At 41.8% G+C, this 243793-nt stretch overlaps 3 protein-coding genes and 1 pseudogene across 4 annotated transcripts; 1 reads left to right on the top strand and 3 right to left on the bottom strand.

Moving 5' to 3' along the window:
• Positions 1 to 90619: 90619 nt before the first annotated feature.
• Positions 90620 to 170676, bottom strand: STK31 (serine/threonine kinase 31). Of its 2 annotated transcripts, XM_066354012.1 has the most exons (23): positions 170639 to 170676; positions 170498 to 170550; positions 153209 to 153307; positions 152020 to 152094; positions 149766 to 149924; positions 144422 to 144780; positions 139696 to 139870; positions 135324 to 135439; positions 133747 to 133906; positions 130246 to 130368; positions 125148 to 125327; positions 119320 to 119436; positions 118227 to 118346; positions 116592 to 116723; positions 113151 to 113252; positions 109902 to 109982; positions 107068 to 107193; positions 105493 to 105618; positions 105229 to 105315; positions 104430 to 104579; positions 100368 to 100490; positions 98614 to 98682; positions 90620 to 90855 (listed from the first exon to the last, which is right to left on the bottom strand). In XM_066354012.1, exons 1-23 carry the CDS (start codon positions 170664 to 170666, stop codon positions 90667 to 90669), a joined length of 2949 nt encoding a protein of 982 aa, XP_066210109.1. In that variant the 5' UTR covers positions 170667 to 170676; the 3' UTR covers positions 90620 to 90666. The 2 variants fall into 2 exon arrangements, with proteins under 2 accessions (XP_066210109.1, XP_066210110.1); XM_066354013.1 differs by lacking the exon at positions 98614 to 98682.
• Positions 170677 to 177669: 6993 nt separating this feature from the next.
• On the bottom strand, positions 177670 to 200080 carry FAM221A (family with sequence similarity 221 member A). Its single transcript, XM_066353865.1, has 7 exons — positions 199961 to 200080; positions 196666 to 196839; positions 193935 to 194125; positions 191024 to 191230; positions 186441 to 186548; positions 183203 to 183285; positions 177670 to 179164 (listed from the first exon to the last, which is right to left on the bottom strand). The coding sequence occupies exons 1-7, from the start codon at positions 200023 to 200025 to the stop codon at positions 179096 to 179098; spliced, it is 897 nt and encodes a 298-aa protein (XP_066209962.1). The 5' UTR covers positions 200026 to 200080; the 3' UTR covers positions 177670 to 179095.
• Positions 200081 to 202436: 2356 nt separating this feature from the next.
• Positions 202437 to 234916, bottom strand: CCDC126 (coiled-coil domain containing 126). Its single transcript, XM_066354162.1, has 3 exons — positions 234704 to 234916; positions 214538 to 214942; positions 202437 to 204242 (listed from the first exon to the last, which is right to left on the bottom strand). Exons 2-3 carry the CDS (start codon positions 214773 to 214775, stop codon positions 204058 to 204060), a joined length of 423 nt encoding a protein of 140 aa, XP_066210259.1. The 5' UTR covers positions 214776 to 214942; positions 234704 to 234916; the 3' UTR covers positions 202437 to 204057.
• LOC136384287 (U6atac minor spliceosomal RNA) lies at positions 215122 to 215233 on the top strand (annotated as a pseudogene).
• Positions 234917 to 243793: the final 8877 nt, after the last annotated feature.

Genomic DNA, 243793 nt, shown 5'->3' on the forward strand with positions numbered 1-243793 from the left:
GGGCGCCTGGGCAGCCACCCAATATGGAAATCACAAATTTACATTCCTTACTCTTTTTTAACGTTCATCTGCGCAACAGCATATTATAAGTGCCTGTAATAATGTTAATTTCCTCCATAGGTGAAATAAATTTGATGGAACTATGCTTGTAATATTTATTAATTCATTTCATAAACTCATTATACCTTTGATGAAATACTTCATTTTCATTCCCTCGCATTTGTTACTTCAGTAAATAAACATAAAATGTAAAGAGAAAAAGTGCCAAACAACCAGGGGGGTGACAACTTGTATTGGGTTTTTTTTGTCAGGTATTATTTAATATTTTTTCATTAATATTTTAAAACTCTTTCTTATAATCTAGTTTTGTGTAGCTCTTTTATGGTTCCTATTTAAGTATTAAATGCATGAAATAATAAAGGTATTTCAGTGTATTTTTTATATATTCTTAAAACAGTCATTAGGGCAGAGAACCAGTTGTTAAATTATTTGAATCCCACCACTGGTGAAGGGATTAAGCAAAAAAGAAAGAAAAAACCTCATACACAACAGTGTGGTGATTACCAGAGGGGAAGGGGGGTGTGGGAGGTAAGAGGGTCACAGGGGGATAACTGGTGATGGAAGGAGATTTGACTTTGAGTGGTGAACACACACTGCAATATATAGATGATATCTTATAGAATTTTACACCTGATGGCCCTGGCCAGTTGGCTCAGCAGTAGAGCGTTGGCCTGGCGTACAGGGGACCCGGGTTCGATTCCCGGCCAGGGCACATAGGAGAAGCACCCATTTGCTTCTCCACCCCCCCCCCTTCCTCTCTGTCTCTCTCTTCCCCTCCCACAGCCAAGGCTCCATTGGAGCAAAGATGGCCCAGGCGCTGGGGATGGCTCCTTGGCCTCTGCCCCAGGCGCTAGAGTGGCTCTGGTCGCAGCAGAGCGACGCCCCGGAGGGGCAGAGCATCGCCCCCTGGTGGGCAGAGCATCGCCCCTGGTGGGCGTGCTGGGTGGATCCCGGTCGGGCGCATGCGGGAGTCTGTCTGACTGTCTCTCCCCGTTTCCAGCTTCAGAAAAATAAAAAATAAAAAAAGAATTTTACACCTGAAATATATATTTCATTACCAATGTCATATGATAAGTTCAATAAAAATGAAAAAAGAAGAAAAACTAAGCCAAAGAGTTTATAATAACAATCATACATACCTCAAAAAATGCATTAAAAAGGAGATAAATTGCCCTGGCCGGTTGGCTCAGCGGTAGAGCGTCGGCCTAGCGTGCGGAGGACCCGGGTTCGATTCCCGGCCAGGGCACACAGGAGAAGCGCCCATTTGCTTCTCCACCCCTCCGCCGCACTTTCCTCTCTGTCTCTCTCTTCCCCTCCCGCAGCCAAGGCTCCATTGGAGCAAAGATGGCCCGGGCGCTGGGGATGGCTCTGTGGCCTCTGCCCCAGGCGCTAGAGTGGCTCTGGTCGCAATATGGCGACGCCCAGGATGGGCAGAGCATCGCCCCCTGGTGGGCAGAGCGTCGCCCCGTGGTGGGCGTGCCGGGTGGATCCCGGTCGGGCGCATGTGGGAGTCTGTCTGACTGTCTCTCCCCGTTTCCAGCTTCAGAAAAATGAAAAAAAAAAAAAAAAACTAAAAAAAAAAAAAAAAAAAAAAAGGAGATAAATTAATATAGTAAAGATATAATCTATCGTTAAACAATTCTGTTGAACATTACATATGATATGAACAACAAAGGAAAAAAGAGAATAAGACGGCTTACAAATTCATTTCCTAACACACAAAAAGGCATTAAATAAATAAATAAATCTTTGCAGAAATAATATAAGTGCTTCGGGATGGGAGACTATTTTCCTTGCGTAAAAATTCTAAAAGCTATTTATCACATACATCCTCATACAAAGGCCATAAAACAAATAATATCTTTAAACATCCATCTTATTGGATTCAATCTGGGGCAGGGGTCTTTGTCCATAAGAATAGTCACTACTTGGGCGTAAAGAAAATTACTGAAATATTTATAACTCCCCAACTTCAGTCTGGGAAAATATGTCAAGCATCCTTTTTGCAACCATTAAATGTTCACAGGTTTCTAAAAGAACCACCACCCTGTTTTCCCTCCCTTTTCGGGGCGGGAGCTCAGTGAGTAGTGAGGCGACTCACAAACTAGGGGCGGGTGGTACGAGAAGCAGCGGCAACGCCGGGAATCTAGGTGCTGCAAATACTAAAATCTATCCTTGTCAAGTAAAAGATGAGCTAAAGCTCTTTAAAGGAGCTTCCCAAAATCCTAGAAAATCAGTATCATCCAAACAGTCAAATCAAAGGACCGCAGCTGATTGGCAGGGGCGGGGGGCGGGGCGAGTGTTCATCACCTTTTGCCGCGGAGGTTCATTTGCTGGAGCACAAACACCTTTCTTCTTCACCACTTTTCTCCTTAGACACTGTTTAATTAGGTTAATAGAAACATTTAAGGTTTTGATAGTCTTTTAATTCACCTGCTCAAACAGAGACAGTTAGAATTCAATTTTGGAAAGAATGATACAGCCATCTGATAAAGCTTCCCCTTTATTCTCTCCCTGGACACATTTTTGGTATCTTATTAACATTTTCCAAATTGAATGAAGCCGTCTCTCTGTGTTAGCAGATAACTTAAGAATAGGGACAGGCCAGCAGTCATTAGCAATTTATCGTCCTTGCTGATAAATCGGAGCCCGGGCTGCCCAGAACATTAAGTTATAGGGCAGCGGAGCCATCTGAAGAGTCACTGATGTGAACCAAACGATGTCACAGCACACTCCACTTCCTCCCCCGGGCATCAGCCAGCTGAGGACAGTCTCATGCATTTTCCCAACAACTCTGCTAAGCCACCATGGTTGTGCTCTTAAATTATCCAGACAAAATAAGAAAGCAAAAAATAAAACAAACAGAAAAAAATTTTTTAATAAAATTGAAAAATAAAAAGAAAGCAAAAAAAATAGCTATGAAAACCAACAAAACAAAGAAACAAGAGAGAAATCACTTTCTCAAACTTATATATAAATTGCATGCACATGTACCAGGAAATAACTTGTCACAAATATCTAAGAATATCTTGGACATTTATTTATTATTAAGAGCCTTACTACGTACGACCTTATTATCTCCCCAGTTTCATCTTATACCCTCCCCCTTTCCCACTGATCACGGTGCTCCAACCACAATGCACTTCTGTCTGCTCCTCTAACATGCCAGCCTCTCTCTCTGCCCAGGGCCTTTGCACTCACTGTCCCCATACATGGAACATTATCTCTGCAGATCCCCCCACAGGCCTCCTTCTCATCATTCCCGTCTCAGATCAAATGTCCAATTCTCAGAAAATCTACCCCTGACCCTTTCTCTTACCCCCCCACCATCTGCCAGCCTCTTTCTATCCCACTTTTTTGTTTTTCCTTAATTGCACTTACAATTATATGAAATTATCTATGTTTGTTTACTTTTTAAAATATGTCGTATATTTTCAGATGCAAAGAAATAGATGAGTCATACCATAATTTATGACACACCCTCATCATTGGTCCATATATGACCAATTTTATCTAATTCATAATTTCTTTCTATTTGTGAGTTCGCTTCTTTGTAGCATGATTCCTTCTGAATGGTGGGAAAGACTTTTCCAAGTAGGTTATTTGATACAGACTCAGTCACAAGGAGGAAGGATTTGTTCCAGGCTTCTCTAGATGGCATAAATGGCTATCTTCTCCTTGTCTTCACACAGTCTTCCTTCTCTGTCTGTCTTCAAAGTTTACCTTTCTATAAGGACACTAGTCATAATGGATTAGGACCACCCTGATGACCTCATCTTAACTTTGTTACCTCTGTGAAGAACCTACTTCCAAATAAGTCCACATTCTGAGGTTCTAAGATTAAGACTTCAACAGATGAATTTTGTGAAGACACAACCTAATCTTAAGCACTTGAGGTCAAGAATGTATCTCGAGTGACGTCACGGAAATGGCGCCGTGAGCAGCGCGTCCGACAGATCTCCCCAAAACCACAACAAATTTATCAACTAGAAACAGGAAAATTTATCTTCGGAGCAAACTGAAAGCAAAAGGACTGTTATCACTCGAATCTGAGAGACGAGGGTGTGGAGGAAGCTACCTCAGGGGCGTTCATTCAAGCCGCGAGAAAGTGCACCGGTGGTAAGTCATCCCGCACTCAGAAACCGCCGCCGCCGCGAGCGGTGGGTCGGTTGCAGAGCCAGCGGCAAACAGCCGCTGGCGCGCTCCCGGTCTGGTTGCAGACCGAGCATTGCAGACCAAGCACCGCTAACGTTCCCAGCGGCCCGCGCACGGGGAGCGGGAGAGGCCCCAGGGCGGTATTCCCTACTTGGGAGATTCTCTCCGCGGGCGGGGCACCTCACCCAGCCATTCAAGCTAACAATCAAGCGTTGGGGGAGGGGCCCGCGCAGGCAGCCTGAAATACCTTCGGGAGCACAGCTGCGACCCAATTACTGAAATTAACTTAACCCGTGAAATCTGCGCACCCTTGGTTCTGGTTGATAGGATCTCTCTCAGTTCACAGACCCGGGACGGGAGGCGTGATATTTTTTGGTGCCTCTCGCTAAAGGGGCGGGGGCAACTTCTGATTGATAGAGCCTCCATATTCAGGGATAAACGCTGACAAGAAGGACTTGGCAGATAATAAGATCTATACCACACTAGTCGCAAGCAGAGACTGGTGCCTCTTTTTACCGGCCAGGACAGGCTGCAAGGTGTGGAAAGCCTGGGTTGAGAGGTCCAACGGAATGCTAGGCGCTGAACAATCACCTTGACAACAATTGACTCCCACCCCCGCCTGATTGTACTGGAGGCCCTGACTGTCAGAGCCCTTCCCAGAGCCTTGCACTGAGTGGGGATAGAGTGGGGATTTCCCAGCTCTTTGAGCCTCTTACTCCCCAGGCAGAGGCAGTGGCAGCCTTGGGGCTGGATCGCCAGGCTGCTGGTTCGGGAGGGGGGGACTGGGAGAGAGAATCCACGAAGGCGAACTCTCTCGTCGTTGGACCCTGCAGACGCCGGCAGGCCTTGACTACCAACAAGACTAAAGCCAATTGTGTGACATTGCCATAGAGCCCCATCAACTGCAAGTCCCTGCCTGGGTGTGGCGCAGGGGCAGGGCCTGGGGTGCAGAGTCGCCGACCGGGAAGAGGGAGAGAGGAGAAGGAGGAAGAGGTTGACATCTCAAAATCAGGAAAAATCCACAGACTTTGCAGCTTGTTCCACTGTTTGTTGGTTTTTTTTTTTTGTTTTGTTTTGTTTTTTGTAGTTGTTGTTGTTTGTTCCTTCTATCTTATTGCCTTTATTTCCTCCACCTCAGCCCTTCTATTCTCTGCCCATCTTATGCTTCCCTTTTCTTGAACTACACTACCCATAAGTGTTACATTTTATTTCTCTCCTTCATCCTGACCCTCCTTTGGGGTTATACTCCAGGACACTTAATTCTCACTCTCTCCTCTTTTGTTTTTTTTGCCTTATTTTGTTTTTTTCTCTTCCCTTTTTATTTCTTCCTTCGTTTTTCACTTTTTCTTATTTTTTCCTTTCTATTCGTTTTTTCTTTTCTCGTTTTACTTTCCTCCCATTTAATCCTCAATCACGAACAAATTAGTTAATTTGGGACTCAAGGTTTTTTTTGGCTTTGTTTTTCTTTTTCGGTTTTGTTTTTGTTTTTTTCTGGTTGGTTTGTTTTTGTGGCATTTTGGGTCCTCCCAACCCAGGGTCTCCATTGTATTTGGTCTTTGCTCCACTTAATACAACGTATTTTTACTTATTATTTTTATTTTTTCTTCTTGATTATTCCTTTTTTTGGTCCTTTTTTCTGGTTCCCTCTTGTCCCTCTCATTATATCTCTTGGTTGACCGTCACCCGCAGGCAAATCAACTTATGCTTGTCTAAGATTTTCTTCCCTTTTTTTTTTTTTTTTTTTTTAATTTATTTATTTTTATTTTTATTTTTTTTTGCCCCCTTGAACTCTTCACCGCAAACCAGGCCCTCCATTATAGGCACGATATTTCCCTGAGGAGGGGAGAGGAGGGAAGGAGAACAAAGAAAAAAAAAAGGGGGGAAATAATAAATTATTACTGCTTTTTTTTTTGTGGGGTGTTTTACCCTTTGCTTTTTTTTTTTTTTTTTTTTTTGTGTGTGTGTTTTTGTTTTTGTTTTTGTTTTTTACTTTTTACTCTTTATTAATTCTAATTAGTGCTATCAACAAGACCACCCGCAGATGCCAATAAGAAAGAGGAAATCGAATATTATGGATACAAAAGAAAGAGAGGTAACACAAATAGATGTGGAAAAATCTATGGAGAAAAGACTTAACATATTGGAAGCCTTGGAGCTAAATGACAGAGAATTTAAAATAGAAATCTTAAAAATACTCAGAGATATACAAGAAAACACGGAAAGGCAATATAGGGAGATCAGAAAACAATTCAATGAACACAAAGAATATATTACCAAGGAAATTGAAACTATAAAAACAAATCAAACAGAAATGAAAAACTCAATTCACGAGCTGAAAAACGAGGTAACAAGCTTAGCTAGCAGAACAACCCAGATTGAAGATAGGATTAGTGAAATAGAAGACAAACAACTTGAGGCACAACAGAGAGAAGAAGAAAGAGACTCAAAAATAATAAAAAACGAGAAAGCCCTACAGGAATTATCTGACTCCATCAGAAAGAATAACATAAGAATAATAGGTATATCAGAGGGAGAAGAGAAAAAAAATGGAATGGAGAATATACTCAAACAAATAATAGACGAGAACTTCCCAAGCCTGTGGAAAGAACTAAAGCCTCAAGTTCAAGAAGCAAACAGAACACCGAGTTTTCTTAACCCCAACAAACCCACTCCAAGGCACATCATAATAAAGATGACACAAACCAGTGACAAAGAAAAAATTCTCAAGGCAGCCAGGGAAAAGAAGAGTACAACATATAAAGGAAGGCCTATTAGATTATCATCAGATTTCTCAGCAGAAACTCTACAAGCTAGAAGAGAGTGGACCCCAATATTTAAGGCCCTGAAAGAGAGGAACTTTCAGCCAAGAATACTATACCCATCAAAGCTATCCTTCAAGTATGAAGGAGATATAAAAACATTCACAAATACAGAAAAGATGAGAGAATTTATCACGAGAAAGCCCCCACTCCAGGAAATACTAAAGGGGGTTTTCCAACCAGATTCAAAGAACAAAAGAAAACAACACCACAAGTAACAGCTCCACCAAGAACACAATAAAACCAAACTTAAACTGTGACAACAAAGGAAAAAAAAAGGGGGGGAGAGAATGGAGATTAACAGTAGCAAAGGACGATGAAGTGCAGAAATACTTATAAGATAGGGTACTACAATGAATATGGTAGGTACCCTTTTCATTACTTAATGGTAACCACCCTTGAAAAAACCACCACAAAAACACATGACTTAAAAAAGGTAGCAACAAAGGAAAGAAGTATGGAACACAAACAAACAGAAACAAATGATAGAAAAACAAAAGAGAAGAATCAAACTAGATACAAAACTAACAGAAAGCAATTTATAAAATGGCAGTAGGGAACCCACAAGTATCAATAATTACACTAAATGTAAATGGATTAAACTTACCAATAAAAAGACACAGAGTAGCAGAATGGATTAAAAAAGAAAATCCAACTATATGCTGCCTACAAGAAACACATCTAAGCAACAAGGATAAAAACAAATTCAAAGTGAAAGGCTGGAAAACAATACTCCAAGCAAACAACACCCAAAAAAAAGCAGGTGTAGCAATACTCATATCTGATAATGCTGACTACAAGACAGAAAAAGTACTCAGAGACAAAAATGGTCACTTCATAATGATTAAGGGGACACTGAATCAAGAAGACATAACAATCCTTAATATATATGCACCAAACCAAGGAGCACCAAAATATATAAGACAGCTACTTATTGACCTTAAAACAAAAACTAACAAAAATACAATCATACTTGGAGACCTCAATACTCCGCTGACGGCTCTAGATCGGTCATCCAAACAGAGAATCAATAAAGATATAGTGGCCTTGAACGAAATACTAGAACACCTGGATATGATAGACATCTACAGGACACTTCATCCCAAAGCGACAGAGTATACATTTTTCTCTAGTGTACATGGAACATTCTCAAGAATTGACCATATGTTGGGCCACAAAGACAATATCAGCAAATTTAGAAAAATTGAAATTGTACCAAGCATATTTTCTGATCATAAAGCCTTGAAACTAGAATTCAACGGCAAAAAAGAGGGGGAAAAACCCACAAAAATGTGGAAACTAAACAACATACTTCTAAAAAATGAATGGGTCAAAGAAGAAATAAGCGCAGAGATCAAAAGATACATACAGACAAATGAAAATGAAAATACGACATATCAGAATCTCTGGGATGCAGCAAAAGCAGTAATAAGAGGAAAGTTCATATCACTTCAGGCCTATATGAACAAACAAGAGAGAGCCGAAGTAAACCACTTAACTTCACACCTTAAGGAACTAGAAAAAGAAGAACAAAGACAACCCAAAACCAGCCGAAGAAAGGAGATAATAAAAATCAGAGCAGAAATAAATGAAATAGAGAACAGAAAAACTATAGAAAAAATCAATAAAACAAGGAGCTGGTTCTTTGAAAAGGTCAACAAAATTGACAAACCCTTGGCAAGACTCACCAAGGAAAAAAGGCACAGGACTCAAATAAATAAAATCCAAAATGAAAGAGGAGAGATCACCACAGACATCATAGATATACAAAGAATTATTGTAGAATACTATGAAAAATTATATGCCACCAAATACAACAATCTAGAAGAAATGGATAAATTCCTAGAACAATACAACCTTCCTAGACTGAGTCATGAAGAAGCAGAAAGCCTAAACAGACCAATCAGCAGGGAGGAAATAGAAAAAACTATTAAAAACCTCCCCAAAAATAAAAGTCCAGGCCCAGACGGTTATACTAGTGAATTCTATCAAACATTCAAAGAAGACTTGGTTCCTATTCTACTCAAAGTCTTCCAAAAAATTGAAGAAGAAGCAATACTTCCAAACACATTTTATGAGGCCAACATAACCCTCATACCAAAACCTGGCAAGGATGGCACAAAGAAAGAAAACTACAGACCAATATCTCTAATGAATACAGATGCTAAAATTCTAAACAAAATACTGGCAAACCGAATACAACAACATATTAAAAAAATAATACATCATGATCAAGTGGGATTCATCCCAGAATCTCAAGGATGGTTCAACATACGCAAAACGGTTAACGTAATACACCATATCAACAAAACAAAGAACAAAAACCACATGATCTTATCAATAGATGCAGAAAAGGCTTTTGATAAAATACAACACAATTTTATGTTTAAGACTCTCAACAAAATGGGTATAGAAGGAAAATATCTCAACATGATAAAGGCCATATATGATAAACCATCAGCTAACATCATATTAAATGGCACTAAACTGAAGGCTTTCCCCCTTAAATCAGGAACAAGACAGGGTTGTCCACTCTCTCCACTCTTATTTAACGTGGTGCTAGAAGTTCTGGCCAGAGCAATCAGACAAGACAAAGAAATAAAAGGCATCCATATTGGAAAAGAAGAAGTAAAGGTATCACTTTTTGCTGATGATATGATCCTATACATCGAAAACCCGAAGGACTCCACAAAAAGATTATTAGAAACAATAAACCAATACAGTAAGGTCGCAGGATACAAAATTAACATACAGAAGTCCATAGCCTTTCTCTATGCCAACAATGAAATATTAGAAAACGAACTCAAAAAAATAATCCCCTTCACGATTGCAACAAAAAAAATAAAATACCTAGGAATAAACATAACAAAGAATGTAAAGGACCTATATAATGAAAATTACAAAGCATTGTTAAGGGAAATCGAAAAAGATACAATGAGATGGAAAAATATTCCTTGTTCTTGGATAGGAAGAATAAATATAATCAAAATGGCCATATTACCCAAAGCAATATACAAATTTAATGCAATTCCCATCAAAATTCCTATGAGATTTTTTAAAGAAATGGAACAAAAAATCATCAGATTTATATGGAACTATAAAAAACCCCGAATAGCCAAAACAATCCTAAGGAAAAAGAATGAAGCTGGGGGCATTACAATACCTGACTTTAAACTATATTATAGGGCCACAATAATCAAAACAGCATGGTATTGGCAGAAAAATAGACACTCAGACCAATGGAACAGAATAGAAAGCCCAGAAATAAAACCACATATATATGGTCAAATAATCTTTGATAAAGGGGCCAACAACACACAATGGAGAAAAGAAAGCCTCTTCAACAAATGGTGTTGGGAAAACTGGAAAGCCACATGCAAAAGAATGAAACTCGACTACAGCCTGTCCCCGTGTACTAAAATTAATTCAAAATGGATCAAAGACCTAAATATAAGACCTGAAACAATAAAGTACATAGAAGAAGACATAGGTACTAAACTCATGGACCTGGGTTTTAAAGAACATTTTCTGAACTTGACTCCAATGGCAAGAGAAGTGAAGGCAAAGATAAATGAATGGGACTACATCAGGATAAAAAGTTTTTGCTCAGCAAGAGAAACTGATATAAAAATAAACAGACAGCCAACTAAATGGGAAATGATATTTTCAAACAACAGCTCAGATAAGGGCCTAATTTCCAAAATTTACAAAGAACTCATAAAACTCAACAACAAACAAACAAACAATCCAATAAAAAAATGGGAAGAAGACATGAATAGACACTTCTCCCAGGAAGAGATACAAATGGCCAACAGATATATGAAAAAATGCTCAGCTTCATTAGTTATTAGGGAAATGCAAATCAAAACTACAATGAGATACCACCTCACACCTGTTAGATTAGCTATGATCAACAAGACGGGTAATAGCAAATGTTGGAGAGGCTGTGGAGAAAAAGGAACCCTCATTCACTGCTGGTGGGACTGTAAGGTAGTACAACCATTATGGAGGAAAGTATGGTGGTTCCTCAAAAAACTGCAAATAGAACTACCTTATGACCCAGCAATCCCTCTACTGGGTATATACCCCCAAAACTCAGAAACATTGATACGTGAAGACACATGTAGCCCCATGTTCATTGCAGCACTGTTCACAGTGGCCAAGACATGGAAACAACCAAAAAGCCCTTCAATAGAAGACTGGATAAAGAAGATGTGGCACATATACACTATGGAATACTACTCAGCCATAAGAAACGATGACATCAGATCATTTACAGCAAAATGGTGGGATCTTGATAACATTATAAGGAGTGAAATAAGTAAATCAGAAAAAAACAAGAACTACATGATTCCATACATTGGTGGAACATAAAAATGAGACTAAGAGACATGGACAAGAGTGTGGTGGTTACCAGGGGTGGGGGGAGGGAGGACAGGGGGAGAGTTAGGGGGAGGGGGAGGGGCACAGAGAACTAGATAGAGGGTGGCGAAGGACAATCTGACTTTGGGCGAGGGGTATGCAACATAATTTAATGACAAAATAACCTAGACATGTTTTCTTTGAATATATGTACCCTGATTTATTAATGTCATCCCATTACCATTAATAAAAATTTATTTAAAAAAAAAAAAAAAAAAAAAGAATGTATCTCAGTATACAAAGGTTCCTATAGCTCCACATCCCTACCCATGTCTCATAGTACCCAATGTTTTAGCTATTGCCAGCCTGTTACAAGTAAACCAGCACCTCCTTGTATTTTGGTTTACCTTTTCACTAAGTTTGAGCATCTCCTTGTATTTCAGCCATTGGTGGTTCACTTACAAATCACATGTTTAGAATCTTTACCCATCTTTCTACTGGGGTTACTGTTTTTTCCTGTTAATTTACAAAACTGTTTACTTTAGATACTAGTCTCTTGTCACTTTTAGACACTTCTCTAAATCTGTCCCTTGTTAACATTGTCTGTAGTTTCCTCCTTATTTTTAATGTAATTAAACCTATAGGATTTTTGCCTTATTGATTACCTTCTGGGGATTCAAGAAGTTCTGCTCCTACCTCTCAGTTATAAAAATATCATCGGCCCTGGCCAGTTGGCTCAGTGGTAGAGCATCGGCCTGGCGTGCAGGAGTCCCGGGTTCGATTCCCGGCCAGGGCACACAGGAGAAGCACCCATCTGCTTCTCCACCCCTCCCCCTCTCCTTCCTCTCTGTCTCTCTCTTCCCCTCCCGCAGCGAGGCTCCATTGGAGCAAAGATGGCCCAGGCGCTGGGGATGGCTCTATGGCCTCTGCCTCAGGTGCTAGAATGGCTCTGGATGCAGCAGAGCGACGCCCCAGAGGGGCAGAGCATCGCCCCTGGGTGGGCATGCCGGGTGGATCCCGGTCAGGGGCATGCAGGAGTTTGTTTGACTGCCTCCCCATTTCCAGCTTCGGAAAAATGCAAAAAAATAATAATAATAAAATAAAATAAAATAATCTATAGCATATTCACAATTTTACCTGTATATGAAGTTGGAGAAATATGGAGTCCAAATATATGATGTTAGTAGAAATCCAGTTTTATTCTTTCCATATAGTAAGCCAAATTTCCTAACATGGTTTATTAAACAATCCATCCTTTCCATATTGATTTTGTTGTTCATAATTATTTTTAATTATTTTCTACTCTCTATTCATCTAATTATTTTTCCTTACACATTCTGCATCTTAACTTTGTTTTCTGGTTTGTTTGTTGGTTGTTGTTTTTTTATCAAAGTTGTTGTATCCAGTTAGTTACTAATTCTTTCAAAGAAACAACTTTTGATTTTCTTAAACCTCTATTTTTATTTTTGTTATTGTTCTTTTTTTCATTGCTTTTTAACCTTGTTTCCATCATGGTTTTTGGATTTTACTCTTTAAAAAAATTCTTGAATTATTAGCTTATATTAGCTTGATGTTCTCCTTCCTAATAAAAGTGCTGAGGACTATAGATCTGTGTGGGGGAACTCCTTCAGCCATGTTCCACAACTGCTAATATGTAGTATTTCTAACTAGTCTGTAAATTTTCCTGTAATTCCCCTTTTACCCAGGGGATAGTTGGTCATAGGTTATTTAGTTTCCAGATAAAGGAAATATTTTTAGTTCTACTTGTTAGTAGTTTCTATTCTTAGTTCATTTTGATAAACAATCATAGACTGCATAACATTGATTCTTTGGATTTTATTAAGCCTAGTATACTACACATTTGAAAAAAAATTGGGGCTGAATTCAAAATATTCTACTGTTTCCTGAGATATTCTTTTTTTCTATTTTGTGTTTTAGTTCCCCATGAATATCCATGTGTACTTATTTTAACTACCATCTACTTATGACTTGTTTCTCCCATCATAGTTTTCACTCACAGTACTTCCTTTAATGTACTTTCCTAATATTTTTCATTTACTAGACTTTCTTTCTGCCTTTTAGTGGATAGATCATTCTTTCTTCTGCTGATTTAATGGTTACAAATTCTATTTACATTCTTATGGTGTCGTCCTTGGTCTTTTACCAGTAGAGTTAGGGCCTAGGAATCCATAGCCTCAAAAGAAAGTTGGTCCCAAAGCACAATTCCTGCTCATAACCACTCCCCTGGCCTTGAACCTACCACCTTCTTTTTCTTCCCTCCTCTGGACACCAGAAATAAGCCCTGTTTTTTTTTAGCTCTAGATGACAAGCACTGTGACAAGTCTTTAAACTTGCCTTCTCTAATGATCCTGTACAATAGATGTTAATGTTCCACTTTGTCTAATGAGGCAACTGAGAGCTAAAGAACTTGCCCAAAATCACCAAGCTAGTAAATGGCTGCACAAAATTTCAAATCACTAAACAGCACTGATTCTGCTGCAACATTTCAGTGTGTTGTGACCATGACATGAAACTACTACACCTACAAAGATGTACCAAAGAGTTGCTTACTTCTCTTACAAATGCAACTGGTTTGCAAATGAACCCATACCCCATGTCCAAAGATGCCTGAAACTATCCACGCAGTTTTCCTATAACTGTACAGCACAGTAGTAGTAGTATAGTTTTTAGGTTCAAAAACCTGTATTCAATCTCAGCTTTGTCACTTTCCGGACAGATAATCTTAGACAAGTCACATAAACCACCTAAGCCTCATTTTCTTCTCTTTCAAATGAGGATAATGATAGTCTCTCCCTCACAGAGTTCTTGTGAAAGCATATTTATGGGCACGTTTTAAAGATTTATATGCCTATTCAAATCTTGCCTGTTTATTAAACTAAAGAAGCAGCAGAAATATACATTAAGTCCTTGATATATCGGAAATATTGTTAGACTGTCAATCAGAAAAACATGGGTCCTGATTTTATTTTTGCCCTGGTGTCCTCATCAGTCAAATGAGGAAACCCAACTATTATAGATGATTTCTAAGGCCTCACCCAATCTAATCCTCTCTGAGTCTATGCAGATAGACTGTTGAACTGAAGCTGACATTGCAGGTTTGGTTTTGTGTTGTGCCACCCAGAGAGAGTATTTTTGGAGATGAATAAAAACAGTGGTAGGTTACATTTTTGTCCTATTTTTCCCTGACATGAGAATAATGACCCTAGTGGGATACTATATTAAACATTGCTGTCAGGGTGCTGCCCCACTGATCAGAGAGCAAGTCCTAGGAAAAGTACCGAGATGATGTGAGTTGAAATATTACCTTTAGGTTCAGCCAAACCAGACAAGGGGAAGCGTTTTGCTTGAGTCTTCATTGGGCTGGTCTGCTGGTGTTTGTGTTCACAGAGCCTACAGCAAAACCCAAAAGTCAAGAGCCTAAATTGTAATCTTTGGAACTGAGTCAAATAGCACGTGCAGTATTATAACATAATTTTTCATCTAAAAAATATGAAAAAAAAACCTACTCTTTTTATAATACAAACAACAGTCAGAATCTTCTTGACAGATGGGAAGGGGGAAAGAGGGAAGTGGTTCATACCTGATTTAGGTGGATGCAAGAGGAAGTAGGTTTTTATGATTATTACAAGGGACCATGAATGAAAAGGGTTGAGAAACACTGCTTTAGGATGAGAAAATAAACTAGTTCTTAAAGAGGTCTCTGTTTAATTTGGCTACATTTTTGACCAACTACAGATTCAAAAGTCTGGAAAAGAACACCCCCCCCCCCCAATAAGTACACTACTAAGAATCGCACCACCACACAGAAATGCATGTTGGCAACTCAGGAATCAACTCACAGGAACATGAGTCAAAGGTTTGATTGCTAACCACAACCCCTTGTCTCTAAAGTCCATGAGTTCCCCCAGAATATTTGTGATTTCCTGTGTTGGAAATTTATTTTCAATGTTCCCTTCCTTTCAATGTTCAGAACGAGTCACACTGGGTACCCGAAGAAAGGCCCTTTGCAAATATTCCATTTCCGTCTCTCTTCGTGGCTGGACCGCAGCAGAGCATTGTAAAGAGCTCCCTGATACCTGCACACTGTTTCTCAAGTTGTCAATTAACCATCCTTACACAATATAACTGAGCAGCTGGCCGCGCTGTTCTTGTTGTGTCCTTTGATTACAACAACTTAGTGCCACACAAAGGTGAAGATAGCCATTCTTATATCAGTGTTTATAACCTGCTTTAGGCCATGGTAAACAGCTTGTTACTTCTCTGAGGGGGAAAAAATATATATCCTGCCCTCTGTTTTCCTTGCCGTGTTCTGCTTTGCTCTTGAACAGAACACAATGGCTTCAGCATTTTGGACAATGGGTAGTTTTGAGGCTCAGGGGCCCTTACAGACCATTGTTGATCAAGTGTGTTTACCATGCCTGCCCAAGGGGGGACTTCAGACTGAGGATGAGCTGACATTTGCACCTTCTCCGAGCCAGCACTTTCCTAAGCACTTCCACAATCATGGATCAATACGTTGACAGAACTGTTTGATGATCAACTGAGTGGAGGTAGTTAGATCTGCAACCAGTCCCAGTAGGTGAGCCTTGTTTTCATGTGTTGGTCCCAGGGCCTTTAGAGCCACATTATTGCAGGCTCAGTGAAAAAAAAAAAAAAAAAAATGCTGTGATTGATTAGCAATGTCTTCCAGGGACAAATTAAAGAAAGTGGTAAGAAGTATGCCCTGTATTTACCGACTATGGGCTAACAAATGGCAGACACTCTAGGATTGTTAGTTTCTTTCCTACTTTGCTGCTATAAATTTAAAAAAAAAAAAAATCTGAAATAAAGGTCACCATAAAACACCTCAAAACCTAAAGCTAAAAACTAAGGGCAACTGAGGGCCTGCTCTGGTCCACAGGAAACAACTTGTTACTTCTCTGAGAGGAAAACAAAAGGGTGCTGCCCTGTTTTCAGCCCCACATTAGGCTTTGATCTTGACCAGAACACAGCGATTCCAGCGTATTGGACAATGTGTACAGTTTTGAGGCGGGGGGTATCCTTGCATAAGGCCAGAATGAAAACATGACTTTTAGAACGTGGGTAGAAGTAATTATGGATTCCAATAACGTGAATTCATAGAAGTTCAGGTACAATTCAACACAAGGTCCTTGGGCGCAGATGGCCCAACTTCTCTCTTGCTGTGGAATGGGACAACCAACTCTCAGTTGTTATCATCCCCAGTGTAAAAGCAGCACAAATCTGGACCATACTCCCTCAGCCAGTGGAGCACAAAACTCTAGGTTTTAAAGTAGTCTGTGTTCTTGCGGTATCGGCAGAGATAACTGATGGGCTTTGTAAGTAGGTTAATAAGCAGCACATCTGAACTTGGCACAGGCAATTTCATGCAAATGTAGCAATGATCGGCTCAGATAAGGTGAGGGGGAAAGACCTCTTCTAGAAACAAGCCAACAAAGGGCAGCTAACACAAAGCCTGCTTGCAGAGTCAAAAAGCAGATCCTTTGGAGTCACAGGATTCCATTGAAACAATGTCCAAAAGTATTCTGGAGGGTCCTCATAGGACCCAGCATGTTAAAATACTCTTAAGTTTTTATTATGCACTCTCTCCAGCTATTCCAAATAAACTCAGTGTGAAAGAGGAAAACATTTGTTTCTCTTTCCTGAATCTGTCTGAGCATTTCCTAGGGTTAAGTGCTGAAAAGCTGTGTCAAGACGACTGAACCAGAACAATGATTTGGTTGCTTTATGTCCCCTTGAGAGCGGTGCAGAGAAGCTGCCAAGCGGGTCCTACCACCCATCCCACCCCAACACCACCCTCTAGAAGCCGTTCTGCTGATCATACTCTGGCCCACGGCAGTAGACGGTCTGACCACAACAACTGAATGCTTTTCGTAACACCTTATTGTAATGCCAAGGATAAGAAGTGATTTGTTGGAGTTCCAGCAAAAGACACATGTGACAAGAGTGTGGTTGGGGGGGGGGGGGGGCACAAAGAAAACTAGATAGAAGGTGACGGAGGACAATCTGACTTTGGGTGATGGGTATGCAACATAATTGAATGACAAGATAACCTGGACATGTTTTCTTTGAACATATGTACCCTGATTTATTGATGTCACCCCATTAAAATTAATAAAAATTTATTTTTAAAAAAAAGACACATGTGAAATAAGCTCCTTGGTCCCATCTGACAAGCCTATGAGGCATTGATTCGGAAAGTCAAACAGAGCCCACTTTCATATGAAGGGCTGGCTAGAAGTGGCGGAGTAAGAACCAGACCCAAGTTTTCCCATTTTACTCCCATATCTGTTCCGGTCTAACTCCCTGCCATGGCTGAGGACATGAACAGGACAGCCTTGGGCTTCCAGAGGAGCCACCTAGGTTTCCAGTCCCAGGCCTGCCACTGTCTAGACGGTGTCAGGCAAGTCACTTCATCTCTCTGGTTAATGAAAAGGTTAGGACAAGGCGCTTTCTGATATCCCTTCTAAATCAGGCACTCTATCCTATAAAAATTGATCCAGGTCTTCTGTTTCCTCCTTAACCTTTTAAGAGAGCCCGTGGCTTCCAGGGGTTGGGAGTCACACCAATTCACTGCTGTTTGTGGCCTCAGAAAGGCCACTCCAGAGGAAGCCCTGCCTGGTCCCTCAGAATAAACAGCCCTGAAATGTGTTCCTTACACTCACTTCCCTAAGGCCCGGTCAGCTTTGCCCAGAGCCTTAGCGACAGCGTCAGAAATCCACCGGGTGTGCTCCAGGGAGCCTGATGTGTAGTGCCGTTTCCCTTGTCCTCTGACTTTGTAACCTGCCTACAGTGGCTGGTCTTTGTATGAGAAGTGTCCCCTGAATTTCTACAATACATCAAGATATCGTTTTTTGAGTAGAGCGGTATCATTTGGGAGGCCTTCCTAAATATCTCATTTGGTACTTACTGGGGGACCACCTCTCGATGGACGCACAGTCCATAATCCTATGCGTTCACCCAAGGTCTTCTCAAACGGAGCGGCAGCAAAGAGAGGTCTGCCTGGCATCAGGGCACAGTTTATGGTTAGGGCCTCAGGATGCTTTCTTTGGGTCTAGGTTAAAACTACCTCACATTAGCCCTGGCGGGTTGGCTCAGCGGTAGAGCGTCAGCCTGGCGTGCGGGGGGACCCGGGTTTGATTCCCGGCCAGGGCACATAGGAGAAGCGCCCATTTGCTTCTCCATCCCTCCCTCCTTCCTCTCTGCCTCTCTCTTCCCCTCCTGCAGCCAAGGCTCCATTGAAGCAAAGATGACCTGGGCGCTGGGGATGGCTCCTTGGCCTCTGCCCCAGGCGATAGAGTGGCTCTGGTCGCGGCAGAGCGATGCCCCGGAGGGGCAGAGCATCGCCCCCTGGTGGGCAGAGCGTCGCCCCCTGGTGGGCGTGCCGGGTGGATCCCGGTCGGACGCATGCGGGAGTCTGTTTGACTGTCTCTCCCTGTTTCCAGCTTCAGAAAAATACAAAAAAAAACCCCTCACATTATATGAGTCACAGGAAACAGGTTGACTGACCTCCAACTCTTAACAGACCCCAAAGCAGCCTTTTGAAAACACACTCACTGTACTTGAATTTCAAGATGGAGAGAGAAGAATTTAGTTGTGTGTCACTGGTACTGAGGAGAGGATTTTCACTTTCAACTGAGGTCCAACTATGTAGGCTATTTAAAATTCGATGCCACAATCCTCTCCAGACGTTGATGTGTAAGGAAACGCTTTATTTCGCAGTGCTCAGATAACCCGCGAGCATAGTGACATCAAAGCTCGGCACCTGTTTGCATGCCTAAAGGGGACAAGTCAGCCCCAAAGCAGGAGGGAAGTAGCTCTCGCCAGCTGAGCTTCCCATTGCCTAGCCTCTTCCAAGGATGAAGACACTGGCAAAGCAGCCACATTTTCACAAGACAGTTATTCCACAGATGTGGCCTCAGTCCAGAGCAGGTTCCAATGCAACGTGTACTTGACAATGCTCTCACTAGCCAGGGGCTCTGCGGGCTGAATCCTTACCTCGCCATCATGCACAGGTAAGGAATCACACCCAGAGGCGGATTAAAGTCGGTGGAGGCCCCAGGTGCATAAGAAAATATTGGGCCCCTTAAAAAAAAAGAGAGAGGGAGACAGGGAAAATAAAACACATGTTAACCATATTTTTAAATAAGTAAAAAATATTATGTACTATTAATGTTAAAATTGCACATATGAAACCAAACTTGGTGTCATTAGAAAAAAGTATCAAGTTGGGGTTTTGCGGGGCCCTTCAGAAGTCGGAGCCCAGGGCACACATCTGGTGAGCCTGCCCTTAAATCTGCTTCTGATCACACCCTAGCCTCTGTTGTTGATTGTTTCGGCTTATTTGTTTCTTTGATTCCTCTTTCTAGGGATTTCTATAGCTGGAGACAAGAGGGAAAAATTGGCAAGCATTCCCACCATCTAGGGAAGACACTCTGGTGACAATAGTTTTGAACAGTTATTTTATTGATCCACCTTTATCCTGGTGACTGCTAAATCTTTCTCTCTCTCCCCCAACTTTTTGCTGTGCTCCAGATGGTCATCTCCATCTGACTATTGTACATGCCTAGATGTCCCATAGACACCTCAAAATCAAAATCTGTCTGACCAGGCGGTGGCGCAGTGGATAAAGTGTCGGACTGGGACGCGGAGGACCCAGGTTCGAAACCCTGAGGTTGCCAGCTTGAGTGCGGGCTCATCTGGTTTGAGCAAGGCTCACCAGCTTAAGCCCAAGGTCACTAGTGTAAGGTATTTTTCCCTGCCGAGAAGGACCGAAGAAAGAAAGATGGAGGAGATGGAGGCCAGGGAAGTTGCAAGGATTAAACCGCATGGGAGAAATTTAAAGGGTCCCTTGGAAGTCAAGCTAATATGATGTGGTGAAATCTCACTGGCTGGCAGACGGTCGCTTTTTTCCAAAGGGTTCCTGTGAAGCTTCTTTTGGCGTGCTTGGTTGTGGGCAGTCCTAGCCAAAGTTTGCGGGTCTGGGTTCCCCACGGGACCATCCCCCATTATTCACCAACCTTACAACTAGCTCGAGAAAGGGGTCACTCGGTCTGCTGTAGCCCCCCCCCAACCCGTCAAGGCACATATAAGAAAGCGATGAATGAACAACTAAGGTGCCACAACTAAAAATTGATGCTTCTCATCTCTCTCCCTTTCTGTCTGTCTGTCCCTATCTGTCCCTCTCTCTGTCTCTCTCTGTCTCTGTCACAAAAAAAATAAAAAATAAAAAATCCCCTCTGATCTTGATAACATGATACGAAGTGAAATAAGTAAATCAGAAAAAACCAGGAACTGCATTATTCCATACGTAGGTGGGACATAAAAGTGAAACTAAGAGACATTGATAAGAGTGTGGTGGTTACGGGGGGAGGGGGGAGAGGGAAAGGGAAAGGGGCAGGGAGAGGGGCACAAAGAAAACTAGATAGAAGGTGACAGAGGACAATCTGACTTTGGGTGATGGGTATGCAACATAATCGAATGACAAGATAACCTGGACTTGTTATCTTTGAATATATGTATTCTGATTTATTGATGTCGCCCCATTAAAAAAATAAAATTAAAAAAATAAATAAATTAAAAATAAAAATAAAAAAAATAAAAAATCCCCTCTCCTAATCTGGCTCAACTCTTTGTGTTCAACATCTCGGCTACCAAGCTCAACTGCCCTTCTCGTTTAACTTCACCTTCAGTGAATCACCATGTCTGTGGAGTCTACCCACCCCTCCTGCTGCTGCATTAATTCAAATCATGATTAGTTCCTGTCTCCAACAGTGTCTTCATGGTTCCGAGCTCGCCTCTATTCCAGGGTGAACTTTCTGGAATGCAGGTCTCACCATGCACTCTTCTGTTGGAAAACCCTCCCTTGCTGTCCATTGCTAACAGGCTTAGCTATTGGTTTTGCTCAACAATACTGATCATTTCTAGAGCTGGCCTCTTGTATCATCTACCCCTCCCACAAATTGTTTTATGCCTAGAAAGGAGGTCAATAAATATGATGGATTTTGTTGACCTATGCCTCACAATCAAGTGGAAAGAGATTATCTAGAATCTAAAGAAGTTATAGCTGCCGGGTTATAAAGTCCTGGAAAGAATGTTTTAAATCTCTTCTCCTACCACCCTGTCACTGGCCAGCTGTGTTTAGTCAGTTTGCAGCCCTGCGAGCCAGGGGCTCTCTGTTCTCATCCTAAAGGATGTTCCCTGCTGCGAGGAAGCAAAAAAATAGAGCTGGGCTTGGAGCTTCCTGGACTGTGACAGTTGAGAAAGCTGTTATTACTGAGTTCATTTCACCAAAACATGCAATCCTACTGCCTTGAATACTCACCAACAAAGAAGTAGGGGTTTACTCCTAGCTTATTTTCTAATATTTACCTTACATGGTTCTCTACCCTTCTTGTCTTTTCATCTTACTGTGTGTTTCCCGTTTTTCTACTCTATGCTGAAAAGTTATATCCGGAACATCCCAAGTTTGGAAACAACCTACACAATTATATTAAGAAACCCATTATGCAAATGTTGACATTGAGATAAGGGGGTATTGAAAAGAAGGATATACATTTCAAGACAGAGCCTCAGTAGACGTCATACCTCCTCTGGAAAAGCATATCCTACAAACTATGTGCTAGCCAAGTCCCACATCAGTAGCTCTGAAGGAGAGATTCTTGTGCTGCTGGTTTGGAGATGGATCTTACTTAGGAAGTCAGGGGCAGCCTTTATGTCTCTCCCCAGTCATGGCCATGCTCATTATTAGCTCCTTTAAAAAAATAAAGTGGTGGCAGGGGTTCAAGTTCAGCCCCTGTGGACATGCATGTGATCAGACCTGACAAGGTCCATTTGCTAATGACATATAGCTACTATTCAATTTCAACAGAATTCGAACTAAAAGACCAAAAGCCAAGCCATTAGTCATTTGAGAAAATAAATGGAATTTCATGTTCCTACGATTGATTGGTCCTAATTTATGAGAAAAGAAGGACTCTGTGAGGACAAACAACAAGAATCAAATATATATAACTTTGCCAGGGCTCATAAAATAATATGTAATTGGTCTAGACCTCTGCTGCCTTAGTGCTTTAAGCAATCTTAATATCTTTAAGCAAGTAAAAGCTTCTTTTGTAAACCTGTTTGGGCTTAATTGATGATCTCAAGGTCAAAGCCAATGTATTTATGCTTCACTTTTCCTTTTACAGAACAAACAATAGCACAAGTGCAAGTGCTCACACATATATCTCGTGCCACATAAAAGTAGAATGAAAGCCGCATCCTCGAGCATTCATGGCTGAGGGCAGGTGGCGAAGCCAAGTGCTCTGACACACACGTGCTCAGGGAGGAGGGCTGGGCTGAAGCCAAGACACGTCTATCTTCATCTTCTCACCTTGCAAATGTAGCACTGGATCATAGTGTGTCTTTATGAGCTCAGGCTAGACGTTGTTTTTCAAATACAGGCAGTGCCCAGGGTACGAACAAGATAGGTTCTATAGGTTTGAAAATGTTTAAGTATTTATATGTACAAAAAAGTAAAAATTAATACTATGTTAAAGCAAACATCTATCTAAGTTGTATTTAATAGGTAAATGTACCTGTTTCAACTTATACACAAATTCAACGTAAGGACAAACCTACAGAACCTATCTCATTCGTAACCCGGTGACTGCCTAGATCAAATTAGTATCACTACTAAGTGCCATGTGTGCCAGAAGATATTAAGATCATGGACATAAAATACAATCTAACCCGCCAATCTCCAGAAAAATTATAGCTTCTTTTCGTTGGACCAAACAACCCTATTCATTATTCATGAAATCATTAATGAGCATCTATTACATGCTAAACATTGGCTAGCTAGACCAGTAGACAAAACAGTCACGGCCTCTACCTCCACAGAATTTACATTCAAGTGAGTACAATAATCTAAACATCAAATAAAGGAAGCAAAGAAATAAAAGAAACAAAGAAGTGTTCAGAAATCAGAAGCGGCATACAGATCATTTAGCTTCTCCCTCTCCTCTCTAGATAAGGAAGAAGGTATCTAGCAGTGAGATGACTGGCCCAAGGTCTTATGATTCCCAGCCAATCCCCACATTTGACAAGTAAAGGAATGTATCAAAACTACATTCCATACAAATACGGAATTTTATCAGAAAACAAACTACTCATAGTCCTGATTCAAATACAGTATAGTGACATTCTTGTGAAATGACACAATGACATTCTAATATAATTCCTGTGTAATATGCCCGCACATGGGAAGCAGTCAGGGTCCTGGGCACTGTCATCACCAATTGGTTTCATTTATCTAGCTAATGGGCAATTCCAGACTGCTGCTTATTCATTGTGCTTAATGACCCTGGCGGGGAGCACATTATGACCACCAGGACCCTTCTCCTTTAGTGCTCTACAGAGACCACCACAAATACCAGCCTCCTGGGATACCCCAGTCGTCTGCAGTCGACTAACTAGACCAATTCAGAAATGGCTTCTTCTGTGGGAACAACAGAATTACGGAAGACAGTTTTCAGCCTGAGAGTGTCTGTCACAGCCAGGATTAGGACACCTACCGTTAGTATATTGTTTTACAGTTAAGATGCCTCTCCTGTGCATTATACCTCATTTAAACATCACAACAACCTTGTGAGAAGAGCAGCGTTATCCCCATTTTATGGATAAGGAAACAAGATCAGAAATGCTAACTAATTGGCCCAAGTCAATGAAGAAACAAGAGCAGGCCCTCACCAGACACTGAATCTGCCAGTACCTCGATCTTAGACTTGCCAGCCTCCAGAGCTGTGAGAAATGTTTGTTGTGTAAGCCACCCATTCTGTGTACTTTTGTCACAGCAGCCTGAACTGACTAAGACACAACCCAGTATTCCACTCAGATCATTATCATCTGGATACTAGTTTTGGGGACCATCTGAGGAAACAGAGAGAACAGAACACAGAGCCTGCTAGGAAACACCGGGGTCTGTGGATTATTTCCCCCTAGCCTTTTAAATTGGACCATCCTGTCCACAAGCCAACCCCAGAGTAGTGTTTTCCAAAGTGCAGTCTCTGTGAAAGATTCCTTAGCCCCTTACTCAGAGACTCTGACTCAGTCAGTCTCAGGTGGGGCCTGGATATCGACTTCTCTTCACTTTTCCCAGGTGATTCTGATATGCAGGCCAGTTTAAGCTCTACTGTCCCAAATAGCGAATGTTTGCTCTAGGTCAGTGGTTCCCAACCCCCAGGGTGTGGACCAGTACCGGTCCATGGGCCATTTGGTACCGGTCCACAGAGAAAGAATAAATAACTTACATTATTTCCATTTTATTTATATTTAAGTCTGAACGATGTTTTATTTTTTAAAAATGACCAGATTCCCTCTGTTACGTCCGTCCAAGACTCACTCTTGACGCTTGTTGCGATCACGTGATACATTTATCCGTCCCACCCTAAAGGCAGGTCCGTGAGAATATTTTCTGACATTAAACCGGTCCGTGGCCCAAAAAAGGTTGGGACCACTGCTCTAGGTGACCTCTCATGTGCCCCCACACACACACGCACACACAAGTCTGTGTGCACACACAGACTTTCCTTCTGCTTTTGTTACACTTACTTTCCCCTCCCTGGCCTCATATTTCCCTCCTGACTCCATATTGACCCGCCCCCCACCGACCCGGGTGGTTCGGGCCATCCTCCCGCCTGCCCGGCCTTGTTGGACCTTGGACACATCTGTGCATTGGGTAGCTTTTCCCACGGCTCTGTTCTTCCCCCAGCACCTTGGAAACTCCCACACTGCCTTCTTGGCTCTCTAAAGCAACTTGGTCTCAAACACCCATCTTCCACCCCAAGGAGAGAGAGGCATTCAGGCAGAGCCAACTAACGGCCCAAACCTCGCTGCCTGGTACGGGGCTACCAGCCTGAGGGTGCAGGGGCTGCCGCCTCCTGCTGTCCCCTGTCCCTGCCACTTTCTGTGAGGGCCCCAGGGGCCCTCTCACCACGCTTCAGTACTTGAAACACAATCCCAGTTTGATTTTTCTCCTTACAGAGGTAATAGATGCATGTGTATTTACAAATCTCATTGTAAAATAATTTAAAACAACCCTGATAAGCTAAAGCAGTAATACCCTATTTTCAGTCTCCTTCCAGAAGTAACTGAAAACAAATCAGTCTGGTGTGTTTTTTCACATCTTTTTGCATTTATATACATTAAATTAGATAAGTGGTTCTCAAGGCCAGGAGAGGATTCTGTGCCCCGCCCCCAGGGAACATTTGGCAATATCTGAAGATGTTTTCTGGTTGCCACAGCTGGAAAATGATACTGACACCTGGTGGGTACAAGTCGGTGATGCTGCTAACATCCTGTAATGCGCAGGACAGCACCCACAACAGAGACGCGTCTGGCCCAGTGTGTCACTAGTGCTATGGTTGAGAAACCCTTAAACTGCATGAAACTGTCCACCTCCAACCAATTCTGACCTTCAGAAAGGCAATTTCATATAGTACAGCCTAATATGTTTAGACACATGTGGAAACCTAAGTTTTGACCGTGGCTGTTTTACACAAATGCATTAGATTATACGTTTTATTCTACAACTTTATTTCCTTCTTTAACAACATGCCTACAAGATTCAGCACGTCGGGAACCAAAGCTCCATCGAATTTTTTTCCCCAGCTGCTATAAGATATTCATTGCTAAGAAGGCTCCATGTGGTCCTTTAACTGCTCCTTTTTGGAGGAATATGGACATGTCCAATTCTTCATTGTTATAACCATGCTGCAGTGAGTATCCCGATCCATTCATTCCCTTCTTTCTCCCATGCTGGTCAGGTTTCAGGTGGGGCAGAGGATGGGGAACACTGAGGACCGGAGAGGAAGGGGCTAGACTGTGAAGGATAGCAGGAAACGGCACGCTATGTGGTGTCTGCTTCCTCCCTTGGCCCTCCCTAAGCTGCCAGTTCACCTAACTGCCTGCCCGCCCTCCCTTCCTGCACAGAAGGGGCCACCTCGCACCACCAGCATTCACAATGGAGCAGTGTGAATTCTGAAACCGTTTGTTAGTTGTTCTATCCTGCTGTCTGGGGAGGTGAGTAAAGGGCTCAGGGAGTCGTCTGCACCCCCTGCCTGCCTTCCAGGCCTCTCCCAGCTCTGCTTGGAGTTTCTGACATACCTCTTTGACACCTACTCAAATGTCAACACATCACTCAGCAAAACGAATGCCCCCATTTTCTAAGTATGCAGTAGTATCCTTACAGCCAAAGATCTAGAGACAAAGAAACTTTTGCTTTTCCAAAATCGGTTTAAGGGCATCCGTTGTCATGGAAAACTACATGTGGACTGTTCAGAGAAAAATGACACCCCTCCCCACATGCTCAGAGAGAATAGCATATTGTCATCTAAAAGAGTAATTTATTTCCACGTTAATTGGCTCTATAAAGGGCATCTTCAGTGTCTAATTCCCTAAATAACTCTGGGCCTCCTGTTGCCAGCACTGACCCTGTGGGGGACAGAGAGCTGTAATTAATTGACTCATTTATGATTAATGCACCCAGCTTTCTTTTGCTGCCACTCTGAGGAGAAAATTGGCCAGCCCTGTGATTCTGCTTCGAGGACCTAATTCATTTAAAATAAATAAATAAATAAATCTGGACGACAAGCAAGAGTTGGTTGTTAATGGAAAACTCTGGAAGTGGCACTCTTCCTGCATGCCCTGTCCATCTCAGGAGAGCGTCTGAGAAAGGGGCTTTCGGCAATGAGGTCCTTAACACACAGTCGTAGATGTCTTTTTCTTTCCCTTTCTTTTTCTACTTTCCTGGCTTATTTAACCACTGTGGTACCTAAGGGAGGTTAAGAAAAAATATAAGTGGGTCTACTTCTCCATGTAGTATAAAGGCTGCCAATCTTAGACCACACACAACCAGTGTGTTTTAATGAACAAAGACTAGGGTGTAACTCACACAAGCTGCAAACATTTTTTCTGGTTATCGGTGAACATCCTATTGTGTCCTTCTAATTGCTCTTATTTGAGCTCAAATTTATTAAAAAAAAAAAAAAAAAAAAAAAGATAACTTGGGAACCTAACCATAGGTTCGCATTCATCCAACACCATTTTTTAAACAATGCTGGATACGGAGCACGCCCTCACTTTCTTTGTTTTCCCTCAGGATCAGATTGTTCTGTGTGCCTCATTCTCTCAGACAACTGAATCCATATTTAGAAAATGGCGCTGATCACACCTCCATGGATGAATTATAGTCACGGGTTCCAAGTTATCTGATTCAAAGGGGGGTACATACGGTTTGTGTCTTTAACAGGAAACCCTGAAAAATCCTCTATTATTACCCCATTATTCTATTTCCAAAGTCATTATTCTATTCCTCTGCCAACTTGGACCTGCTCAGGTCTGTGACAGTGAGGCTGGACTTTTAGCTTTTATGCATTTCCTTACACAGCCAGGACAATCCTCGTGTGGCCTCAGGAACTCCAGAAGCAGCAGATGGGTCTTCCATATAAAGATCACAGCTAAAGCCTTTCAGGACCTCCTAAACCGACAACCTCCAAGTGAACAGTTGCTCATGTCCCTGTGTGGGAAGTGTCAATGAGGAGGTCATTCACAACCAGCTTTAAGAAGTTTGGTTAGATGTATTAGTATATATTTACATTCTATAGGTGAGAAAATTGGGGGCCAGGGGTATGTATCCCCCTTTGTGCAAGCCATCAATGACACAGATGCTCGCTGACCACCAAAAAATAATTCTTTTTTGTCAATACTGATTTTCATTCAGAAATATGAAACCTGTGCAGCTTGAGGAACCACAGAGGGGAGGGGAGGAAGCAAGAGCAGCACGCAGTGCACGGAGCTCCGAGAACCCCCATAATGGGGTTCCAGGGGTTCCAAGGGTTCCTGGGTACTCACCTCGGCAGGATCCCCAACACTCACGGTTCCAGAAAACTGAACTCCTAGAAGATGTCCCAAGCCCTTGACATAACCATTATTATCTACAGCAAACAGTCAAAAACTCAGGCTGTACATGAGGCTCACCTGGGAAGCTTTTAACAAATACAAATGTCTCATTCCCAAGAGATTCTGACCTCATTATCCTGGCATAAGACCCTGGCCTGGGCGATCCTCCTGGTCAGCCAGAGCTGAGAACCACTGGCCTTCAGGCAGCCTTGGCCCACGGAGCGCTTGTTCTCTCTCTCCTCTGCCTCTCCTGGGGCCAATCCTCTCAAGTTCCCTCCGACAATTCCTTCCACGAAGGCCTTCCACCATAGCCTTCTCAAGTTTCTTTCCAATTAACAATATGAGTTTGTTAATTGGAAAGAGAGGAGCAGTGAGAGGGTTGTGAACAAAGGAAAGTTTTGCATCATTATTTATTACTGAAAATTTATTTAGCACCCACAATGTGCTGAAATAAAGGATTGAAGATTGCCTTATCTTGTTTTCAGCAGCTATGAGCAGTCAGTCATGCGGTTTTATAGTCCTCTATTTAACTGCCTGTGAAGTTAATAGGGAGATGCAGTGCTGGAGTTGAGCTGGTTCAACTCTGAACTCAATAGACAGCTTCTAAAGAAAAGAGCAACAGTCGCCTCTAAGATTGCAAAAATCCAATTAAGTATCACTTTCCCCTGCTGCTAGACAGACTCAGACCCTGGAAGGAACGTTAACCATACCGCGTAAACCTCCAGGACAATCACCACCCCTCTTTACTGAAATCACACCCCAGCCAGCAATCAGAACGGGCAAGATTTTAATGAAACCCCCTAGCCGTTAGTTGTCAAACAAAATACTATGAAAGGCAGGGGGTAATGAGGGCCAGACAATAAATTCAAAAAGAAATATGTACTGTTCCTCTTCTTCCTTTTTCAAAGGGGAAGTATTCAAGGTCAGCAAAACAGATTACACAGGTATTTTCCCAAAAGGTGTGGTCCTTTGGGATCCACTGCCCCAGCCTCCGTGCTGCTCCATGCGTTCTTCACTGTAATTAAGATATATGTGCTTCTCTGAGCTTTGGGAGTTGCTGACAGACAGCTCAGCAGCCAACAGTCTAAATTGCCAAAGGCGGATGCTCAGTGTTGGATGGTGCCCCAGGCAATGCAACGCTGTGAGGCTACCGAGACTGACTACAAAGCGGGGTGTTAAATTAAACAGCTTGAAGACACCTAAGAACTGGTGTTTCATTTAGAGCACTGTCTTTCCTTTATAAGATGGGGATGAAAGGGTATTCCCAAGGCTGAGCAACCTCATCTGGTTCTTGCCACGTGTTCCACCGAGCCCTAACAGTCAAACCCTAAACCTCTCTGGAAACGCTCTCCTTCTCAGACTGACAAATGGGCCTGGTTCTGTTTCTGCTCCAAAGCATGAGCCGGACTCTTCACACTGTGAATAAAAGACAGGCTGGCTATAATGTACTAAATTATATTTCCCCAAAATGTATATGTTGAAGCCGCCAATACATCAAATTGTGACTGTATTTAGAGATAGGGCCTTTAAAGGAGTGTTTACATTAAAATGAGGTTAGAAGGGTGGGCCCTAATCCCATTTGACTGGTGTCTTTAAATGAAGAGAACACCTAAAAGAGAGACCAGGGACACGGAGTCCAAGATGGCAGCAGAATAGGTGGATGCTACACTCACCTTCTCCCAAGACAAACTGGAATTACAACTAAAATACAGAACAATCATCCTGAATAACCAACAGAAGACTAGATGAAGAGGAGTTTTATAAGCAAGGATTTACATGGAGACTGGTAGGAAGGACAGAGACACAGAAAGGGCTGGCCCTTCTCCCACGGGTGGTGGCCAAGGTTCTGAAGGGATATCTCAGCTGTAGGGGGTTCCCCCTGAGAAGTGTGGGGTCTCAAGCTTTCCAGTAGTTGTAATGTACAGCCATGGGGGAGAAACACAGGAGTCCTTCAGATTCCTTCCTCAAGGACAGGGCTGGCCTCCAGGAGCTGAGAGGATGTCCTTAGTCAAGGGGCTCCAGCAACCGGAAGGGGAGAGGATGAGATGGAGCAGGGAATTAAACTAGTCAAAAATAAAAGGTTTATTGCCCAGGGCTCTTATTTTTTCTTCCTTCCAAAAAGCCTAACAGGTGTGGCAAGAACTGTTGACTAAACAGAGAGAGACATTATGCTTGCCTACCAAACTGACAACACCATGCAATACTACTCACTGGCATTGGTAAGAACACAGTGGTGAGAGTGCTCTCATTTACGCAGATTGAAGTCTTGTCGATATGTATCAAGAGGTTTAACAATGCCGGTAGCCTTTATGTATGCATCAAAGAGAAGTATGCAAGGGTAGACATCAAACTAACAGTAGTTTTCTCTGGGTGTTAGGATTTCAAGTGAATTTTATTGCCTTCTGTTTTCTGTCTTTTACACAATGAGCATGTATTGCTTACGGGAGGGAACAAAACATAAAAATAATGTTTCATTTCAAGTTTCTCATCTTTGTGGTTCGATCTCAGGTTTCGGCACCAAAAAAGAAAAAAAGTTTTGCATCTTTGACGTGACTTTTACACTTGTGTATTTCTCGCCATTTCTTCCCCACCACTCCACTTTCTCCTGTTTGGGCTCATAAGTCACGTGCCACCAGACAGAAGTGTACATTGATGCCTGTGGGGCTGAGCACAAACCCCTGGGCCGTGTTTCTCAAGTACAGCAGATTCTCTCAAACAAACAGATCGGTCGCACAGGCTTCTCCATTTCTCTGCCTACAGAAACACACACAAGTCAGCACATTGCAAAATGTCGTGTTCAACAGAGTTTCTTCATTCCAAAGCCCAGGCGCTGACCAAGAGCAGGGACACTGGAGTCAGAAGTCTTGTTGGAATCCAAGTAGTGTGAATGTAGGCAAATAACTATCTCTGTGCCTCAGGGTCCTAAAATGTGAAGTGAGGGTCGAGGCAAAAATCTACCCCAGGGGACAGATGTGATTTGAACTGGGTTTAGCAGGGATTCGGCCCTTGTTCTGTCCCTTGAGCGCTGTGTGACCTGGGACCCTCCTCAGTCTCTCTGAGCTTCAGCTTTCCCTTCAGTAAGAGTGGGAATGTAATAATAAACCTGCCCTTCCCAACTCGGTTTGAACGCCAGCTGAGACAGTGCGCGAAAGGGCCGTGCAATGTCAAGCATTATTTTATGAGAGCTTCTGTTTCATCCTGTCACATCTGACCGGCTCGCCCCGTGACTGCGTGCGAGCCCAGAGCAGGCGGTGCTGCTCGCATTTACAGCGAAGCTGAGAGGCCCAGAGCCTGCGACTCCCCTCATCGCTGTCAAAACAGGAGAGTGACTTTGGCAGCACTGGAGCCGCGTGATGTGTGCCGAGCCCCAGGAACCTGGCGAGGCACAGCCATCCGGTCACACCCCTGAGGTGGCTGCTGAACTTTGGATTTTAAATAGAAACCCGTGCAGTTCTGCCCAGACAAGCCATGCTGTCGTAGTAGGCATGGATAGAACTCTGCAGCACTTCGATTTCCTTAAATGTCACATTTCTACCACTCTGAAAATCAAATGTAAACTGCTCTGAACACTGAGCCACCAGATACTGGCAGGGATTCCATCTCAGTCACTCCCCTCTGGGATCCCACAAGGGCACCCGGTTCAAACCGCAGTCCAACGTAGCTCCTGCTCCCCAAAGCTGCAGTCCAGCCCCGCGTCCTCCGCTTTGAGCTGGACTCTCTTCTGTGCAGACCCAGGGAAACTCCTGGCCTGGGTGCTGTAGAACATTAGGACCACAGACTCAGTGCTGTAAACAAACTTTGTCGGCCCTGGCCGGTTGGCTCAGTGGTAGAGCATCGGCCTGGCGTGCAAGGGGTCCCGGGTTCGATTCCCGGCCAGGGCACACAGGAGAAACGCCCATCTGCTTCTCCACCCCTCCCCCTCTCCTTCCTCTCTGTCTCTCTCTTTCCCTCCTGCAGTGAGGCTCCATTGGAGCAAGGATGGCCTGGGCGCTGGGGATGGCTCCTTGGCCTCTGCCCCAGGTGCTAGAGTGGCTCTGGTTGAGGCAGAGCGACGCCCCGGAGGGGCAGAGCATCGCCCCCTGGTGGGCAAAGCGTCACCCCCTGGTGGGCGTGCTGGGTGGATCCCGGTCGGGCGCATGCGGGAGTCTGTCTGACTGTCTCTCCCCGTTTCCAGCTTCGGAAAAATACAAAAAAAAAAAAAAACAAAAAAAAAACCAAACTTTGTCATTTTCTAAAACAGCTGTGCAGGAAAGATCAGGAGCCCGCCCAGCCAGGGGCTGGGCAACTACCACACCCAGTTCCTTAGCAGAGAAGAAATACAGACTTTCTCCTCATCCTGGTTCTAACCTAACACCTGCTGAGGGATTGCCTGTGGTCAGCAGAGGAGAGAGAGGCACGGCCACTTAGGGGAGAGGAAGGTGACGTCATCCTCGAGAGGAAAGGAGGTACCTTCTGGTCATACATACCTCAGGAACTGATGAAAGGGCTATGGGAGAGGCTGAGTGGGACCTGTTATTACCACCACCGCCCCGTTCAGAGGAGTAGATGCGGCACCAGGAGTTAGTAACTGGCCCAGCATCTCAGAGAGCTAAGACTCGAACTCAAGCCACCTGAGAATGTCGCACCAGCAAACCATACAGCTTCTTCATGTTGTGAGGATTAAATGAGATGGTGCACACAAAGCATTTCTACCACAGTACCTGGTATGTAGTGAATGATTAGTCAATGCTATGCCATTACTTTTATTATAATCACTATCATTTAAAAACTGAAGCAGAAGATAGCGTTTAAACTGAGGCATAACAGCACAACTTCAAAGAGCTGACTTCCAGACTTTTCATAATTGTCTTTTTTTAAAAAAAAAAGAAAAAAAACAAACACTATTTGCAAGACAGGCTCTTAGAGGGATGGCAGAGTTTAAAGCATCCCGTTTACACAAGCAGTTCGGTAAATACCCTGGGAGCCACACAGCACTGCAGACCCTCCGCTGAGGGAATTCCCCCGTAAAAGTCCCCAAAACCATTTGGAACCCACACAGCAGGAGATCGTCAGCACACTTATCCCTGCCAGCTCTGCCTCCCTACCTGATGAGCTTCAGAAACGGCCACATCCTTTTTTAAAAGGAAAAGAAAATAAAACTAATTAGAAAAGCCTCATATTGCCACGAGAGGCCTATTGGGGCTGCGAGTGGAGGCTGTGATGCTCTTCCCACAGTGGGCTCCTTCTCAGAACCTAATGACACCCTCGCAGAGAGGACTTCTCCTGACAACCCCATTTAAACAGGCCCCTGAAGCCTTGGCAGTATAGTTCAGTTGGTTAAAATATTGCCCTGATATGCCAAGGTTTCAGGTTCAATCCCTGGTCAGGGTACATACAAGAATCAACCAATGAATGCATAAATAAGTGGAACAACAAATTGATCTTGCTCTCTCTCTTTCTCTCTCCCTTCCTCACTCCATAATCAATAAATAACATTTTTAAAAAACAGGTGCCCTCATTCACCCTGTTTTTCTCCATCATGTAGCACAATCCCTAATTATCTCATGTAACGTGTCTGTTGTCACACATACACCTCTGTGTAAAAGCACATATCACTAACACCCCCTACATGTTCAATAACCATTCCTTAGGCCTGACCAGGCAGTGGCACAGTGGATCCAGGTTCAAAATCCTGAGGTCGCTAGCTTGAGTGCAGGCTCACCCAGCTTGAGCGCAGGGTCACGGGCTTGAGCATGGAATCACAGACATGATCCATAGTTACTGGCTTGAGCCCAGGGTCACTGGTTCAGCCAGAGTCCCTGGTCAAGGCACATATGAGAAGCAATCAATGAACAACTGAAGTGACGCAACTACAATTTGATGCTTCTCATCTCTCTCCCTTCCCATCTCTCTCTCTCTCTCTCTCTCTCCCTCATGAGTGCTAAAATAAATAAATAAATAAATACTTGTTAGATGAAAGAGATAAAAATTTCCGTCTCTATTTGCAACTCATCTTTGACAAACATTTAAGGGTGTCTAAATGTATAATCCACAGCAATCACTACCAAAATTCCTTTTCCTCCCCTACTCTACCACAGTGCTATCCAATAGAAATACACTGCTAGCCACCTATGTAACTTTACATTTTTAGTAGCTATATTTTAAAAAGAGGAAACAAGGAAAATTAACTTTATAATGTATTTTATTTCACCTAAATATATCTAAAATATTACCAACAAATAATCAATATTTAAAAAATTATTAATGGGATCTTCTACGTTCTTTTGTTTTTGTGCTAAGTCTCCAAAATCCAATGTATATTTTATCTTCACAGCACATCTCAATTTGGGCTGGTCACATCTCCGGTGCTCAGTAGGCACACATGGCTGGTGGCGGCCATGTTAGCACAGCTCTGGCACCTTAAAAGTCTCAGGAATCTATCTCAGGAAAGAGCGCTCTCTCTCTCTCTCTCACCATTACCCTCCCATCCATCCAAGCCCCCAACCTGCTGTTTGTTCTTCCCCCTAGAACCTTTGATCCTTCCCCAGTAGGCACGCTCTCTTTGAGCGTATCTCCAAACTGCATTATTTATTACCTACCTGTTCTTTAATAGCTCTCCTGTCCATTAGCATGTAGTCCCTGTGAGGCAAAGACCCGATGGTATCCCCAGAGTCCAGCACATTGCCTGGTACATCCTAGTGCTCAGTGAGGATTATGAATGAATGAATGAATGAATGAGTGAACAATAAACCCTTTGGACCAAACCTAGAGGACAAAGATCCACCCTACCCTCTTCCTCCCTCGGGGAGTGTGAATTGCGTTAGGCCCCAGCTGCTTTTGCACAGGGTCTTTTGATTTTGGGGCCATAAACCCTTTGGCAAGCTGTGATACCCACAAACCTTTTTTCAAAATAATGGTTTTTAATGCATAAAATCAAATCCATAGAATTACAAAGGAAACTAATTACATGTAATTACAGTTGGCATATTTTTCTTAAAACCGTATGTGGTAATATAGCACTTTGTATTAACGCAGTAAATAACAAGATCTAGCAGGAAGTCTAATAACTTCCCCCGTTTTGAAGCAGTGGTAAGCATAATGCTATATTAAAAAGATCTGCCAACCTGGCTGGTTGGCTCAGCGGTAGAGCGTCGGCCTGGCGTGCGGGGAACCCGGGTTCGATTCCTGGCCAGGGCACATAGGAGAAGCGCCCATTTGCTTCTCCACAACCCACCCTCCTTCCTCCCTGTCTCTCTCCTCCCCTCCCGCAGCCAAGGCTCCATTGGAGCAAAGATGGCCCGGGCGCTGGGGATGGCTCCTTGGCCTCTGCCCCAGGCGCTAGAGTGGCTCTGGTCGCGGCAGAGCGACGCCCCGGAGGGGCAGAGCATCGCCCCTGGTGGGCAGAGCATCGCCCCTGGTGGGCGTGCCGGGTGGATCCCGGTCGGCCCATGCGGGAGTCTGTCTGACTGTCTCTCCCCGTTTCCAGCTTCAGAAAAATACAAAAAAAAAAAAAAAAAAGATCTGCCAAACAAGAACACAATATGATAACATTTGTAGTTGTTATGGCTGATGAAGTCATAGGTGCTGCTATTATTACTCTATTCCTAATTGAGGAAATGCTACATTTCAGTTAGAAGTGAGGGCAAATAAAGATGATTGGGGGGTTTTCTATGCAAGTTCACAGACTCCTCTGAATTCTGTTCACTTGGCACCCACGGACCTCAGGTCAAGCGCCCCTGTTTTACTGTAAGACTCCACCTGTCAATTTTGACCTTTTCCCTCCAGTGAAGGACCGAGAACAACATTACAAAAGGCCCCCGTGCTCCTTTGGTGCTGCAGTCTGGGCGGGGCGGGGGCGCGGGCATTAAAAATAAAGACATTCTGTTTGTATTCTAAAACAAGAAAAATTAATACATAAGAAAATTAAAAACAAAATAAAGACACTCTGTCCAGGCCTCACGCACAGTAGGCAAAAGCGGGAACTTGAGCTTCCCAGGAGCCTGGCTCTGGCGTGCCTGACTCTGTGGCCCAGGGCGAGTAGCAGCCTCTCCCAACCCTGGCTGCTCCACCTGTGAGACAAGCTGGAGCGTTCTATCACAGGATGGGCAGGTGGGAGGTTCTATCACAGGATGGGCAGGTGGGAGGTTCTATCACAGGATGGGCAGGTGGGGCGTTCTGTCACAGGACGGGCAGGTGGAAGGTTCTATCACAGGATGGGCAGGTGGGGCGTTCTATCACAGGACGGGCAGGTGGGAGGTTCTATCACAGGACGGGCAGGTGGGAGGTTCTATCACAGGACGGGCAGGTGGGAGGTTCTATCACAGGATGGGCAGGTGGGAGGTTCTATCACAGGATGGGCAGGTGGGAGGTTCTATCACAGGATGGGCAGGTGGGGCGTTCTGTCACAGGACGGGCAGGTGGAAGGTTCTATCACAGGATGGGCAGGTGGGGCGTTCTATCACAGGACGGGCAGGTGGGGCGTTCTGTCACAGGACGGGCAGGTGGAAGGTTCTATCACAGGACGGGCAGGTGGGAGGTTCTGTCACAGGACGGGCAGGTGGGGCGTTCTATCACAGGACGGGCAGGTGGGAGGTTCTGTCACAGGACGGGCAGGTGGGGTGTTCTGTCACAGGACGGGCAGGTGGGGTGTTCTGTCACAGGACGGGCAGGTGGGAGGTTCTGTCACAGGACGGGCAGGTGGAAGGTTCTGTCACAGGACGGGCAGGTGGGAGGTTCTATCACAGGACGGGCAGGTGGAAGGTTCTATCACAGGACGGGCAGGTGGGAGGTTCTGTCACAGGACGGGCAGGTGGGGCGTTCTGTCACAGGACGGGCAGGTGGGAGGTTCTATCACAGGACGGGCAGGTGGGAGGTTCTATCATAGGACGGGCAGGTGGAAGGTTCTATCACAGGACGGGCAGGTGGGAGGTTCTATCATAGGACGGGCAGGTGGGGCGTTCTGTCACAGGACGGGCAGGTGGGAGGTTCTATCACAGGACGGGCAGGTGGGAGGTTCTATCACAGGACGGGCAGGTGGGAGGTTCTGTCACAGGACGGGCAGGTGGGAGGTTCTGTCACAGGACGGGCAGGTGGGAGGTTCTGTCACAGGACGGGCAGGTGGAAGGTTCTGTCACAGGACGGGCAGGTGGGAGGTTCTGTCACAGGACGGGCAGGTGGGAGGTTCTATCACAGGACGGGCAGGTGGGGCGTTCTGTCACAGGACGGGCAGGTGGGAGGTTCTATCACAGGACGGGCAGGTGGGAGGTTCTATCACAGGACGGGCAGGTGGGAGGTTCTATCACAGGACGGGCAGGTGGGGCGTTCTGTCACAGGACGGGCAGGTGGGAGGTTCTGTCACAGGACGGGCAGGTGGGAGGTTCTGTCACAGGACGGGCAGGTGTGGCGTTCTGTCACAGGACGGGCAGGTGGGAGGTTCTATCACAGGACGGGCAGGTGGGAGGTTCTATCACAGGACGGGCAGGTGGGAGGTTCTGTCACAGGACGGGCAGGTGGGAGGTTCTGTCACAGGACGGGCAGGTGGGAGGTTCTGTCACAGGACGGGCAGGTGGGAGGTTCTGTCACAGGACGGGCAGGTGGGAGGTTCTGTCACAGGACGGGCAGGTGGGAGGTTCTGTCACAGGACGGGCAGGTGGGAGGTTCTGTCACAGGACGGGCAGGTGGGAGGTTCTGTCACAGGACGGGCAGGTGGGAGGTTCTGTCACAGGACGGGCAGGTGGGAGGTTCTGTCACAGGACGGGCAGGTGGGAGGTTCTGTCACAGGATGGGCAGGTGGGAGGTTCTATCACAGGACGGGCAGGTGGAGCATTCTATCACAGGACGGGCAGGTGGGAGGTTCTGTCACAGGACGGGCAGGTGGAAGGTTCTGTCACAGGACGGGCAGGTGGAAGGTTCTATCACAGGACGGGCAGGTGGAGCATTCTATCACAGGACGGGCAGGTGGGAGGTTCTGTCACAGGACGGGCAGGTGGGAGGTTCTGTCACAGGACGGGCAGGTGGGGCGTTCTGTCACAGGACGGGCAGGTGGGAGGTTCTGTCACAGGACGGGCAGGTGGGAGGTTCTATCACAGGACGGGCAGGTGGGAGGTTCTATCACAGGACGGGCAGGTGGGAGGTTCTGTCACAGGACGGGCAGGTGGGAGGTTCTATCACAGGACGGGCAAGTGGGAGGTTCTATCACAGGACGGGCAGGTGGGAGGTTCTGTCACAGGACGGGCAGGTGGGAGGTTCTATCACAGGACGGGCAGGTGGGAGGTTCTGTCACAGGACGGGCAGGTGGGAGGTTCTATCACAGGACGGGCAGGTGGGGCGTTCTATCACAGGACGAGCAGGTGGGAGGTTCTATCACAGGACGGGCAGGTGGGAGGTTCTATCACAGGACGGGCAGGTGGGAGGTTCTGTCACAGGACGGGCAGGTGGGAGGTTCTATCACAGGACGGGCAGGTGGGAGGTTCTGTCACAGGACGGGCAGGTGGGAGGTTCTGTCACAGGACGGGCAGGTGGGAGGTTCTATCACAGGATGGGCAGGTGGGGCGTTCTATCACAGGACGAGCAGGTGGGAGGTTCTATCACAGGACGGGCAGGTGGGAGGTTCTGTCACAGGACGGGCAGGTGGGAGGTTCTATCACAGGACGGGCAGGTGGGAGGTTCTATCACAGGACGGGCAGGTGGAAGGTTCTATCACAGGACGGGCAGGTGGAGCGTTCTATCACAGGACGGGCAGGTGGAAGGTTCTATCACAGGACGGGCAGGTGGAGCGTTCTATCACAGGACGGGCAGTGGGATGACACAGTGATAACAACCTAAGTTACCAAAAGCCAGGCGCTCGGTGGACGTTAGTGTTGTCGCTGTTACTATTGGCCCACCCCTGCCTCAGTGCCTTCTCTCCTGACACCTCCCGGGTCCAGCAGGTCCTCCTTCCCGAGCTTCCTGAAGGTGTCTGAATGGCTCCATTCGTCATCTTAACTCTGCACCCCAGTCAGGCACCACCGGCTCCTGTCAGGCCCCGTGCTCTGGGGGACAGGGACCAGAACTGCCCGGCCTGAACTGGCATCCTGGAGGCCTGTGGGTAAGTGGGCTGGTCAAGTCATTTCACCCCTCAGGGCTTCACATTAACATGGTGAGAAACAGGCCTCCCTACAGAGCCACAGTGAGGAACAGTTCTGCTTAATAAATGTTAGTTGTTTTTTCTTAGACGTTTCTTCAAATGGAAAGTAATTACTAAGATGGGCATTCAGGTAGAGTAAAAGTTAATGAAGGAAGGAAATAGAATGAGAAAACAGGGCCGACAGGCTTTTTATCCATTCCTTTTTTTTTTTTCCCCTGACTTTAAGTTTCCCAGTCACAAGCTGGGATGTCCAACCAAACATCTACATTTGAAAAGAAAAGCTTCCCCCATAAGAAAATAAGAAACCCTCAACCCCCACCCCCAACTATGTGAGGGCCAGATTGTGAGATAGTGGCTTTGCTTCAGTGGAGAAAGAGGGAACTCCATTGCTCTCAGGTGTGGCCAGAAACACCCCCACAAGCAATGAGACCCATCCTGAGCTGCCCTGTAGCCCAGGGTTGCTCATGATTTCCATGTAAAAGGTGGGGAGTACAAACAGAGGCTGGTTCTCAGGGGCCAATCTCAGCACTGTGCACATTGCCCAACTATAACCCTCTTCCCCACTCCAAAGAACTGGGAGAAACAATGCATGCTTAGGACAGGTGTGGACTTGTCCTAAACATGCATTATAAGTCCATTTTTCTCCAAGCTTCAATTCTCCTCATCTGCAGAATAGAGGGAATACCTTTGTTTCGGAGGTACTATGAGGACTACAGATTCCGGAGATCAAGCTGCTGGCACACAGTAGGCTTTCAGTAGACAGCTAATGTTACGTAGTATGAATGACAATAGTTGAAGAATCGTACCTGGAAATGGAGATGGTTGAGAGGCATCGAGGAAAGGGAAGCAAGAAGCCAAAACAAGAGACAGGACGGCTGGAGGGATTTCCGCTTGCTCAGAGCTGCTGTGAAATGCATGGCAATGTAGGGACGTCTAGAAGGTAATTCTATGTCATACAAGAACGACCTTCATCAGCAGAGCACGGAGCAAGAGCTGAGCACTGACCTGTACAGGAGGGCCGCCAGAGATAGCCTCCCCAGTGTCCGATCACATCCCCTGCCACATCTCATGACTGGCCAGCCCCGGCCCGCCCCGCGCACGACTCTGCTCACCAAGCGACTCGGAAGGAAAAGTCCCTCTCTGTCACAAAGTGGTGACAAAGTGTCAGGGGGGAAAAAATGACTGAATTGTCACTCTTTGGTAACCAGGTTACTTTTCATTTTTCCGTTTCCCTTTCGTGACTTTTGGGATCCTGGTAACCAGTGAGTCTAGAGCCTACACGAAATGCATTTATTGTTCATTACTTACCTCCATTTCCAAGGTCTCTTCCCTCGGCGATGCGAATAGGAAGGTATCGGGGCCAGATGATAAAGACAAGGCTTGATTTTGCTGTCATTCTCCACCCAGAGTCCTGGGAAGCCCTGCTCTCCATGGATACTTTTTTTTTTTTTCTTATACTTTTGCCTACTCCCTGCACCTTCCCCCCTTGCTGCTGTCACGCCCTCTAGTCGCCTCCCACGACTGCAGTGTCACCTGCCAGGATTCTGCCGAGAGCCAGGCCTAGGACTACAGTGACAAAGGAAGGAAGATGGAGAGGTGACATCAGCTCCAGCCACGTGCCGGGCACCATTCTAGATACTGGGGGGAAGATACTGATGGCCCACTAGATACTTGCAGTCTAATTATTCTACACAGTGAAGTCAACTGTCCTTGCTTCACTCAGAACACAAGGCCCCCACACTCTGCCCCCAACTCTCACTCCCAGCCCCATTTTCACCCCTTTGGCTAAAACCACCCAGATCAGAACCCAGAACCAACTCCAGGGCCTGGTCCTTTATATGTAGGACAAAAGTGAGTTTGAATCCAGCACTATCAATAAGCTGTGTGACTTAGGTATTTTGATCATTTCTTAACCTCTCTGGACCTCACTTTTCCTACTTGCATAACGTGGATAATGCCTTTCCCATAGGATCCCTTGAAGATTAAACAAGATGACACGTGGCAAGTGCCCAAATTATTGAATAATAGACAAGTCCTGCTAGATGCCCACCCCTATCTGCCAGGTTAGATGTGGGCAGGAACAGGGAGGAAAAAAAAGAAGCTCCCTATTAAAAATAAAAAAAGCTTTTCCTCCCACATAAGAGATTCACTTGTGTCAACAATAATCTCTTATTATAAATGCAAATCACGACTGCGAGTGTTAAGCGTATCAATTCCCATTTTGTATAAATTATTTAAATCAGGATCAGTACCTTGCAGAGTCTGAGGTTTCGGTGTTGTGATTACAATGCAGAAGAGGCAAGGTTATTTTTAAAACCCTTTGATGAAGGAAGCAGATAGTAAGAAAGAACTTTGGGCATTCAGAACACAGCCACCGGGTGACTGAAGGTCAGCACTGGGTCGGCAGAAAGGAAAGCAGAAGGACAGAAGAGGGGAGAGGAAGGACAAGGATCCTGAGAGGGAAGCAGAAGGCCACGGTGCCTTCGGCTCTGGTGGCAGCTGCAATGTCGCTGAGAATCACCCAGCCTGCTGCCTTGGGCGTGCTCGCAGTGGACTGAGACATCAAGATGTATTTATCAGGCTGCCTTTGTCAGCTCGCCCGGGTTCAGCCAGACTTTCAGTACAGGCTCTTTCTGCTCCCACCTAGCCCACCTGCCCCCCACACGTCACCCTTCCCTCTCTCCTACGGAGGTGACAGAGAAAGAGGGAAAGGATGGAGAGAGATGAGCACGCATCAGAGGAGGTCAGAATTCCACACACACACACACACCCTGCATAAGCAGTACAATACTTCCAAACCAAAGGATTGCAAGAGTCTATCCCCCACCACTGTTTGCATTCTCCTTAGCATCTTGCAGGTACACGGCATTTCATGTATTTTTCTAACCATTTCATTTTCATAACAGGTGTGTAAAAAGATAAGCAGGACTTGCCCCATTTAAAATAATCAGGAGACTGTGGTTCAAAAACGTTGACCCTTTCCCAAATTCCAACTGCTAGTTAGGAAGCAGGCCACTTCAGGATGCAAGTCTCTCGACTCGACATTCCAGGATAGTGGGTCAGGGCTCAACTTCCAACCTCGGCCTTTAAACCACTCTGTCACAGGAACTGGAGTGGGCGGTCACTGCGCGAGGCTGTGGGCAGGAAGAGCTGAGAGGTCTGACCCTGCCTCTGCCACTGACTACTCATCAGACTTTTAAGACCTTCACCTAAGTGGTCCTTGATTTTTCTCGTCTGTCAAATGAGGTCAATGTGGACAATCCTCTGACTCGAAAGTATACGTAGAATAAACACTTGTATCAATTTCACAGTTCTGTCTTTGCACAATCACCTTCACCAACCATATTCAATCTTCTATAAATGTTCTGAGACTCTGCAGGACATAAAAGAACCTTAAATATGGCAGCAGCGCTGGGAACCCACAGCGAGGTCCTTCCTCCCTGTCGGCACGCTCAGGGCTCTGTCTCACAGCCGCCGCCCATCCCCACACCCGAGGAGCGAACAAGTGTCCCTTGGCTGCCCTCAGTCCTGCCGCCAGGTGTGCAGGAACCAGGAGCACGGCTCTGGCATAGAGAAGAGACCCTAAAAGTGGCTCAGGACCCCCAGGGGAGGACGTGTGGAGTCTCATGCCCCACAAGACCTAGAAAAGTGGCATGCTGTAGGTTTGTCTGCACGTCCGTCTCACCCTGCAAGGAGAGATGCTTCGAGAGAGCCTGAGGCGGGCTCTGAAGCATAGGCCCAGGGCCGCAGGTCAACAGCTCAGGTCTGAAGGTGGTTTTGCCCATGATTACTCATCCTTCTCCCCCTTCAAGCACCTGCTCCCAGTTTTTATTGCTGGCTAAGCCCATTCATAAAGACTTCTTCACCTGTCATGCCAATAATGAAGGCATTTTGTCCTATTGTAATGATTCTGAACCTTGCTTTTATGAAAATTCCTCCTTTATCTCGAAAGGAAAGGCATGAAATTTGCAAAAGTCATTTTACGATGATTAAAATTAATCTTAACTTAAAAGATAAAATATTCACAAGAGCCAAAGGTATAAATGACCCAAATGTCTACCAAAGGATGAATGGATAAGTAAATATGGTATACACATACAGTGGAACATTATAAAGGCATATAAAGGAATGAAATTCTAATACATGCTACAACATGGATGAATCCTGAGGATATTAGACTGAGTGAAATGAGCCAGGCACGGAGGGACAAATAGTCTATGATTCTATCTATAAGAGGTGGCTGGGGCAAATTCGCAGAGACAGAACGGGGAATGGCGGTTACTAGGGGCCGAGATGAGGGGGATGGAGAGTTATTGTTTAATAGGCACAAAGTTTCTACTTGGGATGAAAAAGTTTTAGACATAAATGATGGGAATGGTTGCATAACAGTGTGAATATTTATATACACATATATATATACTTAATGCTACTGAATTGTACACTTTAAAATGATTCAAATGATATACATTATGATATATATATATATATATATTTTGCCACAATTAAAAAAAAAACATAAACTGCTACTGAGTATCTGCAAGGTTTTCTGGAGGAGAATGATAAAGAAGGCGGCAGGCAGAGTCCAAAATCAAATTTCCAAAATGTACCTCCCACTCCCAAAAGACTGGCGACAGTTCTCTAAGGGAAGTTGTTTGTTTCAGTATCACCTCAGTGTCACAGTGATTCTCCGCCCCCTTCCTTTGTCCCTTGCATCAAAGGGGTCTCCATTTAAATAAATTGCTGCTTCTTTCTTTGCTGCTCCATCCGTCCCACAATACCTTAACTGGAAGATCAACACCAACTTGAAAACCACCCCAAGGCCGATGCTAACTAAAGTCCACATTGTGCTAAACGGGTCCTAGACTACAGATCTAAACCTCTTCAACACCTAGCATTACAATTAAGCATGTTCTTTTTAAATTTTAAGCTTTTATGGCTTTTAAAATTAAATGAACCATCTGCACCCACGCTCTTTCTCAATACCTTCCGAAATTTCCACTGGCACTCAGAAAAGGATGACACATTACAGATGTGACGGCTGAAGCAATTATCCCTTTGTTACTTTAAAATGGCCACACACCATTTTTAGCCAGGTCTTCATGGCCAGAGCGGGAAACGGGGCCATCGTCTAATTAATTTTTATCTCAATTATCTGGGCAGCAGCCTGAATTCTGATCTCCCCTTTGTCAGTGGAAATACGACATGATTGAAGGGGTCAGATATGACAAGAATGGGCTAGAAAACTTTGAAAAAACTACCCATTTTCTCTCTTCAGGAAACAAGTTCATGCATTCTATTTATACTCTTAACCCTGCTCCTCAAAGTGTGGCCGCAGGCCTGTGACACCGGCATCATCCAGGAGCCCTCTCAGAGACACAGCCGCGTGGAGGGACGGCCCCAGACCCACTGACTCAGAATCCCAGTTCCACCGGTTTCTAGGAGTATCCATCCATGTGGGCCATAAAGTTTAAGAGGCCCTGTGCTGGTTTTCTATGGCTGCCATAACAGATTACCACACACTTCCTTGCTTAAAACAACTGAAATGTAATCTCACCATTCTGGAAGCCAGATGTCCAAAATTTGGTTCAGTGGGCTGAAATCCAGATGTTAGCAGGACCACACCCTTCCAGATGCCTGAAGGAGGGAGCTGTTCCCTGGCGTTTCCAGCGTCTGGTGGCTGTGGGTGTTCCCTGGCTGTGGCTAAATTATCTTTCCTCGTCCTCATGTCCCCTTCCCCTCCGTCTGTGACAAATCTCTCTTGGCTCAGTCGCTTATTTTGGCATAATCCAAAATAATCTCCTTATCACAAAATCCTTAATTTAAATCACACCTGCAAAGACTTTTGATTTTTCAAATAAATTAACAGTTCCAGGTGCCAGGGATTAGGATATAGATATCTTTTGGAGGGGAGACAGTTTCCCGCCTATTATAACCCTGCATCTTGAAAAGTTTTACTTCCTCATGCTGACTGGGATATAACCAGACTGCATAAGGGATCTGTATATATGTATACCATCTCCAAATTTTAGTAAATTTAACAAAGGGCCATCTGAATGAGCCTATTTTCAGCGAAGAAGCATTGAAATTTCAAAGGCAGCCCTGTAATCCCAACCCAAGGACCCTGAAATTTCCTCCTAGTAGGGACTCACAAGTGAAGTCCTTACCCTCTTGGGGCACCTGTCAAACATTCAGATACCCATGCGCCACCCCGGGCCTGTGGGATTCAAGTCACCAGGGAAGGGAATGGGAATTTGTAACAGGCACACTCTGGTAATTCTGCTGGTAATTTTAACCATTAGATGCATTTGAGAAACACTGCTTAAACCGACAGTCCTTATCCCTCACTGCACATTACAAGCATTTGGGGAAGTTTTTTAGAATCCTGAGCCCGCTGTCCACCCAGGCCGATTCAATCTGATTCTCTGGAGGTGGTCATTTTCACCACTCCCCAGATGATTCTAATGTGCAGCCAGGCTTGAGAACCACAGTTTCTATCTCTCCAGGGTCAGGTCAGTGAGGTAGTGGGGATTCAACAGAGCCAGGTAAGCTGCCTATTAAACTAAGCCTATCTGAGCAGCTGCCCTTTCAGAAGATGCTCTGAAGGGCCCCTCTCGACATGATGGGCCATGCCTGTGAAGCACTGGGCAATTATGAAAGCGCTTCAGAAAATCATCCCCGCGGAAGTCCCTCACCCAGCATGAGAGCCCGTACACCCACTCATACAACAAAGAACAAAGCCATGCCCAAGCTCTCCTTTCACTCACCCCAAACCCCATCCTTCCTCATCAACAGGAATTTCTTTTCCTCTCTTCTCCACTGCCTTCCCAATTCTCTACCCCCACACACAGACCTTCTTCTAGCCCCATAATGCCAAACTAGTCAAGTTTTTAAGAAAGAATAATTTTAATGTTTATTTACTAATCAAAATGTTCCGTACTTCCATGGCTTTGAATATCTGAAAGGTTGACATTTGTGGCCTTTCCCACAGAGAAGTGTTAGCCAGCTGAGGAGCCCAGAGGTGAAAAGTTAACAATTCAAGCTGATGGTTCTGCAAGAACTTAGCAGAACGAGGAACAGGGAACCAGAAGGATAGAGTAGCTAGCTCTTCTTGCTATAGAGAAGGATTTGTGCTCAGCAGCAAACTGCATTCTCTATAGCTCACTCTTCTGTGTTATCAGATTCTGAGTTGATGGGAGCTATTCTTCAAGTCTATAAAGCGTAGATAATGAATAGCTGTGCAAAATAATCCTTGTCTCCATTTTTTGCCTCCAATGGCACATTCATGTCAAATTTCTTTTACTCCATATAAACTTGTACTTCTTAATTTTTCTTTTGAGTCTGACCTGTGGTGGCACAGTGGACAAAGTGTCAACCAGGAACATTGAGGTCACCAGTTCAAAACACTAGGCTTGCCTGGTCAAGGCACAAATGGGAGTTGATGCTTCCTGCTCCTCTCCCTTCTCTCTCTCTCTCTCTATCTATCTATCTCCTCCCTAAAATGAATAAATAAAATCTTTTAAAAAACTCTTTTAAAAAACTATTTAAAAAATATTTTCTTTTGAACCAGTTATAGCAACATGAGTTCAATAAAATCTTTAAGGTATGTTTATTTCTACAGTTCTACAAGAGTTATGTTTTTCCCTTTTTTGAAAATGATCTTTTGAACCTAGCCATGTAGAGTGTCACACTGATACGCCAAGGTTGTGGGTTCAATCCCCAGTCAGGGCTCATATAAGAATCAACCAGTGAATGCATAAATAAGTGAAACAAAAGATTGGTGTTTCTCTCTCTCTTTCTCTCTCTCTCATCAATAATTTAGTGATCTTTTAACATCACTCATGACCACTTTAGATGCCAAGAGGGACAAGACCCACCATGACTGCTCAAGCTTATAGATTAACCCTAATCCAGCCAGGTGACGGTCGAGAGAGCTTGCTTCTGGGAGTGAGCTTTCCAGAGTATCCAGGCAGCTGGGCCCCAAACTCATCTTTCCCGTTTCCTTCTTATCTAGCCAGGGGGCAATTCGCCACCGAGGACTGTAAGCTGTTCCCCATCTAGGAAGCTGAATTCCGGTGCGGAATGTATCAGAGAGAGGGATTCTTCTTCCTGGGACCCTGTCTGAGAAGAAATTCTGACTTCTCAAACCAGCTCTCTCCCACAGGGGGCTGTGGTGGTGCTATTGATAGGTGCCCACCCAACTTGGGGTTTAGAAAGTGTATCAGACGCAAAGACACATGCAGCCCCATGTTCATTGCAGCATTGTTCACTGTAGCCAGGACATGGAAACAACCAAAAAGCCCATCAATAGATGACTAGATAAAGAAGATGTGGCACATATACACTATGGAATACTACTCAGCCATAAGAAATGATGACATCGGATCATTTACAGCAAAATGGTGGGATCTTGATAACATTATACGAAGTGAAATAAGTAAATCAGAAAAAACCAGGAACTGCATTATTCCATACGTAGGTGGGACATAAAAGTGAGACTAAGAGACATTGATAAGAGTGTGGTAGTTATGGGGGGAGGGGGGAGGGGGGAGAGGGAAAGGGGGAGGGGGAGGGGCACAAAGAAAACTAGATAGAAGGTGACAGAGGACAATCTGACTTTGGGTGATGGGTATGCAACATAATTGAACAACAAGATAACCCGGACATGTTATCTTTGAATATATGTATCCTGATTTATTGATGTCACCCCATTAAAAAAATAAAATTATTAAAAAATAATAATAAAAAAAAAAGAAAGTGTATCAGGTTCCACTGTCAGTGCAGTTCTTTCCAAGTCCCCTGTTATGGCAAAGGTGATGTGAAAGGGTAGAAAGTGTCCCCGACTGAAAGGAAAACCCGCTATAAGGAAAATTATGGAAATATCCGAAGTAAGTGTGACATTTAATCATTGTTCTGGTTATCCTGTGATGGTCTAAATTGCAGGTATTTCATCAAGGTACAAAATTTTAAACCACTATTACCTTGTCCAACTAATCAGCGCCCCCTTAGCATTTAAGTAATGATATCTCTTACAGTTGCTTTGACCTCAATTCTCCCAAAATCTCTGAAATTAATTTTGCTGCTTTCACTGTGATTCTCTGCCATGGGCCTGGCTATCACCCAAATTTACTTTACCTCCAAAGTCAGTATTTCAACCATCTGTATATTTATATATCTTCCACAACAATCTCTTTTTTCTAGCTCATTAAAATATTTCCACAACACTTTTTCTTCAACCCCTTTGGACTAACATCTGGCCTTTCACCTTCTCCCTATCCATTAAGACATACCTCTGCCTTTTCCCAATTCATTATCCCGTTCCTGTCTTCTCTTCCCTCCTTGTCTATCTTTACTTCCATTATCCATTATTTTAGATAATATCTTTGCAAATACCCTCTTCTCCCTTGCCCTTTTGTCTTTAAATCCCACTTTTCTGACAAAATGCACAACCCAGATGAAACCAACTAGCACTTTCTCCAAGCCTACACCTGGCCACTCAAGGACCGCTGGGAAGACTCCACAGCAGGATCTATTGGTGTTACTGTAAATTGTCGAAGGCCAGTCTCAACCAGATCCTCAATTTGATCTCATACCCTCGTTACACGGCTATAGAGAATTCCTTCCCCCATCAGACGCCTTTTTCAACCCTTCTCTCTTTTCTCGCCTATGACTTCATCAAATCCCTCCCTTTCTCTCAGTAAGCAATCCAATATCAGAGAAGAAGCCAGGAGTCTTCCAATGGAAATACTCTCAACCTCCTGCTCTCGGACCTTCACACCCACCACAGCTTTATCGATTCTCCACTCCTGTCAGTAAGGGAAGTCTTCCCGCTCTGGGTCTATCCTCTTCCGAGGCCTCAGGCACAGCAGACAGACAACCTCTGCTCTGCTCACTTTTATCTCTGGCTTTTCCAAAGCCACTAGATTCTTCTCATCCATAGGTAAACATTCTTAAGTTTCTACCTTATTTTAAAACAGAAACAAAACCTTCATCAATTTATATTTCACTCTCCAGATGCTGCCCCACCCCACCCTTCAAAGACAAACTTCTCCCAACCCTGTTCCCTTTGATTGACTCCAGACTCCTAACTTACCTGCAATGTGTATGTATATATGTTTCTTCTCAGCTCCCTCAGAGCGTATCCTTCTCTTCCCAGCCTTTAACTGGGAAGCCTTCTCTCTTCACTCTATGGTCTATCTTCACCCATGACGCTAGGGTCCAGCTATAGTATATTAGTCACTCCCTAATTTAGACCGCCAGACTAGACACCCCCCCCCCCCCATATAAGCTCTATCTCAAAATTAAAGTCTAGATCATCCTGCTCTTTAAAAGTTGGTCTTTTTATAGCATTCCCTATCTGAATGGGCTGCTACCATTCTCAGTTTGGTTTAAGCAAAACGGAAATTTTCAAGCCATCCCTGAAGATGCCTTCCCCTCAGCCTACATACCCCTTTCATCACCAAGTCCTGCATTTTTGCTTCCTCTTTACATGTCTAATCAGTCCACATCTCTCCGTATTTCTGTCCAACCACCTGGAAACAGGGGTTCCCACTACCCTTTCTTCAGGTTCAATAATTTGCTAGGACAGCTCACAGAACTCAGAAAGCCACCTGACTTACATTTACCAGCTTATATAAAAGATTCGTGTAAGCAGCCATTGAGCAGGTACACGGGGTGAGGTCTGGAAGGAGTTGGGATGTGCCACCCTCCTGGCACACGGTGGTGTTCAGTTCAGAAGTTCTCTGCGCTCCGTTGTCCAGGAGGTTTTATGCAGGTGTCATGACACAGGTATGGTCGATTAAATCACAGACCACTGATGATCAGCTCAGTCTCCGGCACTTCTCCCCTCCCAGCAGGCTGGGGCGTGGGGCTGGAAGTTCCGAGCTTCTAACCAAGACTGGTCTTTCCGGTGACCAGACTCCTTCCTAAAGCTACCTAGGAGCCCACTGAGTGTTACCGCATTCTAACAAAAGACCATCACCCTTCTCACTCAGGACGTTGCAAAAGTTTTAGGAGCAAAAAAAGATTTTTCTTACATGCCTGTGGTATAAGTTTCATAGGGCGTCTCTACCATCCCACCGGGCAGGTAATCGTACACCTGGAGCTCAGGGAGCCCGGCCTGTGGTGGCTCAGTGGCTAGAGGGCTGACCTGGAACACTAGACCACCTGTTCGAAACCCTGGGCTTGCCCGGTCAAGGCACATTCAACAAGCAACTAATGAACAGTTACAGCGAAGCAACTACTTCTCATCCACCTCCTCCTTCCCCGTCTCGGTAAAATAGATACATAAAATCTTTAAAATAAACAAAGTAAAATTTAAAGAATTATAAAAACATAAACTGGAGCTCAGGGAGGCCAGATTCAAATCCTCTCTCTGTCATTCATTAACTTCTACAATGACGGACAGGTACTTAGCCTCTCCCAGTCTGAGCTTCTTAAGCGCTAAAACACAAATAATAACTAATTTGCAAGGTTCTGTGGAAACATAAGAGAGAGAGCATGTAAAGTTACCATACATCTAAGAAATATGTGTGAGTCTATACTGTGTGGCAGGAACTATTCCAGGATCTGGAGGTAGACCTCTAGAGAATGGGACAGAACAAACGAAAACCCAGCCTCTCTGACTCTCTTCCCGCGGGGAAGACAAAATCAGCAATTAAGTGAACAAACACATCTTATGCAGTTGATGGTGCTATCGAGAGAAATTCAGCAGGAAAGGACACGGAGTGGGAGTGGGCAATATGTTGTCTTAAACAGAATAGAGAGAAAAGGTCTGGTTGAGGGGGGATAGGTGAGCAGAGCCAAGGAGGTGGTCAGAGTCAGGTAGACGTCCGGGGAAGAGTGTTGTGTTCCGGGCAGTGAGAAAAGCAAGTGGCAACAGTCCCACGGGCAAGCCTGCCGATGAGCAGTGTGGGCCGGGCCTAGCAAGGAGGCTGAGACCAGAGGTGACTGACTGAGAAGCGAGAGCCCCTACTCAGAACCCCAATAACATTCACTGCTAGGATGGCCCATCTGCCTGCATCCTCAGCTAGTACTTTTCAGATGTACTTTGCTTTAACTCGCCAACTGCATTCTAATTATTTATCTGCTGATTGACTCATTGAGAGCAGAGCCCAGAATACTTTTGTAGTGCCATTCCTGTCCCAGCCAGAAGCCTCAGACATGGAAGGACAACTGTCATCTGGGAACCTGACCACACGCACACATACTCACACACACTCTCACACACGACAGCAAGCAAATTGCCAAATCACTCTACAGTATTTACTGAAATACTAGTCTCCTTGCCCAAGTCTTCTCCACAATACAATTACATTATTTTAAATTTACTTGCGTTAAGAAGTGCTCGCTCTTGGGAATTCCCTTTTAACATGGCGTCTCCACCAAGCCTGGCTTTCCCGAAATTCCTTCGCCACGGATATGGCTTATTTACATTGGCTGCATCAACAGCTGAACTGACCCTGGCAAGCACGAACTTAAATCTCACACACCTACACACTTTTTAGCATGCAGGATGCCTGATTAGCAACACATGCTTTCTCTGAAGATCACGAACACCTGCAGTACCAAGGACCATAATCTGAGGAACAAGCTTCCAGAGGGCTAGAAACGCATGTGGAGAAAGTTAGGAAAAAATCACCAGTCTTCATAATTGCTCTATACATGAAGAATAGGCACTCCAGTTTTTTGTTAAATGCCTCCTATTTGGCCCTGGCCGGTTGGCTCAGCGGTAGAGCGTCGGCCTGGCGTGCGGGGGACCCGGGTTCAATTCCCAGCCAGGCACATAGGAGAAGCACCCATTTGCTTCTCCACCCCTCCACCGCGCTTTCCTCTCTGTCTCTCTCTTCCCCTCCCGCAGCCAAGGCTCCATTGGAGCAAAGACGGCCCGGGCGCTGGGGATGGCTCCTTGGCCTCTGCCCCAGGCGCTAGAGTGGCTCTGGTCACGGCAGAGCGTCGCCCCTGGTGGGCGTGCCGGGTGGATCCCGGTCGGGCGCATGCGGGAGTCTGTCTGACTGTCTCTCCCCGTTTCCAGCTTCAGAAAAATGCAAAAAAAAAAAATGCCTCCTATTTATTGAGCATTTGCTATTAGCCATGTACTGCACTAAGCATTTCGCTTCCCTGCCCTAGTTAAGTGAAATCATCACCATACCCTGCAAGGTAAGTACTATTAGCCCCACATTCCAGATAAAGAAACGCCACCTCCGAAAGGTGAAGCCATTGGCCTACAGTCCCATAACTACGGAGGGAAGACTAGGATTCGATCCCAGCTCAACCAATGGTGAAAACAGTACATCACGTGTATACGCCACAAAGATGTAACGAGTTACGTCATTCTAAGACTCAGAGCAAAGGGGCTTCTTGCAGAGGTGGAAGGTTTGTCCTTACTGGTAGCCACGGAAAACAAGGGCTGCATAGCTGGCTGAACTGTCCAGGCCCCGAGAGAAGAGCGAGAGGCGTGCTGAGGGCCTGGCCCCCCTTTCCCAGGAGCGAGTTGACAAGTTGTCTGCGGGTCCACAGTGCTGGAGCCTTTCACCCCGAATTAGCTAGGGGTGCTCGGTGGTGATGACAGAGAGCAATTACTCCACTCACAGCAGATGGCAGCATATGGTGCCAGCCAGCATGAATCAGTGTGTCACAGCAGTGAGGTTCTTGGATAAGATTTAGAAAATATTGCCAAACATTGTTTATTATAGTACGGGGGGGGGCAGCAATTACATTGTTCAGCCAATAATTTCTAGCACTTTTTAAACCCTTACCCATTGTTATAGCTCTAGTTTACAGAGGGAGAAATAGAAATACAAAGTAGTTTGCCCCAATTTACAGAGTAAGTCATTGGCAGAACTTGTGGGGTTTTGAGAGAGCCTAATATATAGAATCACTTTTCCTGTCTGGGTCTTGACCCCATTAAGAAATAAAATAGCAGAGGCCGTGATGGAGCACAAAACAATCCCATCTTTATTACAAATAAAGCTGGGTTGGAAGGCAAATGCCCTGGCTAACTCCCTCAAATCAACTCAAGGACAGATGACCGAGGGGAAGGCAGTGACTGGTCACCGCCCTGATGCCAGCGTGGACGGAGGAGGAAGGAGAAGCCCCTACTCGCAAGACCGCAGCCAGATAGATGAGCTCCCAGTTGTAAAACAAGGACCAAAGGCTGTCGTCAGCCAACCAGGTAATCACGCCATGCAGTGACAAAGTGAGACTGGGGAGGTGGTCCACGTAGTAGCATCGCCCTCTTCTGTGACTTTTCTCATCGGGGTGTCTGGGTAAAACTACCTCGCTGTGAGTGGGAGAGAGCTTCCCCTGAAGGCAATACATGTTACCCCTGCCAATCACCCTGGGAAGAGGCGGGCTCAGGCAGGAAATAAGGCTTCAAGGAGACAAGGCCTTGATTGAGGTGAGGACAAAAATCCTTTCTTTCTAGGACTGGAGGTGGTATCACAGAAAAGGTCTTATCTCCAGGGTTGACACAAAAGCAGGCGTACATGCTACCAGCTTGGCTCATTCCCTGGACTCGTTTTTCCAGGCCACTCTCTGCCAATGCTGCCTGAGTCCACAGAGGCACAGGCCCAAGTCGGCGCCCGGGCAAGAACAGTAAGCAAAAGTCTCACTGCAGGCTGGCCAGCACGAGCGGCCTATGCAGCACCGAGCAGAAACCGTCAGTCTGAATGTTACAGTCAATGCCCCAGGTCCACCAGCCAAGCCTCGCCAGCTCTGGGCATCAGCCTGTCTCCTTAGCCTCTGACCTTCAGCCTGTTGCCAAGACCTTGTGGCCCAAATCTCCTTCTCCAAGGTCCTCTCAAAGGAAAAATCATTTCATGCGCCTTTCCCAATCAAAATATTCCGCTATTTCATCCAACTGCAGGTGACATCCATTCTCACGGTTTGCTTTAGACATTTACTTTAAACAGAACTTGTTTAGCTTCCACTTGCCTTAAACCTTTCCACCCCAGAAGAGGGGCTTGCCTTTATCCTTACATAACCAGGAAGGCTATCAAGGTTTTGCTTTTGTTATAAAAGGAGAAATCTTCCCTCAAAAGTGAAGTCAGCCTGACCAGGCGGTGGCGCAGTGGATAGAGCATCGGACTGGGGTTCAGAAGACCCGGGTTTGAGACCCCGAGATCGCCAGCTTGAGTGCGGGCTCATCTGGTTTTAGGAAAAAGCCCACCAGCTTGAACCCAGGGTCGCTGGCTCCAGCAGGGGGTTACTCGGTCTGCTGAAGGCCCGCGGTCAAGGCACATATGAGAAGGCATTCAATGAACAACTAAGGTGTTGCAATGCGCAATAAAAAACTAATGATTAATGCTTCTCATCTCACTCCATTCCTGTCTGTCTGTCCCTGTCTATCCCTCTCTCTGACTCACTCTCTGTCTCTGTAAAAAAATAAATAAATAAATAAAAATTTAAAAAATATAAAAAAGATTTAAAAAAAAAAAGTGAAGTCAGACTTCCATCTTTAGGAAAACAAAAAACGCTGGCAAGTTGTAAATAACTATTGCCCACCTCCATCCCAACCACTGCTTCTTGCCCTCAAGGCTTAAAAAAGAATTGGGGGTTCCGTCTAGTACCATTACAAGTTCCAGTGCTTTCTCCAAGTAGTTACAGACACAGATGTTTACATGTTTTCCTGTTTCCTTCTGACCTTCACAGAATCTTCATATTTTTAGAGCTCTGCCAACATTTTTTTTAATTTTTATTTTATTTATTCATTTTAGAAAGGAGTGAGAGAGGGAGAGAGAGAGAGAGAGAGACCTAGAGAGAGAAGGGGGTGAGGAGCAGGAAGCATCAACTCCCATATGTGCCTTGACCAGGCAAGCCCAGGGTTTCGAACCGGCGACCTCAGCATTTCCAGGTCGACGCTTTATCCACTGCGCCACCACAGGTCAGGCCTCTGCCAACATTTTTTTTCTGCCTCAATACACCCAAGGAAGATAATAAACCCTGTCAGCCACAGCAGCTCACAGAGTCCAGCAAGGATTCTCATTCTGAAGTTGGCGTACGCAGACCTTATAGAGACATGGTAGAATCTTTGGGGGGTTGGGGGACTGGCATAGTTTGAAGAGATGGTTAAAAGACCTCTCTCAACCCCCATGTTCCCCTTAAATAAAAATGGGTTCTTTGGAGGCTCTAACTCGCACACTTTTCCCCCCTCAGCCATCATATAATTTAACTGGATATAAATTCAAGTCCTTGAGCCATAGTCAAGTCTGCTTCCATTTTTTCTTTCTTCTCTGCCCAACAAGTTGTTAATATCTAAGGTTCAGGAGGACCCCTGTAGGGAAACCTAATGCTCAATGCATTAGAACCAAATTTTATGTTGATAAAAGGACACAAACACTGCCTCAAAACACAGTAATCTGATTCCTTCCATAGACTCTCTAAGGCCTTACAGGTATTCTAAAAACTGATGTACATTTCAAGCAGGAGCTTGGAAGTGCGCTGTCCTACAAATGTGACGCCTCACAGCCTTTCTGTGCTTGTTTGCCTTCAGATTTCAGAATGATGGAGCTTTCTGGGGTGCTCCTCCTTCAAGCAAGAACAATATATGAAACTTTTTTTTTTTTTTGTATTTTTCCGAAGCTGGAAACGGGGAGGCAGTCAGACAGACTCCTGCATGCGCCCGACCAGGATCCACCCGGCACGCCCACCAGGGGGCAATGCTCTGCCCATCCAGGGCATCACTCTGTTGCGACCAGAGCCACTCTAGCACCTGAGGCAGAGGCCATGGATCCATCCTCAGCGCCTGGGCCAACTTTGCTCCAATGGAGCCTTGGCTGCGGGAGGGGAAGAGAGAGACAGAGAGGAAGGAGAGGGGGAGGGGTGGAGAAGCAGATGGGCGCTTCTCCTGTGTGCCCTGGCTGGGAATCAAACCCGGGACTCCTGCATGCCAGGCCGACGCTCTACCACTGAGCCAACCAGCCAGGGCCCTATGGAAATTTTATTACACAAAAGAAAAAGAAATGCACATTCACTCTGGAAAATCATTGACCCATTGAGTTTCTTTACTAGCAAGTTTCCCTGGTACTTATGAAAATAATTCAATTTACTTGAAATTTTGACTTATACTCACAAGGGGGGGAAGCAGCCTTATAATGTAAAGCGAGGTATATACCTACACCCATAAAGGAAATTCTTCCTCACAAACTCACCAGCCCTCCTCAACGCATTCCGTGCAGTTATTTATCTATTTGTTATAGTCACGCACAGCCCAGTAGATTCAGAATAGGAACAACTGCACTAGCGTATAGCGGCCAGCTGCTAGTTGGGTACTGACGCGGGAGAACCTCGGTGTTCCACATTACATCAGGATAGACGGAGCGGAAATGTCAGTTTTCAGACTGAATTCGTTTAGGTGTGTGAGCAGGTGAGTTAGGAGTTAGGTATCTCAGGCGCCAAAAGGCTCTACCCTAACACTGACTCACTTTTACAGAAATTAAACAGCTATGTTGAGTCACAAGCAGAAAGATAAGAAAACACTTAAAGTTTGTAAAATAAGGTTAGTCATTCATTTTGCAACTGTGTTCGCTTCTGACAGCCTTGATGGACAAAGGTTCTAGGGGAAACTGTATATAAAGGCGACAAGTTGCCATCTGGAACTCGTCGTGCCTGGCACCCTTGAGCAGAAAAGAGCCCCATCCTTATTCTGCACACGGCACTTCCTGCTGCTCTGTTCTTTATTTAGTTCTCTTTAAAGTTCAGCAGCATTTCAATTCTTTCTAAATTCTCCAAAATTCTAAATCACTCCGCGCATGACAGGATTTTGAACAAATCCTCCTGTTCTCAAAACATGAAGTCCTGAGCCACAAGGGAACGCAGCAGCCGCTGGCTTCCTCCTCGGGGCCGATGCGGTGCCCCTGGCCAGCACCATCTCTCTGCCCGCTGGTGCCCGTGACCACAGCCGTCTGCTCCTCACACACCGCACCACGGGGCCTCCTGGTCGCATCATGTCAGCCTCTCAATGGCTCTCTCGGCACTGCGTGCACGCTAGTCTCATCACCCCTCCTCCGTCCCAATGAAATCCTGGCTTCATCTTCAAATAGCCACGCCTCCACCCAATCATATGGTTAGTCTGAGCAAATCAGGGCACACCACTCAGAAAAGACAGAGCTGAAAAGTCGGTTTTCAGCCTCACCACATTTAAGAGTCTGATCAGGTGAGTTAGGAGTTAGGTATCTCCGGTGACCATGGTGGCTAGAGTTGGTCCAATGAGACTTGCATAATTTCAAAACGGGTGCTTTGGTCCTCCCGTCCTTCTGCGGACATGAATGATGAAGTGTAAGGTCCCAGAAGCAGCCATCTTGTGACCATAGGAGAATCCTCTTTAGTATGAAACTGATGTAGAAATCTCTGGAATGGATTTTTGGTGTCCTCACCGAGCCTCCTCTGAAGACCATCTGACTCCTGAACTTCTTTCTGGAAGCACTCCCTGGAGGCTTTACTATTCCAAAATGCACTGTGATCTTTCAGGAGAAAAGTGTGGTATACTGTCTTTTCCAAGTATACTGTCTTTGCAAAATACAGGATGAGGCAAAAGTAGGTCTACAGTTGTAAGTACATAAAACATAGTTTATTACTGTTATTATTTATTAATTATTGTACTTTTCACCTGAACAACTGTAAACCTACTTTTGCCACACCCTGTCTATGAAAACAAAAAGCGCTATCTCTCGCAAAGACTAGTGTTCCATGGAACCCTGCTTGGGAAACATGCACTCCAGTCATTTTAGGGTTCTCTGGTGCAAAAATTTCTCCTGAGAAGTTAGCAATCTCCAGCCACTGAAGAGCTAGGGGTAAACAATGCACAACATAAGCCTTTAAACCTAAGAGTCTCTGCTTGAGATGCATACTCCATATTGGCAGTTTGGAAACAATGACTTAATCATTTCTTTCCTTTTCCAAATCAAGTCAATATGCATTTGTTAAATCATATATTTATTTCATCCACAAACAGTGTGTATGGCATGATTCTTCTGTCCAAGAAATTTAAATGCCAACTACAGCAAGTTTTACTACTTCTGCCTAACTTCCAGAGCCAACCTGACCACCATTCCCTAGTTGCCATTTCTCAGAAGTCCCCAACGCCATCTTCACCCTGGACTCATTACCCATTCCCACCCCTGGGTCCTCGGCTCACACACCAAGCATCGCAGCCTCAACTTTCCGATCCTTTTCAAGTCTGAAATTTCAAATTAACTTTAATTACACATTTAATTATATAAGCAATACATTAATACATTCACCTTATAAAAACTGAAATACTAAGCTAACATCCCCTTCAATAGCCCCAATTCTGGTTCTTTTCCAGAGGTTATCACCTTGGTATGTAACCTTCGGATCTTTTCCCTGGCATGTGTATACATGTATATGAACACAGAACACAGGGGCCATATCACATTCTACTCCCTGACAGCCTTAACATCGTGGAAGCCAGAACAGCTGTTTAGCTCCCAGAAACTGAGAATAGGGAGGAGAAAAGCACAACTTAGCCTCTCAGGAAAATTCGATGGTGCACAGAACCCAGTATTGCACAGAAAACGCCATGTGCTCAGAGAGCAAATACCCAGCAGCAGGGCCCTCTCACCAGCAGGCTCGGAAGAGAAGGGGGAGGAGCCGCGGGGTACCAGGAGCAAGGCCGTCAGGCTCCCTGAAGAAGCCTTCCTACTGCCAGCAGGTGTCACCTAGCCACAACGGTTTGAGATCGGCAACACTCCAGCTGTCACCAACACCACGTAGTCCCACTCTCCAGTGGGACCCTCTTCGCAGCGTTGGGAGTCCCCAGCTACACCCTGCTCCACTACTCCCTCCATTTCCAGCCCTCTGTCTGGGAAACGGGAAGGGCTGCCGTTTGGGATTCGGATAGGTAATTCCCAAAACTCCAAGCCAAGGGAGAACGGGGTTGGGAAAAGGGGCCTGCTCGTGTTTAAGTTGGATTTGCCTGTTCCTAGCCCACCTCTCATCTCCTGAGTTTGACAGAAACACACACAGGGCAAACGTGTCCGTGGCTATGTTTTCCCCCCGGGAGCTCAGAGAGAATGTAACTGGGGCCTGGGGTGGCAGGGACCCCACAGACACCCATTTGCAGTGTCTCCAGATTCCCACCTTCATCTCACCCGTCCACCCTCTCCCTCATTTCCTAAATTGGACCTTTTGTTATGGAGCCTGTTTTGTTAATACCCAGTAGACTGACTGGAATAAAATAATAAAATAGCCAAATATAAACCCAATGATTCCACTGGAGATGACCTCACTGAACTCACTCCTCCCCCCGAGCAGCAGAGCCGTGTGAAGCTGGCCAGGTGGGTGACAGGGAGCGGCACTAAGTCAGACGGGGTTTTCTCTCGGTTGACTGTGATCCTCAGTCCTGGCTCGTGCTCCAGAACAAAAGCCAGCCTCCTCTCTCTGGCCATCGACAGTCTCTGCTTTTACATTTTTTTTTTTTTTTTTTTTTTTTTTACAGAGAAAGAGAGTCAGAAAGAGGGATAGACAGGAACAGACAGATGGGAACAGAGAGAGATGAGAAGCATCAATCATTAGTTTTTCGTTGCGACACTTTAGTTGTTCATTGATTGCTTTCTCATATGTGCCTTGACCGTGGGGCTACAGCAGACCGAGTAACCCCTTGCTCGAGCCAGTGACCTTGAGTCCAAGCTGGTGAGCTTTTGCTCAAACCAGACGACCTCGGGGTCTCGAACCTGGGTCCTCGCCATCCCAGTCCGACACTCAATCCACTGCACCACCACCTGGTCAGGCCTCTGCTTTTTCAAGTGGAAAACCCCAGGGCAAAAAAATAATATATTATGCATTTGGAATTCTGCCAGATAATCTCGGCCTTCCCCCCAACTTCCTGTCATATCTCTCTCGCCACCGCCATTCTTCCTCCTCTCAGTTCAACGAGCAGGCCACATTCAATTCCGCCGTAGGCCTTCACACATGCTGTTCCCTTTGCCTGGAATGATCTGATCCCTGTTTTCTGCATGGCTGTATCTTTTTTTTTTTTTTTTTTTTTTGTATTTTTCCGAAGCTGGAAATGGGGAGAGACAGACAGACAGACTCCCGCATGCGCCCGACCGGGATCCACCCGGCACGCCCACCAGGGGCGACGCTCTGCCCACCAGGGGGCGATGCTCTGCCCCTCCGGGGCGTCGCTCTGCCGCAACCAGAGCCACTCTAGCGCCTGGGGCAGAGGCCAAGGGGCCATCCCCAGCGCCCGGGCCATCTTTGCTCCAATGGAGCCTTGGCTGAGGGAGGGGAAGAGAGAGACAGAGAGGAAGGAGAGGGGGAGGGGTGGAGAAGCAAATGGGCACTTCTCCTATGTGCCCTGGCTGGGAATCGAACCCGGGTCCCCCGCACACCAGGCCGATGCTCTACTGCTGAGCCAACCAGCCAGGGCGGCTGTCTCTATCTTGTCATTCACCTTAAATGTCTTGTCTTGCCCTAAATGTCATCTCCTAAGAGGTGAATGAGGCAACCTAACATGTTCTCTAAATAAGATGTGGTGCTTTATTTCACTGGGTGTTGGCAGCTCTTATAGGTTAGTATGGTATGGTGCTTGGAATTGTACCTTGAGGCTTACTTAGAATTGCAATTCACTCACACACACACACACACACACACACACACACACACACACAGCTTTAACCTAACCTACACTGTATAATTTCCTTCACTTAAAGAGAGAAGTATATATATCATCTATTTCATTCTGCTCATAAAATTTATAAAGGGAGAAAAAGGACCCCTGATGCTCCTTCTCGGGTCTGTGCTGCCTTACATAATTCTAACCAAAGCTATTTCCTTCTATCCTCCCTTATTTCCTGGTGGTGCCAGGGTGTGGGCTGGGATGCAGATAAGCCTCTCCTGACGTCAGGCTCTACTTCTGTGACACAAGTTCCTGCACTGGACCTCCTAAAACTCAGAGTTAGCTGAATTTTTCTTCTTGATGTCCTAAGAGAGAAAGGAAATTATTTTCTAAAAATTGCAGGCTAACAGGTTGATGGTCCCATAACAAATAGCAGCATCTTTCAAAGATGGAATCAATACTGATACAACACATAGCTGCACGACAGGAATATAATGCAAGAAGACAGATTTCCCAAGATTCATCCAGGCCTATTAGCTTCATTTCTGCAGCTGTACCTCGTATGTCAAATGTCTCCAAGAGGGAGAACTGGTCACCTAGAGGCATAATATCCTCACTTCTCAAATCATCAAATACCTGCATTTGCCCTGGCCAGTTGGCTCAGTGGTAGAGCGTCGGCCTGGCGTGCAGGAGTCCCGGGCTTAATTCCCGGCCAGGGCACACAGGAGAAGCGCCCATCTGCTTCTCCACCCCTCCCCCTCTCCTCCCTCTCTGTCCCTCTCTGTCTCTCTCTTCCCCTCCCACAGCCAAGGCTCCACTGGAGCAAAGTTGGCCTGGGCGCTGAGGATGGCTCCATGGCCTCTGCCTCAGGAGCTAGGATGGCTCTGAATACAACAGAGCAACGCCCCAGATGGGCAGAGCATTGCCCCCTGGTGGGCATGCCGGGTGGATCCCGGTCGGGCGCATGTGGGAGTCTGTCTGACTGCCTCCCCGTTTCCAACTTCAGAAATAAATAAATAAATAAATAATCAAATACCTGCATTTACTAAGGCAGTAAAGTACACCGTGTTCTAAGCATCACTGTCCCCGAAAGCTACCTGGGGGTGGGACATGTGGAGGCCAAGAAGAGCACCAAGTCAAGGCATAAATACGGCACATCTTCCTAAAGTTCAGTTTTACTAAGAGATTTACAGGGTGAAATAATATGAAAAAAAGTTTTTTAAAGTAGCTAAAAACAGTATTTGGTATACAAATAAGTTGGATATAGTATAACACCCAATGCGAAAGACCATGAATTTCAAAGACTAAATGGGGGGGTAAGCTTGCTGCAGGCAGGTTTGGATTCTGACCCCAGCCCCCTTCCCCTGACTGACCCTACCAGGCTGGTGTTCACTCCACTTTGCCTTGGGGTATTTTTCAATGGAAAACTTTAAGAAGCCTTGAATCCTTACAGATTTTCAGAAATATTGAATGAGGGTTGAAACCAAAAGGGATGCTTGCATGTACTTCAAATAAATAGAAAATTCGCCTGGGATGTGGTGGCACAGCGGATAAAGCGTCATCTTGGAACGCTGAGGTCGCCAGTTCGAAATCTCAGGCTTGCCTGGTCAAGGCACATGTGGGAGTTGATGCTTTCTGCTCCTACCCCCTTCTCTCTCTCTCTTCCTCCTCCTCTTTAAAAATGAATTAAAAATTGTTTTTAAAAAAGAGAATCTCTAATAAATTAATTAATTAATAAATAATTTGTATAATCAGAATATAGCTTCTCTTTATTCTAGAATCTGGCTCCTTTTTTTTCTATTGTACCACAGTACCCCTCCCAACCCCTGCAAAAAAGAAACCCAGGCACATATTCCCACTGCATCCAAGCATTCTCAGCCAGCAAAGCTTCATCTGCACGGATGACAATGTGAATTACACATGGGCATAGCTATCTACCCCCACAACTAACGATCCCTGGGCTGGCAACCTCTGAGGATACAAACATAAGTGCAATGTTATCCGTACCCTAGAGAAATTCACAGGCATGTGAGGGATTGAGATATCAATTTTAAATGACTTGAAATGTGGTAAATCCATTAATAAAGGCACAAAATCCTGCAGGAGCCAAGATGGATAAGGGATGACCTGCTCCTCACCGAAAGGATCATCTGGGAAGATTTCCCAAACAGAGCAGCACACAGGGCTGGACGCTCAGAGACTTGGCGCCGGTAGCCTGCGCCTCCATCGGGGTGGAATCCAGATGTGCTCTGGACACTCCTCTGCGCAGCTGGCCTCTTCCTCACACTCTCCCCAGCCCAAGCCCAAAGTGTCTTCATTGCCTGCACTGCACCCGAAGACACTTTCTTACTTTTTTTTTTTTTTTTTTTTTTTTTTTTGTATTTTTCCCCAAAATGAGAAGCAAAAAGGCAGTCAGACAGACTCTCGCATGCGCCCCACCGGGATCCATCCGGCATGCCCACCAGGGGGCGATGTTCTGCCCATCTGGGGCATTGCTCTGTTGCAGCCAGAGCCATGGAGGCGTCCTCAGCACCCAGGCCAACTTTGCTCCCATGGAGCCTTGGCTGCAGGAGGGAAAGAGGGAGACAGAGAGGAAGAAGAGGGGGAAGGGTGTAGAAGCAGATGGGCCCTTCTCCTATGTGTCCTGACCGGGAATCAAACCCGGGACTTCCACACACTGGGCCAACGCTCTACCACTGAGCCAACCGGCCAGGGCCACTTTCCTACTTCTTAATCATTGCACCATTTGTTGACCGTCTGTCCTATGAAAGGCTACCTCTACTTAGCTTTTACTCTTAATGTTTAGTACTCCCAACGACCATATTTGATCGTTCCTTCTCTCCTCATGAGGAGATTGAGGCTCAAGGGGCTTAGGTTTCAAACCCTGACCTGTCTGCACTCACCATTGTACCGACTCTCTCCCTCGATTATAAAGCTGCCCTTGCCTGCAGGTATTTGACACGCCTATTTTTATGAATGAAATGACAGTATCTGTCCTGCCTACTGAAAATATTCAGGAAGGAGAGGGTCATTTTTGATAAGAGAATTAGAAAATTTTCTAAAATGTTCTACTTTTTCCTGTTTCAAAAAAATGTCTTAGTCTGAGTATAAAATGGAAGTTCTGCATTATTTATGTATTTATCCAGAAAGGGGCAGTGCCATGCTCAAGAAGGTGACAGAGCAACCCAGGTGAGAAGATGAGTGGGGAGGGGTCACCCAGCATGAGAGAACGACAGCGACAGCACAGCAAGCAGAGGGACAGGAAGTGAGGCAGCTTAGAGGGAAAGGCCACAGAGCCCAATTTCCACGACTTTGAAGTTTTAAAGGCCCAGAAGCAGAGTCCAGAAATGACTGATCTAAAACCTGGAGGCATCCAACTGCAAAATGAGCGTGGGTCGGGGCAGCGCTCCCTGCTCAAAATGCACAGTCGTGCACAAGAGGGAGACCAGCGTGGGGGTGGGGTCCTGCTCCACAGCCAGATGTGGAGGAACAGCTGTCCGTTGGGCTGGTGCTGTCAGCGCCTCTGAGCTCGGATGCAAAGCTGCTGCTGGCCACGTGACGCCCCCACGTGGCGGGCCGCGTACGGAGCTCAGCACTGCCTGCCCAGCCAGGATCTATGCCGGGATCTGCGCCGGGATCTACGCCGGGATCTGCGCCGGGATCTGCGCCGAGATCTGCTCCAGGATCTGCGCCCGGGCCCGAGCCCGCTGCCAGAAGTCACCAGCCAGAGAGGGAGGCATGCAAACACCCTGCCCCTGTCAGCTCCCTGCCTTCTGCCGTGGGCTCTGAGGGTGATGAGAGTGAGCACTTCCCCTGCCACTCGGTCAAGGAGCAGGTCTCAGGGCACGTTTGTCAGGAGATGAGGCAGAGCCGGCTGCAAAGTCCTCCTCCACCTGACCCAGGTGGCGGCAAGAAGGCATCTGGGCTAAAGACACGTCAACAAGGAAGCTAAACCTGACATTTTCAACTCCTCCTTGATTTCTACTCCATTTCTGTGGTGAGGCCTTTTAAAAATCCATGTGGGCTTATTAAATGCTCACTTGAACCTATTAACAGTTGAAAAAGAAAAAATCAGGAACCCAAACAGGCCTCATCATTCCTTTCCTCTGTAGCTGCCCGTTTAAAAGGGATGGTGGATTGGGTCCTGTGCCATTTCCAGAAGCTGGTTATCACAAAGGAAAAGGATTTGATTTAAGGTGCTGGGGGAAAAGCCAGGAAGTAAATGAATGTCTGTGTGTTGGGAGCAGTGGCCGCCAGGGCAGGGCTGCAGATAAGATTACCTGAACTAAAAGTGGATAGCAGCGTAGCCTATTTCCCAGCCCATTGCTGATATTCTGCCTAGTGATAAATTGCCAATTAAAGAAATCCTCAAGCTGGTGTCTGTCAAAAGGGACATCAGTAGTCAGACTGAAAAACTCAGATGGGAGGAATCAGCAATATTCCAGGAAGCAAGTTGAGAAAAAATGTTTTATAAGTGAATACACAAATGAATACACACACACACACACACACTATAAACATATGGCACCAGGGGGTTGTCCTGCTGGTAAAAACATATGCAGAGCCCTGAGCTACAATTAATGGCTGTTTCTGTAACCTCAGCAAAATAGAGACTATTCTCCTCCTAACCCCGAAGAGCCTGTCTAAATGAGTCAGGGGGGAAAACGGTCCGGTTCCCCTGGCCAGGTGTGGTGATGTAGGTGGAGAAGCAGATGCGCCAGACGCAGGGTTCTCCTGACACTGCAAACGGTCCTCCACGGGGTGCAGCTTCTGATCTTACTCTGGCGGCAGCTACAGAGGAACGTTTTCATATTTCTAGGGATGCTCCTTCTACAGAAGGCGAAACAGCCTTCTCAGCAGCCACCGCCCCGGGCTAGGAGCCTGTACTGGGCACCGGAGCTCGTGGGGGTCATTTGTGTGCTGTCGCTCTGCTCAAGGGTCCCAACTACGGCCTGCATCTCCCACCTTGCACTCTAAGTGACGCTCCCTGTGCTAATGACTGCTTCTCAGGGAACGGTCAGTGGTCTTCTCTCCTTTCCTGTAGGCTTCCGGCTAGCCCACTTCCCCACCTCTCACAGAGGGATGCACCACAGAAAGGTGATGGTACACATTTACCTCACTGCAGCCCAGCATTTCCCCCAAAGAGCAGTAACCCTGGGACACAGGTAGGGCCATCTTGGCAATGAGTTTAAGAGTGTACCTGTGTTTATGCAAACTGACCTATCATGGAGTCTGAAATTCTACCCTAAATGATTAATTTCTGGAATACAACAGAGTCATAGGTAGTCTTACAAAATCCCACAAGTAGAGAACACTTAAAGCATTATCAGCGTGCGGCGAACGGTTTTCTCAACTATGCGGGATGACTGTGTGGGAATGTGGCAGAAGGAACAAGGAAACTCGGGACTTCCACAGCAGCGCAGTAAACCCTGCGCCAGCCCAGCCCCTCCCAACCGGTCTGCCCTGCCGCTCAGAGGCCCAGCACATAAGTATCTTCCTGTGCGACTTTTAAATAATTTTACCTTTAAATATAATACTAAACCCTCTGCTTGGCATGACAACTATTGTTCATTACTGGCGTTTAGCTCCTAGCCATTTGCCATCTAAAACCAGGGTGCCCTGGCTGAAAAACTACCACCTTTTTCTGGCCACTCCCTAAAAAGTTTTTTTCTCTTTCTCTCTTCCACTCTTCCTCCCTTCTACCACCACCACCCCCCACGCTACTCCCTCCTTTCACGCACTGCCCATCTCCAAATTACTCTCCTTTATTTTACAGAACAGAGATGAGTTACATTGCCAAACACATCATGGGAAGCTTCATCCCAAATGGATTTCTAGTGAGTTAAGAGAAACCTGGAGTTAACATTTTTTGTGTTTCCATTGAGCTGGAAAAAAAAAACCTAGATACTGAGAGTTTGGAAACATGGAAGACAGTAAGACTATAGGAATTTATTGACTGCGTAAGGGTTGTATTGAACCCTGCTGGTAAGGAGATATGGTAGAAAGAGCCTGGGCTTCGGAGGCTGTGGGACTTGAGAATCAGAAACAACTAGACCGAAATCCTGGCTCCGACACTTAATAGCTATACAACTTTGGACAAATTGTTCAATCTTTCTGAGTCTCATTTTTCACATCTATAAAATGGGAATAACAGTATCTCTTTTTCAGAGTTGTATTAAATGAGGCAATAAATTCAAAGAAATACAATAAATGTAAATAAAAGTGTCTTTTTCATTTACTCTCTTCTCTTCTCTTCAGTAGTTTCTTTTGATTTTAAGAACAGAGAGCTCAGTTTCCAGTTCCATTTCTGGGATCCCGGGACTTCAGTTAAAAAGGAAGCTTACTGCCGTAGCCAGATAGCTCAGTGGGTTAGAGCATCATCCTGTACCCCCGAGATTGCCAGTTCAATCCCTGGTCAGGGCACATATAGGAACAGCTCGATGTTCCTGTCTCTCTCTCTCTCCCTTTCTCTCTCTCTAAAATCAATAAACAAAATTTTTAAAAATGAAGCTTACTAAAATGAACAACAAACAAAATAGAAACAGACTGATAGATACTGATGGTTTTCTAGAGGGAAGGGGGTTAGAGGGGCTGGGTGAGGAAGGTGAAGGAATTAAGAACAACAAATTGGTAGTCACAAAACAGTCCTAGTGATATAAAGTACAGCACAGGGAATACAGGCAATGATATTGTACCCACTATGCCTGGTGCCAGGTGGGCACCTGCAGCATCAGGGGGACCACTTTGTACAGTATATGACTGTCTGACAACTATGCTGTCCACCTGAAACTAATACAAAATGACACTGAATGGTAAATAAAAAAAGAACCAGTGATGCTTACTGTATGGGCATGATTAAATCAACATCAAATAAAGAGCATGGAGTCAGATGACAATTCCCGCTCAGCTCTGCGTCACACTTGTCCCTCTCTTTATTTCCAGACAAGTCTACCTGAGGGATTCAAACCCGCTAAAAATCACCTCCTCTCTGAAGCCATTCAAAAACAGTAATTGACTGCCCTCTGTCCTCATTAGACAACACGGATAAAATAGTGAGCAGAACAGACAGGAGGCCTGCCCTCCAGATGTGATTATGTATTTACGGATACGCCTCTTTCATTACGCTCCAGAGTCAGAGAGCCTAGTGTGCTTTATTCCAAGCTTGTCATACAGGGGCTCCAAAAAAAATGTTGAATGAATGTGTGATTGGTTGAATGCAACACTTCATAAAATTTATGCTTTCAAAGAGAGAAAGAGAGAGAATTCAGACCCTGGCCAGGTGTCTCAGTAAATAAAGCATCATCCTAGAGCACCAAGGTCTTGGGTTCAATCCCCGGTTAGGGCACATATGAGAAACAACCAATGAGTGCAAAACTAAATGAAACAATTAAGTGGAACAATGAATTGATGCTTCTCTCTCTCTCTCTCTCTCTCAAATCAATGGGAAACATATTTTTTTTAAAAAAAGAGAATTTGGGTATAGATTAATTATGATTGTTTTTTACTTTAAAAAATTAGTATGTTTACTCCTAATACATATCTAGTTGATTGGATATAGTCTTAGTCTGCTCGAGCTGCCATAACAAAATACCATAAGGTCCTGGAGGATGATTAGCCCAAGATCAAGGTGCCAGCCAATTCAGTTCCCAGGTGAGGGATCTCTTCCTGGTTTGCAGATGGCCACCTCTAGCTGTGTCCTCATATGGCAGGAAAGACAAAGAGAGAGGGCCCTGTCTCTCCTCCTCTTCCTAGAAGAACACTGATCCCACCGCGGAGGAGTCCAGCCTCAAGACAGCATCTAATCTAACTGCCTCCAAACACCATCATATGACAGTTAGGCTTCAATATATTAATTTGGAAGCAAGGGACACAAATATTCGGTCCATAACAATAACAGTCTTTTTTAATTTACCCAATGAAGGGCAAAAAAAAAAACTTTTCCAGGGAGATACTTTTAAATGATTCGTTTGTTTTAAATATTTTTTAATTAAAAGAGAAAAAGAAAAGTAAGTTTCCCAGAGACACACATCACATTTCATGGAATAATCAGTCAGGAGTGGTGGATCCTAACACCAGCTCTGTAACAACCTACGCTGGACTTGGATCCAGTCACCTCACCTCTTGTTGCTAAGGGGGAAGGAGCTGGGCTGGGCGACCCTGGGTCCCTCTCCAGCTCTGCCATCCTGGGACTCTCGTAGCAGTAGCCACCCTAAACATTATTTTTTAATTTGCGAGTCTCTTTTTTTTTTTTTTTTTTTTTCAGTTTTCTGAAGCTGGAAACAGGGAGAGACAGACAGACTCCCGCATGCGCCCGACAGGGATCCACCCGGCACGCCCACCATGGGGCGATGCTCTGCCCATCCTGGGCGTCGCCATTTTGCGACCAGAGCCACTCTAGCGCCTGAGGCAGAGGCCACAGAGCCATCCCCAGCGCCCGGGCCATCTTTGCTCCAATGGAGCCTTGGCTGCGGGAGGGGAAGAGAGAGACAGAGAGGAAAGCGCGGTGGAGGGGTGGAGAAGCAAATGGGCGCTTCTCCTGTGTGCCCTGGCCGGGAATCGAACCCGGGTCCTCCGCACGCTAGGCCGACGCTCTACCGCTGAGCCAACCGGCCAGGGCTAATTTGCGAGTCTCTATGGCTGCCTTTCCGCATCAGTCCCGGCACAGAGGAAACAGAATCCCAGAGGGGAGTGAGAGCTGGTTCACTCACTGCACATCCATCAGGGAGCCATGGCACTCGGGGTCCCCTCCCCACATGGGCGGCCAGGACTCTGCCTACCGCACCCAGAGCCCTCCTGGACGCAATCTGTACTCGCTTCATTCAGTGCAAAGACAGAAACAGAAACCAAATTGAACTCTTTGAGGGTACCTTGAACTGGAAAAAGTACCGAATTCCACTTACATTGAGATGCTCCTTAGGAGTTTGTGTATGCCTATCATCAAGCCTAATATATTCTAAAAAATAATGACTCAACACCAAAACCAAATAAATTCTCAATTTTTAAAAATACTGCGGCTGAGGCAGTGCTGCTATCGACATGCACTGTATTTTCTATTGTGAATTCTGCAAATGTCTGAGTACAGTCAAAACAAGATGTTCCCACTGAATTCTCAAAGGACAGAAAGCCCCTTTTGAAGCCCTAATATAAGGAATGTTCATGTTGCTAGTTCAGGTTTCTTCTCTGTTTCTCCCAGATAGCCTTAATCTCAACTGGGAATTTTAATAGAGGTATATGAGTAATAAAAATTAAAAGGCCTTCTCTCTTTCCCCCTGCTGTTTTCTATTAGCACTGCATTGTGTTGGATTATTATCCAGTGTTGACTTAAAACATCTCATAAATATTGGATGGAGGAATAGGCTAGCAAGAATGGTGACCACAAAAGAACGAACGCATTAGACATTTGAACAGAAGCAGCTCACAGAAGCCACACTCACGTGCACTTCACCAGACCAGGCCCCCTTCAATGCAGTGCATCCCATTAAATCACATGGGAAAGAAAAGCAGACTTCCTCTCTTTTGCACTGAATCCTACAGTTACTCCCTTTTTGCTGGTAGATGGCGACCCTGCAGTTGTCAGTGAAAACCATGAACTCCATTACAGAACATCACAAATAAGCAAAGTGCCTACTGATATACAAAACTACCTATTCACAATCACCATCACCGGGCAGGGCAGGGCCAGAAGCCTCCACAGACACTGTCTCATGCAGGCAGTCTCACAACACTGTGAGAAGGCAGCATTATCTCCCTTTTAAAGGTAAGAGAACTAAGAGAGTTCAGCAACTTCCCCAACGTCACTTAGTTGGTAAATGATAAGCACCCAGTTCGGGTGGATCCTAAGCTCATATTCCTCTACTGCGAACGGAGGGCACCGAGAGGTAAAGAGACACCCTGTGCTATGGACTGAATTGTGTTCCCCCCTCCCCAAATAAAATCCATGTATCAAAGTCCTAATCCCAATGTAACTATGTTTGCAGATAGGGCCTTTGTGGGGGCAATTAAGGATAAATGAATTCATAAGGGTGGGGCTCTGATCCAAAAGGCTTAATGTCCTTATAAAAAAAGACACTGGAGAATCCCCACTCTCTCTGCCGCACTCCCGTCCCTCTCTCCAAGGATGCACAGAAAAGAGGTCGTGTGAGCACACAGCAAGAAGGCAGCCCTCCGCAAACCAGGAAACCCCACTGGCCGGGATCTCGGTAATGGAGTGCTAGTTTCCAGAATTATGAGAAACTCACTTCTGTTTAAGCCACCCAGTCTACGGTATTTGTTGCAGCAGCCTGAGCAGACAGATACCCTGATGTAAGGCCAGGAGCCACCATTGTGGCCATTCACATGCAGGTTCGCATTAGATTCAGACAGACGGTAATGAAACAACAGAGCCACAAACTGGTGGGCCATTATCTTTAATCCTAGCTTGCACCCAGCAGACAAGCAAAACACACACTGGGCTCTAAAACCCACTCATTCAGTGCTCACAAAGCTACTGACTTATCCAAGTTTCCTAGAATCAAAGGTTTCTAGCTCACTAGCCTCATTCTCCTTTGTTCCCCATCTCCTTCTCTATACACAAACTCTGCACTAACTGGCTTCTCTTTCAGCACTCCGCCATCTTGGCTACCTCTCCTCTCCTCCACGTGGCCTTACTCTGATCTCCAACCTGCTCTCTGCTCTAATGCTAATCTCAGGAACCGAGCGAGAGCAAGCTCCCTGTCTGCCCCACTTTATAGTGTAGAAACCAAAACCTTTAATCCAGTATACAAACAAGGAAGTCTCTGATACAAAGTCACTTATCTGAGGCATGATGGGATTGCACCACCCCACATCAGAAAGGGTAGGAAAGGCTTAATCCTAAAACCAAGCCCCAGGCTACAAGGATCCTGCCTGCCCAGAGCCTGCCCCCAACACACATTAATATCACCTGGGCAATGGGCTTCCATGTGGGCAACGCCATCTTTAACAAAGTAAGCATAATATATTTTATCTGCCCAACACCTGCATATCCTGAGAACCCACTCAGCCTTCTCTAAACCTCCCACCACTTCCTCTCACCTGGTGCACTCTCCTCAGTCCACCCTTCTGTCCTACCACCAACATAATCTTTCCAAAAGGCAAACTTCATCCACCTTCTCCCTGAAACACTTCCTTTTGTTGTACAGGTAGGTTGTCTGCAGGCTTTTTCTATTACAAACAAAGCTACCACGAATAGCCTTGTGCATGAATCATTTCACACATACAAAACACACTTAACCTATTTTTTTCCACTGTATAGGCATGACATTGGCATGTTATAGAATTGGCTCTTGGGTTTTCGGAATTAATCCTACTGTTAAACAATTCTCCCCACGTTCCCATTTTTTGCCATTTTGTTATTTTTCGTCTTTCGTCTCCATCCTGATCACATGCCTTTTAACCAGCAACACGCTTCCTGCTGCACTCAAGAATAATGAGGCTAATAACGGTCATTTGTATCCCCAAGACTAGATGCAAGCACAGCAGACACGCGGGAAACTGACAAGCACTAAGTGGCTGCACACACACTGCCACCATCGGCTCCTTGGTGAGGAAGAGCAGAAATTGTATGTTTCGGTTCTGGAGTTTTAGCTTTGCTCCTGACCTGTGACTTCGGGTGAAACTGTGAATCAAGGAGTTTCAACAGCAGTAACAAAGACCACGCCTTCTTCACTACGGAGCCTCTAAATCCTCAGAGCCTGTCAATGTTGGCTTATGGGCAACTCTAATGAATGAAGCCCTCCAGGTTCTCACCCTAGAAGACTAAGAGTAGCACATAATAAAGCTTGAACTAAACATTAACATCTAGAAGTGATGCTTTTAGAGTGAAGGTGAGGCATCTAAACTATCAGAACATAAAATAACACTCTAAGACCATTTAATGTAGAAGAAATAGCCCTGTATACGTAAACTGCTTCTGAGGGCACCATTAATGTATTAAAGCACAAGTAGCCAATGAGGCAGAGTCAAAGAAACACTGAATCATGCTCACTCTGGTATCTTTAAGAAAACAGAAAAAGGGGCAGGGGGCCCCTATATAAAAAGATTGGGAACAACTTGAGAAGGATTTTCATATTGTATTATCTCATTTAATCACCAATCACTTGAGGGTAGACATTATCATTATCGTGCTACAGAAGAGATTCAGAAACTAATGTAATTTGCCAGGGTTACCCAAATAGTCAAATTCAGGTCTATGAGTCCAAAATCCTTGTTTTTTATACTGTATCACACTCTCTCGGCCACACTCACTGACACATTAAATATTAAAGTGCTGTGAGCCAACCCAGGTACCATTTGTTGGGCTTTTAGACAGTTTCCCATATGACTGTTTAAATAAAAACTTACTTGATTAATTATCTGATCATTACGTGTTAGAAAAATGGGAAAACAGAGGCCAATATCCACTTTGGATGCATATTAGCATCATATTAAGTCAAGAGAAAGCTGGGATGTTGTTGAGGAATGTAACGCCTGAACATATCAGATATTTTCTGAGATGCCTTTTCCACAAGCCCTTAATGGTTCCACAGAGGTGAAACCTGTTTGGATACACTCTCTATCAGAGAAGTAGTGAGATGAAAAATACAGGTTCTGTAGCTGCTAGGGCATCCATACTACATTTGCAGAGATCATTAGAGAGCGGAAAGGAAACTAGTCTTAGCAAATTTTCAAATTTTTGATAAAGCACATATCAGTAATAAAAAGCAGCACATTAACTTATGTACTTACATTTTCTTATTCATTAATTCATTCAAAGACTATTTATTAAGTGTCTATCATGTCTGGAGCACTTTTTAAAGCTTTAGACTTTTAACAATGAACAAGTTAATTCCCTACTCGTATAGAGCTTTCAGTTTTGGTAAATCCTTATAATTTTTTGTGTGTGAAAATAAGACAAGTATGTGCTCTATACAGTGAATGAAAGCATTCCCTTCCACAGAGCTACAGACAGTTCTCTCCAAGAATAGTGCCAGACACACAGTAGGTGCTTAAAAAACTGTGTGTGTGAATGTATGTGTAAATCAATGTGGCTTTAGAAAGGCAACTCAACTTTGGCAAACTGCTTTGACTGGGGAAAGTAAACGATTCACTGCCAACCAACTCATTGAATGAGCAATTTTCCAATGTTACAGTCAAAGGGAAACAAATTGATGAATTGATTAACTGACAAATTAACCATTTGGTAAATTGATGTTGGCAGACTAGTTAATAGGTAAATCGCTCATTTGAAACATTAGTAGTTTTTCAATACTTCTTGAGCAACAATTGAGCCTTGCATTTCAAGAGCAGGGGTGCAGCCGGGACTGTCTCTTCCCTTCCCTTTTCTGCGTCCTTCTACTCCTCTAGCTATTGTTTCCTGTCACATTAAATTTTCCCTTCTCTTATCTCTGGCATGCGCCTCCATCATTCCTGTCAGGTCCACAGCTCTGGGCACAAACTGTTGAATGTTTTAGTCCTTTCTGCTCTCACCCCTCCTCGCCGGAGTTCTAACCTAACCCTCCATGCCCACTGAGGTCTATTTGAGGCAAACATTTGGTGAGGAAAACAGAGAATGTGTGCGCCAATGGAAGTAGGACAGGCCTCCAGGTCATGTGACCAGCCTGTATCGCTGGCACTGCCTGCATACAGCGTACTCTGCCGGGTCACCTGATTTTAGCCCTGCTCATTGTCTTTATTTTACAACTCTGTATAAATGCCTGCTCTTTGAATTCCTTCTGAACCAGTTATAACATCTGCCTACTTCTCTCACTGAATAAGCTAAACAAAATCGTTAACATATGTTCATTTTTATATCTGCATGAGAACCATGAGTTTTTTTATTATTATTTTTGAATATATTCCTTTTTCTCTAGCTTACTTGCCTTTGTACGGTGTTAAGAGCGGCATCACTGAAATGGGAGTGGGGGGTCAAACCTGCTTGCTGCTGTCTCTGACCTTGAGCCATTACAAGCCAGGGCACCTTGGTTCAACCAGTGCCCTTTGACCACTTCCTCCTAATGCTCATGGTGTTTTCTTTGCCTTTACTTTCTATCATAATAAAAATATTTGGAAACATTTGAAGGAAACCATGAGCTTACTTTCAACAGCTTTGTTGGTACATAATTTATATGCCATAAATTTCAACCATTTAAAGTATATAATTCAATAGTTTTTAGCATATTCACAAAGTTATGCAACCATTACCGTAATCAGTTTTAGAACACTCTCGTTATTCCAAAAAGATTATCAGTTGCTCCCGATTTACACACAACTCCCTGAGCCCCTGGCAAGCACTAATCTACTTCTGTCTCTATGGATGTGTCTGTTCCAGACATTTCATATAAATGGAATCATACAATATGCAGTCTTTTGTAACCGGCTTATTTCACTTAGCACAATGTTTTTAAGATCAGTCCATATTGCAGCATGTGTCAACACTTTATTTCTGCTTCTAAACAAATTATCAAATTATGTCCCATTATATAAACTAAACCTACTACATTTTATTTATCCATTCAACAACTGATGAATATTTTACTTTTTAGCTGTTTTAAATAATGCTGACATAAACATTCTTTACGCCTGACCAGGCGGTGGTGCAGTGGATCGAGCGTCAGACAAGTGTTTATGTGGCTGTGTGTTTTTATTTCTCTTAGCAGGCTCACATGGTAATTCTACGTTGAACCTTTTCAGGAACTGCCAGACTTTCCCAAGGAACCATTTTACATTCCTACCAGCACTGCGTGAGGGTTTCCTTTCTTTCAAACTCTGACAATGAAGAGTAAAAACAAAAACTAGTTCACATAACTACTGTATTTGTTTTCCCTCAAATTTGTGTAAAGTCAATAAACTCACTTTAATCTCTTACTCAAATCAGAACTGGCAAATTTTGCATTCCATATTACAGTCATTTATCTGTTCTACATAAATGGTCTCTGGCATTGGCTTTTGCCTAAAAAATGAGCTTCAACTATAAACTTTTCCTTTTTCTTTTTTTGTGACAGAGACAGAGAGAGGGACAGATACGGACAGACAGACTGGAAGGGAGAGAGATGAAAAGCATCACTTCTTCATGGCAGGACCTCAGTTGTTCACTGATTCTTGCTCATATATGCCTGGACAGGGGGCTACAGCACAGCGAGTGACCCCTTGCTCAAACCAGCAACCTTGGGCTTCAAGCCAGCAACCTTTGGGCTCAAGCCAGCGACCATGGGGTCACGTCTATGATCCCACACTCAAGCTGGTGAGCCCGCACTCAAGCAGGTAACCTCGGGGTTTCAAACCCGGGTCCTCTGAATCCCAGTCTGACGCTCTATCCACTGCACCACCGCCTGGTCAGGCTAGAGACATTTTTCTATTAAAGAGGTCTTATCTCCTGCAATAGAGTATTCTGATAAAGAAAAAATTAAACATGCACAGAAATTAAATTTTATCTCTTTGCATGTTTAGTGCATCTTTCTGCCAGACATTCAAGGAAATGATCTTCACATTTTGAAACTACAAAGCTTCAAATTTAGCAAAGTAGTTAAATAATGTGTGGCTTGATACCAAATATAAGAACATTTTATTTCTTGTACAGAAGATTTCCTTCCGTGTCACTTCATAATAATCTGGGGGCCTGCCCTGTGGTGGCACAGTGGATAGAACATCAACCTGGAATGCTGAGGTCACTGGGCTTGCCCGGTCAAGGCACATACAGGGAGCAACTACTTCCCGCTCTTCAACCCCCTTTTTCTCTTTTAATGCTCTAAAATCAATTTTTAAAAAAACAATCAGGGGAAATAGATTTTTAACTCTCTCAAAAATGTAAGAGCAGTAAACAGACTTATGCAAAAATGGTGGAGTTACACTTCACTGTAAACACTACCAGGGTCAAGTCTTAGATAGGTTTGCTGACCCAAAGGTCAATTCACTTTTGCTAGGACACACGACTATAGTTTTAATGGCACTTAGCAAGCAATATTTGTCTTTCTCTTTTTCCTTTCACAGATACACCATGTCTCAACAACCATACTGAAGACTTGATAGAACGAAGATTCATACATCTTAAGTGTCAACAGCATCTCTCCTGGTGCCCCTCACATAATTTCAATGAGGATAAACGTGACCCTTGCCAAGAACTCAGTCTCTCATGCCTCACTTTCTTTCCTGCTCTGTAAAAGAGGAATATACTTGCACTTTTTAGGGTCCTTGGGAAGATTAAATGAGATAATGTAGAGCAGTGGTAGTCAACCTGGTCCCTACCGCTCACTAGTGGATGTTCCAGCTTTCATGGTGGGCAGTAGCGGAGCAACCAAAGTATAAATAAAAAGATAGATTTAACTATAGTAAGTTGTTTTATAAAGATTCATTCTGCCAAACTTAGCAAAAATCCGACATAAAGTACTTGATAAGTAATTATTATTATATGCTTTAACTTACTATAACTCTGCTTTATAAATTTTATAAAGTAAAGTTACTTCCCTACTTGATAAATCACCGTTACTGTGGAACCAGTGGGCAGTTAGAAAATGTTACTACTAACAGAGATACAAAAGTGGGCGGTAGGTATAAAAAGGTTGACTACCCCTGATGTAGATGAACCACCTTACCCATGCACTATGGTAATTTATTCTACCACAGCCTTTCATTATGAAACAACATTTCCAGGCTGCAGGAATTTTTTACATAAAAAGAGGTGAGAATTGCAAACAGTAAATTAAACAATCAAAGTACATTTTAAGTCAACTGTTGTATCAGAGTATAAGGGTTTCGTTAATTACATTAAAGTTATCTATGGCTACTACCCTGGCTCAGAGTTTCACTCTATATACGTTACCATCCTGTTAGAACAAATAACATCCCTTTCCAATTTACAAAAACACAGTGAAATAATTTTGTCAATCTTATTAATTGGTAAAGAATCAAATTTAAGGTCCTGGCTGGGTGGCTCAGTGAAGAAAGCATTGTCCTCACACACCAGATGTCACAGGTTTGACCCCTGGTTAGGGCACATATGAAATACAATCAGTGAGTACACAACTAAATGAAACAATGAATTGAAGTTTCTTTCTCTCTGTCTCTTTGTTCTTCTCTTTTCCTCTCAAATGAATGAGAAAATTTTTAAAAAGAATCAAATTTAGCCTGACCAGGCAGTGGCACAGTGGATAGAGCTTCGGATTGGGATGTGGAGGACCCAGGTTTGAGACCCCGAGGTTGCCAGCTTGAGCACGGGCTCATCTGGTTTGAGCAAAGCTCACCAGCTTGGACCCAAGGTCACTGGCTTGAGCAAGGGGTTACTCGGTCTGCTGAAGGCTCCCAGTCAAGGCACATATGAGAAATCAATCAATGAACAACTAAGGTGTCGCAACGAAAAATTGATGATTGATGCTTCTCATCTCTCTCCATTCCTGTCTGTCTGTCCTCTATCTAGCCCTCTGACTCTCTGTCTCTGTAAAAACATTTAAATAAATAAATAAATAAAATTTAAAATAACCTCTAGTATGACTTCAAACACTATGAAACAAAAAATAAAAATTATTTAATGGGGCATAAGTTTATTGTTTGCTTTAAAGAGAAAGCCTAACATTCTTATAACAGCCCAAAAGAAATTATCCAGGTTTTCCTGCTAAAGCAAACTGTTATCTGCTACAGCTGATGATTATGTGGGGTTGACAAAGATATAGTAGAAATAAAATTTTGTGAATCATAAATTGAATTGCAGAAGATGATGCAAGCCATGACTCAGGTAAACACAATCATGATCAAAACTATGTTTGCATTTTTCATGTATTTTGTCATAGCAATTGTAATTTGTAGTCACCAGTTGATTGCCATAAATGGAGTTGATATCACATAAAAATGAATCATGATGTTCAAGGAAAAGCAAAAAAAAAAGTTAAAATATTAATCTGCATGATAATTTGGAGCAGTTATAAAGACATAATAATATAATAACCTAAGTCTGTACCTTAGTATCTTAGCATGAAATTGTTCAAGGAATATTTTATGTTTCCATTCTATCTGTTGTAAACAGCAACTTAGTTCTTTCAGCAGTAACTAATCTTTCTCTAAATGAATTACTAGTGGTTTGGTTTTTTTTAAGTGAGTGGAAAGGAGGTACAGGAAGAAAGTAAATGGGGGGGGGGGAGAGGAGAGGAAAGAGGAAGAAGGTATGCAAGACAGGTAACAATATACACATTACTTACCTTTCAAGAAAACGAAGGACAGGAAAGACCTTCAAAGTCCCTGCCATTCTTCCTCGTCAAGTACAAGTGAAAGAATACATGTAAAAGCAGAATAGAGTGAGAAAACTAAAAGTTTGTCAGTAATTTAATTCTTGAGCTAAGTCATTTTATGTGGTCTTATTTATCTCTGGAATTTCCCCTCTTTCTGTAAAATAAGAGTCTTAAAAAAACAGCTATTAATGTTTGTTCTTGTCTTCTCTCTTGATAGTATTAATATATCATTCTACTATACTATCAGAAATTCGAAAGCATGACACTAAATTCCTTGAGAAAGACATCTCTACTTAAACTAAAATTCTCCCAACATCTTTTACTCTGAATAGCTTCATTTAATGAAAAAAAAAATACTATTTTTCATAGAGAGCTTATCAAATATTCTCTTCTTTAAAAAAAAAACCTTCAAATTGGGAAATCCTTACCACAAGTTATTCCAGTAGACAGTTTAATTCACTTGACAATGTTATTAGATTTTTGCCTCCATAATTTTATTCTCTGGTATAGCTGATGACATCTAACAGAGAGAGAAACTGAAGATTGATAGTTGATGATATCTAACATAGAAATTGAGGATTCCTTTAAGGTAAAGAAGAGAAAATATTTATGATTAAAATGGATTTCAGCATACAAAGGCTATACTTCCTTTTAAAAATGACTATGTTGTTTTTCACAACTAAAAACAAAAATATATTTTCATCTGGGAGTTATTTTAATACTATGAAAAATATTTAAAGTTGATCCTTTTATCATTAAAATAAAGTTAAAATGGAACAAGCACACTTCTTAGAAAATAGATTTACAAATTCCTACAAAATGGCCTGCAGTAAAAGTTTCAATTAAGTCTTTGTATTTTTTCATTCAACAAATATTTATTGAATGCCTGTCGTTGTGTCGGTAAAGTCCCAAACTTTGAGTTTAAAGACATGCAGACATTAATCAAATAATCACACCAAAGAAAAATTATACTTGCAATGAGTTTTCATTGTACAAAAAAAAAAAGTCTGAACATTTCTAATTCCATAACAAACCAAAACCTCCTTTAAAATTATTTCAAAACCTGGTAACATAAACATATTTGCTGCATACCCAATACCAGGGGTTGGGAAACTTTTTGGCTGAGAGAGCCATGAACATCACATATTTTAAAATGTAATTCCGTGAGAGCCATACAAACAACCCGTATATGTTATACATTATCCAATAAAAATTTGGTGTTGTCCCAGAGGACAGCTGTGATTGGCTCCAACCACCCGCAACCATGAACATGAGCGGTAGGAAATAAATGGATTGTAATACATGAGAATGTTTTATATTTTTAACATTTTTTTTATTAAAGATTTGTCTGTGAGCCAGATGCAGCCATCAAAAGAGCCGCATCTGGCTCGTGAGCCATAGGTTCCCTACTCCTGTCCAAAACTTTTACCTGGAGGATGTGGTACTTAAGAAAGTCAAGTTTCAGGTAAGAGAAATTATGGCAAAAACTTTTTGAACAATAAAATGAATCTATAACCTAAACTACTTTAGATCTTAAGAATTAAGATCTGCTTCATTAATGAAGAGGAAATGTCCTATATCTTCATCCAAATAAACGAGTTCGATTGCATTTAAAAGTTACCTTTACTAAAATCTTCCTTGCAGATGTTTATCCCAGGATGCTATGGGCCCAGAGCTACACCTGGTGGCCATACACAAACTTACAAAAAATTGTTCTAAACCTTTTAAAGAAAATTTAAGTCACTCTTCTGTTAATCAAAAATAGCACATTATTACTTAATGACGGGGGAAATTTTAAACTGTTAATGAAAAACAAATATAAAAAGATTAAGGTAGATAAATATAAGATAAAGTAAAACGTGACTGGTAGAATTTAAGTGAGGCTATATGAATATTCACTGTAAAATTCTTTTAAATTTGCTGTATGTTGAAGAAGTATTCCTAATAAAATGTTGAAAAATTAAGAATTTTTTAAAAAATATTTCATCACCCATAGTTTTACCACAATCACCTTTTTAAGCATTGTTTCTCTTACGTATAAGCATAATATATGTCTTCATAATTCATGCTGTGAAACAGCCTATTTTATTACTGTGCAATGAATTATAAAACAATTTATTGTTCTGCATTTAGTCAAGTTTCAGTTGAATATTTACATATGTGATTTTTGTTTCTGCTAAAACATATTCCTAAGACAAATTAACGACTTTCTACTAAATTCATACTGTTTTTGTAAATGAAAACCTGCATCAATTTAACCAATATCATAGGACTTACCCATTTTAACATTTCTCTGCTTTACTAAGCATAAAAATATTACCCAGAGATTAATTTTCACCTGTTTGATTTTTTGAACTTTTTACATATTTATTTCTGCATTTACTGAACTAGAATCTTAATCATTTTCTTGTAAGTCTGAACAGTCGCCATGTTATAACTGCAACCCACTGTCTCCTGAACTCATGCAGATCTTTCTAGTCAGCTGTCATCCTTTATTTTCATTGTGTTGCTTTTCATATATTCTAATCTGTCAGTCTCATCCTTTGTGATTTTTTTAATCCATTCAGAACTAAGAAATATACCATTTCTCCACAAATATGACAAATATTTTAAATATTTTGTTTTAATCTATATGTATTCAATTTAGAGAGTAAAGCTGCCTTTAAGAAGGTAAGAGGGAGGCCCTGGCCGGTTGGCTCAGCGGTAGAGCATCGGCCTGGCATGCGGGGGACCCAGGTTCGATGCCCTCACTCCCCCCTCCTCCCTCTCTGTCTCTCTCTTCCCCTCCCGCAGCCAATGCTCCATTGGAGCAAAGATGGCCCGAGCGCTGGGGATGGCTCGTTGGCCTCTGCCCCAGGCGCTGGAGTGGCTCTGGTTGCGGCAGAGCGAGGCCCGGAGGGGCAGAACATCGCCACCTGGTGGACAGAGTGTCACCTCTGGTGGGCGTGCCGGGTGGATCCCGGTCGGCGCATGCAGGAGTCTGTCTGACTGTCTCTCTGTCTGACTGTCTCTCCCTGTTTCCAACTTCAGAAAAATACAAAAAAAAAAAAAGAAGGTAAGAGGGAAATAAACAAAAATATGGCTGGTAAAATTGAGACTTTATTCTTCCAGAACACTGCTTCTAAATGTGTTCCTCTGGAGTAGCTGCGTAGCTGCAACAGGGATTCCCAAGTCCCATCTCTAATGTACTGAGGCAGAACCTCTGGGTATGGACACTGGGAAACTGCATTTAAAAACATATAACCAGAGGACCTGTATGCAGATTTAGGGTTGAAAATCACAAACTAGGAGAAAGACTAGGTGAGTCACACGGAGTCGAGTTAATAGAAGAGCAACATAAGATGCCTGGCAATCCATTAACACTTGTTTGAATTTATTTAGTTCTTCTTTACTTTCAATCACCAATGTTTTATAGTTTTATAATTTACAAGTCTTAAACTTGTATTAGATTTATTCCTAGTTATTTTGTTTTGATGCTTTTGTAAATGGAATTGTTTTATTAATTTCACTTTCAGTTATAGAAATTTCTAGTGAATTATTTAAATGCAATTTATTTTTATGTAACGATCGGGTATCTGTAACCATGCTGAACTTATTAGTTGTAAAGTTTATTAATGGATTTCTTAAGATTTTCTATGTAAAAAATCATGTAAAAAAAAGGAGGAAGCATTAAATCAGGATTTATATCTACCTTAGTTGAATGGCTTTTGATAGAATGTAGCAGGAAGACTAAATTGTGATTTTCTGTAGATCCAGTATCTCCACTGCTGTAGTAGGACCTTGTAACTCTATCCTCACCATTCATCATCCTAGAGTACCCCCCAGAAGGTACTTTATGGAGGCTAATGAAGTCAGCATAGAATGCCCTTCTTATGCTGATAGATATTCCATTACTGTTGAAGCAGTAAAGAAGTGAAAACTGACAGAATTGAAGGGAGAAATAGACAATTCAACAAAGCTTCAGAAAATCAAAAATCCCTGAAGTCCACTGCATTGTTCTGCCAATGTTTGGATCCTCTGTAGTTCAAGGTCAACATTCTCAGACCACCCCCCACCCCAGAGTAGTGACCTCAGGCATACTTGTGTGCAGCATCCTCCTTTCTGCTAACAAGCTGCTCTGGTTGAATGAGTAAAAGGTACTTACCCGTATGAATCTCGTCTGTAACAGTTAGTTGTAGGTCTGGAAGAGTACTCTGGGTACAGGCTTCCCAGCTCTTGTCTCACAAAAAAGGAATCAAAAGATGCATTCAGATGCTCCATTTTAGCATTTCCCAACTGATCCTTTTCACTGTGAAGAATTATGCCATCTCACTGGATTCCATATTCCAGGCAATAGTTCCCAAAAAGTGTCCCCAGTCTGGACGCCCACCTGGACAATGTGAACGAAAAGGCAAGCCCTCATGCAAATCTGAAGGTGTTGACATAGCCCTGTGGTAATGACCCTAAACTGGGTCTCTTATAGATGGCATATATTTGTATTTTTTAATACACTTTTCAAGTTTCTACCTTTTGAATGGAAAGTTCATTATATTCATATTTAATATAATTACTATAGTAGAATTTATATCTTTGATTTTGCTGTTTTTGTGTCTCGTGTCTTTTTTGTCTCTTGGCATCTCCACTACTGTCTGCTACAGTGTCAGATAGTTCTAGCGTACCATTCCTTTCTTGCTTCCTTTAACGTGTTTGTTTTTTCCTTAATGGTTGCCCTGGTAATGACAATTAAAATTTTAAAACAATCCAGTTTGGATTGATCCCAACTTAATTTCAATAGCACACAAAAGCTTTGCTCCAATATATCTGTTTGCTCCCCTCTCCTTTGTACTATTATTGTCATACAAATTATTATGTTGTAAATCCATTAATACACTTTTATTCTTGTTTTTTTAATCAGATAAGTTACAAACAAAAATACATTTATATTGTCATATTTAATCATATGAGATATATATCTTAATAATATAGCATATATAATATATGTCATCTAGAGATGGAAGATTGGGGCCTTTTTAAGGTCTTGCCTGAGTATGCCCACAGCTCTGAACATGTGCATGGTCTTTTAGGACCCAGGCAATTTGTTGGGAGGTCTTCAGTGCACCCTATAAACATTATTCCCAGGTCTTCCTTTTATATTAATAACAACTGCTTTTTACTTTTCTGTATGGGCTGAAGTTACGGCCTAGTGTGCTTTCTTTTCAGCCTGGAAGATGCCCTTTTTTGCTTTTTGTAGGGCAGGCAAGTATCTAGTAACAAATTCATCTGTTTTTGTTTATGTAGGAATATCTTAATACCATAAAGTCTTGCTATCTCCTTCATTTTTCTATGAAATGAAGATATAAAATTTTTGGTTGACTCTTTCCCCCCCCCCCCCCCCCCCAGTGCTTTGGAAACATCATCCAGCTGAAACCTAGCCATCATCATTTCTGATGGAAAATCAGCTGTTAACCTTATTGATCATACCTTGTACTCAATAAGTTTTTTCTCTCTTGCTGCTTTCAACATTCTATCTTTGGTATTAGCTTTCCATAGTTTGACATCTAGTTGTGAATCTCTTCAAGTTTATCCTACTTGGAATTTGCTGAGTTTCTTGAATATGCTGACATATTTTTCATCAAGTTTGGAAATTTGTCAGCCATTATTTCTTCAAATATTCTTTCTTCCCATTTATTTTTTTTTAAGTGAAGTGAGAGGCAAGGAGGCAGAGAAACAGAATCCCGCATGCTCTCTGACCAGGATCCACCCAGCAAACCCCTTACCAGAAGATGCTCTGCCCATCTTATACTGCTACTCCGTTGCTCAGCACCAAACCATCTCAGTATCTGAGGCAAGGCCATGGAGCCATTCTCAGTGCCCAGGGCCAACTTGCTCAAACCATTCAAGCTATGGCTGCAGGAGGAGAAGAGACAGAGAAGGTGGAGCGGGAAGGTTGGAGAAGCAGATGGTCACTTCTCCTGTGTGCCCTGACCAGGAATCAAACCCAGGACTTCCACATGCTGGGCCAATGCTCTACTGCCGAGCCAACTGGCCAGGGCCCTTTCTTCCCCTTTCTTGCCTCTCCTAGGATTCTTACTATACTATTGGTACATTTGATGGTATCACACAAACCTCTTAGTCTCTTCAGTTTTATTTTTTCCCCACTGTTCTTCCATGTAAATAATCTCAATTGATCTATTTTTAACTTAACCAATCTTTTGTCAATCCAAATCTGAGTGAGCCCCTCTAATGAATTTTTCATTTCAGTTATTGTACTTTTCAACTTCCTAATTTCTATTTAGCTCTCTTATAATTTCTACCTCTTTATTGATATTCTCTGGTGAGACATTGTTCTTATACCTTCAATTAATTATTTAGATGTGGTTCCCTTTAGTCCTTTGAACATAATTGTAACAGTTGATATCAAGTCTTTGCAGACTAAGTCCAACATCTAGGCTTCCTCTAGGACAGTTTTTATTGATTGATTTTTTTTCTGGCTTATTTTTCTGTTCCTTTGTATGTCTTACCCTTTCTTGCTCAATACTGAACATTTTAAATATACTAATTTCTAACTTGAGAAATCCAATTTACCCTGTCTATCCAGGGTTCATTGTTACTGCCAGTTGTGGATAATGACAATCATGTTTGCTTAGTGACTTTCCTGGGTTAATACTGTGAAGTCTGTACTTTTTTCATGTGTCCCTTAGCCTAGTGGTCGGCTGATAACTGAACAGACATTTCCTTAAATGCCTGGAACCAGTAAACCTCCCAACCTTTGCTGAGAGGCTATGTGTGTTTGGGCACATCTTCAACTCTCTGGCTGTTTAGAAAGCTGTCTTGTCTTTCACATCTTATCTTCTAGAAACTCAAGGTCATCTAGAGATGGAAGATTAGGGCCTTTTTAAGGTCTTGCCTGAGTATGCACACAACCCTGAACATGTGCATGGTCTTTTAGGTCCCAGGAAATTTGTTGGAGCTCTTCAGCACACCCTATGAACATTATTCCCAGATCTTCCTATTAAATTGTGTTCTACAGGTTTCACCATCTCAGAAAGCTGTAATGTTGAACAACTGCCATGATTTTTTTTCAGTAAGTACCCTAGGAAAAGTATTTTTTCCACTGAGCAAGCTCTGAGTCAATAAGGAGACAAGCCCTGTGAATGGGTTTTTCCCAGGCAGCTGCCAGATAGGTCAAATAGTGACAATTCTCTGGCAACGGGATTTTTGAGGAACTCAAAACATTCTGCCCCTTTCACTGCTTGTTAGGCCAGTGGTCATCATACCTAACCTCACTGTGAAGCTGATTTAGAAGGCTACAGCAGGCCCTGGCCAGTTGGCTCAGTTGTTGAGTGTCAGCCTGGCGTGTGGATGTTCCAGGTTTGATTCCCAGTCAGAGCACACAGGAGAAGAGACCATCAGCTTTTCCACCCCCACCTTCTCTCTCTCTCTCTCTCTCTCTCTCTCTCTCTCTCTCCCCGTCTCATAGCCATGGCTCAACTTGCTCATGCAAGTTGGCCTTGGGTGCTGAGGACTGCTCCATGGCCTCTGCCGCAGGTGCTAAAAAATTGCTCCAGTTGCAAGAGATCATCGTCCTCTAGTGGGCTCGCTGGGCGGATCCCGGTCGGGATGCACACAGCAGTCTGTTTCTGCCTCCCCTCTTCTCACTAAAAACAAACAAACAAAAAAACAGAGGATAGGAATAGAGAAAGTTAAAACACTACAGAGGATAGGAAAAGAGAAAGTTAAAACACTACATGTTTCTAATTCTTACCAACATTCAGATGCTTTTCTTGAATAAATGAGCTTCAAATTGTTGCAAGTCCTTGGTTAATTCCCAGAGTTCTAAAAAAGTTGATTTTGACCATTTTTGCCAATGTTCAGAGAGCTTTCATAGCGATTTTCAGAGGTCTACACTCCACCCTTCTAGAACTGCTTGCACACATTTTAATGGCAGAAGATATCATTAGATTAACAACTAAGAAGTGATAAAGGATATCATATCATGAGTTAAAAGAGATACTAAGAAGAAATTTTACAAATGTGTAACATTTAAACACACTGAAATGGCTTAGCATACTATAAAATGAACCAAAGGCTGCCCATAAATTTAAGTTTAGACTCTTAATTCTCTCCTTCTCAATGCCTTGATCTAAAACAGGACATGTTTTTTTTTTTTGCCTCAATTACTTGAATGAAATGTGCTATCCTTGACTGTTTCCTTCCATTATTTCCCTGTCCAATCATCCTCTCTAGTTAGCTATTTTATTCTAAAACAAACAGGACTGTGTGATTCAACTGCTTCTAAGATTTTAAGAGTCCAGTTTCTTATAGAGCCAATCACAACCTTCTGTGTCTCCAAAATACTTCTCCAAGTTTCTCAGCTCCCCCATGAACGTCCTACACTGCAGCAAAATCCTTGCCCTATTCTTTCCCAGGTCTACCCTTTGAGCTCTCTTAATTCGCTTTGCCTAGAATACCTTCTTCCAGTTCCAAACAACTGGGCTCTGCCTCTAAAATGAGTCAGATGTGTATTCCTCAACTTCTCCATTCCTCTCTTCCCTTCCTCTTCTTTGTAGTGACTTACTTCCTTATAGATTAATTACATACTGTGTCACATGGTTTACTCCCCTGTAGGCAGTAAACCCATCTGTTTAAACTCTCTGCATTTCTCTTACACATATATACCTATTTCAAGAGACATTGATGGCATTGAAGAGATACTTAGGAACCTGTGTCTTTATTTTTTTTTTTTTTTTTTTTTTGTATTTTTCTGAAGCTGGAAACGGGGAGAGACAGACAGACTCCCGCATGCGCCCGACCGGATCCCGGCACGCCCACCAGGGGCGAAGCTCTGCCCACCAGGGGGCGATGCTCTGCCCCTCCAGAGCGTCGCTCTGCCGAGACCAGAGCCACTCTAGCGCCTGGGGCAGAGGCCAAGGAGCCATCCCCAGCGCCTGGGCTATCTTTGCTCCAATGGAGCCTTGGCTGCAGGAGGGGAAGAGAGAGACAGAGAAGAAGGGGGGGGGGGGGGGGTGGAGAAGCAAATGGGCGCTTCTCCTATGTGCCCTGGCCAGGAATTGAACTCGGGTCCCCCGCACGCCAGGCCGACGCTCTACCGCTGAGCCAACCAGCCAGGGCCGAACCTATGTCTTTATACCACACGTTAATATTTGCCATTTTAAAATCAATAAAAATAAATACTAATTTAATGCCACAAAATCTGATTTTCTCCCTAGTTTCACACAACAGAAGTTGCTTGGTATTATGTGTAAAAGGAGGTTTGTCAATTTTGGCAAATGCCGGGCTAAAAACTAAACAGGTTTCTCTTCTAGAGGTCGTTTCAGAACCTTTGCCATCTAATATGCATGATCAATCTCTAATTTAGTACTCATTACATTCCAAACTAATCACAGGATGTGTGTGTGTGTGTGTGTGTGCGCGCGCACACGTGCACTGAACCTCCCAAAGGATTTGTGTTCAGCAGAACACATTTGGAAAATACTGGTCTAATTCTTTATTTAAAATAGTGTATATAAATGACCTGTTCTTTGTTCCCTTCAATTATCCAAGTTTGCTTTAAACCTTACTGTGTTTTTATTACTGAATCAGCTAAAATTAATTCTGCTATTAGACAGGTGTAAAGCCAGTGGCCGAACCAGCATGGGCCAGAAGGCTGCTGTGATAGCGGCCCTGACCTTGGCCACTGGCTTTACAACAGGAAACCCAAAAGGTAGCAATGGCTCTCTTTAAATACGTTAGAACTTAAAAGCACTTGTTCAAACCCAGCTTGCCAGGCTCCACCCTGAGAGATTCTCCTTAGGGAGGCGGGGTCGAGCCAGAAACATACATTTCTAGTGAGTTCCCCAGTGATGCCAAGACTGCTGTTACAGTCTTTGATGCAAGGGTTTCTTCTCTCAAACATGAAATCTTGAGGCTCGTACAGAGGCTCCAGAACGATTTGACACACCAGCTACGTCTAACTCTCTGCTCCATCATCCCAGCTTCTCACATTATAACCATCATGTTAACGTCTAGACAACAGGAAAGGGGTAAAGGCAAAAGGACACATCTCTCAGCTAAATCACATCCTTTTAGGAGCCTTTTTTGCAAGAACCCAGTCAAAAGGCCTCAACTAACAGACAAAATGGTAAATGTAATATTTTAACCAAGTCCACTGCCACCTCAAGTAAAACTAGACTCTATTACTAAGAAGAAAGGAAGCCTGGATTTTGAACAGGCAACTAGAGATTCTACCATACCTGAGCATACATACATTTCAATCACCAAGTCCAACTGATTTGCCTAATTACTTCATAAATTTGCCCCGTGTCTCATCACTATTTTAATTTTCTAGATCTGTTGTCTTCATTCCTCACCGACTTTTTTTATATAGCCTTCTAACCAGTCTCCTGGTGGCAGGTAGATGGATTTTGAGAAAGCTGAAGCTGTTTAAAATTCTTGAATGACCCATTTCCTACAAAATGATTAGACATGCCTTTTATTATTTCATACAGAGTCCTCATCTACCCATACGAGTAATAGTATAAAATCTGAGGCAGGGAATAAACACAACAAACTGTATCTCCCTTCAGTGCTTTCATCATACTTCCTCTGCTAATGAAGATACTCTTGCCCCTCCTTGGCCTTGACTACTCATCCTTTGAGTTAACCAAGGTACAACCATCCTCCAGAAAGCTCTCCCTGACACCCCTCTTCCGTAGTATAAGCACTCCTCCTCTGTCCAGAGCTATCATTGGATGTTCCATATCATATCATGGAGATCTGTTTATACCTCTGACTTTCTCAATAGACTGTATGCTTTAGAAGTGTAAGGACCATGTTTTATATATCCCCAGGACTGGGTACAAAGTAGAAACAAACTATCCATTATTGAACAACAGTATCACCCTTCATCATCAGTGGCCAGCATAATAAAAATCTGTATAGGATCTGTCCAACAATCTAATAACCTTTTCTATTACAAATATAGTAGTCTAATTGTGCAATTTAAAAAAGTAACAGACAGGCCTGACCTGTGGTGGCGCAGTGGGTAAAAGCATCGACCTGGAACACTGAGGTCGCCAGTTCGAAACCCTGGGCTTCCCTGGTCAAGGCACATATGGGAGTTGATGCTTTCTGCTCCTCCCTCCCTTCTCTCCTCTCTCTAAAATGAATAAATAAAATCTAAAAATAAAAAGTAACAGGCATAAAAATGAAATTCCAAAAGATACAACTTTTTGCATAGCCAAGTATCTTTTATTTTTCACAACTGAAATACCAAACATAACTCAACAAGGTAAACAACACTTCCAGATTTTTTTCTGTTCATTTAACCAAATTAAAGTTTCTTAAAAGGACAAGTGCAATAACAAAAAATCCTAATCTATCCATCAAAGTTGGCTTCACCACTTCGTATCTTTTCCTTTACTTAGGCAAGTTCCCCAACTTCGATTCTTCCTCCTCGTTATATTGGGCATATTCAGTATCTTTTTCTGGGTTTGGAGTTGACTTTTCCTTTGGGAGCAAGAAACATTTAGCATTCAAAACTTGCTCAGCAGTCATTGAACTTCTACAATAGATCAAGCTACAGAGGAGGGATTTGACATTATCAACCTGCAAGAAAAAGAAGTTACAAAAATAAAATTAAACAAGCAAAAGGACAAACCTGCAATAAGAAAAAAAGATCCAATTCAAAAACCCTTTTAGCCTGACCACTGGTGGCACAGTGGATAAAGTGTCAATCTGGAAACTCTGAGGTTGCTGGTTCAAAACCCTGAACTTGCCTGGTCAAGGCACATATGGAAGTTGATACTTCCGGCTCCTCCCCTTCTCTCTCTCTCTCTCTCTCTCTCTCTCTCTCTCCCCCTCTCCTCTCCAAAGTGAATAAAATCTTTGAAAAAAATAACAAACCCTTTTAACCTATAACACAGAAATCTAAACTCAATTTTTCCTATTTAGATTTTTAGAGATTTCTACAAAATTCAACTAGTTTTCATTAGAAATGGACTACTCACAAAGAAAACAATGGAATTGAATTACAAAAGAATCACAGTTGAAATATCTTAAAAGGAGAAAGTCCAGAAAAGGACATTTTATGACTTTCCCTTTTCTCTCATTTTTAGAGCACTGGCCAGAGTCTGACATGATAAAATTTCACACTAAAGCTCCTTTGTTGGGGGGTAGGTACCCGCTTTATCTGATGCACCACTTCGGGGTTCAGTTTGGAAGTGATCTCCCCTGGGAACTCTTCACCCTACCATTATCATCATTATTAGGGGAGTCAGAATTTATTATATGCCATTACCTCAAATAATGTTTTTTAGTAGTATCGATATGAACAGCACCATAATGTTGTCCCACCATTATTTCTGCTCCCAAATCACCTGGATATGTCTTGTTTGGCCCCTTATAATGATTCCACTCAGAGCATATTTCACACTGATTGAAAACCGCCAATTTATTGCCAGTGTCCTCCTTAGATTCTAAGATCTTTGAGATAAGAAACTTTAGCCTATCACTTCATCCTCAAAAACTAGTATTATGCCAGGAATATAGCAGACATTCACTTGCTGAATGAATGAATGCCAATGCCCACAATGCACTCTACAGAATACTTTTTAAAACATATTTAAAGATAGGTATAATCTTGACTAAAAATTACAAAATCTAAGTGACAAAAAATAGCACAGATCATGTTTTTAGACAAAAAACTATCTCAAATGTGTCCATTTTACCTGAGTTAATTACTAAACTTTACATTAATTCGGCCTTGACCAGTTGGCTCAATGGTGGAGTGTCAGCCCGCGTGTGGATGTCTGTGGTTTGACTCCAGGCCAGGGCACAAAGGAGAAGCACCCATCTGCTTCTCCACCCTTCCCCCTCTCACTTCTCTCTCTCTCTCTCTTCTTCCACTGCAGCCAAGGCTCGACTGGAGCAAGCTGGCTCCAAGTGCTGAGGATGGCTCCATGGCCTCCGCCTCAGGTGCTAAGAGCTCGGTTGCTGAACAACTAAGCAACATACCAGATGGGCAGAGCATTGTCCCCTAGTAGGCTTGCCAGCTGGATTAAGATCAGGGCGCATGCAGGAGTCTCTCTGCCTATCTGCCTCTCACTGAATAAAAAAAATTAAAATTAAAAAATATATATATACACACACACACACACTCCTCTAACTATACACCAGGATAATTCCAAATGTATCAAAAAATCTAAATTTAAAAAATAAAATTATGTAAGTAAAGCCTGACCTGTGGTGGCACAGTCAATAAAGTGTGACCTGGAATGCTGAGGTTGCTGGTTCAAAAACCGCAGGCTTACCCAATCAAGGCACATGTGAAAAGCAACTACGAGTGGATGCTTCCTGCTTCCCTATTACCTTTCTCTCTCTCTCTCCTCTCTCTAAAATCAATCAATAAATAAAGTCTTTTAAAAATATAGCCTAACCAGTGGTGGCACAGTGGATAAAATGTCAACCCAGGATGCTGATTCAAAACCCTAAGGTCACCAGCTCGTGGGCTCCTCACAGTTTTGAGCACAGGCTCGCCAGCTTGAGCACAGGGTCACTGGCTTGAGCCAATGGTCACTGGCTTGAAGTCCAAGGTGTCTGGCTTGAACCCAAGGTTGCTGCTGGCTTGAGTCCAAGGCTGCTGGCTCGAGCAAGAGATTACTGGCTGGTCAAGGCACATATGAGAATTAATAAACAATTAAAAATGAAGAAACAATGAGTTGATGCTTCTCATCTCTCTCCTCCCTTTCTCCCTGCCTGTCTCTCTTTGAATGAGAGAGAGAGTTGTGCAACAGTGAGATGGGCCATACAACAGTGAGATGGGCCATACAACAGTGAGATGGGCCGTAAAACAGTGAGATGGGCCGTACAACAGTGAGATGGGCTGTACAACAGTGAGATGGGCCGTACAACAGTGAGACGGGTTGTACAACAGTGAGACGGGCCGTACAACAGTGAGATGGGCCGTACAACAGTGAGACGGGCCGTACAACAGTGAGATGGGCCGTACAACAGTGAGACGGGCCGTACAACAGTGAGACGGGCCGTACAACAGTGAGACGGGCCGTACAACAGTGAGATGGGCCGTACAACAGTGAGACGGGTTGTACAACAGTGAGACGGGCCGTACAACAGTGAGACGGGCCGTACAACAGTGAGATGGGCCGTACAACAGTGAGACGGGCCGTACAACAGTGAGACGGGCCGTACAACAGTGAGACGGGCCGTATAACAGTGAGATGGGCCGTACAACAGTGAGACGGGCCGTACAACAGTGAGACGGGCCGTACAACAGTGAGATGGGCCGTACAACAGTGAGATGGGCTGTACAACAGTGAGATGGGCCGTACAACAGTGAGATGGGTTGTACAACAGTGAAATGGGTGCGCTGACTTAAAAGTACTTAATCAGAGGCTGAAAGCCTCCTGTTGAGGATGCTCCTGAAGAAACCCTGAAGGCTGGGGACTAGTGAATTAATTATCCTCTAATACCTCTTTTAACTGCATTATTCCATGATTCCCCTGCACTTGTGATGTGTCCTGTCATGTCCAGTTCCCTCACTTGTTTGACAACTATGTGTGATCGTGAAGTGTAGGTAAAAATAACCCCATTCCCAGCACGAATGGCTGCTTCAAATCATAGAAGCAAATACTACACAAGTCAAGTATTCTTCTAATCTGATGTCCACAAGCATTTACCCACATTAGATATGGACTTCTTGTATTTAATCACAACAAAGTTGAGAGATGTGACACTACCAGCTCTTTATAAATACACCTAGAAGCATGTCTAGCACATAGCTGACAGAATACAACCTGTGGTAGGCAGACTTCTAAGATGTACCCCAGTGATCCCTATTTCCTGGTTTCGTGTCCTAATGTAAATCCCTTTCCCTTCAGTATAGGCTTGACCTAGTGAAACTCTTCTAACAAAAGAAATAGTGATGGATGATACTTCCTTGAGTTGGTTATGTAAAAACTGTGACTTCTGTCTAGCTAGCAGGCTCCCTCTATTGCCTTTTCTGCTCTTGCTCTTTGATGAAACAAGCTGCCATGATGGATATATGGCAAATATATAACTGAGGGCAACCTCTGGTCAAGCAACAGCTAGAGAAGAACTGAATTCTGCTCACAATCATGTAAGCCTGGAAGCAGATCCTTCCTTGGCCAAGCTTTAAGAGTACTACAGCCAGCCAACAACTTGATTGCTCTCTATGAAATTCTTTGAAGCAGAGGACCCAAATAAGCTGTGCCCAGATTCCTGACTCAAACTGTAAAAGAATAAACAGGCATTGAATCATTAAATTTCAAGATAACTTTTTACCAAGTAATTTTTCCATCAAAGAAATAGGAGTGACAGGTGTTCACTCTGAGTGAAGCTGGTAATCTCTAACACAGCAGTATTGTTATTTTTCTAATAGCAAGAAATTTGCATAATAAGCTTTTCAAAAGTGTAAAACATTACCAACCTCCTTCATTATCCTATTCTACAGAGACAGCTAGTACGTGTAAAGAACAATTTCATAATCTCCCAAACACTGTCTCCAGTGTTTACTACTAGCCAAGTACATAAAAGCTCCTTGACAATCATTTCTTTTTTTATTTAAGTGAGAGGAGGGGAGATAGACTCCCACATGTGCCCTAAGTGGGATCCACCCAGCAACCCCTATCTGGGGCCAATGCTCAAATCACCCAAGCTATTTTTAGCCCCTGAGGCTGGCAGTGGAACCAATGAGCCATCCTCAGCACCCAGGGTGACACTCAAACCAATTGAGCCACTGGCTGCAGGAGGAGAAGAGGGAGAGAAGGGGGAGTGGGAGGGGAAAGAAGCAAATGGTGGCTTCTCTTGTGTGCCCTGACTGGGAATCGAACCTAGGACGTCCATACACCAGGCTGACACTCTATCCACTGAGCCAACCAGCCAGGGCCATCATTTCTAATATATGTTTTTAAAAATTAATTTTATGGAATACTAGTAGATATTATAAAACAATATTTCTGTGATAAAATAAGAAATGACAGAGTTAAATAAAATCATGTATGTTCCTTCACTGCAATCCAAACTAACAAAATGGCATAAGAACATGTCATCTGGAAGGAAAAAATAAACTGTCTTCGTTCACAGATGACATGATTGTCTACGTAGAAAATCTGGAAACATCGGAAAAAAACTCCTGGAACTAAGAAGTGATTACAACAAGGTTGTAGCGTAGGGTATAAGATCAATGTAAAAAAAAAAAAAAGTCAATCACTTTCCTATAAACCAGCAATGAACAAGTAGAACTGAATTTAAAAACAAAATACCACTTACATTAGCACCCCCCAAAAAGTAAAATACTTAGGTATAAATCTAAAAAAAAAATATGCACAAGATCTATATGAGGTAAACTATAAAACTCTGATGAAAGAAATTAAAGAACTAAATAGATATTCCAAGTTCATGAATAAGAATACTCAATATTGTCAAGACATACATTCTTTCTAAATTGATCTGCAGATTTAATGCAATCTCAGTCAAAATTCTAGCAAGTAGTTATCTTGTGAGTATCAACAAACTGATTCTAAAGTTTATATGAAGAGGCGAAAGGCCCGGAACAGCCAACACAATGTTGAAGGAGAAGCAAAGAGCTGGAGGACAGACCCTGCCCAACGTCAAGAATTACAATCAAGCTATAGTAGTCAACAGTGCAGGGTTCTGGTAAAAAAATAAACAGATCAATGGAACAAAATACATCCAAATAACAAGTGAGCATTGCAAAGGGGATCACTGCAATACAATGGAAAGAGAGTCTTTTCAACAGATGGTCCTGGAACAACTAGACATCCACATGCAAAACAAAAAGTGAATCTAGACAGATTTTCACACTTCACAAAAATTAACTCAAAACAGATCATAGATCTAAACTGTAAAATGAAAAACTATAAAACTCCTACAAGATAACATAAGAGAAAACCTAGATAAGCTTGGGTTTTGGCAATGACTTTTTAGATACAACACCTCTCCACTTTTTTATTTAAAACAAATTAAATTAAAAATCACAATCCATGAAAATAAGAACTGATAAACTGGACTTGATTAAAACTAAAAATTACTGTTCTGCAAAAGAAAATTTAAAAAAAAAAAACACACAACAAGCCACTGTGAGAAAATATTTGCCAAGACATATCTGATAAAAGACTTTCAAAATATACAAAGAACTCCTAAAACTCAACAAGAAAACAACATGAGCCTGACCAGGCAGTGGCACAGTAGATAAGAGTGTTGACCTGGGATACTAAAGACACATATTTGAAACCCTGAGGTCACCAACTTGAGCACAAGGTCGCTGGCTTGAGTGTGGGATCACAGATGACCCCACGGTCACTGACTTGAGCAAGGGGTCACTTGCTCAGCTGGAGCCCCCAAACAAGGCATATATAAGAAAGCAATAAAAAAAAAAGCAATCAATGAACAACTAAGATGCTGCATCAATCAGTTGATGCTTCTCATCTCTCTCCCTTCCTGTCTGTCTGACCCTGTCTGTCACACTCACTCTCTCTCTCTCTCTCTCTCTTGCAAAAAGAAAAGAAAAGAAAAAAACACGATTAAAAAATGGGCCAAAGACCCTGCCAGGCACCTCACCAAAGAAGACATACAGATGGAAATAAGCATATTAAAAAGATGCTCCATACCTCATGTCATCAGGGAAATATAAATTCAAACAGAAAGATACCACTACACATCTTTTAGAATGACCAAAATCCAGATCACTAACTCAACCAAATGCTGACAAGGATGTGAAGCAGGAGGAGCTCCCACCCATCCCTGGTAAGAATGCAAAATAGTACAGCCATTTTGGAAGACAGTAAGGTAGTTTCTTATAAAATTAAACATACTCTTACCATACAATACAGCAGTTGTATTCCTTGGTGTTGACCCAAGGAAGTGAACTTATATCCCCACAGAAATCTGCACATGTTTATTACAGCTTTATTTATAATTGCTGAAACCTGGAAGCAACCAAGATATCCTTCAGGAGGTGAATGGGTGAATAAACGCTGGTACACCCCGACAACAGAATTATTATTCAGCAATAAAAAGAAATGAGTTAGCAAGCCATAAAAAGACCTGAAGGAACCTTCAATGTATATTACTAATTGGAGAAAAGACAATCCAAAAGGGCTATATACTGTGTGATTCCAACTATATGACATTCTGGAAAAAGCAAAACTATGGAGACAGTAAAAATATCAGTGGTTACTCAGATCTGGGGAAAGTAGAGATGAACAGGAAAAGCATGGAGGACTTTTCAGGCAGTGAAAATATTCTGTATCATACTCTAATAGTGGCTGCACGTCATCATATATTTTTCCAGACCCACAGGAATATCCACCAAGAGTGAACACTGATGTAAGCTATAGACTTCAGGTAACAAGAACGTGTCAACGTAGGATCATCAGTTGTAACAAATGTACCCCCCTTGTGGAGGATGTTGCTAAGGAGCAGACTATGCATATGTGGGAGGAAGTATATGAGAAATCTCTGTACCTTTCTCTCAATTTTGTTGTGAATGTAAAACTGGTCTTTAAAAATGTAGTCATAAAAAAGTGGTAAAATATGTTTTCCCTTTTTAAAAAATAGCATGAGAACTTTTAGAGCCTGATCATTATACTTTTATAGACTCATTTACCATACTTTTATAGACTCATAGACTTAATATCTAGCTATACTGGACTATTCCATTTCAAAATAATTTAATATTTTCACATCTTAGTGCAAGCTACTGTCTTTACCAGAAATGCCTATCACCTACCTCAGCCTACCTTGCATAAACCCCTAATTCAATCTTGAAGAGTCACCTCAAATAACTATTTTACTTTCTTAATAATCTATGTATAGATCTTGGCTGTTTACTTGTTCACATCTATAAATTATTAATTTCTTCAATGCTGCAATCCTAGTAACCCAGCCCCTAGTATAGAACAGTTGCTCAATTACATTGGCTGAATACATCTATGAATGGCAAAGCAATACAAATGACATAGACGTCTGATAAAAAAATGAGTTAGGTATTTATAAAAAAAAAGTTAAACATGAATTATAATAGAGTAATATCTTGGAGATAAAGCAGACTATTTTCTCCTAACTGTTACTTAGATTATTTATACAATTTGTGTGACAAACACATCCCAGCTGTCTGCTCTAACAGTACTTCTCTGGCAGTTGTTTGAGTAGGGCACTGAACTATTTTTCAGTATTTCTCTACTGTGAATGTTATTTGGCATTCTTACAAAAATAAGATGACACTGTCAGTCAAATATTTAAGTTTATGTTACTACTACACATCGGTATCACATTTTCAGCAAGTAAACGACAAAAGTCACATACCAAATGAAACTGATCCACTTTCGGGATTCCGTCTTCATTTGTCTCAAGTTCCCGATTTTGAACAGAAAGCTGTTAAAGAAAATGAAAAGGAATAAATTCTGAATAAATCAATATCATCAATAATTCAACAAATAACTAGTGTTGGCGAGGACACAGAGAAAAGCAAACCTTTGTGCATTGTTTGTGGGAAAGCAGACTAGTGCAGCCACTGTGGAAAACAGTATGGAGATTCCTCAAAGAATTAAAAATGGAACTGCCTTATGACCCAGTAATTCCACTTTTGGGACTATATCCCAAGAAATGTGAAACACTGACTTGAAAGATTATATGCATCCCTATGTCACTGCAGTGTTATTTACAAAGCCAAGATCCGGAAGCAGCCCAGTAGATGAGTGGACATAAAAGCTGTGGGCCATTTACATGATGGAATAATACTAAGTAGTAAAAAGAATGAAATTTTACCTTCTAAGTCAACACAAATGAACCTAGAGACTATTGTGCTAAGTGAAATAAGCCAAACAGAGAAAGACAGCTACCATATGATTTCACTTCTATGCGGAATATAATAAACAAACAAACAAACAAAAGAGAAACAGACTCATAGCAGAGAATAGACCCACAGCTGTTGGGGGAAGAGGGCAGGGGGGCTGGGTAAAGAAGGTGAAGGTATTGAGCAAAAAAAGATAAAACAAAAACTTCATAGACACAGACAATAGTATAATGATCACCAGAGGGAAAGAGGAAGAGCGGGGGGTAGAAGAGGGTGAAGGGGGACAAATGGTGAGGGAAGGGGACCTGACTTAGGGTGAACACACAACATATGATACTAATGATGTATTACAGAACTGTATACCTGAGACCTATCATTTTATTAACTGTCACCCCAATAAATTCAACAAAAATTTTTAAAAAGAAGAAAATAAAGAAAAGCAGTTACCTAGTAGGTAGCTCCCATAAGACTGTTGGCTGATTTCTCAACAAACTTTGTAGGCCAGAAGCAACTGGCACTAAACATTCAAAGTGGTGAACATTAAGAAACTACAACCTAGATTACTCTACCCAGCAAAGCCATTATTTAGACTCAAAGGACAGAAAATGAGCTTCCCAGACAAGAAAAACCTAAAGAAGTTCCTGTATTATAGAAACCAACAAGCCTGTATTACAAGAAATGTTAAAGCAGCGGTTCTCAACCTGTGGGTCGCAACCCCAGTGGGGGTCGAATGACCAAAACACAGGGGTTGCCTAAAGCCATCGGAAACACATATTTTATTTAAAAATGTATTGTATAATAAATATGTATTTTCCGATGGCTTTAGGCGACCCCTGTGAAAATATGTATTTTCCTGTGTTAAAGGGTCTTCTTTATGAAGAAGAAAATAAAAGATCAAAAGTGTGATTAATAAAATGGCAATAAATATGTATCTATCAACTATTTATTTATTTAGGTGGGGGTTTTTTAAGTGAGAGGAGGGGACATAATGAGGCAGACTCCCACATGCATCTGGAGTAGGATCCACCAGCAACCCCATCTGGGGCTCATGCTCAAGTACTGAGGTATTTTCAGCACCTGAGGCTGATGCACTTGGACCAAACAAGCTATCCTCAGTACCCTGGGCCACACACAAACCAATCGAGCTACTGGCTGCAGGAGGGGAAGAGGGAGAGAAAAGGGGGAATGGAAGGGGGGAGAGAAGCAGAAATATATATATATAATACATATAAATGACTGACCTATTTCAATAAAAATAACATACCCACAATAAAATGCAACCATAAGCATACAAGTCAGAGCTTGGAGAAGCAGGTTTTCCCATTTTCACTTCAGGTGACATCAGACTCAAGTTACCAATCCTCATGTTCACTGAGGCTCGCTGAGTCTACAAAAACAACAGATTAAATACTTAAAAGCAACACAGTTGAGATGGCTTTCTGTGAAGTACTGTACATTTAATCCACACACACAAAAACAAATTTATATGAATTCTCTTTTGCTACTGAGCATTTTTACCTAATTTCTGCTATTATTAACTGTTCCTAATATCTGTCTCACAAAATTAACAGCAAGACTTTGGTTACATTTCACAGTAGAGTCAGGTAGATTCAAAACTAAGAACCACTAATTGTTTAACTATTTGGTACTTTCTAAAAATAAGTTTCATGGCCTGACCTGTGTTGGCGCAGTAGATAAAGCATAGACCTGGGATGCTGAGGTCACCGGTTCAAAACCTCGGGCTTGCCTGGTCAAGGCACATATGGGAGTTGATGCTTCCTGCTCCTCCCCCTGTTCTCTCTCTATCTCTCCCTCTCTCTCTAATAAAAATGAATAAATAAAATCTAAAAAAATAATAATAAAATAAAATAAAAATAAGTTTCATAAAGGTAAAAAGGCAGTGCTATTTTTTAATTCTGAAAAATTCTAAGTAACTTTTTAAAAAACTAAAAAGTCTACAAAGTACTTTCCTTCCCTACTAACCATTTTCTAAGGACACCATTTCTAATGTGAAAGGCTATCTAATGACAAGAACACACCCAGGAATCTGAGAGACCTTAGCTGCAATTCTCTATCTGCTGTGTGACCTTGGACTTGAACCTCTTTGAGCCTAAATTAATTCTTAAAACAGAAATAATATCTACCTTTCAGAGTTATAGTAGGGCTAAAGATAATTAGCACAATAATCCCCTAGCATATATTACTGTTATTTCTTCTTCCGCTATCTTTATCCTTGTTTCTCAGAGTGATCCAAAGACCAGTATCTACAGTAGTGGTAGTCAACCTGGTCCCTACAGCCCACTAGTGGGCATTCCAGCTTTCATTGTGGGTAGTAGCGGAGAAACCAAAGTATAAATAAAAAGATAGATTTAACTATAGTAAGTTGTTTTATAAAGATATATTCTGCAAAACTTAGCAAAAATCTGACATAAAGTACTTGTAATTATTATTATATGCTTTAACTTGCTGTATGTAACTGCCTTATAAATTTTATAAAGTAAAGTTACTTCCCTACTTTATAAATCACCATTACTGTGGAACCGGTGGGCAGTTAGAAAATGTTACTACTAACAGAGAACAAAGGTGGGCGGTAGGTATAAAAAGGTTGACTACCCCTGGTCTACAGCATCACCTGGGAGCCTGTCAGAAATGCACCATCACCACTCCAGAACTGCTGCACAGAAATCTGCATTTTAACAAGACCCCCAGGGGATTCATACACCCTGTAACGTCTGAACAGCAATGATCTTGACCACAGACTACTCTTCAAATTTCTCTTCCTATTTAATAATTCAATCTGAGGATGGTGTGAAAGATGAAGTAAAAGGTGACTTTAATCAATATTTCAGAGTAAATTCATTATAAATAAAGATCAAAACAATGTTTTGAGAGCTAATATAGCTAAAATATCAGTATAAAAGAGGAAGAATAATTCTTGGAGTAGCCATGATAGCTACAGCTGTGCAAATAACATATTCAAAAGGTAAACTAACCAGGATCTCTAAGAGTTGTGAACTTTTTAAACTTCATAATTTAGTTACTTTTCTTAGAAAATTATCTTAATTTTCAGAAAAATATGATAAAATAAATATTTCGGCAAATCTACTTTGTCTAAATCCTTCATATTTCATTACAGTTTTACATCTGCATTTTTAAAGTCTTTCTAAGCTACACCACCGAGCCTACATACATACAGGTCTCACTGCCCTGTGACTTGCTGATGACCAAAGGATAAAGCGTTATAACTTATACTATCAAAAAGGGAACTTGTCCAATAATAAAACATTTGCAAGGATGTAGGGAAATTGACATCCTCCTATGAGAATGTAAAATGGTATAGCCACTTTGGAAAATAGTTGTTTAGCTTCTCGAAAAGTAAGACAAGGCCCTGGCCAGTTGGCTCAGTGGTAGAGCGTCAGCCTGGCGTGCGGAAGTCCCAGGTTCCATTCCCGGCCAGGGCACACAGGAGAGGCGCCCATCTGCTTCTCCACCCCTCCCCCTCTCCTTCCTCTCTGTCTCTCTCTTCCCCTCCCACAGCTGAGGCTCCATTAGAGCAAAAGATGGCCCGGGCACTGGGGATGGCTCCTTGGCCTCTGCCCCAGGCGCTAGAGTGGCTCTGGTCGCGACAGAGTGACGCCCCAGATGGGCAGAGCATCGCCCCCTGGTGGGCGTGCCGGTGGATCCCAGTCGGGTGCATGTGGGAGTCTGTCTGACTGCCTCCCCATTTCCAGCTTCAGAAAAATACAAAAAAAAGAAAAGAAAAGTAAGACAAGAGTTACCATATAACCCAACAATTCTCCCAAGAGAAAGGAAAACATATGTCCACACAAAAAATCTTGGCCCTGGCCGGGTGGCTCAGCAGTAGAACGTCGGCCTGGCGTGCGGAGGGACCAGGGTTCGATTCCCGGCCAGGGCACACAGGAGAAGCGCCCATTTGCTTCTCCACCCCCCCTCCTTCCTCTCTGTCTCTCTCTTCCCCTCCCGCAGCCAAGGCTCCATTGGAGCAAAGATGGCCCGGGTGCTGGGGATGGCTCCTTGGCCTCTGCCCCAGGCGCTAGAGTGGCTCTGGTCGCAGCAGAGCGACGCCCCAGAGAGGCAGAGCATCGCCCCCTGGTGGGCAGAGCGTCGGGTGCATGTGGGAGTCTGTCTGTCTCTCCCCTTTTCCAGCTTCAGAAAAATACAAAAAAAAAAAAAAAAAAATCTTGTACACTCATGTTCATAGTAGCATTATTCATAATAATCAAAAAGCAGAAATCACTCTAATGTCCATCAACTGATGAATGTGAAAACAAAATATCCACACAATGAAATATTTGGCCGTTTTTGAAAAAATGATGTTTAGAATCAAGCCACAACATGGATGAACCCTGAAAACATGCTAAGTGAAATAAACCAATCACAAAGGCTACATACTGTTTGATTCCATTCATAGCAAATATCCAGAATAGGCAAATCCATCGAGAAAGAAAGGAGACTAGTGGTTTCCAAGGGTCTGGAGCAGAGGAGGAAATACGGGTGACTGCAAATGGGATGGGGTTTCTTTTGGGGATGATAAAAATGTTCTGAGATTAGATAGTGGTGATCAATGCACAACTCTGTAAACAGATTAAAAACTACTACTAACTTGTACACATTATATGTGAGTTATATCTCACTAAAGCTATTACCTTAAAAAAAGAATTGCTCCCTCATGTTTATGTGTATTTTAAGACGGCCCATTCTACCAAAAACAAATAAAAAGATCACAATATGCCATTTGTCTGATGTTTGCTATTTCTACAAACTGCCTCTTCTGAGGTAAAATGGCACCAAATTAACAACCAATGTAGTTAAACTAGCACTTAAACTAAATAAAAACGTCCAAGGTTTCAAAGTTTCTAAAAATGCCCATTAATCAAAAAATAACAAAGTGTGTGTGTGTGTGTGTGTGTGTGTGTGTGTGTGTGTGTGTGTGTGTGTGTTTCATCTGTTGGGAGGGAGGACACTGGACAAAAGGGGAGGCAGGTGATAGCCACCTAATGTTCCCTGTGTATTTCCTTGCAATTAAATGTATCTTATGATGACAAAATAATAATCAATGTTGTCAATGCCATTGACTACGTCAGTTTGCTCCTATGACTGATGGTTAAAAAATATAATGCAAAAATTTAGAAACTTGTGTTCCAGCACCTAGCTGGTAACAGCAAATTGCTTATACTGCATGACACACCTTAAACTGAAGGCAAAGATCTTATAAGAAATTATTGTACTATATAAAAGCATTGAAATACTGCTTAATAATATTAAATGAAGCCTAGAACCTATTTGTAAAATCATGATATTTTACCACAGATTTGGTGAAGTCAAAATCTCCAACAATTCCTTGTTCGCGGTTTAAAACAAACACATTGTTCTGGTGTAGTGATCCATGAATTATGTCAGCCTTGTGCAATGTATGCAGGCCCTGGGCAACACCTTTCATGACCTTCAAAGCTTCCTATAGATAGTACATACAAAAAAGTCAGGAAGTAGGTAAATCGTTTTAATAAATGAACCTTTTCTAATCAAAAGGCTTCCCAGAAGTGAGCAAAGCTTCCTCTAAATGAAAATTTAAAAAGAGTACGACATAGAGAAATAATGAAAGGCCAGAAGCCCTTATTATATAACTAGTGACATCATATATTATATTTTTTTATATATATATATATATATACTTATATGATTTATAGACATCAGTCTCTAAGAAGACTTAGATTATAAATAATTACCATTTACAGCATCTAGGGGAAAAAAAGACTGAAACAGTTTTACTGGGTAGGAAAAGTCAGGTGTCCTTTATTGGTATTAGTAATTCAAATTTACAATAGAAATTAAAGCTTCACGCACTTATAATACCAAGTGCTATACTATGCAACTTACAGTGAGCTTTGGTACCAAAAAGACCTAATTCCAAGTCCCAACTCTGCCACTGGCTAAAAAATCCTGTGCAAGTCATTTAATCTCTGTGAGCCTCATTTTTCTCTTCTGCGTTTAACAGAATAATGCCTATCACAGGGTTGATGTGACAGAGTTAAAAGTTTTACATAGTATAAAGCATGTAGTATGCCTCAATAAACATTCGGTATGAGGGGTTTTTTTATACTTACCTCTGAAGTTAGAGGCATACTGGCTTGAACAGCACTCAGGTTTGCCCTAGGATAGTACGGGACCACCAGATAAGCCATAGGATCGGACTAAGAAGCAAAACAGCGATGAGACTCAAAGTAAAAAATTCTTCAATATATTTTTAGTATGCACTGATTGTACACGGTAACTTTATGTTAAAAGGAATGAATTGCCTCTCTAAAACTTGAAGCTAAAAGTTGTTTTAAATGTAATGTCTTCTGTAAGAGATTAGTATAAGAACTTACCTTACACAAAAAGAGGAATATCAACGGTATTAACCCGGACTGCTCCTTAGCTTCTCTCCAAGCTCTGTGATAGGCAGCTGCTCTCTGAATCACCCTGGCTTCCGTATCAACGTCCACAGAATAGCCCTTGTACCAAACAGGAGGGCTGGTTAATTCCAAGATATAAATCCCACTCTAATTATACATCATTCCAATGTAAACATAATGACTTTTATATAAGTTAAATTACATCTTATTTTATTTTTTAACTTTATAAGTATGCTTTCTATCTGCTTTGAATGATATAATTTAGAAAGGAAAACCCCAATTCTACTTGGGGCTTAATATACATTCCATAACAATAGACACTAAGGCAATTTAATTATATTATTATCAGAGTAACAGTTTCCCAGATGAATGAAAAGAAAAAAATCAAAAACACAGAAGTCTGAGTTGGCCAAACAGATAAAATTTCAAGGACCTTGGGCAGTTGGCTTAGTGGATAGAGCATCGGCCCAGCATGCAGATGTCTGGGGTTCAACCCCTGGTCAGGGCATACATGAGAAATGACCATCTGCTTCTCTTCCCCAGCTTCTCCCCCTTCTCTTTTCCCCTCTTGCAGCCAGTGGCTGGATTGGCTAGTATCGGCCCCAGGTGCTGAGGATAGCTCAGTTGATTAAAGCATCAACCCCAGACCCCAGACAAGAGTTGCTAGGTGGATCTTGGTCGGGGCACATGCGGGGGTCTATCTCCTCTCCTCTCACTTAAAAAATAATTTTCAAAGAAAAATATAAAAAAGAAACAAGGATTTTTAAAGATATTGGATAGGCCCTGGTCCTGTAGCTCAGTTGGTTAGAGCGAGTCTGATCCCCAGTCAGGGCACATGCAAGAATCAACCAATGATGGCATGACTAAGTGGACAACAAATCAATGTTCCTGTCTCTCTCCCTCTCTCTCTCTCTAAAAATCTATTTTTTAAAAAAGGTTATTGGATAGAATGTAGCAAGATAAGTTCACCTGAAGAAGGAATACAAGTATATCCTTTAAGGCAGTGGTCCCCAACCCCCAGGCCGCAGACCGGTTCCAGTCCGTGGGCCATTTGGTACCGGTCCTCAGAGAAAGAATAAATAACTTACATTATTTCCGTTTTATTTATATTTAAGTCTGAACAATGTTTTATTTTTTAAAAATGACCAGATTCCCTCTGTTACATCCGTCTAAGACTTACTCTTGACGCTTGTCTCATAAGTTCGACAATTATATTTAAAAACACCAGTTTTTATGCCGGTCACATAATTTTATTTTGTGCATTTATCCATCCCACCCTAAAGGCCGGTCTATGAAAATATTTTCTGACATTAAACCGGTCCGTGGCCCAAAAAAGGTTGGGACCACTGCTTTAAGGAACATATATTACTTAGGGAAGCTTTGAATTCAAAATTAGTTCTGGCAATCAAACTAGAAGCATAATCATTAAATTAGTCAACTAATACAATTTAGAAAACAAACTGTGGGTTTTTATTTTCCTAAAAAGTAACACCAACACTCCCCTTTATATTTATGTACCTCCCATAAGTCAGAAGAACTTAAATTTACCTTTAAAAGAATTATCTGCCCATTAACCTCGGAACATACCAAAGGACGCTTGCTGCTAAGTTCTTTCATGGGCTCAGCATCAAGAAGGTCCCGTTCCAAGCTCATGGTAAGAAGACCACTAGAGTCCTAGGCACAAGTGTTTGTTACAGTAAGAATCCTAACAATCCCAGCACTTTGAAATCATCAGCATGATTAGTTACATGCTTTTAGCTGAATTGAACATCATCAACCACACTGGAGAAATCAATAAAATAAAATATTTAAAGTTTCATATTTTTCTAGTTACTGGCTCTTGAAATCCTACAACACAAAGTCCTATCGTCATACATAACTGTCGCTCCAGTTCTACAACAGATTCTGAAGAGGACTGGGAGTGCCCAGACGGAGTCCCAAGGGACCCTGATATTGACCTGTGAAAGTTCCCTAGTTTCCTAAAATATTAAAATGATAATAAAAAGGTTTCAGGATGGGACAAGAAGTCTAAAACTTATTACTACTATGAAGTAATTCTAATACCTCTGCAACTGTTTGAAGTAGAATGAAAAATTGCTATCAAATATTTTAATTCTACCAGATATTTCTGCAACTTTTTAAAAGAAATAATTTTTTGCACTAAAACCTGACTATCAACAGTTTGGATCAAGCTAAGTTTAGATGCATAATTTTAGTAACAGAGTTTTTAAAATTGTTTTGAGGTTTCTTTTTCTAAGTGTTGTCAATATATGTAGGTAATCTACAACCTATAATCAATCCAAAGAGATTTTCTAAGTATACATCACAGTTAAGCATCTTAAAATCATTAAACATGTCCACAATCTTTCACAATAAAACAGGTTAGCACATTTAATTTTCAAGTCCTACAAGGCACTACATATTCACACGTCCATCCTACATAAGATAGTCTCTAAGCTACAGTTAAAACAATTACAAGGAGCCCTGGCCGGCTGGCTCAGTTGATAGAATGTTGGCCCAGTGTGTGGAAGTCTCAGGTTCGATTTCCAGCCAGGGCACACAGGAGAAGCGCCCATCTGCTTCTCCACCCCTCCCCCTCTCCTTCTTCTCTCTCTCTCTTCCCCTCCCACAGCCAAGGCTCCATTGGAGCAAAGTTGGCCCAGGCGCTGAGGATGGCTCCATGGCCTCCCTCTCAGGCGCTAGAATGGCTCCAGTTGCAAAGGACCAACGCCCCAGATAGGCAGAGCATCGCCCCCTGGTGGGCATGCCGGGTAGATCCTGGTCGGGCGCATGCGGGAGACTGTCTCTCTGCCTTCCCGCTTCTTACTTCAGAAAAATACAAAAAAAAAAAAAATTGCAAGGAAAACCCCAGATTATTTTTAAATCGAGTCTGGAAATATTTTACAGTAATTTCTTTAACAATGTAAGGGACTTTAATCTTCACTTTTATGAGTTCACAAGACTTCTGTCCCATATTTAAGCTATTATCATGGACGTAATGTCAATCGTAAAGAATAAACATTGTTAGGCCCTGGCCGGTTGGCTCAGCGGTAGAGCGTCAGCCTGGCGTGTGGGGGACCCGGGTTCGATTCCCGGCCAGGGCACATAGGAGAAGCGCCCATTTGCTTCTCCACCCCTCCCCCTCTCCTTCCTCTCTGTCTCTCTCTTCCCCTCCCGCAGCCAAGGCTCCATTGGAGCAAAGATGGCCCGGGCGCTGGGGATGGCTCCTTGGCCTCTGCCCCAGGCGCTAGAGTGGCTCTGGTCGCAGCAGAGCGACACCCCGGAGGGGCAGAGCATTGCCCCCTGGTGGGCGTGCCGGGTAGATCCCGGTCGGGCACATGCGGGAGTCTGTCTGACTGTCTCTCCCCATTTCCAGCTTCAGAAAAATACAAAAAAAAAAAAAAAAAGAATAAACATTGTTATCTAGTCCCCCATCGCCATCAGGTGATATAAAATACAGAGCTAACAGATTCGACCCTCAGAGCCAGAGCTGACCAATCCTGCTCCACACTGTCCTTCTAATACACTGATTCCCAGGCTTTGAATCCTGCTGGCCTAGAAAACTATACCCACATCACCATCTCTACCTTAACCAACTTCTTCAGAATTTTTTTTCCAGTCTGCTTTAATTTAAAAGGTACATTCTGCATAAATTCCTCATGACAAGCTGTGTCCTGCTTTCATTCTAACTCTTGGAACAGCAGCTACAACTGCTTATCATTTCAAAAAACAAAACACCTGTAATGCAAATAAGTGAAGAGCTGTTGAGTGGGAGAAAAACAACAGAAAAAATCATTCAAACTAATATAAAAACTAAAATACACTATGCCAGAATTAAAGACAGTTTGAGAAAAAGTTCTACTAATACCCAGAAGCTATTCATCAGAAATGTTCTTATAGGCGCTGGGCGGTTGGCTCAGTGGTAGAGCGTCGGCCTGGCGTGCAGGAGTCCCGGGTTCGATTACCGGCCAGGGCACACAGGAGAAGCGCCCATTTGCTTCTCCACCCCTCCCCCTCTCCTTCCTCTCTGTCTCTCTCTTCCCCTCCCGCAGCCGAGGCTCCATTGGAGCAAAGTTGGCCCGGGCGCTGAGGATGGCTCTGTGGCCTCTGCCTCAGGCACTAGAGTGGCTCTAGTTGCAACAGAGCAACACCCCAGATGGGCAGAGTATCGCCCCCTGGTGGGCATGCTGGTGGATCCCGGTCGGGCGCATGCAGGAGTCTGTCTGCCTTCCCATTTCTGGCTTTGGAAAAATACAAAAAAAAAAAAAAAAGAAAGAAAGAAATGTTTTTATAGTAATGATGTTATAAATTTAACACTGACACAATTTTAATATCAGTTTTCAACACTCTGCAGAGTAATTCGCAGGGGAAACAAAGCTTACCATGTACTTAAGAAATCCTATTTCAGGATAAAGTAGAGGCAGTTCAGGGAACCATTTCTGTACCAAGCAACTCAGCTTCTCCTAAATTTAAAAAGTATAGATACATACTCAATTGTGATATGGTCTTCAGGAAAAAAATAACAGACTTGTGTCTCCCTTATTATATATATCTAACAAAATGTATAATCTAAAAATATATGACCTAAGCGACATAAGCACTGATTTTACCTTCTACTACAAAAAAAAAAAAAAAAAAAAAAAAAAGCAAATGAAACCAGGAGTCATGCTAGACCTAATAGACCTAATAATCATCTTAGTAACAGAAGAAAAACTTAATTACCAATTTCAGGCTTGGTTTATATATGTGGCACAAATCTTCCCTAGTGTCAAACTCTGCACTCACAAGCTAAAATGAAAAAGTCTGATGATACACCTATTTGAATCATTAAATTGTCATTATTTCTCAAAAACAAACAAAAAAAAAACACCACCACAGTGACACCTTTAAAATATTGACAGTTTCATTTAGGAGAAAAAAAACATAAAAGCCTTGAAAGTAAAAATATGTGGCTCTACAAAAGTCACTTTGAAGCAAACGTAAAAACTGAAGACCCTTGCTGAGGTCGCCGGTTCAAAACCCTGGGCTTGCCTGGTCAAGGCACATATGGGAGTTGATGCTTCCTGCTCCTCCCTACCCCTCCTCTCTCTCTCTCTCTCTCTCTCTCTCTCTCTCTCTCCTCTCTAAAATTAAAAAAAAAAAAAAAAAAAAAAAAACTGAAGACCTTTAGAAAGGTCATTTATCACATATTTATTAAATGAAAGTTCTAGACACTTATCTAGGCACTGGGAGACAGCCATTTTACTCCAAGTAAATAATGAAGTACACAGGTACATGAGTTTTCTAAATGAAACATAACCTTAAAATGTCTATTATTTTCACAGTATTTTTATTTTTCAAAGCACTGATCCTAACTTCTTCATATATAACATCCCTGAAACATAAAATACAATATTCTTTCCACTTTAAATAGGTTATATGCTAACTCTCCCAAGGTCATAAAAATTTATGGTAAATTGAAGACTTAAAAGATATAACTTCCCCCCAAGGCCAAGTAACTTAATTTTGTAATCTTCTTCAACTAACCCACACTACCCTGTTAATGCTGCCATTGCAGCATCACGCCAAAACAATGTTCATGTGAATTTTAATAAAAAAAACATGCATGCTTTCTGTTAAATACAGTATGTCCGTAAAGTCATGGTGCACTTTTGACCGGTCACAAGAAAGCAACAAAAGACCATAGAAATGTGAAATCTGCACCAAATAAAAGGAAAAGTAGGATGATGTGGCAGCATGTGCACATGTGCAGATGAGGACGTAACACCGTGTATACGGCAGAGCAGCCCACGGCCATGCCAGTCGAGATGTGGACGGTACAGAGGAAAGTTCAGTGTGTTCTGTGGCTCGCTAAATGCGATTCCATGACCAAAGTGCAACGTGAATATCGGCGTGTTTATAATGAAGCACCACCACATAGGAATAACTACTCGGTGGGATAAGCAGTTGAAGGAAACCAGCAGTTTGGTGGAGAATCCCTGTTCTGGTAGGCCATCAGTCAGTGATGAGTCTGTAGAGGCTATACAGGATAGCTACCTAAGGAGCCCTAAAAAATCTGTCTGTGAGCCCACATCAAACTGCACTGAATAGGTATGAAACTGGGAGAGTTTTCCTTTTATTTGGTGCAGATTTCACATTTCTATCTTTTGTTGTTTTCCTGTGACCGGTCAAAAGTGCATCATGACTTTACGGACACACTGTATAAGCATTGTGCAAGTTGTGTTTATGCTATAATCTCAATTCTTGTAAATATAAGCAGGAAAAAGATACCAAGAAAATTAATGTCAAAAATTAGCCCTGGGGTCCTGGCCGGTTGGCTCAGTCGTAGAGCATCGGCCTGGCGTGCAGAGGTCCCGGGTTCGATTCCCGGCCAGGGCACACAGGAGAAGCGCCCATCTGCTTCTCCACCCCTCCCCCTCTCCTTCCTCTTTGTCTCTTTCTTCCCCTCCCGCAGTGAGGCTCCACTGGAGCAAAGATGGCCCGGGCGCTGGGGATGGCTCCTTGGCCTCTGCCCCAGGCGCTAGAGTGGCTCTGGTCGTGACAGAGCGACACCCCGGAGGGGCAGAGCATCACCCCCTGGTAGGCAGAGCGTCGCCCCCTGGTGGGCATGCCGGGTGGATCCCGGTCGGGCGCATGCGAGAGTCTGACTGTCTCTCCCCGTTTCCAGCTTCAGAAAAATTAAATAGATAGATAGATAGATAGATAGATAGATAAATAAAAAATTAGCCCTGGCCTTTTGGCTCAGTGATAGAGCGTTGGCCCGATGTGTGGCTGTCTCAGGTTTGACTTCCAGTCAGGGCACACAAGAGAAGCAACCATTGCTTCTCCACTCCTCCCCTCTTCTCTCACTCCCCTCTCTCTTCCCCTCCCCATAGCTCAACTGGTTTGAATGCATAGGCTCAGGCACTGGGGATGGCTCTGTGGAGCCTCCACCTCAGGTGCTAAAAATAGCTCTTGTTGAGAGCACAGCCCCAGACGGGGGTTGCCAGGTGGATCCCGGTCTGGGCGCATGCAGGAGTCTGTCTCTGTATCTCCCCTTCTCTCTCTGTTTTTTTTCTTTAGAGTCAGAGAGAGGGACAGATAAGGACAGACAGACAGGAAGGGAGAGAGATGAGAAACATCAATTCTTCATTGCAGCTCCTTAGTGGTTCATTGATTGCTTTCTCATATGCAGACTGAGTGACCCCTTGCTCACGCCAGCGACCTTGAGCTCAAGCTGGTGAGCCTTGCTCAAACCAGATGAGCTCCCGCTCAAGCTGGCGACCTCAGGGTCTCGAACCTGGGTCCTTCCTTCACATCCTAGTCCAACGCTCTATCCACTGTGCCACCACCTGGTCAGGCTCCCCTTCTCTCACTTAGAAAAAGAAGAAAAAAATTAACAGTGATTACTACTGTCACCACTTAGCAGGAATGGTGATGTTTTTCTTCTTTATAACATTGTGAAAGTTCCACATTTGAGACAATGGTTCTGAATTAAGTTGTCATCAGAAGTCGATATCTAAATTCACATAAACGTTACTATGCCAACATAACTATGCCAATTCTCCATCCTTGTCCACTTCATAAAATGGATATATTAATTCAATTTCTAGTACAAACTAATTCAAAACTTCAAAGAATCAAATACTTACATATTCCTCCTGCTCACGACCAATTTCTTGAAAGACGCTATTACGCAACCGAGTTATTTCTTGTTTTATTTTTTCAATTTCAGATCCATCATAGTCATCAGACTTTAATCAAAAGAAAAAAAGACCTTACAGGCTTGTCAGACTGAAAATACATCTTCCTAATAAGAATGAATGCAGCTTCCCTAGCAAATAACTCTGTCTGATTTCGATATATTCTTCTGTACCTAGCAAATAATAGGCTCTCTAACACTTGTTAAATAAATATGTATTAGCTTATTCTAATACTAACTTTCCAAAACCTACAAAAAAATTATAAAAAATAAAGACAAAATAAATTACATAAATTTTTCTCATCACTTAATTTGCTGTAGAACTTCTCTATGATAAAGATGACCAATGACCAACTGACATTACAAAGTAAGTGTGAAGAACAGGAACCAGCCTGGCTGGACTGCACAGTGGATAAAGTATCATCCCTCCCAGCTGAGGTTGCAGGTTCAACTCCCAGTCAGGGCACATACAGGAGCAGCTCAACGTTCCTGTCTCTCTCTCTCGCTCGCTCGCTCGCTCCCTGCCTCTCAAAAAAAAAAAAAAAAAAAAAAAAAAGCAACCAGTAAGTACACAACTAAATGGAACTAAGTGAAACACTGAGTTGATGCTCCTCTCTCTCTCAAATCAATAGAAAACAACTTTTTAATTAAAAAAAAAAAAAAAACAGGAAGCAGAAGACAACTAAATTGCCTGGAATTGTTTTCTACATGAGATTGGTTTTTAAAAAATGAGTAAATGTGTGCTATGTCTACTAGAAGACAACATAGGACTCACAAAGACTCCAATAATAAGCCACCTTAAAAGGTACGTATTTTCAAAGTTAGATATATTTCTCCAAAAGTAAGACACTTTTTCCCACAGTTCAGAGTACAATGAAACTGGAAAAAATCTTCTTTTTCTCTTTTATTCAGTGAGAGGAGAGGAGGCAAGTCAGACTCCCTTATGCACCCTGACCAGGACCCACCTGGCAAGCCCACTAGGGGGAGAAGCTCTGTCCATCTAGGGCGTTGCTCTATGCTCAGCAACCAAACTCTTCTTAGCGCTGAGGCAGAGGCCATGGAGCCATCCTTAGCACCCAGAGCCAACTCACTCCATTTGAGCCATGGCTATAGGAGTGGGAGAGAGAGAGAGAGAGAGAGAGAGAGAGAGAGAGAGAAGAAGAAGAAGAAGAAGAAGAAGAAGAAGAAGAAGAAGAAGAAGAAGAAGAAGAAGAAGAAGAAGAAGAAGAAGAAAGAAAGAAGGAAGGAAGGAAGGAAGGAAGGAAGGAAGGAAGGAAGGAAGGAAGGAAGGAAGGAAGGAAGGAAGGAAGGAAGGAAGGAGAAAGAAGGAAGGAAGGAAGGAAGGAAGGAAGGAAGGAAGGAAGGAAGGAAGGAAGGAAAAGGAAGGAAGGAAGAAGGAAGGAAGGAAGGAAGGAAGGAAGGAAGGAAAAGGAAGAAAGGAAGGAAGAAGGAAGGAAGGAAGAAGAAGGAAGGAAGGAAAGAAGGAAGGAAGGAAGGAAGGAAGGAAGGAAGGAAGGAAGGAAGGAAGGAAGAAGGAAGGAAGGAAGGAAGGAGAAGGAAGGAAGGAAGGAAGGAAGGAAGGAAGGAAGGAAGGAAGGAAGGAAGGAAGGAGAAGGAAGGAAGGAAGGAAGGAAGGAAGGAAGGAAGGAAGGAAGGAAGGAAGGAAGGAAGGAGAAGAAGGAGAAGAAGGAGAAGAAGAAGAAGAAGAAGAAGAAGGAGGAGGAGGAGGAGGAGGAGGAGGAAGAAGAAGAAAGAAGAAGAAAAAGAAAGAAGAAGAAGAAGAAAGAAGAAGAAAGAAGAAGAAGAAGAAAGAAGAAGAGGAAGAGGAAGAGGGGGGGTAGAGGAGCAGATGGGCGCTTCTCCTGTGTGCCCTGACCAGGAATCAGACCTGGGACATCCACACATTGGGCTGATGCTCTACCACTGATCCATCTGGCCAGGGCCTAGAAAACTCTTAAATCACATTAGTTCTACTTATGTGCTCCAAAGAAAAACAGAGCAAATTCAAATTGGATTAAGACATAAGCCCTGGCCAGTTGGCTCAATGGTAGAGCGTCAGCCTGGCGTGTGGAAGTCCCGGGTTCGATTCCCAGTCAGGACACACAGAAGAAACGCCCATCTTCTTCTCCACCCTTGCCCCTTTCCTTCCTCTCTGTCTCTCTCTTCCCCTCCTGCAGCCAAGGCTCCATTGGAGCAAAGTTGGACTGGGCGCTGAGGATGGCTCCATGGTCTCCTCCTCAGGTGCTAGAATGGCTCCCGCCGCAATGGAGCAATGCCCCAGATGGGCAGAGCATCGCCCCCTGGTGGGTATGCTGGGTGGATCCCGGTCGGGTGCATGCGGGAGTCTGTCTGCCTCCCTGCTTCTTACTTCAGAAAAATACAAAAAAAGAAAAAGAAAAAAAAAAGACATAATATAAATCTATTTTGTATGGAAATCGAGTTACCAAGGCAACACTAAGAATTCACAAAATTTCAAGCCTAAGGAAGGAGGCTAGTCTAGATTAGAATATCTTAATTCTTCTAGTTCTATTATCATATAAAAACAACTTAAAATATGTACAAAAAATAGTATGCCCAGCCATTAAAAAGATTTTAAAAATACTTTATGACAAAATTCTATCTTTCGGAGAATACCCCATCACTTTGCATGTCATTGGCTTGTTATTATAATAGACATTATATAACATTATATAAAAACCAAAAGAATTTTTCAAATTATTCAAAGATATCTGTTACTAAAAACAAAGGCAGCCATGTAAACTGTTTTTTTGTTGTTGTTTTTGTTTTGTTTTGTTTTTTGTATTTTTCTGAAGCTGGAAACGGGGAGAGACAGACAGACACCCGCATGCGCCCGACCGGGATCCACCCGGCACGCCCACCAGGGGCGACGCTCTGCCCACCAGGGGGCGATGCTCTGCCCCTCCGGGGCGTCACTCTGTGTGACCAGAGCCATTCTAGCGCCTGGGGCAGAGGCCAAGGAGCCATCCCCAGCGCCCGGGCCATCCTTGCTCCAATGGAGCCTTGGCTGCGGGAGGGGAAGAGAGAGACAGAGAGGAAGGAGGGGGTGGGGGGTGGAGAAGCAAATAGGTGCTTCTCCTGTGTGCCCTGGTCGGGAATCAAACCCGGGTCCCCCGCACGCCAGGCCGACGGTCTACCGCTGAGCCAACCGGCCAGGGCTGTAAACTGTTTTTAAAGAACATTTAGTGACATGGGAGAATGTTTACACTATTAATGTAATAATTTTATTTATATATCCAGAGGAAAAAAGATATATAAGACATCATGTGAATAATGATTCTATTTTAAAGAGTACATTTACTCATTACTTTTATAAAACAGAGCCCAAGTAAAATGAGGTACATAAAAAGTTCAGTAAGAACTGTTTGCTTACTTCTTCCAAATTATTCTTCTCAACCAATTTCCATCTCAGTTGAGCTTTTAAACTTTTCAGTGTCTTTTTAATAGACAGCAAGTGATCCAGACTGGGGCTCTTATTTAAACATTTGGTAATCTGCTTCTTAAACTAAGTAAGAGAAAGAGACAGACAACACAGTCACTGATTGACAATTTATTATTTCTTTATTAAGATTCAACTAGTATTTACTGAATTCGGGTTGAAATAAAAAAGTTGACAATAGGTCCAAGGAGAAGGAGAGAGACGGGGGGGGGGCGGGGGGGGGGATGACCGATTGGCTGAGCAGTCAGAACTCACACGCCGATTGGTTAAGTGTACTGTTTTCCATGGGCGTGCTTTGTGGCCCTTCCAAAACAGTTACAGTGGGAGTATCAGAGCACTGATCACAGAGCACCCTAACAAATATAATAATAATGAAAAAATTTGAATATTATGAAAATTACCGAATGTGACAGGAAACATGGAGTGAGCAAATGCTGTTGGAAAAATGGTGCCAGTAGACTTCTGTGACACAGGTTTGCCATAAACTTTCAATTTTTAAAAAGCAGAGTAACTGCAAAGTGCAGTACAGCAAAGCACAGCAAAACGAGGTGTGCCTGTATTTCCTTTCTGTGCTGTGACTTGTATGTATGTATGCATATTATGTGCATTGTATCATTTTGTAAGCTGTAATCGAAAATGTTTTCTTCACTTAATGGTATATCATGAACATTGTCCTATATGATAAGTCATTTTGAGTGACTAAAACATCATCCCTCATACATATGTATGCCATTTAACCTTTTCTCTGTATTAGATGTTAAGACTACATCCAATTATTTTTTGGGACACAATATTGCAGTTAGGCCCACTGATAACCTCACAATGGCCTCTACGTGACAGAAGGGTACCACGTCGCTCACTGAAAGGCTAGAAATGATTAAGCTGAGTGAAGAAGACTCTCAAAAGCTGAGAGAGGCCAGAAGCTAGGCCTCTTGCCTCAGCGAGCCAAGTTGTGAATGCAAAAGATAACTTTTCCATGATAATTTTTTCTGTTCTTTTTTTTTTTAATTTTTTTTTATTTTATTTATTCATTTTTAGAGAGGAGAGAGACAGAGGAGAGAGAGACAGAGAGAGAGAAGGGGGGAGGAGATGGAAGCATCAACTCCCATATATGCCTTGACCAGGCAGTCCCAGGGTTTTGAACCGGCGACCTCAGCATTTCCAGGTCGACGCTTTATCCACTGCGCCACCACAGGTCAGGCTGCAAAAGATAACTTTTAAATTAAGAGTGCTGCTCCAGTAAACATATAAATGATAAGAAAGTGAAAAGGCCTTATTGCTAATATGGAAAACGTTTAGTAGTCTGGATAGAAAATCAAACCAGCCACACTTCCTTAAGCCAAAATCTAATCCAGAGCAAGACTCTAACCCTCTTCATATATGAAGGCTGAGAGGCGAGAGAGCTGCGGGGTGAATTTAATTCTATTCCAGCTAACAATGGCCTCTGTGCCCTGCTGGCAACGAATAACTCACCTCCATACTGGGCACTAAACTACTCGAGAGAAGTTTAAGTATTAAAAAACACAAAGCCTCAATATGTAAGACAAATAAAATAAAACATAATCCAACCTCCATACTGTTGTTGTACTTGGCTTGTACTGTGGCAATAAGCTCTTCCTCTGAATGGATCTTATGCAGTACTTGACTATATGTATTTAAAATGATCTCCTTATCTGCATCACCTTGCGCCTAAATGAGATCACACACATGGAGTTACAGACAGAGAAGTATCCAAAAGCTAAAAATTTCAAGAATAGATAAACTTCAAAGTGATGCCTTTAACACATTTCTATATCCATTTCAAAATATTTCTTAAACACAAATCTTTTTCTAGACAGAAGACTAATAAAGATGTTCATATGGGAAATTTTATACCCATGACACTATTATCCTTAGAGTTGTCTGGAAGAGAAAAACATCAAAGGAAATCAGGGATACTACAATGCTAAATGCAGGAACTAAACAATATACAGAATTTCAACACAAAATTATTTTTAGAAATCATCTATTAACAACCACTTCTAAAATCAAGTCTGACAAAACCATCTAATAAGGACTATTTGAGAATAAAGGAATATAGTAATATGTATATATTTTAATGCCAATATAAATAAAATCACAAAAGGTAAAAAGAAACAAGTAAAATAAAGAACATTACCACTGAGACTTTGGTAAGCAGCTAAAAAACTGGGAAAGAGTAACAGTGAGCAATACTAACATTACAAAATCCTCTCTTAGCTACACTAATCTTTAACTTGACATAACAACACACAATATACACAACAGAGAAATGGAGCTATTGTGCATCTGTTTCCAAAGCTCTCACAAATTTTACTTCAAGTTTTCACAAATTCTAAGTCTTTTCTTAGTCATTAGGGACGATGAACTCAAGAATCAAATGATACAGAGAGCTGATACATTTAGATTAAGAGAAGTTTTCCTAGAATTAAACATTAGTGTATTTTTAATGTGAAATGTCTTATTAAACTAAAAATATCACTGTGAAAGAATGAGATTTTCCTTTTATTTGGATTAGAATTTGAAAATATTACCATTTCAAAGAGGCCTATAAGAGAAAAGCTATGAATAGTCCTGATACTTTTTAACTAGCAATAGAAACCCTATTGCTTCAAAGGAAGCAACAATAAATATCAATACTCACAATCGCAGATAGCTCCAGCTCTTTGCAGACACTTGACTCAGTCTTCTCTAGGATATCATCAATATTATCAATTGTGTCCTCAGAAGTCAGTGATTCTTCCACAGACAGATCAAAAGCCTCATTTGCAAAAATAAAGGTATGAAGTATCTCATTGAATTATTTCAATTAGTACTGTGTCCTTATAACAGGAGCAGAGCATTCGCCTGTGCCCTGAACAATGTGGCGGGAAAGAAGGGTACCCAACAAAGATAAAGTACTACCCTCAGAAAACTTATGTACGCACCAGAAAAGAACTAAAAGGTAGATACATCACGTGCCTTAAAAAAAAACCACACAGATTTTTTAAATGTAGTTAGTAGTTAACAAAGGTGAGAGAACAGTACAGAGGGGAAGTATGGAGGAAAAAAAAAACAGAGACAAGACCAAGATGTTTTGGGAAACAGCAAAGGAGGCAGTCTGAGTAAAAACTGGTAAAAAGCCTTGAATGCTCAGAGAACAAGCTTAACTCTGAAAGGGATTAAGCAGGCAATGTTAGCTCTTGAACAAGAAGAAATATGACTACACCTGATATTCACTGAGGAGTTACTACTAGTTAGTAATCTGGCAATTAAGTTAAAGACTAAACCCAAATGGTTCCATTTCATCATAAAAACAAAAGTATTTTCTGTCAGGAAATAAACTTGATAATAACTTGCTAAGAATATAATCAGGGGCCCAAATTATAATACTGAACATAAAAAGTCACAGTCACTCTGATTTCAGGTATTCAGATTTGTGATTATGTAGATCTGGATTTGGGAAATAACTGTGGAAATGAAAGAAAAGGATACTGATTAAACAAAAAGACAATTATGATCAATAACAAAAAAATAAAGCAATAACTTAGTTATGTTAATTATCTATTAGGGAGTTCCAAAAAACAAAGAAGTAGCTAGAGAATAAAGGTTTTTTTCCCCAAAATAAAGCTAGAAATTCATAAGATAAATAACATCCTGGGTGTCCTCGCCCTTGCTAACAAAGTTGTAGAGCAGACAGAAGAACAAAATACCAGTAACAAAATTAGGCTAAAATTTCAAGTTCTGAGTACACTTTACAAAACCACATGCCCGGCCCTGGCCGGTTGGCTCAGCGGTAGAGCGTCAGCCTGGCGTGCGGGGGACCCGGGTTCGATTCCCGGCCAGGGCACATAGGAGAAGCGCCCATTTGCTTCTCCACCCCCCCCTTCCTCTCTGTCTCTCTCTTCCCCTCCCGCAGCCGAGGCTCCATTGGAGCAAAGATGGCCCAGGCGCTGGGGATGGCTCCTTGGCCTCTGCCCCAGGCGCTAGAGTGGCTCTGGTTGCAGCAGAGCGACACCCCGGAGGGGCAGAGCGTCGCCCCCTGGTGGACAGAGCGTCGCCCCTGGTGGACAGAGCGTCGCCCCTGGTGGGCGTGCCGGGTGGATCCCGGTCAGGCTCATGCGGGAGTCTGTCTGACTGTCTCTCCCCGTTTCTAGCTTCAGAAAAGAAAATTAAAAAAAAAAAAAAAAAAAAAAAACCACATGCCCATGCATCTTAAAAAATTACATGCTATTTTTGTAATAATAAACAAGGACTAAAAAATTATATATAAAGCACCATTTCTAATATCTAATATCAACTGAGATTAATATTCTCCATCTTAGATATCTTTGAGATATTTAAGATATCTAAAACACCAAAGACTTAAACACTGCCAAGTAACAAATCATATTAAGCATGACTACTTAGCCAAATGATGTTTAATCACATCTTGCTAGAGAAGGAAAAAGAGAACTTCCAGTCACTATGGCAGCATATGTAAATGCAGTTCCGGCAGTCCCCAAGTTATGAACAAGATAGGATCTGTAGGTTTGAAAATATTTAAGTATTTATATGCACAGAAAGGTCAAAATAAATACTATTTAAAACAAATAGCTAAGTTGCACTTAATAGGTAAATGCACCTCTTCCAATTTACATACAAATTCAAGTTAAGAACAAACCTACAGAACCTATCTCATCCATAACCCGGGGCTGCCTGTCCTCACACCCTCCCACAACCCCATCAAAACTACAATACAACTAAACTACACAACCACCATCATCCAGAACCACCTGAAATTGACCTGAATGGAAGTCCTACAACTATGTATTTCAAGAAGAAGCTACAACGAGACTGGTTGGAGGAAGAGGGGAGACACCAAACAGGCTGGTAAACACCCGTATGTGGCAGATAAAATTTGGGAGGAATATCTCGGCTATGGAGGTCCCCCTGAGGAGCGAGGTGTCCCAGTCCCACATTAGGTCCCCCTGCCCACGATTCCAATGCCAGGAAAAGAAGTCTCCATAACTCATGGCTGTAAAAACCAGCAAGGATTGACACTGGCCAGTTTGCTCAGTGGTAGAGCATCAGCCTGGCATGTGGAAGTCCTGGGTTCAATTCCTGGTCAGGGCACACAGGAGAAGCAACCATCTGCTTCTCCACCCCTCCTCCACCCTCTTCTCTCTCTCCCTTCCTCTCTCTCTCTTCTCTTCCCACAGCCATGGCTCAACTGGTTTGAGTGCATAGGCCCCGGGCACTGAGGATGGCTCCACGGCCTCGTCTCAGCACTGAAAAAGCTCACTTGCCAAGCAACGGAGTAGCTGCCCCAGATAGGTCTTGCCAAGTGGATCCTGGTCAGGGCACATGTGGGAGTCTGTCTCTCTGCCTCCCTGCCTCCCTGCCTCTCAATTAAAAAAACAAACAAAACAGCAAGAATTGTTGCTGAGAGGGAGGCTGCTAAAGTCCCAAACAGTTTCCTCTTAAAGGGCCCATGTGCAGACTTACTCAGATTCACACCCTCTGAGCTCCAGCACTGGGGACCCAGCTTCAAAGGAACCAGGACATAAAGGGAGTAACTGTATTATTAGCATCAAGGCAACAGCTGGAGAGACAGCTTTCTGCCAGACAAAAGTACTAGCAAAGGTCACTGTTCCTTTTCTGAGACTCCTCTCTACAGGGCCAAAAGGCAGATGCCATATTTCAGTCTCCATCAACCTGGCTCACAGTCACACCCTCCCCTCCCCCCACACCTACTGTGAATTCCTGAGACCCTGCACTACCAATCTGTGGGCCCACCCAAGCTGTTTCCAGTAGCTTTTCCATAAGAATGACTTCTCTTGTCTCATACTTTGAACTTTCCTAAAATCTCTCAAACATGCCATTTCTGGCCTCTGTGTACCCCATACCTCTCACTAAGTGGCCTCAGGCCCAGTCTAGCAGCAGCTGGCCTTGGTTCACAGCGTGGCCTCTCCTGAGCATCTCCAAGCCACCCAAGTGGCAGCCATCTGCAGATCATTCTGCAGCTCATGCAGGTGGCCCCAGGCAGTGGGTGGCCATGCACCTCCCGGGAGGCCCCAGAGCCAGTGCACCCAGTGAATAGCTGCAGAGCACACCAGAGTACAACCCTACCACCTCCATGAGCAGACTCGGAGAGCACCAGGGCCCCGCTGAAGTTCTGCTCCACAGGGTCAACTAGCACGGCAGCTCCTCTGCTGTAGTCACAGCCGGTTCTCACAGCCAGCTGCAGTCTGCCTGTGGATCAGTCCCTCCCACTGAGACAACTGAAGATCAATCAAAGCTTCATTACCACAGGACAGTGCACACAGCCAATACCGGAGCACACCTGGAGTGCCCACTGGGCCCCACAGAACCACCACGACACAAGGTCATTCTACCAAGTGCTCTACCTCATACACAGAAACAAACACAGGGAGGCAGCCAAAACGCAGAAACAAAGAAACAGGTCCCAAATGGAAAAAACAGGAGAAATCTCCAGAAAAAAAACTAAATGAAATGGAGGCAAGCAAACTACCAGATACAGAGTTCAAAACAAGGGTTATAAGAATGCTCAAGCCCCATTAAAAAAATAAAATTATTTAAAAACTTAAAAAAAAAAAAAGAATGCTCAAGAATTTAGTAAGAACCTCAACAAACTTCTAAAGCATGAAAAAGAACACAGAAACCATAAAAAAGAACCACTCAGAAATGAAGGATACACTAACTATAAAATAAAGAATAATTTACAGAGAAATAACAGCATAAAAGATGAAGCTGAGAATCAATCAGTGATTTGGAACATAGGAAAACAGTAATACCGAATCAGAGCAGCAAAAGAAAAAAATAATCCAAAAAACAAAGATAGTGTAAGGAGCCTCAGGGATAAGTTCAAGCACAACACTTGCATTGTGGGGGTGCCATAGAGAAGAAGAGGCAAGCAAGAAACTGAAAACTTAGCTGAAAAAAATGACAAAAAACTTCCTTATCTGATGAAGAAAACAGACATATAAAGTTCAGGAAGCACAGACAGTCCCAAACAAGATGAACCCAAGAGGCCCACTCCAAGACACATAATTAACTTGCAAAAGACTAAAGACAAAGAGAGACTCTTAAAAGCAGTAAAAGAAAGGCCGTTAGTTACCTACAAGGGAGCTCCCAAAAGACTGTCAGCTGATTTCTCAGCAGAAACTCTGCAGGCCAAACGAGAGTGACAGGATATATGCAAAGTGATGAAAAGCAAGGACCCACAACTAAGATTACTCTACCCATCAAAGCTATCATTTAGAATTGAAGGACAGATAAAGAAAGAGCTTCCCAGACAAGAAAAGCTTTCGGAGTTCACCACCACCAAACCAGTATTAAATGAAATGCTAGTCTGACCAGGTGATGGCACAGTGGATACAGCGTCGGACTGTGATGCTGAGGACCCAGGTTCGAGACCCCGAGGTCGCCAGCTTGAGCATGAGCTCATCTGGTTTGAGCAAAAGCTCACTAGCTTGAGACCAAGGTTGCTGGCTCAAGCAAGGGGTTACTCTGTCTACTCAAGGCCCACGGTCAAGGCACATATGAGAAAGCAATCAATGAACAACTAAGGTATTGCAATGCGCAACGAAAAACTAATGACTGATGCTTCTCGTCTCTCCATTCCTGTCTGTCTATCCCTCTCTCTGACTCTCTCTCTCTCTGTAAAAAAAAAAAAAAAAAAAAAAAAAAAAAAAAAAAAAAAAAGCTAATGGATCTTCTTTAAGAAAAAGAAGAAAAACAAAAGATAAATATGCAAACAATAAAATGGCAATAAATACAAATTTATCAACAATTGAAATCTAAAAAACAAAATAAATGAATGAGCAGAAGGGAAAAAGACTCATTGATACAGAGAACATTTGATGGCCACCAGGTAGATGGGAGGGAGACTGGCGGGACGAGGGGAAAGGTGAAGGGGCTAAGAAGTAGAAATCGGTTGTTAGAGAACAGTCATGGGGATGTAAAGCACAGCACAGGGAATAGAGTCAATCATATTCTAACAACTACATATGGTGTCAGATGAGTACAAGAATTATCAGGATGATCTCTTAGTAGGTTATATAATTTCTAATTGCCAGGTGTATATCCGAAATTAATATAATATTGTATGTCAACTGTAAGTGAAAAAATAAAGAATTTCTTTTTTAAAAGAGTAAAGCTCCACTATACACTAAAGCACCTATCTTTTTACATACACTTATCTCTACACTATAGCTGCAAAATACACACTACCTTTAATAAACTCCAGTAATACTATCTTATACCTATAGACCGGCTGAAGTTGTTCCTCATGTATGTCTTAAACAGAGACTACAAATATGTCAACTCCTCTCTCCTCCATCCCAGCACACACGTTCTCATTCATATTCATTCTCTCATTCTCTCATTCTCTCTCTCTCCCCACTCCCTTCTCTCTTAGAAAGGAGGTAAATTACATTTGGATTTGTTTTAATTCCCTGGTTCACGGCACTGGGCGAGAGCTCTCGTTACCTGTAAGGTGCTCTGGAACCATGCCACCAGACGCTGTAGAGAAACCTCGGTTTGGCTTCTAACGCTGGTGAACTCCTTTCTTTTAGCACACTTCCAGTCACAAAATTTCTTAATTATTTCTTCAGAGTTTGTCCATTCTTTGGCTTGTCCATATACTGCTTCTAAAGAGGTTGACAAGTCCTGCAGAGAAATATTTCTGTTTATTAGGATTCAAGCACTGTATTAGAACCTGACAGACAGAAAGGTAGCATGTTGAATCCCTAGCCTTGAGAATTGTATAAATAAAACTTAGAATAAGACATGAAAGTATAAAACTACCTAGAACTTCTCACTTTTTCCTAAGTGAGAAGGAGAGAGGTGTAGTGACAGACTCCCACATGCTACCCAACCAGGATCTACTCAGCAAGGCCCCCACTGGACAATGTTGTGCCCACAAGGGGCCATTGGTCTATTGCTTGGCAACCAAGCAATTTTAGCACCTGAGGCAAGGTCATGGAGCCATCCGCAGTGCTTCAAGTCAGCTTGCTCCAACCAAGCCGTGGCTTCAGGAGGGGAAAAGAGAAATAGAGAGAGAGGAAGGAGAGGGGGAGGGGTGGAGAAGCAGATGGTTGCTTCTCCTGTGCACTCTGACCAGGAATCAAACCCAGGACATCCACACGCCAGGCTGATGCTCTACCACTGAGCAACCAGTCAGGGCTTATTTGGACTCTTAATACTAAAAGTTTAGCCCTGGCCGGTTGGCTCAGCGGTAGAGCGTCGGCCTAGCGTGCGGAGGACCCGGGTTCGATTCCCGGCCAGGGCACACAGGAGAAGCGCCCATTTGCTTCTCCACCCCTCCGCCGCGCTTTCCTCTCTGTCTCTCTCTTCCCCTCCCGCAGCCAAGGCTCCATTGGAGCAAAGATGGCCCGGGCGCTGGGGATGGCTCCTCGGCCTCTGCCCCAGGCGCTAGAGTGGCTCTGGTCGCAATATGGCGACGCCCAGGATGGGCAGAGCATCGCCCCCTGGTGGGCAGAGCGCCGCCCCATGGTGGGCGTGCCGGGTGGATCCCGGTCGGGCGCATGCGGGAGTCTGTCTGACTGTCTCTCCCTGTTTCCAGCTTCAGAAAAATGAAAAAAAAAAAAAAAAAAAAAATACTAAAAGTTTACTAAGTGAATTAATGTTACAAATAGAAAGCTTTATATACTAAGGTTCTTAATTAAGTAGAAAGTCCTGACTTTCTACTTTTCTCTGACTTTAAATCAGAATCACTCAAGTTTTATCCTGACATGGAAGTTCCCATGACCTACCTCTTAATAAAAATAAACTACACGTTAAAATACACAAATAATTCCAATTAAGGAAAGACCATAAACATATGTATGTACTTAAAAGCATTTCTTAAAATACTGTAAGAGACAAGAGAGCCTGCAACTCTACAAATGTCACAGAGACAAGAGAAAAACTTAATAGAGCCCGAATTTTTCATCACAAAACTCTGAGACACACCTGCAAAGACAGAGGACAGCTGGTGCTCAGCACTGTAATACCGTCTGTGCCAGTGGGAGGAGGTCTGTACTACGTGGGGGAAAAGAGAACTTTCTACATCTGCCCTTCTGCCTCCCTCCCATCGGGCAAGAAAGCAGCAGCACCAGAAGAGGCAAGGGCTTTACACAACACAGAACAGGAGCCCAGCCGAGGCAAACACTGACAGGACAGAAGGGCTGTCCAGCCCCTATGCATTCCTTTTCTGCCCTCTTCCTCTGAACACCTGGTGGCATTTACATCTAAGGGCAGCCCCTGGGAAAGAGACACGTCTGAGGTAGAACTGCGAGGTCCATGGAAGAGAATGATTACCTAGAAGAGAAGCCAACAGGAAGCAGAGCCCAAACCACAACCCTAGAAGCTAAGAAGTATCCCCACCTTATTCCCTTAACCCACCTGAAGTCTGTGAAGTTATAGTCCAAGCTTTTACCTTTCCCTAGGTCCCTCTCCCACACTATCCTGTATCTGCACAATAGCAAGGACCTAAGATAGTTTGTAGTTCTCCACGGGAAGTCAAGATCTCAATGGGAGGTACAGGGAAGGATGAAAGTTCTAACCACTATCAACACTGAAAAGAATCTAACAAACTAAGCCACCCTATAAAAAGAAAGCAAAATCTGCCTGACCAGGCGGTGGCACAGTTAATAGAGCATTGGACTGGGACATGGAGGACCCGGTTCGAGACCCAAGGCCACCAGCTTGAGCGCGGGATCATCAGGTTTGAGCACAGACTCACCAGCTTGAGCCCAAGGTTGCTGGCTAAAGCAAGGGGTCACTCAGTCTGCTGAAGCCCCCTGCCCTCAGTCAAGGCACATATGAGAAATCAATCAGTGGACAACTAAGGAACCGCAATGAAGAATTGATGTTTCTCATCTCTCTTCCTTCCTGTCTGTCTGTCCCTCTGTCCCTCTCTCTGTCTCTGCCACAAAAAAAGGAAGCAAAATCAGTGGTGACCCAGATAATAGTAATAGCTCAAAATAAGCGTAACAAATATTCTCGGAAGGAATACTGGAAACACAATGCAAAACCAAGTAGTTATAAATAATAACCAACTGAAGTTATATAATATGAAAGAAATAATCTCTGAAATAAAGAACACAGTAGACTGGCTAAATGGCAGAAGGGACTGGCCACAGAACCAATAAGTGAGCTAGAAGGTTAAGTCAAGGGTCCTTTCAAAAAGACAAAGAAAGGTATCAAAAGAAAAAAAATAGATAAACAGTTAAAAATATAGAGGATAAATGTTTAAATATTCATCTAACAAAAGTCCCAGAAAGAGAAAAAAGTAAGTGAAGTGCGAGGGAAAAGGGAGACGGTATATCAAATAATTATCAAGTACTTGCTCAAGTTAAAGAAAGCTATAAAACCTCAGACTAACCTAAGATTAAATATAAACTTAAATATGTTTTAGTGCAATTAAAGAACAAAGTCAAGACTTACAGGGGCATTAAAGGATCACAGAAGAACAAAAATCATACTGATGTTAACACTACGAAAACAAGAAGTCAATGGCTAATTATTCTAAAGAAAAAAAAATAGCCTTTGGACCTAATATTTTATAGCCAGTTAAACAACTGTTTTTTTTAAACAACTGTTTAAAGTGTTTACATGTACATAATTGTTTAAATAAGATATCTTGAGACATTTACTACCTCACAAAGTCAACCACAAAGGGCTCTTCGAAAGCACTCAAAAAAAATACTCTAATACATAGAGAAAACCAAAAAAACATACAGCAACTTACAAAATAAGAATGAGAAAATAACTCTAAAGTTTGTTATGTGAGTTAACACATATACCATGCATAGTAATCTTGAACTAAAATCCTTAACAATTGTGGGTGTTCAGTGAGTTGGTTCTTGGAAGGTAGATACAGAGAAGGAAGACCCACCCAGACAAGTGATCATGTTCTAAGACAGGGGTCCCCAAACTTTTTACACAGAGGGCCAGTTCACTGTCCCTCAGACCGTTGGAGGGACAGACTATAAAAAAAACTATGAACAAATCCCTATGCACACTGCACATATCTTATTTTAAAGTAAAAAAACAAAACGGGAACAAATAGAATATTTAAAATAAAGAACAAATAAATTTAAATCAACCAACTGACCAGTATTTCAATGGGAACTATGCTCCTCTCACTGACCACCAATGAAAGAGGTGCCCCTTCCGGAAGTGCAGCGGGGCCAGGTAAATGGCCTCAGGGGGCCACATGCGGCCCATGGGCCGTAGTTTGGGGACCCCTGTTCTAAGATATTAGGAGGAGAAGGTAGAAAAGGAGAGAAAAGGAAACCATCATAAACAGAAACACAAAAAAATCACAGAAATAAATTCTTATAAAACAGTAATTATAAATATGTAAATTGATCAAGTTACCCATTCAAAGACAGATTTATAGGTTGGATACAGCTACTACTCAACTTGGTATGAAAGATACTGACCAAAGCAGTAGAAATTCAAAGATATATATATAAAAGGCAGAAGGAATACAAGAGGATTATTGTTTTCAAATTATATGACCACAAAGAGATCCCAAAGGGTATCAACAAAAAACTGACAACTAAGAGAGAGTTCAGCAGAGTTGCAAGAGTAACGTCAATAAATAAAAGTTAGTAGTATTCCTATACTACCATCAAAAATAACTAGAAAATGGAAAGCAAAATATTCACAAAAGCAACCAAAAATATAAATATCTCAGAGTTAAGTAAAGAAAACACATGAGGCCCTTTAGAGAAAAATTTAAGGTCCTGGCCGGTTGGCTCAGCGTTAGAGTATCAGCCTGGCATGTGGATGTCCTGGGTACGATTCCTGGTCAAGGCACACAAGAAAAGCAACCATCTGCTTCTCCACGGCATCCCCTCTCTCTTCTCTTTTTCTATCTCTCTCTTCCCCTCCCGCAGCCATGGCTCATTGGGCCGGCACCAAGGATGGCTCCATGGCCTCACCTCAGGTGCTGAAATAGCTCAGTGGCTGAGCCACGAAACAATGGCTCCAGATGGGCAGAGCATCACCCCTTGGGGGGCTTGGGCGGGTGGATCCTGGTCGGGGTTCATGTGGGAATCTGTCACTTTTCCTCCCCGTTTCTCACTTAAGAAAAAATTTTTTTTTAATTTTTAAAAAGGATAGGGCTAAAGACAAGGTTCCACAACATCATATAGCTATTGTATTACCCTGAACATGGATCTTAACAGCCCTACAGCTGAAGGGTCAGGTTCCTCTCCCTAACTCTGACATGGGGTCTTCCTGGACTTTCTGCTGTAACGGAACGGGCATCAGAGACTCACATGACTGCTATGCTCCTGTCTCCGGTTTCCCCCTGAATGCAGCTCTAGCAAGCACAACCGGTTTACCTTGTTTGCACAATAGATACACATATATACATAAACACATTAAATATATTCACATTAAATTTTAATTCCATTAGGATGAAATAGATTCATCAAAGAAGAGAAAAATTTTTGCAGCTATCAGTACTATCTGAAGTCTCAAGGTAAACGCTGATTTCACCTCACAAATGATAAGTACATGTATTTAATGTATAACGTAATGAATATTTCATCTCCTTTTCGATTCCAACCTGCAATGTTTTCAAGCGTTTGTTCAGAGGTAACTCTTGCACTTCCAGAATGAAGGTGTCCACTGCCGTGCGCAGCTTCTGCTGCACTTCATTCCTCCTGGCGATCAAAACGCTCCCTTCATCCTGAAGGCAGAGGAAGAAGAACCACCGTCATTGATAAACACATACAGTGTTTTTTACACATTGACCGACACAAAAAAACTGATCTCCTAAAAAATAGTAAAATTTAGTATTACAATCTCCAAACATAGTAGCAACTCAGACAAATACCTCTCTCCTTAGATCAACACACTGACAAAGGGCTCCCTTTCCCTTAATTAGAAATAAGACATTTAAATTCAACAATCCTACTTCGCTAATCTTTATTTTTTCCCATTATTTCCACAACAATGAAATATTTTTCTTAATAAAATTATACACGTTCCTATTATTAATCACACACTCCTTCCCTCCTACTACCCTCCCATCCTCATGTTCTTCATCTACTTATCCTTCAAGATTTGGTCAATCTCTACTGACTTATCTACTGATAAAACCTCTTACTTGCCCAAGAGGCTATATTTGGAAATAGATACATGACAGATATCCAAGAACCTTATGCATTCTTTACCTCTAGTATAGTCCTTATGAAACTACATTGATATTATCTATTTACATTTCTACCCTATTCCCAAGCAACATAGAGAGAATCATGTGTGTCTCCACTACCTACAACAACGTGTGTCACATACACTCAAAAGATTGAATTTTAGAATATTCCTTTTTTGGTAAAGCTCAACAGACCATTTTATAACTGTAAAGACAAAAGAAACTCTCTTTCACCATAAATATACATAGCAATCAAGTTAAACTGCAAAATATATAAATGAAATCCAGACTAAAACCTAAATGAACTACAGTAAGGGAACACGTCAACTCTGAGTGGCAATTATGACTCTATTTATCAAAAAATCACTCTTCAGCAATCAAATGAACTTTAGAGCAACAAAGCCTAAAAGTCCTGAAACATGAGAAGCAGAAACAAATATTTGCTTTAAAAAAATGTTTTTGGTTCTCCTACAGTACCAAGTCCCAGAGCTACATTAAGCCCTCTCCTGGCCCTGGCCGGTTGGCTCAGTGGTCGAGTGTCGGCCTGGCGTGCAGGAGTCCCAGGTTCGATTCCCGGCCAGGGCACACAGGAGAAGCCCCATCTGTTTCTCCACCCACCCCCCCTCTCCTTCCTCTCTCTCTCTTCCCCTCCTGCAGCCAAGGCTCCATTGGAGCAAAGTTGGCCCAGGCGCTGAGGATGGCTCTATGGCCTCTGCCTCAGGCACTAGAATGGCTCTGGTTGCAACAGAGCGATGCCCCAAATGGGCAGAGCATCGCCCCCTGGTGGGCATGCTGGGTGGATCCCAGTCGGGTGTGTGTGGGAGTCTGTCTGACTGCCTCCCCGTTTCCAACTTCAGAAAAATACAAAAAAAAAAAAAAAAAAAAAAAAAAAAAAAAAAAAAAAAAAAAAAAAAAAAAAAAAGGGCCCTCTCCTTCTGTCCTGAATCACTTGTTCTCACTCAAACCACAAAAACAAAAGAAAAAATTTAAAAGTAGGTTTTTTTATCTTATTACATAAACTACATAATGATATATTTTAACACTGGCAGTACAGTTTAAATGGAAAGAGAATGCACCTCGCAATCAACCATATTATCATTTAGATCTTATGTAAATCTTGAGAAATTCCCTTAAACCCTGTGGGCTTCACTTTCCTCATTTATAAAACAGGAATGAAAGTGGCCATTTTAAAAGTCAGTATAAAAGAAGAGGGTGTGGGAGACCAATGGTGATGGAAGAAGACTTGACTTGGGGTGGTGAACACACAAGAGCAGGGGTCCCCAAACTACGGCCCGCAGGCTGCATGCGGCTCCCTGAGGCCATTTATCCACCCCCGCCACACTTCTGGAAGGGGCACCTCTTTCATTGGACACGCAAAGCGCGGCATCGTTCACGTACAGTACTACTTCCAGTGACACGGGATGCAGGCGTCATATCACTTGTTACGGCTAGCAGTGACAAATATGGAACCGGACACTGACCATCTCAGCCAAAAGCAGGCCCATAGTTCCCACTGAAATACTGGTCAGTTTGTTGATTTAAATTTACTTGTTCTTTATTTTAAATATTGTATTTGTTCCTGTTTTGTTTTTTTACTTTAAAGTAAGATATGTGCAGTGTGTATAGGGATTTGTTCACAGTTTTTTTTATAGTCTGTCCCTCCAACGGTCTGAGGGACAGTGAACTGGCCCTCTGTGTAAAAAGTTTGGGGATCCCTGCACAAGAGAAATCACAGATGCTGTGTTACACAATTGTATACCTAAAACCTATTTTATTAAACAATGTCACCCCAATAAATTCAATTTTAAAAAGTTAGTGTAAGAAAAACTTTATATAAGTACCTATAGCATTGCCAGTGTTTCAGAGATTCAAAAAGTATTACTTCTGTTTTTTTCTTTCCATAATCAGAAGTGACCAGTTAGAGTCTAATATGTAAAATAACCCAAATCTAACCCTTCTCCAACCTAAACACTTGTGACATTTTCAGAGGCCTAGTTATCCTGTTCACTTTGTTCATTCCAAGCCAGTTGGGTTGCCAGCTGACCGATGAGTATGAAGAAGGAACAAGACTTCAGAGTACAACCCCCAGAGGCAGAAACTACCAATACTTAACACTGGACAGTTCCAAACACAAGTATAAAACTCATCGGTACTATGGAAAGCTATGATTGTTGTTGCGCCAAATATCTTTATATTACAAACAAGGAGTTCTGCTCAGCTCAGTATAATAAACTAAACAAAAGAGAAAAGAAAAAAGAAAAACACCTTAAGAGGAAATAAACATACTTGCACTTATCCCAATAAAGAATGCCTATGAAATATTCCATTCTTCATACTCTTACCCTCTTACCCTACCCACAAATAACCACCTCTCAACAATGGGTGGTTTAGATATCATTTAATAGTAGGCAGAGCCCACAGCTGCAGCATAAAACACAAGACCTTTGTTAACAGGTGTGGGAGCTTCCCTAGTTTACAAGCCTCGTGCCTCTCAATAACTATCTCTTACAAGTGCAGCTCCAGGGTCCCTCAGGAAGTATGCCCAGTAGCAGGAATTCCACCAAGTATTTGTTTTTTATAATTCCTCCCAGTCCAGATACAATTTACCAATCAGGGCTTTTATTTACTTACACAAAGTTGCCTAGTAACATGACTAAAATATCATTTTATCAAATTACCAAGGGAACAGAGGGAATTAACCAAAGGTCAAGTTTTCATGCAACATGGTAAAACTTTTGTTAACCCTATTTCCTACCTTTCTTACAAGAAATAAAAAGAATCAAATGATGACTATAAAGGTACTGTAAAACTTAAAATTTCATGCAAAGTTTCATTACAGTATATGTAGTCCTGCCTTCTCAAAAGCTATCTCATGTTCAACAGATAAAAAACAGAGAAAAATTCTTGACCCACCACATTTTGACAAGTTTTAATCTTCTCCTGAGTCAGACTGTATTCTGCCCAAATTATCTCTAATTCATTCAAAGAAACTGGGGTAGTAAAGCACTCTTCATCCAACATTTGTATAGCATCTGAAAGGTCATTTCCAAAACGAACACCGATGTTAACACGTCTATTTAAAAAAAAATTTTTTTTAAAGGAAAAGAGCAAAAAATGTTTAAGTTATGAGAAAAAATTGCACTTAAATAGTAATGGCCTAAAGTTACTATTTACAAAACTAGCTATAAAGAAGTACTTCTAAAATCTGTACATAAAATCATAAATAACTGATAAAATAAACTTTTAATTAAATATATTTGAGAAAAAATATATACTTAAAACCTTTATATAAAACATCAAAAGTCTGAAGAATTTAAAAGATATCAAATGGACCTTCAATTCTTGTCTACAATTAGATTTGTAAATATCTTTTCACAAATTTTAGATTTCGCTAACCCTGCTTACCAAGAATACAAGCATCTTAGGATACAATTAACCCTTGTACACTAATAAGCAGACAGCATCTGTAGAGTTTAGAAATGAAATTAAAGGGGGAAAAAGCAATCAAAGAAGCAGGTCATCTAGCAAAACCAACAGAGCCTATCGATACTCTTTCTCTAGCTTCCAGCTAGACTGCCACCATCTGAGGAACACCTTATTCCCTCAAATATGGATTGAAATATATTGGATTGTTTTAGTCCAAAGTCTGTTCCACAGCTTTGCCAGTGTAGCCACTTAATTTCTGGTAGTGCATTATAGGCTGATTGGCCTATAGAGGGATCAGAATACTCAAACTATTTAGACACTTATGAACCAAATGCCAATTGAGGGATTTATGCTGAAGAATATAAGTTTTCACTGACAAAAGACCACCATAGCAGTCCTCATTCAGGGCAACCTCTTAGTGTTCCACAGCCCATCAGAAAATGAACAACTGGTTTTAAGTTCTGTGTGTAGTTTGAAAAGAGAAGTAGGTTGTTTTGAGAACTATTTTATCTACATTTCAGAAAAGTAGAACAAATTCCTCCTCCTAATTGACAATAAGCAATCCTCTATTAAGACAAAATGCCTCCACAGTTCACATACAGAATCTGAGAAATGCTGAATAAACTCTGCACAAGACTTGCTGATCCATTTTTTTTCTTTTTTTTTTAATCCATTTTTTTTCTTCTGATTTCATGATGATCCCTTTTTTTTTTCCTTGAGACACAGTATAATTAAGTAATTTAGATTACGGAAATCTTTAATTTCAGTACAGGCCTGAAAATAACATCAAGTAAAACAACTGGACGTGGTAATTCCCCACTGCTGATTTTTTCATTTCTCTCTCATAGATGACTTTAGGACAATATTAATGCCTTGTAGTAACAACATACCACTGACAAAAACACTACAAAATCTGTCTCAGGACTATTTTTAGTTTCTCCCTTTAAAGTCATAAAAATATAGATTAAATTTCAAAGCAAAAATGGTGAGCATACAACTTAAACAGCACCAACTAATTAGCAATTATTTTAAATTATCCTTCTTCAAAATATGCTTTTACCTACCTAATTTCTTTCAATATTTCAACCTTAGCTGCCAGATTTTTCATTCGAGTGCCGACATGAGCCTTCAGAGTGCTTTCTAAGTGTTTAGTCAAATCCAGGGTAGTGGCTTTCTCTTGCTGCAACAAAGAACAAGCACATCCTAGTTAGACCTAAATAGGGAAATATATTTCTACTGTTATTTCAGTAATTTTTAGAATTAAATTTTAAAGGTTAAAAACATGTTAGCCCACAGGGTAACAAACATTGATTTTCCTATTAGTTGAAAAAGATAATCTATTCCAATCTCCTGTCTTCACATAGATTAGACACTTATATTTCATCTTAATTAGAAGCCAAATAGGAACAAAATGTCATGTACTTTGTCTTAATACTTATATTTTTTAAAAAATAAAAGATCTTCATAGAAACCAAATTATTATCATTGAAAATTTGTTTTCTAGTAAAGTCTTATGTCACTCTGCACTAGAAAAGAACCAAAAAAAAATCATTTCCTTGACTCAAGCTAGATTCCACTCCCTGATCCCTAGCGGTGTCTTTATGTATGTCTACCATGATTATTCAAAAAACACTGTATAGAGCTGTGAGATGAATAAAGACCTGGTAATTTTATTCCAATAATATTATAAATCAGATATTATATAAACATAGAACTTATGTTCAATATTTATACATGCTCACCAGTCCTCAGATTCTCTCAGTTAAACAGCACCATATTCTGAAATTTATTAATAGTAGGCTACCCTCAAGTATCCTCATACTCTTCTACTTCCCTTTATTGCGCAGGGTGACCATGAAGAATCACTGATGTTTGCTCTTAACTGTTTCTATCCACTGTGATTATTAGAATAATTACTTTAAAAATTATACAAATCTACAATATAGAAGGATGAAAATAAAAAGTTGTTCATCTTTGAAAATCTAATGGCTTCCAGAGACTCTATAAAGCAAATTTTTTTACAAATTGCTAATGAATTACATATAGATAAGAACTATAAAGTATTGATGAAATGAGTCATTTAAATCTAAAAGAATTCTGAATTTAGATTGTTTCTCAAATGTCAACTATTAATCTACTTGTTAAAAACAAAACTGCCCGACCAGGTGGTGGCACAGTGGATAGAGCGTCGAACTGGGATGCGGAGGACCCAGGTTCGAGACCCCGAGGTCACCAGCTTGAGCGCAGGCTCATCTGGCTTGAGCAAAGCTCACCAGCTTGGACCCAAGGTCGCTGGCTCGAGCAAGGGGTTACTCAGTCTGCTGAAGGCCCATGGTCAAGGCACATAGGAGAAAGCAATCAACGAACAACTAAGGTGTTGCAACGAAAAACTGATGATTGATGCTTCTCATCTCTCTTCATTCCTATCTGTCTGTCCCTATCTATCCCTCTCTCTGTCTCTGAAAAAAAAGACAAACTGAAAATCAGATAAATAATGAGTATGGTTTTTTAAAAAAAAGAACAAGATGGCTGCATTGGTAAACACTGTACTTGCCAAGCACTGGAAACAACTGAAATGCCCATCAACAAGAGAATGGGTAAACACACTGTGGTATACTGATACAATGGAATACTAATCAGCAATAAAAATGAGCAAGCTATTGATATACACAGCATAAAATAAATCTCACAGACATTATGTTAAGTGAAGGAAGCCAGACGCAACAGAGTATGTATCAGAAGATTCCACTTGTATACAGTAAGGACCAGGAAAACTACACTATGATGATACAAATCCGAGTAGTGGTTGCTCTAGGTGGAAGAGAGGACAGGCTGCAAAGAGGCACCAAGGAACTACCTGGGTTTCAAGAAATGTTTTTATCTCCAGTCCATAAAGCTGATGACCTGCAACCCATCTATTCTCTTAATGCAAGAGCACAGGAGAACCGCAGAGAAAAGAAGAAAGGCAGGTGTCTAGTCCAACTCGTCAACTAGACCTCTAAAGAAAACAACTTGCTAAGAAGAAACTGTCTCTCTGAAATGCCCTTAGCAAGATGTTCTTGGATAAAGAATTATAGTGGATAGCCCTGGCCGGTTGGCTCAGTGGTAGAGCGTCGGCCTGGCGTGCAGAAGTCCCAGGTTCGATTCCCGGCCAGGGCACATAGGAGAAGCGCTCATCTGCTTCTCCACCCCCCCCCTCTTTCCTCTCTGTCTCTCTCTTCCCCTCCCGCAGCCAAGGCTCCATTGGAGCAAAGATGGCCCGGGCACTGGGGATGGCTCCTTGGCCTCTGCCCCAGGCGCTGGAGCAGCTCTGGTCGCGATGGAGCGATGCCCCAGAGGGGCAGAGCATCGCCCCCTGGTGGGCGTGCCGGGTGGATCCCGGTCGGGCGCATGTGGGAGTCTGTCTGGCTGTCTCTCCCCGTTTCCAGCTTCAGAAAAAAAAAAAAAAGAATTATAGTGGATAGAACCTTGATTTATGAGGTATATATTACATATGGATTTAACGGCTAAAGACCAAGCCTAATCACTAATGGTCAATGATTTAATCAACCAGGTCTATGTAATGAAACCTTGATTTAAAAAAAAAACCAGAATGATGAGGTTTTGGGGACCTTCCAGACTGGTGGACAATCCATGGGCTCAGAAGAGTGGCAATCAAGAAACATCGCTATCCCCACCCCACCCCCCAACTTCCCCTAAGCATCTCTTTCTTTTACTTGGCTATTTCTCAGGTATATCCTTTATAATAAAACCAGAATCATAAGTATAGCACTTCCCTGAGTTTCAGGAGCTGCTTTAGGGAATTTTTGAACTGGGGGTTTTGGGGAGGCAGAGGGAACGTAAGAATCCTCAAATTCATCGTTGGCCAGGCAGAAGAGTGCACAGCCTTGGGACTTGATTCGTGGCTGGTGACTGAAGTGGGGTAAGTCTTGTGAGACTGAGCCCTTCACTTGTGACATCTTAGCTAATTCCTGATATTTAGTGTCAAAATGAACTGTAGGACATCCAGTTGGTACTGGAGATATAGTGTAGGAATAAATGCATTTGGTGTTAGAAAAACTACAAAATTTGTAAACCAAGCAATATTCTTGAATAGTGGGTGGGAGAAAAGTGCCCTGAATCTAAGCAAACCTGGAGACCTAACCATCATACAAGGAAATATGTGCACGAAGATAAAGAAGCCTGTTAAGCAACACCGGATGCAAATTAAGCAACTTTTATCAACCAAAATGCAATGTATGTGCCTAAATGGAATCGTGATTAGAAGAAACCAACCATTGAAGAACACTCCCAGAATAATATGAGAAATATGAATACTGATGATACTAAATGATATTAAGAAATCGTTAATTTTAAGTATGAATAATGTTATGATTATATCTTTTTTATGCTCTTTTCTATTAGAGAAACATACTAAAGCATATACAATAAAATACATACTAACAATGTGGTCTGTTTTAAAATAAGAGGTTTAGGTGGGGTTTTTTTAAGATTTTATTCATTTTACAGAGGAGAGAGAAAGAGAAAGACAGAAGAAGGGAGGAGCAGGAAATATCAACTCCTATATGTGCCTTGACCAGGGAAGTCAGGATTTCGAACCAGCAACCTCAGTGTTCCAGGTCAACGCTTTATCCACTGCGCCACCACAGGTAAGGTGAGGTTTAGGTTTTAAAAAAAGATTACCAATGTATTTAATACTTGTAAAAACTGAGTGATGGGGGCCCTAGCCGGTTGGCTCAGTGGTAGAGCAATGGCCTGGCGTGCAGGAGTCCCGAGTTCAATACCTGGCCAGGGCTCACAGGAGAAGCGCCCATCTGCTTCTCCACCCCTCTCCCTCTCCTTCCTCTCTGTCTCTCTCTTCCCCTCCTGCAGCCAAGGCTCCATTGGAGCAAAGTTGGCCCAGGCGCTGAGGATGGCTCTATGGCCTCTGCCTCAGGCGCTAGAATGGCTCTGGTTGCAACAGAGCGACGCCCCAGATGGGCAGAGCATCGCCCCCTGGTGGGCATGCTAAGTGGATCCTGGTCGGCGCATGTGGGAGTCTGTCTGACTGCCTCCCCATTTCCAACTTCAGAAAAAATACAAAAAAATAAAACAAAAAAAAAACTGAGTGATGGGTACATAAGGATTAATCATTCAGTTCTCTATCTTTTTGGAATGTTTGAAAATTCCATAGTTAATAGCTTTTAAAAGAATATAAGAGGAAATGTAAATAAGAAATTATTCATCTTTTAAACATCCAAAAAATCCAAAGGTGACTAGTTTGGAGTATAAGAAAAAAATTCATTTAAAAACAAAGTAAGGAGAGAATGACAGAGGATGGAAAGAAAGGGAAGAAAAGGAAAATGACAGAAAATTTAACAAATAAAGAGTACATGAATATACATATCTCCCAGTTGGTCATTCTTTACTTGACTTAAGCCATCGAACATACCATACCTCCAGTTCTTGGGTAGTCTGTTCTACTTTTGATTCTAATGCCTTGTAATTTTCAAGAAGATTCTCCTTCTCTGTTTTAAGCTTTTCATTTTCTTCAATCAGTTTCTGGTCCTGCTTAATTTTTGCCAGGCTGACATTAGACCCTAAATTAAAGTCAGCAATAGCCAGACAATCCCTGTTAAAAACAAATTAACTCGTTTTAAAAGCCAAACTGAAAAAAAGAAAGAAAAATAAAAACCAAACTGTGTAAGGCTGACAGAGATCGGAAATCTAAACTAAATTATCTTAGGCTTTTTGTATCATAATATATCTTAAAGTTAACTTTGGAAACTACTCTAAAACCTTTACCTAGATAGTATCATAATATATCTTAAAGTTAACTTTGGAAACTACTCTAAAACCTTTACCTAAAACCTTACCTATTAAAAAATATTTTAATACAAACTAGATTGTATAACTGGAGTCCTTCTTCAGAAACAATGCTTCCAACTCTCAAAATATATGTATTTCAACTTCTTCAAAGCAATATCAACTCCAGACAATATAGTAAAATGCACTCTGTATCTGTTTCTTCCAATTCTTCCTCCCTGTCACTCCTCCAACATTAGACAGTTTAGTTCAGGGGTTGGGAACCTATGGCTCGCGAGCCAGATGTGGCTCTTTTGATAGCAGCATCTGGCTCACAGACAAATCTTTAATTTAAAAAATGTTAAAAATATAAAACATTCTCATGTATTACAATCCATTCACTTCCTACCACTCATGTTCATGGTTGTGAGTGGCTGGAGCCAATCACAGCTGTGCTCTGGGACAACACCAAATTTTTATTGGATAATGCGTAACATACATGGGTCATTGTGAGGTCAAGAAGTAAACTTCCCTCCTTTTAATCAAGTAGTCAGCTAGCTAATTGCAGAAACGCTTTTGACGAAGATGGCTAAAAGAAAAAAGAGGAGTATCGTACTTTTCAGCAGGAATGGACAGAGGAATTCGCCTTTGTGGAAAGAGCAGGTTCTGCAGTGTGTCTCATATGCAATGATAAAATTGCATCGATGAAATGGTCAAATATAAAGCAGCACTTCAACACACGCCATACTACATTGCATCGAAATATCCAGCAGGGGACAGCAGGAAGAAAGCATGTCAAGAGCTACTGTGCAGAATGCAAGCTAGTCAGCAGCAACTCCGTGTTTGGACTCAACTGGAATTTGGCTAGCTTTGCTGGTGCTTTAGCAATTGTGAGAAACGGAAAGCCATTCACAGATGGGGAGTATGCCAAAACATTCATGCTTGATGTGGCCAATGAACTTTTTGACGACTTTTCAGATAAAGACAAGATAAATGAATAAAAGACATGCTTCTGTCGGCAAGAACTGTTCACGATCGTACCATCATGATGACAAATCAAAATGAAGCAACACAAGTGAAGGACATAAATGCAGCACTATTCTTTTCTCTTGCTTTGGATGAGTCAACAGACGTAAGCCATTTATCCCAGTTCAGCGTGATTGCAAGGTATGCTGTCAGTGACACACTACGTGAAGAAAGTCTTGCTGTTTTGCCTATGAAAGAGACAACAAGAGGGGAGGATTTATTCAAGTCTTTCACTGAGTTCGCTTAAGAAAAAAAATCTACTGATGGATAAACTTATTTCGTTGTGTACTGATGGTGCTCCGTGCATGGTGGGGAAAAACAGAGGATTTGTAGCGCTTCTTCGTGAACATGAAAAGAGACCCATCCTAAGTTTTCACTGCATCCTACATCAGGAGGTGCTTTGTGCTCAGATGTGTGGTGAGCAGCTTGGGGAGGTGATGTCACTGGTCATTCAGGTGGTCAACTTTATTGTTGCCCGAGCTTTAAATAATTGCCAGTTTAAAACGCTGCTGGATGAAGTTGGGAATAATTATCCTGGTCTGCTTCTGCACAGCAATGTGCATTGGTTGTAAACAGGGGTGTTGCTCAGCTGTTTCGCGGCTTGTCTGAGCAAACTCTGGACTTTTCTTGAAATGAAAAACGTCAAGCCTCCTGAGTTAGCTAACACTGAGTGGCTCCTGAAGTTCTACTATCTCGTGGACATGACTGAACATCTGAAGCAGTTCAATGTGAAAATGCAAGGCATAGGAAATACAGTCTTATCCCTTCAACAAGCAGTGTTTGCATTTGAAAACAAGCTGGAACTCTTCATCGCCGACATTGAAACAGGTCGTTTACTACACTTTGAAAAACTGGGAGAGTTTAAAGATGCACGCACAGCAAGTGACCCTGCTCAACATCTTGATCTCCAGCAGCTAGCAGGCTTCACATCTAATCTCCTGCAGTCATTCAAAGTGTGCTTTGGAGAATTTCATGAGCACACTCGTCTTTTTAAGTTCATCACCCATCCACACAAGTGTGCAGTGAACAGCGCCAACCTGACTTACATCCCCGGTGTCTCTGTCAGAGATTTTTGAGCTACAAGCTGCTGACCTGAAGGCTTCACACATGTGGATGAATAAGTTCAAGTCACTGAATGAAGATTTGGAAAGACTTGCACGACAGCAAGCAGAGTTGGCGAGCAAACACAAGCGGGGAGAAATGAAAAAACTTCAACCTGCAGACCAGCTGATTGTCAAAACTTGGACCACGCTTCCCATCACATACCTCACACTGCAGCATGTGAGTATTGCTGTACTGACAATGTTTGGCTCTACGTATGCATGTGAGCAGTCTTTCTCACTTCTAAAGAACGTTAAGACCAACCTACGATTACATTTAACAGATGGAAGTCTCAACGCCTGCATGAAGCTTAACCTCACCATGTATCAACCAGACTACAAAGTTATCAGCAAAACCATGCAGCACCAGAAGTCGCATTAATGGTAAAAAGTACTTTATTCATCATTGGTTAGCAACAGCATAACAACGTTATTAAAAAGAATTCAGAGACTTATTATACTTCAAAAGTGTTGGTCTTACATAAAATGCACACATTTACTTGTATTTAGTGTTAAACATATTGTACGGCTCTCATGGAATTACATTTTAAAATATATGGCGTTCATGGCTCTCTCAGCCAAAAAGGTTCCCGACCCCTGGTTTAGTTCCTAAAGGATTAATAAAATCCCAACAAATAGCTGTATCACCTAACACATAGCATCGTGACTTGGATCCTGTTACAGAAGTAGGAATGATTTGGTACTTACAAATATCAAATGTGGCTTTCCCCTTCAAGTTTATGATTCAAAATTATCTAAAAAGTCGTGCAGAGGACCCGGGTTCGATTCCCGGCCAGGGCACACAGGAGAAGCGCCCATTTGCTTCTCCACCCCTCCGCCGCACTTTCCTCTCTGTTTCTCTCTTCCCCTCCCGCAGCCAAGGCTCCATTGGAGCAAAGATGGCCCGGGCGCTGGGGATGGCTCTGTGGCCTCTGCCCCAGGCGCTAGAGTGGCTCTGGTCGCAATATGGCGACGCCCAGGATGGGCAGAGCATCGCCCCCTGGTGGGCAGAGCGTCGCCCCATGGTGGGCGTGCCGGGTGGATCCCGGTCGGGCGCATGCGGGAGTCTGTCTGACTGTCTCTCCCTGTTTCCAGCTTCAGAAAAATGAAAAAAAAAAAAAAAAATTATCTAAAAAGTGAACTCCTTTTGTAATAATCAAATTCTGTCACAATAAGTTTTCACAGGAAGAACAAAGAGCCTCTCTTTTGATAAAAAGAAAGGCAATTTTCTGAAACTTGTTAAAATGTTCCTAAAGCCACAGAAAAAAACTTCAAAGCTTATCTGAAATTCTAGCTCCCCCTGAATAATTCAGATTTAGGGGTAGATTCTATTTTTGATAAATGTACTTAAGAGAGTTGGCATGTTTATGACCCAGCAATTCCATTTCTGAGAAAATATCCTAAGAAACCCAAAACACTAATTGAAAAGACTATCTGCACCCCTATGTTCATTGCAGTGTTAATTTACAATAGCCAAGATATGCAAACAACCCAAGTACCCATCAATAGAAGAGTAGACAGAAAAAGTTGTGGCATTTATATTCAATGGTATATTATTCAGTCATATAAAAGAATGAAATCTTACCATTTGCAACAGCATGGATGGAACCTAAAAGATATTGCGTTAAGTGAAATAAGTCAGAGAAAGACAAACACTCTATGATTTCACTTATATGTGGAATCTAAAGAACAAAATAAACAAACTGAAACAGACTCACAGAGAACAGACGGATCACTGCCAGAAGGGATGAGTAATGGGTGAAAAAGGGGAAGGAATTAAGCACAAACTGGTAGTTACAAAATAGTCATGGAGACATGAAGTACAGCATAGAAAATGTAATAACACAGTTATTGGTGCCGGGTGGAAATACCGGGGAAACAATTTGTAAAGTATATGATTTTCTAACCACCATGCTGTACACCTGAAACTAATAAAAAATAATACTGAATGTAAACTATAATTGAAAAATAAAAAATAATTTTTAAAAAAGAGTTGACATAGAGTTGGTATGTGAACTTTAAACAATTCGGGAATAATTTTTCTTTCAAAATGGCTTTTAATGAAAGCACCTCTGCTATAATAAAAATAGTAATAATACATGTTTGAGAAAAAAGAAATAATTAGTATCATTCCTCAAAATCTTGCCAAAGCTGAAGACTCTAAAAACAGAAGTCTTGACTTCTACTATGACAAGAATTTCTACCATGAATTAAAAATTAGGTAAGACTAAAAAACCCCACCACAGTCTTACTTTGGAAATGTCACATGATTTTCTGCATCATTTTCATCCTTCAAGTCAAGAGTCTGCCTCCCACTTAATCGTCCCTTTGGCCTGCTGAAGGTTGACTGGTTTGATCTATGCCCCCACAAAGGAATAGGGCCTTTGAGGTTCCTGAGAACAAGCTGACCAGGATCCGAAGTTTCTTCATCCCTGGTGTTAGTACTGGAAGGGAGTTTGCACTTTTCTGCGTATCCTTTCTTAACCACCTCTTCCCCTATATCCACAGTGCCGTACTCAGCCTGAGCAATCACGGTTCCATCCTGATAGGCTCCTTTAATTCTCATTTTTATTTCCTTTTCAAAAATCAAGCTCCCCAAAAAGGTCCTGCCCTAAAAAAAAAACAGAAAAAAAAGACATAAACCAGCTACAGCCACATGTTTTTTCTTCATTTATTTTGTTTCCACACAGTTTTTCCAACAATCCTATTTACTCATTCTCAAATATCTACAGAGAAGTAGTCTTACCTTGTTATGCAAATATATGTTCATATGTATATAAATATATTCCAATTACACACTTGCTGAGGTACAGCTAATACCTGCAACAGCACCAAATTTATATATTTTTAAATGTGTATCAAATACCCTCAAATAACTTTTTTAAACCAAGGAGATTGTGTTGACCATTTGGCCCCAACTGTCCTCAGAAGCTACAACACATAAAAATAATTTTTGGTACCTAGAAAATGTGCTAAAACTCAGCAAAACTTAAAGTATTTTAAAGGCAGAATCAGGTATATACTCTGACTTTAAAGACAAGAGCAGAAGCAAAAAACAAATGAGCACAAAATATCAACACTCTTTAAAATCAACAAATTGAAATTACAGAATCTAAGATAGATATTCTTAAATTCAAAACCTTTTTACATTGAATTTTAAGGGCCTAACATTTATACAACTGACATATGAAAAGCTGTATGAGTAATTAAATATGTACTTGCTAACTCTTAATTATTATCCATCCTGTGTAATAAGCACAAATTTACCTAAAACATATTTGGAATTGAAATATATCTTAAGATCTAATTTTTATAACAACGTTCTTACAGCTCAAGAATATTAAAATTCCTAAAATTACTTTGATACACTCTTACCAACAAGACAGAACACTAAACTTGGAATACATTCTGAGTTTTCCTAAGTGCTAAAGAACAAAAAGAATGACAGAATAGAATTCAGAGGTCTCAAACTACGCATGTGGCCCGCCGAACAATTTTGTGCGGCCCGCAGACTAATCCACGAACTACAGTTTCTGGTCGTTTTGTGACACTGAAAAGTGTTGCGTAACAGTTGCCTTTTGTAGACCTAGTGCGGCCCGCCTAACGGCTGTGATCTTGCTCTGCGGCCCACATGCTGAGTTGAGTTTGAGACCCCTGGGATGATACATGGGTATTTAGATATATTTTATCATAAATATATATCCCGCATATTCTTTTTTAAATTTTCAAATATGTGATTTTTATAGTGAGAAATTGGTTATATTTCCCATTACATCTTGTGTGAAGATATACTGATATAGGTATGTATGCATTTTTAAACATATTTAGGTATTTTAAATATATCAAATTTATCTTTCAAATAAATCTGGTCATTGGTTTAGAACACTGAGCTTTCTTTTTTTAATTATTAATTTAAATTTATTGTGTTCACATGGATTCAAATGTCCCACTAAATATAACACCCTCACCCCCCACCCCCATGTCCCCATTTACACCCCTTTTGTGCCCCCCACCACCCAACTCCCTCTAAACACTGAGCTTTCAATCATTAAAAGGTAATGTCACTTTTCTAAGATGTTTTCCAAACCAGTAACCTTTATTCAGAAACAAGAAAGCATCCCTGTAGTCTACTTAATCTTGTCTAGATATATTAGAAAAAAGGCTAAAAGGCCTTTAAATTCTCAAACCCAAATTCCAATTTCTAGCTCTCATTCCCTAATTCTACATAAAAAAAATTTTAAGTAAAAATTAGAACATAATTTAATCTTCATTTAATCTTTAGCAATTTGTAATCATGATTCTATCAATTTAAGCTGTGCTATAAGCATGGGTGTGAAAATGCTGGTTTAAAAATATGCTGAAATGGCTTGACCAGGCGGTGGTGCAGTGGATAGAGCATTGGACCAGGACACAGGGGACCCAGGTTCGAAACCCCAAGGTCGCCGGCTTGAGCACGGGCTCATCTGGTTTGAGCACAACTCACCAGCTTGAACCCAAGGTCGCTGGCTTGAGTTGAGCAAGGAAAGGGTCACTCGGTCTGCTGTTGTCCCCCAGTCAAGGCACATACGAGAAAGTAATCAATGAACTAAAGTGCCACAACGAAGAATTGATGCTACTCATCTCTCTCCCTTTCTCTCTCTCTCTCTCTCTGTCTCTATCACTAAATAAATGTAAATAATATTATAATAAATAAATGAAAGTAAAAATGTGCTGAAATGAAGGTCATGTGCCACAGAAATGGACACCTAAAACCTGTGTGATCTTAGACCAATGTCACCCCACTAAATTTAATTTCTAAATTAAAAAAAAGTGAAGGTATTCCAATGCCCAGAATACCCTCTTGAAGTGTCTCTCTTTTTTTTTAGAGAGAGGAAAAAGAGCGAGAGAGATAGAGAAATGAGAAGCATCTACTTATAGTTGCGTCACTTTAGTTGTTCATTGATTGCTTTCTCATGTGTCTTGATGGGGGGGGGGGGTCCTAGCCGAGCCATGGACCCCTTGCTCAAGCCAGCAACCTAGGATTACAAGCCAGCGACCTTTGGGCTCAAGTCAGCGACCATGGGGTCACATCTACGATACCACACTCAAGCTAGCAACTCCAAGTTCAAGCTGGTCAGCCCACGTTCAAGTTGGCGACCTCAGGGTTTCAAACCTGGGCCCTCAGCATCCCAGGTCAACGCTCTATCCACTGCGCCACCACCTGGTCAGGCTCGCTCTTTCTTTCTTTTTTTAAACTGAATCCATACTATGCATTCATCTGTTCAAATGATAGATAAACCAGATACTCATCAAAAAGCACCTAACAGGCAGAAGCAGGAAGAACAGGCATAGAAAAATGAATAAAATACTTGTCTCTAGCAAGCTCACTATCTGTAGAGAAAAAAACTACAACTCTACATGTCTTACATACAGTGAGTGACTAAAACAGCTACAGGGGAACAGATGATGGATACTAACAAAAACTTTATATAGGAAATTACTTTTGAGCCTTGAGCTGAGAAATAATGGCTAATCATGGGCTTTCTAAGAAGAAACATTCAAGAATAACTTCTTTTACAGAAAACATTCATTGTGGTAAATGTGACTAGTACAACTCCAAACAGTGGCCTTTTTATTGAATTGAAACACACAAATACAAATAGTACCACCTATTAAGAAACTATGAGACATGCATACCATTCTTGATAACTAAAGTTTACTCCTTCGGTCCCAAAACTAACTTTTAAATAGGACTTTTTAAAGAAATTAATAAATTAATGACTTTTTTTCTTGATTTAAATGTTTCGACCAACATAAATTTTATATTTTACTATGAGAATAGCAACAAACTCGAGTTCTAGCCTGAGCTCATTCTTAACCGTTTGAGTAGTGAGTTTTTTTTCATGCTCGCTGACCCCTGAAAGTGAGTTTTTATTCAAAAAATGAAATTAGTTGCAGTTACAGTTTTATTAACTTAAAATCATGTTTGTTTGATAACCAATTTATGGAAACAAGAAGAACATACACTTACCTTTTTTTCATGTTGCCTTACACATTTTTAAAATAAATCAATCATACTCTGGGTAGTCAGGAGGCACGGGGACGTACATGAAGTACATGAACATTCATACTACTCACAGGGCTAATTAGCTTTATGACTTTAAGTCATTTAATTGTCCTAGACCCAGTATCATTATTTGTAAAATAATACAGTGAGAGCAAATGAATTCAGAGGTCTGTAAATGTAAGAGTCTAGGGTCCTAAGTGTGCAAGAAATTCAAAACCAGACCCTGCCTTGGTCAAAACACTTAGATTTAAAAACTGTTAATGAACTTTAGATTTTAAATCAAAAATTTATAGCTTTACAATAATGTTTTACTCTATATTTATAAAAGTCTGAGTTCTAACTACAGAAATGTTTCTTATAAATAACTATAGTGCAGACAAAACTATACCCAACAATCTACAAGATTCTCAAAAAGAAAAAGAGGCAAATAGAAGGTTTTGAATTATACTGTTCCTTATGATGCTGATTAAATTATTTTTCACATAAGTCATTTGAGCTGCTAAATATACCAATACAAATCTCATTATTTCACAATGTAATAACCCTCAACAGTCGCAACAGCCACCAAAAGACATCATCATACCCCTGATAGTCTTGTAAGACTACCCTTAAAATTATCAGATATCTTCCAGAATTAGGTTACTAACCCAAAATTTAATGGAAATGAATACAAACTAGAATCTAGATTAGCAGAACATCACTGCCAATTACATCAAACAGTATGAGCCTCTGCCAAAATGATAAAATCAGATTAATTTACAACTCCATTAATTTGAATTGTGTGATATTTATGACCAAGGCTAGGTTAAAGATTACTTTTACTTAAATAATTTCTCAAAAGCCAAAAACAATGAAATAATTATATTCATCATTTTCTCCATCATATAAAAGACTCTCCTTTTGCCCTGGCTGGTTGGCTCAGTGGTAGAGCGTCAGCCTGGCGTGCAGGAGTCCAGGGTTCGATTCCCAGCCAGGGCACACAGGAGAAGCACCCATCTGCTTCTCCACCCCTCCCTCTCTCCTTCTTCTCTGTCTCTCTCTCTTCCCCTCCCACAGCCAAGGCTCTACTGGAGCAAAGTTGGCCTGGGCACTGAGGATGGCTCCATGGCCTCTGCCTCAGGCACTAGAATGGCTCTGGGCACAACAGAGCGATGCCCCAGACGGGCATCGCCCCCTGGTGGGCATGCTGGGTGGGTCCCAGTCGGGCGCATGCGGGAGCCTGACTGCCTCCCCGTTTCCAACTTCAGAAAAATACAAAAAAAAAAAAAAAAAAGACTCTCCTTTTAAGTTTTCACAACAGAAGAAACTGTTTATATTTATTCTATAAAATACACACATATACCACTTTTATCTGAATGTCAAGATGTTTACCTAGCAAAAGATAAGCATAAACATGTTATATAATTGCTTTTGAATTACCCTATAATTCATATTTTTCACTGTTTATACAGGTTTTTATATTTAATTAATGAAATTTAATAACACTCATATTTTGTTTCAAGCATATAGTTTTATTTCCATTAACAAAATATTTAAAATCTGTGACTTGCCTGATCAAACTGGGTCACTTCCTGGCCAGAAGGAATCTGTAGTCCCCAAAGTTTATACTTTTTGGCAACACTAGAAGATTGCAAATTCAAAGGAATCTCAACTATATCAGACCGATTTAGAATTTCAGTATTTCCATAGTCGATATATCTCACCAGCCACTGGGGGAAAAAATGGAACATACTAATATGGAACTAAGATTAACTATCTTAAAGTAACCACCAATTTACTGCTTTTTACTGATTACCTACAAATCAAGATAGCATTTTACCTCAAACTGACAAACAAGAGCTCCAGCACTAGCCTCAAAATAAGGAAAATCCATAGTCCATGAGAACCCAGTGATGTCTATATTTGGTAACAAAAAGTACTATTTCCAATAGTACCATTTCTCACTCTGTTTTGTTGTTGTTCTTTTTTTTTTAAGCAATTGATATTAAGTAAATTGAAGTCTATAAAGCTTATAGCCCTTTCCTACCTGGAATGTTAAATCAATTAAAATTCTTAAATTCAAGTTGAAAAGAAAGGCAAAGTTATCAAATTTCCTGTGATAAAATTAAACCCACTCTAGCTATTAGACCTTGGAAATGAATCAAATTCATCTTTATGTCCAGCTCTACATCTGTTTAAAAAGCTTACCACAAAGTCAAAGGCCATCTTGTGATTTAAAAATGCAATATATCCTCGACACTTGTCAAATTATAAGGAAAAGGTCTATTAGAAAGGTCTATTTCACTAAGATAAACCATTATCTTTTACAGGAATAAAATAAGGTGGGTTTTTTTCAAGTAAGAGTAGAGCAGGCCCTGGCCAGTTGGCTCAGTGGTAGAGCGTCGGCCTGGCGTGCAGGGGTCCCGGGTTCAATTCCTGGCCAGGGCACACAGGAAAAGCGCCCATCTGCTTCTCCAGCCCTCCCCCTCTCCTTCCTCTCTGTCTCTCTCTTCCCCTCCCACAGCCGAGGCTCCATTTGAGCAAAGTTGGCCCAGGCGCTGAGGATGGCTCTGTGGCCTCTGCCTCAGGCGCTAGAATGGCTCTGGTTGCAACAGAGCAACCCCCCAGATGGGCAGAGCATCGCCCCCTGGTGGGCATGCTGGGTGGATCCCGGTCGGGCGCATGCGGGAGTCTGACTGCCTCCCCGTTTCCAACTTCAGAAAAATACAAAAAAAAAAAAGAGTAGGGCAGATACAGACACAAACACAGACTCTCACATGCGCCCTGACTAGGATCCACCTGGCAACCCCGTCTAGGGCTTATGCTCTGCCCATCTGGGGCCATGCTTGCAATTGAGCTATTTTTAGTGCCTGAGAAGAAGGCTCCATGGAGCCATCCTCAGTGCCCAGGGCAATGCGCTCAAACCAATCGAATCATGGCTGTGGAAGAGGGAGAGAGACAGAGAAGAGGTGGGGGAGAAGCATATGGTCACCTCTTCTGTGTGCCCTAAGCCAGAATCAAACCTGGTACTTCCATACACTGGGTTGATGCTCTACCGCTGAGCCAACCGGCCAGGGCCAAATGAGATCTTTTTAAGAAGTATTTGAAACATTACTCAAATTGTTTGATCTTTGCATCTTCTTATTACATCAAGAAAAATATTTATAAAATATATACATAATAAAATATTTCATATCCAGGAAAATTACAACTGAAAAAACCGCAAAGGAAAGCTTACAGAGATGCTTTCACACAGTTTGCAACGTAGAACTGCCACCAAACAAGCCCACTGCTCCATGAATCCCATTAAAAATCTCCCACAAAGTCAAAAATAAAGTAGCTATATACAAAGAAAATTCATCACATGTAACCAAGGCAGGAGAAAGCTGCAAGCCCATCTTCTTTACTAACAATATGCACATCAACTAAGCGAAAGATAAAGATAACTTCAGGATCAATAAAATGTTATTTTCCTACTCAATCTTAATAGAACAAACTTCTAAAAGTTGCTCAGCAAGAATCAACTGTAATTATTAAGAACTGAGGTACAAAAAAACAATCACCAAAAATTATGTAATCTGTTCTTGGACAATCTGGAGTGATTATGATCAGAAGAATATTCCTGAATCTGACCTGGATGTTTTTAAGCAATTCATTTCTTTTGTATTCACTAGGAAAAGAAACATATGCTTTAATTAATTTATAAATTCACTGAACCAGATATTATTACGACTATGAATAAAGCAATGAAGGGATACATAAGCCTCAAATTTTAGAACCAGAATAAATATTCCTCAGAGAAGAAAACTGAACATTTATTCCTGCCTTTTCATCACTGATGATTTTCAGTACTCTGCATCTGTACCAACATTTATCTTCAGAAAATAATCCGCCATAAATCTACAAAGAGAAAAGGAAAGTAAAATTATTTGGAATTTTAACAAGTCAAAGCATGCTAAGTAGATCAGAATAGTGGTTAGCAATCTGCTTGTACCTGGTCCCAATCTTCTCTCACAACTCAACTCTTTATAGCCTATGACCTGCCTACATAGTGAGAGAGAGAACCACTCAACCACTGAAGAAAATTTACAAATATAATCCATTCGTGGATAATCAGAGATGAGTGAATAATCACTTATAATAAGTCTACTATTGAAACTTGTTTGAATTTTTTGCTAAGCAAGTAATTTATCTTGCATTCAGCAGAGAAAAAGCAGGTATACCCTCATCTTTAACACTATGAAACACAGTCTCAGACTACATGGATGCTTAAAAAACCTAAAAACTTTACAAATTGCATTATCTCCCAGTCTGATGCTCAACTCCAAGCTACATTGCTCATTTCCTTTTAAATTTCTTCTTTTTATACCTTTTTATATATGCCATTGGGGTTTTAATTATTTTTAAATAAAACAGAAAGAAGCATGTTATTAGAAGAAAATCAAAGTATACGGAAAAGGGTAAAGAATGTCTTCCTTTCCAACCCTCTTCAACATGCGTCTCCTGAAAATAGTTTTACATTTATATTAATCTTCCATATACACTAGGATATATGTTTATACTTTTGTATCTACACAAACGGGTACATTTTACATATATACACTATTTTGTATCTAATTCCATATCAAAATACTGAACTCCACTTCCCTCATTTAAATAACCATGGCTTGGAGCTGGGTAAGACAAGCAAGGCACTCAACACACAACTGAAGTGGCACTTACTCTGAGGTATCAACCCTGCACTGGTATAAATGCCTCCTTCAATTTCACACAAGGATTCTACTTTGTTCACCAGTGCCTACTCAATGCCTAACAGTGCCTGGTACACAGCTGATAGTCTACTTAAGTACTTTTGAAAGAATAAACTTACTATTGTCTACAGTTTACACATATTCTAAAATTTGGCCTCTTCCTTTCAAACATATCAAAAATTTCAAAAACTATACATTTTAAGATATAGAAAAGATTAACAAGATAGATGGGATAATTATAACCAAGAATGTGTGTGGCTCACTTTCTTTGGATCAAGATTCCCAAAAACTGAATTGGCATGAGGACAAACTTCAGAGAGTGAGCACCCAATCTTCATAATATCCTTATTTCTATTGATGCTCTAGAAGAAAAAATAGATATAATATAAAATCAGTAAAATATTATTTGATAGAGTTACACAATTAAGAGTTCTACTAAGCATAAGGAGCATTAGAAATTAAATCAAATTCTTACATCAATGTTTTTTCATAATTCAATGAGTTCTTTATAAGAAATGGGACTAAGCAATAGAAAAATTTTAATTCCCAATGAGTTCAAATTACTTGGAATTCAAACCAAGATACCAAATACTATTAAATCATATAAAGAGGTAACTTGAAACAATTGTCTCTGGGTTTTACTTTAGATCTTTTTTTTTTTTTACTTTAACTCAAATTCTAATTAGTCAAAATGGATAGCATATTTTAATTTAATGACGTGAATTATTTGTTGTGTAAAGGAAATATGTAAAAACAATTTTAAACATAATTTAATGACAAAATAACCTAGACATGTTTTCTTTGAATATATGTACCCTGATTTATTAATGTCATCCCATTACCATTAATAAAAATTTATTTAAAAAAAAAAAAAAAAAAATTTAAAATGTATACATTCCTCTATACACAAATACTGTAATCTAGTTAGAAAATTCATTTTTCACAGGGTCATGGATTAACAATATAAAACTATTTTAGGTATATACTAGGATTGAACAAATAAGTAAATATACTGTAAATAATGAACAAGCAGAAATAAATTACAAATAAGGAAGGCTAAATAAACCTACAGCATTAGAGTAGAACTGGAAGGTATCAGAATAAATTCATAACATATACATGTAAGCATGTGCATTATGTATATGTGTGTGTATTCATGCATATATGAAAGAGAGAGACACACAAAGATAGAAATACACATGCGTATATGAGTGGGCTTTCATACATATTTATCTTTCCTAGCTCTGTCTGAGAGGCCCCAGAAGCAAAAACATTCCAGTAGCAATAAGCACACCTGGTACCAAAATCTTGATTTCTAAACACCATTCCCAAATAAAGGGAACCAGGGTTCCTTCAAGTGGTTGATTCCAGGGCTAAGCAAGAGAAATAAACAATGATCCTGCAGTATCTGGTGGTGCCAGTAAATAAAGAAATGCTCAAAAAAATAAATAAATAAATGGGGATATATAAGGTCTACCAGAAAGTTCTGTCCGTTTCGACACATAAGCACGTTTATTTGGCGCATGTGTGCCTCTCTATTTTTGTCACTTAATGTATACATACTAATGTAGCAAATTAACTAAAACAACGTTGATTCACGTTAGTCTTATGTGTGAAGCAATAGTGTACCCATGGCTACTGATAAAGTTCATTTACGCCACTGTAATTTTTACAAATTTCAACAAGGAAGAAATGCTACAGAAGTATGTCTGTCGCATCCACCATATTCCCCAGACTTAGCACCCTCCGACTATCACTTGTTTTTGTCCTTACAAAATTTTTTGAAGGGCAAAAAATTCAAAAATGAAGAAGTTATCAAACAAGCACTGGTTCAATTTTTCGCATCAAAAGATAAAACATTTTTCAAAAATGGGATATACAAATTGCCCTCAAGCTGACAAGAAATCATTAATAATAATGGCAATTATATTATTTAATAAAGTTTATTGATGGTAAGAAAAATTTATATTTTGTTTTATTGCAAAAATGAACAGAACTTTCCGTTAGACCTTATATTTAAAGGACACAATACCAATGTGAACAATTTCCTAATGGCCAAAGCTGCAACAAATTAAACTATAAAATAAATAATAAGAGCATTGGATCATATCCCACAGACTAAATATCCACTTTCCATATTAATATAAACATTCAAAAAACAAATAAATGGAGAATAGACAGCTCTTCTTTACAGAATTCTAGTTAATAAATGTAGAAGGAATGAAATAGAAAATTATCATTAGGTAACACCATATTAATAAATAATAAAATTTCTGGATGAAGAGTTGAAGAAACATTTAACCCCTTGAGTAGTCAGTTTTTTTTCAATGCTCACTGACCCCCAGGAGTGAGGTGGGTTCTTTTTTCAAAAACTGAAATTAGCCCTGGCTGGTTGGCTCAGTGGTAGAGCATCATCCCGGAGTGTGGAAGTCCAGGGTTCAATTCCTGGTCAGGGCACACAGGAGAAGCACCCATCTGTTTCTCCGCCCTTCCCCCTCTCCTCCTTCTCTATATCCCTCTTCCCCTCCCGCAGCCACGGCTCCATTGGGAGCAAAGTTGGCTCGGGCACTGAGGATGGCTCCATGGCCTCTGCCTCAGGTGCTAGAATGGTTCTGGTCACAAAGGACCAACGCCCCAGATGAGCAGAGCATCACCTCCTTGGGAGCATGCCGGGTGGATCCTGGTTGGGCATATGTGGGAGTCTGTCTGACTGCCTCCACACTTCTAACTTCAAAAAAATACACAAAAAAAAATGAAATTAGTTCCAGTTTTATTAACTTAAAATGTTTGTTTGATAACCAATTTATGGAAACAAGAACATAATTTGTCTTTTTTAAATGTTGCCTAAGATATTTTAAAAATAATTTTTGTACGATCGTACTCTGGATGGTCAGGAGGCACAAGGGTGTACATGAACATTCATACAACTCAGAGGGTTAATAATTACAAAAGGAAAAACAGTAAGTTTTCAGTAAAGAAACCGAGCAGTTACCACCCTAACCAAGTGGATCAAGATTAACATCATCAATAATGTGATATATCAACATTACGCAACCCCAATATGATGCACTGAACAGGACACATCTCTTCTGCAATATTGCTGCCAATCTATGAGAAATCATCAAACAAATTCAAACTGAGGGATACTCTATAAAATAACTGACCAGCACACATCAAAAATGTCAAAGTCATAAAATACAAGGATAAATAAAAAAACTATCAAAGATTGTAGTGCTTAAGAATACACGATGCTCAATTAACAATGTGGAATTCTGAATTGAACTTTGAACACAAAAAAGACAATAAAAAACTGGGGAAATCTGAATAAGGGTTATAGTTAATAACAATGTTAACTTCCTGGCTTTGATAATTATACTATGGTTATATAAAATGTTAGCATTAAGAGAAGCTGGATGAGGGTATAAAGAAAGCACCTGTGAGAAGCTGGTGGAAGTGGTAGAGGGGCAGGTGGCAAAGGAAAGCCCTGCAGAGTGGAGGTCCTGCCGCTGGAACCCCATGCCGGGCCAGACAGCCACCCCAAAAGGCGGAGCCCAGCATCTGTATCAAAAATTATTATGACAGAGGGAGACAAGATGGCGATGGAGTAGGCGGACGTACCAACTTCCACCTCCCAGAACCAAAGTAGATTACAAACTAATTTTAAGAACCATCATCTGGAACAACCAACTTTGGACTAAACTAAGAGGACTCTTCAACCAAGGAACACTGAAAAAGGCACACTGAGACTGGTAGGAAAAGCGGAAACACAAAGAGGGCTTCCCAGCTCCCTGGAGCGAACGGCAGCCAGGGGAGACTTGCGTGGTGGGAAGTGAGTTTAGCAGAGGGGGGAGGGTCCTGAATCCCAGGAACAAAGCCCCAGCCTGCAGCCCCAGAGCCTAGAAGAGGTGTATGGACAGTATTTAGCTGGAAACGAGAGGATACTGTTTGTGAGAAAGAGACTGATTTCTCAGACCCAGGATTCTTCTTAAATGGACCACGCAGAAAACCTCTCTCACAACTACTTACTTGGGACTCCGGGGGACAGGGAGAGGACCGGAGTAGCAGGAAGAGAGTGTAATCTAGGAGGCACAGGGAGAAACATTTTGAGAGACAGTCACCCTAACCCCTGAGACGAGAACTCCCCAAATCTGAAGTGAATATTTCCCCTGGAAACAGCAATACCAGCAAAGGGAAGCAGGACACCAGCCAAACAAGCTCTCTCGGGGCACTCAGAACAGAGTCGCTTAGAAGGAGGGAGCTTTCAGGACTACAGTAGTGAGAGTTAGGGTCTGAGCTGCAGCGCCCCCACCCACACGGCTGAGGGCTTCCCCAAGGGTGGGCAGCGGTGGGACACGGAAGCATGGTTCTATCAGCAAGGGCGGAAGCCGGCTGGCCACCACTGAGGCCCAGGTGTGAGCTCAGTCTTGCCTGGCTGGGGAGGAGGAGACATGCAAAAGTGGTCAAGCCCAGCTGCGGGCCACCTGCAATCCAGCCTGTGGGGGAAGGGCAGGAGCCCCAGAAGGGGCGGAGACCCGCCCTTGAGCAAGGGCGCAGGAGCACAGCCTTGCCCCGCCTGCGGAACCAAAGCTTGTAGCCTGACTTGGGAGCCGGCTCCTCCCACGAGGGTGGAGCCAAAAGCCCAGAACAAGTGGAGTCCCACTACTGAACGTGGGCACGCAGTCCCACCCGGCCTGTGGAGCCAAGGCTTGCAGCCATTCCACGAGCGGACTCCTCCTGCAAGGGCAAGGCGAAAGCACGGAATCAGGTGGAGACCCGCAACTGAGCAAGGGTGCTCACCCCTGCCCTCAGGGCCAAGCATAATGCCACCCACAGGGGTGGGGCGAAGGCCAAGGCCACCGAGGCTTGTACATCCGAGCACATGATTACAGCCACTCCCTTGAAGGAGAGGCAGAAACCACAGCAACAGCCCCAGTGGGCAGGCACCAGCAACACCCAAACCCGAACTCCCTAGGAAGTAACAGCAGAGGGGGAGGCAGGCCTGTAGACAGACCACACCTAGGGAACACAGAGGCCACACCAAGTGGATTCCAGTGGCCAAAACCTTCTTTTACACAGACAAAATGAGAAGGCAGAAAAATGCAACACAAATGAATCAAGAGAAATCCCCAGAAAAGGACTTAAATGAGTCAGATATAGCCAAATTACCAGATGCAGAGTTTAAAATAACGATTGTTAGGATGCTCAAAGATATTAGAACAATAGATGGTCATTACGAACAGCTAAATAAAGAAATAGCAAATATAAAAAAGGACAGTGAAATAATAAAAAAGAATCAGTCAGAAATGACAAATATAATATCAGAAATGAAGAACACAATGAAAGGAATTAAAAGCAGGATGGATGAAGCTGAGAATTGAATCAGCAAGTTAAAGGACAAGATAAATAAAAAGGCATGGAAGCAGAGCAGAAAAAAGAAAAAAGACTCAAAAAGTCTGAGGAAACTTTAAGAGAGCTCTGTAACAACATGAAGAGAAATAACATCCACATCATAGGAGTTCCTAAAGAAGAAGAGAAAGAACAAGGGATAGAGACTTTGTTCAATCATATCATAGCTGAAAACTTCCCTCAATTAAGGCAGGAAAACATCTCACAAGTTCAAGAAGCATAGAGAACTCCATTAAAGAGAAACCCAAAGAAATCTACACCAAGACACATCATAATTAAAATACCAAAGCTAAGTGATAAAGAGAAAATATTAAAAGCTACTAGAGAAAAAAAGACTATCACCTACAAAGGAGCCCCCATAAGGATAACTTCCAACTTCTCAATAGAAACACTTGAGGCCAGAAGGGAATGGCAAGAAATATTCAAAGTAATGCAGAACAAGAGCCTACAACCAAGACTACTTTATCCAGGAAGGCTATCGTTTAAAATTGAAAGAGAAATAAAAAGCTTTCCAGACAAAAAAAAAACTCAAGGAATTCACTACAACCAAACCAAGGCTGCAAGAAATGCTAAGGGGCCTGTTGTAAACAGATTAAAGGAGAAAAAGAATATAGCAAAAGAGGAATACAGTTTTAAAGAATAAAATGGCAATAAACAATTACATATCAATAATAACCTTAAATGTAAATGGATTAAATGATCCAATCAAAAGACATAGGGTAGCTGCATGGATAAGAAAACAGGACCCATACATATGCTGTCTACAAGAGACACACCGTAAAACAAAAGATGCACATAGACTGAGGATAAAAGGATGGAAAAAATATTGCACGCAAATGGAAATGAAAAAAAAACTGGAGTAGCAATACTTATATCAGACAAAATGGACTTTAAAACAAAGACTATAGTAAGAGATAAAGAAGGTCACTACATAATGATAAAGGGAGCAATCCAACAGGAAGATATAACCGTTATAAATATCTACGCACCTAATATAGAAGCAACTAAATATATAAAGCAGACTTTGATGAATTTAAAGGGCGAGATCAACAGCAGTACTATAATAGTAGGGGATTTCAATACCCCACTAACATCACTAGATAGATCCTCAAGAAAGAAAATTAAAGAAACAGCAGACTTAAAAGGACATACTAGATCAACTCGATTTTATAGATATCTTCAGAACCTAAAGCAGCAGAATATACATTCTTTTCAAGTGCTCATGGTACATTCTCTAGGATAGACCACATGTTAGGGCACAAAAGCAGTCTCAACAAATTTAAGAAGATTGAAATCATATCAAGCACTTTGTCTGATCACAATGGCATGAAACTAGAAATCAACCACAACAGAAAAACTGAAAAATACTCAAACACTTGGAAACTAAATAACATGTTATTAAATAACAAATGGGTTAACAATGAGATCAAAGAAGAAATTTTAAAATTCCTAGAAATGAATGATAACGAGTATACATCAACTCAAAATTTATGGGACACAGCAAAAGCAAGTCCTGAGAGGGAAGTTCATAGCATTACAGGCATACCTCAAGAAGCTAGAAAAAGCTCAAATAAACAACTTGACCCTGGATCTAAAAGAACTAGAAAAAGAACAGGAAGTAAAGCCCAGAGCTACTAGAAGGAAGAAAATAATGAAGATCAGAGCAGAAATAAATGACACAGAGGCTAAAGAAACAATACAGAGGATCAATGAAACCAGGAGCTGGTTCTTTGAAAAGGTAAACAAGATCGATGAACCTTTAACCAGACTCACCAAGAAAAAAAGAGGACTCAAATAAATAAAATTAGAAATGAGAGTGGAGAAATAACAACTGACACAACAAAAATACAAAAATATTGTAAGAAAATAATATGAAGAACTGTACGACAAAAAACTAGACAACCTGGCCTGACCGGGTGGTGGCACAGTGGATAGAGCATCGGAGTGGGATGCGGAAGACCAAGGTTCGAGACCCCGAGGTCGCCAGCTTGAGTGCGGGCTCATCTGGTTTGAGCAAAATCTCACCAGCTTGAGCCCAGGGTCGCTGGCTCGAGCAAGGGGTTACTCCGTCTGCTGAAGGCCCACGGTCAAGGCACGTATGAGAAGGCAATCAATGAACAATTAAGGTGTTGCAATGTGCAACGAAAAACTAATGATTGATACTTCTATTTTTTTAATATAAAAAAAATTTTAAAAAAAACAAAAAAACTAGACAACCTAGATGAAATGGACAAATTCCTTGAAACATATAAACTTCCAAAAATCAATCTGGAAGAATCAGAAAACCTAAACAGACTGATTACAACAAAAGAGATTGAAACAGTTATCAAAAAACTCCCAAAAAAGAAAAGTCCTGGGCCTGATGGCTTCACAAGTGAATTCTACCAAATATTCAAAGAAGAACTAACTCCTATCCTTCTCAAGCTATTTCAAAAAATTCAAGAGGAAGGAAGACTTCCAAGCTCCTTTTATGAGGTGAGAATAATTCTGATTCCAAAACTAGGTAAAGACACAAAAAGAAAAAAAATTATAGGCCAATATCCCTGATGAATTTAGATGCTAAAATCCTCAACAAAATATTAGCAAACCAAATCCAGCAATATATGGAAAAAACCATACACCATGATCAAGTGGGATTTATCCTTGGGAGGCAAGGCTAGTACAATATTCGCAAATCAATCAATGTGATTCATCACATAAAAGGAAGGAGAAAAACCACATGATAATTTCAATAGATGCAGAAAAAGCATTTGATAAAATCCAACACCCATTCATGATCAAAACTCTCAGCAAAGTGGGAATACAGGGAACATACCTCAACATGATAAAGGCCATCTATGACAAACCCACAGCCAACATCCTATTCAATGGGCAAAAATTAAAAGCAATCCCCTTAAGATCAGGAACAAGACAGGGGTGCCCCCTTTCACCATTCTTATTCAACACAGTTCTGGAAGTCCTAGCCACAGCAATCAGACAAAAAAAAAGAAATAAAAGGCATCCAAATTGGAAAAGAAGTAGTAAAACTATCATTATTTACAGATGATATATTGTATATAGAAAACCCTAAAGTCTCAGTCAAAAAACTACTAGACCTGATAAATGAATTCAGCAAGGTGGCAGGATATAAAATTAATACTCAAAAATCAGAGGCATTTTTATACACTAACAATGAACAGTCAGAAAGAGAAATTAAGGATGCAATCCCCTTTACCATTGCACCAAAAAAATAAAGTACCTAGGAATAAATTTAACCAGGGAGATAAAAATTTGTACTCGGAAAATTATAAAACATTGATAAAAGAAACCAGGGAAGATACAAACAAGTGAAAGCATATACTGTGCTTTGGGTTAGGAAGAATAAACATCATTAAAATGTCTATATTACCAAAAGTAATTTATAAATTCAATGCAATACTGATTAAAATACCAACGACTTCCTTCAAAGATATAGAACATATATTCCAAAAATTTATATGGAACCAAAAGAGAACACGAATAGCCTCAGCAATCTTGAAAAGGAAGAATAAAGTGGGAGGTATCACACTTCCTGCTATCAAGTTATACTACAAGGCCACTGTACTCAAAACAACCTGGTACTGGCATAGGAACAGTCATATAGATCAATGGAACAGAACTGAGAACCCAGAAATAAACCCACACTTTTATGGACAACTGATATTTGACAAAGGAGGTAAGAGCATACATTAGAGTAAAGACAGCCTCTTCAACAAATGGTGTTGGGAAAACTGGACAGCTACCTGCAAAAAAATGAAACTAGACCACCAACTTACACCATTCACAAAAATAAACTCAAAATGGATAAAAGACTTAAATGTAAGCCGTAAAACCATAAGCATCCTAGAAGAAAACATAGGCAGTAAGCTCTCTGACATCTCTCGCAGCAATATATTTGCCGATTTATCTCCACAGGCAAGTGAAATAAAAGACAGGATAAACAAATGGGACTATATCAAACTAAAAAGCTTATTCACAGCTGAAGACAATTAAGAACAGAATAAAAAGACAAACTCCACAATGGGAGAACATATTTGACAGTATGTCTGATAAGGGGTTAATAACCAAAATTTATAAAGAACTTGTAAAACTCAACACCAGAAAGACAAACAATCCAATCAAAAAATGGGCAAAAGAAATGAATAGATACTTCTCCAAAGAGGACATACAGATGGCCAATAGGTATATGAAAAAATGCTCAGCATCACTAATCATTAGAGAAATGCAAATTAAAACCACAATGAGATATCACCTCACACCAGTCAGAATGGCGCTCATCAACAAAACAACACAGAGTAAGTGCTGGTGAGGATGTGGAGAAAAGGGAACCCTCCTGCACTGCTGGTGGGAATGCAGACTGGTGCAGCCTCTGTGGAAAACAGTATGGAGATTCCTCAAAAAATTGAAAATCGAACTGCCTTTTGACCCAGCCATCCCACTTTTAGGAATATACCCCAAGAACACCATAGCACTGTTTGAAAAGAAGAAATGCACCCCCATGTTTATGGCAGCATTGTTCTCAATAGCGAAGATCTGGAAACAGCCCAAGGGTCCGTCAGTGGACAAGTGGATTATAAAGCTTTAGTACATATATACTATGGAATACTACTCAGCCATAAGAAATGATGATATTGGATCATTTACAACAACATGGATGGACCTTGATAACATTATACTGAGCGAAATAAGTAAATCAGAAAAAACTAAGAACTATATGATTCCATACATAGGTGGGATATAAAAATGAGACTCAGAGATATGGACAAGAGTGTGGGGGTTACGGGGTGGGGGGGAGGAGAGGGAGGGGCACAAAGAAAACCAGTTAAAAGGTGACGGAAGACAACTGGACTTTGGGTGATGGGAATGCAGCATAATCAAATGTCAAAATAACCTAGAGATGTTTTCTCTGAACATATGTACCCTGATTTATCAATGTCACCCCATTAAAATTAATTTTTAAAAAAAGAAAGCACCTGTACTAATTTTATACCTTTCCTTTAAGTCTAAAGTTGTATCAAAAGAAACAAATACACATATATGTTCTTAAAATATATATATCAACAAAATATTCAGTAAGGCTAGAAAGAACACGATTATCTCTGATGACGAAAACACTGACACCATGATGAATATCAGAATCACTGTACAGTAAAAAGGAGAACTGAATTTACAGTCACTGCAACACACATTAGAAGCAGCCTTTGTAAAGAAGGCCCTGAAATTACCTAAATTCAGAACACATCAAAATATTCTACCTAGTAAGATTGGGTAGCAATATGGATTAACTAAATTCATGCTCTTTCAAATAAAAAGTGTAAGTCAAATACTTAAAATGCCTTCAGCTTCCACACATCCAACTGGGCCTCAAGTGTTTCATGTAAGTGGCTTATCTGGCAGAAATTCACAGTAGCGGAAAAACAGAATATACATGAGCAGATCCATCTAGGCCTGCAGATAGATCTCTAAATCTCTATTTACCCTTCATCTACATCCCATCCCAATCCAATCCACTTTTACAATCTGCCTCTTAAAATAATCATTTGGAAAATGACAATACGACATATCAGAATCTATGGGATGCAGCAAAAGCAGTGATAAGAGGGAAGTTCATATCACTTCAGGCATATATGAACAAACAAGAGAGAGCCCAAGTGAACCACTTAACTTCACACCTTAAGGAACTAGAAAAAGAAGAACAAAGACAACCCAAAACCAGCCGAAGAAAGGAGATAATAAAAATCAGAGCAGAAATAAATGAAATAGAGAACAGAAAAACTATAGAAAAAATTAATAAAACAAGGAGCTGGTTCTTTGAAAAGATCAACAAAATTGACAAACCCTTGGCAAGATTTACCAAGGAAAAAAGAGAAAGAACTCATATAAACAAAATCCAAAATGAAAGAGGAGAAATCACCACGGACACCGTAGATATACAAAGAATTATTGTAGAATACTATGAAAAACTTTATGCCACTAAATTCAACAACCTAGAAGAAATGGATAAATTCTTAGAACAATACAACCTTCCTAGACTGAGTCAATAAGAAGCAGAAAGCCTAAACAGACCTATTAGTAGAGAAGAAATAGAAAAAACCATTAAAAACCTCCCCAAAAATAAAAGTCCAGGCCCAGACAGCTATACTAGCGAATTTTATCAAACATTCAAAGAAGACTTGGTTCCTATTCTCCTCAAAGTCTTCCAAAAAATTGAAGAAGAAGCAATACTACCAAACACATTTTATGAGGCCAACATAACCCTCATACCAAAATCAGGCAAGGATGGCACAAAAAAAGAAAACTACAGACCAATATCTCTAATGAATACAGATGCTAAAATACTAAACAAAATACTAGCAAATCGAATACAACATATTAAAAAAATAATACATCATGATCAAGTGGGATTCATCCCAGAATCTCAAGGATGGTTCAACATACGTAAAACGGTTAACATAATACACCATATCAACAAAACAAAGAACAAAAACCACATGATCTTATCAATAGACACAGGAAAGGCATTCGATAAAATACAACACAATTTTATGTTTAAGACTCTCAACAAAATGGGTATAGAAGGAAAATATCTCAACATGATAAAGGCCATATATGATAAACCATCAGCTAACATCATATTAAATGGCACAAAACTGAAGGCTTTCCCCCTTAAATCAGGAACAAGACAGGGTTGTCCACTCTCTCCACTCTTATTTAATGTGGTACTAGAGGTTCTAGCCAGAGCAATCAGACAAGACAAAGAAATAAAAGGCATCCATATCGGAAAAGAAGAAGTAAAGGTATCACTTTTTGCAGATGATATGATCCTATACATCGAAAACCCCAAAGAATCCACAAAAAGACTACTAGAAACAATAAGCCAATAAGTTGCAGTAAGGTTGCAGGATACAAAATTAACATACAGAAGTCAATAGCCTTTCTCTATGCCAACAATGAAACATTTGAGAACGAACTCAAAAGAATAATCCCCTTCACGACTGCAACAAAAAAAAAATATCTAGGAATAAACATAACAAAGAATGTAAAGGACTTATATAATGAAAACTATAAACCATTGTTAAGGGAAATCGAAAAAGATATAATGAGATGGAAGAATATTCCTTGTTCTTGGTTAGGAAGAATAAATATAATCAAAATGGCCATATTACCCAAAGCAATATACAAATTTAATGCAATTCCCATCAAAATTCCAATGACATTTTTTAAAGAAATAGAGCAAAAAATCATCAGATTTATATGGAACTATAAAAAACCCCAAATAGCCAAAGCAATCCTAAAGAAAAAGAATGAAGCTGGGGGCATTACAATACCTGACTCCAAACTATATTATAGGGCCACGACAATCAAAACAGCATGTTATTGGCAGAAAAATAGACACTCAGACCAATGGAACAGAATAGAAAACCCAGAAATAAAACCACATATATAATAGTCAAATAATTTTTGATAAAGGGGCCAACAACACACAATGGAGAAAAGAAAGCCTCTTCAATAAATGGTGCTGGGAAAACTGGAAAGCCACATGCAAAAGAATGAAACTGGACTACAGTTTGTCCCCCTGTACTAAAATTAACTCAAAATGGATCAAAGATCTAAACATAAGACCTGAAACAATTAAGTACATAGAAGAAGACATAGGTACTCAACTCATGGACCTGGGTTTTAAAGAGCATTTTATGAATTTGACTCCACAGGCAAGAGAAGTGAAGGCAAAAATTAATCAATGGGATTACATCAGACTAAGAAGTTTTTGCTCAGCAAGAGAAACTGTAACAAAATAAACAGCCAACTAAATGGGAAATGATATTTTCAAACAGCAGCTCAGATAAGGGCCTAATATCCAAAATATACAAAGAACTCATAAAACTCAACAACAAACAAACAAACAATCCAATAAAAAAATAGGAAATGGACAAGAACAGACACTTCTCCCAGGAAGAAATACAAATGGCCAACAGATATATGAAAAGATGCCCATCTTCTTTAGTTATTAGAGAAATGCAAATCAAAACTGCAATGAGATACCACCTCACACATGTTAGATTAGCTATTATTAGCAAGACAGGTAATAGCAAATGTTAGAGAGGCTGTGGAGAAAAAGGAACCCTCATACACTGTTGGTGGGAATGTAAAGTAGTACAACCATTATGGAAGAAAGTATGGTGGTTCCTCAAAAAACTAAAAATAGAACTACCTTATGACCCAGCAATCCCTCTACTGCAGGGGTCCCCAAACTTTTTACACAGGGGCCAGTTCACTGTCCCTCAGACTGTTGGAGGGACAGACTATAAAAAAAATATGAACAAATCCCTGTGCACACTGCACATATTTTAAAGTAAAAAAACAAAACGGGAACAAATACAGTATTTAAAATAAAGAACGAGTAAGTTTAAATCAACAAACTGACCAGTATTTCAATGGGAACTATGCTCCTCTCACTGACCACCAATGAAAGAGGTGCCCCTTCTGGAAGTGCGGTGAGGGCCGGATAAATGGCCTCAGGGGGCCGCATGCGGCCCGCGGGCCGTAGTTTGGGGACCCCTGCTCTACTGGGTATATACCCCAAAAACTCAGAAACATTGATACACAAAGACACATGCAGCCCCATGTTCATTGCAACATTGTTCACAGTGGCCAGGACATGGAAACAACCAAAAAGCCCATCAATAGATGACTGGATAGCCCTGGCCGGTTGGCTCAGCGGTAGAGCGTCGGCCTAGCGTGCGGAGGACCCGGGTTCGATTCCCGGCCAGGGCACATAGGAGAAGCGCCCATTTGCTTCTCCACCCCTCCGCCGCGCTTTCCTCTCTGTCTCTCTCTTCCCCTCCCGCAGCCAAGGCTCCATTGGAGCAAAGATGGCCCGGGCGCTGGGCATGGCTCTGTGGCCTCTGCCTCAGGCGCTAGAGTGGCTCTGGTCGCAATATGGCGACGCCCAGGATGGGCAGAGCATCGCCCCCTGGGGGGCAGAGCACCGCCCCTGGTGGGTGTGCCGGGTGGATCCCGGTCGGGCGCATGCGGGAGTCTGTCTGACTGTCTCTCCCTGTTTCCAGCTTCAGAAAAATGAAAAAAAAAAAAAAAAAAAAAAAAAAAAAAAAAAAATAGATGACTGGATAAAGAAGATGTGGCACATATACACTATGGGATACTAGTCAGCCATAAGAAATGACGACATCGGATCACTTACAGCAAAATGGTGGGATCTTGATAACATTATACGAAGTGAAATAAGTAAATCAGAAAAAACCAGGAACTGCATTATTCCATACGTAGGTGGGACATAAAAGTGAGACTAAGAGACATCGATAAGAATGTGGTGGTTACGGGGTGAGGGGGGCGAGGGAAAGGGAAAGGGGGAGGGACACAAAGAACACTAGATAGAAGGTGACAGAGGACAATCTGACTTTGGGTGATGGGTATGCAACATAATTGAACGACAAGATAACCTGGACATGTTATCTTTGAATATATGTATCCTGATTTATTGATGTCACCCCATTAAAAAAATAAAATTATATTAAAAAATAATAATAATAATAATAATTTGATTCATATGGATGCCATTAGTAGTTTTAACTCTTAATCTTCTCATCCACTTAAGACACATTTCCTTTGTATTAGTGTGTCTAAATTTCTACAAGGGCTTCAACCTCATGCTGAAATCAAAAGTTGGTAAATTACAGCCTCTGACACCTGTTTCGTAAACAAACTTTTAATGGATCACAAGTACACCTATTTGTTTATATACTGTCTACAACTGCCTTTGCACTGTACTGGCAGTTGATAAAGTTGAACAGTTCCAACAGAGACTCTGAATGTAATGTTAAAGTATTTACTATGTAATCTTTTGCAGAAAAACTTTCTGACACCAGATTTCAAAAACTACTTAGTAAGAAAAAAGAAAAATATCGTTTTAACACAGTATACAGAGATGTGCTGTAGCACTGGACACCTGAAATCTGTATAATTATGTTAATCAGTGTCACCGTAATAAATTCAACTTAAAAAGGAAAATATCTTAATATATTTGTACTGGTTACATTCTGAAATAACATTTTTGGATTTTTTTGTATTGTGACAGAGAGAGGGGCAGATAGGAACAGACAGACAGGAAGGGAGAGAAATGAGAAGCATCAATTCTTCATTGTGGCATCTTAGTTGTTCATTGACTGCTTTCCCATATGTGCCTTGACTGGGGGGCTACAGCAGTAAGTGACCCCTTGCTCAAGCCAGCGACCTTGGGCTCAAGCCAGTAACCCTGGGCTTCAAACCAGAGACCTTTGGGCTCAAGCCAGTGACCATGGGGTTATGTCTATGATCCCCATGCTCAAGCCAGCAACCCCCAAGTTTTGAACCTGGATCCTTTGCATCCCACTCTGACACTCTATATCAGGCATCCCCAAACTACGGCCTGCGGGCCGCATGCGGCCTCCTGAGGCCATTTATCCGGCCCTCGCTGCACTTCTGGAAGGGGTACCTCTTTCATTGGTGGTCAGTGAGAAGAGCACTGTATGTGGCGGCCCTCCAACGGTATGAGGGACAGTGAACTGGCCCCCTGTGTAAAAAGTCTGGGGACCCCTGCTCTATATCCACTGTACCACCACCTGGTAAGGCAACATTTTGGATATTTTCAGTTAAATAAAATATATTTACTAAAATTGATTTCACCTGTTTCTTTTTAATTATGTGTCTGCTAAATTTTAAATTAATTAGGTGGTGCACATATTTCTACTGGACAGCGCTGGTCTAGAAAATCTTATTTAAGCTTAATGCTGTTTCTATAAAAAAGTTTCGATATGCCTGACCAGGCGGTGGCGCAGTGGATAGAGCATCAGACTGGGATGCAGAGGACCCAGGTTCGAGACCCCAAGGGTCGCCATCTTGAGCGCAGGCTCATCTGGTTTGAGCAAAAGCCCACCAACTTGGACCCAAGATCGCTGGCTCCAGCAATGGGTTACTCGGTCTGCTGAAGGCCCGCGGTCAAGGCACGTTTGAGAAGGCAATCAATGAACAACTAAGGTGTTGCAATGTGCAATGAAAAACTAATGATTGATGCTTCTCATCTCTCTCCGTTCCTGTCTGTCTGTCCCTGTCTATCCCTCTCTCTGACTCACTCTCTGTGACTCACTCTCTGTCTCTGTAAAAAAAATAAAATAAATAAATAAATAAAAATTAAAAAAAAAAAAAAAGTTTCGATATTATTTACCATCCAACCTGAGACACTGTTGAGAGTGACACAGATGTGACTAATACAAAGGGGATAAAACAGAATATGTAGGCACTTTAGAAAATATATGCATAAGCATCTATTTCTATGAATACCACCCTTCTCCAAAGTATTTTCTACACGGGTTTAGGAACTCTGGCTTAGTCACGTTCTTCAATGATTTTTCTTCTCATAAAGTCCATTTCCCACATTTCCAACCACTCTACCTCCATGAAAAGTTGTTCTCATGCTGTATGAAGTATAGAGGAATGTCATTCCCTTCCCTCCATGTGTAGTTCACAAAATTAAAAATTAGTGAGTACATCAGAGGGATTCACCATCTTAAATTCCGGAACACACGCACTTCGGTGCCTTGCTCCTTATTTAAACCTGAGTAAACTCCTCTGACTTGAAGCCTAGAAATAGAAACTTAGTAATGTGTCCTTACTGCTTCCAATTCTGTGATGAGAAAGATGTATTTCAAATTCAAAATTAAGTCATTAGAAAATATGACAGATTTTTTAATTTACTATCTTTCAAGAAACAATCTTATAAAATATCACTAGATGGAGCTGTGACTTCACAAATAAGAGTTTCTCGGCATCTTCAGTTAGTTTATGCAGCCTGATTTGTTGGTGTTAAATTGAGAGTAATTCTGAAACCACAATTACATTGTTTTCTTATATGCAGTATATTATGAACATCCTACTAATAACAAGTATTTAATTCTAGCTGTAGCCATTTGTCTTCTAATAATGCTGTATGTTAAATAATTGTCAATAAAAATTAGAAATTCAGAATGACAATGATATACATATTCTGGGGTTTTTATTTTTGTTTTTGTTGGGGTGGACCTGTGTTAGTGGAGAAAGAGATGGGAGAGGAAATCAACCAGGCTGCTATTTACCTGGGCCCAAAATGTTACTGCATCTTCCACATGACTTCCAACCACATCTTCAACTAAAATCAAATCATAATACAAAGCTAATTAGAAGTTAATCAAGATCATCTACCTTTTACATCCAAAAATAATTTTTAATGTCAGTACCTTTATTGTATTGCGTATCTTCATCCATTTTGACAATTTCTGAAAAACTAAAACAATACAATATCTTGAATTAGGTTCTAACCATCTGTTAACAGTGAATAAACACTAAACCTAATGTTCCAAGTCCTACAAACATGTTTTGTCCTAAATAAAGTTATCAAAATTCCAACTCCATATTAATAAAGACCTCAAAAATATTTGTTCATTCTTTTGCTTCTATTATATTGTCTTTTGCAATTCATCATATACAAACACCATCTTTCAAATTATCTCTTCAAACTTTTACAAATTTACACCAAAGCGGATAATTCGTGCACATTTTGATCAATTATATAAATCAATACTTCATAACAATGTGCATGTTCTTTTACAGTAATTGATGCCATCCCAAGAGTAGGACTTCCACAATTTACACAATATAAAACACTACAAATACGTACAGAACAAATGCTTCAGATTAGTAATCAAATTTACTTTAAAGGCATGGTGGTTTTTGCTTTTGAAGATACCCTGCAATTGAAGACTTGCAAAACAAATCAAAATTTGCCCGTTACTTCAAAAATAATTTGCATTACATAATATATTTTCCCACTGCAAAATATTTCAAGATAAACGCCTACCAATTTATGTTATCCTTATTACACTAGAATATTGCTTTACATGCATAAATGTTAGTTCTTTGAAGGACACTAAAAATACAGATTTAAGAGCTTTAAAATTATCCAAGAACATCACTGTACCAAAGTTTAAAACGCTTTCTGAACTTTTATGAAAGGAAAAAAGTTAACTGTGTCACAGGAGGAAAAAAGTCAAAAAAAACTTTAACTTTATTCTTCTAATTTTTGTTACAGCTTTAAAAAAAAACTTTATTTTCCACATATACTAAGCAGCATGAAAACATCTTCAGAACAAGGATTCTTCGTCAACAAATAATTTTAAATTGAGCAAATATTTTGTAAAACCAAGTGGAAATCATCTTAAGGTGACCCTGACTTAAATTTGGTAAAAATGAAAATGTTTACTTTGGAAATCCCACCAGACGGACTAGGAAGCTATTTCTAGAATAGTCTGGAAATCGTATTTTAAAGGGGATCGGAAAGACTTCCGCCACAGCGACGGCGGCACACCTACTCAACCGCTTCCTGCAAACCCGTGTCACCAAATGGCCCTTCCCAATCTCCAATTCACCGCGAGAACTTGAAAGACGTGAATCCACGTCCTCCCTTAGCAATGATTCCGAGAGATTTCGAAGCTTAAATGGCACTGAAGAGAAAATTCCACCGTCTTCCCCGACCGAGGACCCTCCACCGGCGTCGCCCGTAGGCCCGGGGTGCCTGGCACCCTCGGACATGGGCCCAGGCTCGAAGGCGAAGGCCAGAAAACGGACCTCGCCATCCTCGTGACCTAACCGGGGACCATGGGTAAAACGATGGTCCTGGACGTGACCGCCATCGAACCTACCAATAGGACTCCTGACCCCCCACTCTCCGCCACGGACTCCCTAGGAAGGTGCCCCCAGCCTCCCAGGCCGGGCCCCCTGCCCGCCGCCACCGCTCACCGTCAGCCGTCGGGCGCGCACACACTTACCACTGGGCCTCCACGCGCCCCTTGCCCTTGCGCACGCGGCCCTGCGCCATTACCGGATCCCGCTCACGTGGCCGCTGAGGCTCGGGTCCCGCGGCGGGGCGCGCTGGGCGGGGCCGCGCACGCTGAGAGCCACGCACGCTGAGAGCCACGCACGGAGGGCGCGTGCGGGAGGAGTTATGGGCCGGAGTGACCCCCGCCCTCCCCACTCCCCCCGCTGGGCGTCAAGGCAGGTTCCTTGAACGAGGCGTCGAAAAACGGTGTCTAGTGGGGGGTCTGACTTTGGTGGTCTTTCCTAATGGTTTCACCCTGATGCACATTCTGCAACAGCGAAACTAGAAGAATCCCCAACATTCTTTTTGCAAGATGGAAAAGAGAAAGTGACATTGGTCAACGACAATGCGGTCTTCGGATTACTAGGTTGAAAACCGTTTCTCTGCCCACCCTCTCTCTCTTGTGTTGCAGCTTTTTTATTTTTTTCATGGCTTTAATGGAAGCGGGGGGGGGGGGTGTAATATAGCGTAGGTGTCTGGTTATATGTGCATATAACATAATTTGTGGCAGACTTTGCACAACAGTTAAAATTCTTTCCATTATTTTATCCTAATTGAGATGTAGTTAACAATATAAACTGCAGGTATTAAAAGTACACAAATTGATTAGAGCAGACAAAGGTACAGTGTTGAAAAAAAAAGGTACAGTGTTGAAATCATCCTCAAAATCAATATAACAGGCCCTGGCCAGTTGGCTCAGCGGTAGAGCGTCGGCCTAGCGTGCGGAGGACCCGGGTTCGATTCCCGGCCAGGGCACACAGGAGAAGCGCTCATTTGCTTCTCCACCCCTCCGCCGCACTTTCCTCTCTGTCTCTCCCTTCCCCTCCCGCAGCCAAGGCTCCATTGGAGCAAAGATGGCCCAGGCGCTGGGGATGGCTCTGTGGCCTCTGCCTCAGGCGCTAGAGTGGCTCTGGTCGCAACATGGCAATGCCCAGGATGGGCAGAGCATCGCCCCCTGGTGGGCAGAGCGTCGCCCCTGGTGGGCGTGCCGGGTGGATCCCGGTCGGGCGCATGCGGGAGTCTGTCTGACTGTCTCTCCCTGTTTCCAGCTTAAGAAAAAAAAAAAAAAAAAAAAAAAATCAATATAACAATCATTTCCATTACCCCAAAAAGTTTCCTCGGGCCCATTTATAATACTTGGGTCTCCTACTTACTCCAAGGGACAGATTCTGCTTTGTTGGCATACGTAAGTTTGCATTTTCTAGAATTCAACGTTAATAAAATCATACAGGATGTACGTTTTGTTTGGTTTGTCAGCATAATTATTTTGAGATTCGTCTATTTTGTCATGTATATATCAATAGTTTACTATTCATTGCTAAATACCGTCCCATTGCATGATTTTAATACAGTGTATGTACTTTTTGAGAGGTATTTGCATTGTTTCCAGTTTGGGGTTGTTTCGAATAAAGCTGCTATGGATAATCAGGTGCTGGTCCCTGTATGGGCATACCCTTTCATTTCTGTTGGGTTAATAATCAGAGTAGAATGTTAGGGTCAGCTAGTTGTGTGTGTTTCACTCGAAGAAACTACTAGACCGTTTAACAAAGTAGTTTTACTATTTTATATTCCCTCCAGCAGTGTTTAAGAGTTCTAGTTGCTGTATATCCTCACCGTCATTTTATGGTCAGTGTTGTTTTAAGTTTAGACATTTAGGTAGAGTGGTATCTCTTTGTGGTTTTAATTGAATGTCTCTATTAACTAAAAATATTGAGCATCTTTTTTATTTTCTTTTTATATAGTTTCCTAGGTGAAGTGTCTGTTCAAACTTTTTCCTTTTTTTTTTTTTTTTTTTTTAGTTTTGTGTTTTTGTTTTTTTTTTCATTTTTCTGAAGCTGGAAACAGGGAGAGACAGTCAGACAGACTCCCGCATGCGCCCGACTGGGATCTATCCGGCACGCCCACCATGGGGCGACGCTCTGCCCACCAGGGGGCGATGTTCTGCCCATCCTGGGCGTCGCCATATTGCGACCAGAGCCACTCGAGTGCCTGAGGCAGAGGCCACAGAGCCATCCCCAGCGCCCGGGCCATCTTTGCTCCAATGGAGCCTTGGCTGCGGGAGGGGAAGAGAGAGACAGAGAGGAAAGCGCGGCAGAGGGGTGGAGAAGCAAATGGGCGCTTCTCCTGTGTGCCCTGGCCGGGAATCGAACCCGGGTCCTCCGCACGCTAGGCCGACGCTCTACCGCTGAGCCAACCGGCCAGGGCTAACTTTTTCCTTTTTTTAAATTGTTTTCTTGTTGAGTTTTGCAGTTGATTATATACTGTGGACACAACTCCTTCAGAGTTGCAAATATTCTCTCCTAGTTTGTGGCTTGTCTTTTCATTCTCTAGAAAAGGGTATATCAAAGAGCCTTTCTTGATTGTGATGAAGTCCAGTTTATCATGCTTTTGTCTTGGGTCTAGGAAGTCTCTGGATAACCCAGAACAGTGGTCGGCAAACTCATTAGTCAACAGAGCCAAATATCAGCAGTACAATGATTGAAATTTCTTTTGAGAGCCAAATTTTTTAAACTATATAGGTAGGTACATTCCTTATCGAGATAGCACCCACATGTGGTATTTTGTGGAAGAGCCACACTCAAGGGGCCAAAGAGCTCACATGTGACTCGCGAGCCACAGTTTGCCGACCACTGACCCAGAACACAAAAGGTTTCTCTTATATTTTATTCTAGAAGTCTTACATGTTTAGACTTTCCATTTAAACTTAAAATCCTATTTGAGTTTACTTTAAATAGTATAAGATGCAAAGCCTTACTTTTTTCTGTATGAATACCCATGTCACTATCTCCTATCAAGGCTTATATTCCAACCCCGATCAAACACCCTCAAGATCTACCCCCAGATATTATTTCCTGCCAGTATTTTAACTAGAACCTGCAATTCATTCAGATTGTAACCTACCCTCAGGAAGGACTGAATTTCCCCACTAGGGTATGCTCAGACCTAATCCTAGTTATCAATTTGAAGACAATGAAAGGTGCCAGGGGTGAGTACTGAGGAAGACAAGTGTCACCTTACAATGTAAGTGTCTTAGATAAAGTCTCTGCAGGGTTTCCGGCAAGCACAGGTTGCTCTCCTCTATAAAGATGGAGAGGCTGCTTCTACCAGTTCAAAAGTTCAAAAACACCTGAAGTCCAAGACCAGGCTTACCAACACGAACGTTCACACCCCATGACTCGGGTCCAGTCTTATCCTATCGGCATGCTGGCTTTGTTGGAGAGGATCGAGGCTGTGCATTCGGTTTCCTTTGCAGCCTTGCCACTTTTCTAGTAGCTTTGGGCAGGTTGCCAGTGCAGGTTGCTTGCATCTGCAGGAGATAAGACCTGGATGCCACTGAGGCATTCTAGCATTGACGGCATGTCTTGACTTAAGTAGCTAACATGAGCCTTCGTTCAAGGTTTCTAAAACAGTTAACAATAGCTAACCAACACTTCTGCCTTTATTTCCATGAGTCCCATCCATTGTAATGCCACAGTTATGCTATAGCCTAACACAGGGGTCCCCAAACTTTTTACACAGGGGACCGGTTCACTGTCCCTCAGACCGTTGGAGGGCCAGACTATAAAAAAAAAAACTATGAACAAATCACTATGCACACTGCATATATCTTATTTTAAAGTAAAAAAACAAAACGGAAGTAGTACTGTACATGAGCGACGCCGCAGTTTGCTCTCACTCACCCCCAATGAAAGAGGTGCCCCTTCCGGAAGTGCGGTGGGGGCAGATAAATGGCCTCAGGGCACCGCATGCAGACCACGGGCCGTAATTTGGGGACTCCTGGCCTAACATGTCACCTTCCACCTGCACTTCACCCAAATCCACTAGAGCAGTGGTTCTCAAAGTGTGCACCAGGGCACACTGTTGCGAGCTAGAAGATTTCCAGGTGCGCCCTATGGTATTCCAGAGAAATATGTGCCTGTTGGGGACCAAAAAACCAACAGGATTTTGAAGTTTAGATTTTTGGGGGACAGAGGTGTGGGGAATTGGTTGTAAGCTGACAGTCTGCCCAATACCCCACCTCACTTGCCTGATTTGGTTGCAAAAGGCTGTTAAGCTGTGGTGCTGGATTCTTTACACCGCCCCCCATATTCCCCAAAAGACTGGAGGCAAGTTTCTTCTATCCTTTGTTTGGTGTAAAGTTAAGATGATATGTATGGTGGAGTTTTCTGGACTCAACACAAGAGTAAAAAGAGCCTGACCAGGCAGTGGCGCAGTGGATAGAGCGTCAAACTGGGATGCCGAGAACACAGGTTCAAGACCCTGAGGTTGCCAGCTTGAGTGTGGGCTCATCTGGTTTGAGCAAAAGCTCACCAGTTTGGACCCAAGGTCGCTGGCTCAAGCAAGGGGCTACTCGGTCTGCTGAAGGCCCGCAGTCAAGGCATATGAGAAAGCAATCAATGAACAACTAATGTGTCACAATGCACAACAAAAAACTAATAATTGATGCTTCTCATCTCTTCGTTCCTGACTGTCCCTGTCTATCCCTCTCTCTGACTCTCTCTCTGTCTCTGTTAAAAGAGTAAAAAGAGAGGAATTCTTCAATGTATTGATGAGGAAATGAGAGTTTGCCTTTCAAATATTTGCCCAAACATTGAAGAAATCACTAGGACACATCCAGCTCATGTTTCTCATAAACACAAGAATGATAAAACTTAACACATTCGTGCTAGGACCTGCCGAATTTACTAAATCTTACTAAAAATGTATCTATATGTACAAAAAGATAACTTTTTTGTCATTTTTATTTTTTAACCCCTTTTTTACAAATTCTAAAAATAACTCAAAAAATGTAACATAAAAATATTTTTTAATATCAGAATAAATTTAATTTTGTTGTATTTATTTCATTTAATTACTATAAAAGCACACTTGGACTTTATTTTTTTAATATTTGACTTAATTATTATAACATATTTCTCAGAAATTTGTATATAGTATGCCTACAATTATTGTAGGATTTTAAATGCGCCCCAACTTCAAAAAGTTTGAGAACCACTGCATTTGAGTAACTGTGATGCTACGTGCCAGGAGTTATCACTACCCTACTTATTAACAACTATGGGATCTTTATTGTCATCTGTCCAGTGAATAAGCCAATCACAGAATCCCATCCTGAAGTTATGCTAAGACTGACTATGCATTTTAGCCTGATTTAACCCCCATCCCAATCAAAAGCAAAGCCTAAAACAAACGTTTACATCAGGTAATTTATTTGGGAAGGGATCTTAGAGAACCTGTTTGTACACGCAGACCCAAGGAAAAGCCCCAACCTTCAAAATCTACCTCCATAAACAGAGGGCAGGGAAAGACCCAAGAAAGAGGCAGGACACTCCAGTCTGGCAATTAACAGAGTTTATTAAGGGAAAGTTACAGATGAGGCATGTCTTGGGCAAAACAAAGTGGATATTCTCAGTACTGCTTCGCGAGCACCAAAGAATTATACAGAAAAAGACAGGATGGATGAGGTTACTGATATGTGATCCGTCCCAGGTGTGGGAAGAATGCTTTACGTGCTTGCCCAGGTCAGGGCGATGGCCTGTTCCAGGAACCGGCACAACGTGGGACACGGGCGAGGTACTAGTTTGTCAGAAGGAGAGCATCAATCACGATCAGACAGTCTCTGAGCCGGTTTACGGGAAGCAGTCTCGTTCTGGCGCAAGTCCAGCTTGCGGGTCCAGCAGAGATCATATCGTGCAATAGTCTCTCCTTTCCAAAACCAGAGGAAGGGAGGGAATCGGAATGAAAAAAGAAAAAAAAGAGAAAGCTAAAATAAGGATATAGTATAGAGTTAGCCACTATCTTGGGTAACAGAGGAAGCTCATGAAAGGCATCTCAGAATTATCTTCCCAGCAGACAGAAGGGGGAGTATTTATCTACTGGTTTCCACTTCCCATTAGGCAAGGGTGGTCCCCAGGTCATTAACTCCGCCATATCTTTTATACACAGGTGATGCAAAAGGGGTCCATCCAGTGGGCATCCCAAGTCACAGTGTCAGAGGGTCCGTGGAGAACCACGACGTGGTCACAGTACAAACTGCCATCAAATGACTTCCACATGAAGCTGTCAGAGGCCTGCCTGGAAGTGTTCACGGCAGCTCTGGAGCGTGGGGCAGGGCCAGGAGAATCGGAGTGGCACACGAGAGGGGTGCAAGGCACAGTCAACAAAACAGCTTAAAAATCAGTAGATACCACTAGAAAATGATACTATAATTTTGAAATAGTTTTTTATTTAAAAACATAAATCAACATTACAAAGTTTAAAAAAAATAAGGATTTTAACTATTTTTAAAATTGTTTAATGTTTATTTTATTAATTTTTAGAGAGAGGAAGGGAGCTAGCGGAGAGAGACAGGAACATTGAGCTGTCCCTGTATGTGCCCGGGACCAGGGATCAAACCAGCAACCTCTGTGCTTCCGGACGATGCTCCAACCAACCGAGCTATCCAGCCAGGGCTTCAACTTACTATTATGAACGAAGCAGTGGCCCTTATATATTTGTTCAAAAACTTCAATAACATCTTTAATTTTTTTAATAGCTTGAAAAAGTTAAATTATGATAAAGATATATACTGTACTTTTGACTAATATGAACATAACCTCATTTGTTTGGAGAAATTAAAAAAAGTATATACAAAGCAGTAAATCATGAATTTTGATGAAAGTAATATAAGGTATTTCACTTGTTTAAATTAAGGAAACATCAAAAAGACATTTTTATACACTAAAAGAAGTAAATACTTTGAGAGAAAATAAACTGTTACTATATTTAAATAACAAAAAAAGATATATTTGGATGATGGTCTTCATTTCCCCAGTAGTCTTCATGAAGGTTTTCTATCTGGTGGTAATGGTGCTTTTCCTTTATGCTTTGCAGCCTTTTCTATTTTTATCTGTGAATTTAAAATATTTGTTGATAATTGGTAAAACATTCTCAAGAAAAATAAGAAAGTTGCACATACCTCCTTCAGATTCACAGCCGCTTCACACAGTTATTTAGCAGTGATTGCGCTGCTAAATATTACTAAAAGCATAAATCGGATAGTTGAAAGGACCAAATTACATTTTTAAAACAGAGTTTGAATTCAACTTTACAGAAGCTTTTTTTTTTTTTTTTTTTTGGACAGAGAGAGACAGACAGGAAGGGAGAGATGGAAAGCATCAATTCTTCGTTGTGGCTCCTTAGTCTCCTTAGTTGTTCATTGATTGCTTTCTCATATGTGCCTTGACCCAGGGGGGCTGCAGCACAGCACACTACCTGTTGCTCAAGCCAGTGACCTTTAGGCTCAAGCCAATGACCATGGGGTCATGTCTATAATCCCACGCTCAAGCCTTCGACCCTGCACTCAAGCTGGTGAGCCCAACTCAAGCCGGATGAGCCCGCGCTCAAGCTGGCAACCTCGGGGTTTCGAACCTGGGTCCTTTGTGTCCCAGTCTGACACTCTATCCACTGCACCACCACCAGACTACAGAAGCATTTTAATAAAAATAACATAAAATGAATATTTCTTTGGAGAAAATGAATAAAAATAATTTTAATTGCCACTAAATTTTTTTTTAAGCTGAAATACCTCATCTTACATCAGCCTGAGCACATTCACACCAATCCAGCTGGCTTACCTCTGGAATGTGGACTGCTTTAAGGATAGTTTCCTAAAATTCTAGTATTTTCACAGTTACCTTCCTGAAGGTTGGATTTCTCTACAGTCACTGCAGCAAAGAAGCTTGAATACACTAAGGAGCAGCCTTTCTAATCTTTTAGAAACATACAACCCTTTCCATGGGGGGAAAAAACCCAGAGAACACAAAGCCTACTGCCTCTTACTACCACTAGCACTCACACTCACACACACCAATTCCCAGGGGTAACCCCACTGCCGTACCGTGCAAGAGCCCGGCAGACAAAATATGGGGTGTGGTAGGTGGAGGCAGGGCCTCCTGCCTTCTCAGGTGACAGGAACAACACCAAGAAACCAGAAGGGACCTGGTAAAACCAGTCTGCCCAATCTCATCAAATTGTAAGTAATACCTTCCTAATAATAAAACTGGATGAAAATCTCGTCTGTCTCTTCTTCATTTTTCCTTCTGTCTCCAACTGGTTAGGAGTCTCATTCAGAAATCTTTGCTACCACTCTTGCACACTGTATCAGTCAACAGGTCATCTGAAGGACCCCCCAAAAGTACCCTATTCTAAGACAAAGATTATGGGCTTTGCAGTAAGAGAGAAGAGTATTTGAACCCTACCTCTATCATTTATTAACTATTTGGAGCAAGTTATTTAATCACCAGTTTCTCATTTGTGATAAAGGTCATAGTAATAGGTACATCTCAGGGTTTTTCTGAAGATGTAAATAAGATCATACATATAAAGACCAACATACTTACTAAACACTCAACAAATGCTATTCTCCTTTCCACTCTCATTTAGGACCAAGTGTTAGATGTATAGCAACATCAAAAAAGAAAAAGAAAAAAGATGCTAAACAAACAAAAGTCAAGGAAGTGTTTGCTCATTTGAAATACAGGCACACTGTTTCATTGCGCTTCTCTTTATTGCACTTCACAGATGCTCCATTTTTTACAAAACGAAGGCAAGACCTCCATCCACCAGCAAAAGGGTGACTACTCCCTTTACTGCAATGCTCACTTAATTGTGATCGCCTGGAAAGCCAAACCCACAATATCTCCCAGGTGTGTCTGCACAAGCATCACCTTACTTTATAAAGGCTCTGAACCCGTCAGATTCCATTTCCTAATCATCCCTTTTCCCTCAATGGTGCATGCGTTGGATTTTCAGAGCAACAGAAGAATATTAACAATGTATATGGTGCATGTCAGCTCAGAAGTGGTTTAGGTACGAGCTTCTTAGTTTTTATACTCTATTAATCACACAGGCTGGAGAGTTTATAAGCTGTATCTCATAAATCCATAAATCACAGATGGCAGAGAATTATGAACTACATCTCATAAATCCATAAAGTCTACATCTAGGCATAATAAGCAGTTTGGGTGGTTATAATAAGCACTCTGGGTGGGCCAGGTATATCCTCTAAAACATTCTCAGATAAGAACTCCCCTCCATTATCTTCCCACAAGCAAATTCCACTGGCACGTTTTCAAGACAGACACACTACCTGGGCTTCTGGAGGAAAGAAGGAAGAAGTTCTAGAACTCTGTCCCTCATAAACCTATAAGGAAAACTAAAATTCAGCTGTGAACGTGTATGTTCCAAGAACAGAGATTGATTTGAATAAAAGTTTGTTCTTAATAAAATGCTGTAAAAATAGCCTTTTCTCTCACTCTAACCATTTCATCTTCCTCCGTGAAAGCCTACTAACACCTTTCCCCCTCAGACCAGGCTTTCCAAACCAACGTTCTCACTGTCCAATAAGGTAGCCACTAACCACACATGGCTACTGAGTCCTTCAAATATGGCTCCTGTGACTGAGAAAATAAATTTTAATTAATTTAGACTTACAGAGTCACGGCTACAGCACAGATATAGAACACTTTTTCCCTTCTTTTCCAAGGAAAGGAAGGGAGATAGATTCCCACATGTGCCCCAACCAGGATCCACCCAGAGAACCCTGTCTGGGGACAATGCTCTGCCCATCTGGGCCATGCTCACAACCGAGCTATTTTTAGTGCCATGAAGCCATTTGCAGCACCTGGGTCGATGTGCTTGAACCAATCAAGTCATGACTGTGAGAGGTGAAGAGAAAGAAAGAGAGAGAGAATAGGGGGGGGGGGGGTGGAAAAGCAGATGGTCACTTCTCCTGTGTGTCCTGACTGGGAATCGAACCCGGGACATCCACGCACTAGGTTGATGCTCTACCACTGAGCCCACTGGCCGGGGCCAGAACATTTCCATCAATGCAGAAAGTTCTATTTTCTAGCTCTGCCTTACATCATATGAGTACTCTACACTCTACTTCAAAATTCATTTAAAAAAAAAAAGCTAATCTCTGTCCCCTACTCACTTTCTCTGCTCTTGGATGGTGAATCTATTTAGTAGTCTCCTTTTCCACACTTTCAGTTACTCAACTCTTGTCTAAGAGTTGTAGAGGATATGACAAACGTGACAAGTGTCTTTTCTTTCACGGCTCCCCGTAGTTGGGGAAAGAACAAATGCCCACAAAAAAACTATAAAATAGTCCTAAAGAAAGCACTTTAGGGAATGTGCCATATGGCTGGAGAACACCACCCAGACCTCATTAAGCTAACATCCTTTCATCCATCTATAAACAAAAATAAAACTCTCCAATAAGAACACTGCATGAAACACATCAAATATGTAAGTAGATGGCATATATGAAAGGAATATCAATTATATATGTTCATTTTTTCCATAAATATTTATTGAAAACATATTATGTACCAGGCACTCTACTCAATTCTGGTAAAAATACAAAGAAGAGTAAAATACTACAATTAGCCCTAAGGAGTTTACAGTGTGGTCAGAAACTGATGGACATTATCATTACTGAAATCTGGGGACACTTCAATACTCTTAATTGTTAGCCCTAGAAAATGTTAAAATACATTTTTGGTTAGTGTTGTTTCTTAAATGCTATTGTGTAACTTTAACCTAAGTATGAATATACCTAGAAGTCACTAAGCACAACTACATAACATGAATTCAAGATACATATAATTTACAAATCTGCTGATGGTTGATGGTTAATTTCTGACGATTTTATTTGTATATTTAGTCAATCTTAATGACCTCCATAAATTAACCAGTGTATTACCATAGTATTCATTAGTGCTATTCCTCTCTGCAGAGTTCTAAATAAGTCCCAAGGCCTAACACCAGCTATAAGTAAAGACTTCATAAATTTTTTTAATGACAATCCACAATACATAACAGTTCTATAATGCCTTTGTTACAAGTAAATTCTTACTGTAAGCAGATTTCTCCACAGACTTACCCTTTCCTGGTATCGTCTTTCAAAGAAAGCCATATCGTCCTCTTCAGGTCTCCTCAAGTAAGAAACTTGACTACTTGTACCTACTAATAAGAAAAAAAAAACAATTCTAATTATAAATTCCATAATTATAAATTCTCCTAAAATAAGAAACAAAAAGAAAACTTTCCTCCTACATGGTGATAATTTTTTTATTTTTCAAACCAGAAATGGTCTAAGTGGAGAATTGTTGCTACTACTACGAATTCTTTCTTAGAAGGCAGAGTATATGACAAAAATTATTTTCATTGGCAAACATTCTGCAAATATTCAAACATTTAGATTAAATAACAATATAACTATTTCATATAATAGCACACTTAGCTTCGTTTAATTATATTTTACATTTTATAGCTAACCTAGAAATTCATGCACCACTGTAATAGATAATACACAGAAGTAGTTATAGAAGTGCTATGGTCTGAATGCTTTTCCCCACAAAATATTCTTGAAATCCTAATGCCTAATGTGATGGTCTTAGAAGGTGGGGCCTTAGGTCATGAAGATGGAGCCCTGATGAATGGGATTAGTGTTCTTATAAAAGAGACTCTGGCTTGACCAGGCGGTGGCGCAGTGGATAGAGCATCAGACTGGGATGTGGAGGACCCAGGTTCGGGACCCCGAAGTCGCCAGCTTGAGCACAGGCTCATCTGGTTTGAGCAAGGCTCACCAGCTTGGACCCAAGGTCGCTGGCTTGAGCAAGGGGTCACACGGTCTGCTGTAGCCCCCCACCCCAGCCAAGGCACATATGAGAAATCAATAAATGTACAACTAAGGAGCTGCAACAAAGAATTGATGTTTCTCATCTCTCTCCCTTCTTGTCTGTCTGTCCCTCTCTCTGACTCTCTCTGTCTCTGCTACCAAAAAGAAAAAAAGAGAGAGAGAGAGAGACTCCGCAGCGCTCCCTCAGCCCTCCCCCCATGTGAGGACCCAATGAGATGGTGCTGGCTATAATCAGAATGAGGGCTTTCACCAGGACTCAACCATGCTGGCACCTTGATCTCGGGTTTCTGCACCTCCAGAACTGCAAGCAATGTAAGTGTCTGTTGTTTACGATCCCCTCAGGCTGTGGTGTTTATTATCACCACCTGGATGGACTAAGACAGTGTGTGTAAGCAACCATCGTGATGACTCTACTTGCTTTGAAATGTTTCCCACAGTATTCATTTTTTAAAACCAATCCAACACTAGTTTATATGCTGAAAGAGATTTTAAATTGCCTCAGAAGGAAACTCTGGTTTTCTTTATAGGTACACCATGATCCTGGTTGCATGGAAAAGTTTACCTCCATTTCAGGTGAACATCTTGGGTATTGGGTGGATCCCTTCATATTCAAAATAGAGTTAACAACCTGAACACCTGTTCTTGCTGCTATTTATTTTTACACCCATTCTTGTTTTTAAAATGCATGAATTTACCTTCAACCAGCAATACAAAAATCATGTAACTCCAGATAATCACCACAGAGTATAATCACACTCTTGTCAACCAGCAAAAGCCTTGTTGAGAAAAATAAGAAAACATACTTAAAACATGAGCTATCTATCCATTCATCTGAAAACTCTGGGTCATTCCCTGAATAATGTGGGATCGTATGAGCAAAGCCTCTTGCAGAATCACCTTCACTGAGTTGCAATTTAATAATAAAATGCATTTATCTGGCAAACTGGTATATTACCACTTTTACCAAAGAAAACTATTAGAAATGACCTGAATTTGCTGAGAAAACGTTTCTAAAAACCGTGGGCCACTGTATCATTGGGGTCACAATATCTTTAAACCCTAGCATTGGTGTAACTTTTCTTAGCAAGGAGGAATTCATGTTTCCTCCTTTCTAAGAAGGAAAAGTATTAAACTTATCACAACTTCCTTTGTGCCTTGGTTGCCACTACACTCAGTCAAAACTAAACGTTGGCCTTGGCCAGGTAGCTCAGTTGGTTAGAGCATCATCCCGACACAACAAGGTTGTGGGTTTGATCCCGGTCTGGGCTCATACAAGAAGAATCAACCAATGAATGCGTAAATAAGTGGAAACACAAATTGATGTTTCTCCCTCTTGCACTCACTTTCTTTCTTCCTCTCTCTCTCTAAAATCAGTAAATTAAAAAAAAAAAAACTGAAACAACACAGCAATTACAACAACCTTGAACATGGACACAACTGCATCCTCTTTCTTGGGTTTTAATCTTCTATCTCTATTTTATCATATTTCATTGTGTGTTGTTGTGTAAGTGGTAGCCTTCAAATCCCTTGTGGAGAAAGTCAGGATACAAATAAATCAAAGAAAATTCTCATTTTAAAATATTTTTAAATAATAAATACCTAATCATACAAATTCCTTCCTCAATGTTTATAGTCTTACTTTCTTTCTTTTTTTTTTTTTTCATTTTTCTGAAGCTGGAAACAGGGAGAGACAGTCAGACAGACTCTCGCATGCACCCGACCGGGATCCACCCGGCACGCCCACCAGGGGCGGTGCTCTGCCCCCCCAGGGGGCGATGCTCTGCCCATCCTGGGCGTCGCCATATTGCGACCAGAGCCACTCTAGCGCCTGAGGCAGAGGCCACAGAGCCATGCCCAGCGCCCGGGCCATCTTTGCTCCAATGGAGTCTTGGCTGCGGGAGGGGAAGAGAGAGACAGAGAGGAAAGCGCGGCGGAGGGGTGGAGAAGCAAATGGGTGTTTCTCCTATGTGCCCTGGCCGGGAATCGAACCCGGGTCCTCCGCACGCTAGGCCGACGCTCTACCGCTGAGCCAACCGGCCAGGGCCCTATAGTCTTACTTTCAATAAAGGAAATGGAATACTAGTGCTTAAACTGAATCCTATTCATTTTAAATGTATAATTATAAACGATAAAACCTTGCTCGCCTACAATGACCACTGGATACACCCTGTTTGGCAGAACCCAAGGGATCAAGGCAGTTAGTCCACTAGAGGGCTCTCGTATTCAGACATCAAACTAACGTGCCGGAATAAGGTTTTAAAACTTCAAAATACTGTACTGTATTATCAAAATCCTCATAATTCTCAGAGGATTTTTTCCAATAGAAGAATAAGTCCCTTGCCTTTTCTCACTGCCTGGCCAATATAAAATAAAATGATAATCAAATTGGGGTAATACTGAAAAAAAGAGAGCTATCAATGAATCAATCTATATTCTTATTTTCTACGTCCAAACGTATTTGTCAGTTTATTATCATTACCATCGGTTAGTGCTTCTGGAGAAGAACTAGACGGTGTCTGAAATGCTTTTAGAAACGGGTGGTCCATGGCCATACCTGGAGCATCTAAAACTTCAGGTGAGGGTGTGCCTGATAACAAAACACACGAAGAAAGGAAATTAAATCTCTATTTGTTAGGATACAAAGACGTTATTTCAAATGTGAAATAAATTAGAACCTCATCAGAATTATTAGAAAAATCCGTTCTGTAAAAAAGAAAATTTTTATTTAGAGTTTTCAACCATATAAAGTAGGGGCAAATGGGTAAAAGTACTTTTGTATTTCTCAGAGACCTTTTTCACAGGAAGAAAAATATGCACAAATGTAACTGTATGTCAGCAAAGAGTACACCATGTTAACATAGTTACACAACACTATCAAAAGCAAGACATTTGATAAAGAAACTCTAGCTTACGAGGGCAGAATAAGTATATGTTTATTCCTCACTGGGAATAAACTAAAAACAAAGTATGAAAAATAAAGAAACCTCCTTCAATTAAATGAGGAAACATCCACAACTCCAAACCACAAATTACAAAGACCAACCGCTAACTAATTGACTTTTGAACCGAAAGGAAGGAAGCGCAGAGAAATTTGTAAGTGCGCTGTCTTCTTCACAAACCACCATCCCCTCCACACCCCTATCTCCATCCTTCGGTTAGAGAGAAAGAAAAGAAACTTTCAGTTTGATTTGGTTTTACAAGTCAATCCTTCCTTATAATGCAAATAGTGTGGGGCAATTGCTCAGTCCTTCAGATTCCCGCCCCCTCCTTCCCCAGCTCCTCTCTCATTGGCTTGTGGGACTATAGGAGGAGGGTGCTCGGTCAAGCCCCGTCCTTATGCTGTCCTCTGGGTGCTGCGCACACTACAGATCTCAAATGCTCAAGACTGGCCTAAGTGGTAATTAAGTCTCAGCTTGGTAGGGCCTGGGCCTCACGCTTTCCTCACTGGAAGTACAGACCCTTGATGGATGTCACTTCCTCTACTGAATCCTCCAGAGCTCAGGGAACTCACCTGTGGCTCTGCTCTGAGGTCACCCTTGAGCCCTGCTTGAACAGATACCATGGCAGGCCCAGGGAATTCTGGGCTCCTGCAACATAAAGAAGCCAAATTCTAGGAAAGGATCCTTTCTGTCCAGGACTCTACATGATCAAAACAGGGAAGGTTTTCTTTCCTTATATTATAAAGATGCTTAAGTAATAAAATACTAGAAGTCACAAAAAGGCAAAGATGTCAGCTACTACTGCTATTACTGAGCATTATTCTGAAAGTACCAGCCATTCTAGATAGTCAAGTGTAAGAAGAGTCATCAGTATTAGAAAAGAAGAGGCAAAAATATCATTATTTGCAAAATCAACTAAACATTTATTTTAAACTCTAATAGTAAGTACAGTAATAATGACTAGTAACAAAAGCAGCATAAAACATTTGTTTTTAATAAACAATAACCAGCTAGGGAATATAAAGGAAGAAAAAGGGCCCATGTGTGATAGCTATAAAAAGAAGTGGAAATACCTATAAGCAAAATTAAGAATTGTGCAGGACTTTTATATAAATAACTTCAGAATTCTACTTAGCTACACAGAAGACAAATAAATAAAGAGACTCAATATTTTAAAATATCAGTTCTTCCTACATTATTCAATGTGATATCAACTAAAATTATAGAATGTTTTATACTAATACAATGTTTTCAAAAATGATGCCAAAGTTCTAAAATGATTAAGAGGTAAGGAGAGGTCAAGTAAATTCTGAAACAGTACAATCAAGTCATAAGCTTGAATGCATTATAAAGCTCTAGTAATAAAAACAATGTGACAGTTGCACAGAAACAGACAACAAAGAGGCAGACTAAAGTGCTCAGAACATCGTGGCCTAACCCAACTCTACCACTTACTAGCTGAACAACGCAGAACAAGATGTTTTACTGCTATGTTTTTTCCTCATCTGTAAAATAGGATTAATAATAGCGCCTAATCAGAGTTGTAAGGATTTAATGAGGTAACAGATGTACAGAGGTGTGGCAACTCCTGGTCATCAATATCATTGTCATTCATTATTTTTTTGCCACTGGAAAGTGGGTTTTTTGTAACTGTTACATGTGCCTAATAGAATCATGTACTTACAAATAGCGTAAAAAGATTTATTTATGGAATTTAACAAGCTATTTGTAAAATTACTTAGAAGAGCAGCACAATATATCAAGGCAATCTCGGAAAAAAACACAAACTGGAGACATTAACCCTACCAAATATCAAAACATACTATGAAGAATAGCAACAATTAAAAATAGGTAATATTGGCACAGGACAGAAAAATCAGCCGATGGAACAAAATAGAGAGCATGATAAAATATGATGAAGTTTCAAGTTATTTGGGAAAGATAACTTGCCATCAATTTGGACAAAAACTGAAGTTATACACCTCACACTTTCACAAAAAATAAATTTCAGGTGCATAAAAACCTAAACATAAAAACAAAATAAGTATTAAAGTACAGAATACGTTTATAAAATTGGGGCAGAGAAGGCCTGCCTCCAAAATTTAAAAACTATTAAAAAAAACCCACTAAAACACAAATCCCAGAAAGAAAAAAAAATCCACAAAATAAAAAAGGATTAGTATATAAAATATGTAAGAAGACTTTTTATAGATCAGTGAGAAAAGATAAAAGCAAAAATGAGAAAAGTATATGAATAGACAACTCACAGAAAGTAAAATGGCCAATAAATATGAGAAGACGCTTATCTCACTAATAACCAAGGAAATCAAGTTGAAATAATAACATTTTCACACACAAGACTGGCTAAAATTAAGTTTAACATTATCGATGATCAGCATAAATGTGAGGAAATGGACCACCTAAAACATTACTAGAGAAAGAGAAAACAAGTAAAGCATTTCTGAAAGGCAATTTGAAGAATGTATTAAAATTTCACATGTCCACACACTTCGAACCAAAAATTCTCTTTCTCTAAGTCTACCTTACAGTCAAATTAATGTGGTATACCAGGAAGCAAGTTCAAGGGTACTTTTGGCAGGATTGTTTATAAAGGCAAAGAAAAAGAAAAACTAAGAACAAGGAAATGGTTTAGATAAACTGATAGATCTATAGTGTGGAATACTATGCAGCAGTTAAAAAGAACTAAGTAGACTTGTGTGTTCTGACATAATAGGAATTTTAAAATATAATAACAATAATAAAGTGTTAATTTTTTTCTAAGTTAAGAGTAAACTAGAAAAATGCATGCTAAAAAGAAAAGTTCGTATCAATTGATGACAGCAAATTTCCTTCTGGGCAAGAATCTAGAGCAAAGACAGGTGTTCAGAGAGGCCTTGTACTTTATTTCTATTATTTGAATCTTTTATGATAAGAAAATATCCATTTATATTTATGTAATTTTTGAAATAAAAAAATGAAAAGTAAAATATGCTTGTAAATAAAATTCACATACAAAAGTTTTTTAAGTAAAAGAAATTATATTCTTGACCTGGCTGGTTGGCTCAGTAGTAGACCATTGGCCCAGCGTGTGGAAGTCCAGGGTTCAATTCCTGGCCAGGGCACACAGGGGAAGCGCCCATCTGCTTCTCCATCCTTTCCCCTCTCCTTTCTCTTCCCCTCCTGCAGCCAATGCTCCATTGGAGCAAAGTTGGCCCCGGGCACTGAGGACGGCTCCATGGCCTCTGCCTCAGGCGCTAGAATGGCTCCAATTGCAGCAGAGCAATGCCCTACAGGGGCCAAGCATTTATTCCTGTCGGGCATGCCGGGTGGATCCCCGTTGGGTGTATGTAGGAGTCTGTCTGCCTCCCCCCACCTCTTCTCACTTTGGGGTGAAAAAAAGGAAATCATATTCTCCTCAATACCATTCAATTCAGAAGAATCCAGTTACCTTCAATGGTTTGAGATACATCCAATTAAATTTTTCCTTATATTGCTTAAAACTTTTATGTATGCAAGCAGTTATATCTGTGTACATACACATACATGCATATGAACATGCATTTTATAAATGTGATTACATGTATACACATGCATATGCATATTCACATATGGACATAAGCCTATGTTTCCAAAATGGGATGGTTATAATGGCAAAAATTGCATACAGCAAGATAATAGGTAAACTGTATCATATCAAATAAAGGAAATATTCAGCTATTATGGGTTGGGATTTGGGTACAAGTATTGGGGAAGGAAGTGATCTTTTTTTCTTGTGATTTTTTTTAATTGATTTTTAGAGAGAGAGGAAGGGAGAGAAAGAGAGACAGAAATATCGATCTCTCCTGTATGTGCCCTGACCAGGGATCGAACCAGCAACTTTTACATATCAGGATCACGCTCTAACCAACCAAGCTATATGGCCGGGCTCTCTTATGATTTCTAAATTTTCTGTAATGACCATAGTGGCAATTAAACCTTTTCAAAAAAATAAAAATAAAATGAGAGAATGTTTTCTGGGGGAAAAAACATAAAGGCTATAAAGTACTAAACAAACATAGCTTCACTAGTTGTTAACACACATAAAAACAATATGACAAGCTCCCATTTCTGTGTCATTACTTACCAATTCCACTGTCATCTAACCGCATGTAGCCTTCTGCCAGTGAGCTAAAGCCAGTTAATCCTCCCATGGCCGCGTAAGGAACATCCCGTCCCACCGGTCTTCCTTGAGCCAGTCTTTCTTGCTTAGTCTCCACCACTGTGTCATGGGTGTATGCAGGCTGACCACAAGCACAAGTGAAGCAACTATGGAATCCTGAACACTTGGAACCTGAATCAGGTGTAAAGGGAGTTAAATGTTTTTAAATATAGGTACTGAGCTGTCTTCCCTAAAATGCTCAGCTTGGCCAAAATCACTTGAATCTAGCTAGATTCCTCACATGCTGTTCTCTAAACCCTGTAACTAACTGTTACCTCCAGACTTTGAACTCCCTCCCAGCCACTGCTCTTACTTCTAAAAGATTCTATAGCAGTAATGGATAGTAGCAAGGGAAAAAATATTAGAGAAATCAACAAGGACTGAAAGAAATTGGAAAGCCAGGAAATGCAGGCTCTCCTCAAATATTGAGTTAAAAGCAAGCGTGGTGGAGACAGACAGCCAGTGCCCAGAACCAGTAGAAGAAATCATGTGGAAACCTCTCTATGGATCAATTTCTCATAAAAGCCATCCTGATCGCCTGACCTGTGGTGGCGCAGTGGATAAAATGTTGACCATCCTGAAAGACCAACCCATAAACAAAGCATGCAACAGAATATTGTTTAACAATAAAATGGAAAGAAGTACTGACACATGCTACAACATGGATGAATCATAAAAACATTGTGCTAAAGAAGACAGTCACAACAGACCACATATTCTATGAGCCCATTTATATGAAATGTCTAGAATAAGCAAATCCATAGAGACAGAAAGTAAATTATTGGTTGTGCAGGGCTGGAAGGGGGACAGAGGGAATGAGAAATAACAGCTAATGGGTATGAAGTTTCTTTCTGGGGTAACAAATATGTTCTAATGTTTATTGTGGTGATGGCTGCACAACTCTGTGACTACATTAAAAAATCATTAAATTCAATTCCTTAAAACGGATGAATTGAATGGTATGTGAATTATATCTTAATAAACTAGTTATATGTATATATAAAAGCCATATTGAGGCCCTGGTCGGTTGGCTCAGTGGTAGAGCGTCGGCCTGGCATGCAGGAGTCCCGGGTTCGATTCCCGGCCAGGACACAAAGGAGAAGCGCCCATCTGCTTCTCCACCCCTCCCCCTTTCCTTCCTCTCTGTCTCTCTCTTCCCCTCCAGCAGCCAAGGCTCCATTGGAGCAAAGTTGGCCCAGGCGCTGAGGATGGCTCTGGCCTCTGCCTCAGGCACTAGAATGGCTCTGGTTGCAACAGAGCTGCGCCCCAGATGGGCAGAGCATCGCCCCCTGGTGGGCGTGCCGGGTGGATCCCGGTCGGGCGCATGCGGGAATCTGTCTGACTGCCTCCCCTTTCCAACTTCAGAAAAATACAAAAAAAAAAAAGTCATATTGAAATGAAGGCCAGAATACACCATTAACAAAATCTTTACACACGCCCACTTCCAACAAATATGTGTGGGAACCAAGTCACATAATAAGTTTTATCCAACTATTTGCACACTTAGCCAATGAAACACATTTATTCCTACCGCTGTCATTAAAAATGCTTTATAAGGTAATTAATCATAAGATTTCTATTCAAACTACTACAGAAACAACTGAAATAACTATCTTCTGAAGAAAAATGCTAGACTATTTCAAAGGGTTTTTAAAAGAACGATAAAGTGAAAGGACATATGGGATGGGGGCTTGGACACGGGTATAGATACTGAGGCAAAGGTGCTATCACATTATAGTTTGCCTTTCCCATCAGCCTATGCTTTAGCTTTAAGCCAGCAATTTTCAACCAGCGTGCCACAAGAATTTTTAAAACAGGCAATACCTGACTACTTAGTCAGGGGTACTGATCTCTTTTCCCTTAGATGATCAAATTTAAAAATGACAATAGCCAACACAACAATAACCATTTGGTGTAAATGAATCAAAATTATACCTATTTTATTGTCAGATCAGCAAAAAAAAACTGTATTTTTTGGTGTGCTGAAGAATTTTAGTAATTAGTGTTGTGTGCCATGAGATGAAAATCAGTTTTAAACAATAACATAATAACCTACTAGCAAATTATAAAATTTCTGACTTATAAAATCTTTTAAAAACCTGTGAAAGGATTTAGTTGATAAAACTCCCGCTATTCAAAACTCCGAATGAAAACATATCTAGTGATTATTTAAAATCTAGCTCTAGCTGGTTGGCTCAGCTGTAGAGCATCAGCCAGTGTGTGGAAGTCCTGGGTCCGATTATTGGTCAGGGCAGACAGGAGAAGTGCCCATTTGCTTCTCCTCCCATCCTTCTCTTGCTTCTCTCTCTCTCTTTCTCTCTCTCTCTCTCTCTCTCTCTCTCTCTCTCTCTCTCTCTCTCTCTCTCTCTCTCTCTCCCCCTCCTGCAGCCATGGCTCTAATCATTTGAGCAAGTTGGCCCCGGGCACTAAGGATGGCTCCATGGCCTTGCCTCAGGCGCTAAAATAGCTCAGTTACCGAGCAATGGAGCAGCAGCCCCAGATGGGCAGAGCATCCCCCAATAGGGGGCCTGCTGGGTGGACCACAGTCGAGGTGCACGCAGGAGTCTGTCTCTCTGCCTTCCTGCCTCTCGCTTTAAAAAAAAAAATTATTCTTGACTGATTTGAATTACATGAGATTAGGGTTTATAAATTCAAGGCATACAAATAACTTGGAATTTTTCCAAAAAAAATAAAATTTAGAGTAGCTACCCACCAAATTTTTCTTCATTGCTTCATACTGACTCTATCGCTGAATAAAACTGGCACAAAGACACATTAAATATTAAGTAAAGAAATAAGAACATTCGGTTGGCATGTTTGTAAGAACGTAACTCACAGGCATTGCACATAAAGCCAGGCGCAGCGCTGTGCTGATCCGCAAAGTGCTTGCACCTGCAGCGGATGGGCCGGGCGCCGTTCAATGGGAGGTACTGGTAAGCCCTGCACCGGCAACCTGTCACTCGGCAAGGCAGACTAATGGGGCGCTGCTGCGGAATCGTTTCAAAGTCAGTTTTATGTTGTTTATACCTAAAATAATAATAATAATAATAATAATAGGGAAGAAATAAAAATGCATGCAGATTATGCCAGCAATTACTATTTCTAGTCTGTTAAATGCAAAATGTTTCTTTTTTAGTTTTATTTTTGCTTCATTGTTCTTGTTTGTAAAGTGAAAATAAACTCCCCTACCTGCAGTATTTCTGACAGCTATGTTGCAGTTGCTCAGAGAAAATCTTCACTCTCAGATATTTATTTTTAGTGATCACAGCAATATACAAAGAAATATCATATAATTGCCCTAAAATACTTGCCACTGCTGATTCTTTAATATAGAAGCCCAACCTAAGAGTATAAAATAAGTTCTTTATAAAAATTATATTGATTAAAGTAGATTACTTAAATATATTTTTATAGGTTTGCAATTTAAAATTGAAATAAGTTTAATAAACTTATATGAATGTAACTTATTTTAATATAATTTAATTAACTTTTAACTTCAAAATAAAGTATCAACCTTTCTAAAAGCCAAAGCTCTCTGTTAAAATACTAAGTAATTTTCTTAAATAGACCACTCACTTCATTCTCATAAGGTGATACTCAGAAATATAATAGTTTATTATTCTCAATATTAATCTAGGTAATAGAAGATAAAATAAAGAGACAGCATTTTTCACTTAGCAAAGAGAGCCAAAGCTTTTTTTAAAACTATACATAATTCACAATGCTGCCAGGAGTATTACTAAAGAACCAATCCCATTTAATGTTTTAAGAAACTTAAATAGATCCATCCTTTAACCCAGATAGTTCATTTTTTAAAATATAACCTAAAAATAGAGCTTTGTATATATAGTATTAGCAAGAGTACTTTCAAGAGCAAAAAAGATACATATATCAATGCCCACAACACCCATACACACCCACACACCCCATACTAATACCAGGGACATGATTAAGTAAATTACAAGACACCTATTTTCAAACTTTTTATCAGTAAAACCCTTTCTTCAAGCAAAACCTTTTACAGAACCATAATACATAAAACAGATAAAAGCAGAATTGGTTGAAGCAAAGGAAAGAGCCAGAATTAGAGTCTGCCCTTCCCCTAACCTGCCTGAGACTCTCTCACACCTCTGGGGAACATGCTATCGACGAGCTCAAATATCAGACAGGTATTAAATATCTTGCTTGTGATTACTGCATAACAATGTGGAAACACATTTCTATGATTCTGTCATGAAGAACTGGTTCAAAATTTATATGCACATAATTAACTAAATGAATTATGTCAATAAAAAATTACATGAATATAGTAAAATGTATTAACAGCAGCTGGATTGACATGGTGAGTCTTCTTTCTACTTTTCTATATATTACTCATCTTCTTTAATAACCACATTTCACTTTTACAGTAGAGGGAAAACTATAAACAGATCTCACTGAAGTGATCAATACTAAAGAACTTCTTCATCAAAGTTGAGTTGGATCCATTTTGAAGGTTAACTCCACACTGTACAAGTATACATACATAGGAGACAGGCACTAAATTTGTACAAGAATAGAAATTAAAACTAACACAAATTTATCAGTTCCAAAAGAAATCAATGTAACTCTCATTCTCTTTTCCTCCACAGTGTTTTTTAGTTGGAGTTGCTAAATAAATTTCAAGTCAATCTATCTACATTAGTCATCCTAGCAACTGCCTAACAACCTTTGGCAAACTGCAAGTCTGTAAATAGCAACTATACAAAGAGTGTCTCGTGAAAGAGCCTCAGAAACTATCAGAACAGGGCGGTCCTCCTTCCATGGTTGCTTTGGAACAGAGAGTTAGAGTTGTTACCTAAAAACACATCATGGGTTCAGTGATTTCTCCTTGAAGCAGTTTGTCTTTTGGAGTTTTACAGTTGTGACCTGTGACCGTAGTAAAATTTAAAGTAGACCAGGACAAACACAACCAAGCGCAAACCTCAGGCACAAGCGACACACTTCAAGGACTGGCGCCTCGTCTATTTCCTTGGCTGCAAGTACTTTTCTTGGAAATGGACCGTGTAGAATAAAAAGCTGCGAGCTTAGCATTTTTGTTAGTTTAAAGAAAGATATTGACACAACACTTCTTCTCTTTTTTTTTAAGTATAAAGCTAGATTAGAGAATTTGAGGAGAAATGTTTCTTTTTTTTTAGATTGAGAAACCGGTCAGTGTGGGTCAACTCAAGCAGTTCTGTAGTCTGACCACCTACCTGTCCTTGTCCATCGTCCAGTGGTGAGAGAGGTAGACTGTGCTCCCCAGGATAGGAGATCCCTGGCAAAGCCAAACGGGCACCAATATCATTTTTACCAAAGGCAAGAGAATACACATCTAAGGTAATGACTGTAATGAGTTTTAATAGGACATAATAGAATTTTTAAATTATAGCAAAAAACGTTTTTAGATAATTTCTAGTGCATAATATAAAGGCCTATTTTAAATGGTTCTCAATTATCACAATTAATGTTATTTATAGAAGAAAATATACTCTTCTTTAATTTTATATTTTCTGATTACCAGAAAACTTAGCAATAAAATATCTTACCTGTGTGTACAAAAGCACAGTGTCTCTGGGCCCACAAGTTTACAGTCTATCCCAGTTGGTGATCGCCAGCTCACGAACAATCTATTCTGTAAACGCATAGGTAAAACTTTTCTTTTGTATTCTTCATATTCTTCAGGAGTAAAAAGTTTGCCTCCATCATCTTCACCCACAATTCTACAACAACAACAACAAAAAATACTTCCCTTAAGCCTTGATTATTTACTTTTCAGGTGAAGAATCCTATAGTCTAAAATGAAATTATACTGGTACAGTCAAAGGAGAGACTGCTACAGCTCCGATTTTTTACTTTAGGTTTATGTCAATAGCAAAACTACACACAAAGGTAAGAAAGCTTTTGCTTCCCATACAAAAGAGGATTATAAATAAGAAAGTCAATGAATTTGTAACATTTGACTTGACTGATCGAGGTGAGCCACTGGAGAAGTACCACATATCCATCTCAATTTCTCCTTTGACTCTGAAACAAACATGCTCATTCTCATTAAAAACTGGAGCCTATACTTCTAAAAGGTCTAACATTTTCTTACTTTAAAAATAGTAAACCCCCTCCAAAAAATAGTACAAAAAACATCAGTGCATAAGAATACATGACTGATGTCCATACCTGACCCTAAAACCCTGGCCAGGAGTTGAATGTAGGACCCACAAACACCCTTGGACCTGCATAAGCGCAAATCCACAGCTGTTGCTGAGTAATCCAATGCATCACTGTTTAATTCCAGAAGTAAGACCTCAAAATTTTGTGGAAAAAGATTAGGCCTCCAATTTCTTAAAAAATTGAAAGCTGGCCTCCCTGGAAGAAAGGGAAGCACAATTAAAAATATTTGTTGAAATCAGAAGAAATTTCTCCTTGAATATATCCCCTTTTAAAAAGCATAAAAAAGGCACTGGCCAGTTGGCTCAGTGGTAGAGCATCCACCCAGTATATGGAAGTCCAGGGTTCCATTCCTGGTCAGGGCACACAGGAGATGCGACTACCTGCTTCTCCACTCCTCCTCCTCTCCTTCTCTTTTTCTCTCTTCCCCTTCCACAGCCATAGCTCCACTGGTTCAAGCGTTGGCCTCGAGTGCTAGGGATGGATCCCTGGAGCCTCCACCTCGGCACTAAAAATAGCTTGGTTGCCAGCATGGCCCCAGATAGGCAGAGCATCAGCCCCAGGCAGGGGTTGCCAGGTGGATCCCGTCAGGGCACATGTGGGAGTCTATCTCCCCTCCTCTCACTTGGAAAAAAAAGTCATGAAAAGTGTTGTTTGCAGAATGCTACATAATTTTTTGTGCAAGCCGTATCTTTTCCATACTTCCAAGCCTTTAGCTTAGGTAAATAAATAAAACCAATTCAGAAGTTATGAAACCATCACATCCTTCTTCCTTAAATAACTGAGATACACAATAGTAAAAAAGGCAAAAGGTCATTTTATTTTGAGATCATTTTGGGGCCAATTTACTTACTACAGCTACCAAGACATATACCAACAGGTACTAAAAAAGACCTTAAGATCAATTCAGGTCTTTAAAGGAAAAAGAGATCATTTATATCTAAAGTCTAACCCAGTGCAGCTCAAACTTTATTGTATTTACACAATCATCAAATTGCCCTGCTTTTCAACCACAGATCCGAGGACCAGTCCACCAGAAATTTCATGCTGGTCTGCGAAAGAGGTAACCACCCTGATGTTGTATGAAGATTGACCCAATGATCTTAGTTGAATTCAGTTATGCTCAGGGTGATTTCTGCCTTAGTGGTCCCCAAAATAATTCTCCTATTTTCACCTGTTCTCAAGTGCGAAAATGTTGAAAACCAGACTGAGAGTCTGCATTTCTAACAAACTCCCAGGTGATGCCTACACGGCTGGTCAATGGTTGCTACACTTTGAATAATAGCAAGCTCTAACTTTTAAAGGGAATTGTTCCAGGTTATTTGTGTTTGCAGAAATAATTTTCCACCAGGCCAATGGCGGATTTAAGGCTGTGCCTGAGTCTGGCAGGGGAAAGCCCTTTCTGCTGGCAGGCCAGGTCTGGTCTTAGGCTTGCGGGGCCTAAGGCGGATTTAAGGCGGATGCACAAGATGCGCACCCCTGAGCCTCGACTTCTGAAGGACCCTGCAAAACCCCAACTTTACACTTTTTTCTAAAGACAAGGGGCCCACTATTTTCTTTTACGCCCGGGCCTCAACCGACCTTAATCCGCCTCTGCACCAGGCCCTAACATTTTCTGGACCACAATCTACATATCTAAACATCTAAATACCTAAATTATCAGTCAACACCAGAGCCTAGCAACTTGGTCCCAGTGCAAAGCCCTGGAGACTTGGAAGCTAACGGAGCCGGCTCTGCCCTGGGTGAGGGTTGGGTGGAAGCTGTTCTGGGCACAGGACTCTTGGCGTTACTGGACCCACCTCAACCCAAAAGGAGCTCCTCACTCTCACTTTTCTGGCTCAGAATTACCAGGCATTTCTAGGCGTTACCCAAAAGTATATCACGAGACAGTCAGAGGGAGTGCAGTCAGGCAGGAAACCCTCCCCCCCCCCCCAACACCCCTGGAAGATTCGGGCGGCCACCTTTAAACAGAGCAGCCCCTCTCGTTCAAGTTTCCCAGATGGAGCTGTGATCACGTCGTGGCTTCCCGTTTATACACACACATTCCCTGCATCCCCAAACTCCGCATCCTTCTGACTGTTCCTGTTCAGTAATTCCCACTCACCCAGCTTCCTAACTGTCAAAAACCTTCCTTGGGAAACCGAAAAGAGCACGTCGCCGCAGGTGCACCAGACGTAGTCCGGGCCAACGGGGCAGCTGCGTTTCCAGTGTTGGGAGAGAACTACCTCCGGAACCTCTGAAACTCAGCCGTCAGTGTCTTTCTCCCAAAAGCAGCGCCTTGGGGCTGGGAGCACACTTGGAAGTTCACGACTTACCCTTCTTCGACACTAACAGGCGAGCTGAATGTCCGCTAACTGTCAGAGGCCCTGCGTACTGAATGTGTAACTCTCCAATGGCCGTTTAGGAAAGACAATTGGACCTTCGCATAAATCTAGAATGAATAATCCTTCCTGGAAGTGGTCTGAGCGGGAGACCCCTAAATAGCCTCAGAGACTTATTAGTACAGAACTGGGTATCATTACACTATTTAATTACAGAAAGATGAAATTCGGAATCAGAGTAAGCCTCCCCAACAGCCCGGGAACGGATTCCAGGGCCCCTGCCCGCGCCACCAGCGCTGCTCCCGCAACCGGGTCGGGCCGGCCCGGGAGCCCTAGCCCCGCGGAGCCGCCGCCTCACCTCCGGTACTCCAGGTAGTCGTCCACCGCCGCCGCGCCACCGGGAGGCAGCGTCAGCCGCTCCATGGCCCACGGGGCAGCGAGAGGCTCCGGCGCCGCGCGCTCTGACCGCAGTGCACGCCGGCGGACCTCCGAGAAGCTGGTCGGCCCCGCCCCGGCCGGCCGCGCCCCCGCCCACCCGCCTCCGGATTGGCCCGCCCGCAGGCCGCGGTGACGCCGCAGGGCGCGCGCGCTTCCACCTGGCCACCCAGGCGGGCTGGGGAAACCCGCTGTCTGCAAGCGCCGCGGGGCCGCACAATGGATGCTATTCACCTCCCTCCGTAAACCTAGCCCATCTCTTTCCCTGGTCTGGTAAGTGTCCTTGTAAAGTGGCATACGACAAATGGTGTGCAGTTCCTTGAATATAATGGACACACAGATAACATTTATTTTATTTTAATTTGTTGGGTTAACATGGATTCAAGTGTCCCATTCAATATAACTCCCTCACCCCCAACCCCTTATCCCCCATTACCCTCCCTCCCCCACCCCCAGCCCCGCTCCCTAACTCCCTCCCCCCTTCTCTCTGGGATTTGCTGTCCTGTTATCTGTATCTGTTATGCATGTATAATTTTACTAACCCCTTCACCTTCTTCTCTGTTCCCATCCCCTTATCCCCCTTCCCACTGACAGCTGTCCCTCTGCTCCCTGTGACCCCGCCTCTGCCTCTATTCCATTCCTCAGTTCCCTTTGTTCATTAGATTCCACATATAAGTGAGATCATATGATATTTGTCTTTCTCTGCCTGGCTTATATCACTTAGCATAACATTGCTTATTTCCTTGTACAGCGCTTTTCACCGCTTCTGAGAAGGTTCTGGATATGGCCTGCCTCCCCATAATCTCAAGCCATTTTTCAAAATGGGCATTAAAAAAAAGTGATATAACCAGAACGGTGGTGGCTCGGTAAAGGGTGGACCCAGAACACTGAGGTCCTCTGTTGAAAACCCCAAGGTCGCCAGCTAGAGCAGGGGATCACAGACATGACCCAAGGTCTCTGGCTTGAGCAAGGTGTCACTAGCTCAGCTGGAGCTCCCCAGTCAAGGCACGTATGAGAAAGCAACTGATGAACAATTTATGTGACACAACTACAAGTTCATGCTTCTCATCTCTCTCCCTTCCTATTTGTCTCCCTTTAAAAAAAAAAAAAAGTTAATGGAGTGTCAGCAGGGGAATTCAGGTTCACAGTTACTAAAACGTCAATAGTAGTTATCACTGGGTAGAAAAATTTCCTATTTCTTCCCCACATTTTGCTTTTCTGTATTTATTCTCATTTTCATATTTGTTTCTTTTTCTCCTCTCCTTCTCTAGTTCTCTCAAAAGATAAACCCCACCATTGCCCCAACCAAAAGTTGTTAAGAATCAAGGGATTTCAAGTACTAAAAAAATGATTTCAATTGCCCTTGACAGAGAGCTCGGTTAGTTAGAACTCTGTCCTAAAGTGCAGAGGTTTCTGGTTCCATCCTTGGTCAGGGCACATACAGGAACAGATCGATGTCCCTTTCTCTTTCTCTCCCTCCCTCACTCTAGAAAATTAATAAATATATTTTTTAATGATTTCAATCAACTCCTTTGTTTTTGTCACTTTCTTTATATCATGTCCCCTTTCCAGATAAATACTTTCTATAAAAAAGGGAAAGGTACTATGTTGAAAGTTTTTAGCTATTTGCAATTAAACCTAAGGTGCAAGTCAGAGGTTCCTATGGAAGCTTTAGGCTTCTGAGATATAATTAAACAAGATGAGGTAGATTCTCTAAATTCAAAATAAGGAAGAATGTGGTAACATTGAAAAGGCAGACTTGAGCTTCTATAGTCTACTTAACTGAGTCAAGATCCTAAGTGTTTCTTAGAAGATAAATGAGATCCAAGTTATCATTAATTATGTGAAATATTTGAATTACTTTATAAGTAAACCCAAAGACATTCTAAAAGAAATTAAAAAGTTTTTAGTATCTTTAGTGATGTCTTATGTGCTAATGTCCTAATTAACTGAGATATAAATACTAAGGCATGACTTACAAAATCTCAACAATAAACTTCAATTTGAAGGTACCAAACCTAGGAAAATACCTTTGATTACAATCGTCAGTCTTGTTCCTTGGACTCAGTCTCTCCTACCCTGAATAAGACAACGTTCCATTTTCCTGTTTTGAAAAAGTTATCTGGCCCTGGCAAGATCGTTTTGCTGGTTACATCATCCCGATATGCAAAAGTTGTGGGTTCAATCCCCAGACAGGACACATACAGGAACAGATTGATGTTTCTTTCTCTCTCTCTCTCTCTATTCCTTCCTCTAAAACTCAATAAATTTTTTAAAAAGAAATGAAAAAGAAGTTACCTGGAATTGATGGAACAAAGACCAAAATTTTCTAATATTTCTTTTAATCATTAACCATTTGTTAAATGCAGAGCCACCATTAAAGAAAAACACAATAACACTTTGTAAGTACAAATAATATATTTTATTTCATCCCTGAAAACAACAACAAAAAACAAAAAATGTCCACATCTAATAAGAAAGACTGAACAATTATTCCAAACTTCACCTGGCAATGGTATATAATTAAGTTCTTCACATCAAGGTAGAGTACAGAGAAAGTTTGGAAAGCTACTTTTCATGAAACAATATTCTCTCATACTTATTTTAATAAAACATTATAATTGTTGCTACTATGTGTGGTAGCATATTATAATAATGAACAATATAATATCCAAAACTAAATTCAATACTCTAAATCTAGAAGCTAGCTGCACTTCAGCAGTTATTATAAAGAATAAATACTATGAAATATAGGGCACCATCTAGCAATTAAATTTGCTGCAAGGGAAATTTAAATAAAGGTGTCTTTTGCTCTCTACTAGAATTACCCAAGATTAGGATCTCTTGTGCTATATACATTAAATGTTTTCCTGAAAAGATAGTCAATCTTCATAATTTAAATTACCTTAAATGTTCTTAATTATTTTAAATGGTTATTACATAAAACAAACATTTAATGTATCAATTATACAAATCCAAAACTTCATAAAGCAGGATACTCTTATATAATGTTAACATTTTCTAAGCAATTTAATGTGGTACAAATACCTTTATACAACTATACATCTGGCTAAAGTCCCTAAGAGCCCCAGTCTCACAAATATCTGTCTCCCTTCCCATGCCAACATAAAGGCAAAAATTATCAAAGTATGGAAATAATGTGCTTTCCTCATAGCATAGACACTCAAAGGGTTAAACTTTTCAATTAGCATTCATGTATGTGAAAAATCATGCTTATTTTAAATCGCATCATAAAAATATCTTTTATTCTTCAGAATACATGTAAGAAAATGTTACATATGAGATTAGAGATTACTATTTTAATGTTATTTAATTGTCCCAATGTTAAGAATAGGTTACAGACAGTGGTTACTACCCATTTCAAGATTTTATACTCATACAAATGTAAATTTTAAAAATATACAATAATTAACCTCCAGTTATCCTGAAGGATAGTGCAAATGAAGACATTCTTTGGGTCATGATTTCAAAATATCACTTTCAACATGATACTTCCTTTCTCTGCTCATAGTCTGAATAACAAATACAGCACTGGAAGTAAGCACACTTTCTAACAGTGTTAGTCTAACAGTTATATCTATTGAGAACAAAGGACAAAGTGATTCAATAACAATATTCTTCACTTGTCTGAAAAACATGTTATATATTTCAATAAATACTGTATACAAATGAAGCCATGTCTTTCAGTGTTTTTATTTCAGCTTGATCTCAAACACAAAAGGTTTATACAAAGATCACCTATCTGCATACCACATCAACCATGTTACCAAATTCCCTTTAAGGAGATAGTACAGCACTGAGGAGACCTGTCTGAAAGCAAACTAATAATTCTTAAAATTTATATACAGAATTAGAGTTCCATGAATCCAGCATATTCCTTGAAAATGCAGCGAGCTTTAATTGTAAAGTATTGCTCTATCCTAGCCAGCAATTTAAAAGCGTTTCTGCCCGAGGATGTAACCCATGGTGGATGTAGCAGCAGCAGGTGATCCTCCATTGCTATCTAATGCTGCCTGACGCATTAATCCTTTTGTTTGTGGTCACTGGCACCAGGCTCCCACCAGTACCATTGGTGGTGTTGGTGGCTGAGCCGTTCACCACAATATAGTCAACTTTGTTCTCTAGTTTTACCAACCGTTGTAAAATGTCATCCAACAGGACAGCAATGGTTCTTTTTAGATCCGCTAAAGGAAAAAAATCAAAATAAACCATATTAAACATTGACAGAGCACTTAATATTTGTGTTTTCACAGTTTGAGGAAAAAAGTGAACAATTATTGAGTCATCTGAAAGAAAATATGAGAGCTAGAGAAAACGCTCACACCACAAATAGAGAAGGCTTAATTATTTTAATCAACAGCCTCACACATAGAGCTTCTTAAAGAACTTCATTGTAAACATGGGGAAAACTCTCCCTTTTCTAGTGCAATAAAACAGACTTAAAAGTCTGGTTCGAAAGTTAGTCCCTTGTAAGGAAACCATTTACCTTGAATTTCTTAAAGCAATTTGTAAAGATGACTATGGACTAAGCAGGTAAGGTGAAAGCTGGGTGAGCGAAGTAAGAAAGTCAATGAAATGCAGAAACAGGAAACCTGGAGCCTCCAGTCTGAGACGTGGGGGAGGCTGGGATCCAGGGCCCATGCCAGGAACCTGATTAATACAGCAGAGACACCAGCAAGAGCTCTGACTTAAATTTCTTCCAGAAAGGATGGGGAAGACTATATCTTCTTTTTTTTTTTTTTTTTTTTTTTTTTTTTCTGAAGCTGGAAACGGGGAGAGACAGTCAGACAGACTCCCGCATGCGCCCGACCGGGATCCACCCGGCACGCCCACCATGGGGCAACGCTCTGCCCACCAGGGAGCGCTGCTCTGCCCATCCTGGGCGTCGCCATATTGCGACCAGAGCCACTCTAGCGCCTGGGGCAGAGGCCACAGAGCCATCCCCAGCGCCCGGGCCATCTTTGCTCCAATGGAGCCTTGGCTGCGGGAGGGGAAGAGAGAGACAGAGGGGAAAGTGCGGCGGAGGGGTGGAGAAGCAAATGGGCGCTTCTCCTGTGTGCCCTGGCCGGGAATCGAACCCGGGTCCTCCGCACGCTAGGCCGACGCTCTACCGCTGAGCCAACCGGCCAGGGCCGACTATATCTTCTAACCTCCCTATCTGGGAGGTTAAAGGGTTTCAGCAGAACAACCTGGTGGCAAGAATGAAATGATGACGCTTTTGTTCCTTAGAATTCTCTTTTCTCAGGATTCCTAAACGTGCCTAGCATACGTTAGGTACTTGCTCAGTTACAGCTAACATGGTTATGTTTTGTTGGTCCTGGACTTAAAAGCAGCTCAAGCCCTAGACAGATAGCTCAGTTGGTTAGAGCACTGCTTGAGGCACAAAGGTTGCCAGTTCGATTCCAGGTCAGGGCACATACAGGAATCATACATAGATCGATGTTCCTGTCTCTCTCTCCCTCTCTCTCCCTTTCTCTCTCTCTAAACTCAATAAAAATAAAAAAGCAGCTCAAGCCCTAATCTGTAATCTGCAGAAAAATTATCTAACAACAACTGATAAATGTGCTGATGGTTCTCTTATTAAGATATCAGAAAAAAGCCTGACCAGGCAGTGGCGCAGTGGGTAAAGTGTCGGACTGGGATGCGGAAGACCCAGGTTCGGGACCCCGAGGTCGCCAGCTTGAGTGTGGGCTCATCTGGTTTGAGCAAAGCTCACCAGCTTGAGCCCAAGGTCGCTGGCTCAAGCAAGGGGTTACTCGGTCTGCTGAAGGCCTGCGGTCAAGGCACATATGAGAAAGCAATCAATGAACAACTAAGGTGTTGCAACGTGTAATGAAAAACTAATGATTGATGCTTCTCATCTCTCTGTTCCATCTGTCTGTCCCTGTCTATCTCTCTCTCTCTCTGTCTCTGTAAAAGAAAAAAATAAAATAAAAATTAAAAAAAATTATAAAAAAAAAAAAGATACCAGAAAAAGCACAGGCTCATCCGGCTTGAGCACAGGCTCACCAGCTTGAACACAGGGTCAGCGTTACTGGCTTGAGCGCAGGATCATAGACATGACCCCATGGTCTCTGACTTGAGCCCAAAAGTCACTGGCTTGAAGCCCAAGGCTGCTGGCTTGAGCTGAAGGTCGCTGGCTCCAGCAAGGGGTCATTCGCTCTGCTGTAGTCACCCCCCATCCCTGTCAAGACACATATGGGAAAAAAATAAATGAACTAAGATGTTGCAACGAGAATTGATGCTTCTCACCTCTATCCCTTCCTGTCTGTCCTTATCTGTCCCTCTCTCTAACTCTGTCTCTGTCAAAAAAGAAAAAAACGGAGGAGGAGGAGGAGGGGGAGGAGGGGGAGGAGGGGGAGGAGGGGGAGGAGGAGGAGGAGGAGGAGGAGGAACTATACTTCATCCAAATTTAAAACTTTTGGGGCCATGGCCAGTTGGTTCAGTGGTAGAGCATCAGTCCGGCGCGTGGATGTCCGAGGTTCAATTCCCAGTCAGGGTGCACAGGAGAAGCAACCATCTGCTCTCTATCCCTCCACCTCCCTTTCTCTCTCTCTCTTTTCCCCTCCTGCAGCCATGGCTAGATTAGAACGAGTTGGCCTTAAGTGCTTAGGATGGCTCCATGGCCTCCGCCTGAGGCGCTTGCAACAGCTAGGTTGCTGAACAACGCAGCAATGACCCTGATGGGCAGAGCTTGCTGAGTAAATCCTAGTTGGAGTGCATGCGAGAGTCTGTCTCTGCCTCCCCTCCTCTCACTGAACTTAAAAAAAAAAAAGTTTGACTATTAGAGCAAAAAAACACTCTGTTAGGTAAAAGTGGTTTCAAAAACCTCATATACTCTCTAATTAAATGTACATTGTCTACTCTTTTACATTTTTAATATCACTACCTTCTCCCACTGGTGCTCAATAAATTATGTTATTGAACAAATATTTTATTACTCCCCTACTTAAGATTGTAAGGCGCATTGTTAAGATCTCATAAGGGGATCAATGTATGTTCCCATCAAACTTTAAATACAAATTAAGTGCCTAGAAACATAAAATAAGCCTAATTTTTTAAGTGAGAAAAGAAAAGCTACATAATGGATTTGTCTAAATGATGTAAATCATGAAGAAGGTAAACGGTTTAAATGGCCACATTGAAATTACTTCCAATAGGACTTCTGAGATTCATTTTCCTTTAGCATACTTAGAATGTAAGAACTACTCATTTTATAGGTTTGGTTTAGGGTTTTAAATTGGTAATTTTGAGATAATTACAGATTGATATATAATTATAAGAATATGTACATAAATTCCTGTACCCTTTACCCACTTTCCCCCAATACTAACATCTTGCAAAACCATATACAACAACGCAACCAGAATACCAACACTGATAGTCAAGATGCAGAATATTTCTATCACCACAAGGCTCCTTATGTTGTCCTTTATAGTAAAACCCTCTTCCCTCTAATTAGCTTGTTAATATGGACTACACTGATTGATTTTTGATCACTGAACCAGCCTTGCATTCCTAGAATAAATGCCATTTGGTCATGATGTTTAATTCTTTTTCACATGTTGCTGAATTCTGTTGGCTAATATTTCCTAAGAATTTTCAAATCTATATTCAAGAGGAATATTGGTCTGTAGTTTTTCTTATTTGTACTATCTTTGTCTGGTTTGGGTATAAATATAATTCTAGCTTCAAAAAATGACCTGGGAAGTGTTCCCTCCCCTGCTATTTTCTGGGGGAAAAACTGTAGAATATTCTTATTAAAACTTCTGATAGAATTCTTCAGTGAAACCAACTGGTCCCTGGAGATTTCTTTTTGGTAGAGTTCTTAAACTATAAATTCAACTTTCCTGACAGTTATAGGACTAGTCAAATTATCTATTTCATATTGGATGATATTAGTAGCTTGTGGTTCTCAATGAACTGATCCATTTCATCTAAAATATTAAATTCATGAGTGTAGAGCTATTCATAGTCCCTCGTTACCTTTGTGTCTGCAGGGTCTGTAGTGATACTATATATTTTTTCATTCCTGATATTGGCAGTTGATCTTTATTTTTCCAGTCTTGCTAAAAGTTTGTCAATTTTTTTTACCCTTTCAAAGGATGAAATCTTTTGTTTCATTGACTTTCTCTACTGTTATTCTTTCCATTTAAATTTCTGTTGTCTTGATCATTTCTTTTCTAATACTTGCTCTGGCTTTGTTTTGCTTTTTCTAGGTTCTTGAGAAGGGAGCTTAGACAATGAATTTGAGACTTCTCTTTTCTAACTTACTTATGAGTGTCCAGAGTGTCCAAATTTCCCTCTCTGAGCTGCTTTAGCTATGTCTCACGGTTTTTATGTTGTTTTCATTTTCATTCAGTTCTACGTACGCATTTAAATTTCCCTTGAAACTTCCTCTCTGACCCACAGATTATTTAGAAGTGTGTTTAGTTTCCAATTATTTGGAGATTTTATTATCTGTTATTGATTTCTAATTTAAGTTCACTGAGTTCAGAGAAAACACACTGTATCATTTCAATTCTTTTAATTTTGTTGAGGTTTGTTTTATGGGCCATGATATAATTTATATTGGTGAATATTCCGTAGAATCTAAAAAAATATATATATATTCTGCTATTGGTGGTAGATAAGATTCCATTGATTAGACTGTACTCTTCAGATCTTCTATATCCTTGAAGATTTTCTAACAGCTCCTGAGAAGGAGGGTGTTTAAATTCTCACTGTAATTGTGGATTTATCTATTTCTCCTTTTATTTTTATCAGTTTGGAGATTATTTTTTTTTTAAGAGAGAAAGACAGGAAGGGAGAGGGGTAGGAGAGAGGGAGAGAGATGAGACACATCAACTTGTAGTTGCTTCACTTTAGTTTTTTTTTTAATTGATTGCTTCTCATATGTGCCTTGACGGTAGGGAGGGGGCATGGCTCCAGTTGGGACAGTGACCCCTTGCTCAAGTCAGCAATTTTGGGCTCAAGCCAGAGACCTCTGGGCTTCAAGCCAGGGACCTTGGGGATCATGTTGATGATCCTGCGCTCAAGCTGGCATGCCAGCACTCAAGCCACCAACCTTAGGGTTTTGAACCGGAGCCCTCAGCATCCTCGTCAAAGCTCAATCCAGTGCGCCACCACTGGTCAGACGCACATTTACGGTTGTCATTCTTTCTGGGTGGGCTCACACTTTTATAATCATAGAACGTCCTTCTCTGACTTTGGTTGTTTTCTTTGCTCTAAAGTCTATTTTATCTGATATTAATGGGGACACTCCTTACCCTGTTTGCATGATACATCTTTTTCCATCCTTGTACTTTCAACCAGCCAATCTCATTAAATTTGAAGTAAGTTTCTTACAGATAGCACATAAGAGTCAGATTTTTAATCCAGAAGGCAAACATTCTTTAGAACATTTATACTTAAACTGTGATATATTAAGACTTAAGTCTTCCATCTCATTTCTGTTGTTCTGTTTTTTACTTCCCTATTTTCTTTTTCCTGCCTTCCTGTGAATTACCTGAATATTTTTTATAATTCTCTTGATTCATCTGTTTCTGAATGTATCTCTTTGCAAAGTTTTAGTGGTTTCTCTACATATTACAACATAGATAACATCATAGTCATTTTACCATTTTTAGTGGTATAAGCTTTACTTCTTTTTACCACCTGTGATGGTTCATTTTGTGTCAAGTTGGCTAGGCTAAGTTATGTGTCAACTCCACTAGGCTAAGGTGCCCGGACAAATCCACCTGTCTAGATGTTGCCATAAAGGTAGTTTTTAGGTGTAATGAGCATTTAAACCAATAGACTTCGGGTACAGAAGAGTATCTACATCATGTGGGTGGACCTCATCAAAAAAAGACAAGTTCCTGAAATAAAAAGGAATTCTGCCTCCAGAGTTTGAAGTCCTGCCTTCAAACTCAGGACTACATCATAAACTCTGGCCAGAATTTCTAACGTCATTGGTTCTTTTTTATTCAGTTAGAAATATTCCCAGTTCTTTGTATGACAAGTGATTTATATTTCAAACCTGTACATTTACACATTATGAGATTCTGGATTTTACTTAAACCTCCCATTTTAGGTGGTTTTGCCTGATAACACTGTGGCCAGGCAGACAGGTGGCACCTTCTTATTGCCAGGTGGAGGCAGAAGTCTAGGTTCTTCTTCACTTAGCCTCATTGTCACCTGAGGGTGATGAGTTCCTCTTTCCCTTTGAATGGAGGTAGAAGTTCCAGGTCCCCATGTGCGTTTTTTTGTTTGTTTGGGGGTTTTTTTTGGGGGGGGGGGTGTTTTTTTTTACAGGGACAGAAAGAGAGTGAGAGGGGGGATAGATAGGGACAGACAGACAGGAACAGAGAGAGATGAGAAGCATCAATCATTAGTTTTTTGTTGCAACACCTTAGTTGTTCATTGATTGCTTTCTCATATGTGCCTTGACCATGGGCCTTCAGCAGACCGAATAACCCCTTGCTTGAACTAGCAACCTTAGTCCAAGCTGGTGAGCTTTGCTCAAAACAGATGAGCCCGCGCTCAAGCTGGTGACCTTGGGGTCTCTAAGCTGGGCCCTCCTCATCCCAGTCCAATGCTCTATCCACTGTGCCACTGCCTGGCCAGGCTCCCCATGTACTTTTTATTGACACTGTGGTGGGATGATCTCCTTACCACTGAGCAAGGGTAAAAGTCCTAACTCTCCTCGAGGACTCCTCTGACATCACCCCAAAGGGAGGGGGATGGACACCATCTTTTTTGCCACGTGGAAGTCAAAATCCATGTGATCTCCACTGATTACATGTGCAGGGGGGATGGGTGGATGACTCACGATAGCCTGCAAGGGTGGAATTCTAGGCTTCTCACTTGGCGTTTTATCATGTGGGGAGTGGTGAGCCACAGTCATTTTCTGTTTGGCTGGAGGAGAATAGTTATTGTCCAAAAGTTTTGTCTTGCTGGGCCACCACTTTCTCAACTACAGAAAACACACTTCTGTTGGGGTCTTTTTGGTCTGTGCCTGCTGGTATTTCTAGGCTGCTGGCTTCTTCAGCTCCAGGTCTGGAATATACGGGGTAAAGAGAAAACCAGGGAACCACCACTGTCTTGTTCCTTGAGTCCTAGCCAGTCTGACTCTTTCTCTTCCAGAATCTATTTGCTTTATATAAATGCCCAGGGTTTTCAGTTGTACTTACACAGCAAGAATAAGAAAAGATGGATAGCTCAAGTAAAGACCATTCAATAAATATATTTGATTGACTAGCTTTTCTGTATAGCGGTAAGAGGCTAAATGATTTCTATATGGCTAAAGGTTCAAGTTCACCAGAACTTTAAAAAAACTTTAAGCATAAAACTAACCCATAAATAACTATCAACATGTTTCACAATAGACCAAGTTATTGCACAACTGAAAAAAAACAGGAAAAATATTTGCAACATATACAGACAGCAGTAATGTCTTTATAAACAATTAATTAAGAAATTTCCTAGCAGAAAAATCGGCAAAGGATACCAGCAATTCACTCTCATACATACAAGCAATACAAATAGCCAACAAACAAGAAAATCTTTTAACTGCTCCTGTAAACAACAACAACAAAAAAAACCACAAAAGCAAACAATTAGGTGCCACTTAAGACTAAAGAGAATTGGTATAGTGTGGAGAAGCTGGTATTTTCACACTAGTGGGAAAGTGGTAGTAGACATGTAGACTGGTAAGACCATCTGGAGGCAACAGAGCCCTATAAGTAATAATATGAAAAGATATCCACTGTAATTAAGTGAAAACAAATAAGTTGCAATCTAGTATCCACACTACAATTCCATTTTTGTTCAAAATAAAACAATGTGCTGGACTATGTGTCAGCAAACTATAGCTGTCTGTCTGTCTTTGTAAATAAAGTTTTATTGTAACACAACCACAACTATGCTTATTTAATGCAGGGGAGACCATATAACCCACAAACCTGAAAATAGTTACTACTTAGCCTTTTAAGAAAAAGTATGCCACCTCTCATATATGCCAAATTAACTGACATTCTCTCTGCTGTACTTTTATTCAATACTTATCTATGTTGTATATTTCTGTAATATCTGAGTGCTTGTAATAAACATAATTTTTTTTTTTTCCTTACAGAGACAGAGTCAGAGAGAGGGATAGATAGGGACAGTCAGACAGGAACAGAGAGAGACGAGAAGCATCAAACATCGGTTTTTCCTTGTGACACCTTAGTTGTTCATTGATTGCCTTCTCACATGTGCCTTGACCCCGGGCCTTCAGTAGACCGAGTAACCCCCTGCTCGAGCCAGCGACCTTGGGTCCAAGCTGGTGAGCTCCTGCTCAAACCAGATGAGCCCGTGCTCAAGCTAGCGACCTTGGGGTCTTGAACCTGGGTCCTCCGCATCCCAGTCCGATGCTCTATCCACTGCGCCACCACCCGGTCAGGCTAAACATAATATTTTTATAATAAGAAATAAGTACAGGAAAGGAAAAGTAATTATAATGTACTACATGGTTCAGTAATGAATACCATTAACACACTCATAATAATAGAAACACTAATATTCTAACAAAAATTATGATGGGAAAATAGCAGGACAAGAAGGACATGTATGTGTGAAAGTCGCTTGGGGTAGGTGGGATGCAATTCTGGGGGAGAAAGAAAACCAAACCCTTACCATGCATAATGGGAAGTTAACAGATAACACCTATAATTGAAGAACCAAAAAATAGTTTATACAGCATGTTATTGAGAGGTAGAGATAATCACCAAAAAATCAGATTAAATCATTTAAAATGGTAGGCTCTGAAAAATGGGAAACGTTAAGGCTCTTGGGGAATGGAAGAACTTTTTATTACAAGAATCATAACACATTTTGATTCTTTAAATACACATTTGTACAACTTTAAAAAAAAAACACTGCCACCCAGCTTAGTGTATCCCAAGGTTCTCTTTACCATGCCACAGTCGCAGAGCTCCAGGGAAAAGCAACCTGGTCTCATCTCTCCAGGCAGAGGAGAACAGAAGCTCCATCTCCACACATGCTGCAGATGGCTTTTCCAGTCTACCTGAATCATTACCAGCTAGAAGCAGCGGTCACTGGGACTTGGACATGAGCTGCAAAGTATAGAATGGTGACAACAATTCCAGTGCCATGCGGACTTTTCCTGGATGTGGACTTTTCCTGGACTCCTGCTCCCTGTGACAGCTCCTAACAGACTGAACTGTGGTTGGGTTGCATTTTTCAGGGATTTGGCATGGTGATGGGGCCAACTTGGACTTGGTGAACATGTTAAGGACACTACTCTTTTATGGATTCTTGCTGTATTGGCCAAGAGTTTGCTTAAAGGCTTTTAACCACTGTAAAAAAAAAATAGAAGACTGGATAAAGAAGATGGGGCACATATACACCATGGTATACTATTCAGCTAGAAGAAATGATGACATCGGATCACTTACAGCAGAATGGTGGAATCTTGATAACATTATGCAGAGTGAAATAAGCAAATCAGAAAAAACAAGAACTGCAGGATTCCATACATTGGCGGGACATAAAAGCGAGACTAAGAGTCATGGACAGGAGTGTGGTGATTACGGGGGGTGGGGGGAGGGAAGGAGGGAGAGGGGAAGGGGTACAAAGAAAACTGGATAGAGGGTGACGGAGGACGATCTCTCTTTGGGTGATGGGTATGCAACAGAATTAAATGACAAGATAACCTGGAAATGTTTTCTTTGAATATATGTACCCTGATTTATTGATGTCACCCCATTAAAATAAAATTTTATTTCTAAATAAAAAATAAAAAAAAAAGAACCAAAGCTGCTGTCACCTTGATCTTGGGCTTCTCAGCCTCCATATCAGTGAGAATTAAATGCATGTTGTTTAAGCTAAAAAAAAAACAAAAAAACCCCACTGAAATAAAGAAGACAAAGTGTTCTTCTCTCACTCTTTTTTCTAAGTCTTAAAGGCAAGAGAGAACATGGTATGCATAGAGAATTGAAAACACAGCCAGACCAGGGATGTGACAGAAAGAACGGTAACAAACAATACCGGAATTATAGCAAAAGCTGCTTCACAGGAATTAACAGATACTATATAATTGATGGTCTATATTGGGCTAATTGGGAAAATGTAAATAGGAATCAAATATGATCATTTTAATTATATAGGAAAAGATCATTTTAAAGATATGCATATGGAAATATCTAGTCACTAATGAAATGTCACAATTTCTATAATTTAAATATTCTTCAACAAATATTGCAAAATGTTAAAGACTTAAAATGGATATATGGATATTTAACATATTATTTCTATTTTTCAGTACACTTGAATTTTCATCATAAAAAGTCAAGAAAAAATTACTTTGTAAAGACCTATGCATGAAGTAAAGAGTTAGATTTCCATGACTATCTTTATTTTTTTCTTTTTTCCATGACTATCTTTAAATGGGGATAGGCTAAAGAGGAGAAAACTAGAAATATTGTAGTTATCTTACCATATCCTGCCATCGAAGCGCCATTCTCCAAATCCACCGTGTTCTTATTTTCCTCTGCTAGCGCTTTAACATATCTCTTGCTTAAATCTAGTATTTGTTCACGTAACTTGACGCTGCTTTGATGTCTGGGTTGTAGAAAAGTATAGTGCAGTAACATCAATCCCCAAATGAGTCCAAATACAAGCAACAGTAAACTCAATTTCTGGGACATATTTTTTCTTGAGATTGTAAAAATCATCTCTCATGAAGCAAACAGACCGCAGGAAAGTTCTAGCTAAAGGCAAGCCACCGAACAAGCAAGACTTTCGAAGGGAAAAGAAAAAATCTCCTCCTCCTCTTCCACTAATAGGGTATATTCTTCATCTTCAGCAAGGTTGCCTCCAATTCTGAATTAACTCTGTAAAACTGAGAAGAAAAAAGGCCATTAGTCACGACCTGTAACATAACAGAACAGACAAAGATAGTTTTGATTTGGAACAATGTCACCTTCTTTGCCGACTTTCTCCGCCACTCAGCAAACTTTTAGGTCTTTAATCAGTTTCATTTACACAGCTCTTCAAAAATTTAAAATAGAAATAAATGATATGTTGTATGAAAGGAGAGAAGGTTAGCACTCCCCTTGACAAGAATGGAAGAGGCCCTCAGGCCTAACAACATGCAGAAATAAGTGTCAATTCACTGAAAATATCTTTTTTTGAAAAAATGCCACCATAATCACAAAATTCTTTGAATGACTTCTTGTCATTTGTTACTAAAATTATGAATATAACATTTAGGAGTCTATTCAAATACAGGTCACCAGCGTAAATGTGTCACAGGTATTTCTCCTTCTCCTTTAAAAAGGCAAAGCCCAATGGAAGGATCCTGAAGCAATCACGACAGGGGGCCCATCCTGAAGCAGTCACCACAGGGGGCCCGTCCCGAAGCAGTCACGACGGGGGGCCCGTCCCGAAGCAGTCACTACGGGGGGCCCGTCCTGAAGCAGTCACGACAGGGGCCCCGTCCTGAAGCAGTCACCACAGGGGGCCCGTCCTGAAGCAATCACAACGGGGCCCGTCCTGAAGCAGTCACCACGGGGGGCCCGTCCTGAAGCAGTCACCACGGGGGGCCCGTCCTGAAGCAGTCACCACGGGGGGCCCGTCCCGAAGCAGTCACCACAGGGGGGCCCGTCCCGAAGCAGTCACCACAGGGGCCCGTCCTGAAGCAGTCACAGCAGGGGGCCCGTCCTGAAGCAGTCACCACAGGGGCCCGTCCTGAAGCAGTCACAGCAGGGGGCCCGTCCTAAAGCAGTCACCACAGGGGCCCGTCCTGAAGCAGTCACCACGGGGGGCCCGTCCTGAAGCAGTCACCACGGGGGGCCCGTCCTGAAGCAGTCACCACGGGGGGCCCGTCCTGAAGCAATCACAACGGGGGCCCGTCCCGAAGCAGTCACCACAGGGGGCCCATCCTGATGCAGTCACGACAGGGGGCCCGTCCTGAAGCAGTCACAACAGGGGGCCCGTCCTGAAGCAGTCACAACAGGGGGCCCGTCCTGAAGCAGTCACAACAGGGGGCCCGTCCTGAAGCAATCACAACAGGGGCCTTCCTGAAGCAATCACAACGGGGGCCTGTTCTGAAGCAATCACGACAGGCCTCGAAAGCAAAGCCAGCAGAGGAGAAGTGAGAACATAGACCCCGAGATATTTTGGCAGGTGAAGATTAAAATGGCAGCCTAGAAAGTATAGGTCACTACACACACCCAAGGCCAAAAAAGGAAGACTCAAAACCAGAGGCAAAGATGGTAGTTTTTGTTAAATAACAGCAACAACCATTACTACAATCACTTTGTTTCAGATTCTGTCCCAAAGTCCTTATATGAATTAACTCATTTAATCCTCACAACATCCCACACTAATGTTCTCACTTACCAGGTAAGAACACCGAGGCACAGAGAAGTTAAATAACGTGCCTAAGGTAATACGACTGGACAGTGGTAGAGGTAGTATTCAAAGCTCAGGCTCTTCACCACCACCCCTCCTTGTTTTTCCCCTCATAACAGTTCTGAATTTACTAATCCTCTCATGAAAAATCTGCGCAATGCCCACGGCTAAGGTCTCTGAGGAATCTTCGCTCCTTCTTGCCAGCATCAACACCGGCCTTCGCAGTCCCGCTGACTTGCTTCGCTCTGTCCTTGCGTTTCCTTCCCTGTTTTCTTGGGGTCTTCTATTCTCATACAGGCCAGTCTGTATTTGGGTCCCTTTGGCTTTGCCTGACCCAAGAATCATAAATCATGCCAAAGCCAGTTGTTGTGCCCACCAAAATGGGTTCTGAACCCAAACACAGAGATGACATCTGGTGTGGTCTTGTACATTTTGGCTAGTTTTTCCTGAATTTGTCTTAGGTACTGTTGCCTTCCCAGGGTGAAGGACACTAGTGACCGTTTGTTTCTGCTGAAGTAATCTGCTGGTCATGAACTTCCTGGTCTAAATAGTTACTGTGTTATTCATGATGGCAGCCAATCTTCAAGTAACCAGGAAGGGAAAAGCAACCACCTCTCTTTCATAGCAAGAAAACAAGAGAAAATTTCTGAAATATCCTAACGTCCTAAAATTAAATTACGGCAGGACAATGGCGGGAGGAAGTGACCAGGGAGGTGAATCAGTTAACAGCGGGGTTGGGTGGGGGTGCAAAGCCAACAAAAGACTGCTCGCATTCCTGAATGTACATGGAAGCTGAATCAACAGCCAGGCAGCTATTTCAGTTCTTATAAAAAGGAATACAGAAAAAAAAAAAAGGAATACAGGACCACCAGATGCCACCACATCCTGCTCCCAGACTCCACTGTTGCCCACAGCCAATCTAGAAGCATCAAATATTTCTTTAAGGACTATCCCAGAACTTTCTCTGGCTCACCTTCTCCCACCCTCCGGCCTCCTATCTCTAGCCAATGTAAATTCTTTCAAAATAACGTACCTCTTTCTTCCCCAGACCCACTGTATAGGAAGCCCTGTCATCTCCAGGACGGTAGACATGTTTGTCTTCTCCATCTAGCCATGCCTCTGGTGGTTCAGACTGCATGCCCAGGACCTACCTGGCCCTTGTTCTGGCTAGCATGCAGTTCCATACACCCTTTCTTTCCGGACAACAGTAACAAAAACAATAGCAGAAACTGAGCGGTGAACAGTTATTGAGTTCTCATATGCCTGATTCTGAAGTAAACACTTCACAAGAGGTATTTCATTCAATATTTGCAATAACCCCAAAAGATAGTAGTTGTTATTCTCACATTAAAGATGATCAAATTAAGGCTTAGAGAGGTTAACCTGCCTAAGAATTTTATCCAGGCCAACAGACTTTGTAACTGTGCAGGAACTCCATGTCTTTAACACGGCCCTTTCTCCTTCCTGCCCAGCCACTCCCTTCCTTTATCATTAATCCTTAGGACATCAGATTCTGATCAGTACCAATCGATCTTAAGAACAAAGCCTGGGGTCTGCTGACCACAGACAGAGTTTTTTCAGTCAAGCTAAAGATAACTTGACTTCAGTTGTGTTTTAGCCCCAGGCCCATGAAAGTAGAATGACCCTACTGACCACACCCTCATGAGGTCAGACAGAGCAAGGCCATGGCTGGCAACAGGGCCAGATACCCTGGCCCCAACCAATCAGGAGAGCCCATGACTCTGACTCCTTTAGCCACCAAGATTAATGACTTTTCCTCTGAGTAACCTTACCCTAGAAGCCATGAGGGAGCCAGGTCTTTTAGCACTGGCTTACCTGTGACTCCAGGATTGGTGCCATTTTCTCAACTAATAAACCTCCACTTCTTTTGCTGTGAGCTCCTGTTCACATTTGATTGGGCTTTGATGCGCAAAGGTAAACGGAACCCTTTAGTCTGGTAACAACGTCACCTTCCTGAACTTTGGCAAGAGTTACAAGTCCACAAGTTCAGAATCTTTATCTCCATTCAGGCTCTCCCTTCCTTTAAAAAGGGTCCTGAAAGCCCTGGCTGGGTAGCTCAGTTGGTCAAAGTGTAGTTTCAATACGCCAAGGTTGCGGGTTCGATCCCCAGTCAGGGCACATACATGAATCAACCAATGAATGCATAAATGGGTGGGAAAGCAAATCAGTGTTTTGTTTTTCTCTCTCTTTCCCATCCTCTCTCTCCCTTCCTCTTTCTCTCTAAATAAATTTTTAAAATTAAAAGGGTCCTTAAACCCAGGCCTATTAGAATTCATAGGTTTTATAAAACTCCACAAAAGTGACAAATCCCATGACATTAGAGAACAGGGGGTCCACAGAGGGATAAGGGACCATGAGTGGACAGAAAAGGTCAAACATATGGAGCCTAATCTATAAAAAGCAAAGTCCTCCATCCTGGCCGGACAGCTAGCTCGGCCAGTGAGAGCATCATCCTGATGTGAAAAGGTGGCTGGTTCCATCCCTGGTCAGGGAACATACAGAAACAGATGAGGTTTCTGTTGCTTGTTCTCTCTCTCTCACTTGCTCCCTAAGATCAGTAATTAAATTAAGTAAGTACAAGCTTCAGAATGAAAGCCTGCTCACCCCCACGAGCTCTGCTTACAGGGTGAGGGGCAGGACCGGTGCGGGTGGAAACGAGGCTCTTCCACGGAGTCGTCAGGAAAGCACTGAGACCCGCGTGTGGGGGCACGAGCTTCGTGATAAGATTCATTCGGGGTTGAAACGGAGGCTGCCCACAGGTTCCCAGGTCTCATCTCCACCCGTCCTGCCATGGATCAAGTCCAGCCTAGTCCTCATTGGCTCAGTACAAAGACCAGTGTCCAGATTTCCCATGCCATGAATTCAGTCCAGCGCGTCCTCAGCCAGCCAGCAGTCTGTGTTCTGGGATGCTCTCTGGCTGGCACTCTGCTCAGGTACCTGCTTGAAGCCTGCACTTGGGAGTCACGGTGGCCGACTCCCAGGCAGGGGCCAGCCCATGTAGCTCCTGGCACTGCACGGCTACTTGGGGAATGCCCGAAACGAATGGGGTGAGCACATGCTCCCAAGAGAGAGAAGAAAGCCAGCTCTTTGTTAAGCTTGGATTATATTATTTCAGGTTGGAGAGAACTAGGCAACCTTTAAACTAACCAACCAACTTCCCTATCTTTCTCAAGCTGTACTGGATCCTTCCCCTAACTAATCCAATCCTTTTCCTAGCTTAGACTGACAGGCCTCTGTGGCCCCTTCATTATTACTGCCCATGACTCAAAGTGGAAGATGCCCCCAGTGCCATCTTGACTTCTGGGCACAGTCCAGCAGAGGAATGTCTCCTGTGGCTATTCCTCCCCCCAGTAGTCTAGTCTCTGGGGAGACTGAAAGCTGGTCCTCCCTACACGGGGAAGGGAAGGAGGAGTGGTAATCCCCTTAGCAGGGCAGGGCTGCCATCCTCCGGAATGTCTGAAGCTGTCATTTCCTAGTGAAGCAAGCAGGCTTTTCAGTGTCTGCTTCTCTTTGCTCCTTTCCCTTATTAATGTCTAGCTACCTACACTGACAGTACCACCACCAGACACGGAATGAAAACAGACTGGTAGCGAGCAAGGAGGACACAGAGCTGAGAAAGATATACCTTCAAAGTAATAAATCCCAGGCAACAAGGAGACCTAGTTTATACCCAGCACCTCAGTGTGAGGCCCCACAGACCTAAGCTGCAAACATTACGAGCCCCTTCATGCTCTACACTGACTGAATATCACTTGACTGTACCATCAGATTCAGAAAGAGGCCTCATGAAAGGTCTTCAGAGCCTTGACTCTGTATGAAACGTGTCCGCTTACCACTGCCCTCAACAAAATTAAAGCAGTCCATTGCAGAGAGAAGGCAGAAAGCTTTATAGGGACTGCTACAGTAAAAAAGTGTGCATGCTTTGTGCCTTGCTTGGGTTTGTGTATGCTTTTCTATAGTGAAACAGTGTGTTTTCTATGTGTTTCTACAGTAAAACAGTGGTTATAAAAGGCTTTCTCTTTGGGAGCAGCAGAGGGGAGAAGCTGGGAGTAGCTAACCCCACTCTGCACTAGGGAACTACAAAAGGACACCAAAGAAGCAAGTGGGTGTGACAGCTCCCAGGAAGAAAGGACACCCTGGAGCCTTCGCTAACTTAAAAAGACTGCCAAGAACCAGTTTAAGCCTGACAAAGGGCCAAGCAGGACAAAGGCCCATGAGGAATTCTCTGAAGCAACCCAAGAAGGCCTGAAAACTGTTCTAAGGTCCCTCTAAACAAGCAATTCCAAGCACGCCCAGCAGAGATGACTAAGATTCCTACAAGGATACAATTGCAGTCTTTGGCCTCAACTCAGGGAATGTTTCACCTTAAAATCACCTAGAGAGTTTTTTCAAAATCCCAGTGCCAGGTCACACCCCATTTCAATAAATTACAGCTAGTGCTCAGCTTACGGCCACGATTGGTTCCGACAGACCGGTCGTAACATGATTTGGTCATAAGTTGAGTAGGCTATATGTACAGTACTGTGAAATGATGTTATAAAAATCTCTAAGTCATATTTTATCATAATTTTCTTTCATTATTGTTATATATCATAATTTTCTTTGTTCATTTTATCCCATTTGTATCATCTCTACACTATTTTGTCTCTTATTTTTACATTCATCAGGTTTAAGTAAAACACTACATTACCAGTACAACTGGTTTAATATTTGCAAAGACAATTTCCTCTTGGTAGACATCTTGGGAGGGGTCTGATGAAAAATATCCAAGACACAAAACACAAATTGCTATACCGAGTCTGGGATAACAGTTGAAATGGTGCACGCAGAGATGGTAGTGCTGCTGGAAGCTGGTCCGCACTGTCGTACGCCCAGCTGGGCAACGCTTGCGCTGCCAGACGCGGAGCAGGCGTGGCTAGCAATTGTGGTCGTAAAGTCGAATGGTCGTAAGTTGCATGGGTCGTAAGTCGATCGATATTTGTAGCATGCCTGGGAGTGGAAGTCAGGCATCAATATTTTTTAAAGAGCCCTAGGTTATTTCAATGTAGAGCAAAGTTTGGTAACCACTGTCCAAATCTCAAATTTCTTCATGAAGCAGCAATGATAGATAGCAACAAATAGGGCCATTAAAGTCAAAGTTACAAGTCAGTTCTTCAGGTATGACATGGAACACCTACTTGGACTTTGTTGGGCAAGTGAGTTTGTAAAATTTGTGTTTTTTGAGTTTGCTCACTTTTGTTGTTAAAAATGGCGCTGGACACCAGGTATGTGATCTGTGAAATTGCCAATTACCTTCCTGCTTGGTAAGGGCCATTGTTATGCTAATGTGTGCTGGAGGAGGGGTTTTGGCATCAGAAAAGTTTTAAAAGGAGAGAAGGAGGAGAAAGAGGAGGAAGCCAGTTTTGAAGAGTGAGAGCAGAGAGGATGCAGAGTGCTGAGAAAGAAGCCAAGACGGCAGGGAAAGAGAGAGGAGAAGCTGGGGAACCAGAGGTGAAGGGCTTTGGGACTGGCGAGGCCTTTGATTCTAGGAAAAAACCAGAGAAGATTCTCCTGGTTGTGGAACCGGAGAATTTGTCAGTGGCTTTGTGAGCCCTGTGTGTCTGTTTGCTCATTAGCCGGTATGAGACTTGAATAAAGGAATGGCCCACCATTTTTTTTGGCTCTCCACTGTTTCTTTACTGTCTGCCCGAATCCAATGGGAACCTGCATGGGAATGGCCATGACGATGGCAGTGGCCGCTGGCCTTACAAACTTGAAGTGGGGGACTTGCCCAGAATAAGAGCTGACCAGAAATAACCTCTTTTGGCCTAACTGTAGGGCTGGACAAACTTCTATTCACTAAGCATCTGCTCTTATTACCATCCTACAATGACCCTTGAAGCCCTCAACACACCTTACCTCGTCCCTAGCTCCGGATGGCTTACATACCCACGCTCCTCTTCTGTCTCTGAACCTTGCCTGTATATGAGGTTTCTGACTCTCTCAGGTATGTAAGATTCCTACACATATTTATGGGTTAAATTTGGTTATCTTCTCTTGCTAATCTGTCCCATGTCTATTTGATTATTACACCAACCAAAAGAATCTTGAGAGTAAAGTTTGTTCCTCCCCCACAAGCTATTATCAAAAAACCAGGTGTTGGTTTTAGATATGGAGAAACTGAAGCTCTTGTGCACTGCTGGTAGGAACATGAAGTGCTGCAGCCATTGTAGAAAACAGTATGACAGTTCTTCAAAAAAAATAAACACAGAATTACCACATGATCTAGTAATTCCACTTCTGGGTATAATCACAAAAGAACTGAAAGCAGGGACTCAAAAAGATACTCGTGAACCAATGGTCATTGCAGCATTATAGTCACAATAGCCAATGCTGGAAACAGGCCCTGGCTGGTTGGCTCAGTGGTAGAGCACGGGCCCAGCGTGTGGAAGTCCCGGGTTCCATTCCCAGTCAGGGCACACAGGAGAAGCAACCAACTGCTTCTCCTCCCCTCCCCACCCTCTTCCCCTCCTGCAGCCATGGCTTGATTGGCTCAAGTGAGTTGGCCTTGGGCACTGAAGATGGCTCCATGGGCTCCTCCTCAGTTGCTAAAAAATGGCTCCAGCTGCAACAAATCAATAGCCCCAGATGGGCAGAGCATCGCCCCCTAGTGAGCTTGACAGTTGGATCCCGATTGGGCACATGTGGGAGTCTGTCTCTGCCTCCCCTCATCTCACTAAATAAAAAACAAAAACAAACAAGAAAACCTGTAAGGCAAGGGGCCTGGCGCATGCTCTCTCTCTGTAGCACAGCGGCCTTTTCCTCTTCCCCTTCCCCCAGGCACGTTTTTTTTTTTTTTGCCTTTCTCTCCCTTCAGCTACAAGAGCCCTTCTCTTGCCTCTGTAGCTTGTTTCCCAAGTCTGCACAGCCCAGCTGGCTTACTTCCACAGCTCCTATCTTCTACCGCTGACCTTCTACATAAACTTTCACTTGTATTTGAGTCTTCCCTCTGAATTCTTTCTTAGCCAGAACGCAAGGACCAAGGTCTAACATCTGGTGCTGTTCACTGTTAACACAGGCAGCTCCAACAGTCAGATACACAGATAGAAAGTAGAATGGTGGTTACCAGGGGCAGGGGAAGTGGGAGAATGGAGAGTTATGGTTTGAAGCTTAGGGTACAGTTTCATTTCTGCATGATGAAGATGTTCTGGAGACGTACAGTGGTGATGGCTGCGTGATGTGACTGCACTGAACGCCTCTGAACTACACACTTAAAAATGGTTAACACAGTACATTTTATGTAATTTTTATCATCACACACACACAGAAAGTCGTATCACATCACTCCTATTAAAAACCTTCCGATGCCTGACCTGTGATGGTGCAGAGTCAGAAACTCCATCAACCTGGAACACTGTGGTTCGAAACCCTGGGCTTGCCTGGTCAAGGCACATATAGGAGTTGATGCTTCCTGCTCCTCCCTACTTTCTCTCTCTCCTTTCTCTAAAGTCAATAAATAAAATCTTTTAAAAACTTTCAACAGTTTCCCACTGCACTTAGAATAGAATGAAAACTTTACCACAAATCACAAGCCCCTGCGTTATCTGACTTCTACCCTTATCTCTCTCTCTGTCCTAATCACACACACACTTCCCCTTGGTCCCTGTGCTAGAACCACGCTAGACACACGCCAATTCTTTCCAACCTCAGGGTTTACCCAATTGCTACACCTCTGCCATAAAGGCTCTTCCCGTGGCTGTTCTTTTTCATCCCTTAATATTTAGCTCAAATGTCACCTCTTCAAAAAGTAGCACTCCCAATTCCATCCCCAGCTCCAGCTTCAACATACACTGTCATTCTCCATATGAAATTACATATCCTGTCTTTAAAACCTTAAGAAGTGCCTGACCAGGCGGTGGCGCCGTGGCGCAGTGGATAGAGCATCGGACTGGGATGCGAAAGACCCAGGTTCAAGACCCCGAGGTCGCCAGCTTGAGCGTGGGCTCATCTGGTTTGAGCAAAAGCTCACCAGCTTGGACCCAGGGTCGCTGGCTCAAGCTAGGGGTTACTCCATCTGCTGAAGGCCCATGGTTAAGGCACATATGAGAGGGCAATCAATGAACAACTAAGGTGTCACAATGTGCAACGAAAAACTAATGATTGATGCTTCTCATCTCTCCATTCCTGTCTGTCTGTCCCTGTTTATCCCTCACTCTGACTCTCTCTCTGTCTCTGTAAAAATAAATAAATAAATAAAAAATAAAACCTTAAGAAGTTATTTTTATCTTCCTAAACTCTGATGTCCTGGATACTTCTATAATACAGATAATAGTACTTTCCTAATACTGGTGAGGATAAATGACACCTCATACTACTAATAAATATCAGTCTTTATTATTAGTGTCAGGCATTTATGCAGCAATGCCAATAATTCTTGATAACCTAAGTAATTTGATCTAATACAGTTAACACTTGAGTTTAATTTGCTAGACCCAAATAAAACCCCTCTGATTATAGCTCTCATGGTCCTCTATAATCCAGTTCCCAAAGACCAAATTTATTTCCCATTATTCACAAAAATATTTCCTTCAATCAAGCCAGTTTCAGCCATAGTAATATAATACCTTACATTTGGCCCTGGCAGGTACCTCGGTTGGTTAGAGGGCATCATCCTGATATGCGAGGGTTGCAGGTTTGAACTCGGGTCAGGAAACATACAAGAATCAACCAATGGCCTGACCTGTGGTGGTGCAGTGGATAAAGCGTCAACCTGGAAACGCTGAGGTTGCCGGTTCAAAACCCTGGGCTTGCTTGGTCAAGGCACATATGGGAGTCGATGCTTCCTGCTTCTCCCCCCTTCTCTCTCTCTCTCTCTCTCTCTCTCTGTCTCTCTCTGTCTCCTCTAAAATAAATAAAAAATAATAATTTAAAAATAAAAATCAATAAATAAAATCTTTAAAAAAAAAAGAATCAACCAATGAATGCATAAATAAGTGGAAAACAAATCAATGTTTCTCTCTCTCTCCCTTTCTCTAAATTCAATAAATAAAAATGTAAATAAAAAATAAAATCTCAATGAACAACTAAGGAACCGCAACGAAGAATTGATGTTTCTCATCTCTCTCCCTTCCTGTTTGTCCTTATCTATCCCTCTCTCTGCCTCTGCCACAAAAAATTAACTAATTAATTAATTAAATCAATACAGTTTTTAAATTTAAAAGTAAGTAGGCCCTGGCCGGTTGGCTCAGTGGTAGAGCGTCGGCCTGGTGTGCAGGAGTCCCAGATTCGATTCCCGGCCAGGGCACACAAGAGAAGCGCCCATCTGCTTCTCCACCCCTCCCCGTCTCCTTCCTCTCTCTCTCTCTTCCCCTCCCGCAGCCAAGGCTCCATTGGAACAAAGTTGGCCCAGGCGCTGAGGATGGCTCCATGACCTCTGCCTCAGGCACTAGAATGACTCTGGATGCAACAGAGCGATGCCCCAGATGGGCAGAGCATCGCCCCCTGGTGGGCATGCCGGGTGGATCCCAGTCGGGCACATGCGGGAGTCTGTCTGACTGCCTCCGTTTCCAACTTCAGAAAAATGCAGCCTGACCTGTGGTGGCACAGTGGGATAAAGCGTCGACCTGGAACACTGAGGTCGCCGGTTCGAAACCTTGGGCTTGCCCGGTCAAGGCACATATGGGAGTCGAAGCTTCCTGCTCCTCCCCCTTCTCTCTCTCTCTGTCTCTCTCTCTCACTCCTCTCTCTCTAAAAAATCAATAAATAAAATATTTGAAAAAAAAAAAAAAAAAAAAGATGAGTTAAAAAAAAAAAAAAGAAAAATGCAAAAAACAAAAAAAAATTAAAAGTAAGTAAATAAACACATCCCTGAGCCTAACCTTACCTCCTCCTAAGCAGCAATGTGACCTCTCTGCAATGCTTTTTGGGTGTGAAGGGGCAGAGAAGATGGAAATTTTGAGGTAAAATTAAAATATCTTCAATTATCCCATTTCCGGACTGGAATAACCCAATCCCCTCCTATTTCGGATGAAGAAACTAAAGCCTGGAAATGTTAAGTGTCTTGCCCAGCATGAGACAACTCTGTTGGAGAAACCACACTGGCCCAGAACACGGGTCCTTGCTCACTACTTAGGTTTTCTCCACACCACACTTCCTCCCTTACTCCACTGAGTGGACTGTAACACTAAGGGGAGCTTGTTCTCTTCTGCTCTAGAAGAAGGTAACTAGCAAACAGTAATGGCAGTTTAGAGCAAAGATACTAAAAAGATCTGTATCTTAGAGTATTCATTAAGTTATCAAGCTGACACATTCAAGTTTCAAATATGCTTTAGTCAAATAAATCAAAATATTACAAAGTTGCTATAAAAAGTATTTAAGCAATCTTAGATCCTTAGTTTTGTTTTTGTTTTGTTTTTTACATAAGCAAAAAACTACAATTAAAAAAGATATGAAGTAGCCTGACCAGGCGGTGGCACAGTGGATAGAGCATCGGACTGGGATGCGGAGAACCCAGGTTTGAAACCCCAAGGTCACTGGCTTGAGAGCGTGCTCACAAGCTTGAGTGTGGGGCCACTGGCTTGAGCATGGGATCATAGACATGACCCCATGGTCGCTGGCTTGAGCCCAAAGGTCGCTGGCTTGAAGCCCAAGGTTGCTGGCTTGAGCAAGGGTAGTCACTCTGCTGTAGCCTCCCCACCCCATTCAAAGTACATATAAGAAAGCAGTCAATGAACAACTAAGGTGCTGCAATATCTTAGTTGATGCTTCTCATCTCTCTCCTTTCCTGTCTGTCTGTTTCTATCTGACCCTCTCTCTGTCACCAAATATATATACATATGAAGTAAAACAAAGATAAATATAAGGTCTTCTGATGTAGACACCTTCACCATGATCAGCAGACACAGTGATAAGAACACATTTCCAAAAAAAAGAACTTTGGGAAGAGGAATTGAGGTGGATGCATAAGGGCCCAGGCTCAAACTGTCACCAGTTCCACAATCTTGTTCTGTGTCCTTGGTTCAAAAAAATAATTTCAGATGAGAGATGCAAACAGCAAAGCAGGTAGCGGTTTATTTAGCAAAAGAAAGTACACTTGGAAGACTTCCAAGCAGGCAACTCAGACACATCTGAGTGTCCACTTGGTTACATAGTCAGATTTTTATGCTTGACCAGGCGCCTCCCCCACCTCCCGGCTCCTCCTCCCGGCCAGAACGCTCTTTCCCATGGCTCGGGCACATCTCTGCCAGTAGTGGGAGGTGGTACAGCTGCACTGTTCATATTTTAGGCCACCCGCATGTTCTTCTCTATCATTTTGCCCTTTCACATCGAGCACCCCAGTCCAAAGTCATATATGGGTCACTGCCTTATTCATCAGTCACTTTGCAGATGCTCCCCACAGGTGCAGCTGCCCTGGGCATGCGCATCAGAGGCTCCAGAGCCAAATTCAGCCATCTGGTTATCAGCTGATGGTTACGTTTAAGGTTGACTTACTTTCCTTCCCCTTTCTGTTCCCCTCCCAGCTCATGTCTGAATAGCTACCTCCTCTAACAAAATCCATCTTTACTACAGGCAGTTGCATTTAAAACACGAAAGAACTTGGTTTATTGATTCATTTGCTCACTTACTCATTCACAATAGCTCTTAAAGTACCTCGTATGTGCCAGAAACTGAGCTGTAAAAGGTGAAACAAGGTAAGACAGGAGTCTTGTTCTTCCAGAGATTATGCTTTAGTAGGAGTGGGACAATAAACAAGCAAACACAGAAACAAGCTCGTTTCAGCCTGTAAATTGCTATGGAGAAAATAAACGGCAATGTGAGAACGCCTGGGGACCCTCTGAGGAGGTCTGATCTGAGAAAGTAGAGGAAGCACAAAGTCTGGTTCCCATTACCTTCCAACTAAAGCCTTCAGAATTCCTCTCTGACCAGGATCTTGGGAGCAGCCAGTACATTCCTTATTCTTAGCCACCTCAAGGCCAAACCAATGAGAAGGAGAGGGACCCCAACACCCAGCACGGAGCGGTCTGCTTTGGGGAAACCGTACAAAGTGAAAAGAAGGAAACCCAGAAGCAGAGAAAGACAGGTATTCCCCTCTCTCCTGAGAACGTTGGTTGCTGTTTGGTAATGTACAGGAACAGTAATGACCTAATAGGGTGATCTTTTACACAGAAAAACATAGTCTTGCTGTCATTTTCTAATATGAAGGGGGCAGCAGCAAGATGAGTGTGGAATAAAGTCTAGGTAGCATACCACTGGCATGCTAACTTACAATTGTTATTAAGCATTTTAAATGTGCTTTCTTCAAACTCTAAAATATTCCTTTTTTAAAAAAACAACACAAACTGGCCCTGGCCGGTTGGCTCAGTGGTAGAGCATCGGCCTGGCGTGCAGGAGTCCCGGGTTCGATTCCCAGCCAGGGCACACAGGAGAAGCGCCCATCTGCTTCTCCACCCCTCCCCCTCTCCTTCCTCTCTGTCTCTCTCTTCCCCTCCCGCAGCCGAGGCTCCATTGGAGCGAAGTTGGCCTGGGCGCTGAGGATGGCTCTGTGGCCTCTGCCTCAGGCACTAGAATAGTTCTGGTAGCAACAGAGCAACATCCCAGATGGGCAGAGAATTGCCCCCTGGTGGGCATGCCGGGTGATTCCCGGTCGGGCGCATGCGGGAGTCTGTCTGACTGCCTCCCTGTTTCCAGCTTCGGAAAAATGCAAAAAAAAAAAAAAAAAAAAAAAAAAACTTATAAAAAACAAAGAACATAGGGATATTGTTTTCTTTATTATATTTATTACAAGACTTAACTTCTCCACGCCAATCTGTAAGATCTTTGGAAATCTGTACATCTCCAGAAATTTGGTTTAAGTTTTACTATGCCATTTGCCAAACAGCAAACATCAACCCACTAGATATTTAAGCAATTTTTCGATGGTTCCTCCCTAGACCGGACAAATATATTAGTCTGCCATTATTAGTAAGGACAAGTAAAGACAGAGAATCAGTGAATATTTAAACTAGAGCACTGGCATTATAAACATAAATAGGACTGACTACCCAACATCAAACAAATGGGGGGAAATCAGGCATCCAAACTCTCAGCCCAGAACTGCAATGTTTTCCAAAAACAAGAAGCAGATTCAACTTAAAAAAAAAAAAAAAAAGGATAAAACAGAAACCATCAGAGTAGGCTGTACATACTACAGACTTTGTTTTGTGATACGTTTCGGTTTAGATATGTATGTATACATATGTCTTTTTCATACAAAGATACACACAGTTATACATCTATGAAATCTTGATATAAAGACTTTTGGTATGGGTTGCAGTCAATTTTTTTATTTTATTTTATTTTACTTTAAATTGAAGGTATTGGGAGGACACCAGTTAACATAATTATACAGGTTTTCGGTGCCTGATTCTACAACAAATCTCTACACCATACTGTGTTCATCCTGCAGTCAAAAATGTTAAAAAAAAAAAAAACACAACAACAACACTGCATTTCACACTGCCTGTCTTAAAATACTTCCCTGTGTTTTTACGTAAACACTGCGATAGCAACATTAAAAACATTAATAGATAGCTAACCCTACCTTAAAAATCTCTCCTTCAAATCCCATTTTTGCATTTATTCCATGTTCTGCTTCTTGTACTGTGGTGACTACAGCTAAAGCAATTATTCACAGCAATAGCAGCAACTAGCGAGCAGAGACCCTCTCAGTCAGCCAGAGGTGCTACAGGAATCACTGCCTGTTGGTCTCCTAAGGAATTCACAGCTAGAGAGGCAGATATTTATTACAAAAAGAGCACAGTATGTTCAGCAGGGCTCAGCAGTTCAGAGAGTTCTCTCCAAAAAAGATGCAGAAACAAGTCCTCCACTGATCTGACCTCAGAATGTAATTTCAGGGGGAAAGGCTCATTCCAAAAATACTTTCTCTACATAATACTGCCTAAGGCTAGTATCTAGGGGGGAAATTTTAATATAGGACACAGCCATTCAGTCCTAACTAGGTGAGATTTAAAATGTGAACTGCCTTGAGAAAAGCTACAGTTAAACTTCAGTTGAGATATAGACATAACATATTTAAAGACACTAGATCATTTTTAGATGCCAGATGTTTTTTTAAGTTTTTATTGATTGATTTTAGAGAGGAAGGGAGGAAGAGAGAAGCAAAGAGAGAAACCGATTTGTTGTTTCACTTATTTATGCGTTCATTGGTTGATTCTTGTATGTGCTCTGGCTAGAGATCAAACCTGCAACCTTGGTATAGCAGGATGACTCTCTAACCAAGTGAGCTACCCAGCCAGGGCTGAGAGAATGAAGAGAAGACTGTAGCACTAAGAGTACAAAGAAAACGGGTAAAGTCAGGGTTAAGACAACAAAATATTAAAGCAAAAGAGAAACTACTCAATTATCATGCCCTAGTACAAATTTACTCTAAAATATATTATGCAGTACTAGATATTTCAGCCACAGAATCTGACCTGCCCAAAGCCTCAGCCAATCATGTTCTGGGCCACATGAGCCTACCTACCCTCCACAGCTAACCAGACTAGCACTGGGCACCTTTGCCTGAGGCCTCGGACAGAGAAGATGCCCTTAAGAAAACCAGGATGCTGCCCGAGCATTGGTGGCGCAGTGGATAGAGCATCAACCTGGGACGCTGAGGTCCCTGGTTCAAAACCCCAAGATCACCGGCTTGAGCTCACGATCATCAACATGTCCCCAAGGTCACTGGCTCGGCTGGAGCCCTCCCTCAACCCCCCATCAAAGCATATATGAAAAGCAATCAATGAACAACTAAAGTGAAGTAACTATGAGTTGATACTTATCTCTCTTCTTCCTCTCTCCCTTCATGCCTCTCTCACTCTCAAAAAAGAAAAAGAAAAAAGAAAAAAAACCAGGATGCTGAGAGTAAAAGCAAAAAGGGAAAGAATTCACAAAAAGCCGCAATGAGGTTGGATTAGGGGATTGACAAACCAGAGTTATAAACAAGCACACATAGTAAGTAAGCAGAGGCTGTGAATAAAAGAAAAGAGATACATGTAGTGGGGAGGAAAAGAATTAAGCATGTCAAAAATGCAAAGGAAGCACATGCAGCTCGTGAAAGAAAGGTGAACTCGGCAGTCGAGATTCTTGTTTGCGGCAGCTTTCAAGATCTTTCATACGTATCCCCTTCCTAAGACACAAATAAATGACTAAAGGGGTTTACACCCATTTATTTTTCACATTAAAAAGAATGTTTAAAAACCCTTACTGTTGAAAGTCCTTGGAATCAGACCAAGCCACGATTTTAGAGGAGGAAATTGAGGACCACAAAGGGATCTAAGGTTACACAGATGGTGACAGAGCTGGGACAAGAACCAAGGTCTCCTATTACCGTAGTCTTTACCCTCTACCCTACACTGTATAAAAACAGAAACAGAAACATTTTTATTGTATTTTTTCTTTTATTTTTTTCGTTTTTTATACTTCTTCCTTGTTTTTTAAAACTTTTTTTTCAAAACACATATTTTTGCCACATGTTTTTAAATGAATCAGAAATCTTGGCCCTGGATGATTGCTCAGCTGATTACAGCAGTGGTCCTCAAACTTTTTTGGGCCACGGACAGATTTAATGTCAGAAAATATTTTCACGGACCGACCTTTAGGGTGGGACAGATAAATGTATCACGTGACCGAGACAAGCGTCAAGAGTGAGTCTTAGATGGATTAACAGAGGGAATCTGGTCATTTTTTAAAAATAAAACATTGTTCAGACTTAAATATAAATAAAACAGAAATAATGTAAGTTATTTATTCTTTCTCTGCAGACCGGTACCAAATGGTCCACTGCCCGGGGGTTGGGGACTACTGGGTTAGAGCATCATCCCAGAACTCAGAGGTTGCCAGTTTGATCCCCGGTCAGGGCACATACAGGAACAGGTAGATGTCTCTCTCTCCCTCCCTGCCTCCCTCCCTTCTTGAAAATCAATAAATAAAAATAAAAAATTTAAAAAAAAAGAAATCTTTATTTGCATATGCCATCTCCCATAGTTTAAGATTTCTACTAATTTATTCTCTGGCTCTCTGTTATCCTTATGAAATACACTCGTTAGATTTCTCCTTTTCTTCTGAAAAAAAAAACACTTTAAATATATCTGTCGCTAATGATATCACACAGAAAATTCATCAGGCACTACTGGCTTCTCCCTAATATAACTGTACATTCAAGCACAGCATCACTCAAGACACATTGTCACATACTGCACAGTCGTGTTTGAACTCAAAGTAGTGTAAAACATTTTAATTTAAAAAAATTTTTTCCACTAAGGACCATAAAGATTTCTTTGAGGAAAAACTAATCAGCAATGTCAGTAAAATTCAGGAGCAAATAGTGCAAGAATAACCAAAACTAAAGAGGAGCTAGTGTGAAATGGTTCAAAGTCATTTCCTTTAAAATTTATTACATCCAATCAGCCTGTCCTGAGAACAAAAACTACAACTGGGAAACACAAATCCCAAAGGCAGGAAATTACTAACCAGTGGGAAAGAGTAAAAAGAGGTAGAATAAAGTCGGTACAGGGTTGAAAAGATGGTGAAGCCCCACATCAGGATCGCAGAACACTTAGATGCTTACTCTGCCAAAACACTTAAGCTCCTCTAAGGATCCCACAAAGGACAAAGCTGGGAGGAGGGGTGGATAAGTCCTTCTCTGTATCTGGAAAGCTGAGCCACAAAAAAGCAGAGTCATCAATTTCCTTAAAAATATTATCAGCCATCTTAAAACAGAGGAAATTAGGAAGACAACATATTTTTTTTAATTCTTTGCTTAGGTTTAGGATGAACAAGGCATAAAGTGAACACACAACCTAGGGCGATAATGATTAAATAAAGAAAAGCACAAAACACAAATCCAGAGGCTACTTCAGTATAACTAATGAAAGTATCATATTCAAAAGATTTTTTGTCAAATAAAGAATGAGTGGCAATGTAAGCGTACTACTTCTTAATCTAACAACCTAAAGGTGTGTATTTTATCTCCATTTGATAGATGAGAACACTCAGGCATACAGCCTTTAATTAACCTAAGTCACAAAGCCAGGCAGTGACTTGTCAGGATTGGAACTCAGGCTGTCTGGGCCACACTTAACACCGCTATGAGGAGAGAGAGCATAAGCAGTTTTCCGTTCCTTTTCAGTCACCCAGGAGCTGAGTTTTAAAGAATAAGGACTTAAAAAGGGAGCATTTGGCTTTTTTCTCTCTCTCAAAGTTTTGGATGAAAAACAGGCCACATACTAAACCTGACAAGCTCAGGGGAGGCCTGCATGGTGGACCTTTCAAACTCAGAGACCTAAAGTAACCACTTAGGATAGTCTGAAATCAGCACTTCCTAACTAAAAACAAGAGTCGTGGCAGGTATCTTCCTTTACAAAGGGCAATCTTTAACTGAGCCTGCCTATTGCCTTTTTGCATCTACTACAACATACCTTTGAAATGTCAGGATAATTTTCTTTCTCCAGACCCCTCAGGGCACAATCACAGCATCAGAGCACAGACTGCAGAACCTCGCATTGTTATTATTATAGAGTTAATTAGTGCCTGTTAACTACCTTTTACCCACCACCTTAAAAGTGTCTATTTGTTTTTACTTTGTATCCAATCTCCGAGATTTCCCGATTTGCTTTCTCCCACCTTTCTACCACCGATGGATCTCAGGTAACCCCCTTTGATTCTGCTATATAAAATAAGTGGTGAAGTGCAATTTCCCGGAGATTTTCTCAATCTGTTGAGATTTTGCTTCCCAGGAATTGTCAGTTTGGCTCAAATAAACTCCTAACAATTCTTACAGGTTCGGACATTTCTCATCTCCACAAAGTAGAAGAGAGCTGAGCTGTCAAAAACAAAAAGAAGCGAGTGCGGCTGCAGCGGCAGCGCTCCACCTCTGCAGGTCGGGTCCGGCGCTCCCCCCGCCGGCAACCACGGGACCGAGCCTGCCCCGCTCGATCACGCAGCCAGAGCCAGCCTCGGATCTCCGCTCGGGGCCCACGGGGCCGCGGCTGTCAGACCCAGAGGGGCAGGGACAAAGGTGGCGGCCGGGGCTGCCAGCCGGTCCCCAAGCCGGGTCCCCGCGGACGCCCAGCGGCAGCCGGCCGGGTGCGGCGGGGGGCGGGGCGCAGCCGAGGAGGGGCGGCCACCCGGCCCGGGGTTCCGCGAGTGGCGCGGGCGGGCGCCTGGGACGCCTCCAGCCCCCGCTTCCCTCTCGCCCCCTGCCCATTACCTTGTCTATGGGCTTCTCGTCACCGTCGCCGCCACCAGCGGTCTCCCGGGCGGCGCAGCGAAAGCCGAGTAGAGGGCGTCGGCTGCGCCCCGCGCCGGCGAAGCAGCCTCCAGGTCGGGATGGAGAAGGACGCGACTCGGGATCAGGCTCGAGGTTGCCTCCAGCTTGTGCAGACTACTCTTCTCGTCCCTCGCACTCCGCTTCCGCTCCGCCTCCCGGCCCGGCCGGGCCCTTCCCCCACTCCGGAGACGGGGCGCCCGCACCGCGCGGCATTGTAGGAGTTGTAGTCCCAGAATGCGAAGAGGCCGCACGTGCTCCGAGCCCCTCGGCTCTCACTTCGGGTCAGGGCGACGCCGTTGCGTAGCAACCAGAGGGGACAGGGACTGTTCTTGTTTGCTTGACTCGTTGCAGTAGCTGGAAGAGGAATGTGGGCATCTTACTCCTGACCCAGCAGCAGGGAATCAACAATTCAAAAGTTCATGGCTTTAGGCAAGAGGACATAGTAGTGATTAAAAGTGTGCTACAGACAAGAATATATTTTATATGTTATTGCCACTGAATTGTCCTTAACCAGTGGAATAAGGCAAGAAAAGTAAAAGATTGACTAGGAAGAAATAAATTTTTAAATATTTTATTTATTGATTCTAGAGAGAAGAGAGAAGTGGGGGGGCGGGAGAGGAGCGGGAAATATCAACTAATAGTAGTTGCTTCTCCTATGTGCCTTGACCAGGCAAGCCTGGGGTTTTGAACCTGCAATCCTCAGCATTCCAGGTCAACGCTTTATCTACTGTGCCATCATAGGTCAGGTTAAAATTGGTATTCTTTATAGATGATATTATGTATATGGCAAACTAGAAGGAATCTATAGATAAATTGTTATAATTAATAAAGTTAATAAATTTAACAAAGTTAATCATATTTTTAAGATATATATATATTCCAGAAAAAAAAGATTACAATTTCTTATTTATTTATTTATTTATTTATTTATTGTTAGCACAAGAAACAGACAGGAAGGAAGAGAGATGAGAAGCACCAACTCATAGTTGAGGCACCTTAGTTGTTCATTGATTGCTTTCACATATGTGCCTTGACCAGGGGGCTCCAGCTGAGCCAGCCAGCAACCTTATAACTTCATGCCAGTGACCATGGGGTCATGGCCATGATCCCACACTCAAGCCATGACCTGTGCTCAAGCTGATGAGCCTCTGCTCAAGCCAGATGAGCCCACGCTCAAGCTGTCAACCTTGGAGTTTTGAACCTGGGTCCTCAGTATCCTAGGCCAGTACTCTCTCCACTCTGCCACCACCTACTCCGGCAAAAAGATTGCACTTTTTAAAAGCTAGCACTTACAGTAGCTTAAAACAAATATTAAATACCTACGAATAGATCACTCAAAGAAATTCAAGATCTGTTTGAAGAAAACATTTTTTAAAACACTGAAGACCTGCCTGACCTGTGGTGGAGCAGTGGATAAAGCATCGACCTGGAACACTGAGGTCACCAGTTCAAAACCCTGCACTTGTCTGGTCAAGGCACATATGGGAGTTAATGCTTCCTGTTCCTCCCCCCCTTATTCTCTCTCTCTCTCTCTTTCTCTCTCTCTCTCTCTCTCTCTCTCTGTCACTCTCCTCTCTAAAAAATGAATAAATAAATAAAACACTGAAGACCTGAACAAATAAGAGATAATAACAGGTTCATGGACTGGAAGATTCAATACTGAAAGATGTCAAGTCTCCCCAAATTTATCTGTAGATTCAGTGCAATTCTAGATTAAAATCTCGACATTTTATGTGTATGTGACATAAAAACTTAAGTCCATTTAAAATTTTATGGAAGGAAAAACACAACCATTCATGAGGAAGAGGAGTAAAAGAAAATACAAGAAAGAGGAGGAGGAGGAGGAGGAAGATGCACTACCAGATATCAAGCTTTATTATAAAGCTCTAATAATTAAGGAATTGTGTTATTGGATCAAGGGTAAACAAATATACCAATGAATAGAATAAAGAGCCCAGAAAGTCTCCCCATACATGGAAATTCAATTTATGTTGTCATGGTAATGATGCAGAGCAAAGAATGGTTTTCAATAATAGGTGTTTGGACAAACAGATGCCCATTTGGAAAGAAAAAATAAAATTGGGCTCTTCACACTACACACAAAAATCAATTTTAAATGGATAATACACGCCCTGGCCAGTTGGCTTAATGGATAAAGCGTTGCCCCAAGTGGATAATACACATAAGTTTGAAAGGCAAAACAATAAAGCTTAAAAGATAAAATATAACCTTAGTAGGGGACAGACTTTTAAAATAATCCAGAAAGCACTAACTATAATAGAAAAACTAATAAATGTGACTGCATTAATATTTAAGACTTAGTTTCATCAGATGACACCATTAAAAGAGTTAAAAAGCAAGCCTCAGAGTCAAATAAGAAATTTACAGCATTATGCTGTATACCTTAAACTTATACAGATCTCCATGTCAATTATATGTCAATAAAACTGCAAAAAAAAGTGTACAGCATGTATAACCAAAAAAGTCTTGTATCCAGAACATATAAATAATCACAAATATAAGAAAAAGATATGAGGGGAGTAAACATACAATACGATGTACAGAAGATGTGTTATATAATAGAATTGTACACCTGAAACTTGTATAATTTTGTTAACCAGTGTCACCCCAATAAATTCAATTAAAAAATATATTTGAACAGGCACATCATAAGAAACCCAAATAACCAGTAAACATGTAAAAAAGTATCAATCGCCTGACCTGTGGTGGCGCAGTGGATAAAGCGTTGACCTGGAAATGCTGAGGTTGCTGGTTCGAAACCCTGGGCTTGCCTGGTCAAGGCACATATGGGAGTTGATGCTTCCTGCTCCTCCCCCTTCTCTCTCTCTGTCTCTTTCTCTCTTCTCTCTCTCTCTCTCCCTCTCTCTCTCCTTTCTAAAATGAATTAAAAAAATAAAAAAAATTAAAACATTCAAAAAAAAGTATCAATCTTATATGAAAACAAGTAAATTAAAATGAAGTGAACACTACACCCAACAGAATAACCAAAATGAAAAAGACTAACAATTACAAGTACTGACTAAGATTAAAGCAATGGGAATTTTCACTTTACTGTAGGGAGAGTAAATTAATAGAGCAGTTTGGAAAACTTTTCCCTTATCTACTAAAGTTGAACACAGGCCAGTAGATGATCTAGCACATGTTTTCCACGCAGATGCCCTAATCCATGCTCCTGTACCATAGATGTATGCGCAAGAGTGTTAACAGCAGTACTGTTGTTATACCTAAAAATTGTAAACAACCCAATTTTCAACAACAAAATGGATGAATTGTGATATAGTTGTATAATGGAATATAACAACCAAACTACATGCACCAATGTAGATGATATCTGTATATGGAGAGAAAAAGAACACATCTATCTGCCCTGGTCTGTGGTGGCACAGCGGATAAGGCATCCACCCGGAACACAGAGGTTGCCAGTTCAAAACCTTAGACTTGCCTGCTCAAGGCACATATGATAAGTTAACTACTATAAGTTGATGCTTCCTGCTCCTCCCCCTTTCTTTCTCTTTCTCTCCTCTATCTAAAACCAATAAATAAAATCTTAAAAAAAAAAATTAATGGTAGCAGAGCACAGTGGAAAAGAGACAATACTGGTCAAGTGCACAAAACATGAGAAAATCTGGCTACAGATTACTTGTGATATCTGATACAGTAGCCACTAGCCACATGTGGCTTTTGAGGATTTGCAGTGTGGCTAGTGTGAATTGAGTTGTGGTATAAGTGTAACATGCACACCAAGTTTTGAAGATTCAGTACAAAAATAAAATAAAAATTCTGATTGTTTTAAAATAATGACTATATGTTAACATAATATTTTGATATATTCAGTTAAATAAAATACATTATTAAAATTTACTTCTTTTACTTTTCAAATATGACTACAGAAAAAATAAAATTGCATATATGGTTCATATTATATTTCTATTGGACAATGCTCCTATTGCTATATATGAAAAAAAAAAAAGGTAGAACAGAGCAAGAACTTTAAATGTCAAGCTGAAGAACTTTTACTTAATTTGAAGGCCCATGCAAATTCTTTTTATATCCATGCAAAATTTTAAGATGAGGAAATGGTTATTAAGCATTTGTTTATGAGACTTTCATTATCTAATATTTACTTACCAATCTCCTATATTAGATTTTAAACACTTTATTACCCACTGTTTCCCAAGACTGGTAAAAGACACTCAGTACTTCCCACTGCCATCATACACAAGTCTCTGGACACCACATGTTATATGTAACAAATGCTGTTCAATTCTTATTATTGTCAGGCAGTATATCCCACTGTACTTTATAACTTAGAAACAATTTTCTGAGATGTAGTAGGATGTATTGCCATACTCCTCCCACTCATCTGTCAAAGAAAGACCTAGAATCAGAAAAATGTAATCAGCTGCTCAAATAAATTTAATCAGAGTTAAAACCATTCCTTCCTGGAACCAGAGATAAAAACCATAGCCAACTCGTACTAGGCGCCAGATAGGAAAATGCCTTGTCAGCAACACAATAGGGGAGAAGGTAGTCTATCACTGAAAGACAAGGCTAGTAATTTCATGCTAACAAGAAAAAGAGCCTTTCCAAAGATTAATAGTGTTGTTGTCTCTGAGGAAACATGTTAGAAACTGAACAGGAGAAGGAATTGGAATTAGAATACATACTTCTACTCTTATCAGAGGCAGAGCGTGACACTGCTCAGGCCTGCAGTATTACTCAGATTTGCAGAGACCATGAAAAGAACTGAACTAAACTTGTGGGGAAATGGTGACTCTTTCCCACAGGGAGAGGTGGTTCTTTCCTGAGAGTCTGAAATGGGCAGAACAGGAGGGAAAGACAGGTCAGAAATAAAGGGAGCCTCCCTGAAGGATGCCATTGTTGGGTAGGCCTAAAACTGAAAGCACCTTCCATTGGGCTATGAGGGGTACATGTGGGAGACAGGCTGTAAGCTGACAAAGTCCTTATAGCCTAGAGCAGGGGTCGGGAACCTATGGCTCTCGAGCCAGATGTGGCTTTTTTTTTTTTTTTTTCCGAAGCCAGAAACGGAGAGGCAGTCAAACAGACTCCTGCATGCACCCTACCAGGATCCACCTGGCACCCCCACCAGGGGGCGATGCTCTGCCCATCTGGGGCATCGCTCTGTTGTAACCAGAGCTATTCTCGCACAGAGGACATGGAGCCATCCTCAGTACCCGGGCCAACTTTGCTCCAATGGAGCCTTGGCTGCGGGAGGGTAAGAGAGAGAAGAGATGAAGGAGAGGGGGAGGAGTGGAGAAGCAGATGGGCGCTTCTCCTGTGTGCCCTGGCCGTGAATCAAACCCAGGAATCCTGCACACCAGGCCGACACTCTACCACTGAGCCAACCGGCCAGGGCCCAGATGTGGCTCTTTTGATGGCTGCATCTGGCTCGCAGACAAATCTTTAATAAAAAAATACTAACGTTAAAAATATAGAACATTCCCATGTATTACAATCCATTCATTTCCTACCGCTCATGTTCATGGTTGCGGGTGGCTGGAGCCAATCACAGCTGTCCTCCGGGACAACGCCAAATTTTTATTGGATAATGCGTAAGGTACACGGGTCGTTGTTGTATGGCTCTCACAGAATTACATTTTAAAATATGTGGCATTCATGGCTCTCTCAGCCAAAAAGATTCCCAAACCCTGGCCTAGGGCTTAGTTTAAGACTAAGCTCTTCCACACCTTTTTAAGACTAAGATCTTCCCACACCCTTTTAGGACTAAGATATTCCACACACCCTTTTAAGGCCAAGACCTTCTCAACACCCTTCTAATACTAAGATCTTCTCAACACCTAATACTAAGATCTTCTCAAACACCCTTTTTAAGACTAAGCTTTTCCCCACACCCTTGACTGTTGCATGGTGGGGGGGGGTGCACTCTTATGTGGATTCCCATTTATGCCTCAGATGAGTGACTTTGTATCAGAGACTTCCTTATTTGCATAAGGCTTAAAGGCTTTAATTCTCTACACTATATAATAAAGCAGACCGAGGGCTCTGGCTCTGGCTCTGGCTTGCCATCAGCTTGCAGAGGCCTCCCGATCCCATTCTTTATTCTCTTTGAGTCTATTTCTTCATTCTGCACCATTCTCACTCAGGATCTGGACAATTACTAACTGCGCTGGTTTGCGTCAGGTACATGCAAGTAAATAAAATCTTTGTTCCTCCTACATCGTAATGTTTTTGTGATTTGCCTGACCCTTCATGGACTGTTCCATTTTTCCATGTGAGCCCTGGATGTATGTTCAAGAATGTGTCCAAAGGGTTTGGTCTGGGGAGTCTATACATTAGGGCAGGGAGCGCCCTGACTTGCCCCTCTTCTTTGGGGTTTGGGAATGTAAGAGGAGCCTACTAACCACAGGAAAAGCTCCTAATCAAAGATTTAATAAAGACTTTAAGCCAAGTGAGGTATTTTAATTCTCTGTCTCATATTGGGAACTCATAAATTGCCCAATTCAAATGTAGACCTTCCTTATAGGAAGCAGATTTTATTCATTTAAACTCCCAACTATATTGCCCTAGCCAGGTAGCTCATTTGGTTAGAGCTGGTTAGAGCATCCTCTCAATAGGACAAGGTGACGGGTTCCATTCCCAGGTCAGGGCACATACACAAAAATCAACCAATGAATGCATAAATAAATGGAACAACAGATCAGTGTGTGTGTCTCTCCCCCCACTTCCTCTCTCTCTTAAATCAGTAAAGTAAAAAGTTTTTAAAAATAAAATAAACTCCCAGACATAAATTGCAAAAAGGCAAAGATGAATATTCAAATTATCAAGATCATATTGACCATTTTATTTCCTAGCAGACTTACAGTCACGCTCATATACATTCAGTGACATGGATTTTAACCAAACAGAAGGTGAAAATATGCATGTTTTGGCTAACTTGCCTAACCACAAAAATTACCCATATTTTGCCCATTATTATAAAATTCAGAACTACTAAATGAAATGGTGAGTGTTATTGCATTCAAAACTCATCATTATACATTTTTTATGTATGGAGCTAGACTTAAAAATTAAAGCCCACAAATATTCTAAATTAGATAAAATTGACCCAATTTTTAATAACAGTATTTGATAATTCCCAAGGATTTAGCCAATTTCTTTGGCTCTGTTTTATTTTACCCATTTGTTAAAAAGTGTATAAATATCTTTCTATTTACTCTTTCTCAAATAGATTATGAGCTCTAGTCAGAAGTGTGTGACACTGTAAATTAAAAGTTGCTAAATAGTGTAGAATTGTATTAATATTTTGGTTTAAGCATTACCTAACTTTTTTTTGTATTTAATTCTTACAATACCAAGAGCTTTGTTTGTCATGGTCCCACTAACACATTCTATAAAATTCACACATTCCAACCTATTCCTCATGGTATACTACTCAGATCAAATCTTTAGCAGAACAGATAGATGCAGCCTCAAAATCCTAGTCCCTGTGGGACCCATCAATTCCCACCCACATCCTGTCAGCCATCTCTGATTCCACAAAAAGTGAGCGGGAGGAAATTAAGAGAAAGACTGACACGCATTAATTACACTCTCATTTCCTGCCTCCCTGCTCCAACGGCTGATGATATCAGAGCACACATTCTCAGTTATCATACAGATAACTTTATCCATTCAATCCCTTCAGCAACAAGTATTTATGGAGCACCAGCTGCCCGGCTTTATGCTCAGTGTGTTGGAGAACACATGGCAAGCACGAAACAGGCCCACTCTCTTGATGATTTTACGAGGAGGTTGGGGAAATAAGTCCAATGGAGAAAGTAAAGAGCAGTATAGATATTACTAAATATGATACCAGTGATAAATATTATAGAAATTCAAGGTGATATAATGTTTATCATGTACTTAACTCAGACCAGGTGGTGGATAAGTACAGTTCAATCGTAAAAGGACATTGTGAACTTTGGAAACCTATTCTTCTGTTACTACGATTGTTGGAAACTCTTAAACAAAATACAGTGTGTCCATAAAGTCATGGTGCACTTTCGACCGGTCACAGGAAAGCAACAAAAGATGATAGAAATGTGAAATCTGCACCAAATAAAAGGAAAACCCTCCCAGTTTCTGTAGGATGATGTGGCAGCATGTGCGCATGCGCAGATGACGATGTCACACCGTGTATACAGCGGAGCAGCCCACAGCCATGCCAGTCAAGATGTGGACAGTACAGAGGAAAGTTCAGTGTGTTCTGTGGCTCGCTAATTCGAATCCGTGACCAAAGTGCAACGTGAATATCGGCGCGTTTATAACGAAGCGCCACCACATAGGAATAACATTACTCGGTGGGATAAGCAGTTGAAGGAAATCGGCAGTTTAGTGGAGAAACCCCGTTCTGATAGGCCATCAGTCAGTGACGAGTCTGTAGAGCAGGGGTCCCCAAACTACAGCCCTGCGGGCCGCATGCGGCCCCCTGAGGCCATTTATCCGGCCCCCACCGCACTTCCGGAAGGGGCACCTCTTTCATTGGTGGTCAGTGAGAGGAGCATAGTTCCCATTGAAACACTGGTCAGTTTGTTGATTTAAATTTACTTGTTCTTTATTTAAAACATTGTATTTGTTCCCGTTCTGTTTTTTTTTTTACTTTAAAATAAGATATGTGCAGTGTGCATCGGGATTTGTTCATAGTTTTCTTTATAGTCCAGCCCTCCAACGGTCTGAGGGACAGTGAACTGGTCCCCTGTGTAAAAAGTTTGGGGACCTCTGCTGTAGAGGCTATACGGGATAGCTACCTAAGGAGCCCTCAAAAATCTGTGCGTAAGCCCACATCGAACTGCACTGAATAGGTATGAAACTGGGAGAGTTTTCCTTTTATTTGGTGCAGATTTCACATTTCTATCGTCTTTTGTTGCTTTCCTGTGACCGGTCAAAAGTGCACCATGACTTTACAGACACACTGTATATAGAAAGGACAGGATAGGTAGGGAAGAAACACAGTGGCTGATATTTGTATACTTCTGAAAGCATTTTTGC

Source organism: Saccopteryx leptura, chromosome 12 (genome assembly GCF_036850995.1).
Source record: "Saccopteryx leptura isolate mSacLep1 chromosome 12, mSacLep1_pri_phased_curated, whole genome shotgun sequence".
Classification (NCBI taxonomy): domain Eukaryota; kingdom Metazoa; phylum Chordata; class Mammalia; order Chiroptera; family Emballonuridae; genus Saccopteryx; species Saccopteryx leptura.

Coding starts and splice junctions, on each gene's coding strand:
- STK31 (XM_066354012.1), bottom strand. CDS start 170,666: ATGGATGAAGATACGCAATACAATAAAG. Junction 149,925..152,019: donor AAATCATCAGTGATGAAAAG/GCAGGAATAAAT, acceptor TTTTTCCCCCAG/TGGCTGGTGAGATATATCGA. Junction 130,369..133,746: donor TTAAAACTTGTCAAAATGTG/GTGGGTCAAGAA, acceptor CTCTGCCTTCAG/GATGAAGGGAGCGTTTTGAT.
- FAM221A (XM_066353865.1), bottom strand. CDS start 200,025: ATGGAGCGGCTGACGCTGCCTCCCGGTGGCGCGGCGGCGGTGGACGAC. Junction 194,126..196,665: donor CTGTGCTTTTGTACACACAG/GTAAGATATTTT, acceptor TTATTATTTTAG/GTATAAACAACATAAAACTG. Junction 191,231..193,934: donor TGGCTTTATGTGCAATGCCT/GTGAGTTACGTT, acceptor CACCTGATTCAG/GTTCCAAGTGTTCAGGATTC.
- CCDC126 (XM_066354162.1), bottom strand. CDS start 214,775: ATGATTTTTACAATCTCAAGAAAAAATATGTCCCAGAAATTGAGTTTA. Junction 204,243..214,537: donor CGCTTCGATGGCAGGATATG/GTAAGATAACTA, acceptor TTTTTCCTTTAG/CGGATCTAAAAAGAACCATT.